Genomic DNA, 288,358 nt, shown 5'->3' on the forward strand with positions numbered 1-288,358 from the left:
CACTGGGCGTTGCGGGCACTGTTATACAATGGTTCAGATCTTACCTCTCTGACAGGTCATTCAGGGCGTCTTGGAAGGGAGAGGTGTCCAACCTACAGCATCTAAACACTGGGGTACCTCAAGGCTCTGTTCTTGGGCCACTTCTCTATCTACACGACATCTCTAGGACCAGTCATCCAGAAACATGGATTTTCCTACCACTGCTATGCTGATGATACCCAGCTATACCTCTCTTTTCATCCTGATGATCCCTCGGTTCCAACTCGCATCTCAGCCTGCCTGTCAGACATTTCACACTGGATGAAAGATCATCATCTTCAGCTTAACCTCGCGAAAACGGAAATGCTTGTAGTTTCTGCCAACCCGACTCTACACCATAACTTTTCAACCCAGATAAATGGGGCAACCATTACAGCATCCAAAATGGTGAAAAGCCTTGGAGTAACGATTGATGACCAACTAAACTTCTCTGACCACATTTCTAGAACTGCTCGATCGTGCAGATTCACACTCTATAACTTCAGAAAAGTCCGACCCTTATTATTTGAACATGCAGCTCAACTCCTTGTTCAAGCTCTTGTTCTCTCCAGATTGGATTACTGCAACTCTCTACTAGTGGGGCTGCCAGCTAACTCTATCAAGCCTCTTCAGCTGCTCCAGAACGCAGCAGCACGAGTGGTCTTTAATGAACCTAAAAGAGCACATGTCACTCCGCTGCTCATCCGTTTGCACTGGCTGCCAGTTGCTGCTCGCATCAAATTCAAAGCTCTGATGTTTGCCTACAAAGCGACTTCTGGCTTTGCTCTTTCTTATCTGCTCTCACTTCTGCAGATTTATGTGCCCTCCAGAAACTTGCGTTCAGTGAATGAACGTCGCCTCGTGGTTCCATCCCAAAGAGGGAAGAAATCACTTTCCCGAACTCTCGCATTCAATCTGCCCAGTTGGTGGAATGATCTCCCTAACTGCATCAGAACGGCAGAGTCACTCGCTGTCTTCAAGAAACGACTAAAAACTCAACTATTTATTCTCCACTTCACTTCCTAATCTGCAATTGCCTCTCTGGCTATACCACTTACTGTACTCAAAAAAAAATAAATTACTAATGCTTTCCTTCTTAGACTTTACATACCTGAAACTTGCCTATAGCACTTATTCATTGTTGCTCTTATAGTTGTGTTAATTGCTTCCTTTTCCTCATTTGTAAGTCGCTTTGGATAAAAGCCTCTGCTAAATGACTAAATGTAAATGTAAATACAGATGCCAAATTTTTCAATCTAGGTTTACTAGGTCTATTGATGAACTGTTCACCATCAACATGTAACCACTGCCAACCCTCCCTCTTCATACAACACATTTTTAAAAACTACTAGACATTTTTAAAAACTACTAGACAAGCATATTATACGAAGACACTTTGATTTCATTACTTTGTTTTCAAAAGTCTGTTATAATTCAGGAATAATTTTAAGTTATTTATTATATATTGAAGTTAAAAAAATAAGTTTTTAACCATTTTAATCATTTTTTGTATTGTCTTTTATTGATGTATAAAGTTGTTATTATTTAATATATTCCTATTTATATTATATTTCTTCTCTTTAAATAGCCATGAAGTGACAATAAATAATCAAATATCCAATTATTATCTGCGTGACATGGGCTTGGTTTGAGCATCTAAACTCAAAATGAAGATCTCAAGGGTGATCCCTGGAAAATTGAATAAATACTTTGTTAACTTTTGGATGAAATTGTAAATGATGAAGGCAACAGGAGTGATTCATTAAAACCCTCTTCACCCACAGCACATGTTGGCTCAGAGCTGTTGTTAGCATACAACACCTATCTTCCTCTGGATATTTTGGTGATGTCAGTTCGCCTCGCAATTTTATTGGCTGTCCTGCTTACTGTGCCGCTCATTCACTTCCCAGTAAGTCAAACCCCAGACTGTAAAATATTCAAATGAAAAATTCGGAAAATGCAGTCTGTTTCCTTCTTTTTTCTTTTTTCTCAGGCACGTAAAGCAGTGTTGATGTTGTGCAGAGGAGAGCGGGAGTTCTCTTGGCTCTCTCATACCCTTTCCTGTTTTTTCATCCTCACTCTTGTGCTGCTGCTTGCTATTTTTGTTCCTGACATTAAGAATGTGTTTGGTGTGGTGGGTGAGTGTCTGTGCTTCATTGTTAGATTCACTGCTCTGCTGTTAAAAAGGTATGTTTTTGTGATTGTGTGTCTCAATACATTTTCATGTGTGATTCCAGGTTCTACGACCTCCACATGTTTGCTGTTTGTGTATCCAGGAATGTTTTTCTTGAGAATCAGTTCTGAGCCAATCAGATCGTTCAATTCAGTCGGGGTATCTAAAGTCTTATTCATTACCATATAACTTTCTTTATGAAAAGCTTATTCTGAGGGAATTTCTCTTGTTTTTTTTGTACACTAGTTCAGAAGTAAAAGGTCTGTTTTTCTCACAAAGAATTCATTTATTTGACAAAAAATGTAGTATGAACACATTATTTGACTAATGAGTAGAAAGTTCAAAAGAACTTTATTAAAGCATTTATTTTACTTACAATCCTCTTGCAACTTTATAAATGTTATATTGTTTTACTGTAGTTAAATGCATCCTTATGGAATAAATTATGTACTTTTTAATAATTTGGTATAATGCAGTTATTGTTTATATGCATGTTTGTAAATTGTATTTATATTTAAAACAAATATAACCCACCTTAATCCACGCTTAAACCTACCCAATACCAGCAATTTTGTCCCTAACATACCCGTATCCCACCTCTGAAGCAAGGGATTCCCAAACTTTTCAGCCTGCAACCCCCAAAATAACAATGCCAGTGACTCGTGCCTCGTGACTCGTATAAATATATAAACCTTACACACACACACACACACACACACACACACACACACACACACTCACACCAAAAGGCCTAAGAGTCTTTTCATCATTTAATTTTGGAGAACGCCACAAGGAGAATATCCTCCATGTTGAGTTGTGGTTTGTTTTTATTTTTAATGTGTGCGAGTGTCATATAAGTGTCTGAAAATCTGCTGCATCTGGCGATATTGCTGTGTCTTTAATATAACGTAATCACCCCATGGGTCACAAAAAAATTGAAAGACTGATGGCTTTTTATTTGCATGTTATTTTTTAATGTTTATTATTAACATGTTAATAATTTAACTATTAATTAATATATTGTTCTTCAGTAGGTAATGGATAAAATAGGCTCATTCTAATAGTTTATTAAAATTAATTAATTTTCGGAAATCGTCAAGCAACCTCCACTTTGGGAACCACTGCTCTAGAACAACAGCAGTGTCTTTAGTCTTTGTACCTTAAAGTAAATCAGTATCTGATGGTTTCAAATTTTCATGCCATAATAATTACTGAATGTTTTTATCATGGTATACAATCAGGTCCATAAATAATGGGACCTAAGACACAATTTTTACATTTTTGGCTCTATGCACCAATACCATGGATTTGAAATGAAATGAACAAGATGTGCTGCAGATGTGTTAACTGCAGACTGTCAGTTTTAATTTGAATATTTATTTGCATGCAAGTTAGTTGAATGGTGTAGGAATTACAACAGTTTGCATTTTTTCCTCCCACTTGTTAAGGGACCAAAAGTAATCGGACAATTGGCTGATGATGGACCGGTGAGAGTTATTCCCTCATTATCCCAATTACAATAAGCAGATAAAAGGTCCAGAGTTCATTTCAAGTGTATTATTTGTTTGCATTTAGAATCTGTTGCTGTCAACTCTCAAGAGGAGATCCAAAGAGCTGTCACTAGTCAAGCAAGGCATCATTACGCTGAAAAAAACAACAACTAAATAATCCCAAAACAAACATTTGTTTCATTTCAAATTCATTGTGTTGGTGTATAGAGATAAAAATGTTAGAATTGTGTCTATGTCCCAATATTTATGGATCTGACTATATATGGTAATTACAAAAAAAGAAAAGGTTGAAAGGTTAAAAAGGTGGATGAACTTCAATGTTGTCCATTTAATCACAGGATTTTTAAATAACAGAAATTTTACATAAAAATAAATTTCCTCCATTAGAGAAAAGAGACTGGTGTGCTTACAAAAACAGAGACTGGAAATGTACAGTGCCCTGACTAACAATAGTGTGACTATACATTACTGCAGTATATTGGATTATTAAATTCTGGCTTGTCTAACGGACAGATTTTTATTTTATTTTTTTTACCTTTTTTTTTTTCCTTCTAGGCGGTCTTTCTGTTGGTGATTGGTCTGGTTGTGGGTGTGCTGAGTCTGAGTGTCATCATTGTCTCCTGGGTTCAAGGTCCTTGACCTTTGACATCATCATTTTGGGAAACACTGCATGAGTTGTAAGCTTGACTCATCCTGCCTTGAAGAGAAGCCTTATTTTACAGGTGATGCACCAGCCAGACAGTTTACTGGACCAAATGCTGCTTCAAGAAGAGAATGTGAATTAGACAAGGCCGCTGTGCCCTTATGACACTCCTTGTGTTCTTATAATGCTGTTATGACACTTGAACACCGAATTGAAACACAATCAACTTCACAATATCAAGCACTAAAATACAGAAGAATCTTACTGAACGTCTGAGTGTGACAATATTTGACTCAGGCAGTTACTGTGATCAATAAATTAGGAAACTGCATGGGCAGTTTTTCAGTTACTGATTGTAAGATTTTAGATTTGCACAAACCATTAATGAATTTGAACATCTTGTCTCATTTGGGAAAAAAAAAACTTTCATTATATTTTCAGTATATTTCTTCTGGAACACAGCAAAACCAAAGATTAAAACCCAAGTATTTCCTTCAGTTTTCTATTTTAAATGAAGAAAGAATAAATGATAGCAGTTATTTTTTAACCATTGTAACCTTGATATATGTCAAATTTTAATGCATATTTTTATATATGGTATGAATTAATAAATAAATAAAGGGAAATAAGAATTAAAGTTAGTCTCTCTGTGGCTGTTGTACTGTGGCATCTGGAATGGAGTCAGTGATCCATGTTTAGTCTAAGAGATCCAAGCATTAGTGTATGTTTTTGCTGGTTTGCACGTGAGAGAGATTGATAGACAGGCTGATTTTTCTTCATTGATTTGGACAGAGGGTTCTCTGTATGTCAGATAATGGAAAACAAATGCTCTATGCGTGTGTGCATGTGCATGTGTGTGCGTATGTGTGTGCGCATGTGTGTGTAGTCCCTGGCCTTTGCTCTCTCCTGCTGTTTCTAATATGCCGCATTAGCTTTAGAGACCGCCCAATGTAAGACAGTCAGTAACGCACACAGACACACACGCACAATCTTACATGCATTTATGAAACATGTTGTGTTATTCTTGAGGTATGTGATTACTGTGCAGCTGTGGATGACTGTAAGATTTTAGAAGGATATGAGCTGCAGATAAGAGATGTGGTCCTTTAGTTATATAAGGTGACAGCACTAAACACTTGATCAAATCTTGGGATCTAATGAGCTGAGGTGTTTCATGGTAGTGCAACACTACATTTTACAAAATGAAAAATAAATGAAAAAAAAAAAGATTTATATACTCACTGGCCACTTTATTAGATACACCTTACTAGTACTGGGTTTTTGCCTTCAGAACTGTCTTAATCCTTTGTGGCATATATTCAACAAGATACTGGAAGTATTTCTCAGAGAATTTGGTTCATATTGACAAGATAGCTTCACGCAGTTACTGCAGATTTGCCGGTTGCACATCCATGATGTGAATCTCCCGTTCCACCACATGCCAAAGAAGCTCTATTGGATTGAGGTCTGGTGACTGTGGAGGGCATTTGATTACAGTGAACTCATTGTTATGTTCAGGAAACCAGTCTGAGATGACTCGCGCTTTATGACATGGAGCATTATCCTGCTGGAGGTCATCAGAAGATGGGTACACTGTGTCATAAAGGGATGGACATGGTCAGCAATAATACTCGGGTAGGCTGTAGTGTTGGTACATTGCTCAGTTGGTACCAGAAGTTCCCAAAGTGTTCCAAGAAAATATTCCCCACACCATTACACCACCACCACCAGCCTGAATCGTTGATACAAGGCACATACTCTCTTCCCCATTCTGATGCTCCGTTTGAATTGAAGCAGATCGTCTTGACATGCCTAAGTGCATTGAGTTGCTGCCATGGGATTGGCTGATTAGAAATTAGCATTTAGAAGCAGTTGGACAGATGTACCTAATAAAGTGGCCAGCAAAAATGACTTGATTTGTTGAAGTTCAATTAAGCCAAAATGTATATATACATTTATTATTTATATATTGTATGTATATTATATATCATTACAGCAAAAAAAACTTGATTTGTTAATTAAAGCAATATGTAACTTATTGCGTAAATTCTTATATACAAAATTAATTTTTTATTTTACAAGAAATCATTTTATATGTACTTTTAATGTTACGTTAATTGAATTTTTCACACTAAAATAATGCAAATTTTACACAAAGTTATAGTGGTGTCAAACAATGTTGGGGGTAATGCATTACAAGTAATGCGAGTTCTGTAATAATATTACTTTTCTGAGTAATGAATTAAGTAATCAAAATTAATTAAAAATATTTAATGGGTTATACAACTGACTGAAGGTTATACAGTGTGTTGTTAAATGCGGAGCTCCTCTTTAAAAACAACAACAAACCCCCACCCTTGCAAATTCTGAAAAAGATCAAGTACAGCCAGGTCAGAAAAAATAACTTAAAAGTTTCGTAACGCATTAATTACCATAAAAATTTACTAAGTAATGCAACTAGTCACTTTTTAGGGGAGTAACTCAATATTGTGATGCAATACTTTCTAAAGTAACTTTCCCCAACACTGGTCACAACATTCTTTTGAAGTAAATACATGCAGATTAGTGGTCATTGTTAGTAGATTATCTACTACTAACCTAATTAACCTCACTAATGAAAATAACAAGGTTTAGTTAATATTTAGTTGTAATGCTTTTTGATTAATAAAATGGGACCATATAGTATAACCAATAATAATGTATGATATTTGGATTTAAAATCTATTACGAGTGTGAATCAAACGCAAACCATTCTTGGACCTTTTGAGTAAACTCGTCGAAATAAAATGCCTTAAAACACTATTTCATGCTAGCTTTCAGTGAATAGGGAAAATGATCTCCACAGCTCTTGGGTATCTGGCTAGTATTATGTCTGATTTTAGCTATAGGCTCAATTCAGCCCTGCAGTGATCGCTTTACCTTCAGACCTCAGTTCATATTCACACACCAGCAGAAACATCTGCAGACTGTTAAGCGCTGCCTACACAAGGTGATTTTGCTGTATGTCTGTCTGATTTCTTTTCATGCCAATTGGCCCTTTCATGCTGACATCTGCTTTTTTTCTCCCCTGGACTTTTTTCTGCATCTCTGTTCTTCTCCTTCCTCCAGAATTGATTTTCATGCTCTATCAGTAACCGTGCTCCCTGTGTCACAGACGCTCAGTAAATCATCCTGAAGACTCTGTTAGGAAGACACAAACACGCAGTCATGCACTTGGACACTGTAGTGACATTTTGTATTCTCGAAGACTTTTCTCTTCTTTTTTTTGCTCTTAAAATATAAATGATATACTGTGATCGTTCATGTTTCACAATAATCCAGATTGTTCTAAAAAAAAAAAAAAAAAAAAAAGATGGTGATTTATACAAAATAGCAGTTCAATTTTGGAATCATGTTGTCCTGAAGTTTTCTGGAGCTCAACCATCAACTACACAGACTGTCAATAGTCTCTCAGCAGGTAATTTGCTTGTTTTTTTAAGATGTCTGTGTATTTTAGCTGTGTAATTGCACCTTCTTTCCTTCTAATCATGTCTTGAGATTTTCCTTTAAAAAGTGTCCAGCTCTGTTCAGTTGAGGATACCTCTTCTCCAAGGGGTGAGTAATAGAGATATCAATCAATCATTCCTTCTTTTGGCTTAGTCCCTTATTTATCAGATATTGCCTCAGTGGAATGAACCACCAACTATTCCAGCTTACATGTTACACCATGGATTCCCTTCCAGCCACAACCTACCTAGCACTGGGACACATCCATAATCTCACACATTTACACGTGTAACTCAGACAATACAGCAAATGTTGCTTACCCAATTCACTGATAGTGCATGTGTTTGAACTGTGGGGGAAACCAGAGCAAATTCGGAACTTGAACAAGTGACCTTCTTGCTTTGAGGCAATAGTACTAACCACTGAGCCACCATATCAATTATTGACAACTATTTTCTATGAAAACTATCACTTTATATTTTTATCAATATAAAGAAAAACTATACTGTCCATTATTTTCCCTTTATATTTATACTATTTTCAAAAATGAAAGTGAGACACTACCTTTAAACTTTGTAGTGTGTTCCAGGTGCTGTCATATCCTACAATCTAACATCCATAACTGCCACTCAATAACATTGAAATACACACATGATGATGGAAATAAAGGCGGCATAGACTATAGTGAAGATATTTTACTGGAAATTGCTCTTCTCTGCATTAATTTCTGCTTCTATATTTACAGTAGTCTTGCTTCATTATGTATTTAATAATATTCAGTGTCAGTTGTCATTTATTATTATATTCAGATAGAAACGTGTTAGAACGCTGTCATTTTGGTGACTTCACATCAGTTAAATTGAAGCCTATTTTAAGAAAAATTATTTTAAAACCCTAATGCTGATCATACACAGGGCAACTTTGGAAAATGATGCCATAAATGGGCAACTGGGTGAGAAACGTGGTCACTAAGGGCAATGGGCTACAGATACAATACTGTTGACCATTATTCATAGAAAAAGATAGCCAAGCAACATCGCTTTGAAAAATATCTCGGCCACATTGCCCAAAAAATTGCTGTGTATTATCAGCATAACAGAGATTTAAAAACTTTTTAATAAAGTATACATGAAAGATAATAATATCAAATAAATAAAAAAATCTACTAATATGAATTAAATCTTAATTAAAATCTTATTAATGTTGTATACTAAAATAGTTTAATACTTAAAACCTTAATTTACTACTGTTTCGAATGCATCTCAATACAGTAGATACATTTACATGCATGTCTTGTTTTTGCACTATTTGTCCACACAGTTTGAATACAGAATTGGACTCCTGTTTCTCATTCAGAGAAGAAACCAAGAAGACAGAATAACAACAAACTACTCATGATGACAAAACAATAGACGTGTGTGCAGCTCTGGATATATGTGTCCAAAAGAAATAGTTATTACAACTTGAACTTTTCAACTAAACTGAACCTAAACTCTGAAAACTGGACTGGCAGTTTCAATTTACTAGAATTTCTACGTTAAGCTGCTTTGACACAATCTGCCTTACAAAAGTGCTATAGAAATGAACGTGAATTGAATTGAACTTGGCCATCAGGTGAATAACAACACTGTTTGTCAGGAAAGAAATCAAGTGAAAAACTAGAAAATGACAAACTACACTGTAAAAAAAAAAAAAGGTTTACTCAACTTAAAATTTTAAGGCAACAAACTTCAGGACATTGTTCAGTTTACTCAACATAAATCAAGTCAAGTGCAGTAACTGGGTTGAAAGTTGAGTCAACTCAAAAATGTCCTGAAGTTTACTGCCTTAATTTTAAATCGAATCAGCAATTTTTTTTTTACAGTGTATTGAAGATGACTAAGACAGTAAACAAAATTGATAAGTACATGTGTCAGAGGACTGAATGATTTCCATAAGTGTATTTTAATTGCGCACAAAGAGATCTTTTTGCAAAGAAGAAAAACAGACACTGGACAAGGAATTAATCGCTCTACTGAGCATGTCTCCTGCATGCTATCAAGTGAAGTATACACTTTTTACTGTGCGCACACACTAACCCTAACCTTAACATGGACAAGAACTGAATACACTTTGGGCTAAAAAACTCTAATTTTGCTCTGACGCCTGGTCTGAGCTGAGACCACATCACATCTGGAGTTCATTTCACACACACATTCACAGTCGTACCCTGCCCTGTGTCACACACTTTCCCCTCTGCTTTAAAACACTTCTGTTCTGTCCTCTCTGTTCGCTCTCCCTGTCACTCTTTTTCAACTCGACACTCATTCCATCATTCACTTTCTCTCTCTCTCTCTCTTTCTCAGATTTTTCTTTTTTACGCTTTCCTGCTGCAGCTGTTGCCATTCCCAAGCACGAATAATACCAGCCACACACACACACACACACACACACACACACTTTGGCCTTTCACCCATAAATACCTTCTCACCCACATCTCCACAAGTCTTATGGTCTGACATTCATAGCAACAGTTCAATAAGTGTGAGCATAGTAGTGTGTGTGTGCGTAAACGAGAGATGCAGGAATCAATTCTAATTCTTGCTGTGTGTTAGATTGTGCTGTATGTGGGAGCTGAACAAAACCTAGAGGATTTGCTGGGTTTGTCAATGTTTGGTCCGATATGGTCAGTAACAGAGCTTGCACATTTTATCATATTATATTATGGTAACACTTTACAATAAGGTTCATTAGTTAATGCATTTACTAACATGAACTAATCATGAACAACACATGTACAGCATTTATTAATCATAATTGAACATTTACTAATGCATTATTAACATCCAAGTCCATGCTTGTTAACATTAGTTAATGCACCATGAGTTAACATGAACTAACAATGAACTACTGTATTTTCATTAACTAACGTTAACTAACATGAACAAATACAGTAGTAGATGTATTGTTCATTGTTTGTTCATGTTAGTAAATGCATTAATTAACATTAATTAATGAACCTTATTGTAAAGTGTGACCTATATTATTTTATTGTATATTATGTTATTATATTAGACTATGTTATATTATATTGTTATATTAATGTTTATTATGTTATTCATTCAGTTTCTTTCCGGCTTAGTCTCTACTAATCTCGGGGGTCGCCTCAGCGTAAATGCGCCAACTTATCCAGCATATGTTTTAAAATATTATGTTATATTATGTTACATTATATTATAAATTAGTGTTTGAGATACAAATATAGTTTTTAATAATGTTTAAAATTTTAGAAAATTATCTATTCATCCATCATGTTTGTATGTATAAATGAATGTATCCTCCAAACTAAAACTATATCATGTTATATTTTTTATACATTATAGAAAATAAGATAAATCATTCATTAATTATCTTTTCGACTTAGTCCCTTTATTAATCTGGGATCGTCACAGTGGAATGAACAGCCAACTTATCCAGCATATGTTTTACGCAGGGGATGCCCATTCAACTGCAACCCATCACTGGGAAACATCCATACACACTCATTCACACCCATCCACTATGGCCAATTTTAGCCTACCCAATACACTTATACTGGATGTTTTTGGACTTCTCGCGGTGCAAACCGGAGCACCCGGAGGAAACCCACGCGAACACGGGGAGAATATGCACACTCCACACAGAAATGCCAACTGGCCCAGCCTGGGCTTGAACCAACCACCTTCTTGCTGAAAAGTGATTGTGCTACCTATTTCAATGCACACATGCAGAAATGAGTTGTGAACAACAGACACTAGCTCACACACTGCCTGATTTCAGTCAAAGTTCAGTAGGTAGAACAGTTGTGCTCTTCTCTCCTCGATGGCCTGAGTTTCAACTCCCAGACCGAGCTGCAGGTGAAGAGGCCAGTCCTGTAATGAAGACCCGAGAGGAGACTAAACCACAAGACCATTAATTCAATGCTGATCCAACGCAGAATACACGTTTAACACTGTTTCATACAACACAACACTCAAGAGAAGGTGAGAGCAACAAGGTCAGAAGGCGACTCCATAAAAAACTGCACATGGGTCTGATGGATGAAGAATTGAAGCTGTGGGAATGTTAAGCTGGAGCGTCTCCTGCTGGCCGGTAATCATACTACACCCGAATCACCAACTCAGCATCACTGCATCATCATCACCAAACCAGCAGAAACTCCATTTTTGACAATATTGGAAATAAAGTAGCGGATGTAGCCTAGACGATAGATAATAATGTACGTTCGCCGTTTTAAAGTAACCAGCTGTAATTTTAGGCCTACGTGTCTCTGGTCTACAAACATTTAAAAGTACATTTTCTATTGTAATTTATACATCACCCGAAAGCTAAACAAACAAGACTTATATTTTTGTATATTCTGTTAGGATAGGACATTATTTGGTCGAGTTAACTATTTGAAAATCTAGAATACGAGAGTTAAAAAACTAAAATCTAAATAAGCCCACACTGTAAAAAAAAAATCTGTAAAATAACAGTAAAATGACTGTATATTTTAACAGATTTTTTCCGTATACACGTATTACGGGTGTTTTTCAAGCAGTGAGAAAATCGCCTTTAATGTACTACTTATAAAGAACATCGTATACATTTGTGTAGGCCTATTTGTTTTATTGTTTTTGCCTAATTTTAATTGTTATATAAATGGCATTTTTTTTTATCAACGACGTATATACTATTAGTATTAGATATAATTTAAACAGTCCTATACAGTATATATATATATATATATATATATATATATATATATATATATATATATATATATATATATATATATATATATATATAGTTAAAGTCAGAATTATTAGCCCCCTTCAAATTTTTTTCTTCTTTTTAAAATATTTTCTAAATGATGTTTAACAGAGCAAGGAAATTTTCACAGTATGTCTGATAATATTTTTTCTTCTGGAGAAAGTCTTAATTGTTTTATTTCGGCTATAATAAAAGCAGTTTTTAATTTTTTAAACAATTTTAGGGGCAAAAATATTAGCCCCTTTAACCTATATTTTTTGTCGATAATCTACAGAACAAACCACTTTTATACAATAACTTGCCTATTTACCCTTACCTGCCTAGGTAACTTAATTAACCCAGTTAAGCCTTTAAATGTCACTTTAAGCTGTATAGAAGTGTCTTGAAAAATATCTAGTAAAATATTATTTACTGTCATCATGGCAAAAATATCTAGTAAAATATTATTTACAGTCATCATGGCAAAGATAAAATAAATTCGTTATTAGAGATGAGTTATTAAAACTATTATGTTTAGAAATGTGTTCAAAAAATTTGCTCTCCGTTAAACAGAAATTGGGGGGGGGGGGGGGGGGGCAATTAAGCGGTCTAAAAATTCAGGGGGGCTAATAATTCTGACTTCAACTGTGTGTGTATATATATATATATATATATATAATTTTTTAACCCCATATTTTATGCATACTTAATTTACAAAACTGTCTTAGCAAAATTGCATTCATCAATTTTAATTTTATTTAATAAAATTAACGAAACAATAGGCGCACTCAAATGTCTGCCAACAGATGACGCTGTTTCCCTACTCAAAATAAATCAGGTGTGTTTTGTTTTTCCAACCCATTTTCACGTGCAGCAGGTACATCAAAGATGGTGCGCTCTTGTCTTTGTTTCTATAAAGAAACGCATTTGGACATTTTTTACTATCGGTCCATCTCAAACTGACCCATCAAAAGTGCCCTGTCTGAATTTAAGTCCACTTGGACGGGCTGTGGGAGAGTCGAGAAAAGTACTCAGCAAAGTCCATCTACTGTTATCTCACATTACGGATATAACAGGAAGGTTTAATGACAGAGCGAGAAACATTGTTGTTCCTGCATTTATCGAGGAAGACGCGTTCATTCAGGCGTTCAGGCGACAGAAAAACTCCTTCACTTCCCCTTTCTGCCCTCTCACTTCAGTTCTTCCGCAAAGCAGGTGTTTTCAGCAGCGCGTTTCAGATGCAGACGCTTCTAACTGCCGTGCGTTTGCCCATTTACGGTTCCCCATGTCCCCGTGTGAGTAATACAGCGTCCAGCGTTTAAGTCTTTCAGACGTGTATTTTGCTCAGAAGGCATCATGAAGTTTAACGGATATCTGAAGTTGCGTATCGGTGAAGCGGTGGACCTGAAGCCCACGACCACCTCCATGCGCCACGCCGTGATGTTCAACAAGGCGACCCAAACACTAGACCCCTACATAGTCGTGAAAGTGGACGAGTATAAGATCGGACAGACGCACACCAAGCTGAAAACCAACATGCCCACTTATAACGAGGAGTTCTCCGTTAACGTAAACAACGGTAAGCAAGTGGAGCTCGCCGTTTTTCATGACGCACCGATCGGTTACGATGACTTTGTGGCCAACTGTACTATCCAGTTTGACGATCTGATGAAGACCAACAGCAGAGAGGAGTCTTTTGAAGGATGGGTGAGCAAAGAATAAAGAGTTTCTTCTATTTTATAACGTGCATAATGTTGACATCATTTTGAATATTTAGACAAGTGCAGAATAAACATGATGTTTGTTTTGATGGGACAGACGTGAGTGAGCATCTATGAATAGAGTTATTGTCCCATATGCAGAATAGGAGACTCGTGAGAATGTTCACATGAAGACGTTATACAATTGGCGTCAGATTTGAGTTTTGCAGAAAAGTGGCAGAGTTTAATTATTAATGCTAAATATACACATCTTACAAATATTTAAAGTTTGAGCAGTTTCATACAAATGTCAACCTTCCTATGAAAAAAATAACTTATTACCAAAATAGTGAAACCTTTCTACGTTGTATCCGTAGGCTTATACTGTAAAAATACTCAAAAATGTCTCTGTCAGTGTTTTCAAACAATTATATTTAATTTACCAAAGTCACATACGCAGCGGAGAGACGTCACATCCATAACCAAGCTTTTTCCTCATAAATGCAAAAATGTCAAGTAAAATAGAATCACTATTTTTGGTTTTATAGAGTTCCCACTCTTATCCACTTCTATCCTGTTGATTCACGTTGTTTCAGTTGGGTTGTGGAGTTTAATTCACAGAATTTCTGCAAAGTATTTTGAACACTGTAAACTTGCATACTTTTTGGTCACATCCACAACGCATGTTTATTTTCCTCATTTCCAATATAAAAATGTTTGCAGATTGATATTTTACTGATCCCATGAATTGTGTTTTGTTGTTTTGGAAAATATAAACATGTTTCAATATAATGTTAACATTTACGCTCTCTGTGAATTTATGAGTTGAGTTTTTACTACAAATGTCACATCCATTACGCTGGAATTGCTTGTATGTTATTTTTTCACACAGTAGGTACACACATACATCTCCAAAAATAAAATAACAAAATAAAAAGTTTAGGATCATAAACTGTCAGCACATTAAATCACTAAATATGGAAAAGTAAGTAGTGTAATATTTCGTCATCAACTGTAGCTGATTTTGATGCTTTTATCAATCTTTGATTCTAATATTTGCATGCTGTGAATTAAGTTTGAAAAGTGTGCAAGGTCTCTTGTAGTGCAAGTAAAAAAAATGTAAAAATGTACTTTTTTTGTACATTAAAACGTAAATTAAATTGGTAGTTTAGAAACGTTTTTAATGTATTATATTAATGAGTTTAAAATGGTTTTAGATGAAAAAAATTGTCATTATTACTGCTTAAAATGTCACATTCACCATGACCATGCATCAAATTTCAAGTTTCGATGAAGTTTAAAATTAAATTTTAATCTGCCATAAATATAATAGAGAAAACATACACTGTTAACCCAGCAGTCAATGTAATCCAATGAAATGAGTGTAGTTAACTCAAAATTAAGTTTGAAAGTTAATTCTACTCATTTGAAATGAGTTTTAACTCAGTTGAAGGTAACAAGTTAATAAATACCTCATTACTTTAACTTAAATGGAGGAAGTTCAAAGCACTCATAGAGATCAGTTTTTTTAGCTCAAATGGTTTGAGTTGCCTTAACTTATCGAGTTTGTACTCAGTTGTTTTGTGTTCTTTTCATTTGGTGGGTTTTACAGTGCTCAGATTACTTGATTCACTCATATAGTTTAAGTTCACAGTACTCATTAGGATTAGTTTTTGGACTTAAATGGTTGGTTGCAATAGGGTATATGCGGAGGTATGCTATGCTAAAGGACTTTTAATTTGTCATTTATCTGGGTTAAGCGTTTCCAGTGAACTGGATGTCATAGCAAAATCGGCGCGTTTAAGGTCTGTTTTCTTTAAAAATCAGCGATCTCCACTGGCTGCGTTATATCTGATATAAAGTGGGTCTCAGATTATACAAGAAGCACTGCATTAAATTACATTTTCCCCGCCATGTCTTTAAAATATGATCATTTATTTTACCCCAGTATATACAATGGAGCTTCTGTGCTACCCTGTCGATCCTAACAGGCACGTGCAAGTAAATGGCTTTTTTCTCATTTTACGCTTGAGCAACTAAGTGAATGCCAAAGTGTATTTAACTGATTGTACTTTTATTACATTATATTACAATATCAATGCTGTAAAAGGATCCGTATAAAATGGAAAAAGTCACATTAACAGTTCACCGGAAGTTTATTAGTATGGGAAGAAACACTAGCTCGGCATATACCCTATCGGTTTCCTCAAATGGTTTAACTTTTTGGGTTTTACAGTGTATATATAATCAGCCTTAACTATGTTAAGGTTTATATATTAGTTATTGTTCTACTCTAATATTATGAATAAATAGAATGCTTCTTTACTTATTTTACTTTTACTTACTTTTTCTTAAACTGTTAAATTTAATGCTGACAATTGAGTTAATCAAATTTACATGTACTTTTTATGCCTTTTTTATTACTGGTTCTCATGCAGCACATGCAACATCTATTTAATTTTATACAAATGAATAAAAACATATATTTACACATTTCATGAATTAAAGTCGGTTTTATTGCACTCAGTGTATTATTTATTTCAGTGTAAGTAACAAGGAGTGCTGTAAAAGAATGATGTAAAATGGTTCACATTTTAAATCTGCAACAAACATTGGCTAAGAAACTAGTTCACACACAACTTTTTTTGAAGACAAATTTTGCAGCGTTTGTTTTTATGCAATATTCAGCATTTATATAATTTTTTTAATATGCATTAATAAGAAAATGTATGTTATGCATTAAATGAAGTGAGAATCTGCTGGTTTAGATTGGTGGTAGGTCACATATAATAGTGATTTCAGCTCATTTGAACATTTCCTACTTCATTTACACTGACAGTATTATATTCAGCACTTCTTGGTTTCTCCTGAACCTTACGCAGTGCATTGTGTTTCATTTGATTTCGTTCCTTTATGTTTCATGCCCTACTGCACTGCATTTTGTTGTTTTATTTGTTCCACTCTGTTTGATTGCATCTGCTTGCTTGTGCTTTTTTGTTTAGCGTCTTTTGTTTTGTGCTGCTGTGTGTGTTTTCCCCACTCTGTGAACAGCAGAAGCGCAGTAAGGTTTTGAGTGTTATCATCTCACACCATCAAAAGTGGCTTCACACTAACGCCCATGTCCGACAATGCATCTGACCTTTGACTGCAGCTCTGAGCACAGATGGAGCGATGCTGTTCAGTGGTTATTAAAAGGAAGTCAAGGCTCAAATGCACTGTTTGGAATGGAGTTCTTAGTCTTACAGTACTTTGGTTGCAGCAGCTCAGACCAGCTGAAACCTCGTGCTCTGTGGTTTTAGCATCTTCTGTGGTTAAAACACCTCAGTGCTTGTTTGTCTACACGTCTTGCATGCAAGCATGTTAACTTAACATTGCTCCAGTGCTTTTTAAGGACATGGTAACTGTAAAAAAAATTATAACATAGAAAATAACTTGTCAGCATTTCAGTGACCAGGCCAAACATGCACGCTCAACACCACTTGCTTGTCCTTGCTTAGCAGAAGTGGTGAAAGTCTTCATGTAACCTTATTGTTACTATTGCTTCTCTTTTCTCTGAAAGCATTTGCATATATATATATATATATATATATATATATATATATATATATATATATATATATATATATATATATATATATATATATATATATATATATACACACACATACATATATACATATAGTTGTATGTATGTATGTATATATTTATGTATGTGGCCACTTTATTAGGTACCAGGTTGGACCCCTTTTGCCTTCACAACTACTTTAATTTATTATTGCTTAGACCAGAAAAATAAAATAGTGATTACAGGTTGAAGGCATATAGTAGAAATAAAAGTACCGATACAGCACTAAAAATATACTCAAGGGAAAGTAAAAATACACATTTTTAAAACTAATTAGTAAATGGCAATTTTTGAGAAAAAACTACTCAATTACAATAATTTGAGTATTTGTAATTATTTACTTTACACCACTGAGACATAAATGGTAATATTTATTATAAATTGTTATTATTTATTATTATAATATTTATTAAATATATAAACAAATTATTCAAAATTTCAAATAAAAACATTTACTTGGATCTTAAATGCTCAGATTAACAAAGGTTTTTGTCACTGGAAGTCCAAGTTATTCCAACAGATTGAGATTTCTTTACTCTTCTGAAGTCCAAACCTATTATGTTATCAGAAAAAAAAAATGGCTAAAACAGCATTTTTGTTATACATGCAAAAAAGCATCTTTTATTTTAATTGAATAAAAGAAAAATGTAATTTTATTAAAAATAATAATTATCATGTGCTTTATCATAGCTGTTTATCTATCTATCTGTAAAAGATCATGTTTTCAGATGTTTCATTCAGAAGGGTTAAGAAATGAATATTTTGCTAAATATTAAAACCCCATTTTAACCTAATAAAAGTGATTTGATATTATTATTTTAAAATTGGAAGAAATGTGGTCAGACTTTTTAAAAATAAAAACATGTCATTTTATTCAAACCCATATCTAATTAAACCGATCTTCAAGTTGTCTCTCAATTTCCCTTCTATAACTGTATGTTTATATATGTGCCGGACACCACTATTATATTTAAGATGGTCAAAACAGGTTTGACACAAATAAATGTAAACTGCCATTCAAAATTTGACTTCAGTAAGAATTCAAAAATACTTCAGCAAAAATGCAAACGGGCCATAAGTAACAGCAGATACTTTTATTTTTTGTTTACAATACTTTCATTTTCAAAGGTTTGATTAACATTTTAAAATAAATTGCTATTCAAAAATATATAAAAAGACAATTATTTGAAATTGTTTATATTTTTTGTCTTAATATTAGTCATCATTTCAAAAAAAAAATATTTACTTGAATCTTAAATGGTCAGATTAACAAAGGTTTTTGTTGGTTGCCATTGAAATTCCAAGTTATTCCAACAAACTGCGATTTCTTTACTCTTCTGAAGTGTAAACTTATTATGTTATCAGAAATGAATATAAATCGCTAAACTTAGATAAATGGCTAAACAAATAAACATTATTTTAAATTAATAAAAGAAACATGACATTTTATTAAAATTAATAATTATCATGTGCTTTGTCATAGCTTTTTATCTATTAAAGATCTTGTTTTCAGATGTTTACTTAAGAAGATTTAAGAAATCAATATTTCTCTAAATATTATATCACATTTTTAACCTAATAAAAGTAATTTGACAATAATATTATTTAAGAAGAAATGTGATCAGACCTTTATAAAATAAAAAATGTCATATTAAAACCCTATCTACTAATTCCAGGAAATCCGGCAAACTGATTTTCAAGTTGTCTCTCATATTTTTCCATTTATAACTGTATGTGTTTATACATGAGTCTGACACCTGTATCATATCTAAAAAGGTCAAAATAGGTTTGACACAAATAAATGTACACTGCCATTTAAACTTTGAGTTCAGTAAGAATACAAAAATAATGATGCAAACTATATTGCTATTCAAAATATGTTTAAAAATCAAATATTTGAAATTGTATATATATTGTCAAAATATTAGTATATTTTTCCTTGAAATTGCAATCTTGGTTGGCAGAAGAGACTTTTTTTTAACGACCCCAAATATGTAAACAGTCGTGTTTATCAGTTGACCTCAGAGATACATTCTCATTTTTATTGCTTCTGCAGCTGCAGGTCACATAACCGCTAATGAATGATACTCCACTTTCATCCTGTCTAGGCTGTGGGCGATCTCTGCCAAGTTTCGCTTATTCTGTGAGTGTGTGTGTACTTGTGTCTCTGTTGAGCCTCAGGCTTTTGGGACAGATGGTATGTAGAGAAACTTGCAGTTCACAACACCACACACACACACACACACACAAACACACACTGTGTGTATACGTTTCACAACATGGTAACTGCCTCTAGGAATCCAGCAGTTTCTGTTATGCTGTTTTTCATGTCAGTGAATATAGCATCAAAAGTGTTTATAAAATGGAAGCTGCATTGAAGATTCACTTTCTGTGTTAGAGGCAGTATATATTTCTATTTTCAGTTCTGACCAAATAAAAGGAAGTATGTCTCTGGTGAAAAAAAATATTCAAGTGATCTCACTTGGAAGTTAATAAAGCAAGCTACTTTTACAGATTAAAAAAATGTGAAAAAAGGAGAAATGCTGTAGAAATGCTGTATAAATGGCATAAGATCTCATTTAAATAAGATATAAAATTAATTCATTTTTATATAGATGAAAGTGGATTTGACATGTTTAGTTCTATATCATAAGCAGGTCTTCACACGCCCACAAAATTGGTTTTCTACAAATTAGAGCTTACCACAGGCCTAGAAACAGCCCCATTTACCTCCTCTCTTTTTCCATTTCTGTGTTTGTCTTTTTGTAAAACTCTTCTCATTTCCCCTCTACAATGAATTGAAGTCTAGCTCTAATATTTCAGTTCTGCCTGACATTTTCAATGATCCAAAGGTGTTTTTGAACAACAAAACAGTATTTGTCTGATTGGTTGAATGTGTCATTGGTTTCAGTGCATGCTTGTTTACCTGAATATGAAAATTAAAAAAAGATTGGCATTACAAATCTGGAAAATTAGATTAATCTAGGTTCAATTATAGTCAAATCATAAAAACGCGCTGAAATATATAAACTTATATCTTCTGTATTTCTTACATAAAAGAGGGTACATAACATGGTACAGACATGCAGTCTGCAAACAGTCACATCATTGCTACATTGCAATGTGATTTGTTTCTGCAGCTTGTTTAACATTTAATTATATTTAACAAGGTTCATTATTGGTTAGTCCTCCAGCACAGTTCAGGATCTGTTTTTTATTCCTGTCTTTTTTGTATGCTTGGTTATGCAGCAGTAGCATTAGCATACATTAAGGCCCTCACCACATCAAGCTCACTGTCTGGCAATCTTTGTTTTTGCAGTGTGTTTTTTTTTCCTGAGAGAACTTTGTTTGACTCTTCAATTTAGCATATCTATTTCATAACAACATGAGCTTCATGAAATAGAACAGTCATCTTCATTCATAAATTTAAAATGCAAAGCAAGGGTTTGTTTGCGACTTCTATATAGTCATACTGTAGATTTAGTTTCCGTTTTTGAACCTAAACTACTGATACCTGCTGATATTGACAATACTGTCTAGCTGGTCACAGGCTTGCTGTTTTTGTGATGTGCTAAAGCACAACTTTTTTTAAGTTCAGATGCATTGTGATGCATGTGATAATGTGACACCAAATTCAGCTTTTTGTTGTCGGTTTAATAGTTTACACAAAATTGATAATTGTCTCCCCATGTGCTCGCCCTACTCTAGATCTAAACCTGTATGATTTTCTTGCTTCTGTTGATCACAAAATAATTTTGTGAGAATTTATTTGTAAATTGTTGGAATACTATTATTTGGATGCCACTGACGTCTCTGGTATTCCTAATATAATGGTTATTGTAAACAACATTGCAATTTAAAATGCAATTTAAAATTGAATTTTTAAGTGTTTTTTTACTTTCCTTGCTAATCAGCCCATCTGCAGCGTGTGAACTGAACAGCATGCATGCTTTTAAAAGAGATAGAATCAGAATAAATGGCAAGTTACAGTACAGTTCATCGTTGTTTGAATTACATTTGACATTAAAATTCAAAGTAATCACATTGGCAATTTAAAATGTGGGGGCGGCATGATGGCTCAGTGGTTAGCACTGCACCTCACAGGAGGAAGGTCTATGGCTTGAGTCCCGGCTGGGCCAGTTGGGATTTCTGTGTGGAGTTTGCATGTTCTCCCTGTGTTTACATGGGTTTCTTCCGGGTGCTTCGGTTCCCCTCACAATCCAAAGACATGCAGTATAGGTGAATTGAATTTAAATTGGCTGTGGCGTATGAGTGTGTGTGAATGATATAGTGTATGGGTGTTGCCAGTTCTGTATTGCGGCTGGAAGGGCATCCCCTGCATAAAACATATCCTGGAGTAGTTTCCGATTCATTTCTCTGTGTCTCTGATTGAGACTAAGCCGAAGGAAAATAAATGAATGAATTTAAAATGTGTTTTAATGTGTTATTCATAATTATTGTTATTGTTGAAACTATCGCTGAAACTATTGTTTACAGTTTTTATTTTTTTTTACTTGTATATATTTTTTTATTGTGTGTAATTTTATTTATTGTAATTTGTTTTTAAAATTCGACTTTTTGTATTAATATTATATGTTAGGCACCTGAGAGTGACGCAATTTCAATTCTCTGTATGTCCTGTACATTTGGTTGAATTGACAATAAAGCTGACTTTGACTTGAATTACTATTCATCTGAAATGTTATTATTAAAATGAAATACAATTACTCTTATTATGTATTTTAAGCGAGTAACTTGGTTATTCTGCTAATCTACAACCCTGAATGCTATAGAAACTCCATACTTGCTCATTAAATGCAGGCACAACACATCAGATCTGTCACAAACCAATCGCCAATGAATATTGAGAAAAGTCACTTTAAAGAATCTAAGCGTAAATAACACACTTTAACTTCTTTATTTGTCTGTACATATAATATCATACAGTTGTATTATTTCAAAGTCATTGAAACATATAACATATTAAAATTTATTATATTAGGTAATATATATATATATATATATATATATATATATATATATATATATATATATATATAAGGTAAGACCTAATGAAATAAATACATTTTTGTCCATTTTTGTTTTTGTGATGCAGGTTGATCTTGAACCTGAGGGTAAGGTTTACATCCTGGTTACTCTCACAGGCTCATTTATTGATGGTAAGTTCCTCCTTTAATTTCTTGTAGCTTTCCTTTTTTTAAATGTCTTTAGGCACAAATTTGTCTTTTGTGAAGTGTTATTTTTAAAGCAAAGATATGACCATCAGTTTAGCGGTAACACTTTATGTAATGTGACGCTTGACAACGGAGTGAGGATCCTTATGCAGGTCTTTATTAATCAGGATGGTCAGGCAAGCAGTGGTCAATACAGTAACAAACAGATAGCCAATCCAGAGTCGTAGTCGAAAAATAAAAGGCAGATGGTCAGAAGGCAGGCAGCGGACAGTGTAGAAAAACAAAACAAAGCAAGGTCAAACATGGAAAACAAGGCAAGGGAAAACACGTTGTAATGTTCGCTCACAGGATACAAGACTCAGCAACAATGTATGTGTGTGTGTGTTGTCTATATAGTCCGTGAATCCGTCCGTGAGCAGCTACAGCTGTGTCTAATCAGTGGAGACTTGGAGCAGGTGTGTTTGTGTGTGTTGCATGACTGGATCTATAGTTCATTATGAGGCAGGATTGTGGTATAAATGTGAATGTTTTCCAGCATTATGTAGTGGTTAGATCGCTTGTGGTCGTGACACTTTACAATAAGGTTGTATTAGTTAATGTCAGTCAATGTATTTACTTACATAAACAAACAATGTAGAATGCATGTATTACAGTATACATTCACATTTGCTCATGGTAGTTAATGGAAATAAAGTCAAAATAAGATCAAACTAATAAAAGTAAGCTTGAATTTGGATTTTACTAATGCATTAGTAAATGTTGATCTATAAATAATAAATGTTGTACAAGTATTATTAGTTTCAGTATTAGTTTATGTTAGTAAATACATTAACTAATGAAACCCTATTGTAAAGTGTGGCCAGTTTAGCTTTGTTTGAACAGAAGGCATATCATATCTTATTAGCCATATCAAAAACCCAAATCATCTGATTCATGGCTAATTAATAACCAAAATCTCAACAAAAATATTTCTTTGTCCAGGTCGTCATGGAAGAAAATGGATTCCTATTTTGCTGTCGAGATAATAGTTAATTAAATGCTAGACTACCAGACATGCCAACATTTGTTAGTGGTCCACTATGATGCACAAAACCAGCTTCACACAGTCATCTCTCCGATCATCTTTGACATGAAGTGTTTCTATGTGTGAATCTCACACCCCCAACACTAGGGTTGTGAAACTAGCTTATTTTAAAGGCCTGTGGTTTAGCCTGCAAAGAATTGACAAGACTCAATAAGAGCAGTGAACGGGGGCTCATGATCTAGCGCTCTTCCCCCTCACCGTCAAAATAGTATTACAGGAAATGCCTACATGCTGAATGGTCATGCATCATGAAATAATAAAGCTTGTTCCGTATCTCTGTGTTTAGAGGATGCTGGAGGAAACGCGCGCCCCTACAAAGAGTTTAATCGAAAACGGCAACAGGCAGTCAGAAGAAAAATTCACCAAGTCAACGGGCACAAATTCATGTCAACTTTCTTAAAGCAACCAACATTCTGTTTCCACTGCAAAGAGTTCATATGGTAATGCACTTTTAACACATTCATGCACATCTTTTTTACATGAAAATAAAAACATGACTAAAAGTGTGTGGAAAAAATGCATAAGATATAATCATGAGTCCATGATCAACAACAACAAAAAATACATACTCATATTAGGGCTGTACAATATATTGTTTCAGCATCGATATTGCAATGTATGTCCTCAATAGTCGCATCGCAGGATTTGCTTGATTATATTTGATCAACAATTGAGAATACATGAGATTTCGTTGCAAAGTATAACCATAACAGAGTAAAACTTTATCACTTGCATGTGTTTTAAAGTCATTTCAAGAGAGTGTAAAGCATTCAGGCAGTATAACATACAACATTTGTAACATTAAAAGGGTGGTCCTGAGTGTATTTTGTAAGGCTTGGTTGTGTTTATAACATGCAAAGCAATGTGTGCTCATGCTTCACCTGTAGAAAAATCGCATTATTGTTCCATATGTCTTACTTTGATTATTCACTGCTACTCAGCTAACATAAAAACGACTAACATATTTCCTAGTTTCTCCGAAAGGGCTGCCCTCAAGCGGCTCTGATTGGTCAGCTAAAAAAAATTGCTGTGATTTGTGGATCAGCTCCATGTCACCAGGAAAAGCATTACATTCCTACAAGCATGTGCTTTTGTGCTGTGTAAATGCTGTGAGTCGGAGTAGCTGTTAGCCGTATCAGTTTAAGCAAAAATGAGACATAAAATGACACAGAGCACACAGCTGAACCTCATGCCAGCTCTCTAAAATAAAATCTGACAAGTGTCTTCACATATATTGGAGTTATAAGCATATTTAAGTAATATGAAACGTTCACATATCTTTTGTGAGTTTGTTATTTGAGGTGTAGAACGCAGAGAAAGTGGCTGCATGGAGAGAGACACTGCAGCGCTGGTGAAGATTTTGGGTGTTTACAGTGGTTTGACTGATAAAGCACATGAAGTGATGCATGTAATGTTATGAATAATGGCTATTTCTTTTTCAAAAACAAACTGTAGTTGCAGATTCCTGCAGATGAGTTATTTGTAATATTTGAGTCACTGTGTAATGTCAGGTAGATTTCATTCCTTTATAAAAGAACTGCAAATAAATGAAAACATCAGAACAAACTATTCAGCCTTTTTTTATTCATAATATATAATTTGCACATTGCATAAAAAAGTTTACTATATAAGAGTGCCTTATGTAGGGGATTTGTTTTAAATGCACAACCTTTTATGTGATTTTTTTTTTTTGTGTTTTTTTTTTATTCCAGGGGTGTTTTTGGAAAACAGGGCTACCAATGTCAAGGTAAGCAGACACTTTGTCTCTCTTTTACTGAATTAAATTTTTTTTTAAATTGGTTTTAATGCATCAGCTCTGTTTGTGTGTTTTGTGTGTGTTTGCATATGGGTTAGTTTGCACCTGTGTTGTGCACAAGCGATGCCATCAGCTTGTGGTCACGGTTTGTCCACGCATGAAAAAACCTGCCAAGGAGCAGGTAACACAAACTTACTTGCACTATTTTCACACGATGTTTTTATCATATCCAGGGGTGTACAAACTCGGTCCTGGAAGGCCAGCGTCTTACATAGTTTAGCTTCAACTTCCTTTACCACACCTTCTTTGAAGTTGCTAGTATACCTAGAAAGAGCTTAATTGGCTGTTCCATGTGTGTTTAATTGCAGTTGGAAATAAAATATGCAGGACACCTGCCCTCTAGAACTAAGTTTGGACACCCCTGATTATATCCAATATCTGTAAACATTTTTAGAAGTGCCTTTTGCCTGTAGAATAACAGAAACACAGATGCACAATTATTGTATCATATGCTTGTAAAATAACCTCTGGCTGTGATCTAATAAATACATATAACCAGTTAGTCAGTTAACTAATTTCTTTTTATATACATTTGTAATTATTATTATTATTATTATTATTATTATTTTTATAGAGTACAACTCAGGGTTTCAGTATAAACGTTCCCCACAAGTTCAGCATCCACAATTATAAAGTTCCCACCTTCTGTGACCACTGCGGCTCTTTGCTGTGGGGCATCGTACGTCAAGGATTGCACTGCAAAAGTACTCTTCTCTCTTTCTGTCACTATAAATATATTTATTGTTCATATTCAAGCTGTTTTGTGATGCTTATTTCATGTGTTCTGCTTTTTTATGCCTGTAGTTTGTAAAATGAATGTCCATATACGCTGTAAAGGAAATGTCGCACCAAACTGTGGAATCAACAATGTTGAACTGGCAAATAAACTGGCAGAAATGGGCCTTCAGCCTGGAGGACTGACCAAACGCAACTCAGTGGTACGTTAATAACATGTGGACAGTCTTTTAGAAAGTGTAGTGTATATAAATATATATATATATATATATATATATATATATATATATATATATATATATATATATATATATATATATATATATATATATATATATATGATCTGTTTAACTCTTTAACTGCCTCACAAAGAAAAAAATTGGATTGCATTTCTTAAATTTCTAAAATATCAACCTCTACCAAATGGTAGATATGTCGGTGTATGGTAAAAGTACCAGAATTATTGGCCACACTTTACAATAAGGTTCATTAGTTAATGTTAATTAATGCATTTATTTACATGAACAAACAATGAACAATACATCTACTACTGTATTTGTTCATGTTAGTTAACGTTAGTTAATGAAAATACAGTAGTTCATCGTTAGTTCATGTTAACTTATGGTGCATTAACTAATGTTAACAAGCATGGACTTGGATGTTGATAATTCATTAGTAAATGTTTAGTTATGTTTAATAAATGCTGTACATGTGTTGTTCATGATTAGTTCATGTTAGTAAATGCATTAACTAATGAACCTTATTGTAAAGTGTTACCGAATTAATACATATACTATGAATATCAGAAAAAATATGAAGTGTAAGACCAATTTATTTGAAAAGAAAAAAATATAAATAAAACATATTTGAATACAAAATTATCTTTATTTTCTTAAGTATGCCATAAAATATTTCAAATTCTCATTTAACACGCTTTCTAAAATATATATTTTTACAATAAAACCAAAATCGAGTGTAGTAGTGCAACAGGATGTGTGTTTGATTTTGCTGTGTAGTGTAAACCATTATTTATAACATAACATAACATAACATATAACATATTTATAATATAAATCTTTAAATTTCTTTAACAGTCATTATTTAAAACATTCAAATATGGTCAACCATTCGGTAGAGCAGGCAATAATGGGTTAAATCTTCCTTAGTTTAATGTGCATGATTGACATAGCTTTCACATGGCTGATGTCAAGCAAAACTTTAGGAAGTAAACATAGAGATTAAGGGAAGTAGCACTAAAATGTCGAGAGAATAAATAGTATCAAAAGATTGGGGCGGCATCAACTCTCATTTTTATGTAAAAACACTAGTATTTTCTAAATGCATTATGGATAAGCACACATAGTTATTTGAGACACTTTTTGACACAATTTGTGGGGAAGAGTATTGAAGTCATCGAGTGTGATTTATGGTAGTCAGAAAGGCATGTCTTAACATAATTTCCTTGGCGCTGTTTATACAGTATATTATACACTCTTTGTTTTCAAACTAATTAGTGCTGCTTTACGTGCTGCATTGGCTACAAGAAATCAACCCGAATATATATGAAATATTTTATTTTTAGGACCGAGCATGAACAGACTGTTTATACCTGATCCCGAATGGATCACTCTAGGTTGACTAGTTTGTGTTTATTGAATATAATGAAGCACCACTAACATGTAATTACTGTCAAGCTGCTTTCACCATTAAACGTTTTATTAGAATGTGAAAGTTTAAGTAGTATTAGACAAGATTATTATAGTGAAAACACTTGATGGATGTTTTAAAAAAAGGTATCAACAGAAAGAATGTTGGTAAAACTTTAGAATAAAGGTCCATTAGTTTATGTTAGGTAATGTATTTATTTAAGTATGAATAATCTTGTAAAGGATTTATTAATTATAGCTAATGCATTTTTCAAATCCAAAGTTGTGCCTGTTAACATCAGCGGATGCACAGTGAGTTAACATAAACGAACATTGTTTAACTTAAATAACATTAACTAATGTTAACAAATAGGAATAATTACAGTAATAAATGTATTACTATTTGTTTGTTAATGCTAGTAAATACATAAACTAACATTAACTACTGAACCATCATTTCAAAGTGTTACCAGAATTTTAAGTTATTTATCAAATATTGAATTAAAAAAATCATATTTAACTTTTAATATAGATTTTCTGTAAATTGTATTTATTTATATCTATTTATATATTTCTTTGTGTATCATATTTAATTAAAATATGAAGTTGTTTTTATCATGTAATGTTTTTATATATGTTGATCATGCCATAAAATAACAATACATTACTGATGTGGCAATGACTGAACAAACAAATGTGCTGTAGTGGAAAATTTGTCTGCAAATTGTCAGTAAATCATTCACAGAACTTACAGTGCTCAGCATAATTGAGTACACCCCATTTTGAAAATTTATATTTTCATCCATTTCTCAGTGAATATAGGCAATTTTGGTGCATTTAAACAAAACAGATTTATTAAACAGATTTTTTTACAATAATAATTTAGTCAAGGGACTAAGTTGAAAAGAAAATAAATTAATTAATTTAATCACCCAACATATTTAGAAATTGAGAAATAATACAATTAAATTAAAAAAAATATTGCAAAAAAATTACAATCTACAAAATTTCAACTAAATATTTCATTTTTTTTGTTTCTTGATTTTTCCTCTTTAAAAAATATTTTATTTTTTCTATAACATAAATTTGGGTGTACTAGTTTTTGGACCTTTATCATAAGTTATTTTGTTAGGTAAGCTCCAGATTTGCCTTCAGTACTGTCTAATCTAATGTATGTGCAAATATATGCAAATATGGTATTGTATAGCCTTCTATTAAAAATATGAATTTAAATGAAAGATTTGTAAGTAGTGTACTTATATATGCTGAGCACTGTAACTCTTTAATGGGACTTTATGCTTGTTCAGGTGCTGAACATTTTGGGTAAAAAATACTAAGTGAGGCAAATTAGAACCAAGTATTAGATATAGATATATAATATATAATTCACCTTTTTTCATTTCTCAGGGTCTTGCAGGTTTGGACGCTCAGTCCCGGACACTGAGTGTTAGAGGAGAACGAGGGCAGTCTAAAAAAGAGCAGTGTCTGAAACTGGGAATCTCCAACTTCACATTGTTGCAGGTGTTGGGAAAAGGCAGCTTTGGCAAGGTCTGTGTTCAAGAATATAGCTTTTCCATTAATCCTTTAGCAGACACATTCATCAAAACTAACAGTGAAGAAGTCATCAAGCACAGGTGATTCATCATATTCCTCAGGGAATCAGGATCACACCATGTTTTTGTTCTATATTATTCAACTGTGAATATTATATCCTATAAAAAAATGCATGTTTCAATCACCCACTTGAATAAAATTCAATTTAATTCAATTCACCTTTATTTGTATAGCGCTTTTACAGTGTAGATTATGTCAAAGCAGCTTTACATAAAAGATCATAGTAAATTGAAACTTAAGTGAATAATTTAGCTTTACATAACAAAGCATAACATATCATAGCAACATAATACAGTATAATATGATATTGCAATTCTACTAACTTGATTAATTGATGTATATATATATAATTTTTATGTATATAGGTCCTTGCATTAAAAATGAGTTCTAAACAGTGTCTTAGTTGGCTGTGCATTGTTATTTTAAAATATTATGCTAAAATTTTGTGTGAAAAAAGAGAATCTGACCTTTAACAACCAAAGCAAATATGCTTAACATGCATTTAATGTGTCTGTTGTGCTTTATGTAAATAGGTGATGTTGGTCCGGCTGAACGGGTCAGATCAGGTGTTTGCAGTAAAAATCCTGAAGAAAGACATCATACTGCAGGATGATGATGTGGAGTGCACTATGACAGAAAAACGAGTGTTATCTCTCGCTTCCACTCATCCTTACCTCACCCAGCTCTACTGCTGCTTCCAGACACCGGTGAGAGAGAGAGACACACACACACGGATAAACCAGATAATTGGGTCTTTACAAATATATTGATTTTAAAAGCTACTCATGACTTAGAAAGCTAACATAGTGAAAAACTAATATTCAAATGAATAAATAAACAATTCCCAGTAGATTTGCACTATATTTGCTGTTAAAGACATTAGCTTATTTAAACAATTAAAATATGAAGAACATGCCATATTGACTTTGGTCAAAGGGATAGTTTATGAAGAATATTAATTTGCTGTTAGTTTACTCCCCCTCAGGCCAACCATGTTTTATCTGTAGAAGATAGTGTGGTCCATTGTGATTCATAAAATCAAACATAATGATAAAGACAACAGTTACCAACAATTCAAGAGTTAAAAAAAAAACAAAAAACTATAGCTGAAACAAAATAATCATGATAATCCCTTTTTGTGTGTTTAACCCACAACATTTTTTTGGTTGAAAAGACAGTTTTGGATGTGTATATATACTGTATATTATGTTGTATGTGAGACCTTGCTATCGTCACATCACAAGCAGAGGGCAGTAGCGAGTTTAGCATCTCAGGCTTCATAAATATGTTTCAATCCAGGCTGCATTCGGCTTTACATTTTCTCTGTTTGTAATTTCCCTCTGTGCGTGTTGCGAGAAGTTGGACGTCCACTATAATCTGCTTGCGTGTTTGCCTGAAGCCCACAGAATAGCTCAAGTCAGAGGTCAACACAGAATCCCTTAACAGATTTAAAGCGTTCACAATTACACAGGCTCCACTGAGACACACATGGTTGCATTCAGTAATAAATTAAAGGTTGCATTTTATCTTACAGTATATGTACTTAGCCATATAATTGCCTAATAACATACTGGGTAATATGAAGTGGGTTAGGATTATCTTTAGGGGTAGATTTGCCTGGATATTACCCAGTTTATGTAATGATAACTACATAGTATTTACATGTGAAATGGGACTGTAACATTGGATTTTCAATTATTCAGTGCTCATTCAATGCTCACTTTAATTGCTTTTATCCAAAGCAACTTACAAATAAGGTCAATAGAAGTATGCTGAATCGCCAGGTAAGCAAGAATATGTATCGTTCTTATTTTTTTAAAAGAAATGTAATATTCTTTTTTTTTTAAATTAAAGATAATATTCATATTTTGTACACAAATAAGAGCAAAAAAAGGATTTATAGAATAAAGTAGAAAAGAATGAAGAGCCATTGTAGTTTTTACTCATCTTGGCAAATATTGAGAACTACCGAATGTAATGACTGTGCATGCAAGGCTTTAAAAAAAACCCACACACACACAGATTGCAAAAGGATTTAGAGACTCTGACTTCACAATGATTTCAGATCTAACTTGATGATCTCTGAGGATTTATTACTGCAGATCCGCATGAACATGGATGTGGGGGAACATCCTCAAGGTCTCGCTGCCGTGTGTAAAGTGCGTATGTAATGAGAAAGCAATTTATGAACCGGCCTTCTTTACAGGCCTGACACACACAATCAATCTCTTAAAGCTCTACACGTGAGCGACATACAAAGCACATCCATGACCCTCTGGGGCCACGCGACGTCAGATAGGCCGCAATGTGGTGGTCAAAATCGATGATCTCAGCAGGCCTGCGGTGTGTGGGGCTGTTGCGCAGTGAATGTGCGTGTCTGTGTTTGTTAATGTGATGGATTTGGTCATTAGTGGATGTGCCGAGCCGTTTGTTTGGTCCTTATCTGGTCCTCTTCACCTCTTCTGGCGAAGAGCTGCTTATTTAGGCAAGATGTAAACAGTGGATTGATGAAAATAAGCCAACCACACTTAGGATTTTATGGGTCATTTAGGGTAGGGTGAATTTGAAATGGATCATAGATTAGTATGGAAACAAATTGCTGCCTATAATGCATTAATAGCACTAGCGTTTTTTCATGAGCATAGACGGCTAAACTTGCTTTTAGCTGTTTTATTTTATTTTATTTTTTAATCTAAACAACATTAATGAGATCTGTTGCATGCAAGTAGTGTTAAAGTTTTGAGATTACATTTTTGTCATTGAATTTTAACAATTATTCATACAATAAAAAATTCATGCAATTTCACAATTTTTTTATTTAATTTTACACAATGTACAAAGATAATGCAAAACTAAAACTGTAAAACAAAAATATTATTTGAAATCAAATTTAAATGTTAATTGAAATAATATATAAGTTATTAAAATAATATTGTATTGAAATATTAAAATGATAAAAGCTGTACAAAATGTAATTGTGTGAATTTTTTAAATCTATGTGTACCCAGGACTGGGTCCGTGACATTTACTTTTACATTCTTTAAATTTTAAAGGTCCGTACCGGCCCAATACCCCCATAAGTGGTTCCGTTCTCTCATCAGTTGGAATATAATAACTTTTGCATAGATTATGATCAAGACATTTTTCTTTTTTTTCAATGATTACTGACATGTTCAGGCACCAACAAAATTATTTAAAGCAATCTAGACCACACAGAACCTAAAAGGTACACTTTCAAATTTGAGTTTACAAATAAAAAAGCACCTCTTTTTTGGAGAGGTTTATTACATAAACCGACAACATATACAAATATTTTAATCCCTTTCAATAATGTTTTATGAAAATTCAAAGGGTTTTCTTTAAAATGATATCAAACTTTTGCATTTACACCTCTGCATGTGGATTTGGGAATCTTTAGTTTCTGGGTTGGCAAAATCCAGGCGGAAAGCCTAAAATAGCACTTGACTTTAAGAGGTTAAAAAAAGACAAAAATACGAAATGTATATAAAAATTATATAATATAAAACTGATTTAGAATATTAATAAAAACAATATTATTATTTCAACTCTAAATAATGCATATATTACATAAATTATCTTTGTAAAGTATCCACATTGTCAAAATACTATTATATAGTATAACACATTAAAATTATCTTTATAGTTTTGTCTAATAATAGGATTTTTACAATTTAGCTGTATTTTTAATTATAATGAGTAAATTCAATTTATCATGTCACATTGTTTTTGTCTTTAAAGGGCACCTATTTGACCCCTTTTTCCAAATTTAAAATAAGTCCTTTGTGTCTCCAGAATGTGTCAGTAAAGATTCAGCTCAAAACACCTATCAGATTATTTATCATACCGTTCAGAATACTGGACTTTTCTGCTCTTAACACTATGTAGCAGTTCTTGTTGCCTGTGTCTTTAATGCTAGTTTTCCCCACCCACTGTTCCCACATGGCTGTCAGAGTGTGCCTCAATCTCCGCCTTAGCTGCGTCAGATAAGCAGCACAGTGACAGACATAAAGGAAGCAGATCTCAAGTAACAATTGTGAGAAATACTACAGTAAGAACTTTCCCAATTATTATTTGATGTATTTGTTGTGGAGTTAATTCAAGCCTTTCTGCAATGATGAGTCACACACAGACAGTGCGCGCATTTAACTTTGCACTGTTTTTGCACATCAAATGTGACAGGATACAAGTTATATTAATGTACAAAAAAAACCTGATTTAACGTCCACAAACCGGCATCTTCTTTTATAATTGTACTGACATGCACCTGTGGTTATAAAGTAAATACAATAAAATCGCTGTAATTCATTACAAATATGCACCGATTTAAAAACTTTTAAACTTGTAAAACTCATTCTTGGTCACATTTGATGATGATTTATGATCACAGAGAGCCGAACAGATCTTTTAATCCCAGTTGCTATGCACACATTTTGTTTTGTTGATATGATTAGACGCATTACTTCAGAGACATGTTAATAAGCGGCTGTCATTCAATTCAGTGGGCAAAGAAACAGTTACTCCTACATCATGTTGCAGTGGGCCTCAAAATGGGAGGGATTTGGATCCTATTTTAACATCAGGATATTAAAAAAAAAAAAAAAAGAAGAGGCTTATTGTCTTTATATCACCCCAATATGACTGTGGACACACTGTAACTGCACACAGTTCTGTCCAAACAGCTTCAAAAAGATGATTTCATCATAGGTGCCCTTTAATATCAATAATTTAATGCCAATACTGCTTGATTAACTTTTTACTTTACTTTATTGCATTAATGGCATAGAAAATTGTAATTAAATTAATATAAAAAATATGTTTTGCAATAACCAGATAAGACTTTTAAACATACAGGCCTTCTGCTCCATGCACAGAATGACTCCTTTTTGATGGTCGAAGTAAAATATTCTTCTATGACAAACTGATGTCATTTATAAAAAAAAGCAGTTACTCCACAAATCCATACCTCTCAGGGGAGACAACTTCCAAAGCCTTACACTTCTGATTATTTGAAGAACTAAAAAATGATTGCATTTCACAAGTGTTTTCTGTGCAGCATGCATCATGGTCAGAAAAGTGGCTGCGGGTGGTCTCTCAGTGTGCGGTCTTTCAGTTTGATGTATAGGCAGAGCTGAACTCAAGCAGAGACTTAGTTCTGTCATTTCAAACTTATGATGCTCTTCGTTTTAGATTACCCTCCAAACCTCTCAATTCCATAATCCCATGTTTCCTGCGGTCTTCTTTCTCCAGTATTTATGATATCTTTCTCCCATGAATCTTCTAATGGTCATGGCTTGCAAGGTTAACCATCAACTACTTGATTTTTCTTGTAAAGAGGTGAATTTCCTTATTGTGTTGTAGGTTTAATTAAATTTTTGCTGATGAGTAAATCTGCATCTTAATTTCCTAATCTTTTCACAGGAGCGTTTGTTTTTCGTAATGGAGTTTGTGAATGGAGGAGATCTGATGTTTCATATTCAGAAATCCAGAAAGTTTGAGGAGAACCGAGCCAGATTTTACACAGCGGAGATCACATCTGCGCTCATATTCCTCCACAGCAAGGGGATTGTATACAGGTTAGTTACGCACAAATGCACTCCAAACAAAAATTAAGGTGCCATGACCTAAAGTGCCTTGTAATGTGCAGCTGTTCTGTGTGGGACTTCATTTCAGCTGAAACAAAAAGAGGAGATGGGATTTATAGAGAAGATTCTCCACTTTTTAAAACTAGCCAGTTTGTTTGTGTTTTGTTTATTTTATTCATTCTAGCTGCTGCAGTCTATATTAGCAATGATTAGTTTTATCAGCTTCAAATACAGGACAGTATGTTTCAGTATCCAGAAATTTGGGAGGCTCATTCCTGCATTTTTTTAAAATAATAAACTTAAGATGAACACTGTGTCGGCTACTATTTGGATTTTTTGTATGCATTTTTATGATAATATAATTCTAATTTTATTTTTAATTCTAATAATAATAATAATTCTGACAGTATGATAACCTTGGATAAAAAAAACACAGTTTTACGATTTTGTGATTAAAATATATAATTTTTATATTTATTTTTTTCCTCTTTGAACATGATATATTTTATTTTGAGAAAAATGTATAATATATTGGAGCAGTAAACATGTCAGGCTAAATCATTCAAATGAATCATTGACTTTTGCTGTCTTCATTAGTTTTAGAAACACATATTTCATTACAATAAAAAAAAAAACAGCATCAGCAGGAAATACTATTGTCCTAAAAATCTTAAAACAAAACTGGAAAAAGAATTGTACGAATGATATACTGTAACAGAATATTTTGGTGGTTTTAAAACCTTGACTTTTCCTAACCACGCTATACCTTAAAACAGTTATCGTCCCATGCCTAAATAACGGTTGGTTGCATATGAATATTTGATCAACTTCAGCTTGAACACTTACACAAAACAAATACTAGAGAGCGCTTGAATGTTCAAAACATCTTATTAAATGTTGAACTGCTCTGTGATGTCTTGAAAAGTTGATTCTTATTAGTGGAATCTAGAATCAACATATTTAAATGTTCAAAATCAGAGTTTTGTCAATGTTTTTGAGCACACTAACTTGTATACAGTTTTAAACAAATATTTCAACCAAAAATGAAAATCTACTCACTAATTACTTTTCCTCATGTGGTTTTAAACCTTTATAATTTTCTTTTTCTGTTGAACACAAAAAAGGAATTTTAGAGAAAGCTTAAAATAACATGTAACCATTATCTGCTATAGTAATTTGCTTGAAATAACGAAAAAACAACCAATTTTTACTGTTTAGTGAAATATATGTGTCCTAATAGTGTTTTTAGCAGCATGGGACACATATATGGCTGTCATCAGCTCAAAAAATGTGTTTTGGTGTTTTGTGACCCTTAAATGGTTTCCTGCTTGCTTCAAAATATCTTTTGTGTTTAACAAAAGAAAGTCAAATAGGTTTTACTATGAGTAAAGGGCAAGTAATAACTAACGTATTGATACTAACACCCAAAAATGTTTATTATTCTTTTCATTCGAATCGTATTTGAGACACTGAAACATGCTTGATATTCTTCACTTAAACCTAAAACTTAACGTTTAGATGGATGCTCTAGGACTATCTCTGTCCTTGATATGCATCAATTCTCTTTCTATGTTTGTGCTCAGTGACAGGAAAGTCAAATGTGTTTGGAGCAGCATGAGGGGAGCAAATTATCTCAGAAATTCAGTTTCTCGCTTGATCTCTCCCTATAAGTGTATTTTCTTTGAATTCTCAGGTGTCTTCCTTCCTCTTTCTTTTTTAATTGCCACTTCTACTTCTGCGTCCTCTGAGGTTTATTAACACTATGAAGCTAAACGTCACCGTTTCCATGTTTACAAAGCTTTAAGTGCACAGACCCTTAAAGCTGTGTCGTAGCTCTGCTTTGACTCGGAAACAGCAACAGCACAGAAACAGGAAGCAAAATATGAGCTTGCATCAATTCTATAAATGGACAAATGGCACAATATCAGCGCTCATGCAGATGCTGTGGAAGTACAAAAAATTTATGACTAAGTATAAGCAAGGCTTCGATTAAATGTGTGTTGGTGTGTGTGTGAGGTGAGCAACTACTTTGGCATGCAGTGCCATTTGTAATTTTTCTTATAGAAAGATTACAACAACAAGAAGAGGTTTTTTATGCAGTAGTGATTTACAGAAAAAGAAAGTCATTAACATAATATCTTTCTCCCTCGCACATGCTGCTCTTATGTTCTGTATTCATATTGTTTTTTGTATATGTCTATTACTTCAGGGATCTAAAGCTGGATAATGTTTTGCTGGATAAGGATGGTCATTGTAAACTGGCTGATTTCGGCATGTGTAAGGAAGGGATGTTTGACGGTATTGTGACTGGAACCTTCTGTGGAACCCCAGATTACATTGCACCAGAGGTGAATCAAACGCTCCACCATGTTCTGAAGTGCACACGAATTATGCAATTTATGCATCACAGACATCTAGAACAATCACGTGTTAGGCTGTTTTCACACTGTATAGAGATGAAGGACGAGGTGCCAAATTGAGCATTCAGCTTAGAGCTGTTCACATTCAGTAAAATGATTTGCTTCTACCTATAACACACTAATAGATCTGTTTTGATGCTACAATGTTTATGAATTATACATAAACTACCGGTCAAAAGTTTGGGGTCGTTTTTTTGTTTTTGTTTTTTTTTTCATCAAGGTGGCATTTGTTCAATGTAAATAATGTAAATTGTTAAATGCTTATTTATTCAATATTTATTTATTAGTTATTGTATGTAGTTTCAAATGAAATTATAACTCTTAATTATAATTTAATTTAAATCAAATTATAACTATAATAGTAGTAGTAGTAGTAGTAGTAGTAGTAATAATAATAATAATAATAATAATAATAATAATAATAATAAAACATTCAAAAATCTTACTGACTTCAAACTCTTGACCGGTAGTGTATATTGATCATATGTGTGAGTGTGTGTTAATTGGAGAGTGTGGGTGTTTTGCAGCATTGGGGGTTGCATCTATCATTGCACTTTGTTGTGGCAGGAAGCACATTCACCAGTAAAATCTGTTTCAGAGTAATTGGCAGTTTTACACTTTAGTGTGTCTCCTGATAAAGAAGGGAATAAGGCAAAGTAAGGTGTGTAACTGAAAAAACAGTTTTTGGTTATGCTTTATTTTATGATGTCCTTGAAGCAATTTAATTCCACATTTAACATGCAAACTACAGAGTACTACTTAATAAGTAAATACAATATGTAACAAGTCCATTAAATAAGCATTTTAAAATAAAAAAAAATCTGAAAAATAATTTATTATTAACTATTATTACTTAAATAGTAGATAAACGAAAAAAGGAGATAATATAATATAATATAATATAATATAATATAATATAATATAATATAATATAATATAATATAATATAATATAATATAATATAGTTGGCAGTTCATTCCGCTGTGGCGACCCCGGATTAATAAAGGGGCTAAGCCGACAAGAATGAATGAATGAGTAATATAATATAATATAATATAATATAATATAATATAATATAATATAATATAATATAATATAATATAATATAATTTAATGTAATGTAATGTAATGTAATGTAATGTAATGTAATGTAATATCATATAATATAATATACAACAAAATGGCTGTAATGTGTGAATGTGAGTGTGGATGGGTGTTTCCCAGTACTGGGTTGTGGCTGGAAGGCCATATGCTGTAATTGTTAGCGGTTAATTTCGATGTGGTGACCCCAGATAAATACGGGGCTAATCCAAAGAAAAATTAATAACATGATATGGTATGATATGATTATCAGGGCTTGACATTAACTTTTTTAGATCACCATCCACTGTGGCTAATAGATTTTCAACATTACTAGCCCCTCACAATTTTCACTAGACACACTTTTCTTGTTGGGAAATATATTTTTTATGCATAAATTTGACTTTTTATGCAAAAATTACTTGATTTAGATGTTCCTCATTCAACTATTTTTGTGTATTGTGTATTAGCTTGCTCAGTGTGCATGAGGAAATGGGTTGTCGCTATGCAATTAGTTTTAATTTCACATGACTTTTCAGGGCTCAAAACTAAGGATTTACCAAATTTATCTCTGACCACACCAAATAACTATTTCTCAGCCACAATTTTTGTGTAAAAACAAGGAAAATATAGTTCCACAGGTTCACTTTTTAATTCAACTAAACTTTTCTTTAAAAAAACATTACATTTAAAAAAATAAATTGTCATGTATCTAAAATATGCACAGTAATTTGTCCTGGCTTAAAGTCCCAAATCACCAGTTAACTACACATAAACGGGGAGTTATCTCCCATTAAAGCAATGTTATTGTAAAACAATAATTTAATCATATTAACAAAAATAACTGTGAGCAAAAAAAAAAAAAAGCAGGTGAAACATATCGTGTTTAATCATGAAAGGATGTTCACGCACACGGTTAATATAGGCTTGTTAATAATCTGTTCAAAGAATAATTGAAATCAAAGCAGTGACTGCTGCTTCTTAGAAAGGAATGTGTTTTTTTTTGTAAATCTTGAGCTCTTGAAAGCAGCAGGAGTGTGGGTGCACGATCATTGCTCTTTTTCCCAGTCTATTTCAAAGGGTACCGATTGTACCAGTTGCACTTCCTTTGGGCAATGTTGCTTTGCGCAAGTAAACGGGAGCGTGCACGCTATTTAACAGTCGCACGTATCACATCACCTGTGCGCATGAGTGATCATCCACTGGTTCAGTATTTACCTTTCTTTTTGCTGTTTTGCTTGCGCGAACACAGTTATTTTTGTCTGTCGTGCTGCTTCTCGATTCTAAGATCACATTTGCACAAATATTAGGCCATGCTTATTGTCAAACCTTGCTTTTAAGAAAACTACAATTTAAAAATGATTTCCAACCAGCCAAAGTGGCCAAAGGAGGTGTCTGTCTAACCCGCCACAGCTGAAATCTAGCCGCATTTTGTGGATAGGCGGTGTTAATATAAAGCTTTGAATATTATATTATATTATATTATATTATATTATATTATATTATATTATATTATATTATATTATATTATATAGAAAATGCAAAAATACTAATTAGTTACAACAAAATTAAAGCAAAAAATTTGTTTAATGTCCTGCAAAATATGCAATACAATACTATATAATGAAGTAAGGAGATGCTCTTTGGTGTGATCAAAGTGTGTGTGTGTGTGTGTGTGTGTGTGTGTGTGTGTGTGTGTGTGTGTGTGTGTGTGTGTGTGTGTGTGTGTGTGTGTGTGTGTGTGTGTGTGTGAGTGTGAGAGAGAGAGAGAGAGAGAGAGAGAGAAACACAAGGCAGGATTTCCTCAGTGTAATAAATGTTGTTGTATATGCCCTGCAGATTCTCCAGGAATTACTGTACGGGCCGTCGGTTGATTGGTGGGCTCTCGGTGTGCTGCTCTATGAGATGCTCTCAGGCCACGCCCCCTTCGAGGCAGAGAACGAGGATGACCTTTTTGAGTCCATCCTGACGGAAGAGATCATCTACGCATCCTGGCTCAGCACAAACGCTGTCGACATACTGAAAGGGGTAGGCTGTTCACTTACGAGCCCTGAAGTCACACAGACATGAATTGGCTTGAACAGAGCAACGGCTGCTTTTATATGTCCTGATTGGTGGGAGGCATATGGTGTGAACTAAAACATAGTTCATGCAACAGTGAACATCAGTAAACAGTAAACACCTCCCATCTGATCTCTTTCTGTCTCTCATGTGCTTTCCTCCTCTTACATAACTATATTTAGCCCCGATCCACAATCCACTGCTATCACATGACTGCAGCTAAAAATAAAGCGCTTCACATCAAATGTACACACACACACATGCACAACCCCCAACTCTCAGATTCTCTTTAGTATTTGCTTTCGATGTGGAAGAGTAATAATGGGAAGGATTTTCCCCCTCAGAGCAGTGTGAAATTATTAAAGGGCCAATAAATTCTCCTGTTGAATCAAGTAATTCTACCGCAGAGTGTCAAGATACTTGCCTGAGATGAAAAATACTCAAACCTGGGTCATCCAGCATGACATTGGCCTACAAAGAATAGATCAATAGAGTGGCTGAAAAGCAGTCTATATATGGAAAGGCAGACCTCAGTCCTTTGGCACTGCTGTGGTTTTATCTGATGCAGACGACCCAGAAGTGTATATAAACCAATATAAGAAAAAGTAGATAAGCTAATTGGATAAATGCATCACAGTTTTGACCAATCACCGCCTAAGATGTTAATTATTTACCATAATGCAACAGCCATGGATACAGCTATGGATACTGAATGACAGAAGTGTAATGCTACTGTACGTGACAATGTTTACAATCTGTTTTATTGATTAAGCATTGATTGGTGATTACATGAGACCTGAGATGTTTATTAATGTATATTTGGTGCTATAACAAGTAGTAAAGAAAATGAAATTTGCTGTTTGAATGGAGGCATCAGTAACACTTTATAATTACACTCTATGAAGCATTTGTTAAACATAAGCAAATAGTTAATAGACGTTAGTAAGCAGTTTATTACTGCTGATACAAATGCTCTTCTTGACAGAAGCGCATTTATAATGTGCTTAATAATTGTATTTTCATACTTTGTTGCTTATTAATTGTTCATTACTAAATTCAGTATTGCATTATTTACAAACTATTTGTATTTAAGAGTAGTTGGTGGCTTTTAGAATCATTCAAAATGATTTAGTAAATGATTAATACACTATTTAAATCACCATTTATGCATTTTATTATTCAGGCATATACTGTAGTAATGGTTACCATGCATGTTAATAATATTTAACTCAACGTCATCCAGTTTGGTGACCTAATCTAATGGAGGATAATTTATGCTTTGTAAATCCCTTATAGATGGCAATTAAAGGCTCAGTATCAAATGAACAATAAATGTTTGCAATCTCATCTAAAAAATAAAATGACTGTAAACTTTAAACATTGCCGAAACACAGGAGTGTTAAAATACAATTAGAAATAATACCAATTAAATGAAATTAGATAAATAAACAACAATATAATAATTTAACAATATATTATGATATATTTCAAAGTAATTTAGTGAAGTATAAACTGTACAGTAACTTCATTTTAGTTAAGATTGCAAAGATTTATTTTTCATTTAATACAGTTTACAGTTGTGTATCTTCAAATTTATAGTAATGAATGAAGTCATTTATTTTATTTTTTGCAGTTTAGAATATAACTGAGCCTTTAATTGTCATTCATACAGGATTTATCAAGCATAAATAGTACTAACTTTAGATTAGGTCACAAAACTGGATGAAGTTGACTCAATAAAGCATTTAGTAATATGCAAATTAACTATTAGTACATGCCTGAATAATAAGATGTATTAATTTGAAGAGTTTATTAATCATTTACTTATGCATTCTGAATGATCTTAAAACAGCACCAACTATTATTAAATAACTAGTTTGTAAATACTGTAATACTTAGAGAAATTATGAAAATACATTCATTAAGCACATTGTACATGTGCTTATGAGTCAAGAACACAGCATTTGTGGCTGTATTTTCCAGCTGCTTACTATCGACTATTAATATTGAGTTAATACTTAACAGATAATCAATAACTATTTGCTGATGCCTAACTAATTATTAATATTGTGTAATTATTATAGTGTTACCATATATTTTAAATATAAAAATTAAGTTGTAAAAATATTACAGAATGGAAATATTGTCTATAGCTTCAAACTAATGTTAATACCACCCTTGGTTTTAATTTTTCAATATTGATTTGCTCTGAAAAACTGAGTGATCTTTCTGAACAACGAGTCGATGAGGTTTGGTACCCAGCTGTGCTTCCTAATGGTGTCAGATTTACAGAGAGAAAGTGAGAAAGAGAGCAGTGAGTGTGTGTGTACATGTGAATGTTTGGGTTTTAGGCGGCTGCAGAAGAAGGACAGGAGTTAATTAGATTGTATTGAATTTGATTTGATTATACAGTATCTGAGAGCACATATTACTCAGACCGAGTAACTGATACAATAGATAGGCATTCATTTTATATTTAAAGGGATAGTTTACAAAAAAATTGTTTGTTTTTTTCCGTTGTAATTTACTCACCATTAGACCATCCAAGATGTATGCTGGTGGCTTCTTCAGTATAACATTAAAGCAGATTTTTAGCTATACCTGTCATGAAATGGTTACCAGCACTTTTACAGTAAAAAAAATACAGATAAAGACAATACAAAGCAATGGTCTAAACGCAATTCCTGGACGGCCACAGCTCTGCATAGTTCAGCTCCAACTCACACCTGCTTAATAGTCTATAGTATTCTTAAACACCTTGATCATTTGGATCAGCTGTGTTTGATTGGGGTTGGAGAAAAACTGTGCAGAGCTGCGGCCCTCCAGAAATTGAGTTTGAGACTTATGAAATGAACTTAATACCCATGCCTCCTGACAAAACATTATGAAGAAAAAATAAGCTTCTTATATAACAGAACGGTGCATAATGAAAAGGATGTTTGTGCTGTATTGTTTTCAGAAATACTTAATTGAATGATGTTACCTATAGAAAAAGGTTGTAAACAAATAACATTCGCTAATGTGTGACAGGAAGCTCCATCCTGCTGTGAACTCACTCAGAACCATTTGCTATGCTTGTGGGTTAAAGGAAATAATGTTAAAAACGTCTTCATTGTTATACTGAAAAAGTCAACTTTATTTCGGATGCCCTGATAGAGTAAAATAAAATCCAGTTTTGGTTGTGGGTGAACTAGCCTTTTAAAATGCTTGATGGAATTATGTTCATGGTTTGTTTGGTTTTACTTTTGCTCAGTTTCTGACAAAGAATCCATCCCGACGCCTGGGTTGTGTAGCTACAGAGGGTGGAGAGACTGCTGTAACCGGTCATCCATTCTTTACCGACATCGACTGGGACAAACTTGACCAACGAGCGCTTGAACCACCTTTCAAGCCCAGAATTGTGAGTAGAATATTTAAAAAGCATATGAATATTCAGTTTATTTTGATGTAAGTTTATCTGAAAACCCAAAATTCTGCAGAAAACTGCAGAAGATGTGAATAACTTTGATCCAGACTTCACCCAAGAGGATCCTACACTTACACCCATCGATGAGTCCATCCTCCCATCCATCAGTCAGGATGACTTCAGGGGCTTCTCCTTTACCTCTTCTGAACTCTTAAAAATGGTTTCCGATTTCCAAAGAGCTGAAGAAACAAGTGATGTCAAGAAAGAATGGACCTCAGGAGAATTCTGTGATTTCGTTGGACCAAATGGATTGTGACAGCGTGCACTTGTGTGAGCAGTCTTTGCATCTAAGCCAGTTCAAAACTGCATTTCAGTGGTCTAGCTTTCTTTTGCCCTACACTTGTGTTTTAACACAGCAGGGGATTCTCTTTGTGTCAAATGTGTCGCAAGACACCCAATCCTGGGGGAGACCAGTTTACATTGAAACTGATCTATGGATGAACTGGTCAGCTTAGTGTCTAAATTATCTAACAGTGTTTAGGAAACTTGATTTGAACGCTCTTCACTTTCTGTGCCTAGCACAGACAAACATCATGCAGAAGCATTGCTAATTTTGTCAGAATAGTTCTGTTGTCATAGAACACAACTCAAAAGTTGGAATGCACCTGTGTTTTTAATAGGAACTCTAGTTTTGTAAAGACATTTTCCTGTACATTTGTCTGACTTTTTGTCTGTTAGTGTGGTATTACATTTTAGGTCAGGATTTCACCCATTATTCAATTCCAGCATGTCTGGATGTGTTTTATTGTTGATAAAGGTTGCAGTATTGAGTTTTTCACGTTTAGACCTTTTCTGTCTGTGACTCCATCAGAAGCCGCTTCCCCTCTGTCATTTGCAGGGGTTAAAGGGCAACACACTCAGGTGAGACGGTGACCAGTTTCAATTCTTTATATTGAGGCCAGCGACTCTTTTTCCTCATCTTCATTATTATTTAATGTTGTTTATGTGGCTCTTCCAAGTCTGAGCAGAGCGAGATCTCTCTTGGCTGATGCTTTCATGTCAGTGCATATTTGGCACACAGTTCCCATCTATTACTGTTTGTGCAGTAGATTCACTATTCTGAAGTAAGCTCATCAAATAGATTGAACTTAGACAATTACTTATTATGGGCCTTAATGTACTCTCAGTTCTTCGTTTCTGGATGAAAAGTAAAATACCATTTAGATTAATATGAAGATATGTGCTCTGTATTTCCCTCTAAATACTTATATAATTACAGCAGAAAACGGCCATTAACATATGTTAATCCCTCAGCTCTAAGGCACTCAAAGTCAACTCATGTTTATTTATTTAGCACTTTAATGGTTTGAAGCAAGCAGCTTTACAGTATTAAACATGATTAACTTTCAATCATAAAACACCTTGTTTGTTTTTATGTCTGATCTTGATGCCACACTTGCCTATTGACAGCACCAGAAACCTCTAAAGAACAGCCATGTCAATTGATTGGATTAAACTGAATTGGATTTTTGCCATGGCTTTTGTTTTATGACAATTTACCAATGTTGGTGATATTTAAACATATTTGGTAATTTTCTTTATTTTTTATGAATATTATTTTATAGTAACAAAAAATAAATAAAAATAAGGCAGACTTATTGCATTTCTGATTTAAAATTAATACACAACATAATCTAGCAACATTTCAATTAATCTTTACCAGCTTCACAATGAACATAACTAGCAACATTGAAACCAAACAGATAAAAAAAAATAATAATAATCACACCAGATTTTTCCTCAGGGTTTTTTAGCCATTTTTTCTAAAATTTGGATGAATCAATATGTAATTCTCATGAATTTAGGCAATCACTTTTATACATTTTTGACCCAGAACCACCTTTCAAGTTGAAAAATCACCTTTAAAGATTAAATTAAGCTAAATTTCAAGAGTTAACACTTAGCTGTTGATTGAATAAAAGCTTGTTTGGCATGCTGTTCCAGGAGAAAGCCCTAAGCTCATAAGATCTTCGAGCACGGGACTCCCTCTCGTTTGCAAGGCGAGAGGGGAGTTTGAGCTCAGGTAGATCTTGAGAACTCCTCTGCTGTAGTAGCTAATGAACAGATGCAGATAGTGATTGCTTTTAAGAGATAACTACTTACAAGGAGCATGTGGTGGCGATTTGGATTAGTCAGTTAACTTAAGTTGCATGTTTTTGGATGGTAAGAGGAAACGGGGAAACCAGAGGGAAACCCACGTGAGCACGGGGAGAACGTGTAAACTCTGCACAGAAATGTCAGCTTGCTTGGGAAGGACTTTAACGTTGTGAACGAAGTGACGTTCTTGCTATGAGGTAACAGTGCTAACCACTGGGCCACCGTGCCACACATCTAGGAAAGGAGGAGGAGTAGAGGTGGACGGGGGATTCTTCAAAATGAAGATGGCTGTTATATGGAACTTAGGGTATTTATAGTGGCTTAGGAATGGTCTAATTGATGAATCATAAATTTGATAAAGCAGGACCAGCCTTGAGTAATCATAAGCACATGATCCTCTCGAAATTAGTTTATATATAAACTTCACTAAACAAATTGAGTTATTAGCAAGCACATTACCAAAACCAGGAACTATATAATCAATGAACATGTTCTTCAATTATTTTTGGAATAAAATGAATACTTTTGACCCATACAATGTATTTTTTTTCTATTGCAAAAATATAAACTCATCTGACAAAGGTTTGGGGGTCCAGGGTCACATTTTTGCATGATCTACCACTTTTTTAGTGGAAATCAACAAATTTTAAATAATTTACATTTTCTGATTAAATTTGTGGGGTGTGACATGACAAAACCCAAACAGAACTCCTAATAATAAGTGATTCTACACTAGATGTGTCATGATGCACCTTCAATTTGTATAGTGCTCGACACAATTGTGCTACTTCAGACCTAAAGGTGAAATAGCTATGCAACGGCTGATTTTTTTTGCAAGAAAGCACCTCATGCTGGTTTAAGCAGATTTTTTTCATGAGTGAAATGGAGGGTGATTCCACCTCTTATGCTTAATCAAATACGAAATTAACAGTCAATGGGGATCCTCATCAGCATTTAAAAAGGTTGGTTGCTGATGGGTTGTTTGCGAGGTAGAGCGAAGCTTTAAGGAAAACATTAACCTAATGAGAATTGCACCGAGTATCTTTGTATTTTAGACTATTTGGACGATTCATTGGACTTTGGTACTTCTCCTTAAACATTTTCCAGTTTCCTTAGCCCCTGTAGTGGTTTTCACAATATCACGCCCTTTGCTAGCAGTGACGAATGGAAGTAAATGAGATTAGTAACAGATCTGTGATCTTGAGTGAGAAAAACAATGGAGATGTCATGGGAGATCCCATTAGGCAACCTGCCCTTACAAGTCTTATCCTCATTTACACTAGAGGAGGTTTCCTTGAGAGTCCACGTCAGCAGCTTGCCTTCCTGTGGGAGAAACAACCCTGAAGACCAGCAAATGCTTTCTTATGTGCTTAGAGCTGTTTACAGTCATTGTCAGTATGAGGACAGGCAGTAACGGAAATGCTTGTATGGTTCAGGACAGTCTGGTGTAGCGCCCGGATGATTCATCTTCTAACGGTCGGCACACAGAGGAGTTTCCTGACCCTTCAGTGTCAGCTAATGCAGATTTCCTCTTTATCTTTTTCCATGCACGTCTCATGTTATGTGGTCTTTTCTACAGAGCCATGCATTGTGAATGCCAATGATGGTTTCCTTTCTAAAAAGGTGCTGGTCTGTAAGATGGCTGATCTCTTCATATCAGACCGGTCATGCTGGGAGATTGTTTTGTTCACTGCGTGACTTGCTTTTCCCCCCTCGGTGCACTGTGCAATGCAATTTCAGTTATATGTCTTCAGCTTTTGCTTGACTGCCTATGCTGACAGCTCTATTCATACTTCCAAATGATGAATATTGTGAATGTGCAGCTATTAAGGGTTTCTTTTGAAGTTAGTTTTCACGATATTAAAGCAAAATTGTGAATAAATATAAACTCAATATATTGAATGTAGAAAATTAATACTTTCATACAAAAAACTGTAGAATGCTTTGTAAATGAACAAGTCTTTGTAATTGTTCTCAATTTTTGTGATGATCAGATCAATTATTTGAAAAAGTATATTATACACATAGTTTCTTTCTTCTGTTGAACACAAAGAAAGATGTCCTGAAGAATGTTGGAAGAAACAGCCTTTGGCTTCCATAGTAGGAACAAAAAATACAATGGATGTCAACAGCTGTTTTTACATTCTTCAAACTTAATGTTTTGCTTTAAACAGAAAGAAGAAATCATAAAGCAAGTGACACTGAAAAAAATGTAATATTGAGATTTCTGCTTTACCTTTTTCAGTAATAAATTGCATTTGAAATAATTTGAAAGCACATTAGTTTTTACAGTATTAGCCTATTTATATTTGATGGTGTAGTTCACTTCCAGAATGATTGGTCACCATTGATTTCCATAGTATTTCCCCCTAAATCAGTGTGGATGGTAACCATCATAACTGTGTGGATACCAAGATTTAAAAAAATATCTTTGTGTTCAACAGTTATTGACAGAAGTATCATTCTGGAAGTAAACTAAATCTTTAAAACACCCTTGAGGAGAAAACAAAATATTAAACATTTTTACTGATGAGGAACAAAAGTTTTTTTTATTTTATTTATTATTATTTTTTTATGTATGGCATATACACTCACCGGCCACTTTATTAGGCACACCATACTAGTACCAGGTACACTTTTGCCTTCAAAACTGTCTTAATCCTTCTTGACATAGATTCAACAAGATATTAGAACTATTCCTTAGAGATTTTGGTCCATGTTGACATAATAGCATCACGCAGTTGCTGCAGATTTTTCAGCTGCACATCCAGGATGTGAATTGCCTGTTCCGCCACACCCTAAAGGTGCTTTATTGGATTGAGGTCTTGTGACCGTTAAGGCCGTTTGAGTACAGTGAACTCGTTGTCATGTTCAAGAAACCAGTCTGAGATGATTCACGCTTTATGTCATGGCGCATTATTCTGCTGGAAGTAGCCATCAGAAGATAGGTACACTGTGGTCATAAAGGGATGGACATGGTCAGCAACAATCTCAAAAACTGTGGGCTGTGACACGATGCTCAAATAGTACTAATGGGCCCAAAGTGTGCCAAGAAAATATCCCCCACACCATTACACCAACATTACAAGCTTGAACCGTTAATACAAGGCAGGATGGATCCATGTTTTCATGTTGTTGACATCAAGTTCTGACCCTACTTTCCAAATGTCACAGCAGAAATTGAGACTCATCAGACGAGGCAATGTTTTTCCAATCTTCTATTGCTCAATGTCAATCTATTGCTGAGCCTATGTAGCCCATTCGCCTCAAGGTTTGACGTGTTTTGCATTCAGAGATGCTCTTTTGCATACCTCAGTTGTAACGAGTGGTTATTTAAGTTACTGTTGCCTTTCTATCAGCTTGCCGTTCACTAGATATTTTCTCTTTTTCTGACTTTTTTCTCTGTAAACCCTAGAGATGGTTGTGCGTGGAAATCCCAGTAGATCAGCAGTTTCTGAAATACTCAGACCAGCCCGTCTGGCACCAACAACAAGAAGGGTCTGGCTGCAGACACGGTGCAGTGCAATCTGAGCTGCATCCAATGCTTTTAATGCGCTGACCTAACCCCACCCCTAACCCTACCCATCACAGTGAAGTTACTCGCACCACTGAGTGCACTGAGTCTGACATTGCATCGCTGAGTGATGCAATCTCAGCTTGCATCATCAAGGCTGCATCCAGATACTATTGCCAACAACCATGCCATGTTTAAAGCCACGTAAGTCACCTTTCTTCCCTATTCTGAAGCTCGGTTTAACTGCAGCAGATCGTCTTGACCATGTCTACATGCCTAAATGCATTGAGTTGCTGCCATTTGATTGGCTGATTTGACATTTGTATTAACGAGCAGTTATACAGGTGTGCCTAATAAAGTGGCCGGTGATTGTATAGCATTATTGTTGGTATTTAATCTTCAGCATTATGCCTACAGAATTACGTAATAATTTCTTGACAGATGGTTTCTTATGAAACGGGCTGTAACACGCATGTAATGAGTTGGTGTAGAATGCATGTCAATACAAGCCAACATGAAACTCTATTGGCTGGATTTGATTGTCAGTTTGAGTATTGGCGACAGAGTGCTGTCCTCCCCGCTTGTGTCTAAACTCATTCCAGCTGTTATAAAATTAGCCCTCTGTAATGCGTCTCTTAAAGGCCTTGGTGACAGATCAGTTTCCAGCCGTTCCCAGGTCCAGTGGGCCATAATTACATTTTATTGATTTCTCTTCTGACCGTACATATCCCCTTTATTAGATGCAGAAAATCCATTCCAGTCCTAGCACCACTTCAGCCTCTTCTTGGACCGATTTTTGTTTTTTGTATCGATTTCTGTCTTGATAAATGAAGGGTGTAGCGATTAGATCTGGAGTCCCAGTGGCTGAAATAGACATCAAGACATCTTCACATGTATCATAGCTACACTCATTGTGCTTCAAGTGGTAAGTGTACAGTGAGTAGATATTTCATGCCTCTCTTCATCGGCTAATGAGGCGCAACAGAACAATAGTGTATGTATGTATGTGTGTGTGTGTGTGTGTGTGTGTATAGCTTGATGTTCATTATGCTATATTAACAAAGCACTATGCAAAAGGTCTTTGCATCTTTCTCTGATCTCTTCCTTCAAAGTCCCTTTGTGTCCATTCAGCCCGTGTTGAGGGATGGAGAGATCATCTCTGAACAGCAGGATGAAAGAGATTACTGCAGATTACAGTTGGCACGTGTCCATCTGCTTTCCTCATTCATACAGTACACGCTGACATCACGGTTCTTTACCACAACCCAGCAGCAGCAATGGTAATAAATTGAAAATGCAATTTCACAGAGTCGCTTTAATGCAAACGCAATGCCTAATAGAGCTGGCAAGAACAGTCCCCGAGCCGGAAACTGCACAGGAGCAAATGTTTCCCTCAAGGACACAATGGAGATGAAGCATGGCCTTGAACTCATATAACCCCATTGTTTGCTCTTCCTTCAGTATCCACTGGATTATGCTAGGAAATTCCCTGTAAACATTGAATTTTACAAGTGATTACTGTGAGATTATGAATTAGTCATTGATTAGTATGAATTAATGCAATCTTATTTGCGTGGCCCACTGGTGGTTAGACCCTTACATCCATTTACAGATCTAGAAATTTTCTGATGAGTTTGGGATGGAGAGGTGGACTAAACATTAAAATAATAATGTTTGGATTTAAGCAAACAATTTGTTTTACCCATACGGTTGTGTCTTTATTGCAGTGATCAACATATTTCTGATGAATATACTGATCCTGCTGGATATCCGCTTCCTGTTTTTTTGCACTTCTATTCTATAGAGACTGATAAACGCAAGAGCTGTTCATCTGAGCGATCAACACTTCCTCCTCTACCACGTCTTAAAGGTGGTCTTTGCTCATCTTCATTACCTACCCACCATAGCTAAGATCTAATTTCCATTGGTTAACCTTCAGACTTTTTCAAAAGGTACAGTATTTCATTATGATTGTTATTGTGATTATGATTATTATGATCGTTATGCTGTATTATATACTAGAGCTTTAGCAAAGCAGTATATTATGCCACTCTGTCCTGTTATTTGCATTGTGTTGTGTTGTGTTTGGGCTGTTTTGAACTGAGAACATTTGCTGTAAATAAATATATTTAGTTTATTTATGGGCTGCACAGTGGTGCACAGAGTCCCAGCTGTTCAGGAGGTCTTTCTGTGTAGAGTTTGCTGCATCTCCCCATGCTAGAGATTCCCCACAGTTCATAAACATGCCCTATAGGTTGATACACTAAATTTGCCGTAGTGTATATGCGGTAGAGTTTGTGGGTGCTTGCCAGCACTGATGGTTGCACTCTCACTGTTGGTTTGCAGCTGGAAGGGCATTCACAATGTAAAACAGTTACCAAAGTAATTGTCAGTCGGCGTGGGATGATAACCGGCTTCAAGGTTTACCGCAGTTTGGAAAAGTCAAGGTTTTTAAACCGCTCTAATTTTCTGTTATACCGAGCCTGTAAGGTATAAGTAAGTTTTTTTATATGTTTTTTTTTTATTATGTTGAAATGAAAAAAAAAACTAATTAATACAGCAGAAGTCAGTGATTTATTTGAATTATTTAGCCTGATATGTTTACTCTTGAGGTGACGAAGTGGTGCAGTAGGCAGTGCTGTCGCCTCACAGCAAGAAGATCACTGGTTCGAGCCTCGGCTATGTCAGTTGGCATTTTTGTGTGGACTTTGCATGTTCTCCCTGCATTCGCGTGGTTTTCCTCTGGGTGCTCCGGCTTCCCCCACAGTCCAAAGACATGTGGTACAGGTGAATTGGGTAGAACACTGAACACTGGCCCATGCCTAATTGTCAGTTCATTCCACTGTGGCAAGAGACTAAGCCAGGGGTCACCAAACTTGTTCCTGGTGGGTCGCTGTCCTGCAGATCTTAGATCCAACCCCAATCAAACACACCTGAAAAAGCTAATCAAGGTCTAAGGTATACTTGAAACATCCAGGCAGGAAAATTGGTGACCCCTGGATTAAGCCAAAGGAAAGTTTGACACCTGAAACATTTAAGTGTGTTTTCTGCTAGTTATATACTATTAATAATGCTTGACTCTTTATCAGACAAAGAACCATACAGGATATGATTGTAATAACCCTGAGTAATACTCCAGAGTTTTCAATTAGTATTTCAATGACTACCCTATAAATAGTTAGCATTTTTAGTTAGCAAGTTTTAGTAAAAATGCATTTATTTTTAGCTTGTGTGGTAAAATGATGTCATTTACTGTAGGTTGAAAGTAAGCCCTGAGGTAAGACTCCAACCTGTTTGGCCTTGCCACTGATCCACACAAATGTTGTGGCTGGTTTCAGGGAAATATTTCTTAGGTTTTTCCACTGAGCTGAGACATTGGATATATGCCGGTCTGCACGTCTCTTCTTGGTCACAGGGCTGGATTTTGGGGAAAGAACATCCTACCAGATTTTTTTTTTTGAGGCTGGAAAATGTTGAAATGCCTCTTTCAACATGGAAAAAGAAAGGGGCCCATTATAGTTGGTGCACATCACTAACAAATGTCAATTACACCAGTGTAAGCTTAAATTGGAAAGTAATACTATAGCGTTACTAAATTGTGATATCTGAACTTATTTTTATCCAGACGCATACTGAATGAATGGCAATGTGAAAGTGACTGAAGGAGATTACAATGATGAAATAGAGTAGGTCTAATGTCAAACTGTCCATCTATAATGTTTTTTTTTTTCACACATATATAGTTTGACTGCTTTGTATATCCAGTTATCTTTAATTTTTTGAGCACATCCAGCATCAGCGAGCGCGGGGTTTCTTGTAGGGGAGTGTATAATGGACATTGGAGATTCACGTGCCAAAAATATCCTCACTGGAGCACCAGCACGCCGCGCGTTCCCGACTACTCCGAGGCATGTGACTGCGCGCCCACGCGAACCGGCAGATGCGGAGAAAGCGAGAGGAAAGGCAAAGCATCACTTCAACTTAATTCAACTTTATCGCTCGAAAACTGGAACTCCCGCTGGTCATATTGCTTAGCGCACACAGGACTGACAATCATTTGAGCGAACTAGGTGTTAATTCGTGTTTATTTACTCGAGTGTTTTGACCATGGAGGCAGTCGCACCTGGGAAAAAAAGGTAAGCGATGAACACTTTCAGGTTAAGATGTTGCTTGTTTTGCCAATAATTCTGTTTGATGCTTGTTTGTAGATGCGCTCGGTAGTCTCTCTCCATAATTTCTCCCTGATGACCTGTTGTCGCATTTATAATTCACACCTCTATATGAATGAAACCGTGATCCGCAAGTGTTTTCACACAGACGACTGCGATGTTTTGATCGCAGACTTCTAATTGAATTAAGGAAAATCTCTAATATAAAAAGTTGGCTTTCTGACTGTATCACAGCTGACTTGCGCACTATGAATGTTTGATAGTGAATTAAACTACATCGTCTGTTTTATACGTCAAAAGAGGCGATGAATGAACAGAGCAGAAAAGTCTACAAGCTTTAAAAAGTTAGATAAAAGCAGAATAGCTAAACAAATCACTTGACTGATTTTTTTTTTAAATGACTTAAAACTCATTCAATATAAATAGCCTATATTTGTGGGTTGGGTTAAAGACATTTATTGTTATGTTATTTTTAAAGCCCAATGATGACTTCCCCACACTGGACTGTCAGACTTGTAGCGATACTTTCTTGGAACATTTTGTTTTGGAGATGCCTATAGGGACCAATGGGGTGACATAATCACGTCATTACGCAAAAGAATCACTGAATGAATCTGTTTTCAAAACAAACAATCAATGACATGATGATATTATTCATTTATTTACATTTTTTTTAAAAACTAGATTCACGATTTGGTCCTCTAAGTGAGCTATGGATTTGTATGTCATTCCTATGTGATTTTATCACACATGCGCAGTGCTGTAGGGTTCCTAATGAACCCACTACACCTCCTCCACACAACACAGAAGGTTTGATTGATCATCTCTCCTTTTAAAAATCACTCAGTAGTCCAATGGGAAGATACGGCCTGATGCCATTTAATTAAAGAGTACCGCCAAGCGCTTAAATCTATCCAAAAGCCAGTGTTTTAAATAGACATAAACATTTTCACAAATCTAGGCTAGTTGTGATATGCACAGAGCTGGACTGAACATGTAAAGGCCGTTATTTACATTAGATTAATTTCTTCAAAAGGGATTCAACTCTCTTAAAAGAAAATGTCCATGCTATAAAGAATAATTATATGTTTTGTAAACATCCTTTCAGTAATATTTTGAAGAACATTCTTATAATCTAGATTATCTTTTCCTGCTATACAGAATCAAATGCTTCTTTAGATGTTCTTTATGAAAGAGTTGATGCCATTTAAAGAACCTTTATTACCATATTATGCACTAAGGTTATTTGTAAAGATTCTTAATGGAACATGTGATGCCATTATTTTTATGTATATAAACTTTATAGAGTGGCATGGTGGCTTGGTTAGCACTGTCGCCTTACAGCAAGAAGGTTGCTGATTCAAGTCCCAACTGGACCAGTTGGCATTTCTGTGTGGAGTTTGCATGTTCTCCCCGTGGGTTTCCTCCGGGTGCTCCAGTTTCCCCCACAGTCCAAATACATGCACTACAGGTTAATTGAAATAAGCTAAAATTGACTGTAGTATATGTGTGTGTGTGTGTGAATGCATGTGTGTGTGGGTGTTTCCCAATAGTGGGTTGCTGCTGGAAGGGCATCTGCAGCGTAAAACATATGCTGGAATAGTTAGTGGTTCATTCCCCTGTGGTGACCCCAGAAAAATAAGGGGCCAAGCTGAAGGAAAATGAATGAATAAACTGTATAGCTCACAATTTATAATTAATTGTCAATAATTTTATATCACTGTTTACATGCATTTAAAATGGATAGAATGTAAAGCTCTCACTTATTTGTCATGGTGCATACACATGTAGGTAAAACCCTTGGTGCTGCAGAGCTGTCCTCTGAAAGCTCTCAGTGTTTTGCTCTGGATCAGCTGACACCTCTCCACTTGGCTCTATGGTAAAGGTCCCCCGTGTGCTATCAGCTTGTGGCCTGTCGTTGCTGTCGTTTGCAGGGGTGTAAAACGAAGCTGAGAAAGGTTAGGCACCTCCTGCACTTATCAAGCCAGCCATTCGTCCTCTTAGAAGCAGAATTCGTAAATAGATGAGACTTCATTATCAGACAGCTGATGAAGAATGTTGACCTTTGCTTGAATAATGTCCTGCCCGCCGCCTTTTTTAAGCATGTATTTCATGAACAGGTCTGTGGCTGCTTCAGGGCAGTGTTAGCATTTATTTCAAATGTGTTATAATGTCCAATAACATATCCACAAGAGGATCTAAATGTTGCATGAGCGCTTTAAAAGGACAGGATAATTGCATTAGCCTAGATTCTATTGAAAAGCCGGCATGATCCTATATCATGTTCTGTTAAACACACAACTTAATCTCACGCACAGCGAGTCATTAAGTTCAGAAAGAGAGCCCCAACTACAAAGCAGATTTGTGATATATTAGTTCTGGGTGTCAACCTGCTGACTTTGTTCATGCTACAGGTCAAGGTTGCATATGTATCGGAGATGCATTAAACAGAGATGTTTTCCCGCTAGGGTGTGTGTGTGTGTGTATTCACTGTCCTTGCTGAAATATTTAGTCCATAGTAAGTGTGCCTTATGTGTGTGCGTTGTAAATAATGAATCATGTAGTCCCCTGCAGGAAGCAGTTTGTACTGGTCAGAAGGAGGGAAAACAGAGAGCAGGTTGACTGACAGAAAGCTTATTGGATCATTATTATTAAAGCATGCTGAGGGCCACAGCTCGCCTCGCAGAGGGGGCTGTGATCATGCTAAAGGCTCCGTCTGTCTGCTCGCCACAGTCTGGCTCAGCACATCTGAGGCGACGTCGAGAATATTATATCCGATTTCAGAGCGTAACTGTCCCAGCTGCTTTGTTGAAGTATATTTGATACCTCGGGCACCACTTTAATTCAAAACAATCTCATTTAAAAATCTCCTGTGCATACAATTACACTTCATAGTAAGTGTTCCATTCAACATTTACCTCCATCCTATGTTCACACTTGTATTTAGGAGACTGAACGTATGTTGATGTCCTGATATTATCACAGTGAATATCAGTTGTTTCATTAGAATTTAAAATATGTTAAAACACTGTCATTATGGCACTAGTATAACAATATATACTCATGGACTGAATCAGAACACAGATTTTGTTTGCTTAGTTCAGTATTGCCTAACCCTGTTCCTAGAGGCACACCAACATTACATACACTCCACTTTACATCTGTCCAACTGCTCGTTAACACAAATTTCTAATCAGCCAATCACTTGGCAGCAGCTCAATGCATTTAGGCATGTTGACATGTTCAAGACAATCTGCAGCAGTTCAAACCAAGCATCAGAATGGGGAAAAAGCTAATTTAAGTGACTTTGCCCATGGTTGTTGGTGCCAAACGGACTGGTCTTAGTATTTCAGAAACATCTCTAGGGTTTACTGAGAGGTCAGAGGAGAATGACCAGACGGGTTCGATCTGATAGAAAGGCAACAGTAACTCAAATAACCACTCGTTACAATCCAGATATGCAGAAGAGCATCTCTGAACGCGCAACATGTCAAACCTTGAGGCAGATGGGCTACAGGAGCAGAAGACCACACCAGCGGCACTCTTGTCAGTTAAGAACTGAGGCTACAATTCGCAAAGGCTCCCAAAAATTGGACAATAGAAGAATGAAGGCAAAAGGGAGTCCAACCCGGTACTTGTAAGGTGTACCTAATTAAGTGGCCGGTGAGTGTATTTTAGATGTCTTCCTTATCTGATCCATTGATTTCGGGTTTTGGAGTCTCTTCTAATGTTTTGAAGAGTTGATTCAGGTGTTTCATTAGGGAGAGGTTGAAAACTTGTACCATTGGTGTGCCTTCAGGAACAGGGTTGGGAAACACTAGTTCAGCGCTGCTACATAAGTAGACTATTTAAAATGCACCTTTATATGAGGAAACCAGCTAAATTTTAAAGTCAGTAAGTTATAAATTTTTTTTTAAAGCTCTCCTGCTTGTTGTTTGCTCGTGTTCAGCTTGTTTTTTTCTGTGTATACGATGTTTGAGCAGCTCCCACTTGTGCTTTAAATCATTTACTACTTGTAAATGATAACTCATGCGCTATTTAAGTTGTTCACTGAATCAGATCGTTTTTTGTTTTGCTTTAAAAGTAAAAGTGATTCTTAATATCTTTATATTTCTATATTTACTTATACTTTAAGCTTTTAATATATTTGTTCAGTTTGCAGAATTTTAGCGTTCAGTAAGAAAACTGTTATTCAGTGTCTCTCAATGTCTCTTTAGGCTCAGGTTCTGTTTTTAAAGTATCGATTTGGGATCTAGAAAACTGAAATGATACTAAAACCTTACCATTAAAGCATTCTCAAAGCTCATAGAATTATAATTTTTATTGACAAATATAGAATCATCCCAATCAGTTTAATATTAAATTTCTCCTATTCAAGTCATCTGGTGAAATTGCATTCATTTTACAATATACCTGTATACTTAATAAATACAGTATATTGCATCATTAGTTTTTTTTTCCCAGTATCATCATGCATCCTTAGTTTAAAACTAGAAAGACTACCTAGATTCACATCGAGACTAATTAATCCCCTTCTTTGCATGACACAATAACATTAGGTACAGAATAGCTGGTTCAGTGTATTATCTTGAACATTAAGCAGCAAAAATTCTAACTTTTGCAATAAAAAAAGCTATTCAATTATGAATGTTCTCATCTACCGTCCCTTTCGGCTAATGCTATAACTGAACTAATATTAACAAAATTATTCTCATTGTTTTATAGCATCTAGAATGGTTGTATAGGATCCCTTGGGGCCTTTTGTTGCCTATTATACAGCATGATGCTTTGTTTGAAGTTTTAATGTTCTCTCAGCAGGGGTTTGTGGTTAGCTCATTTTTTCCACCGTGCTACTGTTGTGTTTTTATTAGACTTTGTATTATCTTAGAGCGACATCTGTATCCAAATGACTATATTTTTTACTATTATAACTTATAACCTATAAATATGGTCTACATGTTCCATGAAGTTTAGTAGTAAAAACTAAAATTAACTGTTAAATGCATTGAAAAATGTATGGTATAAAAAATGTGACATTTAAGTGTTTTTAAATGAGTGTTTCTTTTTTAATTTTGTTTTAAAGTGAGTGTTAGATGGCAGTAAAATGAACATGCACCATTAAATATCCAAATCAGCTAAAATATATCCATTATGATTATAAAACTCCCCAAAAATGACCTCTAACTGGTACTGGAAAGCTTAAACAAGCTAACCTAAGCCACAAGTCTGTGTAAGGTTACTATGAATCATGTCTGCCGTGCTGTCAAGGTCATCATGCTGTGAAGGTTACACAGATATGCTAATAATGGAATTGTACTAGTAATAGGCCTTCAGCTCTGTTTTCTTTTATGCCACATCTCAGAGTATAAAACCATAATAGAACCTAATGAATCCACTTTTGCTTCATTGTGTATTAAATGAATGCGTTGAGTGGGAAATGGCTAGCATTGCAACTGGAACCGCCTGCATGTTTGTCTGTGTTGGTACATTCTTTTTTACTCTCAGTTATTTGTGCTGCTACTCAATCAGCATTCACAGATAAAGCTCAAACAGTTGGAGTGGTTCAGAGAAGCAGACAGGAAGAGGGGCGAGATGTCAAGGTGGTTTCTACACTTTTCTCTTTCAGAGCGATATAGGCACTGTGTCTTTGTGCAGACCTCAAAGTGAGCTCTGAGGATTCGAGAGAGTATATTTGTGTGAAGGCTTTACATGCTGCAATGCAAAGCCGTATCTTGTCTCAAGAGGGCCTAAGAGAATGACACGCATGCATACAAACAGAAAGACAGAGCGAGAGAGAGAGAGAGAGAGAGAGAGAGAGAGAGAGAAAGCAGTATCTGTCCTAAAGCAATATCTGCTCACCCAGACAGGAAAGAGTGGGTTAAAATGTGACACTTCTCTGTCCTCTAGCTGACAGACAACACAAAGATGAATTATTTTTATATTGCCAAATGCCAGCTACTGTAAAAACTAAATGTATCTGTAAGAGGAAATCATAGCATTGTATTTAGAAGTCATCCAATTTACAAGCTATTTAAATAACTGGAAAACTGTGAACGATCTGAATTTCAAATAAAATATACATTTAAATGTGTTACAATTTAGTAATGCGTTATCCTGCGCTAATTTTGTTGCTCATTATGTGCCGTTATTCAGATTATTATTCAGTTTTCTTCTGCATCAATTTACACATCAGTAGAGGACAAAAATATATGTAAAAATACATTAGATGTATCATTTTTCTTTCTATTTTTACACTTTCACTTGGCAAAAATGCAATCTCGATAATTTTTTTTCATATTGAACGATAATATGATTTCTATATATATATATATATATATATATATATATATATATATATATATATATATATATATATATATATATCTATATTTCAGTGTAAGTTGTTAATGCTTATAGCTTTAAAAGAGTATCCCAACAATTACTAAAGTCACAAAGATTATTTATTCATTAATTCATTTTCTTTTCGGCTTAGTCCTTTTATTAATCTGGGGTCGCATCAGCAGAATGAACCGGCAACTTGTTCAGCATATGTTTTACGCAGTGGATGCCCTTCCAGCTGCAACCCAGTACTGGGAAACATCCATTCACACACTATGGACAATTTAGCTTACCCAATACCACACCTATACCACATGTTTTTGGACCTATGGGGGAAACCAGAGCAACCGGAGGAAACCCACAGGGACGCGGGGAGAACATGCAAACTCCACACAGAATTGCCGACTGACCAACTTTCTTGCTGTGAGGCAACAGCACTACCTACTGCGCCACAGCATCGCCCATACTTATTATATGCAATATAAAATATAATATTCTGAAGAACTGTAGCTGACAGCGCACAGTGCTCAGGATAATTGAGTACACCCCATTTTGAAAATAAATATTTTTATCAATTTCTTAGTGAATATAGGCAATATATTTTAGTGCATTTCAACAAATCAGATTTTAGAAACAGATATATTTATTAAAATTATATTTTGGTCATTAAACATATTTAGAAAGATAAAATGATTAAATTCAAGCAAAAATGTTAAAAATAAATTTACTACCTACAAAATGTTTCCTTTTTTTTTTGCTTCTCTTGTTTTTCCATCTTTTTCAAAATTTGCATTTAATATTTTTCTATAACATATAAATTTGGATATACTAGTTTTAGGACCGTTATCGTAAGTCATTTTGTTAGATTTTTTTTGTTAGATTTTTAGATAGTTATTTTGTTACTGACTAATCTAATGTATATGCAGAAATATAATATTATATGGCTTCCTATTAAAATATTAATTTAAAAGATAGATTTGTGAGGGGTGGTCTTATATATGCTGAGCACTGTATATACCAAATAAAAATATATTATTTTCAAATTTGTAAAAATAAACAATTACAGAAATATTTTAAGATAAATGTTTTAATTAAAAATTGTAAAAATGGTCATCATTAAAATAAACTACAGTTTGTCAGCAAATAGTGCATGCGGGAAAGTGAATCAAACTCGTTAAACAATACTGGGTGGCATCGCATATCTCCAATATCAACACAATTACAGATTCCTGTTGTTGCATATTTCTGCTGTGTGATTGGCTCTTAGATCAATATCGAGTAAAAATGTTCATAGCTTATTATCGTTATTGACATAAATTTTATCGCGATTTGATATGATATTGTTTATCGGCCCATGCAGCCCTACTTTCACTTTTCACTTAAAAGTTTCTTTACCAGCATTTTGCAGATTATACAGAAACGTTTTAAAGTCTTGCCAATAAAGTGAATGTTACATACTGGATTAAAATACTGCTGCTTTAAATGGTTTCAGTGGGCCTTTATTTGTCCTCAAGATCCTAAGTGTGCAACTGTTTTTTTGTGCCAAAATATGAGTTCAGATGCACAAACCTCTAAGTGGCGTTCGAATATTTCATCTAAAATTAGCATTTTTTATAGCCTCCTTTATGTTCATATCTAGTTATTTCACTTTAAAGTCAATTTATATTCTTTAATGTCTGGGGTTTATTTCTTGTACATCTAGATGAACAAACCAGCCACTCAACGTCTATAGATTTCTCAAAATTAAATTAAATTAAATTAAATTAAATTAAATTAAATTAAATTAAATTAAATTAAATTAAATTAAATTAAATTAAATTAAATTAAATTAAATTGAATTAAATAATTTTATTTTATTAATTTTAATTTAATAAAATTTAATAAAATTTTATTTTGTTTAAATTTATTTTAAGAACCTGTTCTTTGCATAGACGTAAAATTACTTAATTTTAGAAGAAATTTTCAGATAATGTTTAGAGGTTTTTGCATTTAAACTCTTTATATATTTATGAAAATGGTTGAATTTTGTTCAGGTTTTTCAGTATTCAAGATATTTGCATTAACATGGCCAAAAATATCTCAAACTTTTTTACCTTTTAAAAAAGACAAATATATCTAAAAGGATGCACAAGGCACAATGTGGTTAAAACTGCTTGATTTTAGTAATTTGGTAATGTAATGTAAAAATGTTGATGAATTACAGAAACAGAAGTTCCCATAAGAGTTTCTCCGACTATATAGCATTGCAATAGGTACAGTAAATTCAGACACATGGATTATTTTGTGTCCTTCCTAAATGAATAAATATTTTAAACAAATGTGTGGCATATATATGTATAATAAAATAATCAAATGAAGTCTCTGAAGAATCCATTCTACTTATTTAGTAGAATAAGTCCTCAGTCTTTCTGTATATATTTAATATTTGAATATTTTTCCATATTTTTATTGAGATGTAACAATAATGGGACAATATAATACATATTTACATCTTAATTTGAAAATAAGAAAACAATAACAAAACATTGTTACAAATAACAATAACAAATAAACAAATCAGGCTGAGAATAAATAAATAAATAAATAAATAAATAAATAAATAAATAAATAAATAAATAAATAAATAAATAAATAAATAAATAAATAAATAAATAAATAAATAAATAAATAAATAAATAAATAAATAAATAAATAAATAAATAAATAAATAAATAAATAAATAAATAAATAAATAAATAAATAAATAAATAAATAAATAAATAAATAAATAAATAAATAAATAAATAAATAAATAAATAAATAAATAAATAAATAAATAAATAAATAAATAAATAAATAAATAAATAAATAAATAAATAAATAAATAAATAAATAAATAAATAAATAAATAAATAAATAAATAAATAAATAAATAAATAAATAAATAAATAAATGCTGTCACTTGTCGCCATCTACAGACTAAATAATATAACCAGTGGGGTAAGTAGCTAAAAACCTTCACCACTAATGATCTAATTCAGGGGTTTCCAAACTTTACAACCTGCAACCCCCAAAATAACAATGCCAGTGACTCACGACCCACAATATCTTCTCAGGTGGTCATAAATATATAAAACTTGCACACAACGGTGCACACATACCAATAGGCCCAAGTCTACTCATGCCTAATTTTGGAGAACGCTACTCAGAGACCATCCCCCATGTTTAGTTGAGCCTGAATTTATTTTTGATATACATAAGTGCCGTAAAGGTGTCAGAAAGTTTAACATGGTGCCATAAAATAATCTGCTGCATCTGATGCTATTGCTGTGTCTTTAATATGTGATCACCCCAGTTGCCAAAAAATTGAAAGGCTGATGGCTTTTTATTTGCACCTTTTAATGTAACTATTACTTTTTTCTTCTTTAAGTTTAATAAAATGAATTTGATTTTTGGAAATCACCAAGCGACCCCCCTCGTTGTCCCCCACTTTGGGAACCACTGATCTAATTAGTAATAAACGATTTAGTAATAAACATTTATTATGACTTTTAGTTTCATCTGACATTCAGAATAAAATGTCATTGAAAAAGTTTTTAGAATAAATGTATGCGAGTTGGCACCGAACTGAATGTGACCTTCACATTTGGCAAACACATAAAAGCATATTAACAAAATTAAATGTGCACTGTCTTATAACAAATGGGATTTCTCATGATTCAGATCTTAGGAGACAAAGACAGAGCAAGAGGAATTGTAAATCAAGGAGAGTTAATTAAACACTGTTGACATCTCTGAATGGTCTTGTCCACGGATGTTTTATGAGCTCTCCTTTTTCCATATTTACCCTGAGGACAGCTCACAGCAAACATCACCATCAGGAACTGTACAGTACGATCTTTGTCTATGTGTGAAAGTGCTTTTACCTGCCCATTTTCCAATGAGTCTGTGTTAATAAACTGACAGTCTTCAGTTTAGCTGGATTGCACTGCCTGAGCCACACAACACAGCTCCACACATACAGTTTACCAAAACATTAAAGGGATAGTTCACCCAAAACTAAAAATTCTGTCATTATTTACTCACCATACAAACCTCAGTTTCTTTCTTCTTTTGAACACAATAGAAGATATTTTGAAGAAAGCTGGAAACCCGTAGCCATTGGCTTACATAATATATTTTTTTCCAACCATAGAAGTCAATACTTACCGGTTTTCTTCATAATATTACAGAATAAAGAAACATATAAAGAGTTTGAATCATTTGAGGGTGAGTAAATAGGAACTAAATGGTTATTTTTGGGTGATTTATCTCTTTAACTAAAAAGCACTGCATTGATTGAGAACAAACAAATGCAAACACAACAGTTATATATATATATATATATATATATATATATATATATATATATATATATATATATATATATATGTGTGTGTGTGTGTGTGTGTGTGTGTATTTCTATTTCTATTTCTATTTGTTGAATATTTGATTTTTTCCCCAATATTTTTATTGAGATGTAACAATAATGTGACAATATAATACATAATTACTTCTTTGTTTTTAATAACAAACAATAACAAAACAATTTTGTGTGTGGGGGTCGTGGGGTAATATTTTATTATTTTATAATTTTATTATTATAATAATAAAATATTTGTATCATTCTAGATAAAACATTAGTAAGAAATTGTTTGAAAATATAAATCATCCATTGAAATGCATGCACCAGATCATCAGTATGACTATGCTTTGTTTAAATCAATCTTGAAAATGGGGGAATATCTAAAAAGGCCAAGTCAGTGTCAGTTTATTTAATCTTTTCCTGCTTCATTTAATAAATTGCTGAAATCAAAATTTGAAATAAGAAATATAAATGTGGCACAGTTATTGGCATCCTTTTCAATTTATATGAGAAAGTATTTTTGAAGTATGCTGTATGTCTATTGGTATCTTAACCTTTGCCTCCTGTTTCATTAGGATATACATATGAGGAAATACAAAGGCCAATTTTTTGATCATTAATCTTAATAGATAGACTAAAGAACAGAACTGTCAGTTGTGGTAAAAGTTTGTTTAAGCTTCACAAAATGGAAAAGTGGCTATAAGAAAATAGAAAAAACCCAGCAATTGCTGATTTCCACCATCAGGACACTGTTAGTGGTAGACGTCACCTACAGTGCTCAGCATAGATAAGCATACCCCTCACAAATTTATATTTCTTTAATAGGAAGCTCTACAACATTATATTTGTGCATATACATTAGATTAGTCCGTACTGAAGCCAAATCTGGAGCTTATCTAACAAAATAACTTAGGATAAAAGTCCAAAAATCTAGTACACCTAAATTTATATGTTAAAGTCAAATATTAAATACAATTTTAAAAAAAGGAAAAAATAATTTGAAAAAAAAATATTAAGAATGAATAAAAAAGATTTTTTTTCTCAATATTTTTTTCTTCTTAAATTAGTCAAGAATTTTTTTTGAAAAGATTATTATTTTTTGCAATATTTAGTTTAGTTTTAATTGTATTTTCTTTCAATTTATAGATATGTTTGGTGACTAAAAAATTATTTTAATAAATATATCTGTTCAATAAATCAGTTTTGTTTGAATGCACTAAAATACATATTCACAGAGAAATGGATACAAATATTCATTTTCAAAATGGGATGTACTCAATTATGGTGAGCACTGTACAGTTCACCACTACAATAGTTTTATAACAAGTTTTAAGAAAAAAAAAGCCTCCATTTTCATCTTTATTTGTTAATATATCAAGGCAAATATCAAAAGGTTAAACAATAAAGACCTTTTTCCCTCAGCCTTCTTTGCTAATATTTACCAATATGATTGAAGGGCACTGTCTCCTCTCAGCATGTGCTGTAGCTTCCTCAATAACATTGCATTCTGCTGGTTTATATGCTGTGAAATACATGTGTGTGTTTTACAGCTCTATGATGTATGTTTTAGACAGTTTGACAGATTTCTGACAGCACAGGCCCCTGAGCATGGTTTATATATGTCTGTGTTTGTGGTGTGTTTTTGATAGGGTGAGTTCAGAGCGAAGGAAGGAGAAATCCAGAGACGCAGCACGTTGTCGGAGAGGAAAAGAGTCTGAGGTGTTTTATGAGCTGTCCAGAGAACTCCCTCTCCCCCACAGCGTCACCTCTAACCTGGATAAAGCATCGGTCATGAGACTGGCTCTCAGTTACCTGCGCCTGCGTAAACTGCTGAACAGCGGTGAGAGAGGATGAATGTGCGGTGAGATCATGAACTCTCATGTGTTTGATGCTGACAGCCTGTGTTCATCTCTGTCTGTCTCTCTAGATGTGCTGGAGAAGGAGACTGCATTAGACACTCAGTGGAACGGTTCATTTCTGAAAGCTCTGGACGGGTTTCTTTTGGTTCTTTCAGCTGATGGTGATATTGTCTACCTTTCAGAGAATGTCAGCAAGTGCTTGGGCCTTCCTCAGGTGATTTTAAGCACACTTCCGATTCAGAATGTGTAGGTTCATGTGAATGTGGGTCTTTTATTTCTTTCTTCTGTCAAAATCAAAGGTAAATAATTTGAATAAAGATGAAAACCTGTAAGCATTGACTTTCATTGTAAGAAAAAGATACTATGGAAGTCAATGGTTATCTATATTCACCCAAAAATGAAGAATTACTCGCTTTTTATTAATCCTCAAGTGGTTATAAATCTTAAAAGGTTTCTTTCTTCTGTTGAAATCAAAGGAAGATATTTTAAAGAAAGCTGAAAACCTGTAACCATTGACTTCTATTGTAGGAAAAAGAAAGGCTATAGAAGTCAATGGTTACCGACTTTTACCCAAAAGTTAAGATTTACTCATTTTTTACTCATTTTCAAGCGGTTATAAACATTTAAGAGTTTCTTTCTTCTGTTGAAATCAAAGGAAGATTTTTTAATTTACGATGAAAACCTGTAACCATTGACTTTCATTGTAGGAAAAAGAGATACATTGGAAGTCAATGGTTATCGATTTTCACCCAAAAATGAAGATTTACTCACATTTTACTCATCCTCACGTGGTTATAAAGCTTTTAAGAGTTTCTTTCTTGAGTCCAAATCAAAGGTACAGTAGGTGAGAGTTCAAAGTGGCTATTAACGCCGCAGCATGTACCGCCGCCGTAGATATTTTGAAGAAAGCAGAAAACCTGTAACTATTTACTTCCATTGTACGAAAAATACATATTATGGAAGTCAATGGTTACTGATAGTTGCAATGGTTACTAGCTTTCTTTATATTTCATACTTTGTGTTCGAAAGAAACAAAGAAAGATTTGGAACAAGTGATGGGTGAGTAAAACATGGCAGAAGTTGGATTTGTGAACTAACCATTTAATGCTACAAATCATAAACATTATGAAAAACTTCATTTTTTACAAATAAAAAAAATTGAAGTTCTTTATGTTTTTTATATTATACTATTTACATTTGTTATAATTGTGTTAATTATGAATTGATTATGAGGAAATGAAAAAAATATAAAAAATGCTTTAAATGGGCATATTTTTATTTTAAAATTAAGAATAATTATTTCCCAGAGATGGGTTGTGGCTGGAAGGGCATCCGCTGCGTATTAATAAAGGAACCACGGATTAATAAAGGGACTAAGCTGAAAAGAAAATGAATGAATGAATGAATGAATGAATGAATGAATGAATGAATGAATGAATGAATGAATGAATGAATGAACGAATGAATGAATGAATGAATGAATAATTATTTATTTTTAAATAGCTTTATGTGTAACTGCTTGAACAGTTTGATCAGTAAAAAAAACAATACAGTTTTTTACAATTTCAGCCTCAGGATCATATTATGGGATAATTAAAAACACGTAAAATGAAGTCATTTTAATTCTTAAATTCTATAACCCATATATTATTGTCTGATACAAAATTAAACCACTAATGTAGTTATGTATATGTCTCTGGCTTTGAAATCACATAAATTATGTCTATTAAACTTTTCCATTTTCTCGTAGATTGAACTCACTGGTCACAGTGTGTTTGAGTTTACTCATCCGTGTGACCATGAGGAGCTCAGAGAAATGCTGGCACACAGATTTGGTAATATTTCTTCTTTCTTTTCTCTTTTCTTTTCTTTTTTATCTTCCCAGCACAATAATGATCACTTACAAATACCTCTCTCCCCTCCCCCATAATAGGTCTGTCTAAGAAATCGAAAGATCAAAACACAAACAGAAGTTTCCTGCTGAGGATGAAATGCACGCTGACCAGCAGAGGGCGCACTGTCAATGTTAAATCTGCCTCCTGGAAGGTACCACCCTTTCCTTACTTATGCTTCACGTTTAACCCTATGACAGCATCTGTCCACTGGTTTTGGACAAGATTATTCCATTTCAAATTATGGGTTGCACTTGCGGTTTGGGCAAACAAGTCTTTTTAAATACAATTGTTGATCCAATTGTTTGAGACAATAGAAAAAATAATATTATGCTTTATATTTTTATGTGTTATTATTATTATTATCAACTATTAAGCATTTCTGTGGTATCTCTTGATTGTTTTCCCTTTGTGTACCATTCAGTAATAATCTACACATCTGTAATATTACTGTAATATTTATTCCATGCGCTGCTGAAAGTAATTTGTTAATTCTACTACATTGCCTTTTGACATTATGCCGGAATAATGGCATGTCTTGTTAACAGTTTAATGGAAGTTACTCCCCTGATTCACCAAAGCATCGGGGGGTGTTGTAAATAGGTAAATGCAGTTGTCCATGGATCCATATTTATCCCTATCAGCCTCTCTCTGTGACAGGTGCTGCGCTGTTCGGGCCGTATCCACACAGCAGATGGTGTTGAGAAGGAGGTGTGTGAAGAAAAAAACACGTGTTCGACGTACCTGGTGCTCATCTGCGAGTCTATTCCCCATCCGGCGAACATTGAGGCTCCTCTGGATTCCAGAACGTTCCTCAGCCGCCACACTTTAGACATGCGCTTCACCTACTGTGATGAGAGGTAAAAGAACACCTGCACCGCTCAGCATAATATTCAGTGCTTCTGTGCTGACTGCAGCAGCATCTGACTTTTACATCTGTGTTTTTATTTTTTTATTCTTGGAGTCACAGATATGGTCCTTTTGCTTCCCATTTTCCTAAACTCTAGAGAGAGCTTCACATGTTTATATTTAAGGATAAGAATATCAAGCGTGAAATTAAATTGATTATTTTAATATACTACCATTCAAACAATTGGGGTTACAAAAATGTATTGATGCTTTTATTCAGCAAGGATGCTTTAAACTGATTAAAAGTGACAGCAAAACATTGTTACAAATTTCTCTGTATTTAGTTTATAAATGTTAAAATATGTTACAGGAACTAATTAGAGTTTAATTAGAAAAATATGAGCATTCTATTAAAATAGCTTGTGTTTTTGTTGCATTATTAACGTTAAAAGTATTAACATTTAAAAAAAACTTGTGCACTGTTACTTATTAAACTGTCTGCAATATAAAATAAGTGTAAATGAATAAATGTTTAGGGGTATGAGTGTGAGAGATCCCGGGTTCAAATCCCAGACGAGCCCCCATTTGTCAAAAGAGGGACACCTCTTTTATTTAAAAAAAAAAGATATCGTCACTTAGAGCTTTTTTGCATATTTTTTGTCAACAAAATACCACCATGTGGGCAGCACGGTGGCTCAGGGGTTTGCACTGTTGCCTCACAGCAAGAAGGTCGCTGGTTCGAGTCCAGGCTGGGCCAGTTGGCATTTCTGTGTGGAGTTTGCATATTCTCCCCGTGTTCGCGTGGGTTTCCTCCAGATGCTCCAGTTTCCCCCACAAGTCCAAATACATGCATTATAGGTGAATTGAATAAACTAAATTGTCTGTAGTGTATGTCTTTGAATGTGAGAGTGTATGGGAGTTTGTCAATACTGGGTTTGCATCTGGAAGGGCATCTGCTGCATAGAACATATGCTGGATAAGTTGGTGGTTCATTCTGCTGTGGCGACCCTTGATAAATAAAGGGACTAAGCTGAAGGAAAATGGATGAATAAATCAATGAACGAATGAATGAATGTATGAATGATAAAATAAGTGTAAATGTATGTGTTTAGGGGTATGATTTTCACTTGGGGTGCGAGAGATCACTGGTTCAAATCCCGGACGAGCTCCCCATTTGTCAGAGGGCCATAACAAAAAGCGGGACACCTGAGAAAGCCAAAATTAAAGAACAAGATTTGTTAAAGAAACAGTTTTAAACAAATTAATGAAACAATATGAAAATGTAGCTGTCAGGATTCAGCGGTGTTTATGATTCATGTGTATACAGATATCTAATGTAGTGTAGCAATGTTGGATATACAAAAATGATTAAATATAACAAAACATAAAAAGAGTCCAGTCCAATGCAGCAGTCCACTTTAAAATGACAGTCATATGATTTTTATAGGGTCCAGGGAGGTCAGTGTTGTTTCAGAGGTGTTTCCCATAGCAATTAGATTTGAAGGTGGAGTCAACCCTCAATCTCGACCAGAGGAATTCTGCTAACTCATAGGATGTCACAGTGAATAATGCAGTTTTTTTCTCAAATGGAAAGAATATACAACAAAACTAAAAACATGTTACAAATTGAATACTTTCTTATAGTCAGTGAAGAAACTGCCTAACTGAAAAGTTGGTCATCTAGAGTATTTCTACCTGCAATTTCAGATCTAATGGATATTCAAACATTGTTTAGTAGGAAACGATGGATGTTTTTTATACACAGGATAGGTCAGGATTTATGGCCTGGATTTCTTCGCCATCTGGTGGCGAATTGCAAAATGTGCGGCATCACAGAGCAGCATGTGTTTGTTGATGTTTGCAGGATCACAGAGCTCTTGGGTTTTGATCCAGAGGATGTGTTACAGCATTCTGTGTATGAATACTATCATGCGTTGGATTCAGACCACATGACCAAAACACACCACAGCCGTAAGATCAGATAAATGAAAGTTTACTTATGCAAATCTAAATTAAGATATTTCATAATACTTTATTGGTCTCTCTCTGCAGTTTTTGTGAAGGGGCAAGTGTGTACCGGACAGTACCGTCTGCTGGCTAAAGCCGGAGGGTTTGTTTGGGCAGAGACTCAGGCCACTGTGATCTATAACAGTAAAAACTCTCAGGCACAGTGTGTGGTTTGTGTCAACTACATCCTCAGGTGGGACTTTATACTCTATGTTTGACCTGAATACTAGTATTTGTGTGTGTTTGTGATGGTATGAATGCACCATTTAATCTATTTGTACTTTCTTATTCTGCAGTGGCATTGAACAACCCAAACAAATCCTGTCGCTTCAGCAAACCAACAGCACAAAAATAAAACAGGAAGAACACCAGGAGGAGGTTGAGGTGACCATGGCAGAGTTGAAAGAGGAGGAAAAGGAGATGGACAAAGAAGATGAGGAGTGTGTGCAGCCTGTAGTGCAACATAACAGCCTGAAGGGGGAGACAGAGGCGCTGACTGTAGCAGATCCTGTTCTCACGCTGGATATCAACATCACTGGTACGAACACTGTTTTTGCTATGTGCAAATTTACACACTAACAGTTTTCCCCTTGCATTACTAAAAGGTTGTTTGCTTTGATGTTATCAGAAACTTTTAGAAATGCTTTAGAATTTTAGCTAGGCCAGTAGCTTGCAATAGTATGTGGAGGCAGACTTGGATTTGTAAACTGAGACTGCATATCTCAGACTTGCAATGTCAGACACAATGCACTCAATTGAGCTAGTGAGGTCACTGTGAGAGGTGGGGTTAGGTGTGCGCATTAAAAGCATTGCGTTCAGCTTGCAACTCAATTCTGCATCCAGACCCCTCTCATAGCTTGTGATTCCACTTTGTACTGTAAAAGGAAAGAGTATGCACATACTGTACAATCTTAAAGTCTATTGTACAATGTCGGTACAGGTTTTACACTTGTAAATTCAGGTTAAGTTTCAGCAAATGCTGAGTTTTTGGGCTCAAGATGGTGGGTTGGTTTTTATTGGGTTTCATTGTCACAGTAACTTACACTACATGGCTAACCTTCTCCACAGCAGGTTTTATTCTGGATTAGAGACTGTAAACCCAAACTGAACCCATTTTTTGCTTCAAATTGAAGCCTTTTCCACTAAAAACACATTTGCTAGTAATTTAATCATAGTTTCAAATAGTCTATTAATATTAAAAACAGCTATTTTATTTAAAATATTAATATAAAAGTAATATTGAAAACACTGAGCTGTTTGTGAGCCTACTTTATAATATCAGTTGATTGATTCGCACTGATACAGGAATTATTCTTTTATGTTTCCTCCTTAAACTTTACCACATCTGGAGTGTTTATTTCTTTCTTGTAAATGCATTTAAATTCATTACATTTCTGATACTGATATTTCTAAATCTTCATCAGAGAAGTCAATTGCTGACTGTTGCGAGAAATGGCTTAAGCTTGGGTTGTGTGATTGGTTTGCTGCATGTGTCACACTTTCAAGTGCATGATCTCCAGAGTTAATCACAAACTCTTAAATCAAGCATTGTGCAACCACTTAACCTTCTTGACCTGGTTGGGTTTGTTTGGTTTTGTCAGCCTGAAACTTAAGCCGTGGTCACACTGCACTTTTCACCCCCATAGACTTCCATTTATACGCATGCGAATGTGATATACCGGAAGTGCAAGCTTGTGCGACAAGTTCAAGCTTGGTGAACTCTGACCTACAAAAACTGCATCACGTGATTGCGTGATACCAATAGATCAAAACATGACCTCTTTGTACAGAAATTCAAAATATGGAGCAATCACTTACTTCTTTAATGTCTAATCATCTTGTTTAATCTTGCCCCCTTTCACAGCAATGTATGACAGAATTTCTCAAGCTCAAACTCTAGTGTGACTGCGGCTTAACTCTGCAACCCAGAGTTTGTTCAATTCATTTTGGCCTCTGTAAGCCACCTCTGTTGTCTTTGTTTTCATGTGCTCAAATCTTTAAGTACATGCCTATAGACTGAAAATGCAGATACATACATATACACAGTAAGCTACTGTTTTGAAAAAATGTATTTGTAGTTTAAATGTATACCAAAATGTAATTTTTGTTTTTTAATTTATATTTATTATTATTAAAAAAAAATTAACTTTGAAATTAGTTTAACGTAGTTTAATAGGTCATCTTTAATCCATATAGGAATGGGAAACCATTGTGAACTGCGGAAATGATATGTGTATTTGAAATTAAGCATTTTTACTTTTAATGAATTCATAATGATGTTGGACCTACAGAAAAAGGTTTGGTTTTGATGAAGCACTTTTAGTCTATACATGTAAACCATTGAATTTGATTTCCATCATATACTACTATTACTCACAGTCAATAAAATAATATCTAAATTTTATAAATCTTTAAATAAAAATATCTAAATATAATAATAATAATAATGCATTTTATTTGAGGTGCCTTTCAATCACTCAAGCTCACAGTATATAAGAAGCAGAATAAATAAAAACCAATAAATAAACCATAAAAAGAAGCAGCAGTTACAAAATGACAGCAATAAAAAAACACAATAATATAAAAAAAACGTAAACGTGTCTAAATATGTGGGAAATGGATTCATGCAAATGGCTCAACATTTTTAACATCCTTATCTTTCCCTCTTGCAGACTCAGCGATCTCTGTCCTGACAGAAATTCCTCTCTACAACGATGTCATGTTGCCCTCTTCAGATGTCCTGCTCCCCCTCTCGCCCCTATCTCCCCCGTGCTCCTCTCTAAATGATGATGAAGCCTCCACAGGCCATCTACAACACGACCAATTCCCTTTCCAACAGTCCTCTGACTCCTCCAGATCACAGGTGGAGTCTCCTTGCAAGTTTAGAGCATTTCTCATGCCTCATGGACATGTAATACTTTGAATAGTTTTTTTCATTCTTTATAAAATGATTGTAAAGTCAATTGTTTGTGGTTTTTCAGGTTGATCTACCGGTGGATTCAGAACTATGTGACCAGCTAAAACCAGATCACGTTGAGAAACACTTTTCCATGGATATAGAGTCCAAGACACAGGTATACGACACAGGTTGTGTAATGAACCTCTTAAGGAGCAGTCTCTAATTTCTATTATGAAAGATGTAGAAGGAACAGCTCACACAAAAAAGTCTCTACAGTGATTTTCCATGACCAGCACAAATAAAATGTACCTTCATGGAAAATTACTTAAAATAGAAAATTTGCAGAGCAATGATAAATTTGACTACACCTTAAAGGTTCTGTGAAGTGCTTTGAAATGTGCATTATTATTCAATGTTTGACCTAATCTCAACCAAAACATGAAGAGAGGGTGGAATATGGTGTAGCTCCTCCCCTTTTTAAAAGAGCATTTTGTTTTATCACAACTCTGCCAGTGAGAGAGGTTGAGCTCTAGTGCATCAAATGAAAAGCATCTTAAAGAGGGCGTGGCATGTCAGAAACTAGAGACCATTTGATTGGTTATGATTTGATGAGGAACTGTAGTGTCACCATTGATCTAAAGTATTTACTGTAGGTGGAAGTGACAAACTACAAGCTTTACATGTTTATATCAGGTTTATATCTTTTAAATGTGAACTTTGTCACTGTTTTAGAGCGCACTAGCTTATAGATATCCTAAAAACTAATAAAACTGATACTGACATCTAAAAAGCTTTATTTTAATTTCATAGGACCTTTAAGGTATACTCTGAGAACATAATTAAATATTTCAATGATTGTAGCAACATATGTTCACAGTATACTGATGTTGGCTAACAGTCATATTATCAGATTGTCTGTCAGAATCTATCAATAATTTTTTTAAAACAATAAATTCATTTTACAAATGTGGTAATTTGATGCTGTCCCCACCTTTGAAATGTGGGCTAGAGAACTTGGAAATATGTTACACTTAGAAGAAGTGAGATTCACACTAGACAAATTGTCAATTTTTAACAACATTTGGGAATCACTCATAATATTTTTACAGATTGACATAACTGATATATTTTCACAAGATTATTGTATGTTAATTAGTTTACTAATTAATTAATTCATTCATTCATTTTCTTGTCGGCTTAGTCCCTTTATTTATCCGGAGTGGCCACAGCGGAATGAACCGCTTTAATGAAACTTTATCCGGCAAATTTTTACGCAGCGGATGCCCTTCCAGACGCAACCCATCTCTGGGAAACATCCACACACACACTCATACACTACGGACAATTTAGCCTACCCAATTCACCTGTACCGCATGTCTTTGGACTGTGGGGGAAACCGGAGCACCCGGAGCGAAGGCAGGGAGAACATGCAAACTCCACACAGAAATGCCAACTAAGCCAAGGTTCGACCCAGCGACCTTCTTGCTGTGAGGCGACAGCACTACCTACTGCGCCACTGCCTCGCATATGTTAATTAATTCAATTATTTAATTTAGTTATTTATTTTATAATTATCGCATCGCAGTGGCGCAGTGGGTAGCACTATTGCTTCACAGCAAGAAGGTTGCTGGTTCGAGCCTCGGCTGGGTCAGTTGGCATTGCTGTGTGGAGTATGCATGTTCTCCCCGCTTTCACGTGGGTTTCCTCTGGGTGCTCCGGTTTCCCCCACAAGTCCAAAGACATGCGGTACAGGTGAATTGGGTAGGCTAAATTGTACGTAGTGTATGTGTGTGAATGAATGTGTATGAATGTTTCCCAGTGATGGGTTGCAGCTGGAAGGGCATCCGCTGCGTAAAACATATGTTGGATAAGTTGGTGGTTCATTCCGCTGTGGCGACCATAGAATATTAAAGGGACTAAGTCAAAAAGAAAATGAATGAATAAATGAAATTGAAATTATATTATTATTTTATATTGTCTTCAATTTTTGCTTTCAATTTTTAAATTTGTCCGAGCCAGTTCCATATTGTGATTGTAAATTTTATTCATGTATGCCCTACTTTATTTTTTATAAACTTTCCACAAATATTTTGATCAATGTTAAATGGATGGGGTAAGAGGTAAGGTTTTGAGTTCCGTTTTGTAGTAAACTAAATTCACTGTGATAGAGTACTTCCAAGAGAATAAAAAAAAAAAAAAAAAAAGCCCTCAGGGGTAACTCAAATATTTGGTCGGTGCTCTTTGGGTAAGGGATTCATCAAAACAACAACAGGAATCATTCCAAAGCAAAGCAAGAAAATTTAAAAAGCCTCTATTCACATGGCTAAATCCTAAAAAAATCTAAGTGTTTCAGCATGGAACTGCCTTCGTCAGGGTAATGTCTGTCTTTGATATGTGGTCCATCTATTTCTTGTTGAGATTTAGGCGGTACTGTATGCATGTAGGTTTTTGCAATGAAAATGAAATAAAGAATTTTAAAAGGACAATAAACTGAAAGTGAAGCTAGAAGTACTTAAAAAATCCAAAATGCAATCACAAGAAAATTGAACTTCTTTAATTAAGAACAAAAAACAACAGACAATTAATCAACATTTAGTACATTGCAGTTTCTGTTTTGTTGCCTTGGTATTAAATTCTAGAGAGCTAAAGTGTTTTTAAATACACTTACTAAAGTTATGAGAGCAATTTATTTCCCTCTCTGTGTCTTTTGACCAGTGAAATCAATCTTTCAGTATTAATTCTTTTTTGTAAAGTCATACTGCTAATGCCAATTTGAATTTTCCCCCTCTTACTAGTGGCAAATAAAACCACAAAAATGACTTTTGATGTAGATTCCATTCTTTACCACAGACATTTACTCATGACTTCTACTTCTGAGAAGCATGAAAATGTGAAAAGGCTCCATTGTTCAGCCTCATTTCTTTATTTTAAGTTTGCATTTGATTGAATTAATCATTAGCTGTTCTTCAAAGCCACTAGTTTTGTCACAAATCCAGTGGAAACCCTGAACCAACACAACATAAAAAATATAGCGCAGCCTTACATGCTCATTTAGTGCTGATGTTTATGATGGTCATTTTTTAGGGAGTGGGTTTGGATCTGGAGATGTTGGCTCCATACATTCCCATGGATGATGACTTCCAGCTGCGGACTGTTTCTCCAGTCAGGCCCATGTGCTCCAGTCCATGTTCAGGGCTTGATCTGACCCCGTCCAGCAGCACACAAACCAGCCCTGCTCTTTCGGCAGCCACTCCAGATTCGCTATCCTGTGATCCCGTGCAGCAGAAAAACAAAACCACAGTGCAGGACCACAGCAGGTTAGGCTTTTATGTTTTGCTGATCAGATCTGTGGTACAAATACACTATTTACAAAAAAACACAGTTGTTTTGCCTTCCTCGTTCACTCTCTATTTTCTGTTTATTTTTTCTCTAGAGAAATTATTCAAGACAGTGATATTTCTTATAAATGTCAGACCAACCCGAAGCTACTCAAGAGGAAACTCGAGACCATACCGCTGTCTGAAGCAATAAGACTGGTATGTGTGAGCAGGAGTGTGTACTATTGTGCATCTTTCTGGTGTTTGATTATTATCAAGCTTTTGTGAATTACTTTTAAAAGCAAGCATCTTGTAACCCTTCACAGTATTATTATGCTTCTTTGTATTCTGTGCTGATCAGTTTCTTGGCAGACTTGAAGCCCTATAATATGTGTTTGGCACGATTTGTTGCTATTTTCAGACCAGCGCAACTCTAATTTTCATGTTTTGCACTACGTTGTCTAATAGCAAATCCATTTGCGCCACTTTGTGGACTCATGGGTGTGCTAGTCTGAAATAGAGGTGTGTTAAGGTGCATTTTTGGCACGTTGCTATTTTGAGGAACTAAAATAGACTGCGCCATTGACCAACTAAAAGCTGCTCTAAAGTTCAGCACACAGTGCGTTAGTTATGCACCTATGCAAGTCCAAATACTTACACATTGCTTAATACACACAGGATGTACAGTAATAGACAAATATCTTTACATATGAAAAATAAAGGATTAAAATCTTACAAAAATTATTATTTTCTAAATAAATATATAAACCACTAACTCCACATCACATTGGGGGGGCTTTTTTTTAGTTTATTCAAGACAATTTGCATTTGTATAATGTTATTATTACTAGCAGTGTTCATTATTACATGCATATTTATATTTGCTTTAACAAAAACAAGTCTAAAAATGTCCATCTGTCGAGTTTTGGAGATCTCTGCATCATCATATGGGGCATAAGAATAAGACGTGTGTTTGGATATAACTTTTTTGACCACACTCCGTTATTATTGTTCATTTTGGAAATTAGAACTGAATTTCGAAATAGTTTTGAAACAAATCTTGGTGCTTAACAAACACAATTAAGTGAATACAACACCGTTTTCTTATTCACAAAAGTAAAGTGGTAATGTAAAGAGTAAAAGTAAACTAAAGAGAAAGTAAAGAGGCTGAATGGAGGAGGCTCGTTCTTTATCTTTATGTTGCAGATAGTTTGTTTCACTGTTTTTTTACATGTGAAGCATTCAGTTTTTCTACTTAAAAAAGTTCACCATGTAAATAGCAAATGTGCCATGGCGGGACACAAATGAATGAGAGATGGGACTCTGATTGGTTTAATGCATGTTATGTTTAAAACACCCCATAACTCATTAAGACAATATACTCCACCCTGTTAGACGTATTTTTCACCCCTAATACCATGGGCTCTATTTTAATGATCTAGGTGCAAAGTCTAAAGCGCATGGCGCAAAAGCAATAAAAGCTTGTCTGAATCCACTTTTGCTATTATAATAAAATGATTAATGTGTGTGTTTTTTTATTGAAAATTTGCTAAATATGTATAGCAACTATTGTTCAAAAACAACATGAACTGTGAAACTGGTTTAAAATGAATTTGTTATTGGCTTCTTGTCTAAAATGGATAGTTCACCCAAAATGTTGAATTTGCTGTCAGTATTAAACACAATTATTAGCTGCATAAAATGCAAGGCAATAGCTACTGGCACAAGAAAATTAATAACTGTGTTTTATGATGATACATTCAAAAAGGGGATATTGCTGTAAATAATGTTCATTTTCTTGCACAGATACTTTATAAGACTTTAGTATGAATAAAATTTTTTCCTGTTTTCGTTTTTTGACTGTCCAAATCTGGTAGTCATTGGTTTGCATTTTATGAATCACCAAAAGTTTAAGATAAAAAAAATCTTCTAACATGTTCTGTTGAAGAGAAAAAAGTAGCCTAAAACCTGGATGTCCTGATGTTAAGTAAATTATCAGCATTTTATTTTTTTTGATGAACTATCCCTTCAAGAAGTTGAGAAATACACCGATTAATGTGCATTCAGCTGAGCATTATAGCATATTAAAAAATATAATGTGTTTAAACCAAACATTTATATAGGCCTACCATTCACTGTAAATGTATAGTATTTATAAATGTCTCTGTGAAGGGTAGTAAAATTGTTACAACTTGTGCAAAAAGTGTTTATTATTGACTGTTAATGTGTGCTTTCTCCCAGGGGTCTGTGCTGCAGGTTGTTACCGATTTTCCAGAGAAAAAGGTCCGCAAAACAGATGCTCCATCATCAGAAGGAATTCGTCATGCTACGATACTGTTGCTGCCATCCAGTACGTCACCCTCAGTCTGTTGAATCCTTGCGAATGTTGTGAGGCCAGTTGTTTTCCATTTAAACAGTAAGTAACTGCTCTTTTTCAGATGTTGCAAGTCGGTTATTGAGCAGATCGTCAGAGGGCGGAGCCATAGCTATGCCCCTCCCCCAAATCACCCATCACGACTGTGAGGTAAATGCACCTGTGATTGGACGACAGCACCTGCTGCAGGGGGAGGAGCTTCTTTGTGCCTTGGATTTAGTTATTTAAAAAAAGCCATACTCATGTTAATTTAACAATTATCAGTGGCATTATGGATGGACTTCCATTCTAAAGAAACAGGGGTGAGCAATCAGAACAGCTGGGTTGCTTCTGCTTCTCATAAGCAGTTGGTAAATACATGCTGGACATTAAAGAAACAATAATTAATGACAAGGGAAATGTAAAACAGAATTCGCAGAGCAATTATGAGCTGTGCTCTCGCAGGTTAGACATACGCACAGAGCAGAGAATATATATATATTCTATTCTATATAAGATTGTATTGTGTGACAGCCGCAAAGAATTTTATTGCACAAATGATATAAATTTACCTTCAGCTTTATGGAAAATGTTATTTTATTAGCTCTGCTGTTTTTACAATTACGTTCAAGGATGTCTAAATGTTTTCTCTGTTCAGGTCCAATGTGAATATGTGGATATATTTGCGTGTAAATGTTGTGAAATGTCAAAATTGCGTTTATTTTATTTTGTGAAATATATTGTACGGCATTTGAGAGTAGGCAGCATATTGGTAGAGCGACCTGCATTACTACCTACTACCTAACTACCTTAATGATAAAGTGTTCTCTCACCGTTGTTGTTATTATTATTGTAGAGACTTCTATTTAATTAAATCTCTGACTATATCTAGGGCATTATGTACTATGTTCTATTGAACTCTTGTGTTCCTGTATTTTGAGTTTCCTGTGTTACATGAACAGTGGCGTATAGGAAGCAAGATGTGGTGTATTCGCTGGTGTGTGAGTTATGCCACTGTGTGTTGCTCATGTTCTTCCGTGTCGTGTCATTGTCTTCAGGAAATTGTAATGTCTACGACAAATAAACGTTTTTACAACAACATTAGGCTGTTAAAATATCAGTCCTTTTCATTTAAAGCAACCGTATACACTACTATTTACTACAAAAAATCCCCAGTCAGCTGTTGGTGGTATTAGGTTACATAAAATTACATAAAATCACAGAGCAGGGTCACGCATGATGATGTGCAGTGTGCAGAAGTCACCAAGTTTCCGCAGAATTAATAGCTACAGATTGCCGAACTTTGGTAGTCTTCAGATTAGCTGAAGAAAAGTGCATAGAGAGCTTCATGAATTTCATAGCTAAGAAACTACTTACAAGCCTTTCATGGCTTCAAAACTTCAAATGCAGGTGTGTAGGAGAGCATTAATTAATTATTTCATTCATTAATTCAATAATTAATTCATTTATTTTCTTTTTGGCTTAGTCCCTTTATTAATTTGGGGTCGCCACAGCAGAATGAACCGCCAATTTATTTAGCATATGTTTTACGCAACAGATGTCCTTCAGCTGCAATCCATGTCTGTGAAACATCCATACACACTCATTCCCTCACTGGCCTTCCCAAAAAGACAGTCAGACAGTTGCAGCTGCCAGGATTCTAGAAAATCAGAGTCCATCATACCTGTCCTCAGGTCTTTACACTGGCTCCCACTTACATTCAGAATAGATTTTAAAGTATTATTACTTGTCCATAAATCACTAAATGGCCTAGGACCTCAACACATTACAGATATCCTCACTGAATACAAACCCAACAGATCACTCAGATCTTTAGGATCAAATAAATTAGAAATTCCAAGAGTTCAGTCAAAGCATGGTAAATCTGCCTTCCGCTGCTATGCCCCCCGTTGTTGGAATCAGCTTCTAGAAATTATCAGATGTGCTCCAACATTAGGCACATTTAAATTAAGACTAAAAAGACATATCTGTTTAGCTGTGCCTGACAGATGGCACTATTATGCCTTTCTTTTCTTTTTCATTCTTTTAAAACAGGTTTTAACACATTTTATCTGTTTTAATCATTTTTATTATTGGTTTATATTTTCTTATACTTGTCTCTTTTAATCCATGTCTTTGTAAAGCACATTGAATTACCACTGTGTATAAAATGTGCTATATAAATAAACTTGCATTGTCAAAGTTTCAACTTTAGCATACAAAAACATTTTGGACAATTCCAAGCTCCCAATTTCTGGGAAAAGTTTGCTGATGGTCGCATCTGTTCCAACATGAATGAGCACTATTGCGTAATGTTGACTAGCCTACACAAAGTCCATACCTCAACCCAATAGAACATTTTTGGGATAAATTAGAGCAGAGATTGCAGGTCAGGCCTTTTTGTTCAACATTAGTGCCTGACATCACAAATGAACTTCTGGAACAAATAAATCCTGTTTTTAAACCTTGTGAAAAAGTCAGTGTGAAATAGTGTAGAAATTTAATGAATGGACTTACAGCATTAGGTGTCAGCCTATCACACTAATCACAGAACTACACTTGAGTTCCTGAGAGCCCCCCATTCTTTCATGAATGTTTTTTTTTTAAAAGCAGAATCTACATCCTTTATTTTAAATACCTGTGGCTGTGGAAGTGGAACATCTGGTCAAAGATTTGGAGGAGTGTGCTAGAACTTTTGGCAATAGACTGCACAGTATTTTTAACGCATCCAGGTTTAAAGCAGATATGCTTTTCAATATTAAAGTCTTCATATTTTACTATATTTTAACTTGCATGTACAAGAAACCTTTTCAACACATGCAAACTCTTAAAAAAGTTTAGGATAAAACCAAATCAGTTTAAACAAATGTAATTTCACCTATTATTATTGTTGGTCTTTTCCATTCTCTACACCAGGGGTTCCCAAACTTTTCAGCCCGCGACCCCCAAAATAACAATGCTAGTGACTCGCGACCCCCAATATCCTCTGAGGTGGTTATAAATACAGAAACCTTGCATGCAATGACGCAGACACACCAATTAAATTTGTGTCAGTGCTTTAAATGTTCCAGAAAGTATAACCTGATGTTATAAAATCAAATGCATCTGACGCTATTGCTGCCTTTAATATAATGTAATTACCCCAGGGGTTGCAATCCAATAGAACTAGTAACTATAAGCTACTATAGTAACTATATAGTATATAGTAACTATAAACAACTATTTTTATTTTCAGTATAGTTATGGATAAAATATATTAATTCTTATGGTTTTATAACAATAAATAGATTTTTGGAAATCACCAGGCGACCCCCCCTTCATTGCCCCGCGACCCCTCGGGGGGTCCCGACCCCCACTTTGAGAACCACTGCTCTACACCACTAAACCTAACTCTACTGTGTATAAACAGCACATTCAGTTCAAATGAGTCAGGAGTGTCTGGAAATATGTGTGTGTACTGTATGTGTTCATCAAACAACACAGAACAAGAACTGTATTCAATTACCGGTGGTCTTGCCAAAGGACTTACTTCATTGCTCAGGACGCTGCATGGGCTCTTTATGTGCCGTGCAAGACACACAAACGCACACACACACACACACTCAACCTCAGAAGCTCCCCTCCACATTTCTGTGGGAAAACACTTACTCGTGGTCAATGGCTTTATTCCTTGGTAACTTTATACACACCATTTTGTATCTGTGTCTGTCATCCAGTGTGAGTGAATGACTCTCATTGAATTAGTAGGGGAAATCCCATGATTCTGCTTTTGTTGCTATGTAGAGGGCTCTACTCGCTCTCTATGGGATGTTACACTGATACAGATTATGCAACAATATGTGACATCAAACTTTGCTGAACATTGTAAAATCACGTGAGCAATTTCCCGCTAATTCCATTCCAACCCCTCTTGAATAAATGATAATTTTATCAAAGTTTATGTGGGTATTGTAAAGACATATAATACATTTTAGATTGATTATTGTGCACCATCTCTCATAACCAGATTTACTGTTACATAGTGCTCTGTTTAATAGCTAGCTTAATGAAACTGGTCCCACATCAGTGCTACAACACAATGTCTGTTGAGAGGTTCAATGTAAAAAATACAGCAAACACTTACAGTCTCACAAACGGGTTTCCTGCAGTTGATGACTGCACATGGTATATCGATCAACTGCTAAGCGAAAGCATGTGTAATGGACTGAAGATGTCTATCTCTTCCACAGCTTTTAACAGAGCTCCATGCGGACAGCCAGCAGGCCTGTTTTCACTTACGTCTGTTAAACACACTTACTCACACATCACTCTTTCTCCATGGGCACATATATGCGCTCAATCATTTACACTCACGTACATGCGCACACGACTATTTGTCCTCAGAAGACCTGTTATAAAATCCTCAACATGTGAAAGCTTTACTGTTTTCTATGGACACACACCAGTAGAGAAACCTCATATATCCGCCTGGCCACACACAAACACGGTGAAGTTTTGATTCGTAATAAATCAGCTCTTTTTCTTTGTACATAACAACATCATTCATCCCTTTGTGCCTAACCTAATATTCCTCAGAGCAAACGTTTATTGCTTAGGGGTTGGGCTTTCATTGTGGATATATAATTGAATTCTCTCAAAATACAATATAAATTTACCATAATATCATAGGCATAAAAGAGAACATTAGGCTTTTGACAATTGTGTTATATACTATTTATTTGTTTGTCTGTTTTTATTTTTTTGTTTATTATTTTTAATATCTGATCTTTGCATGTTTGACTTTTCTTTTTTGCAGTATTCCTCCTGAACAGGAGACCATATAATCAGATTCCAGATTTTCAATTAATTGTCTCTCACCAAATATTAAAAAATCCCATCCAAGCAAATGATGACTTGTGAAGACGAGTTTTTGAAAAATGTGAACAGAGCAAAGCATGTTACAATTTTGAGACTGAATTAATTTTTAATATTTTTTATTTTCATATGTTATAAATTTAGATTTTAGGATAAGTAATGATTATTTATACACTGTAAAATCCAAAAGTTAAGGTAACTCAAACCATTTGAGGAAACCGATTGCTACAAACCATTTGAATTCATAAACTAATTCTAATGAGCACTGCAACTTAATTCATTTGAGTTTAAGTAATGAGGTATTTAATTAGTTTGTTACCTTCAACACTGAGTTCAAAACTCTTTTCAAATGAGAAAAATAACCTTTCAGTAAATTTTGAGTTCACTACACTCATTTCATTTGATAAAGTTGACTGTTGGGTTTACCAGTGTATCATTGGCACACATGCGTTCCCCGTTTTAATCACTCTAAACTTTAAAGCCCCTGAGGATTTTTTTATTTTTACTAATTTACTTTTATTTAACAACTATAATTGTCAAATAATGATGTCAATGCTAATCATAACTAACTAAAACTACAGATCTGTATATTCATGCATTATCATGCTGACACTAGTCTATTAGCTTATTATTATAGTGCAGTGAGAGAGCCTAACTACCAAGCCACCAACCACCAACTTTAATTCCTGCTAGGACTGGGAATCAAACCTGCAACCTTTGGATTACAAGTCCACATGGCCTCGTATAACTATATAAATCTTCCATTGTGTCATGAAAATCCTGAAAAAAATTATATTGTATTCATTCGCAACTATTATGAAACAGAATGATGTCAGTCTTGTGGTTAAGGAGAGATTGTGTATCTGTGTTTTATGTTCTGAAGGGTAATCGTATTTTAACACGTGGCATTTAGATTTTCTTACTTGGCCAGAATGTTTTGATTTATCAGATGCTCATGAGTTAAACTCATAAAGGCTCTTTGTCAATTATAATGTAAATTATCATGAGCTTGTCAGTCCCACTGATAGCAGTTTGCCTTGAATTACTGAAAGGAAAGGCTGACAGAGGTGAATGCTCTAAACTGGTGTTTATAACTAATAGATTTGATATTTGCTTACATAAAAGACAGTATAACACATAATAAATTAAAGGACGACGTTACACAAAACGTCACATTTGGTAAATTCTGAAGATCTAAATTGTTAAATTTAAGGAAAGGTGTTGTTTTGTTTACAACACAAGCTAGTGTCAATCCTGTAGGCCACTTGTAATGTTTTCTCTATCTGCTGTCATGAAGTTCATCTCTTCAAACCAAAAGAAAGAAATGCAAAAAACAAATAATGATGTTTATTAACATATTCACACTCAAGACTCTCAGCAACAAGTACAAAATTTCAGAATCTTCTGCAACCAGTAATGCAAGTAGTAAATTGTGTAAATGTAAATCTGTTCTGCTAAGTTATCACAAAAAGAAACACGAAACCAAACATAAACTTTGCATTTGGTACTGTACTCCTCATGGTCAAATTACACCCATTGCTTTTGGTTATAAAATCTAAATAGACAAAGCTGTCTTTTTTTGTTCACTAGACCCTCAACAGTGATGTTTTCAAACTTTAACTTAGTTAAGCCAAACCCTGTACAATCATAGTCCCTGGTGTATGTGACAGAAAACCTGTAACATATACTCTACTGTGTTGTGTAGTCCTATCTATGAAATTAAAATATAATCGCACATGTACATTAATCAAATTTTAAGGATGCACTTACGGTACAATACCAAAGAAATTACAGGGTAATATAAGGAAACTGCAAGGTTTAAGGTTAGGTTTAGGGGTGGCTGGTCTTAGATTGGTAAAGTAGATTTTGAAAGAACATAATGGGGAGTAGCTGTTGAAGGAAATAAGGGAGCTTGTATATAAGGAAATAAGGGGGGAAAATACAGCCGCTGTGGTTCCCAGAACTTTGCCATAAATATGAGAAATATTAAACACCATCATGATAAAACACAACACTAAAGTAATGCAATCATTCACCCAAAACATCAGATGTACCATATACAGTACATTAAAAACTCTGTGTCCATAATTTATAGGAAATAACTAAGAAAAAAATGTGATTCAATAAAAAAAAATAATGTTATGCTGGCAAATCAGGGATTGTTTTCTCTGTAAACTATACTAAACTTTTTTCATTATTCACAAACTAATGTTATAATATTACTGCTGTACTGAATACAAAGAAAGAGCTGTTACAGTTATTCATGTATCAAGTAAAATGACCTACTATTCCCCCTGCAGCATACATTGTAGCTTCTAAAACAGTGTTGAAGGATACATTGAGACTCCTTCATGATCGTGTAGCAGAACACACTCTTCTTCATTTTTTTCACCTGAAGTGAATATGACTGTTTCATTATCTCCATGTAATACAAATCTATAGGAATAACTTGGAGCTGGGTTGGTAAGATAGTGTTTTAGGAGATGGTTTAGACATGCTATCAAACCATGACAGGTGGGCTTCTCTTTCAGCAGCCAGGTTTTTTTGTTCAGTAAACCCTCAGCAGTGAGGTTCTCAAGCTTCAGCTGACACTTAGTTTCAACAGTTGGACCTGGACCATCAAATTTGGAAATGTAGGTGACCGAGAACCTGTTGCACATGATATGTAGTCTTCTCAAACCACCTTTAGGAACAGCTTCTTTAGCCTGTGTGAAACAGGACTTGGTCTCATCCTGACAGGTGTGGTTGCAAAAGTGACTGAAATCAATAGAATACACTGAGATGTTCTCAGCATATGTGCTGACACGTACATTGACATAGGTTCGGTTGTTTTCTGATGCTACGGTAAAAACGTAATCTCTACTCTTACCCATTTGTACACATGAGTAATTTCCTTTCACCAACAATTTTAAGTCGTTTCTTAGAGGATGATCCCTGAGAAATCTCTCCGCAAAGTCCAAGTTGGAGAAAAGGGTGTTGTCCATAAATTTCTTTTTCTTCAGTTCATACATCACAGACATGATGTTTTCTGTGAAAGGTTGAAGATCGGGGAAACATCTGGGAAAGTAGCAAACAAATACATGTTATAGAGTTGTGCATTTAATGAAGGTTAAACTTCCTCCTGCAGATTGTAATCTATATAGTTACAACAAATACTACTTACAACGAGGAATCCATTGAGAGCGAGAAGGGGTTTAGTAGGCCGTCAACACTGTCAACATACAACAGTTATTTATAAGGAATAATATACAGAGATTATCTCAAAAACAAGCAGACATCTAAATTGGAGTCCGGATGTTTTACCATGAAGTTCTCATTCATCACACTTTTGGAATAGATTTTATGAAAAGGGACGTGCAAACAAATTTCATAGTTGTATTTTATAGTTGTGACAATTTGTGTAAACATATCCATTTCAGTTCAGAAACAAGTATAATCTTGCTGTAAATGTTTTTTTGTTTGTGTGTGTTATTGGCAACACTGTCAATGAATTTTGTAAATTACACAGTATTCTGTGTAATCTGAACTGTGTTTTACTGTGGGACAGTTATACAGTGTGTTACTATATTTTACATTATTACTGTATATTTTACAGTAAAGATATACAATACTGTAAATACCTAGAGCACAATAAATGGTGCTGTAAATCTAAATACAGTATTTTGCTGCAATTTTACTGGCAAACTGCTGCCAGTAAGTTACTCTGTAGATTCTACAGGAAATGGTTACCAGTGTAGTTACAGTTGAGTTTATACTATGCAAGACATTACATGTGAGACACTCATCAGACTTAATATAACTCGCTAAAATGCTGCATAAAACGTTTTACAGTTTGTGTTATTATAACATTGGTAAATAGACAGCTGCAGAGACCTACCTATATTTTTGACTAGGATTTCCGCAAATGGTGTTCTAGTGTTTCTCTTGTTTTACTTCTTGTAGGATCACAGAAATTTCCCATGTACGTTTCAGAGCTTTTCCTAAATTAATCGTGGTTCTATTTTCCATTTTTTTAAAGGGGAGAAGATACAAAAAATAATAATAATAACAACCACAATAAGAACAAAAAACAGGCAACTCCTGTTTCACTTCCAAGAGAATTAACATAGAGCAGCATTGTTTTATTTTGTTGTATTTTAAGTGAAAAAGTAAAGCAGACTGCAACTGTTTTTCATCTTTGCAGTGATTATAGCACTTTTTGTGTCTGTGAGACAGTGTTACAGTCTGTGGCATGCCAGAAAATATAGGTACAAACAAAAGACTATATATTTTATTTTATCAGATAGAGAAATAAATAATGATTTTAAGTTTTTTTTTTTTTTGCCATAATTCAAGAATGTACAGTTATCTCAAAATAAAATAGACCCATAAATAAGGGGACCGTTAACATTTATAAAACCCTTTCACGTTACAAAAGGTTGTCTATAGGGGTACAGGCTTCTTTATAAAATTAGATTATTAAAGTGCTCTTCCTCTTGTGGTTATTTTGAATGAGACAAGTCATAATTTTCAATTTATTAGTGCTGTCAAACTGCTTTAAAAGACTATGTGATCATTTATATTTTAGCATCCTCTAAATCAGGTGTTCTCAAACTCAGTCCTGGAGGTCCGGAGTCCTGCAGATTTGAGCTCTAACCCCAATCAGACACACATGGGCTAGCCAATCAAGCTAGGCTTTCTAGAAACTTTCTTGAAAGAGTGTCGATGCACGTTGGAGCTAAAATCTGCAGGACGCAGGCCCTCCAGGACCGAGTTTGAGAACCCTGCTAAATAAAGATAGCTCAACTGACTTACCTAGATCTTTGTCCAGAGGTCAAAATGAAGGCACTTTGAAATAAAATAAAAAGTAGGTTTTTAATAATATCAACAGTTTCTTCCAGCAGCTCTCAGACTAAAATAATAACGTTCATGGTAAGTTTCAGTTTCACAGATCTAACTTAAGTTTCGTTTTCCAGGGCGGTGGAGGAGGGGAGAAACAGAAAAAGAGGCCCCTTCCGTTTCACTAGAAAAAAATAAATAAATAAAAGAATGAAAGGAAAAATAAAAAAAGACAGAAAAGAAAAAAGATATATATAAAAAATATAATATATAAAATATATTATAAAAAAAATAAAAATAAAAAATATATAAAAATATATATATTATACGATATAATAAATGTTTAATTTTGGAATTACAGAAAATACTAAAATAAACAACATATGCTAATATTTCTGATTCGATCAAATTAATAATTAGCTGTAGGCCTGTAGAGAATAAACTCTGGGATGAATTGCATGACTTGTAAAACAAATACCTTGTGACCATTAGCATAGACGTTTGAAGATCACACACTATTTCTAAAATTCTAAAGTTATGCCAATTTGAGATGGATAGCCTTTGTGATGTTTTTTGCATAACCATGCAGCCAAAAGTTTAATGGCTATTTTTGTAAAATATGTGAGGTTAATTGTTTATTTTGAATAGTTCATAACAGATGGGCGAAGCAGTGGCGCAGTAGGTAGTGCTGTTACCTCACAGCATGAAGGTCGCTGGGTCGCTGGTTTGAGCCTCGGGTCAGTTGGCGTTTCTGTGTGGAGTTTGCATGTTCTCCCTGTGTTTGCGTGGGTTTCCTCTGGGTGCTCCGGTTTCCCCCACAGTCCAAAGACATGCGGTACAGGTGAATTGGGTAGGCTAAATTGTCCGTAGTGTATGAGTGTGTGTGTGTGTGAATGTGTGTGTTGATGTTCCCAGGGATGGGTTGCGGCTAGAAGGGCATCTGCTGAGTAAAAACTTGCTGGATAAGTTGGCGGTTCATTCCGCTGTGGCGACCCCGGATTAATAAAGGGACTAAGCCGACAAGAAAATGAATGAATGAATGAGTTCATAACAGTAATATAAACATTGTATTTTGAAAATGTGATAATTTCGTTTTTAAAAACAACAGTACATTTTAAGTAGTTTTGAGCATTTTGTCTTATTTTCTTATTAGTAAAACAGGCAACGGCAGTAGGTAGTGCTGTCGCCTCACAACAAGGAAGCTGCTGGTTCGAGCCTCAGCTTGGTCAGTTGACGTTTCTGTGTGGAGTTTGCATGTTCTCCCTGCATTCACGTGGGTTTCCTCCAGGTGCTCCGATTTCCCCCACAGTGCAAAGATGTGGTACAGGAGAATTGTGTAGGCTAAAATTGTGCGTAGTGTATGTGTGTATGGATGTTTCACAGAGATGGGTTGCGGCTGGAAGGGCATCTGCTGTGTAAAACGTGTGCGGGATAAGTTGGTGGTTCATTCCGCTGTGGCGACCCCAAATTTATAAAGGGACTAAGCCGAATAGAAAATTAATGAATGACTATAGTAAAACAATAATAACAGTTATAGTTTAAAGCAGAGCATTTCTGGGTAGTTAATATGCTAACTAACTGATCAACCATTACAGGTACAAGAAACAACCCGATGTACCTCTCTCCAGGCTGATTTACTGCTGCACTAGTTAGCTGTGGTTCTTTCTTTTTGTGTAATTTTAACAAACGAAAACTCTCTAAAAGCATTTCAAAATGTTAAGCATATTTGATATCCTCCAGTTTATTATAATCATACTGGCACACACACACAAAACAGACTCTGTGCCTTTTTTTTATCACAATAAAAAAAATTCTACCCCTTAGCCCTTCCCCCTACGTGAAGGGGTAGGGGTGTCCCAATTCTCTAACTTGAAGGCGTATGGCGAAGGGGTAGATACCCATTTGAACGGAGATTTTTCAGGACCACAATCGAAACCAAGGGTTAAAAAAAATCCCAGAATACACCAGCTACAACAGCAGCATGGCTGCACCCAGAAGGAAATGCACAAATCAGTATTTTTTGTCATTATTAAGAATTTTTACAACAAACACGTATGTTTTAATATGTTCATAACCGCGTTTGTGTTTTACAGCCAACCTTTAAAAAAACCCAGCTAAATTTCGCTATCTATAATCCCTAATAATAACTCCTGTATTGTAGTCCCACAACAGTCTATTGGCTGGGAATCAGGTTTTTACAGTGTCTGCTAAAATGTTAATGTTGTTTTTGTGTGTTTACATAGATGAACATGGCCACTGTGTAAATGGACAGTACAGTTACGATATTATTGCCACATTATAACGTTATGATAATATAATATATGCCTTCAGTGATTTCCTGAAGATAAATACCAAAAAATAGCACAACTAGAATTACTACAGCAGTCGTCATCGTCTGATCTCATATGTAGCAAGAGATTGAGATGACATATTATAACTTGTGCAGGTGCTGTCCCATTTCTTAAGGGTGAACTTTTTGATGCCCTTCCCCTTCACACTCTGTTTCAAGGGCCAGGGGGAAGAGGTAGGGATACGAAAATAGAATTGGGATTGGACCTTTGTGTACCATAATTCAGCCAACTAGTCATGTCTTGCATTAACTTGCTTGACCTGCCCAAAAAAGTCATATAGAAAAATCACAACCTTAACATAAGACACAATCATCACATACATACATTTAATCAAGCTAGAATTGCTCTTGTAATTTAAATACCTCATCCTCTAATATAAGAAGTATGGAAGCAGCTGTTTTATAAATCTTAATCATACTCCCAGAGCTCAATATCCGGCACCCGCTGACTGTGAGCTTTGTTGTGGGCATCACTGAAGAAGAAGTTCTGGGTTGGGTGGTTTTCTGCTCTGCCAGTGACAAACTCCAGCATCTCCCCATTACCCTGAAGCACAACACGAGTGTTCTCCTCCTGATAATGATCAGAATGCTGCAACAGGTGCTGAAAACACACCAGCAGGTCTTTCGGCATCTCTCCGCTCTTCTCCAGGTACGTCTTCATCTCTAGGATCTTCTCTAGAGACAGAGTTTTGCCCAGATAGACTCTGCGGCGTGGCTGGATGTGGATGGTGTTTAAAGGCTGATGGGTGCTGTATGTCAGGTGCAGCTCTCCACAAGTGATCTTGAGCTCCATGTGATCCAGAACTGCTGGGTTTATGTCCTCCTTGTTTCTCAGGGCTTTACGGGCCTGCTCCAGGCAGCTTTCCAGTTCATCACGGCAGCGATGTCCATCAAAATGGCTCTCTGTCAGGCTAGAGGTTGTGAGGTGGGTTTCTGGATGGGTCTTTTGGAGGAGTCGTGGTGCATTTGAGCCTAGGTGTACTGTGTAGAACAGGACAGGTGCCCCAGCGGTGATACGCACCAGGTGGCGTTCTCCTTCCAGGGTTAAAGAGACTTCACGTCCCTTGGATGCAGGAAAGGCCTCCAGGGTCAAGGCTGTTCCTCAGGTATGAGTCCAGCAATCCTTCCTGACGGATTTTAGCTTTCACTGATAGAAGACATTACAGATCAAGAGAGGGCACGGAGAAATATCTCCTTATGGGATGAAAAACACAATTGGAATTGCAAGGTTAGTTTTTTTAGGGAATTTACTGTAATATAGAATTATGGGACTCCAAAATCTCCCAATATAATTAGTAACACTGCACATGTATTCTCCTATAATGTTTCAGCACTGTTGTTTGAATAAGAAAATTCACTAATGTGCTGGATTCAGTCAGTCGGTGGTTTTAAAAACTACATACTCCATTTGCATTGAATTGCATGCTACAGGCACTAAATTTTAACTTGAACTTCAAAAGGTTTAACATCCACCTTTTCCCTACATATCATGACATTATCACAAATGATGATATAACTTTAGTTTAACTGTAAACATTAATTGTTTTAAAGTATGAGGTTCGTTTTTCTTCTCAATGTTCAACCATCCAATGTTAAAAGAACTTACTGGAATTAACAAACCATTTTTAATAAACTATACAGCATGGACACATTTTTTTTTTGTCTTAAAACTTTATTAAATAAATTTCACCTTCCCTTTATGATTATTATTATTATTTTTTTTTATCTTAGGCCAGGGGTCACCAATTCCTGTCCTGGAGGGCCGGTGTCCCTGCAGGGTTTAGCTCCAGTTTGCTTTAACACACCTGCCTGGATGTTTCAAGTATACCTAGTAAGGCCTTGATTAGCTTGTTCAGGTGTGTTTGATTAGGGTTGGAGCTAAAATATGTAGAACACAGGCCCTCCAGGAACAAGTTTGGTGACCCCTGTCTTAGGCGAATCGTTAAGTTCTTTATACACTGTAAAACCCAAAAGGTTAAGGTAACTCAACCATTTGAGGAAACAGATTGCAACAAATCATTTAAGTCCAAAATCTAATCCTAATGAGTACGGTGAACACAATCCATTTGAGTAAACGAAGCAATATGAGCACAGTAAAACCCAATAAATAAAGAGAACTCAAACCAACTGAGTACTGTAAAACCCAATAAGGCAACTCAAACCGTTTGAGGAAACCAATTGCAACAAACAATTTAAGTTAAAAAATGCTCTATATGATTACTGTGAACTTAATTTAAGTTGAAGTAATAGGGATAAACTAGTATGCATTTTTACTAAATGAGTTTGTCATTTATTTGCATCAAGTTTACTGTTTTCCTCTTTCTAATTAAACATGTTCCTTGTATTTTAAATTTATTTAAACTTATGTAGAACATTAAAAGGGAATAATGTATATATACTTCCTTCCAATATTTTTTTCATCAATTACTTTATCTATATTTAATCTCAGTAAATATATTGTATATTAAGTACTGACCAGGGTTTTATTTCTTTTTTATTTGATGATTGAATAAATTGATATTGTCATGTTGTATATATATATTGTCATATATATATTCAGTGGTGTGCACAGTTGTATCTGAAAGTGTTAATCAAACAATCTTGCTGCATCAAGTGCAGATGATGATCATTATGATGTTAAGAGTTCATTAGGGAGCATTTAATATTTGGTTTTCCTGAATTGATTTCTCATTTAGATGTATGACCTCTCTATCTAAAAGAGATGACTTGTGATCTAATGACATACAGAATTCAGAGAAATGTCACAAGGAGCCTGTATAGCAAAACAAAATATGCTGGCCCAGTTAGTAAACATAAATAGAGGTGAACTGGGTCAAAATGCAAAACATCAACAAAAGCTCTGCTGGATCCCTGCTGTTCTGCTGGACTGTTTTGACAAACCCAGTTACCAGGCCCGTGCAGAGACCTTCCAAGAGGCATGTGCAGGTCAAAAAATTTTGAAGAGCGGGGGGTGGGGGTATGGGGTTGCTGTGACTTCAGATCATTATGGAAGGGCACTTTCTATCCAAGACTAAAAAGGGCATATGCACTGCACAGGTTGAGCCCTATGTTTGCACGTGCATGCCAGTAACAGTATGTGGATATATAAAAATACCAATAACAGTTATGCTAAGAATAAAATGAAATTATTAACAAGTAATCAAACTCTTTTACATAATTAAGCTTTAAAATAATAAAGTTATAAAGTTAAAAAAGCCATTTATTCCTTAGGTGAAAGAGATTTCATCAAATTGTATTTTATGGACTACTCCATTTAACGATTTATCATGCTGCTATATTGCATATATATTCATTTATTTTATATATATATATATATATATATATATATATATATATATATATATATATATATATATATATATATATATATATATACAACAGTTCTGTCTGGTTCTCAAATCTGATTGGCTGATTGCCGTGCGATATTCTGCAATATCAGAACTCCTACAGCCTCTTTACCCTTTGTGTATTACTCCGCCCACATACAGCCAGCAAAAAGCAGACACTACAGATCTAAAGTTTAAAAGATGCACGCTCAACTGTTTAAATGTCAGCTTATGATTTGAATCCGGAAGAAAGTAGTTCCTCATACAAAAGGGTTATTGAGACTCTCCATGTATGATTTTGTTTTTATATACACAATTATGCCGTCAAACTGTAGTATAAACGCAGTATCACACGAGTAGCAGTGTGATATGGTTGTATATCGGCAATGGTGGGGGCACAAAGGCAACGCACGGCTCCCAACAGTGCCGATATACAGCCATATCGCACTGCTACTCGTGTGATATTGCTCATATATATAACGATTTTTTCTTTTTGTAATTGTATATTAATATTTCTGATTGTTGTTGGGCCTGTACAGTACATTTCATAGTGATATAAACACATTTTAAAGTATATGCTAAAGATTACAGTAGACTCAATTATGAACTTTTTATTAGGGCAGTATTTGATCCTTAGAACTAAAATCTAGGAGCATTTTATGATGATTTAACAGTCTAACTCTGTCTAACATGTCCAATTACTTCATACTACAAATGGTTTAGTATATATATGCTAACTATATAAAGGGTGGTGATGATGATAAATAAAAATTATTAATAATACTGTTACTAATAATACAGGGTAGGGCTGCAATATCAGAACAAAATTAACTCATTATTATCGATTATTGTTTTTTTAAACTGAAATAATACTTAGTGATGGTTAACATTTTTTGCCCACTTGCTGAAATTCTAGCATTGTTGTTCATTTTGTTGGCATTGCATGGCCATAAGCAACCATTCATTTTCATTTCTGCTTTAGAAGCATTTCCCTTACTTTTGTATGCTAAATAGGTTTTGTTCTGTATTTACCATTCCTGAATGAGTTTAGATAAACTGACAAATTAAATGTTGACTTACATCTCACTCATTGCAGAGGACATCAGAGGTCAGATGAATTCTTGTTATAGTACAGCATGCAAGAACTTTATTGAACACAACATACAAGTAAAATAAAATAAGTAAACAGTTAAAAGGAGAGAATTTCAGCAGAATGCATACACAGCATGCATTATTATCTTCTTTAATGTTGAGTTTTGATGCAAAAAAATTCAATGTATACACTACAATTAAGTACATCTCTAATAATCTTACCTTTTGAGTTGAGGAGGAGAATGTTTCACCTGTAGCTGTTCTGGGCTCTGCTGTCTCTGTGTTTTGAGGTGATGGACATGTGTCAGGTAGGTGGAAAAACACCACGTGGTTGATGATGAATCAATGCTTTCTGTGCACACACACAGTCTAATATTATCCAATCATATAGCACACATAGACATGGTTATATAAGCTCATTTCTAGTTAAGTTACAGTATACATACCAGTGCAGAGGACTGGAGCATTATAGAAGATTTTGAGTTTCTTTGAATGCACTTTAATAGAACTGGTGGAATAGGACAGAAGATTGTGATGACTCAGATCTGTATTACTCAGCAGAACTGTTTTTAGATGCAGAATCTATTGTGGTGTTTCTGCAACTCATCTTTCTGTGGCTCATGGTGTTTATAACAAACACCTCATGATGCAATGGACTATAGCAGCATAACCAGTCAGTCAGCTACAGATGAAACCATCAGCTCAATGTGAGATGTGCTCTAATGATTTCAGTTTCCTTTTATTATTTTTGTAACACATGCCACTCAATCTAAAACACTAACAAATATTATTGATCTTAATAAAACAAAAGAAAGGGGTCACTGATAGAAGACATCTAAACCAACATTATATATTAAATGCTGAAATATAATATGTGAAATACCATAAGAAATTATGTTTATGTTAAATTTCATACTTTCTCTCATACTTTCATCACTGCATTCCCTGTCTCATTTGTTGAGGTGTTCAGCTTGTATGAGTATGTTTACATGACATTGAAGGATTTTTGTTTTGCATTTTGAACAGTTTTTTTAATGCAATGTTAATTATGCATATCTGGCCAATAGCTGATGACGCAACTTTGTAAAGAAACACTAAACAGTTCACATTTTTCTATGCACAAAAAATGCAGTATTGTAGTCCACCGTTGTTGTTTTGATTGTCATGTATTCACGCATGCCTATAGACTAAAAACATAATATGTGCATATTTTACTGTTTTCACTTTTTCATGTTTTCACCTTTTTGTAGTTCACAAACATATCATTTTAAATCTTTCACTTTGAAATCCATGTTGAGTTTTAGGCCTACAGAAAATGCAGTGGGCTGCATCTAATTATGCATTTGTTCTGATTAGCTGTCACTGTAGCACGAATGAAAGACAAATGACTTCAAAAAAACTCTTATGGAAATTTTAACTATTTTACATTTTATCAAATCGGTGGCAAATTCCTATAAATCTTGTTTTTATGTTTCATTATACAATCAACTTACGTTAAGTTTAGAACTCACCACTAATCAATAATTTGCTCCAGTGCTTACTTATACATTCGCATGTTTAACTATTCATTGGCTCATTTTAAAATCATTGCGTGGTTTCTTGTAAATCTTGCCAATGGTTTACTAATTTTCAATATGGTTTTTGTTAATTATTGCACACTTTACTAGTATAAATTATTAATTTATAATTAATACATTTAATATAGTTAATTATTAATTAATTTGCACTCTTTGTAAAAAGGACACACTGTCCTTTCAGGCTTTCTCTTATGTAAGCCAGTAAACCTCATCATATTATGATGTATGCATATCATATTGTTCATAAACAGAGTACAACGAGTAAACCTTGAATAAATTAAAGCAAATTGGAAACTCACATGTAAATGAAGTAACAAAATAATAAATTGTTATGATGTACTTGAAACAAAGTACGCAATAGTAAAATGCACTGACATATGGTCAGCTTAGAATTATAAGGTTCTATCTGACATTTTTGTCAAAATTGAGTTATTCACATATTCCTATTAAATGACAACTTATTCACATAATAAAGATAAGGTAAAAGAAAATCAGATTTTTAGTTAAATATTTTAATATTTTAATTATTTATTAATAATTTTAATTAGATATTTTATTTTTGTGTGTGTGTATATAAAGTCAGTAAAAGTTTTTTTCAGGGTTTAGTAAACTCATTTGCTCATTGTCTGTTTTCATTTAAAGTTTTTTAAAATTGATATTAAGAAAAGAAAAAAATTAAATTCATTTGGCATTTAATTAAATATGAATATATTAATTACATAAAATTAAGAGCTGCACTGGATAAATATTCATTCTACAACGTTAAATAAATTTTATAGAAAACAAAAATGTGATGATCTGCCAGATAGAACCTTATAACTCCAAGCGGAATAGTTTTTAGAATCAGAAGGTTCTATCTGCATTTGCCCTGTTTGTTTTACGCCAATTTGCAAATTTAAGGGAATTTTGATCATTAGAGTACATTTAGGGTCTCTGTCATGTTAAGGTATGAAAGAGAACTGTTACACACATACTGTTTGCTATATGAAATGCAAAAACTTTGAAGCTCAATATGTCAAAATCATTTAGAACGCAGATAGAACCTTATCATTCCAAGGCGAAGAAATTTGTAAGTCATGAACAATATAAATAGTCTGTTCGAATGAAGATTTACACACAGACTTAAATGCATTCTTATTGTTTTGTTCATTTTTCTTTACTGAAAGAGAGAGAGATGCTCATAAGAAGACAGATGGATGACATGATATGATTAGTAAAGACAATCAAAACAAGGAAAACCTTTGGACAAAAGCAAACAAAATAGGAAGTTGACCACTGGTAAGGAGAAAAGCTAGGGGTAAAGGGGAAAACAGCCATTGAGCGCCTTTTGATCTAAAACCTCTGCCTGGAAAGGGGCAGTTGCCATGGCAACGGCAAGCTGCCAAAGATATGTGTTGATGGATGACAGTTTGAGCCGGTAGCATTAGACAGATTCAACGGCTGCAAGAACAGAAAGAGAGAGAGAGAGTAGATGCATCATGCTCCTCTGCTCCTCTATTAGTGTTGACAATGACATGATGCTTGTCAAACTGTGCATCACAACACACCCCCACACAGCTCCAGGGAAGGTGAGGTGAACACTGAGGCCGGCTGCCGTGGTTCAAATTAGACTTCTGTGACATTTAAGTGCATTCGGAGTGCGTGAAGCTTTTTTTGTTTACGTCTTGTTTGTTTAACTGTGCGTAAATGCCACAAATAACGTTCTTCTGGATGAAATATGTCTCTCCCTGTCTGATAGCTCCTGAATCCTGTATCATTAGTCAGACGGAGAACACTTTTCTGAAATAATTCAAAACCGCAGCCAGACCTGTCATTACAGAGATATGAAAAAAGGAGATTGGAAGGGGGGTGGGGAAGAGAACGAGAATATGATTGAACTACAACAATGCTGCATGTTGGAAAAGAAGAGTTCAGGAGAGACTGAGGCAGACAAAAGATTTGGTAATGAGAAAAAGATAAAGAGCCACATAAAATCAACATTCCTTCATTATTCTTTCATTTGATGAGGCTTTATATAACACCATTAATCAGTGAATAAAGGAGTGTTTTGCTTTTATGATTCTGAAAGGGGATAGTCTTATAGCTGATCAACCAAACAGTATAGGCATCAGGACTGAGAGTTGTTCCATTCAAAGGTGTTAGCTCTACTCAAAGGCTTGTTATATCTGAACATGAGTCGTTTTGGTTATTATTAAGTCACTCACCAAAATAGTGAGTTGTTTGAAAGTTTTTGATCTATCCCACTGGATTTTGATTATATTTACTAATAAGATTTGTTTGGATAAAACTTTAAATATCTGCCTGGAAGCTTAAAGAGCCCCTATTCTACATTATAAAGGGTCATATTTTGATTTTAAGGGTCTTTAACAACAGTCCAATATGCATGCAAGGTCAAAAAGCACTTTCAGTGTCATATAGTATGCGTATATTTTTACCTAATTATTTCAGCGACTCCAATATGAATCGTTCAGCGATTCATTTGTTCCCAAATACCTCCTTAGCGCGAAGCTAATCTGCACTGATTGGACCGATGACCGCCTGTTGCGATTGGTCGACAGCGTCCAGCGTGAGGCTTATCAACAATATTGAAATAGTCAGAGTGCATAGTGTATGTGTGAGCCTACCTGCCAATAATTCTGTTTTTCCCGGGAGTCTCCCGTATTTCAGACCCATCTTCAGCCACCCACCCATGTTGTAATTTATCCCGGAAAACACCTGTAATTTCAACCAGCATAGGTTTGTGCACGCAACAATTGTGCGGGGCTTATGTTCTGTATCGACGTCACATCGAAAAAGCTACGGACTTGTTATCAAGACGATTTATTTGAAGCACTATGAGTCGACTTCTTTATAGATGAATTTATAATGAGTTTATAATGCTGTCCACTTTCAGATTTAAGCCTTAGCTGGATATTTCACTTCACTTAGAGCTGTGTTACACACTACATGGAAGGTCACTTTCAAAAACCCATAATAGGGGCTCTTAAACTCAAACCTTCTCATATGGAAAAGAAATCTGATGTTTTATAACTTTTATATTCTAGCCTGTTACTCTAAGGGCATCAACAATACATTTTCATGTACATAAACATGACAATGAACAAAATTAACTGTTGATTTACATGTCAGTCACAAGCTCTTTTGTATGGTCCTAGGCCAGTGGTTCTCAATTCCGGTCCTCTGGCCCCCCACCTTACACATTTTGTATGTCTTACTTACTGTACTTAACACACTTGATTCATATCCTCAAATCATTAACAGAGAGATCCATTTAATGACCGGAATTGAGAACCACTGTCCCAAACAATTGGAGTACTACAGGGATCCTAGAGGGAACAAGTAAAGACTCCTGCAGGATTACCTCACGGGAACATGCAGGAATCCTAGGGTTGAACAAGCAAGACTCCTGCAGGATTCCTTCAGGGAACATGCAGGTATCCTGGGAATATGCAGGAGACCTACAGGAATCCTAGAGGGAACAAGCAAGACTCCTGCAGGATTCCTTCAGGGAACATGCAGGTATCCTGGGAATATGCAGGAGTCAGGAATCCTACTGGGATCACGCAGGACTCTTGCAGGAATCTTACCGGGAAATTGTAGAATTTGAAACAACACAGTAGCACTAATTTTGTGAAATGTAAAAATCAGCATACATACTTTTAAAACAACAGTGATTTATTGACTTTCCACTATTAAGGCAACATATTTTTAAATTAATTTACGTATATGTTATCAAGGTAGAGTTAATTTATCAATGATTTAAAGTTAAAACGTCCTGTTGGATTGATCTCATGTGTGGGACATTCTACCAGAAACAAACATTTTCACTTTTAAAAAATGTGACAGGGCCTACCATTTAGCTTGTCGTCCTCAAGAAATCATACAAAAAACGAGCATAAAATCATACAATTTAATAATAGGATGCATTCTTGATCACTGTCAGCTTCTCCGTCAAATGATGTCACTTCTGAGGTGTGTTGCTGGCATTTTATATTAAATTTAATGCAAATGTGACAGGACTGACAAAAACATGGGGACAATTGTATATTTTTTTGAAGAATTTATTTATAATTTAATGTTTTGATCAATTGATGTGAATGATAACAACTAAAAACTTGCTATTTTAAAAGTATTTTTTTTCTAAATAACAGTTTTTAGCATAACAAAACTATTAAAGTGATAGGTTCAATTAGGCCGAGGACAAAGCAGTTTGTACATTTTTAAAGTGTTTTAATAAAGAAAAAACATCTCAGAATCAAATGACTGACATATTACTTTTTTTAGAACAACTCACAGGAATCAACCATCAGTCTATTTTAGGAAATTTTTGCAATAAAATATATTTTATTCACTATATATATATATATATATATATATATATATATATATATATATATATATATATATATATATATATATATATATATATAGTTAAAAAAATGAAAATGAAACTAAAAATGTCTTATTCCAGGGAGTTGATTCGCCATGAAGATCAGTCAATCATAAACTGCCTTAGTACTTACCTTATTAAATATAAATGAGTTTTTTACTCACGAAAAGAAAAAAACAAGCTTCTTTTGGTTTTGTTTTTTTCGATGGCGTGGGGTGTGCCGTGTAACGGTCAATATGGCTAAGCCTTCGAGTAAAGGAGCCAAATATCGATCGCTATACTGTATAAGTCTTGTCGAATAAAACCCGCCTTGTAGTAACTTACAGGAGCCAATCATCGATCGCTATAAACTGACAAAACTCATAGGGATGAGGTTTCGACCAGACGTAAGTTTCTGCAGATTTAGTGTAAGTCGAAATGAAACGTATGAAACAGTTGTTGTTTAGATTTATTTGTAATTCCTAATATGAAATTTAGTCATAAGCTTGGCAAGTAGCTTTAGAGAATTTGATGTTTCCACCTTCAGATGCCCGAGATGTTTCAAAGATGGCCGCCGAGCGAAATGACTTGTCTTAAAGGGACTTTGACTTAAAGTAGCATTAACCTTTCTAATATGCAAATAGGTATATTCACAAATTGACAGTGGATAATGTTTACACATATTTACAAACCAAGTGGATAATGTTGGAACATGACGACTTTAAATTACTCGAATATAAAACCTGCAACAATCTAATCATGGCCTTAAAATGTCACGTTTTGTATGTCAGGTTTGAACAGTAAAAGGCCATGACAACACTGACAAACAACGACTGCACAGAAAAGAGAACTCTACGAATTCCATCACCTCACGTCTTCTACAGAAGCAATGCACTTCATAAGAGCATCTCGTCTCAGGGTGTGTTCACAATAATAACCACTGAGTGTATGTGTGCATGTGTGACCGTGGTGTGTGTGTGTGTGTGTGTGTGTCTATGTTTGCCATGAACCTTTTTTCGCCTCAGGGGATCCCAGACTGCTCTTCCAGTAAACATTGTTTCCATAGTGATAATGGAGAAGAGAGGAAGAAAGTGAAAAGGTGACAGCAAGAGTAATAAGGGAGAGAATGAGTGAGAGCGAATCCAAAGAAATAAGCTGTGTGCCAGATATAATCACATCAGAAGGAGATAAGGGAACATTGCGAGCTCGGGATCATTCCTTTATTCTTAACACATTTCACGAAAACACGCACACACATTCAAACCCGAACAATGTTTAAAATTTGATTTCATTTCCTTCCAGCATTGTTGCCTCTATAAGTTCTGCTTTTATTTAAGGGTCTCCCGTTAAGTGCTTTTAGAAATAAAACAGAAATGTAGAAAGTAATGCATAAACAACTCATATAAAATTAAGAACTGCATGAAAATAAAAGCTTTGGTAGTGAATCATTTTCTAATTCGTACCAAGAATCACTTGAATTAGTGAAGCCCCTCAAGACAACAAATTAACATGGACACTGAGGTATCTTCGTCTGTGATAGAGTCACTAAAGATGTTTTTTTTTCTTAAATATGTGAATGCATAAAATGCTAAGGGTGCTAAAGAGAACAAGATTGTTTTAAACATTATTTAAAGCCTCATTCTGGGCCTCATGCATAACTGGTAAAAACCACTGCATGTAAATGTGATGATCGGTATGTCATGCATTTGTCAAGACAAGTGCCTATGATATTAACAAAAGTCAATTTCAGATATTTTATGGTAACACTTTACAACAAGGTTCCATTAATGTTAGTTATCAACATAGACAAACAATGAACATTACAGTATTTATTCAGCTTTGTTAACATAAGTTACTGAAAATAAAGTTGTTCGTTGTTAGCTTTTTGTTAACTCACCGTACAATAATTAATGTTGAAAAGCACAACTATGGATTAATGCAGTAAATGTTGAACTATATAAATGCTGAGCACATCAAATATTGCTTATTCTTATTTCACGTTAGTAAATATGTGTAGGATTCCTGTAGGACACAACTAACATTAATAGAAGATTATTGTAAAGTGTGAGCCAGTGTATTATTACACAGTTTTAAAAACAGTTTCTGAATGAGTTTGGATCTCTCTTTGTCACTTTACATGGTGCCCATCGTTGTGGATTACATCAGTCACAAATATCCACAAACACTGCAAGATTATACAAGAACATTTAAGGCACAGTGTGGTCATTTTTGAGACAAGCAGTATGTGACCCTGGACCACCAAACCAGTCTTATGTTGCGCAGGTATATTTTTGTCATTAGCCAAAGCACATTGTATAGGTCAAAATGATAGATTTATTGATATTTTTTATGCCAATAATCATTAGAATGTAAAATAAGGATCATGTTGCATGAAGATATTTGGTAATTGTTTTACTCTAAATAAATTATTATTAGTAATATGCAATGCTGAGAATGTAATTTGGACATCTTTAAATGTGATTTTCTCAGTATTTAGTAGGGTTGGGCTAAAATCTAAATCTTGATTAATTAAACATTTTAACTTGATTATGATTAATGAACAATTATTTGATTTTTTTTGCCCTCATAGTTCACTCACAGGTTTTATTCATAAATAGGCTCACATCTTACATTAAAAGAGAGATTTTTGAATTAAGGGTTCATTACTTGATTTTAAAATAATTGAAGGAAACACACTATCTACTATCTATGATTATTTATTGAACATCAACGTTGAACAACTAAAATTAACACACAAATTGCCTAAACGAGCAGTCACTTTTTTCTTATAAGAAGTGAAAATAATAAATAACCTGCACTTTTAAAAACAAAATCAATTATTTTCAATGTTTTTGAAAGTAAGGGTAGGGAAAGTAATCCAAAAAAATCAACCTGGAAAAATTCAATCAATTATAGCATCTGAATGTTTATTAATCGCCTAGCCCTAGTATTTAGTTTTTTTTTTTTTTTTTTTGAGATTCTAACCCTGAGATTCTAGATTTTCAAATAGTTGTATCTCTGCCAGGCGATGCAGTGGCGCAGTTGGTAGTGCTGTCGCCTCACAGCAAGAAGCTCGCTGGTTCGAGCCTCGGCTCAGTTGGCATTTCTGTGTGGAGTTTGCATGTAGACTAAATTGTTTAGTAATAGTTTATGAGTGTGTGTGTAAATGAGTGTGTATGTATGTTTCCCAGAAATGGGTTGGGGCTGGAAGGGCACCCGCTGCGTAAAAAACGTGCTGAATAAGTTGGCGGTTCATTCCGCTGTGGCGACCCCGGATTAATAAAGGGACTAAGCCGACAAGAAAATGAATGAATGAATGTATCTCTGCCAAATATTGTCCTATTCTAAACAAGTATACAATGTGCCCAAACTTTCTTTTGAAGGGCCAAAAACCAAACTTGAGTGTGTTTGGCCGAAGGTAAACATACCAAACTCTATTCCATTTTACTTGCCTTGGGTAGTTTCCTAATTTATTTAATATATAAAAATAACTAGAAAGCATTGCTTTATATTTACCTAATGCAGTGTATATCTTTTAATTTTATAATAAACATTACAGTTAAAAACATTTCATAACATCTCATTTATAACAGAATGGGGTGACACTAGTCAAGCTGCTCCTGTTTTTGCCTTGATTTGCTTGCCAGTGTCTTCTGCATTGTCTTTTATCAGTCGAGTGACAGTCTTTTTGTATTTAAAAAAAATCTAAATAATTTACAAACATGTAATTTAAACATTTAATTTCAGTTTGGTTTTTCATAGCTCAGCAATGAAACAAACCAAAAAGCTTTCGGTAAATTAGAAATTACGATCTCTGATAATGGCATTTGCTTCAACCCTTCTCATAATTTTTCCTCTCTTCTCAGATGGGATGGTGGGCCAAATTAAAGGTTACCATGTGCCAACTTTGGCCCGCGGGCCCTAGTTTGGGCATCTGTGGTATACATCAATGGAAAGATTAGTAAATATGGACACATATGACTGGGTTTGTGGTCAAGGGTCGCATATGTAAATTAAGTCCTTGTTGGTACAAAAAGTACCTTAAAATTCAAAACTATTAACAATTGATATTCTGCTTTGTGGAACTGATCTATTAGGCTGCAGGAAACCAGTTTCTTCCATTGTTTCCACAGCAAGTGCTCAGTTGTTATTTTCCTCTTATGTGAGCCCTTGCTAGTGTTCCATGGTGTCTAGTACCTATAGTGTCTGAAAGCCATCGCTGTGAAACCTCCCCTCCTTTAACCCTCTCTTTCCCCTTTTCTCTCTCTTTCTCCAGGATTTTGTCATCCCTGTGGCTCTGCGACCGGAGACTGTCCCATGTCCTGTTCTGCTCTCTGGTTTCAGCTTGGCACATGGCCAACACGGGACACACCGAGTCCTCCTCTTCATCATCACTGTCCTCCTCATCCTCGTCCTCCATCAGCTGTGGAAATCGAACTGATGATGATGATGAAGATGATGAAGATGTTGATGATGAAGGGTGAGAGTTGGAGTACACCTCCCGTTCATACACAGACAGGGGGAGCTGGAGGTAACGTCCGGCTGCGTATAGACAGCAGCAGGCAGGGACACACTCGGGCCCTTCCTTCCTCATCAGACGCAGTCGTTTCCGATACGACCCCGGTGGCGTTATGCAGGGCTGCAGGGCAGGAGGGGAGAGAGATGTATTTGCGGCTGGGGTTTGGAGGGGGCAAGGTGTGGTTGTCGGACCTGACGGAAAGCACCAGTCGCTCTGGAGGAGGATTTCGTTTCTAAGACGCCGGAGAAGGTTGTTGATGAGCACGGAGCGCCGTAAGAAGGACTCAGGGTCATCCATGAAACGCAGCTTCTCCAGAGAGAGACGGAGAATGTGAGCACGCTCCTCCAAGACTGGTGACACCTGCTGGCTCGGAGGACAAAATGAGCATTAATAAGAGAAGGTCAGTTAACTTTATAGGTTATTTTGGGGAGAAATGTTTGTTTTGGTTTGTTTTCTGTTATTTTTCAAAACAAAAACATTTTTTAAAATAACTGAAAAACTTTAAAGGTCCTCTAAAGTGCTTTGAAATGTGCATTTTTATTAAATGTTTAATCTCAACTAAAACATCAAGAGAGAGTGGAACATAGGGGCCGATCACACCTCGTGTTTTTAGAAAAGAAAAGCTTGTTCGTGTTATCGGCCCCATAGTGTACCTCCTTCCCTTTAAAAAAAAACAGCTAATGGCATTTTGTTTTAATCACCGCTCTGCCAGTGAGTGTGGTTGAGCTCAAGCACATCAAATGTGACGTGGCTTTAAGGGGGCGGGGCATGTCTAATACTAAAAAGCATTTGATTGGGCATGATTTGATGAGAAACATCTTTTAATTTCATGAAATCCAAGATTGAATCGTAATATAGTTTGCAAAATAATACAAATCTAATTTAAAATTACTCATGAAATGCTTTTTTGGGTTTAATGTAGCCTATAATCATACAGCTTTCTAAGAGCTGAAATTTAATTGGATCAACATAAGTAAACTTTACAAATGTTAAATATATTTATGTATCATTTAACAGAAGATATTTAAAAACCAATATACACTATTTGCAGCAACATCAAGTAATTTCCATTGAAATCCAAATCATCTAAAATTGCATTTTTAAAAAGAAGTTTTAAAAATGTGTTACAACACTATTGGCAATATAAAATGGATGTTTATTTTATTAATGTGACTGCATTTTGACATCTTTAATACCCCCAGTGTTTACAGGTTTTATTATATGTATGGTATGTGTATATATTATGTACAGTTGAAGTCAGAAATATTAGCCCCCCCTGAATTATTAGCCCTTGTGTTTATTTTTTCCCCAAATTATGTTTAATGGACAGAAGATTTTTTTTAGCACATTTCTAAACAAATTAGTTTTAATAACTCATTTCTAATAAGAAATTTATTTTATCTTTGCCATGATGACTGTAAATAATATTTTACTTGATATTTTCTTGACACTAGTATTCAGCTAAAAGTGACATTTAAAGCTTTCACTAGGTTAATTAGGTTAACTAGGCAGGTTAGGGTAAATAGTTATTGTAACAATGATTTGTTCTGCAGACAATCGAAAAAATATAGTTATGTTATGTTATGTTGTTATGCTATGAGTTAGCAGACTCACAGTGTGACAGTAACTCCTGAAGCTCAGCACAGGTTCTTCATCCTCCACAAACTTTCTCTTGAAATAAGAAATCCGTGACACGGCCACACGATTCATCACATGATCAGGAGCTCGTCTGTAATGAGGCTCTGGAGACAAGGTTCAGACAGAGCTTCATTAATAGTCTGTGTCTTCTAAATCAAAGACTTGAATGAAGAGCATTTCTGCTTTGCTTTTGTTCTAAAACTGGGTAACAGATATTTTAAATATCTACGTTTGAACAGAACATCATCAGCACCTGCCCAAAGTAGTCTTTAAAAAAAAAAAAAAAAAAAAAAAAAAAACGAGATTAGATTCAGACCTTCCATGAGCCCTTGGGGTTCGCCTCCTGGTGGTGAAGGGTTGGAGACACAGCTTTTACTGCAGTGTTCAGATTCCCAGATTGGTTGAAAGATTGGCGGTGGGGATTCAGTCTCAGGCTCACAAAAGGGGTTCATTGATAAGACCAGAGCCATGCTTTCACCTTAGTTCTGAAAAAAAAGGACAATAAAATCATTATCTTAAGAAAAGAGTTTTTTTAATACCACAGGTTGTTAAAATCTGATTTAAATAGTTTAAATACATCAGCATTGGTTCTGCCGCTTCACTGCCATTAACAAATCCTCTCCTGTGGCCTAATACGGTAGTAAAGTGTTCATCATATGGATACTTCAGAATTTTGTGTTTTTAAAGTAGTTTGCATACTCTTCGAGCTAGATATCCTGCTCTTGTCACATACTGTTTTTTCCTATATGCTAATTAAGAATATGACACAATCACACTTATGTCATTACAATTTGACTTTTTTTTTTAAAATTTACATCATTTTACATACACATTTATTTCCTATGTAAGATATATCACGTTTTTTATGTAGTTGTTTGTTTTTGGGTTAAACTTAAAAAGTCTGGTTCAGTACTGTTTTGTTCTCTGTTGGTTTTCATTTTATAGATAAAATCAGCTGAAATATCCTTTTACAGAAAAAAATGATAAATGTTCCCAGATGTACAATATATCAGTTTTTTTTCATCTTGCAGGGAAATTTGTTCAGTCAAGAGGAAAACAGCTAATAAATCTTTTATTCTTCTTTTAAGAAAATCTCTTCTGCGAGGCTTGTTGTCAGGGGTAGAGTTACAGTGTCCTAACTAGACAATTCAAGCAACAAACAATTAGTTTTTCTCTAGCAGATGCTGCTAAACAACAGAAATAAAACCATTCAGACATGCAGAACAGTTCACAGCACTCCTAATAAAATTGAGAGGTCTATTATCTAACTAATAAATGTTAAACCTCATTAACATTATTAAAAGTTCAAAGTGAGTGAATGAAATCAATTATATAATAGTTATTAATTATATATTACTTCACACAGATCTAACGTTGTGTTTAAAATATGTATGCCAGTTCGGATTTCATTTTCAACATCTGAGATCTGCTGGTGCTTTCAGTGTGGCTGTAAAGTCACGCAAAATCATATTCAAGTCATTAGCACATAATTAGCACCAGAGGTTATCATTGTCATTGTAGTTTATGTTGTTGTTCCAGCCGTGAAGTTGCAGAAATAGAAACTGTTTCTAAAATAGACTTTGTTTGTCGCAGATGTTAGGACAAAAGCTTTGGATGATATACCTTATCAGGGCTCGAAATTGCGACCATTTTGGTCGCATATGCGCCCGAAAATTGATCTATGCAACCTCATAATATATCTGGGAGCATTAGTGCGACTGCTGATAATGGTTGTAGTGCGACCTGTTTTGATTTTTTTGTAAAAACGTGCTGAATCGCTCTTCCCTGCCGCTATATTGGTTCATATTAGCTGTCAATCACTCAAGGTATTCCGCTGTCAGATGACAGGGAAGGAGCTTTTATGACCACGGGAAATGCAAACGGCTGAAGAGTAAAAACTTAAAGCACACAGGTTTGCAAACCCCACCTAAAGTTGAGGCGCAGATGGGAGCGATCATGACACGTCACGTGGTGAATAATGATCCGCCAGCTGAGATCAATCGAGTACGCGCTTCTTGGAGAAGGTGCCCGAATCTCCATGCGTTGCATTCACTGCGTGTTCAGCGTCCGCTAAAAGTCAAATCTAATACTGTACACATCATCGCCAAAGAAGCTCGCCTTTACTAAGTTTACACTGAAACTGCGGCTCATAACAAAGACCGGTATTGCGCCGATGGTTAGCGCAAGAATCTTGCGCTGCCTGCTAATGAATTGGGTCGGCTGACTCGCCAGCTTTTCCACTAAGACAGAAAAATGAAGATCATCTCAGACTGAACCTTTAAATTGACACTAACTGAAACCAAAACTTTTAAAGAGTGATAGAAGTGAGACTTTACTTACTTTCTTTTATCTATTCTTTTTTTGTGGTGTATATTATTTTTTATTTATTTACTGATGACTGCTTTGCAGCTTTCAGCATTGAATTTAATTATTTATTATAATCTTTTGTTTGTTTTTAGCATAAATATTATTTATTAAATTGACATGCATATAAAAACAGCAGTACCAAATTAATATTTCTTACAGCAATGCTTTATTTTTGTTTGATGCAAACTATACAATTATTTTTCATAAAGTAACAGACTTTTTATAGCAGATAACCTACATTCATGCACATTCAAGGCAGTATCATAATGAGAAATGTAATTCATTGTTACTATTATTGTCATTTTTTTATCATCATTTATTTTCTATAGCCTAATTTTTAGACATTCCTTTTGGAATTATTGCACACAAATATCAATGTCTTCGCAGCATTAGTTAGATAGTTGTTTCTGGTTTTTGTCAGTCCTATTAATGTTGTTTTAAAATACAATAAATCCTTTAAAAAACAATTTGCAGATGTGCTCATTTATTTTTGGTGGGTGCTCCTAAATTTTTTCTGGTGCTCCTAAAATTTTTTTGGTGCTCCTAAATATTTGAAGTTGGGAGCACCGGTGCTACCAAGTAAAAAAGTTAATTTCGAGCCCTGCTTATATTATGTGCTGTGTGATAAGGAAGGAAATATACATTTTGCACAGTTTAAAAGTCTATATCTATGTAATATCGCCATGAAACATTAACAAAATAGGTTTTTGTTATTTATTCTTATCCTTAAGCCTACTTCTTATCTTTAATGTTAGTAAAGTTTTTGCCTAAAACTCAAATTTTATTCTAGAATTTTTTTCTAAACCAACTAATCCTGTGACAATGGCAGTCTCTTTCAAAGCTTGGATTACATGTGTGAAAAGTTTACAAACTGAAATGTGCCACTCACATTAAGATTGAATTGAAATGATCAGAGACATAAAAATAAAGACACAAGTTTCAAACATCGGGACTCATCTAAATATATATTTTTTTTCTCACTGGGGAGCAAGTTTACAGTTGTGAAAGTTACAGTATGTTTTCATAGTACAATGAACTCCTTTATCTCAGTGGATCAAGCACAATTTGAATTCTCATTATGACCTCTTTAAAGAAAGCAAGTTCTCAGCAACACTGCACACGGTTCTTTTGTAGAGTTATTTCCTCTGTGCTTGAAGATTGCACTAACAAGACATTTGAAAAACACATCGAGACCTTTTAAAACAGCTAATAGAGCAAAACCACACAAACACACCCACTAAAACACTCTGATAACGAGATAGAAAGTGAACAAGATTCAATAAAAGCTGCTTAGAAAGGGAAGGTATCTGTTTGTGTGATCTCTCTTTAATCATTTTGTTCTCTGTTCTGCCACACACACAGTGACAGAAGAGAGAGAGAAAGGGGGAAAGTTCTGGATGAATGCCTCTACAAAGGTCATTAATCTTCACTGACAATTTCACACACACACTTTTACTCGTATGTAGTGTGTTCAGTTGGCACATATTGAACCACTGTTACACCAGGCTGTTCTGAATCACCAGACACAATTCTCACATGACAACAAAACAGCATTTGTTTGTAATTGTTAGGGATGTCAGTCGAATCAAAAGAAGTGCATAAAAGGGATAATTCACCCAAAAATGATCATTTATTTGGTTACAAAATGGTGGCATGGTGGCTCAGTGGTTAGCACTGTCGCCTCACAACAGGAAGGTCACTGGTTTGAGTCCCGGCTGAGCCAGTTGGCATTTCTGTGTGGAGTTTGGATGTTCCTCCTGTGTTCGTGTGGGTTTCCTTTTCCTCTGGGTGCTCTGGTTTCCCCCACAAGTCCAAATATATGCGTTATAGGTGAATTGGGTAAACAAAACCATAGTGCATGAATGTGTGTGTGTGTGAATGTCTATGGGTGTTTCGTAATACTGGGTTGCAGTTGGAAGGGTATCCGCTACATAAAACATATCCTTGAATAGTTGGCAGTTCATTCCGCTGTGGTGACCCCAATCAGGGACTAAGTTAAAGGAAACATCTCTGAGTTTCTTTTTTTTGTTAAACACAAAAGAAGATGCTTTAAAAAAATCACAAACTTCCATAGTGTGATAATCAAAGTCAATGGTTACAGGTTTCCAGCATCTTTAAAAAAAAAAGTCTTCTTTTGTGCTCCTCAGAATAAAGACATTCAAACTGCTTTGGATCTACTGAAGGTTGAATAAATGAATTTTTAGTTTTGGGTAGGGCTTCATGATTTTTTATTCTAAAATCAAGGTCAGGATTTTCTCAGGATTCTGTAGATGTAAAATAAAGGTGAATGAGTAGCCTATTATTATTGTTATTTCTCAAACATATGGTAGAATGAACAATAATAATATTATGCCTATGTGTTGGTCTACCGTTGGTTAAAATGTGATTTTTTATATATATGCTTGCAATCTGTCATTGACAACATGAATAGATTTTTTTTTCACTGGTAAAATCAGACATTTGTCTTTATCCAATGCCCTCCTGCATTATATTAAACGATATATAGGCTAGAGTTTTAGTTATATACTCGTTAGAGGTAGTGTTGAGGAACGTTACTTTAGAAAGTATTGCATTACAATATTGAGTCACTCCCCAAAACAGTAACTAATTGTGCCACTTACTTTTGCGTTACTTTTTATTACCTGGCTGAAGCTTAATCTTTTGTTTTTTTTTTCTTTACTTTAATAGAGGAGCTCTGCAATTAACAATGGACTGTATAACCTACATCTACATTTGCCTTAAAAAAAACACAAAACACCAGAGCTGTATACATGCCGTATACAGATACATTCATTCATTCATTTTCTTTTCAGCTTAGTTCCTTTTTAAATCTGGGGTTGCCACAGCGGAATAAACCACCAACTTATCCAGCATATGTTTTACACACTCAATCACACACATAAACCATGGACAATTTAGCTTACCCAATTCACCTACAGCACATGTCTTTGGACTTGTGGGAGAAACCGGAGCAACCAGAGGAAACCCACGTGAACACATGATAACATGCAAACTCCACACAGAAATGCCAACTGACCAAGCTGAGGCTTGACCCAGCGACCTTCTTGCTGTGAGGCGATCGTGCTACCCACTGCGCCACCGCAGTACACAAAATACACACATTTTTGAAAGTTTAAATCTACTTTTGTACTATTTGTACTGTCTTAAGTAAAATCACTGTCCATTGAAACAAGCCCCTTTTCCTTTTTTTTCTCGATGCTTTTAAAATAATGAACACATTCTTTTATTGACGGTGTGATTCATCAATAGTTCTTTAATTTTAATTCAGCAACTTGTTATTAGCAATTTATTAAATTAATTAAACTAAAAAGTAATTTGCGTTACATTTTCAAAAAAGGAGCTTAAATATTATAAAAAAAAATTTTTAATAAGTGACTGTGCTGGTTACTTAAAAAAGTAACATTATTACATAACTAACTCGTGTTACTTGTAATGCGTTAACCCCAACAATGTTGTTGGGTATGATTATGCTTTCAATAATTAATGGCACTAAATGAACATGAAATATAATTAACATAATATATAAAATAAGAGTATAGGAGTTTCCCAGTACTGGGTTGCAGCTGGAAGGGTATCTACTGTGTAAAACGTATGCTGGATAAGTTGGCGGTTCATTCCGCTGTGGCGACCCCTGATGAGTAAAGGCACTAAGCCAAAGCAAAATTAATATAATATAATTTAATATAATTTAATATAATATAATAAAATAAAATATAATATAATATAATATTTAAAATTATTGGTAAAAAAAATAATGTACACAAACACAAATAAGGCTCTGCTTGCAGTAATCTTAATTCGGCTGTGATAATAACCCGTCCTGTATTTAGACTGTGTCCGCAGGGTTTGGATCACACTGAGCTCATGTGAGCGAGACGTGTTTAATCAGAGCAGATCCCGCTCTCCTCCTCTCCCTCATACTGTCGTTACCTGTTTCTCATTCCGCCCACAACTCGCCTTTGAATTTACGCTTTAGAAGACAGAGAGATGACACAGAGGCAGAGCTCACACACACACACATAAGCTGTCTGTCTGTCTTTGTCTCTTTGCTCGTTTTGTGCCTTTATGCTCTCTCGCTCTCTCTCCCCATTTCTTCCACTTTCCTTTTCATGTGAAGAAAACATAAAAAAGGTGCTGGATCTGTTGGATTTGCACCTCATCAGTCACACACATGCACACATATCACAGCGTACAAGGGAGTGTGCACTAGAACTGTGAAGCTCAGTAGATGCTAAAACTACAAATTATAAAACACAGTTGATGCTAAAAGCAGACAGAGAGAGCGAAAGAAAAAAGAAAGACAGAATGAGCGATCCAAACTAAGAAATCATGTAAGGGATAAGCTTTCCGTCGTGCCTTTGTGGTTTTTCCGATGCGAAAACCACAATTGCAGGTTTCCATTGAGGTAATGTCATTTTTGGCTTAACTCGCTATAACCAAAACATCCAAAGCTCATGGTGCTTTTTACTGGCTCATAAAAGCTGGTAAAGCCCACTCGCACATTTCCTTATTACATCTTAATGGAAACATATTACATACTGCAAAGTCTAACTCTTTTTGCTTGCCAAGGCTGCATTTATATTTATTCGTTCAAAATCAAAAGATTAACTTTAAGCAATCATTACTGTAGTTTTTAGTCATACGACCCCCCAGAAATCATTCTAATAGGCTGATTTTATGTTTAAGAAATATGATTGTAATAGTTGAAAAATATATTTTAAATGCTTTACTGGATTTTTTGATGAACAGCAAAATATTTGAAAGAATTTTTTTTGCAACATTATACATTCATCATGCCTTTTTAATTAATTTATCATTCCTGAATTTATATTAATTAAAATCTAATGACTTCAATCTCTGAACAGTAATAAACATATACCACTTCAATTAAGTTAATGTTTATTTCTGTAGCGCTTTTACAATGTAGATTGTGTCAAAGCAGCTTCACATACAAGTTCTAGTAAACTGAAACTGTCAGTCCAGTTTTTAGAGTTGAAGTTCAGTTTAGTTCAGTTCAGTGTGGTTTAAATTTTACTGCTGAATCTCCAAACACTGAAGAGCGAATCCATCGGCTTCAAATGCTAACTGCTATATTTATGAATCTTTTTGTCATTTGAGGACATTCTCTAATGACTGCAAAATCAGATTTTGGCAACATTTTTGGACTTGTTATGAACTGCAGCGAAAAATATTCTTCAATTTATTTACATATGCATGGGTCTGCTGTGAATGTTAACCTTTATTAATAAATTAGAAGCATTCAGCAAAGCTCCATGCCATTTTCCCCTCTGCCACATTAATAATCATATTATTTGTTGCTGCTGTTTTATGTGTTAAGTCCTTAGTGTCAAATTTTAACTCTTATTATTATAGTATTTTGCGTCACGGTGACTAAGTGATTAGCACTGTCCCCTCAAAGCATGAAGGTCACTGGTTTGAACCCTAGCTGAGTCATTTGGCATTTCTGTGTGGAGTTTGCATGTTCCCATGTTCGCTTGGTTTTTCTCTGGGTGCTCTGGTTTCCCCTTCAATGCAAAGACATGCAGTATAGGTGAATTGAGTTAGCTAAATTGGCCGTAATGTCTGAGTGTGTTTGGATGTTTCCCAGTGCTGGGTTGCGGCTGTAAGGGCATCCGCTCCGTAAAACATATGTTGGATAAGTTGGTGGTTCATTCCGCTGTGGTAACCCCTGATAAATAAAGGGACTAAGCTGAAGGGAAAAAATAAATAAATAAAACAATGCTACAAATGATATTCTTTCTCAGCTTTTTAAGTCAACAGTTTTTCTGTATTTCCCATACTCCTGTAAGTAGGTCTAATTAAATAATTTAATACACCGTGGATAAGTCAGCTAATTGCTTTAATGAACGACTACTGGTCAACTAAGAAATCTTTAGTTGCGGACAGCCCTAGTCCAGAATAGTACAGTATGTACGTATTGCATACGCACGGTTAATTCAGTTCATCTTTATTTCTATAGAACTTTTACAATGTAGATTGTGTCAAAGCAGCTTAACATAGAAATTAAAAAAAATGGAAACAGCTTCAGTCCAGTGTTCAGAGTTGAAGTTCAGTTTAGTTCAGTTCAGTATAGTTTAATTTTCACTGCTGAAAAAGTCTAAACACTGAAGAGCATATCATATCCATCAATGCACAACTCCACAAGTCGTAAACCAAGCAAGCCAGTGGTGACAATAGAACAAACTTTTACCAATTGATGAAAGTGAAGGAAAAAACCTTGAGAAAAACCAGGCTCATTAAAGCATGACCAGTTCTCCTCTGGCCAATCTTCTTATCCAGAGCTGTGCAGTCTAGGCTGGAGAACTCTGAACGTCCATTGTGGAGAAGCTGCAGGTGTGTAGGTCTCTGGAGGGTGGTCAATCAATGTGTTTAATCTTTGTAACCACATATAGTTTTCACATTTTAAATACATTTTGCACTGCTCAGTTTGTCCACATGGTGTCTGAGATGGGGAAAATGGATGAGTGCATCTGAAGAGATTAAAAGATATCAGCAACTCCAGTTTATGCAAACAAAGACATTTTTGTGTTGCTCATAACTTTTTGAAAGACGAAGAGCAGACACTGGACCCAGATTAATCCTTACAAGGCACATGCGGTTCACAATTTCAAACTGAAAAGTTGTGCATGTGACTGTGTATACACTCACCGGCCACTTTATTAGGGACACCTTACAAGTACTAGGTTTGACCCCCTTTTGCCTTCAGAACTGCCTTAATCCTGTGTCGCATAGATTTAACAAAGTACTGGAAAATTCCTTAGAGATTTTGGTCCATATTGACATGATAGCATAACATAATTACTCCCAACACATCCTAAAGGTGTTCTATTGGATTGAGATCTGGTTACTGTGGAGGCCATTTGAGTACAGCGAACTGTCATGTTAAAGAAACCAGTCTGAGATGATTCGCTCTTTATGACATGGCGAGTTATCCTGCTGAAAGTAGTCATCAGAAGATGGGTACACTGTGGTCATACAGATTCTCCTCTGACCTCTAACAAGGTCTTTGTGCCAACAGAAATGCCGCCCACTGGATATTATCTCTTTCTCTGACCATTTTCTGTAAACCCTAGAGATGGTTGTGTGTGAAAATGCCAGTAGTTGCCAGTAGTGAGTTGCTGCCATGTGTTTGGCCGATTAGAAATTTCCAGTAACAAGCAGTTGGACAGGTGTACCTAATAAAGTGGCCGGTGAATGTATATAGTATACACTAATGTACAATTGAAACTTCAAATGATGAGTGAAAAAATATATTTTGGGGACTTAACTAGGTGGTTAGTCTACCAGAAAATGTAATCCTTTAAAATAATTTGAACAATTTGCTTCAGTCGGTAGAAATTAAGCCAGAAGAGAGACAGAGCAGACAGAAGGAAAACAAAACACTGCACAATTAGTCAGGTTATGAGAAGAGTTTTCTGCATCAGCTCATATCCTGCTCTGCTTTCTGGAACGCAGGCTGACAGATCATTCAATATGTCCAGCGAAAGCCGACCACAAGCTTGTTCTTGGCCTTTGAGGCAGAGGCTCGCTGGCACAATCACAGAGCTTCAGAGTCATCATTAACGCTATACGCTCTGCCCACACGGCCTGACCCAGAAACAGATCTATGATTTATGAGAAACATGAGTAACTGATATTAACACACCAGTTCAAAGATGGCAGTTATGACAAAATATGGAGGTGTTGTGCAGAGACAGCAACATCTCATGGGAACTGATGACTTTCTAGTGAAAACTATATTAAGAATAGAAGATACTCACAATGTGTATTTAACATTAAAGAAATAGTTTTAACAAAAATAAATATTGGACAATAAAACTGGTCCATTCCTGTTGATAACTAATGCACAATATAACTTGTTTTCTAATTCCAAATTGCTGTTCGCTAAAATCTTCCTAAGCTTGAAATCAGTGAAATCAAAATTCATTAATTATCACATGATTATCATTGGGTTCAAACCACACGTGTCTAACGCCACATTCTGACAACACAGTACTTTTACTTCTATTATGACTGTCACTGTATCAGACTTTTGTTTACCCAATGTTTACTTAAATTCTTGTTGTGGAGTAGAAACATGACAGATTATGTGTCTTCAATCATCATCATTTGCTGTCTTTAAAGTACAAATGAAATAAAAATGAACCATATGATTTTGTTAGCTTTGTTAGTTGCAGGTTTTGTGGTGATCAGTTGATTTGGGCATGTCATTATCATACTTAACGACGCCCCTCCGACTGTCAGTTTTGATACAAACAGAAATGTTGAGGAGGTGTCTGTTAGATTGTATTAACTCATTCATTCCTACAGCTTAGTCTCTATTACAGGGGTCGCCATAGCGGAGTGAACCACCAACATTTCCAGCATATGTTTTACGCAGCAGATGCCCTTCCAACTGCAACCCAGTACTGGGAAACACCCATAAACAGTCATTCACACACACACCCATATACTATGGACAATTTAGCGTACTCTATTCACTAGCGCATGTCTTTGGACTGTGGGGGAAACCGGAGCACCCAGAGGAAACCCACATGAACATGATGAGAACATGCAAACTCCTCACAGAAATGCCACCTGATCCAGCCGGGCCTCAAACCAGTGAACTTCTTGTAATGGGGTGACAGCGCTAACCACTGAGCCACCGTGCCACCCTGTGGTAATAACTTGAAACCCCAAAACTCTTTTTCCCGATCTTTCTAAATGAAATGGCTACTACTACATCCAATCAGCACGTAGTATAAAAACATTCCACGAACACTGATTTCTTATTTAATAGTCTGCTTCTCTAGTAACTGTGTTACGATACAAAAAATAAATAAATAAAATAAAAAAAAAAACAGTCGAGGCCTCCGGTTTATGCAGACTTTAACATAATGATGTCATTGAAAAGATGGAACTAGCAACTGATTTTCAGAAACAAGAATGCATAAACAAACAATGGCTATGCAGCTTGTCTAATGAAGACTGTCAGAAATGGAAACTTGACAATGGATTTTCCCTTCCAGATGTCCACCTATGTAGGTCTCTCATTTCACGTTTGAAAATTAATATGCAAAAGCTTCATTGTTGCAATTGGCCAACATCACAGATGTGCAGGAACCTTTTGTGGACCACCAAAACAATGTAGATGATATTTTTACTAGTCTTTTTGTTAGTATATTGTAAAAAAAAAAAAAAAAAAAGCGTATTTCAATCATTCTGTCATAAAGGCTCCGAAATCAGACTCAGATTCAGAGTTCCACAAGAGGTAATTTTAATTAGAAAATTTAATTATTCTGAAGGTAAACATTAGGTGAGCAGGTTAAATTGTAACCCTGCGTCCTAACAACTTTACAATGGTAAGGTTTATAATTTAATAATACATATTAAACCTATTTAACATTATTAATCGTAGATGCTGAATCACTAATATGAGTTAGCTTGCGCTAAGTCACAGATTTAAAGTTCAATTTCAAACGGTTTATTTTATTTTCAAGATCTGAGATGAACTATTTGCTGCTGCTTTCAATAGTACAGCAATAAATGTCATGTAAAATGACATTAAAACTCACATTATTAGCATTTAACCCTGAATAAATCACATGAGGTGCACCCGAGGTGATCATTGTTGGTTTTGTGTTTTTCTATTGCACGCCATTGCTTTTATTTAGAACAAGACTTAAATCAGCCTTTAAGCTTGATAGTCAGGCTCTCTCCTGTTGATGTTGTCAATCTGGCAACCTGCGCTTGTGTTTTAAACCAGGCTTGCAATACCTAGTTGAACCACTGGGTGTGAAACTTTCATACTGCATCTTTAAGTTGTATAACCCAAATTATAGTTTTTTAAGGGGCCATTCACAAGAAACAGTTTACAAAGCAAAACTGCAAACACGGGTATTGGGGTGGGGAATAGTACACAAAGACATGCAACAAATGTTCTTACAAGTTGAACTTGAGCACAGTACTTTTAGAATGAAGAGTGCAGATTTTTCATATAAGACAGTTTAATAGAAAATAAGTCTGAGTGAACATCATATAGTCATTGGAGCAACATAAATTACTTTGATAATTCAAGCACACACATGCTGAATCCACACTGACAAAGAGTCACTCAGTAACATGTGTGAAACACACCCTGCTGAAGTGACTCCCCAGCATACCATAGGGTGAAAAGACGGCAAGAGACTTTGCCAACTGTGAGGCTGACATACACACGCACTATATACAAAAACACATTTAAACCTCTTCAAGAACTATTATTCGTCTTCTCTGAAACTGCTCTCTGTCTGGGCGCTGGAAGCATTTAAACCATATGTGTGTTTCCTTAAGAGTACAGGACTTCCATTCAACAGTTTGGGTTAAAGCTTTCCATGACCTGAATCTATCAGCAAGACAGAGGAGGTTTATTTAAGAATCAAAATGTTGCGTTGGGGATCTGAACACATCCTGCAGACTGTAATCTAGGTCATTAGAGAGTCTCTTTCATTCTCACATGCACAGACAGAAATGTGGGCAACACCCAGTTGAGGAGGTAAAACATTCATCCAAACATGTCTCGCACACACATGCAAAGAAAAAAAAATGAAAGGGAGAGAAAAAAGAAAGAAGTAGGAACACCCTTCACGCTTGCCAAAAGCTACTCAGCTTGTCTAGGTTACATCCAACTCAGAGGGAGGGAGAAAAAAAGAGTTACACCATGTCTGCACTGCAAGCGAAGAGTGTAACGGTGTTAGACAGATAAAATAAGAGAAAAATTATGTGGACTTCGGCCAACAGCCCTGCATCCTGGCATTGGTGTGTGTGTGTGTGTGTGAGCATATGAGCGTGTGAGGTTAGCGCTGTAATATGATCGTGTTGACACAACGCCACATCAGTGCTGAAGGAATGCTCTGGCTACCCATGCATCCCTGCTGCTAAGAGTCAGACCCTGAGGCTGTGTGTGTCTGTGTGCGTTTGAGACAGAGGGAGGGCAGCACGTGCTCTGTGTATTCTCAAAGGAGAAGGCTAATCAAATCATTCGTGCTATAGTTTAAATGAGTGTGATATTAACATCTTGGTGAGCTCTGATTTATTTCTATGTGGTGACTGATTTATGTGTTTGGAATAAGGGGGAGGGACACATCTCTGTACTTTTTGACTGAATTGCGATATACGGTATCTATCTAGTTTTTTATATATATATATATATATATATATATATATATATATATATATATATATATATATATATATATATATATATATATATATATATATATATGTAGATATTTAAAAGAATTACATCCTGCAAAATGTTGTCCAAAGAAACAATGTTTATATTAGTGAATTAGTGAACATTGTATCATTACAATCCAAAAACAAAAATAATGTCTTTTAAAGTTCAATTCACCACACTATTTTAGTTATCCCATAATAATAATCACTTTACACTTACTACTATTAAAATATATGTACTTGCATGTTAAAAACTCTACATATGGCACATTTATTGTATAATAACAAATGTTTTGGCAAAATATGTTTAGTCATAAATTTTATAGTTCTGTGCACCACCTGTTTGGCATACATGTTAGTTCAATTAAGATGGTCTTTTACCAGATTATGCATTTTCATTTAGCATGTTTTTTAATATGTCACTAAAAACTGCCTATCTATTGTACAAATGCTCTTTTTGTCTGAAAAAGTAACAAAAAAACCTATAAATCCATTTAAAAAATCTAAATAATGAAAATCACATTACGTGGATTTTTAAAGTCCATGTGATTCGGACAACCCAGGCTCATTCTGATTTCATACCCCTATATACATTTCTGGAGATTGCTAAATACGTCCCAGGAGCTACGTTGTCTTTTTGCAGTTTTTGTTTTACGAATCCACCAGAGGCCGCTGTGTATGCTTTTTTAGATCTCAAATTTCTCTTGTGAGTGCCATCCGTGCCTGCTGTTCTAACGTAAATCCACTAGAGGCTGCTGTCGACTGACTGACCAACCGACCGACCCACATTTACACCCTGTTATTTACTTTTTGGTTTAATTTTTTATCTTTTGTTTTGGAACCATTCTTCACCAAACTCGAACCCCGTTTTAGCGGTCAACTCCGCTCTGCTTCTTAAGTCCTTCGACGTATATATCAAGCTGTCGGACAAATTGGTAACTGTGGAAAAGACATTCAAGAAGAGGAATGGCGTCACACCACCCCATAGCATTTGTTTTAAAGATGAAATGAGCCATATGTAGCTCTGGCTGCATAAATCTCCAGAAATCTATATAGTTCTACCTTCGGATGCGGAAGGTTTTGGAGACTATTATTTCAATATGATGATTTCCTATTGAAACTGAATATTGAGTAGGGGTAGGGTTTTATTTTTGGGTTGCTTCTTTCACTCACATCAAACTAACCAACAATATTTCACGGCACTTTGTAACTTATTTTAGTGGCTAATTTGTATGAAATTGTACAATCTTATTTGTACAATTTTGTACGATTTGCTTATCTCCCAATGACGGTTGGGTTTAGGGGTGGGGTTGTGTGCCATGCCTGCTTTTAAAAATCTTGCATTTTCATACAACTGAATGTAAAATAGTTGGAGGGGCGTGGCTAAGAAAATTTTGCCGGTGACATCATCAGAGAGTGAAAACAAATGGTCAGATTTTAAAGAAAGATGACCAAAAACAAACTTTTTTTCATAGGATTAACTTGCAGGGATTAATTGTTTACCTTAAGACCAACAATGTGCATCATAAACTTTGATTTCACTGACTTTAAAGTGTAAAATGTAACAGCTTTTAGCAAAGGCAAATCATAAATATAGAAACAATTTAAGTATTGGGTTATAAAGTAAAAACAAAACAGCATTTGTCTGAAATCTAATTTTCTATAGCATTATAAATGATTATTATAAATATAATATTCATTCATTCAATTTCCTTCTGATTAGTTCCTTTATTCATCAGGGATCACCACAGTGCCATGAACCACCAACTTATCCAGCATATGTTTTACACAGTGGAAGCCATTCCAGATGCAGCTCAGTTCTGGGAAACACCGATACACTCTCACATTCACACTCATATACTATGGCCAATTTAGGTTTTTCAATTCACCTATACCGCATGTCTTTGGACTGTGGTGGAAATCAGAGCACCTGGGGGAAACCCATGTGAACACAGGGAGAACATGCAAGCTCCACACAGAAATGCCAACTGAACCAGTCGGAACTCGAATCATCAATTGCTTTGAAGCAAAAATGCTAACCATTGAGCCACTGTGCCACCCTAATTATAATATATGAATATATTATTATAATACATCATTGTTACTTTACTACTGTTTTATTTAATTGTTTTACCCTTGCTCAATACTTATTAAAAGTATTAATTGTGTTAATCGGAACAATGAGGAGTGTTACTCAACAACTACACAAGAACCTACTTATATAAAAGTACCTTCGATCAGATTGTGCAGCACACACCATAATTTGCTGACAGTACAGTTCTCACCACATACAGTATCTAATGTGCATCTGCAGTTTATGTTGTGGGTGTCTGAATGAGGTGAGTCACTCCAGAGTGTGATTGAAGGTTTGACAGGAAGATGATCAGTACAGGATGTGCTGTGTGTGTCCCTCCCAAACCACAGCATTCTGAAACGGCCCTTTTAGTTGAAGTTTTAGATGATTACAAGCAGCCCGCAGACTCCTCACAAGTCTCTTGAAGTAAATCCTCACCGTGCCCAGACACAAATGACTGGAACGGACTGATGAGAACCACAGGCGGTAAACGATTGCGTGGGTTTTCCTTTGTGCCTGCTGTAGATGGAGGGATCAATGCGTGGCGGTATGCCAGACACTCTTAAACTGGCACAGTGATCTCAGGGGGAATACCCACAAGCACACACACATACATACTCCTGCCCCCCGGCACCAGGAACAGATGCCACAGCCAGCGCAGTGAACCCATCACTTGATAATGAAGCAAGAAATAATCCCACTAACACACACATACCACGTACAACAGCGCCGCTCTCTTACACAACAACAATAGCCTCACACACACAAATTGTCTCCAGACTTGCACTACGCAGACACCACAGCTCAATTCTCCTGTGCAGCAGTAATTGCGCATTCATGAGGACAAATATTCACACTCTGTGTCTAACTATTAACTTATTGTGCTTTCATCTTGTACAATTCATCTCCTTGTAAGGGAATCAAGCTGTAACAGCTCCCTGCCCTTACAGCACGCACACGCACTCACAAAGAGAGAGGGAAAGAGCTTGAGTGTTTTGATGAGTGAAAGGAACGGTGTATTTGTGTGACCTTACTGACATTAGTTTCTTTAGAGATTCAAAGTGTATTTGGGCTCAGTTTAACAAACTATTAACAAATTGAGGAAATGAGAAATTAATTTAAACATAAATCTAAAAGTTGAATATGGATTTAATTTTTTTTTAGAAATGTATAGAATTTAGTAAATAAAAATATTTAAAAGATTCATTTACAATACAATGCAAAATTAAACAAAAAAATATTAAAATGTTCTAAAGAGACCAGATTAAATAAACATTTGATAAATAATGAAAATAAAATATGAATATATAAACAATAACATGATTTTCTGACTTAAAAACATTTATTTGCAGGACCCTTTAATACAACTCACCAGTAAATGAACTTTAATTGAAATGTGACAAAGATACTATCGTGTTTTTTAATATTATGAAAAATGAAATATATAGCATTTTAATTATTCATTATTTTATTTATAAATAATAAAAACAGACATCATGACCTTTAAACAAACTACTTTAAAAAAAATAATCACACATTGTGACTTCAGGATGTAATGCACTGACCTCACCTTGTGCATTTTTTATAGCACATATGCCAATTTCATCTGTAAAACTTGCAGTGAAATGCAGTAATCTGTGTGTACCCTTGTGGCTGAACCCTTAAAAGATCATACGAGTATAGTTGCTCAGTGTTGGCACGGTGCCATGTCTGTCTGCCTCAGGAGGCTGCTGGCGTGTAACTCATTCTGATATTCGTCTGAGTAATGTTTTATTATTCTTGCTTACCTTTACCACACGAGTTGACTAAATCAGAGATGTGATGTTTATATCTGAAGCGCAATCAGTCGTGTCGCTCTCTGTTTTCCCTCTCGTTCCGCTCCTGTGGTCCCGCTGGCTTCATCAATAACTACTTATCCACGATCCATCAGCGCGAGCCTCGCCGACTTGCAGAAATCGATAGGGTTTCGACGGGGAAAGTATCATCCAAAGACGAGCAGTCAGTCAGTCACAGTGTGAACAAAGCCGCTGTGATGTGACGGAATCTCGGCTGCGTGTCCGCGCAGGTCGCGTCGCTTTGTGCCTCAGTGACCTCACCGGCAGACGGTGCAACGTCGCAGCGTTTCCTTTCAACGGGAGTCGTTAACGTCAATGGACACGAGCAGCGTCGCCCCATTCCTTGAAACAAACAGAAAACAGCTTTTTGCTCCGGATCAGTCTCGTCCCAGCAGCAGTGCCTCCTCGGCGGTTTGCGTGTGTGTTTGTGTGCGCGTCTGGTTTTGGTCAGAGCAGAAGAGCTGCGTTTAACTTGCACCGGGAGCGCGCAGGAGAAGTGGAGCGGGCGGGCACGAGGCCAATCATCTGTTAGACATTTCCCTTTTCAGGAGCGCTTTTCTCTGGTCTTCCCTATAGAAGAGGTGGAGTGAGTGGGTTTTGGCTCTCTGGCTGCAGTTCAGGTCCCGCCATAACCCCCTGTTCTGTCACGCGCACCTATAACGTTACAGTAAAGACCCATAGACTTGTGTTTTTCTTTTGCTAAACGCACCCGTTAGAAACTCAATGTGGGTGGCATGTGGGATTCTTGCATTTAATTTAATGTTATTTATAAATGATGCACTGTATTATTTTAGTTATTTATTTGTACTTTTATTTAATAATGTATTATTAAATAACTAACTGATATTAATTACAAGTCTGTTTAGCAAGTTTTACTATATATTTGCTTGCTGTATGTCTAGTTTTTATTATTTTTAACAGTTTTGAGGACAATTTCAGATATCATTAGTATAGTGAAACAAATGCTGAACAATTAGCATAACAACCCCAAAACTAAAACCAACCCACAAAATGACCTAAACAGGCTCAACTCAGCGTTTTTAGTGTGTAGTTTAGACACGTGAGATTACAAGTGACACAATGTAATTTAATTATTGTTGTTATCCTATTAAAATGTATATTTATATTTGTATGTGCATCTTTTATTGTGATATAAAAACACTTACTGTTTTAAAAAAAGTTTAGAATTCAACTAAATATTTAGTTAATTTTATGGTACATTTTATTTGGCAGATTTTCTGAATATATTTTTTAGCTTCACCTTATTTTTAAGGACATTTTTAGCAACGCATCCTCACAAGAACAAGCGTGCACAGACACACACAGAGACAAAGGCTTTTTTCTTGCTCAGTTTTCCTCTGACTTCAGGTTCCAAAAAACACACCCTGTTTCTAGTTAAAAGCAGACATTCACTTCTGTGCCAGAGTCCGTCATTTATTTTCTTGTGTGAAAAGCAGCCCTGTGTTGAAATAGTTTTCCAGGTGACTGGGGGCTTCACAGAGAAACTGCATCTTTGAAATAAATGGAAACCATGCATTGTGGTCTGCTGTACCAGCACTTTAAAACTCTTTTTCTCTGTCTCTTTACTATTTAGGAAATGGAAATTGACTAAGTAAGCATTTACATTTTGTTGTTTTGTTTGTTTCATTCTATTTAGTTTAAAAAAATAACCATTACTAAACCTTTAAGTTTTTTTGGACCATTTTACACGTACACATTCTTTATATTGCTTGTTTTTTAATATACAGTTGAAGTCAGAATTATTAGTCCCCCTGAATTATTCGCCTTCCTGTTTATTTTTTCCCCCAATTTCTGTTTAACGAAATGAAGATTTTTGAAACACATTTCTAAACATACAAGTTGTAATAACTCATTTGTAATAACTGATTTATTTTATCTTTGTCATATTAACAGTAAATAATATTTTACTACATATTTTTCAAGACGCTTCTGTACAGCTTAAAGTGACATTTAAAGGCTTAACTAGGTTAATTAGGTTAATTAGGCAGTTTAGGGTAATTAGGCAAGATATTGTATAACGATGGTTTGTTCTGTAGACTATGGAAAAAAAATAGCTTAAAGGGGCTAAAAATGTTAACCTTAAAATGGTGTTTAAAAACTTAAAAACTGCTTTTATTCTAGCCGAAATAAAACAAAAAAAACTTTTTCTAGTAGAAAAAACATTATCAGACATACTGTGAAAATTTCCTTGCTCTGTTAAACAGCATTTGAAAAATATTTAAAAAAGAAAAAAAATTTAAAGGGGGGCTAATAATTCTGACTTCAACAGTATGGTTGGATTTATTTCGGTGTTTGTGCCCTATGTTTTTTTTCTTTTACATCTGACATAAATGTATAAGCATTCTTTTCTTTTGTCATTTCACCTGCACTGTATTGGAGAACTTTTAGTTAAAAATCCCCTCGGGACTCGTTAATTTAATGTGCAGTCATTTGGCCTATTATAAGACAGAAAATAAAGAATTTAATTACCTGATAAATAGTAAAAATATATTTGACAAAAAATATACTAACAAAGACATAAGGCAATTATTTAATGATAAAATAGAGTTATTCCAAGAGGGAAACTTTATTGGAATTCTTTATGGGAGGTTAATTGGAGAAAAGCATGGATGCTACCATACAAATTTTGTATTTCAAATAAAGAGTGTGTGTTACAACAATGTGTTACTTTCCAAGTTTTCAGATATTGACAATGTTCATTTTATAAAAACAGTTTGGAATCCTTTTGTCACTTATTTGTTGATTGTCAGAGTGTGCAATTATTTTGGAAAGATTAATATTATTCAGCTAAAAATAGTATGTTGGTAACATTGAATGCAAAAGAAATGATTTGTTATTTTAAAAATGGTGACAAATTAACATTTTAATTATTTTAAATAGTAAATTCTTTATCCACAAATGTAACTTTCAAAATCTCCTTTATACAAGGTATTTGTCAACAAACTTATTCTGTTATTAAAGTCTCTCAAAGCTGTAAAAAACGTAAAATCTCTGTCTATTGTAAGCTATTATGAATCTAATCAGTTTTTGTGTCTTGTGAATGTCACATTTGTTTTTGTTTTGTTTGTTTTGTGTGTGTGTGTGTGTGTGTGTGTGTTTTGAATTTCAATTATCTTTGGAATTTTTGTTTGTTGCCTGTTTTGCTGTATTTGTAAATTACTAATGCAATAAAAACTTTTAGTTAAAATGACCGCTGACAATAGCGCCATCTATCGGCTACAAGTCAGTTCATGAAGAGTTTAGGTCAGTGTTTAACCCTGCTCTTATTTCACTAGAAACCACATTTAGATTCAGGAATGGTTTTTAGACACATACACTTGTTCTGGTGTGCGTTCGTCCTCTAATAGCCATCTTGATCTGACAACATGTTTCAGTTTCTGTTATTCTGGTTATTGAGGTCAAAAGAGTTCAGTTCTGCATCTTTCTTGATTCACTCCAGTCAAGCAGAGGGAATAAATATTGAGTTGCAGGAGCTGCTGTCCATGTTTAAGCACTGTGAAGAGAGCTCTTCCCTCAGGATAAAACTGAAAGTTTAATGGGCCCTTCAAACCCCACGCAGACACGCACTTGCTGGTGACATCTACATATTTATGAGCATCCAAAGTGCTTATACAAGGAGAGATGCATCAAAGTAGTATAGTAAATCTACATGTGAGGTAAAACAGTTGTCCTCTTTAAAAAAAAGAAGTTAAAACTGTGCTACAGAATTTTATTAGCAGATTGTACTGTAAATATAGGACCAGTGCAGTGTTTCCTTTTTTTCTTTCTGTTTAAACTACTCATACATAATGACAATAATATTTGTCTCATCAAATCGCCAAAAAAGATTTCTAAATGACGCTAAAAACTTGAAAATAAAATACATCTTAAAATATCTTATGTTTTCACTAAATGACTTTGCAGGCCAGGAGTGGCAATACTTGCAGCCTAACATTGCTTACCAAAATTGTTTTTGTTGCTAAAGAATTTTCAGATCTAATTGTTGCTGCAATTATACATTTTATTATATTGTATATGTCATTATTTATGTCATAGCAGTTTATCTGGTCCTAAAATGATGCATTATTACTCACACTCACTCTCTCACTTGCCTTCTTTTTTATTTGGGGTCATCTGATTCATTACTTTTACTCTCCAAAAATGATTTTGGCTGCTTGTTCAAACTGCTTGATTAAAATGAGATGAAACAGCACAGTTCTGGAGATTTATTTGGGAAATTTAATTGTTTTATGTTCATTCTACAAAAATTTGTTACGTTAACCTAATGGATTTGTTGTGGGACAACATGAATGAACTGTGTGGATCCCTGCATTTTCACAGCACATCAGCTCCTGGCTTTCAGGGTTTTCCCTCTTCAACCTAACCAACTAGTTCCCAGAGTGTGGATCAAGGTCGCTGGGTGATATCCAAAAATCAAAACACATTTATGAAACTATTAAAATTACCATATTTTATCTCGAACCTACAGAAGATAAAATAGTATTTAATAGGTTAATAAAAAACAGCAAATAAAGAGCCATCAACCTTTTAATTCATTTATTTTTTTTGGTTTGCAACCCCTGGGGTGTTTACGTTATATTAAAGACAGCAATAGCGTCAGTTGCAGCAGATTGACTTCATGGTAAACTTTGACACCTTAACAACACTCACTTACATTTAAAAAAAAAAGTTTTTTAAAAAGATTTTGAAAAAAATCATACACGACTGAACATGGAGGATAGTCTCCAAAATTAAACCAAGAACAGACTTGTGCAGTAAGCATTGTGCCTAACAGTCTCATTACATGACGTTATTGTTCAATTAAACTAACAAACAAAAAATGCTGTTAGACTGTTGCATTTTTTATGTTGTCAATATAACAGTTAAAGTCAGAATTATAAGCCCCCCTTTAAATTTTTATTTTGGCTAGAATAAAAGCAGTTTTTAATTTTTGAAAACAGTTTTAAGGTCAAAAGTATTAGCCCCTTTACGCTATATATATATTCTTGAAAGTCTACAGAACAAACCATTGTTATACAATAACTTGCCTAATTACCCTATCCGGCCTAGTTAACCTAATAACCCAGTTAAGCCTTTAAATATCACTTTAAGCTGTATAGAAGTGTCTTGAAAAACATCTAGTAAAATATTATATACTGTCATCATGGCAAAGATAAAATAAATCAGATATAAGAAATAAGTTATATAAACTTTTATGTTTAGAAATGTGTTGAAAAAAGTCTCTCCGTTAAATAGAAATTGGGGAAAAAATAAACAGGGGGGCTAATAATTCAGGAAATTAATAATTCTGACTTCAACTGTATGTGTTTATATGGGCCCATTGGTGTGTGTGCACCGTTGTGTGCAATGTTTGTATGTTACTAATCACCTCTGCAGATAGGGGGTTGCGAGTCACTGGAATAGTTTTTCTGGGGATTGTGGAATAAAAAGTTTGAGACCCCCTGAACTAAAGAATGTCTCTCACATCGTGTGTGTCTTACATCATAGACAGTATAATTAAGCCTAAAAACTCAAATGAAATCCTGATTGTCACATGACAGTCTTACATTTTGTGCTAAAATAAAAGCAAGGAGACAGAAATGTTTCTTCTCAAAACAGAATCACGTACAAATGCGTCATTTTAATGTATTATTGTGTAAGACTTCATTTACAAATCAAAATTACAGCGGTTGTACAGAAGTATGAACACACAAGGTGACACGACAACATCGCTGCAACGTTTTAAAAACATCATAAAAACGTTCTCCAGAGTAAAAGTAAGGCACCGACTGAATCGGTGGGTATATAGGCATTTCAGTTAAAGCATATTAGGAATAAAATGAAAAGAACTGGAAATATAAACACACTGTTGAGAACATGTATAAAATGTTTAAAAGGGGTTGGAACACACCTTGTGAAAGCTGAAGGTTGGCATGTTTGACCTGAATTGTGTTGGGACAGAAGGAGTGTGCTATGCTTCTTGTGCAATAAAGCCGAAAAGGTTTAATGCTGGTGTTTGTTGGTTCTGTAAACTGACTGAGCGCAGATGGTTCTTCAAATAACCTTCACTGCTCTGCTGTCTAAATACTAACAACATCTTCTGTGGAGCTGTGAGCATTTCTCAGGCACTGGTAGCACACATTCACACACAATAAACATTATAGGAGAAAATGCCATTTTCTGTTAACCGTAAAGACACTGTTGTATTTTATTCACCACTTTTAGACTAGGTTAACGTGTTTTAGGATTATAAGATTGAATATGTTGGCATTAAGTACTCTCCCTCATCATGTTGTTGTATTTTTGTAATTAAATTTAACAATGTCTCATACGAGCTGTTGCTTTCAATAAGACATAAGCAGATGGCGAATTATAGAGCCAAGCTTCAAAAAGTATCCCGATTATACTCCCCAGCAGGCACACAACATCATAAGATGGTAATATTCGGTTAGATTTAGGTTTTGAGGTAAGGGGACCAAAATTCAACGCCTAATCAGTGTCTAAGGACAATGTTATTTTGACATCCAATAACGACGTTGATATTTGGTTAATTTTAGGTTGTGTTGGAAAGTGATCAAAATCCAATATCGAGCCAACATCTTAAACCAACGTCATATTGTCGTCAAATACTGACATTTTATAAATCTGGTATGGCAACCAAAATCCAACATCTGATAATCATAGTGGTAACGTTCACACAACAAGCTGTAACATCATTAGACGTTGATATTTGGTTGATTTTAGGGTGGACGTGGGACATTGACGTTAGGTTCTGACTTCAATCCGATTTTCATTCTCAAACAAAGTGCAACGCCCCCACAACGTTAGGGTAGATGTCATTATGACCTCTTGTGGCTGCTGGGTTACCTGCCAATAAGAGTAATAAGATTTTTGTACATCCTATTTATAAAAAAATCCTGACAGTATAAGTTGCAACAACTAATACACTATAATAGTTCCCTTATCATCAAAAAATGATCATATAAAAAAAATATTTATGGCTAACAAATAAGATTTATGTATTGTGATTTGCATAAAAATGTCCATCCATTTGGAATATTAAGAAAACCAATCTCATAAAATTTCAATAGAATTTTACGTAAAGGTATTTATATCACATTCATATATTATTTTAACTGAATAAATCGAATAGTATTCAATTTGAGCAGATTTAGATTATTCTAAGGAATAGGACAACATGCATTAAAAAAACTAACAAATTAAATTAAATAAAAAGGTTAGAAACAGTTAATGATACATTTAATAAGTGCTGTTTTTATTGGGAGTAAGAGATAGTTATCTGCCTTAATTTCTCAGTTAACTTAAAGGGCTAGTTCACCCAAAACTGAATATTTTGTTACTATTTACTCATCCTTTACACACAACCCATTTGATTTTATTTCTTCTCCTAAACACAAAAGCAAATATTTAATAAAATCTTGAAAACCAGTAACCACTGACTTCTATCATCTTAGATTTTCCTACTATGGATGTCAATGATTACGGGCTTACAGCTTTCTTCAAATTATCTTCGTTCCCAGAAAGCATTTTTAGTTTTTAATAGATGTCTAATAGATGTCCAATAGATATCTAAACATAGTCGTCTTGGCTAAAAAAAATCTAATAGATGTCTAAGAATAGGCCAAAACTAGACTAGTCATCAAATAGACAGAAATGAATGATGACACATATAAAGTCCGTCTAATCTGTCTAGTTAATGACTAGTCTAGTTTTGGGCTATTCTCAGATGTCTATTAGATTTTCACTGACAGCCCAAGTTTAGCCTTGTTTTAGCCAAGTTGTCTACGTTTAGATGTCTATTAGACATCTACTAAAAACAAAATTGTTTGCTGGGTTTGTGTTTAACAGAAAAAGGATACAGGTTTGGAAACACTTGAGGCTAAGAAAATTATTTTTTTAAAGTAAATAAAATCCCTTTAATTAGTCTCTCATGGAATAATCCCGGATTGTATACAGAACTACAAAAATGTTCCTATCTCTTTAAAGCTGGACTGCAAAGCGACCGCAGCTCTGCCATAAAAGCCACTGATTTAACTGAAGCCACAGTCAGATTCTCATTTATAGTGGGAAAATCATTTGGAAGCTGCACTCTATCTGCATGAGGCAAGAGTTCGCCAAGCCCCTCATAAAACTGTCACAAGTGAGACATAACAGCCTCTCTGTGTCAGTTTGTGACACAGCTGTTTTCGAGTCAGAATGCATTTAACATCCTACATTTCAACATTGCGCTGCATTATGTCATCGTTATGTTGACAGCTGTGGCATTTTCTCAGGCTTAAATGGTAAAATAAAAGTTTGCGACTATTTACTCTTTGTGCCAAGAAGAAACCAAGAACATCTCCCAGCGTGAGAGGGAAAGCTCAGGCCAGCTGTGCATTTTATTATTTTTTTAGGGTGGTAGACATTGTCCTTTTGTGGCTCTCTGTGGACCATCGCAGCCTGAGACTCTTTCACAAGATGTGTTTCATTTTGTGCCCCTATAAATGTGCTTAATTCTGATCTCACAAAGCATACCAGCTCAGAGTAACTTTGTTTCTTCTCTTTTTATCTCAAGGAGGGGGTAAACAGATTCCTACATCCCATAACCCAGGCTCATTCTGAAAATGTACCGCTATATACATTTCTGCAGAGCGGCAAATATGTTCCAGGAGGTACGTTTTTTTGCAGATTTTATTTGCACAAATCCACCATAGCCCGCTGTGTAGGTTTTTCAGATCTCAAATTTCTCTTCGAGCCTCATTTGCATCAGCTGTTCTCACGTAAATCCGACAGAGGGCGCTGTTGACTGACCCGGAGCCATATTTCCCTAAGCCATACCTATCAAACCTGCCGTACACCCCCCTTAAAAAAAATTGCCCAAATGTTTTTCTGGAGTTTTTTCATTGTAAATAAACAATTAAATGGTCAGTAATATGTTTAATTATTATTATTTACAAAAGAAAAATAAATAGTATACGTAATAAAATGAATAGCTATTATAAAGAAATACAGTCAAGTTATCAAATCTCATTAATCAATGAAACAGCATCTATGTATTATTATGGAGTTCATCAGCTTACAGTCACGCACCACTATATGACTGTTTTATGGATTGTGTGGGTAGGATGACGGCACCTGTAACAAAAAGAAAGGAAATTGCTCCGTTTTTACATTTATTTTAGTGTTTTTTTTTTTTTAAGTTCCCAGGTTGTAAAGGTTGCAAAGTCCCAAATTTTGCTTGCCATTCTTAAGCCAATTGCAATCAATTGTTTTTTGGTTCAATTTGGAATTTTTCCAACCAGCGCAGAGGCCGGGGGACCAGAGGGAGTGCTCCGACTTTATTTATTTTAGTGTTTTCATGCCTAAATAAAATGAAAGCACAGAACAGACTTACATTTAAGAGCAAGGGGTGGCCCCTGGTGGTTTGGTGGTATGAACTGCATATAGGGAGGATCGGATCTTTAATGTTTATTGCCATCATTCAGAAAAAGACTGAAAATTAGAGAGAAATACAGGAAAATACCTTTGCAATAGCGGGATAGAACTGTAAAATACAGGAGAATCCTGGAAAAAATGGCAGGGTTGACAGGTATGCCCTAAACCCAACCAATAGTGTTTTCAAAAGCACTGATTAACCTGCCCACCCACTTCCCTAAACTTAGCCAACAGTGTTTCAAAAAGCAATTCAGAAAAAGAAAAGTCCTCACCAGATTTTTTTTACCACATTTTCAGATTTTCTAGAATTATTCTTTGCCGAACTCAAACCACTTAGTCATGGTCAACTCCTCTCTGCAGTTAATACCGCCGACATACATGGTGAGCAACTGGGCAAACTGGTAACAACGGAAAAGCCGTCCACATGGAGGTTAGCTGGTAAACACAGAAAGGAACAGCGTCATACTGGCCATTTATTTTAAAGACAAAATGCAGCCATACATACTTCAGGCTACATAATTCGCAATCTCCAGAAATGTATATAGGGCTACGTTTTCCGAATGAGCCTATGTGGCCTACATCAGCATCACCTGAAATAATGACATCAGCAGAGCTGCAGTAAGAATACATAAAACAGTATGTAACATCCCACCAAACCTGCCATACGCTTTATCCACCTGTAACAGTAAAGAGAAGACCTTCATGAGAAGTTTCCTTCATCTTGTCTTATATTGAAACAGCACACTGAATGAGTGACACGTTTACTAACAAAACGGTTCTTTTAACCAAAGAGAATGAAATATCAACTTAACTGCGAACGTAGAACAAAGTCTACAACTCCATACTGCTCACAGAGCTTCATACATTTACCAAGAAAGTGAGTCCATTTTCTCAGATATATATAAATACAAAAATAGATCAGCAAAATCTATGTGCCTTTTACAGTACGTAACAATCACTGAGTGAGTTTGACCATCGCTCAAGAAAGGAAAGAAACAAGTTCACAGGCCGACCGCACAGAGATCAGGACACTTATAAAGACAGAGCAGAAGTAAACCGTCTCATATACCCCTAACACATCCTCACAGTTTAATCACCAACTCTCTAGTCGACATTCTGCATCTCTAGTGTTACCCAGAGTCCCAGGTACTAAACTCGAACATTCAGGAGCATACAGATTCAGTAGAAAAGTGAAGAGGGAACAGTCTGTTGTAAAAAGATGGCAAAATGCACACCTAAAATAGAAACTAAATGTCGCCTTCATTTCACCACGCATTAGAAACTTGTGAAAATGCTTTTCGTAAAGGTCTCACGGTTCAGAACAGTCGCAGAAATGGCTGTAGAGTTGTAGTAAGAGCTGATGATTTGAATCTTCTGTGTCATTGGCCTGTCCTGGACAAGCGAAGGGTGTAAAATTGTTTTCAAAGGTAATGTATTTGAATATGAAAAATATGTGGGTAGTGTAAATGAAGTTTGGATGTATTACATTACAGGCTCATGGGATTGTACAGTGTCGGTATTAATTATCCGCTTGTTAAGCGGTGACGTGTTTGTGACGTATGTAATACTGTTTCCGGGTCCAAGCCACCATTCGAGTGGAGAAATCATTCGTTTATGATCACTTTTTATTCATATCACACATAAAAGTAAATTTTCTATAAACTCATAGTGTACACAACAATCTCTGGGCTTGCTGCATAACAAATACCAAAATTTTAACAATTTATAAAAAAATGAATCACTTTCTGGCCATTGGATATTAGGCATGGACACATACAGTATATTGCGATCGTGACTTTCGAAAGTATTAAATCTCTTTGTATGTGTTTATTAGTAGCATTTCATGAATCTCCCCATTTAGTTGAATAGAGCGCTTGGCCCGGAAGCCGCTCCGCGTGACGTCACACTTAACAAGCGGATTAAGAATCTAAGCAGAGGTTGTAGGTCATCTGGGTATTGTTTTTTTTAAATACTGTGAACTCATTTGGCATACTGTTTTTCACATACTTTACAGTAGGAAAGTATGTAATTACTACAGAAGTGATTAAATTGAAAATGGACTGTTTTAGATATGACGCAAGGCCTGTTCACACAACATGTTGAAAACGACAACTGGTAAGTTTAAATAATTATGCATAAATTATAAATGATCTTTTAAATGTTAATATTCTGTCATGTTTATCATGGGATAAAAATAAAAAAGTTGATGTTTAAATTCTGGAGGTAGAACTTGTACAAACAGGCGTTGTATTGAGCAGTAGTCTTGCGTTGAATAAAAAGTGCATTTGAAATGTTTTAGTATGTGAGAAACATTAGTTTTATTTTACTTCAGTTGTGCTAGCTAAAGTATGCAAACACTGTGTTAATGTCGCTTTTGAGTGACACGACAAGTCTATTTTTATATTTTAAACACTATTGATAGCTAGTATAATAAATATATAAAAATAGTTAAACTAGCACAAAATGTTAATATTATTACTATTATAACAAACTGTGCAATAGTTGTTTAAGTATTAATTTATACCCTTCTGTGATTTGTAATTATAATTGGTTTATATTTTATATAACTATATTATTCTTTATTTATGAAATTCATTCACTCATTAATTTTCTTTCTGGCTTAGTCCCTTTATTAATTCGGGGTTGCCACAGCGGAATGAACCGCCAACTTATCCAGCATGTTTTTACGCAGCAGACACTCTTTCAGCCGCAACCCATCTCTGGGAAACATCCACACACACACACACTCTCTCAAACTTGTACACCACGGACAATTTAGCCTACCCAATTCACTTGTACCGCATGTCTTTAGACTGTGGGGGAAACTGGAGCACCTGTAGGAAACCCACGCGAACGCAGGGAGAACATGGAAACTCCACACAGAAACGCCAACTGACCCAGCCGAGGCTCGAACCAGCGACCTTCTTGCTTTGAGGCGACAGCACTACGTACTGCGCCACTGCGTTGCCCATTTATGAAATTATAAAGCTTATTTATTATGTTAGGTTTTATAGTGCATGATGTTTATTATGTTCTTGTTGGGTCCGATATAACGTAATTTCGTTCTGCATTACAATTTATTGTGATGTTTTGAATGACAAAAATAAAGGAAACTGAAATTGAACTCCTACCTGAATGCAAGTGACAAATCTCAAAGACTGGTTACATCCAGGTAAAGTTAAACACACTTATTACTGTTGCAGCCAATCAGAATCCACTTGATTTAAATGTGCTTGAGCATTGAAAGGGAATGCATTGACAGAACATCAGTGCAAAAACAAAGGTGGGCACTAATATAGTCATCACTATAGTTATAATTTTTTGTTGTGAACAGGCCTTGATCTTTACGGCAGATTTTTCCTAACATGATCATATTGTATTAACATTATGTTTTACTATAAATCATTTCTTAAAGTATAGTTAAAACAGAAAGCTGAATGAAAAATTATAAATAAATATAAATCAGCTTGTGTTTTAGAAGTCGTATTAGTCCACATACGCCAACAACTAATTTTCTATATTTAAAATTTCATAATATTTCATACTTATGTTATGGTATTATTATATTATAGGTGTTAAAAATTTTTAACTAAAGCTATAAGGTGTTTCTATAAGCACAGTAAAAGAAAAGTTATAAGAATATTTTTCATATCTCTATCTATTTTCAATATCCATTATTTGGTGTGCTTCAGATTTCTACTGTGAGAATTAAAACTTAGAAATAGCTGACATATAATGCCGTATGACAGGCTATATGTGGTGAAATCCGGATTGGCACTCTAATAGTACATTTCAAAGTGGAATGAACTAAATCATGACAGAGATCTAGATGATCTGATCATATGTTGCGGAGGCCAGTTATTCATTTACAGTAGACACATCTGTCAGAGTTTCCTTTAAAATGTCTCAGAAATGACATTTAGTCAACCTGACAGTACTTCTGACTATTTAGTAAAGAGTTTTTTTTTCTAGACTTATTTAACTTGTTTTTTAATAACTTTCAGTCCTGCATCTCAAACACATCCACCTTTTTCCACACATGACTACTGTGTTTTGAAATATAGGTTGTGTTCGTTTTGGGAAACTTTTACAAATTGCTTCAAATAATAATGTCGCGCAACAAATAACCTATGTATAGTCAAAACTTTGCTTTAGTTTGTATCAATCATAAAACTAATGTTACGTCAGGTATTTTTTTAACATGACATAAGTATTACTAGCATATCTGTGCGAAAAGATTTGATTCAAATTTTTTGCGTTATTCATATTTTGTTGAGAGTATTTTGTTAATTTTAATATGTAGTCTTTTAATACATTTTAATCTGTTTTTGATTGTATATATTCATTGTATTTATTTCATTTACAAATTGTGTGATTATTTTAGGTTTATTTATTCATCTTGTTTGTGTAAAGCACTTTGAATAACCATTGTGAATGAAAAGTGCTATACGCTACCTGACAAAGGTTTTGTTGTCGATCCCACTTGTAAGAGCAACAAATAACAACTTCACTTCTAGTTGATCATTTGTAAAAGTGGCAGCAGGTACTGTAGATTTTTCAGATGAATCATCTGTTGAACTACATCCCAATCATCACAAATACTGCAGAAGACCTATTGGACCTACCTTTCATAAAACCCACTTCTGATACCAAATGAACTAGAAGTCAAGTTATTATTTGCTGTTCCTAAAACTTGGATAGGCGACAAGACTTTTGTCTGGTAGTGTATAAATAAACTTGTATTACCTTCTCATTAGTCAATTGTCATGACCAATCATGCAAAGCATCATGGGGTGTAGGAAAAAGACAGATATTTGTTTGTTTTTTCCCTCTGTTTGACCCTAAAGCACCATACAGTACGTCCATTATAAACAATCATCTCGAGCAGATCAAAAATAGAAACATCAAGTTAACAAATATACAAATGAATATCTATTTAAAAAACAAACAAACATGTTTCCTCCATTAATCTGGTCACATCTAACCCTGTTCTTACCATTTTCTCTAGCTCATTTCCCATAATGCACTGGGAAGAAGAGCGGACATCATCCCCAGATCTACTTGTGTTCTTCTTAATACACTGCAGCGTGGGCCAGCCCTGTCTTTTGGGGGGTCATTCGAGGGCCTGACCTGCTCTCTGCTCCCCATCCCATTACACACATCATCATCATCTTCATCCTCGTCCTCATCATCACTGTGGCTTACTGATGCTCTAGGACTCCAGGAGACTGTGCCATCGACACACCTGCTGTCCCTTTGACTCCTTCATCTCAGTCCAGTGAGTTAATTCTTCTTCTCCAGAGCTGTTGAGGCCCAGAGAGATCCAGCCAATCATCTCTTTGCGTTTCATGCTGCGCTTGTTGTAGACGGACAGGATGAGCGTGACGTCGGAGAGCTGAAACAGAGCTACCTGGAAAACAAAAGTCTCCTTGTAGGTGGGATTGGGTTGGCCTCGGCAAACAGACGTCTTACACTTGGACATCTCCTGACCCATTGAGTTGAGCAGAGTCAGCTTCACATACGTATCTGAAACAGCAGGAAAGAGAAGGTCAGTTGGAGAAGCTGTCATACTTTTACCATCAATTCAATCAAAAGAACATTTGATCATGAAAATATTGATAAGACTTTCATATGATAGTAATGAGCTTAAATGGTATTTTGATTTTATTTCTGGTAAAATATCTTAAAAATATAGTAACAATTTATTTTGAATGTCCACTTTAGACATTATGTTATACATAATGTTGCAACTGCATGTCTGCTGCACTGATGAAACTGATTTTACAGTTTTTATTTTAGTTCAAGCAATAATAAAAACAAAACAGTGTACTTTTATTTGTACTCAATTATAGTCTATAGACTTAATTCTACAGAAATTAAAGAATTCTTAAAAGTGGGTCATAAAGTACGTTTATATATACATTTTAAGTCAGAATTATTAAATCCCCTGAATTATTAGCCCCCCTGTTTATTTTCCCCCAATTTCTATTTCAACACATTTCTAAACATAATAGTTTTAATAACTCATTTCTAATACCTGATTTCTATTATCTTTGCCATGATGACATTAAATACTATTTTACTAGAAATTTCCAAGACACTTCTATACAGCTTAAAGTTACATTTAAAGGCTTAACTAGGCAGGTTGGGGTAATAAGGCAAGTTATTGTATAACGATGGTTTGTTCTGTAGACTATCGAAAAAAATAGCTTTAAAGGGGCTAATAATTTTGACATTAAAATGTTTTTTTTTTTAAACCTGCTTTTGTTCTAGCCGAAATAAAACAAATAAGACTTTCTCCAGAAGAAAAAATATTATCAGACATACAGACATACGTATGTAGAGTAATGAAGTCTTAGAGAGGTGTGGAACTATTTTTTATAAAAGCGCCTTAAATTTATGAACTATATAAAGTTTTTGCAGAGCTCACCCAACTTTCACCTTACTCCATTGGCTGCTTAGTTGCCCCCTCATGTGAAATTTGATTATATTTCAAATATAAGTGCTGTTTGACTCCTACTACATTGGGAAAACCCAACAGTCAACTTTATCAAATGAAATGAGAGCAGATAACTTAAAATTGACTGAAAGTTATTTCTACTCATTTACCCAAGCAATTCTAGCAAAGTAAAACCCAACAAATGAAGAGAACTCAAACCAATTGAGTACAGTAAAAGCCAATGAGTTAAGGCAACTCAAACCATTTGAAGAAACAGATTGCTACAAACCATTTGAATTAAAAATCGAATCTATATGAGTGCTGTGAACTTACCCCATTTAAGTTGAAGTAATGAGGTATTTAATAACTTATTACTTTCAACACTCTTCAAAACTCTTTTTAAATGAGTAAAATTAACTTTCAGTCAATTTTGAGTTAAATACACTCATTTCATTTGATAAAGTTGACTGTTGGGTTTTACAGTGTATTCAGCCTAAAGTGCAATTTAAATGCTTAACTAGGTTAGATTAGGTTAGGTTAACAAACCAAGTTAGGTTAATTAGAAAAGTCATTGGACAACAGTGGTTTGTTCTGTACAAAATTTTAAATCTTTTAAATTAAAAAGAAAAAAAATATATATATTAGGATATACTGTGAAAATGTCCTTGTGCTGCTCATTATAAATTTACAAAATAATACAAATTTCACAAGAGGGCAAATAATATTGACTTAAACTTTACATGTACACAAAGTATATTATATGTTTTTTAGGGCCAAATTTAAAATATTTTTAATTAAAAAAGTTTATTATATAAGTTTGAGGAACATAATATGAAGAATTAAAAGAGCATTTCATGATTGCTTTAAAACAAGAAAAACTTTACATTACAAGACATTACCTCACTGCTAGTAAATACTTGACGAAATAAGATAAATACGTGGATACATACAGTTTAAGTCAGAATTATTAGCCCCCCTTTGAATTTTTTTTCTTTTTGGGAAATATTTCCCAAATGATGTTTAACAGAGCAAGGAAATTTTCACAGTATGTCTAATAATATTTTTACTTCTGGAGAAAGTCTTGTTTTATTTCGGCTAAAATAAAAGAATAAAATTAAAAAAACATTTTAAGGTCAAAATTACTAGCCCCTTTAAGCTATATTTTCTTCGATAGTCTACAGAAAAAAACATTGTTATACAATAACTTGCCTAATTACCCTAACCTGCCTAGTTAACCTCATTAACCTAGCACTTTAAGCTGAATAGAAGTGTCTTGAATAATATCTAGTCAAATGTTATTTACTGTCATCATGGCAAAGATAAAATAAATCAGTTATTAGAAATGAGTTATTGAAACTATTGTGTTTAGAAATGTGTTGAAAATATATCTCCGTTAAACATAAATTTAACGGAGTTCTGTTTACAAGTTCTTATTGCACTATACTGTTCTTTATCTGCACAACTCTGGTTTACTTTGCACTCATTAGCTATATGCCGTTAATTTCACTGTATTGTTTACAATTTTTATTACCTATGTGTATTTTTCAGACCACATTTATGTGCACTGTATATACTGTAAATTTTCTTTTTCTTAAACTCTACTATTTTTTATATATATATTTTATATCAATGTTAAGCACCTGGGGTCTGAGAGTAACGCAATTTCGATTCTCTGTATGTCTTGTACATGTGGCTGAATTGACAATAAAGCTGACTTTGACTTTGACTTGACTTTTAAATTGGGGAAAAAAATAAACGGGGCTAATAATTCAGGGGGTTTAATAATTCTGATTGCAACTGTATATTATAAAATATTATTAAAAATAGATTAATATATACTAGAAAAACAATACAGTTTTAAAGTTAATACTGGAAAACCAGACAAAAATATGCACTTTTAAAATGAATTATTTATTATCATAATTATAAACCATGAAAAATAAAAGAACGGCAAAACTATACTAATTGCAATAATAATTAGTTTTAATTTTAGTGAGAAAAATCCAAAAGTAATTTCCTATTAGGGAAATTGTAGGTACGGAAGTTGAGGCGTTAAATTAAGAAAAGGATATTGTTGTGGCACAGCTCCTCTGCCAGCATGAAGGTTTTCAAAACTGTGATTCCAGCCTAGCAACACTTCAATCTCTCAATCTCTGAAAAGCAATTGATTATTCCATTCATTAATACAGGATGAAATTTATTGGCTGAAAATGGGCCATTCAGTTTCTTTTCTGCACTAACGCTCTGCGTGAATCAATGCTCACTGATTAATAATTGAGTCCCGCATCAGTGCTCTGTCTTCCGCTTTCAGAGGCTTTTGAACTGCTCCTCTACAGATGCATTGAGAGCCGCAGCTCAGGGCCTTTTACCGCGTTTAATTCACAGCGCCTGAATGCACGACAATACAAACGACGTTAGTATTCTCTGTGTCTTTGTGTCAGGGCGAGGGTTGTGTTCGGGCTTCCTGTGGAGTCTTCCTGCTGCGTTTTCAAGAAAAATATTTCACCCTCCACTATTTTTTTAACTAATAGAAGAGGCGAGCTATAAGAAGCGCAGATTTCAGAGATAGTAACACAGATTTTATACCTGACAGTGAAGAAATCATCTCCAGCCCCTCAAGCTGAATGTGATTTCAATGCTAGTTAAAAAGACTGATTAGCCTCTGTGATGCGGTTATTCAGGAATATAAGCGCTTCCTGACACTGTCGCAGAAATCAACTTCAGTAAGTTTTCTATTACATAAAATCCTGGTCATTTGCATTGCTGAAGTTATGTATGGAGACCTACTTTTCACCATTTGTGTTTCCGCTGTAGAATTCTCACATGTATTTGCTTGAATGTTTCCAAAGTTTATTGTTCAGTTGATTTATATAAATGTTCTGCATAAACTAATTTCCAGTTTGGAAACTGTTTAAACTCTTTCCAAAATACAAAATGACCAGAGTTTCTATCATTTTTATATTTAAATCTTCACTTTAATAGTTACACTAAGACCGATGGAAAATGAAAAGAATACTATTCAATTAATATTAAGCAGGCCCTTTAGCTTAGTTTAGCATAGATTGTTAAATCGAATTAGACCATTAGCATCTCTCTCAAAAAATTCCAAAAATTAACTTTTCATTTTCTGTTGTTTCTGTTTCAGTTTTCGCACACATTGTAACTACAGAGGAGTGAAATCTAATCCGATTCAATGATCTATGCTAAGCTAGGCTAAAAGTGCTTAATCGGAATGAGTTATGAGTTATAATGAGTTATATTATGAAAAACATTAATATGAATAAGACATGATTTAAAGATCACAAACAGCTTCCAAAATTAAATTTCACATTTATTTAACTGTAATAAGACCTAATAAAGCTACATAAAAATATAAACTGACATTCATTTTAATTCACAAAAACAAGAAACGAAAGAAAATCTATTATGTACATACAGGTACAGATAAAATCTAAGACACCACTTTAAACAATGAGATTCTGAGATTTTTCCTTAGTTTCTCTGGATGTAGGTATGGGTTTGAGTAAAATGTTAATATCTGCTTTACTATATGAAGGTATATCTTTCAATCCAAATTTATAATAAAAATATTGTATTTCAGAGCATTCTTTTTAGAAATTGGCCATTTCTTTGAATAACACACTGTTTTATTACTTTGTTGTATTGTCTATATATAAATATATCAGGAAACAGTACATTTGCTAATAATTTATACCAAATAACTCTTAGTATTTAAATAAACTCTTTATATTTAAAATTTGTCAGAAATGTAATCAATAGAATAAAAGAATAAATGTTTACTTAAACATAACCAGCCGATTCAAATGTTATCACTTGATTGTATGGGTGTTATCAGTGGTTATAATCTAATAGATATGGGCCAGTAGGGGCCTTCTGTGCCTACTAGTGGGTTCAGAAGGCTGTTATCATCCATCTACATGGTTTATCAGCTGTAGATTACAGCTGCGGCGAGAATTATTTATATTAATTATTTATTATTTATTACATTTCACATTAATTGTATTTTATTAACGTCTACCCTACCCTAACCCACCCCACCCCTAAAGCCAACCGTCATAGTAATAGAAAAAACAGATCTGGATCTGGAGTCTTCTCTATCAGTATAACTAATTAATGGATGGATGGATGATAACAGCCTTCTGAGCCTACTAGTAGGCGCAGAAGGCCCATACTGGGCCATGTCTATCAGCTGATAACCACTGATAATGCCCATTCAATCGAGTGATAACATTCAAAGTGGGTGACACAACTAGAAATCATGAATCCAGATAAACTGAGAATTTTTAAGTGGTCTCTTAATCTCAATTTTCAGCAAACAGTACAACAACTCACATTGCTCCAAGTCTATAAAGATCTCTCTGGCATTTTAGACGAGAACTAGTCACATGACAGCAAAAACTCAAAATGGTCCAAGCAAATGATCTAGTAAGTGCATACAAAAAATCTAAACCACATGGTTATGGGACTCATGCAAACATCACTACAGAGAACATAAAATACTAGCAATACCATCCAACATAATGTGGCCAAAAATAACAGCATTTGAACCTTCTCCATGGATGACGGCTAAATACATTGCATAACGTGCTTCCTATTTCTAAATCTTCCTTCTGTTTTGACTTCTTTGCGTTCAAATTTTCCACAGATCAGACCATCCATGTAGAAGCATTCGCCAGTCTAACATCAAGGATCGACGATGAAGAAAGGAAGCGTGAAAACAGAAAGATGGATGAGCAGCGGCCGATGCTGATAAAGGTAAGCCACAGAACACTCACCTCGGATTATGTACACTTGGCCACCTATCAAGTGCTTTAGACAACAGAACAAACCATCTGACAACAGGAGAGAGCAGAGGGGGATCATCAGGGAGGAAGAGAGAGAATGTCAACAATGGCAGGAGAAAAAGAGCAGGTCAAAAGGCTTGAAGGGTTAATCACATCAGGTCAGAGGTAATGTGTTCATAAAGCACACTGCGCCACTTCAGGATAAAGAACAAAGTATGCTCTGCTTTTTATCTACAAGCTAGGGTATACATACAGTATGTGTAAGTCTGACTGACAAGGTGTCAACATTGAATTTGGCTGTGTTTCACAGTCTATGAAGCACTTATTTGAGGGGATTAAAAAACATTCACAACTCTCTGTATTACAGGTGGATTTACATTTGTAGTTATTTTGATTTTTTGTTTGGTGCAGACAACAAAAAATAAAATGTTATATTAAGTTCAGGCTAACTTAATGTTCACATTTTTAAGAAAGATAAAAAAAAGATAAAAACAAAACCAACAAGGCTTTTGATGGTATATTTCTCAGTTGAGAACTTAAAAAACGCAAATGTTAAATGTTACAATGTTGAAATTAAATTATCCAAATGAAAATAAATTGTTTATTTCTAGTAAGTTTTTAATACAACATTTATCTAATTTTTAAAATATACATTATTGCCTTCATAAAAATCTGTTTTCTGAATATTTTATAACATCAAAAGATATTAGACTGAGTGGGCTCTATTTTAACAATCGAGGCACAAAGTCTAAAGCGCATGCCACAAAGGCATTAAGGACATGTGGGAAGCCACTTTTGCTATTTTAAGAACAGAAATTTATTCTTTGTGCTACGGCACATGGTCTAACAGGGTTGTGCTCATTCTCTTAATGAATTATGGGTGTGTTTTGAGAATAATGTGCATTAAACCAATCAAAGTCTCATATCCCATTCCCTATAAGAGTCGTTTGCATTGCACCATTGTGCTTTTGCTATTTACATGATGGACTTCATAAGAGGAAAAACTGAATGTTTTACTAGCAAGAAAATAGTTAAACAAACCATCTGCAGCACGAGGATAAAGAACGAGCATCCTCCATTCGGCCTCTTTACTTTTTCTTTCTCTTTACTTTTACTGTTTACTCCTTTATTTTCGTGGAGTAAGAAACCTGTGTAAACTCACTCCACTGAAGACATTCATCAGCCTACATAATTAATTTAATTTGTTAAGCACAAAGATTTGTTTTAAAACTATTTCTAAATTCAGTTTTAATTTCCAGCAAACGAATAATTGAACAGTAATAATGTGAATGAAGTGTGGTCAAAAAAGTTGAGTTATATCCAAAAACACATCTTATTCTTATGTCCCATATAGTAAAGCTTACATCTCCAAAACCCAACAGGTGGACAAATCTAAACTTATGTTTATTAACATAATATAAAGATACATATAATAAATAAAAGTACTAATAATAACATTAAACAAATGCAAGTTGTCATGAATGAACTGAAAAAAGGCTTGGAGGCATGAAAAAAGCATGGAAGCAATGGTTTTTATATTTATGTAGAAAATAATCATTTTTGTAGCATTTTAATCCTTTATTTTTTTTAAATGTAAAGATATTTGTTTATTGCTGTACATCCTGTGAGTATTAAGCATTGTGTGAGCGTTTGAACCCACATAGGCGCATAACTAATGCGCTCTGTGTTGGACTTTAGACCTGCTTTCAAATGGTCAATGACGTGGTTTATTTCAGTTTGGCAAAATAGCAACACGCCATCAATGTGCCTTAACACACCTCCATTTTAGGCTAGCACACCCATGAGTCCACAAAGTGGCGCAAATGTATTTGTCATTTAAACAACGTAGCGCAAAACATGAAAACTAGGGCTCAGTGTTTTTATGGACAAAAATGACAAATTTTATGCAAATGATCAGATTTCATCACGTAAAAATCATATTGGAAAGTTGTCAGATCTGTCATGAGACACCGTTTTTGGTGAATTAATCTTTTTTGTCGATTTTTGGATGCTGCATGAGAGCTACTTATTGAACATGCAAGACTGCTATATTTCAAATATAGATTTTAATTGAAATCTATACTTTTGTTTCATTTTGTGAAAGAAACTTTAAATATACAACTGTACGATTCAGACAGAATCAATGGCATTTATTTTGTTTAATCACATTACTTAATACAACCTGTTCTGCATTGTAAGCAGTGCCAAAAAGACCTTAAAAATGTTTAAAAGAAGACAAAGAGCCGTCTTTTCAGCAGTTTTGGTCTCCTTCTGTGCACGCTGTCAAATACTTCATGTATACTTTGAAAGGCTGTGCTCATATATACTAATGTATGTTTAAAAAAAACAAGTATATTTTGAGATTCAGGGCTAGTGCGTATGAGAGACATGCAGCTTTCATCACTATTTCATAACGCTGTCTCTTCAACTCTATTGGCTGAACTTTGTGTTGTGGCAGGGACTTCCACTGATGGTTGTTGTGAGAGTGCTTTCTGAAGGCATAAGGCTCTTGTTTTGTGCGCTTGACCAAACTGTGTCTGAAGCTACAGGAAGGTTAAGAGGTCAGTGCTTAGCAGAAGGGTAATATGACTGAAAAGAAAGAAATAGGGAGCACCTTGAGGGTCAAAGGTGAAAGGTGACATGATTTGGTCCATACATAAAATAATGCAGGAGATTCAAGATTAGAAGCAATCATGTTGAATAGGTTTTGGACTCACTGGGAGGTTTATTTGCAGCCAGGTTTTTAAAGTGGCTTCCTTTGATGACCTCCACAGAGAGGCGTCCTGTTGTGGCGTTGTACACAAGACCCAGCAGGATCTCTGGAGCAGAACCTTGAGCCGCAGACGGGTACGATGAGGCCGTTTCACTGCACGACACGTCTGACATGCTTGCCTGAGAGTCACTGCCCTGTGATGCACAAAAACTTTGCTGAACAGTTTTTTTTAGCACAATTATTTATGACCTATAAGATTCAAGACAAAAACCTAATGTATTGTAAACTATTGAACCATGGGTCCAAAATGTTAGAGTTTTGTCACATTACTCAACAAAACAGACTTGTCCAAATTAACTTGAGCATATTCAAGTTGATTTTTTAAGATTTTCATGGTCAAACTTCAGTTCAAAAGTTCATGCTTTAGTGTTTTTATCTCTGCATTGAAATGTTTTTTTCTCCTTTCCTCATCTTGTCTTTGGCAGTAAATTCAGAGTTTTTTCTCAATTGCTTTGATCAATCATTTAGTTATTTCCCTTGATCATTGTTCAGTTTTCTCAAATATTCTCTAGTATGATTTGGAACTTATAAACAACACTATTTTTGTTGCATTTTAGACTTTCTAACACATTAAACATTCTTCTCTATAGCTTATGTGAGAGCTCTTTTCATTTGGCCATATCTGCTACTTTAACACTTGCATGAGAGAGACATTTATTCATTTTTAATAACTGTGAATATCGAGTCTTGAGTTTAAATGGTCTTGTTACCTTAGAGTTTTCAAAGGTGTAAAACACAAATTAGTCATCTAAAAACAGCAAAACTGAATAAAGGCTGAATGACTAATAATATATAGCTGTATTATTAAATATTTAGATAATTAATTATTTACATTATATAGTGAAATTATATTTTTTGATCTCACTGCCTGCTTAAAAAAACAAGAAAGCTTGCATTTGTAAATTGTTTCAGTCTAAATTTTGACTAAAATAAAAAATATGTACAGCATGTTGCCAAAATTATTACAATTTAAAATAACAATAAATATGATAAACACTCTCAGAAATAAAGTTATGCAAGCTGTCACTGGGGTGGTACCTTTTCAAAATGTAAACATTTGAACTTAAAGGGTCCATGCTGGTACCTCAAAAGTATTAGTACTTACAAATTTTCTCTCGCGTACCTTTATTTCTGAGGGTGTATAATAAAAATATAAATGTATTTTTTTCCAGTTTAGACAAAGCTGTGTTTTCAACATTTTTGGCATGCTGTCCTGAGAGAGAGCACCGAGTTCAACAGAATCCTCGAGCCCGAGGCTCCCTTCCATTTCATCGGGAGAGGGGGAGTCTGAGCTCAGATAGGTCTTCAGAGCACCCCTGTATTCATTTGTTTAGCCTATTCCTTGATTATTAATGGTAGACATGGCAGAATGAACCGCAAACTATAACAGCACTCAAATACTGTGCCAATTTGATTTATTCAATTCATTTATATTGCATGTCTTTAGACTTTGGGAGGAAACCCACATGAGCACGAGGAGAACATGTAAACTCCATATAGAAAAGCGAACTGGCCCAGCTGGGACTCGAACCAGCGACCTTCTTGCTTTAAAGCTGTCCTGTCCTGGATTAATCAAGAAAAGTGGGGGAGGAGTAGGCGTGGATTCTGCTAGACGAAGATGTAAAAGGTAAGAAAATCTGTTATTTTATAGTGTCTTTGGATTCATCTAATTCAGGGGTTCTCAAACTTTTCAGCCCGGGACCCCCAAAATAACAATGCCAATGACTCGTGACCCCCACTACTTTCGTAAGTGGTTATAATCATACAAACGTTGCACACAACACTCACACAAACCAATCAGCCTATATAAACACAAGCATATTGACAAAACAAAAAAGTGCAACAGTCCCATATCATTTTTATTATGATTATTTTATATTAACCTCATCTAATTAGACTGGTGGGCACAATATTTAAGTTACATCCCAAGTCTTTTCTTGGTTTAATTTTGGAGACTGCCACTTACACATCATACTCCATGTTTAGTGTCCTGTATGTATTTTAAATGTACGCGAGTGCTGTAACGGTGTCAGAAAGTTTAGCTAGTGCTGTAGAATCTGGTGCACTGACGCTATTGCTTTGTCATTGCTTTGTCATTAATCTAATGTAAAAACCCTAAGGGTTGCAATGAATGTAAAAAAAATAATAACAATAAAAAATAAAAAAACCAAAGGCTGATGGCTTTTTGTTTGGATACTGTATTTTTTTATGTAACTATTTTTTTTATCTTCTGTAGGTTATGGATTAACAATAGTAATCATAAAAGTTTATTAAAATTTTTGTAAATCACCAAGCGACCCACTCTCATTGACCCGTGACCCCCCGGGGGGTCCCGACCCCCACTTTGAGAACAACTGATCTAATTGGTAAATCATATGATAGCTAATGCGGTACCAGTCGTGGTCAATCATAAGTATGTGATACTCTCGAAATTAGTTCATAAATAAACTTCACTTTGATCAATTTAGTGCATTCTTTCAGAAAAAAATTTTATTAATTTATTTATAAAAAACTAAACAGTAAAGTGTAGAAATGTAGCATTTAACCTAAATGAGTACAAAAAATAAATCACGTTTTTCTTAAATGACCTAAAGTTTTACTTTAATGCAAATAATTAGTCCTAAAAACATCATAAATGAATGTTTTTGAAACGTTTAAAAAAGTGTGGTCAGACTCACAGGTATGTTGCAGTAGGGGTCCAGTATGATGGGCACCGACATCTTGCCCTGCAGGTTGAGTTTGGTGAGGTAGAACACCTTCTCTCCGAGAGCTTTCTCCTTCTTCATCCTGCGCACGCTGTAAAGCCGAAAGCGAATGGCGTAGTTCCCGATCATCTCCGACTCGATATGGCTGAAGTGAAAGGTCTCAGTGAAGACGGGACAGGGGCCACGCTGGATGATGGTCTTGGCCCTTTGCTTTTTGGTGGGCAGCAGCACCAGATGGACCTGCCAGGAGATGTTCCCCGTGCGTTTGAGAGAAGGAATATCTGTCAGCGCTGTTATGGAGATGGACAAACGCTGGTCAGATGAATCGTAGTCAAACACGACGTCAAGTGTCCCATATTGGGCAAGAGGCTCTGGGTCATAGCCTTTAGGAAGCTGAGCTGCAGATCCACGTGCAGACAGATCCTGCAGAGATGGTGGAGAGAAAATAAAAGTGTTTTAAGCAATATTTATGTCTGAGCAGAAAGCGTGTATATTTATATGGCCCTCTATATGCCAGCTTTAAATCTATAGTCATACAGTTATGGCATATTCTGTGATGGATGAACGTACTGAAAGATTGATGGCTAAGACACGATTATTCTTGCTATAATTCATATAACAAAAGTCAGACTGAGGATGTGGCTCGGTATGATCACTGCTGGAGTAAACATATCAATTATTTCACAGATGTCTTCAACGCATGCATACTGAATTATAAGTGTGTGGGTGTGTGCGTGCATGCATCTGTGTTTGTGTGCATGGTGAGGTTATGAAACTGAGAAAGAACTTAAGAAAATGACAGCGCTAAATAGAGGTCAAAAAAGGATCAAAATAAGCTTTCCACTAGAAATTGCTTTGAATGTTTCTGAATGATTAAGGGATGGTAATATCAAGGATCGATGCCTGTGTAGCTCAGAAAATTGCTCTAAATAAAAAACAATATGGAAGTTCAAACCACAACTGTAAGGAATGATTAAAACTATTCCAGTTTACTTAATTGTTTGGTCCAGAATTCAGTTCATTTAAATATGTTTTTATATGAATAAGGTCTGCACTATATTGGGAAAAAACCTGACATTGTGATATGCTATATTCCTGAGATTATATATTGTGATTTGTATATAATTTTCTGAGATGATTTAAAAAAACTCTATTTGGGAAGAATTCCTCATTTTACATTGATTCAGGAGTGTGTATTCATAAAATATAATAAATAACGAGCATAAATGAATATTTTAGAACAAAGATACAAATGAAATAGGCAGCGCTTTATGATTTTCTGAGGAGTCTAACAGTATTGAGGAACAGAAATAAAATAATTAAATGTATAATAACACTCTAAACAGTTTGAGGTGGATCAAAACTTTATTTCATCAAAGTTGCCTTAACTCCCATTCTTATTTTGATCAACTTTTTTTTTTTGATCCACTTCAAATCTTGGCTACTGTACTTTCATTGTATAAATAAATACAATTAATCTTTGTTGGGGTAAAAATGTGATCATTTCTTATGCCCAAATGCTTTAAATTATAATTATAATCTCAATTTAACATTGCTGATCTTGTGATTTGACTTTTGCAGATTTGCACATTGCGATATCAATAATAAAACGATATATTATGCAGCCCTAATATTAATATTTATACAGGATTTTATTTAATTGACATAATTATTTAATAGCAAACAAACAATTTTTTTTTATTTTCAGAAAATTGTTATACCATGTTTGACCCATCATGCTTAGCAAGTTCCCTTACAAAATGTACAGCAGACAAACCATTTTTGTATCTTTAGATTCAGTGTTAAAGACTAAATGTATTATTTTGTTGTTGTGTTGCAGCTCAAATGAAGCAACAAAGCCGGTGTACTGTATGTGAAAGTGTATGTAAAAGTTCAGCCAAAAATGAAAATTCTGTAATTAAATAAAGAAATTTTACATGAAATCTGAGAGCTCTCTGATCCTCCATTTACAGCAATGGTCCCGAGACATTCAAAGTCCAGAAAAGGAACCAAAAACATTGTCAAGACATTTCATGCAACTTCAGTGGTTCTCCAAGAACAATTTGCGTGCCAGAAAAACTGTAAAATGACTTTGTTTGCTTTTGTCTTCTCTCCCGGGGCACGTCATGGTGTTTTTTTTACTACTAGCAATACAACATGCTGCCCATGGTAAAATGCATGCTCATCTGACACTGAAGACATATGTGCATCAAGTAGTTTTTACAGACACATGGAGCGTTCTGACAATAATACTGTTTTCTTTCCTGAACCTTAAAGATCTCGGGACTGCTGCTGTCTATGGAGGATGAGGGAGCTGTAGGGTTTCATTTAAAATATCTTGTGTTCGCAAGGTGAACTAAACATTTAATGATTTGGACTGCCACCATATTAACCTTATGTTAATGTCTGCAGACAGATTTCATTATCGCTAGGGCCAGACAGAATCTGTGGACATGTTGGCAATTTATGTGAAGAATTTTCTAAAAAACCTGCAGATTTATACATAATTATTTTGGCAGTATCATAACTAAAAACTTAATATATAAAATAATAACTAATACCTTTTTAACTTTTATTTAATGTTTAGAATGCAAATCCAATTAGATCCACTTATTTGGTAAACAAAGCAAGTCACTCATATAATACATTTAATAAAAGACAGACAATATTACTTCACAAACTGTACTGTAAATAAATCAAACAAACATTTTCATGTTAGTCAATATTACTGAAATTAATTTAAAAACTGAATAAATATAAATGTACACACATTTACACAAGTAAATAAATAGACTCACTGATGGGCTGGAAATCTGCGAATTACTCATTGCTCACCTCTGGGCTGAGTACAGCAGTGCTGTCACTTGGCACATCTTCTTCATAGCCCTTGTTCAGGAAGCTCTCTGTCTCCTGGGCTCCACTGAGCTCGCTCGGACATTTCCCGTAGCTGTGTCTGGGGCTATCGCTCCCATGTGAAAGGTCACATTTGGCATCGCCCAGGTCAGAGGGTGTGCATGACATGCGCGGTGACCCGTCCTCATCCTGATAGGGCGGAGGCTGCAGCTCGTCCAATGGTGGAGTCCGTCTCATCCGCTGGATGCAGTTCACTGAAGAGAGAGAGAGAGAGAGATGCATTTGGTGTTTTTGAGCTGGTGTTTGGAGCTTTTAGCCAAGGGCGTAGAATTAGCATGAAAAGAGGCGACAAGTCCCCAGCAATATGCACCAATTACTGAAATGTCCCTACCAATAATTGAATCAATTTCCAAAATAATATAATGCTCAGTCAACCCTTAGTAACCTACATGTGTAAAAAAAAATCAAGTTCGCTAAGAGTTAACCATTATACTATTAACCAAGGCTGTGCAATTTATAGAAATTCACTTTTGATTTTGGCCTCCATGATTATGAGAAACTATAATCTGAATAAAACAGTTCAATTGTGTCACACACCTCTCTAAATTTCTCTACATTAAAACCTCCTCAAAGCCCGACTGCAGTAAAATCATGTAAATTGACGTTTGGAGCATGGGATGTGATTGTTTTTTGTTCCAATAAGTGTTTATTCTATATTATAATGTACTTTATTTATATTTTTAAAAGCGTGAAACAGAATTTGTGCTGTTCAATGCAGCTCTTAGAATGTTTGTCCCCACCAATGTCAAGAGCAAATCTACGCCCTTGTTTTTAGGCCAGTGTTATAAAGCAGGAAGGAAAGAAGTCGTTGATAGAAGTTGCACAGGAAATGCCAAATAGAATCTTGAGCTGTTTAAATGTGTTTTAGTTTAACTTTATTGTCTTTGTGTATGTAATTAGTTGCATTTCAAATTTTTGGTTACACTTTCAGATTGAGTTGTGTTGAGGGCATCATCAGTGGTTAGCACTGTTGCCTCACAGTAAGAAGGTCGCTGGTTCGAGTCCCGCCTGGGCTAGGAGACATTTCTGTGTGGAGTTTGCATGTTCTCCACATGTTTGCATGGGTTTCCTCTGGGGCTTCGGTTTCCCCTACAGTCCAAAGACATGCATTATAGGTAAATTGGGTAAAACTAAATTGGCTCTAGTGTATGAGTGTGAGAATATGAGAGTGTATGGGTGTTTCCCAGTACTGGGTTGCAGCTGGAAGAGCATCCACTGTGTAAGACATATGCCGAAATAGTTTCCGGTTCATTCCGCTTTGGCGACCCCTGATAAATAAGGGACTAAGCCGAAGGAAAATGAATGAATGAGTGAAGGTTGTGTTAAACTGACTGATAAGTATGTTTTGTTTGTACTTTATTTTTTCTGTCATTAAAATATTCTTACATTTAATATATTTGTAACACTTTCTTTATTGATTTTAGTAACTTTTAACATGTACAACAGAAATCAAAACCAAACATACAAAATAATAATAACAATAATAAAAAATAAAACAAGAAAAATTGAAAAAATACAAAAAATACATTAAAATAATAATAAAAATATACAAACATGTAAATGCATGTACTTACACATATAATAAAAAAATACATCCTATAACAACCACAATAAATCAATAGAAGGTAATGCAATTCATCCAGAGAAAAGATTTGTATCAGCTTCCTTCAAGAAAAATACAAAGGGATCCCAAATTTCTAATAAGTTAAAAGTTTCTTATCTGAACGAGTAAAAGTGCTTGTAATAGGAAAAATATTTAGAATATACAGTTTTGGACAAATTTTGGATAAATCCTGTTTAGATACTATGAATAAAATGTTTTGAACTTTCTCTTGAAAATATTCAACTAAAGAGCACTGCCATAAATAATGATATAGTTCCTATCTCTTTATTGTATTTTACGCATTGATCAGGAATGTTTGGATTAAATTTGTCACGTTTAGTATTTTAACATGGTTTTATTAGTATCGCGAGCATTTCTGTGGCCAAAGCTCTTTTGTTTTGTTCCTCTTTGCATTCTACACAATACAGTAATAATCAACACATCGGTAATACTGCAGTGAAAAGACTTGTTTCGAGTTTTTGGGGTTTTTCATGCTCTGCTGAAAGCAATTTGTTAATTCTAATAAGTTGTCATTTGAGATTGAATGGCTGAACTGTGAGGAGAATAATGAACACAGTTTTTTTTTTTTTTAACTTTTAAACTATAAACAATCAGTGAATTTAGTCAAAAGAATGATTAGACCTCATTATCATTTATTACAGAGTATGTTATATATTTATATATATTTAAAAGTAAGTGAAACCTTAAACAAGAATGGTAATTTTAAAAGCCTATGCTCAAATGAAGGAATGTTCATGGTTTTGCACAGTGCATTTGAATGCTCATAAATGATTTAGTTGTCCTTCAAGTGCTACAAAACACAGAGTGCACGTTTAATAAACAAATCGGCACTTTTCATTTTTCAAATGCAGAAACTGAAGGGAATTTGAGGATCTGCTGATGCTGCTAGTGGCTCTATGAAATTGAAATTGAGATGAATGGTGAAACGTGGCCTGATTTACCTGCGTTCACCCTACAAGTGAAGCAGCTCTGTAGCGAGAATGAACCAAGTGCCTGTTGCCATAGTAACATGCTGCTGGTCAGGACAGGAAGATTTAGTGATCTTATAAATACAGTGCATTCACACATACACATACACATGCACACACAGCTGCTTCTGTTTTGATGCAACTACCTGTAGTTCTGACTATTAGAAACTCAGACATTGCTGAGGCTCTACGTTTTATCAAGAAGTAGATTATTTTTATATATAATATTCTAAATTCTCTTCATCCCTCATATAATATTTATAAATATAATAATTTTAATTAACAAATTACATCATCACTCACTGGCTTACTCACTCTGCTTTGCTTGATTCCATTCTTTATCAGGGGTTGCCACTGTGGAATCAACTGCCAATTACATTTTCAGCAGAACAATTTTAGAAGTAAAAAAACCCTGTTCTATTACATTAAATAATGATGACAAAATTAATAATTGTAATACATTATAATAAATAATTGTGCAATTAAATTACCGGTAAGAATAATATATATATTTAAAACTGAAAAATTAAGACAATTAATTAATTCAATTATGAATTAAATTTTAGATTTATACAGGGCTTAATAAATTAAATAAATTTATGAGTGTCCCTAACAAAAATATTTAATACATTTAATAATACAAAAATAATAATAATTTTGTTTGAATTTTTTAAAATAAATTTTCAAATACACTTGAAGTCAGAATTATTAGCCCCCCTGATTATTTTTTCCCCAATTTCTGTTTAACGGAGAGAAGATTTTTTTCAACAGATTTCTAAACATAATAGTTTTAATAACTAATTTGTAATAACTGACCTGTTTTATATTTGCCATGATTACAGTAAATAATCTTTGATATATTTTTCAAGACACTTCGTTACAGCTTAAAGTGATATTTAAAGGCTTAACTAGGTTAAATATTAAGGTTAGGTTAATTAGGCAAGTTATTGTATAAGGATGGTTTGTTCTGTAGGAAAAAAAATAAAGCTTAAAGGGGCTAATAATTTTGACCTTAAAATGGTTTTTTAAAAAATTTAAAACTGCTTATATTCTACCTAAAATAAAACAAATAAGACTTTCTCCAGGAGAAAAAAATATTATCAGACATACTGTGAAAATTTCCTTGCTCTGTTAAACATTATTTGGGAAATATTTAAAAAAGAAACAAAAATCAAAAGGGGTAAATAATTCTAACTTCAACTGTATAGTTTTGATATTGGAAAAAGGTTGAATAGATGATGATATTTATGACAATTACTACTGTATATTGATTATTACTTTAATTCATAACCTGAAATATGTATATTTTCTAAATCATAAATGAATTGTGTTTTTAAAATTTGACTATACTAAAATGGATATGCACCAGGATACAGCAGGCGCAAACTCAGAATCAGAGTTTACTTTTAATGAGGCTGGATGAAAGAAGCATTGCTGCGATTAAGGCGATAGAGAAGCACTCTTGTTTTCATTTCACGTTGAATGACGTCTTTGATCATCAACACTGCAGCATTTTCAACCTCCGGCAATGAGCAAAAATGTCTGTGAATGAGAGGCTCTGCCCTACTGTATATCTTGTGTTTCAATTTGATCTGAATGCCAGTATTGATGCCAGAACTACAACAGTTGGAATTGCCAAGAAGAGTGATCAATAGCGTGACCCTGAACTTGATTTTTTAGGGCTCATAAACCGTCCAAACAACACGCAATGAATAGCAATACTAAAGCATCAGTAAGGTGTTATAAACCTCTTTGGTTCCAACAGCAAACGCTCAGCTCATTTGTTATGTATGAGTGAAGGAATGTGTGTATGTGTGTTTGTGCAATGTGAATGTGAGCGTAAATGTAAATGTGTGTGTGTTTTAGCAGCTCATGTATTATACAGATGGCCTGAGGCTACAGGCTCTCCTGCCTCCAGGAAAACAGCTCATGAGAAAAGCATGCGGCTCTATGTGTCTCTGTGTGCAGTAGTTCACAGAAGCAGAGGCTGAAATCAGAGAGAGATTTTCCACCCGCTTCCTGCTTTTTTTCTTTCTGACAGCACTTCCCTTTGACACATTTTCATTCTCTTTATAGCCCGTCGTAATCTTCCTGCTCTGTTTTCCAGATAATTCCAGCAGGGATTTTGGCTCGGAATGCAATAATGGCAATTGAGGGACAATTGGAAGTAGAGAAAATAACCCTAATCCTGTTCATTACCCATGATTATTGACAGTCATCACAGAGCCATTTATGTAGCAGTTTAAAAGCAGAGATCATCATCTTTCTCTCAAAAGCAGAATAACAGAATTGTGTCCTTTTCTAAGAAAGGTTTTTTTTCTTTCTTCTTTCATCTTGCCTCATACTGCAGCTCTGTGAGTGTTTGTGTGGAAAAAGTAGAAGAAGAAAAACAAACAAACAATGTGTTCTGGCTCTTTATGTAAAAATTTATTCTTCCAAAACCATCCAGATTCACTTGACATGTGATATATGCATGATCTGAACCCTTTTACTCTCTGTAAAACTCACCGCTGCCAGAGAAAAAAACAGCCCACAGTCATTTTTATTAAAAACAGCTTTCATTCAGATTTTTCTTCTGGGTCTGTTACTGACTTTTCTATGAAAAAAGTTCTGAGTCATGCCAGAATTCCAGTGAAAAACAGGCATGTCTTATCTCACCATTTGTTGTTAAGCAGCGCCATCTAGTGTAATGATAAAAAAATGCATTTATTCATTCATTCATTCATTTTCTTGTCGGCTTAGTCCCTTTATTAATCTGGGGTCGCCACAGCGGAATGAACCGCCAATTTATCCAGCAAGTTTTTTTACACAGCGGATGCCCTTTCAGCCGCAACCTATCTCTGGGAAAATACATGCATTTAGTTGGCCATTTTTCAAGATAAGCCTTTGGTGTGTCCAGAACGTGTCTGTAAACTTTCAGCTGAAAATACCCATCAGATTTTTCATTATAGATGCTAGTATCTGCCCATTTTTGGCTTTTGAATACATTAAAGCTGTTTTTGTAGCCTATGGCTTTAAATGCAAATGAGCAGCTTCTCCCCGCAAACAATTCCCCCCTGCATGTCTGCTTTTCATTATACATTGTGTCAGATAAACAGCCGTCAGTGATAGAGAAAGACTCTGATGAAGCTGTGATTTACTGACACCATGTGGTGGTGATTATAGCTGTTAAGAATTAAATAGCGATTTTACTTTCTTTATTACAAACATGCTGTTTTAAAAACGTTTAAACTTAGAAAAATCAGAAAAGTCACAGAGTTTATTTTCAAAAAATGTTCTGTGGACCTGTATATATGTTATTACAGAAATATGACGATATGTCAATCAATTCGGTGAGCGGGGAAAACCACACTCCTACATAATGTTGCGGTGGGCCTCAAAATCTGTGGGATTTGGGTCCTATTTTAACATCAGGATATTTTTAAAAAGAGACTTCTTGTGTTTATATCATTCCAAAATGACAGTGGATACACTACATACACACAGGTCTGTCCAAACAGCTTCCAGATGATTTTTACCATAAGTGTCCTTTATAGGGATAGTTAACGCAAAAATGATATAAAAAAAAAAAAGACAATTTTCTCACCCTCAAGTCAAGTGTTTCCAAATCTATACTTTTTCTGTTGAACAGAAAATAAATTATATTAAAGAATATTAGAAATTGGTACTTATTGACTTCCATAGAGAAAACAAATACTATGGAAGTCAGTGGTTACTGGTTTCAAAATTATTTTTCATTCATTCATTCATTCGTTCATTCATTCATTCATTTGCACGCGCACACACACACACACACACACACACACACACACACACACACACACACACACACACACACACACACACACACACACACACACACACACACACACTCAATTGCTTACCCAATTCACCTGTACCACATCTCTTTGGACTTGCGGGGGAAACTGGAGCAACCGGAGGAAACCCATGCAAACACGGTAGTAACATACAAACTCCACACAGAAATGCCAACTGACCCAGCCGAGGCTCGAACCCGCGACCTTCTTGCTGTGAGGCGAACAGGCAAACCTCTTTTGTGTTAAAGAAAACACTGAATCTCAAATGTGTTTGTGACAAGTGAAGGGGGACGAAATGATCACAGAATTTTTGCTTTTGGGTGAACTGTCTCTTCAACTGATTTGCTTTGTCTAGGTGCCATGGAAGACCAATATTGTTTAAGCTTTTAGGATCAGTAAGATTTTTTTTTTGTCTTTGAAGGTAAGGAATTATTGTATTTAGTGAGGGAACATTAGATCTAAAGTGATCAAATAAATTATAAAATGTTAAGCTGCACAAATGTTTTCACCAAACAAAACACATGATAATGATTTCTGAAATATCATGCTGCAATGAAGACTAGAGTTTTGGCTGCTGAATTGTTACTATTACATGAATAAATTACATATACATAAACAACAAACGTAATCAAAATATTCTCAAAATGCTTTTTAAACGCTTTCAGGGACACTCTTCTAGAACAGAAATTTCATCTAATAAAAATGGCCATTAAATGAGTTCCTGTTTTTGATTGTTTATAATTTAAGCCCATGGCTGCTGTTTCTGCAAATATCTTGAGCAAGAGTTCAATAAACAGGTTAAGTAACTTTCATAGACACAATATTTGCTACATTAAAAAAAAAAAAGCAACATCGTGTTTTGTTCTTCAAAAAAATTACCACATTTGAACAAGTGGTCAACATAATTTATAAAACTATATTTGCTTTTTCAAATCTTTCATGCAACATCTAAGAAGCATAAGGCAATACGGGTAAATACAAGGATGATTTTGTTCAAACTGATTTCATTCAGTTGAAAATGCCAATGTATTCTGATTTAATTTCCTGATTATTTACAGGAGCACCAAACTTCAGTCTGATTGATAAAAACACAGAATCTCCCCTTAAAGTTTAAGCATGAATCTCTACTTCCATCTGACAGATCCCATATAGCTGAAAGAAAGGTGTTTTTATTTTTGTGTTTGTGTGAATGTGATGTGATGTGCAAATGTACCATCATCTGCGGAGGCTTCGCTGCTGTAGCCGTCATATTCAGCCGCTAGAGGGGAGTATTTCTGCCGTGTGTCCCATCCATAGCCCTTCTGGTGACGCGAGTTTGTCCTAGCTGCACCTCCCCGGAGACCCTGCGACCTGGACACGGCCTCCTGGTACTGACCGATCACCTCATCATCACTGTCTGACGACGAGCAGTGATAGTCCGCATTCACGTAACTCTTTTCTGAAGGAAAGCAAAGGGGGACAAAAGAAGAGACTTTTGATTTTAGACAGAACAAATATTTTGAGAAAACTTTAGAATAACCATTTCACACACACATTCATACACTATGGACAATTTAGCCTATACCCAATTCACCTGTACCACATGTCTTTGGACTGTGGAGGAAACAGGAGCACCCGGAGGAAACCCACGCGAACGCAGGGAAAACATGCAAACTCCACACAAAAAACGCCAACTTTGCCGAGGCTCGAACCAGCGCCCCAGCAACCTTCTTGCTGTGAGGCGACAGCACTACCTACTGCACCACTGCTTCGCCGGGCATGACAATTTGATCTCCTTTAATAAAACTTAAGTTATTTAATTTAACGATGTAGGAGAAATGATTAAGATGCCTTAAGATATAGGTGACAACAGACTATCTTTTCTTTCTGTTTGATCCCTTTTATAATATTTTTTTTCATTTCTGTACTTTTCTAACATTATGTATATAGTTTTTGTCATTTCCCCCCTCCCTTTTATACTTATTTACAGGTTTCTGTATGCATATATTCATACTGTATATGTGTGTTTGTTTTGTGTGTACATATATATTGTCATTTTTAGTTTCATATTGTTATCAACCATGCTATACACATTTAACCAAGTCAGTGTTGAGGAATTCTGCTATTACCATTGTTGATAACCATGTTTACTAAAAACACAATAAAGTTTGAGTCGATAAAACATGTTTACATGAATTAATGTTTCAAGTTGGCAAAACAATATTTCTCTAGTTGTGTATTTAGAGCAGAACAGTAGGAAGTGTGAATCATCCTCTATTTGATTTGTGTCACACTGCTTAGTTTTTTAGGCATAATTTGCCAGAAAAAAAGGAAAAGGGTGTCTGTCAAATTTTATATCAGGACAAGCAAAAATGGTGATGTACATTAGTAGGAGGCACAATATTTTGTTATAAAGACAATTTATAAAATTGAATTGATTTTTAAAGGGGCAACGCGGTTGTGCAGCAGGGAGTCCTGTTGCCTTACAGCCAAGAAGGTCAGTAGTTCGAGCCTCGGCTGGGTCAGTTGGCTTTTCTGTGTGGAGTTTGCATGTTCTCCCCGCGTTCGCATGCGTTTCTTCTAGGTGCTCGGGTTTCCAATTGTCCGTAGTGTATGTGTGTCAATCAGTGTGTATGGGGTGTTTCCCAGTGATGGGATGCAGCTGGAAGGGCATCCGCTGCGTAAAACATATGCTAGATGAGTTTGCGGTTCATTCTGCGGTGGCGACCCCAGATTAATAAAGGGACTAAGCCAAAAAGAAAATTAATGAATGATTTTTAAAGGGCTTATAAGAGCAAGAATAAGGAATACATATAATTTTTTATTTGTCAATGCAAGAGTTGGACAAGTTTAAGTCATGTGGAGTTTATGATGAAGTTTTTTTAGTTTTTGATGAAAACATTGAGTGATTTGGAAATAAGCTTTTGTTTAAATCAATGAAACATGTAGTTTAACATTTTGTATTGATTAAAGGTGTATTACATTTAAAAACAATTCTTTCTGTGTGTGTATTTATATATAGCCCTCTATTTCAAGTAGAACTTTTTTGCATACAATAATAAAAAATTATTAAATGGTTTAAAAAGTTTAAAATCTTTTAAACACGATTAAATTATTTTTAGAGAATACAATACCAATGTTTTAGCTTCAGAAGAGATGAGAAATGGTATAACACTGATTTATAGTCACAACAAATAAAAACATCTGTTATAATATTAATATAATCTTGGCACTTTCAGCAATTCAACCGTGTTGCAATATTGCAAAGATCACAAAGCAGGTTTGAAATATCTTGCTTTCCATCAATCTTAGCACAGACACTAGAGGGCACTATAGATTAACAATAAAACACATTCTCATGTAATAAAGACCCAAAGAAGGTGGCATGCAAATAATACATTTTCCTCCTTGAGCCAATATTATGAATTAATATTTGTCTAAAATGCTGGTAGAGTTGTCAGGAATGACATGCATTAATAATTTTCATTGAAAAAAATAAAGCCCATGCCTGGTAATTTTGCACAGAATAGAAACAGACAGGAAGAAAAGCATAAATAGACTGACATATTAAATGTCAGAAACGGCAGTGAAGTCATTAAGATAAAAGGAGGGAAAGCAAAACAGCATTCTGACCGAAGCAGAGACCATTCCCGCCAGATGAAGAGATACGATCAAGAAAGAAAAGGCAGTGGCTCCCTCTTTTGGACAGTCATTTAATGAAGTTCAGATAGTAGAGGGATAAAGTTAGCAGTCTTATCCTCTCACCTTCAGCATCTCTACTGCTAGATTTCTTCTTCTCATTACCATCTGCTGGGCTAGATGGTTTTGCTTTGGTGGACTCTGAAGTTTCTTTAATGCAAGATCCGTTTTGTTGGCATACAGAGAGTGCATCAGCACTATTTTGTGCCTTGAACTTTTCTATCAGCATGTCAGGAGTCTGTGAGAGGTCACTTTCTGAAGATAAGGTCTCAATTGACAGCACTGAACAGTTGTCGTTTTTTGCAATCTGAGGCTCAGGATCCTCCACTAGGCCCGATGCAGCCTGGGTCTGGATTTTAGCCCGATCCAGAAAAGTGTCTCTTCTCTCTTGGACCTGTCGTGCCGCAGCCTCCTTCTCCTCAGCCTCTTTCTTACGAATCCTCTTTAGCTCCTCAGCTTGCACCTTGTGAATGATAGTGTTGACATGCTCTGCGAGTTCTCCAGTCACCGTGTATGTAACGTCGCTCAGAGCAAAAGCCAAATCGTCAACTTTTTCTGTCACCGATTCCAACATGGCAGACACTGAGGGGAGACTTTGCTGGAAGCTCTTAAAAAATGCCATTTTGTCATGTAAAGCAGAATTGTTTGCTTGATTTGATTCCTGTGAAATGTCCAGTTTTCCAGTCTTAAATGCACCATCAGAGTGTCAAAAACCGTCATAAACAAACTTTAAATTCAACTGTTTTGTTAAAAATTTGAACACCTGAAATAAGGAAGGAAAAAAGGAAACAAATCATGTTTAAATAAGACACAGTTTGAATATTTATAATGTGATTCATAAAGCTACAGTACACAGAAGTCTCTCAGGAGGTGTGATATTCTTCAGCATGCTCTGACTCAAACAACAGAGATGAGGTGAGTCAGAGAGGTCAAATCTCACAGCTTCATGACAGTTATTTATGCTTTTCCAAAATCTGCTACAAGCCACACAAGCAGTCTGCCTCGGAGCACAATTTGATGTGCGTATGTTGCGATGTATAACTGTAATTATGTATAATGACTGCAGCTGTAATGAATACAGCAGATGGTTCAGGGAACCACCGACACCAGGTTTTCAGTGAAGTGTCCAGCATATTTACTCTACTGGATTCTGATAAACTTGGCAGGGAACAGAGGAAGATTTCCCCCTGAGACCAAGGGCAAAGGAGGGCTGTTCATATTTATTTTAGATGGAGAAAACCACAAGGGAGGCCCTTTCTGGCAGAGACTGAGGGTGAATACTGTTCATCGTAATAGTGCTGAGGAAGGCCAAGCTTTTTGGCATTTTACCCAAATAACCATACATCTACTTTGACACTGACAGAGAAATTATGGCTAGAATCACTACACGACCTTAGACCAGAGAAAGAATATAATTCCAGTCAGATAGCCAATCAGACACACGGCACTAAATGAGCACAGATGACTTTTCCTGTCACACAATCAACATTTAACAATTACAGGGAGAGTTCACAGCAACATAAAAATGATGATAACAATAAATAAACAATAAATATTTAAAGGTGCAGTATGTAAGTTTGACACCCAGTGGTTAAACTAGGTATTGCATTCCTGTATCAAAACAAACAGAAGTGCAGGTTGCCAGATTGAGGACCAAAAGGAGTAAGTCTGACTATCAAGCCTAAAGGTTGATTTTATGCATGTTCTATATAAAGGTAACGGCACGCGATAGAAGGAATATTGTCCATATTATTTTTTGTTTTTGTTCTAACCAACACCTTGAATCCTTAAATTAATATTAGAAATGGCTTCTATTTTTTGCAGCTGAGCAACAGAAAACCGACACTAGCTATGTTGATGGAAATGCCAAGATGTGCCTAAATTTTTAAAATGAGCATAAAAAACTAATGCACAAAAATGTGTAGGATAAACTTTGTATTCGATAAGAAAGGATGCACAAAAACTATGATGAAAACACTTTTACTGAACAAATTCCAGTATGCGCATAAAAAAAGTCATGTGATTTTGTTATAAGAGATCACGTGATGACAAAAATGTGTGCGAATGGACAAACCAGCAGGCTGAGCACACTGTAAAACATCTGAAATTTAAAACGCCTTAACCAGTTACGATTAGTGTTCTTATAATATTAATGACATCCAGATTCTGTTCCGCGTCTCATACTTTCAAACACCACCGGGCGTTCACTGCGTGAACTGCGGACTGTCTTCTGAATTGCAAGCCATTTATTAAATGAAGAACAGATTCACACAGCTTCTCTTATCACAGCAAATTCCATTTTACTGTTGATATTTGGCACCAGTAAGTGACGATTTTGTGATGATTTTGTTTGCTTGAATGGAACTCATTGACTCATTGAATGGAAATGCTGCTATAGTCGTATATCTTTTATGCGATAATCCAGTTTTGTGCATAAAGTTAATTTGCATTTTTGGATGAAAACATAGCTATTGATCACCTCAGGTACACCTCATGTGCTTTATTCAGTGTTATATGCTAACAATGTGAGTTTGAATGCCATTTTTTTCTTTAAAGTTAAATAAACAATTTGAAATTGAACTTTAGTACTGGAAAATAATGCAAGCCAACACATATCAGTGATTCAGCATGTACATTTATTAATGTTAAAGAGGTTTAATATGTATTAATTAGATTTTAAACCTTACCATTTCTTTGGAGTGCAGTGAGTGCACTATTCTGTGCTATTATTGGCTTAATAACCACCTCATGTGGAACTCTGAATCTGCGTCTCATTTCAGGGTCTGCTACTCACCACCTGAGGTTACATTTCGGTGATGAACGCTTTGAGAGCCTTCTGATGAATGAATGAAATATGATGCTTTCCACAAAGATAACCCGGGGTGCTGAAATATAATTGGCTGAACTGGCAGTGGGGTGTTAAAAGAACCAAGATCGCATCCTGGCACGGAAAGCACGTTTTCAAAGCAGAATATCTGACTGCATTGTTTTTCAGATAAACAAGTATGTTCACTTAGCATGTTTCTTAGATATCTGCAAACATATTATGGCATTTTTATGCTTTAGAAGAGTCAAAAACTTACATATAGCACGTTTAAAAAACACTAACTGAGCATTTTAGAGGGGTTTTCTGAAGATTGATGAAGTATTGATGGTGGAAATCCAGCATGTCATCTCAGGAATAGATGACATTTTAAAATATATCAAAAGAGACAACATACATTAGATTTTTTATTTTTAGATTTGCTTTATTTATGAAAATATATATAACACAATATCTGCTGTAAATGCAGCCTTGGTGCGCACCATAGACTGTAAAATATATGGACGTAGTGTCCGTGACATCACCCATAGGTTTCTAAAGAGCGCAAAAGAAGCCACAAGTAGGTGTGGCCAACCGTCGCCATTTTGGTCGCGTGTCATCGCACCCACGGCGGGATACCAAACAAGGGCAAAGAGGCGGAGACTGAGTGGAGCTACAGACACCTGCTGGCATTTTGCTTGGACCTGGTTCAGACACACTTTACTTTGGGAGAACGCTTAATACTTTATCATCTGTGACTCGTTTGTATTCTGACCACTTGTGCTTGGTTGTACACTATATCAATAAAGTGTTTAGTCTTTTAAAAACACACTGCTGTAATACATTGAGCCACTAAACATTGTTCTTATGACGTTTTTCAACAGGAGGAAAACGTGAATTACTTCCAAACACTTCAGATATAGTCTTTGTTAGTTAATGTAAGACTATTGATGAAATCCAGCATAACACTGTATGACAACGCTTTAGATGACTGTTCTAGAGCTTACAGCTAATCAATTCGTCAGATTCTGGAGTGCATTACAGCTGTAAATATAAATATAAACGATAAATGATCTTAAATAAAACAAATACATGTATAGAGATGGTATATAATTATATAACTTTACTCACATGGGAAACGGAGGCCACGTGAATGGTTTGTAAGCACAATTAAGTGCACTCAGCATGCCATGCCATCTAATAATTGTAGGAAACAAGTCCAAAAGGCAGTTGACTGTGTAAAGCCACATAAAACAACACAGAAATACGATAAATATGCCTAGTTCAGTGGCTAATCTGCAGGATTTAGCTGAAGTGACGTGACGGTGACCAACGAGACCTAGCTGTCACTCAAGTGGCCACTCCCTTAATTATGCAAACTTAATATAAATTAATATAAAGGAAACAGTTGAGTTATAAAAAATTCACCCCCTCACAGTTGTCATGAAGGGTAATATTAGCTGTATTAACCAAAATCTTTTTTTGTACCAGGCTTTAAACACCTTTTTTTCTGCTGTAAAGTTGGCCATTCTAACAGTGGGCTCAATTGAAATTTGCTCTGTTTTGGAGCCAGGAGCGGCCAGGACTAGCGGTATTTCGGCTGAATTGCAGTTTTAGTTACTCCCTAGAGCGGGAGGTTGCCGCTTGGTGCGCACAAGTTTTCTTTTTTAAAAACAAAATAACATTTTGGAAGGAACGTTAATGTCAAATTTTCATTGCACTTTAGATTTAGCGCTCAGAATAAATGAAGAACATTACAGTTTCATGTTTAGCACACAGTCTCATGTTTACTGCGCTTTTTCACAGACTCACCAGGTCAAATAAGAGCAAACATACTTATTTGGTAAATGTCATTGTGATTATGCCACTGGTGCTGAGCAGAGTTATGTAAAGGCCTGTGTGTGGGCAGCTCAGTGATGCCTGGATCCACAGCCCGTGTGTGTGTGTGTGTGTGTGTGTGTGTGTGTGGGCATTAAGTGCCCCTGTCGACAGTATAAGTGTGTAGGTGTGATTGAGTGCTTTATGCTTTTAACAAAAGCTAGTTGTGTGCACTAATGTGCACGGTTTATTGAGTTTATTCCAGCCAGTTCTGTTGTGTGCATGTATACTGACAATGTGGACATTTGATCTAGCGTGTGTTTGGATTTCTGCCCACATTTTCTCTTGGGGCTGTTACATGATCCCTTTCATTCATTTTCAGACACACACGCACATTCGTCACAAGTACTATTGATCTAATAATTGGCCTGTGGCATCTGTTCTGTCCGATCAACATCATGCTTTGAAGTGTGTAGCATATCCCAGGACTCCACACTGCCAAAATCATCTTTAGCAAACTGAAGTCCAAAGTCCTACTGTAAGTAGTGCTAATAAAACTCTGTTAGGAATTTTCTGATCTGCAGCTTAGCAGATAATTACCTCTCGGGAGATTGGCATTCATTGTTTGGGAATTTGGACCAGTGTTATCCTGGACCTCCAAGCCTCAGAAATACCATGATTTGGGCTCAGTCATTACAGATCGGTATGTTATTTTAATGCCAGTGGAATAAATAAATACAATAGTTTCATGGATGGTGCTATAAATATCAGTGCAAAGAGTTGAACTCACTCTCGCTCAGTCCGGCTCAATGAAACAGACGGGTGGTAATCCATACTGAACATCCGGCATTTGTGTTTATCAACATCCTTCATACTGCCCTTCTACGAACTCCACAGAAATAATCAATATTGCCTTTTTAAACAAAAAATTTCAGTGGTTTTAAAACACAAACAGCCTATACTTCCATTAATGCATTTCATTCCATTATATATATATATATATATATATATATATATATATATATATATATATATATATATATATATATATATATATATATATATATATATATATTTATTTTTTTTTTTTTTCATAAGATTTGAAAAAGTAAATGTTTTTGGAAGTTTTGTCAAATATTTTGGGAAGCATTTGCTAACATATTATGTTCTTTGAATAATTAGTGAAGGAATGTTTGTTTGTCATTTTAAATCATCATTGGCTAGTAATTACTCCAGTCCTTATGTCATATTTTGTCATATAATCCTTCAGAAATCATTGTATTATGTTTGTTTGGTGTTCAATAATAATTTCTTGTATTATTATTGTGCAAAAGGTTTGTTGTACAACATCATTATACTGCATTGTTGCTAAATACACAATATAATATTAATAATAATAATAATAATAATATAAAAATAATAATAACAACAACAACAATAACAATCTACTGTATAATATTAATAAAACTAATCTATAATAATAATAATAATCTACAATAATAATAATAATTAAAATAATAGTAATCATAATATTAATCTATGAATCTATGACAATTGCATTGTACTTGTACATGTGTAATGACAATAAAGTTCAATCTAATCTAATATTATAGAGTGCTCAGCATATATGACTACACCACTCACAAATATATCTTTCAAATTAATATTTCTAACAGGATGCTATACATTATTATATTGGTGCATATCTGCTTAGTCATTAATAAAGCCAAATATGGAGCTAATCTAACAAAAATAAATTGTGTAGCTTGTAATTTGTTTTTTTGCAATATTTTGCTAAATGAAATGGATAAAACTCAAAATGGGGCATTTCGTATAGCCATATGGATAGATAGACAGACAGACAGACAGACAGACGACAGATAGATAGATAGATAGATAGACAGACAGACAGACAGACAGACAGACAGACAGACAGACAGACAGACAGACAGACAGACAGACAGACAGACAGACAGACAGACAGACAGACAGACAGATAGATAGATAGATAGATAGATAGATAGATAGATAGATAGATACTGTAGATAGATAGATAGATAGACAGACAGACAGACAGACAGACAGACAGACAGACAGACAGACAGACAGACAGACAGATAGATAGATAGATAGATAGATAGATAGATAGATAGATAGATAGATAGATAGATAGATAGATAGATAGATAGATAGATAGATAGATAGATAGATAGATAGATACTGTAGATAGATAGATAGATAGACAGACAGACAGACAGACAGACAGACAGACAGACAGACAGACAGACAGACAGACAGACAGACAGACAGATAGATAGATAGATAGATAGATAGATAGATAGATAGATAGATAGATAGATAGATAGATAGATAGATAGATAGATAGATAGATAGATAGATAGATAGATAGATAGATAGATAGATAGATAGATACTGTAGATAGATACTGTAGATAGATAGATAGATAGATAGACAGACAGACAGACAGACAGACAGACAGACAGACAGACAGACAGACAGACAGACAGACAGACAGATAGATAGATAGATAGATAGATAGATAGATAGATAGATAGATAGATAGATAGATAGATAGATAGATGAACAGATAGACAGATAGATAGACAGACAGACAGACAGACAGATAGACAGATAGATAGATAGATATTGTATAACGATGGTTTGTTCTGTAGACTATCAAAATCAATAGGCCTTTTAAGCCTTATTTGAACAAACCATCGTTATACAATATCTTGCCTAATTAAGCCTAACCTGCCTCATTAACCTAATTAAACAAGTTAAGCATTTAAATATCACTTTAAGCTGTATAGAAGTGTCCTAAAAATATCTAGTCAAATATAATTTACAGTCATCATGGCAAAAGTAAAATAAATTAGTTATCAGAGATGAGTTATTAAAACTATTATGTTTTAAAATGTGTTGAAAAAAATCTTCTCTCCATTAAACAGAAATTGGGAAAAAAATAAACAGGGGGCAAATAATTCAGTGGGGCTAATAATTCTGACTTCAACTATATATATATACTTGGGCTGTGCGATTTGGGGAAAATGTCTAACTGCGTTTTTTTTGTTTTTTTGACAAATATTGCGATTATGATTTGATTTGCGATTTAATTTTGTAGTCAAGGTGGAGCTCAATAATCTGTAAGCCGTTGCACCAATTCTGCAAATTTCTTAAAAATGACCTGTTTATGTTTGATGTCTGTGACTTAGAAACCAAAATATTCCCATATTACCAATGCTTTTTCCCCTTGATATTCAATTGTCTATTAATGCTTTTGAAGCAGCAGACGCCATTATCCCACTCAAAAGTGCTTTTCTGTTTTTATTTTTTTACAATTTTTTAATCGTTGTGCGCATTCCACATAGTTCAATTGTGCATATCTGATGGGGCAGAACAAAAGTGTGCTCACTCAATTGGGTAGTAAGTCTGTCACACACAGATGGCAGTCATGCATTTGCTCTGGGCGGGGTAAATTTAAAAATACAAATATATTTCATATCGCAGCCTCTTGCGATTAAACAATTGCAATGTTTTAAATTCGACTTTAATTAATCGCACAGCCCTAATGTATACACATTATATTATATATATGTATATATATATATATATATATATATATATATATATATATATATATATATATATATATATATATATATATATATATATATATATATATATGCACACACACAAATCTATCTAACTGAACCAGTACCCTGTAAAACCACAAAAGTTGAGGTAACTCAAACCATATGAGGAAGCTGATTGCAACAAACCATTCAGGTTTACAAACTAATCCTAATAAATACGAAGCAATGTGAGCACGGTAAAACCCAATAAATGAAGAGAACTCAAACCAACTGAGTACTGTAAAATCCAATAAGGTAAAACAACTCAAACCGTTTGAGGAAACCGTTTGCTACAAACCATTTGAGTAAATAATTAATCTATATGAGTACTGTGAACTTACTCCATTTAAATTAAAGTAATGAAGTATTTAATTAATTTATTACCTTCAACACTTAGTTCAAAACTCTTTTCAAATGCGTAAAATTAACTTTCAGTCCATTTTGAGTTAACTACATTCATTTCATTTGATAAAGTTGACTGTTGGGTTTAACAGTGTAGTGGTAGTGTAAATTTACTTTCTATATTGTTTATTTATTATGAATTACACAAAATTCTTGTGTAATGCGTAATTCGCGTACACAAAAACAGAAATCACTGTCAATTGCACACAAACAATTACAGGAAAGCAAACACAAACCTGCTGGTTCTGCGCTCTTTCTGTACTGGTCGAGGCTGGGCAGTTGGTTGGCACTCTCGAGTGACAGTTTATTATTGAGGTAAAGAAAGAGTACAATCACAAGAAAGATGAACACGCCGATGCCAGACAGGAACCCCAGAGCCTCAGGAGACACTGCACAGACACACAGAAAGACACAGATTGCTTAGATATACCAATAAGGTAGAGTGAAAAGAAACAGAGAAGATAGAAATCTATTTGAATAAATTGTCCATTATACTGGTTTATCATCAGCATTCAAATTTAAACTTTTTTCCATTCACATCAAATTTTGTTTCCTTTTTTATATAAATGTAATATTATTCAGAAATATGTCTTTTGAATTCAGCTTGATCTATATAATTCAACCAACAACAAACCAATTTGAGGAGCTAAAACACAAAGAAAGCAAGAAAATAAATTATGAACAGCGAGTGCAGAGGGTTTGACCTCACAACCTTTTTAATTCATTAAGTTTGACCCATGTGGCTATATATTTTCAGAAAGACCGAGGGAAACGACCCAGTTTCAGATGGCTGGTTTACCACTTCGAGAAGAAATAAACTTCTCAGCAATCATTTCTGCATGAACTGTATCACAGCTTTGAGCGAGTGTGGATGTGATTCCACACAAACCCATCCTGCAGGAGTAAGTGTGAATTATTCACACAAATTATGCAACGTGATTCTGTCCCATCAGCCTTCCTGTCCCTCAGGGTGGCAGTTTTAGTGCGGCTGTCTGACAGGAACAGAGTTAAATATTCAAAGGAGAGATCCTACCATTTTAGACACACTCTGATGATTCATGTTTCAAACTCTTTTAAATCAGATTATACAGCCATCTGGAATATGTGTGCCAATGATTTTTTGATCACAGCTCTTTACTCGACTTCCCAGTTAATAAAACGATTTAAGAACATTGAAATATTACTTCTGCATTTTTTTTTGTTCTGATAGGTATAGTTTTTAAAATGTTTTAGATATTTCTTTTGAGTGTTCTCAATACCTTCTGAAATATATAGTGGCATTTAAAACAAAAACATTCGACCAATGTCCAACTAAATGTTTCAGAAATGACCCATGAGGGATGTTTTCATTTGAGGTTTTAATTATCATTTGAAAATGTTGCCAAAAGCCGATGAGGGTGAGACAGGGTCAAAGGTCATTGACAATACAATTACACCAGAATAGAGAAAATCTATAATGTTCCATTCCAGAGTGTGTTGGGGGAAAATGATGTTCAATGGAATGATCTTTGTTACGTAAGAGCAGCTCTTGACCACTGCAACAGAGTTGCTGCTGTCAGTGACTACGTTTACATGGACATCAGTAATCAAATTATTTGCCTTAATCTTAATAAGACAGTAATATGATTAAGGCATGTACATGAGCTGCTTTTTGAATGTTCCTTTTATTATTCCATTTTACATGTTATAGCACATAGATCAATTGAAGTCATTAGGCTCTATTTTGACGATCCATGCATAAAGTGCAAAGCGCCGGGCGCAAACGCATTCAGGGCGTGTCAGAATTCACTTTTGCTAATTAAAGGATGGAAAAATCCGCTTTGCGCCATGGCGCATGGTCTGAAAGGGTTGAACTTATTCTCTTAATGAGTAATAGGTATGTTTTGAGAATAAACCAATCAGAGTCTCATCTCCCATTCCCTTTAAGAGACAGTTGCATCGCGCCATGGTGCATTTGCTATTTACATGACAACTTTGTAAGTGGAAAAACTGAGCACTTCACTAGCAAAAAAAAAACAGTTAAATAGAGCATCTACAGCCCGAGAATGCGAGATAAGGCCTCATCATTATCTACTTTCACTTTCGGTCACATGGATAGAGAAACCTTGTACACAGACATCAATTAGCCCATAAATAATTAGTTTTGTTTGTTAAGCGCAAAGATTTGTTTCAAAACTATTTTTAAATACAGTTCTAATTTCCAGCAAACAAATAAATAAACAATGATAACGAAGTGTGGTCAAAAACCTGAGTTATATCCTAATACACAGTCTGCTGTGCCCCATATGGTCTAAAACCTGACAGTGGTCTAAAACCTGACAATCTAAGCTTGTTTAAATATAAATATGCATATAATAAAATAATACTGCTAATAATAATAACATTATACAAAAGCAAATTGTCATGAATAAGCTGAAAAAGCCCCACGAGATGAATAAGGCATGGAAGTATGTAGGCTAGAAAATAATATGTTTTGTATTATTTTAATCCTTTATATTTATATCCTATATATATATTATATTTTGGGGGGTGAAAATGATAATTTAATGTGATTCCTACACTGCAAAAAAATGCTTTTCTTGCTTTGATTTTTTGTCTGCATTATTGTTATATTTTTAAATAATTTAAGTGTATTTTATTTGTACAGGGAGCATATTTAAAAGTGCAAAAGATGGTTAGTGTTGTATTAAAAGTGTATAAAATATATTGCTTAAATATTAAAGTAGTAAATTTAAAATATCTAAAATATAAATAGCACAGTCAAGTACACATAGATCATCTTAAGTTTACTTTAAGTGGTACTAAAGATTAACTATTAGTACATTAAGTACAACATTAGTAGCCAAAAATTGAGCACTTTAAGTGCATTGTGGAAGTTCACTTAAATAAAACATTTTACACTTTTTTTTCACCTGGGTTATACAGTCAAATGTGTACGAAAAATTACACTTTTAAGCTCTACACTCACAGTTGAAAACAGAATTATTAGCCCCCCTGAATTATTAGCTCCCCTGTTTATTTTTTTCCCTAATTTCTTTTTAATGGAGGGAAGATTGTTTCATCACATTTCTGAGCATAATAGTTTAAATAACTCATTTCTAATAACTGATTTATTTTATCTTTGCCATGATGACAGAAAATAATATTTTGATATTTTTCAAGACACTTCTATACAGCTTAAAGTTATATTTAAAGGCTTAACTGGGTTAATAAAGTGAACTAGGCAGGTTAGGGTAATTAGGCAAGTTATTGTATAATGATGGTTTGTTCTGTAGACTATCGAAAAAAAAATTAGCTTAAAGGAGCTAATAATTTTGTCCCAAATATGTTTTTAAAAAAATTAAAAACTGCTTTTATTCTAGCCGAAATAAACCAAATAAGACTTTCTCCAGAAGAAAAAATATTATCAGACATACTGTGAAAATGTCCTTGCTCTGTTAAACATCATTTGAAAAATATAAAAAAAAAGAAAAAAAAAATCAAAAGGGAGCTAATAATATTTTATATAAAAATCGATTTAAATACATTTAAAAAGTTCAATTTATTTTATACTTGTGATAACTATGTAAACATGTGCTAACTTTGAACTATTTGTCAAATGGTAGAGGTACTGTAGGTCCAAATATCTAAAAACTCTTAAATAAGCATGTTCTAGACAGGCAAAAATATTGTCTTGTTTTAGGAAATAATGTGAAAATTAATTGAGTTTTTTTTAAACAAGCTAAATGAAATTGAAAAACATAGGAAAAAATGTCTTGTTATAAGAAATGTCAAAATTAGGTGTTTTTTGTTGTTGCTTGTATTAAGGAAAAACGCACTTATTCTTGGCATATTATGTATTAAAACAAGACAGTATTTTTTGCTTGTCTCAAAAATGGATTTAAGAATTTGTAGATATTTGGACTAGAAACAAAACAAAAAATCAAAGTAGGAAAAAGCATTTTTTGCAGTTTAGTCAAAATATCTAATGCCAGTAGTAGGATAAATGTAATAACAGAAATGCTGCTAAACCATTACAAACATCAATAAAAACAACAGGTGAAAAGACATGACTGATCTTTAACATCCTAAAATACAGAGTGACACTTTCTTATGTCATTTTCTGAATACAGGCAAAGGCAGTGAGTGTGTGAGGTGAATCTGGTCAAACAAACACTTATAAAACAGCTCTTCCACCATCTGCTATTTTTAGGGATGCTAATTGATTTCCAGCCAGTGCGTTTCCTGATCAATGCAATGAACACATTTCCCTGATGACCCATATGCCTTCTCTTTCCTTCCGTTCTGTCATTTACAGTTCTTTCTGCTTTCTGTCCTGCCTTGTTCTGTTTGAAATAAATTAGAGTACTTTATATGAGCAGCATTTCACCATCAAATAATAAAAAAATAAAATTAAGACTTCCTGAAAGTCCAGGGGCTTTATTTTGACGATATATATATATTTATATAAATTATACGTTTTTTTTATATTTTTCATTAAGACAACTTTAAATGTGTTTTTCTCATTTCATTTTTTTATCCCAAGATTCTAGATTTTCAAATAGTTGTATCATGGCTAAATATTGCCCTGTAAAAAACAAATATTAATGGAAAGCCTATTTATTTAGCTTTCAGGTGATGAATATATCTCAAATTTTTAATTGCCCTTGGTCACATTTATTGTTCTTCCTCCTATAAAGAATTAATGATAACCTATGCACAAAAGGTCACGAGGCAATTATGATGCCTGTTCAAGATTTAAAAGAACAGATCACTCCCAAAAATTTGGAAGGGCTGTTCTGGTTGTTGCTGTCCATGTAATTAAAATTAATGAAAACATCAAAAATGAAAACAATACATAGACAATGACATATCATTCAAATATAAACTCTTAATTAGATATTTTCTCTTCTGGTAACAAAGGCAGCTTATACTTTACGTTTAAATTACAATTTTTCCAATAGACTAGTAATCTGTAAATAACAGGTAGAATTTGACACTTTTTGGTGCAGAATTCAAAGCTATTTTAAAACTGCAAAATGAATAACTAAAATTTTAAAGCTGACACACCATAAAAGTTTAAGGTCACACTTTATTTTGATGATCCATCTGTTGAGTTTAAGTTACATTGCATCTACATGCTCACTAATTCTCATTAGATTATATGTAGACTGTTGGGTTGAGGTTTGGGTTTGTGTAAGGGTGCTTTCACACCTGTGAATTGATTCAGTTGTTCCGAAACAGAGATTACAAATGTTACATTGTTGCTCTTTGCTCTTGGAGCGGTTCGCTTTCACACTGCAAAGTTTCTAATCGGACCAAAAGAGCTAAAACAAGTCACGTGCGAGTAAACTCTCCTCACATTGGTCAGAGTGTCAGGGTTTATTTTGCAGCGTCCCGCTAAGCTGTCAGAAGAGGTGGTGGTTTAGTGGTGATTGACAGGGTGCGCACGCGACGTGTCTGAGGAGAGATGCGGTGGGGAGGGGTGAGAAGGGTGCATGACGATGCCTATTTGAGGACCAAGAGGAAGACGCGAAATTACTGGGAGATCATCACTTGTTTGCGGGCATCCGGAGACTTGCGAAACTTCCCGCCATACTCATAATTCTCTCTTCATATAGCCGTATGCCTATTACATATCCATAAAACACTATGATATAACCGCGCTCGGATCGGATCGCTTTCTCACTGCAATCGAACCGATCCAGGGTTCCACCTCATTCAAGCGATCTCAGAGCGATTACTTTGGCGTGGAACAGAGCGCGATTGCCCTGTTCACATATGCCAAACGAACCGCGCTAACTGGGCAAACGAGACAGGTTCCGAAACAAAAGTAAAGGTGTGAAAGCACCCTAAGTTGACATGTAGCTACTTGCAAAGTTTCTTATAGTCAGTTGAATGTCTGTTGAAGGAGCATTATCAACAGATGTTAAGCAGACAGTCTACTAATACACAAATGGACCATTAAAATAAAGTGTTACAAAGTTATAAGTCAGATAAATACAGCATTGAGAATATAAAACAATTTCCTTGTTAGCCAAGTAAAGTGTGCATCACTGAAGTGTAATATAAAACAGGAGAAAGAAAGGAGAGAATGTCATAATTATTAGAAAAGAAAGAAAGAAAAAAAGAAAGAAAGAAAGAAAGAAAAAAAGAAAGAAAGAAAGAAAGAAAGAAAGAAAGAAAGAAAGAAAGAAAGAAAGAAAGAAAGAAAGAAAGAAAGAAAGAACGAGAGATGAATGGAGACACATTCAATTTTATTGCATCTTATATGTAAAGAAAAGAATTTGAGTCAAGAGTCTGCACACTTGTTGCATAATGCAAAACTTAATCTCTCTAATGTAAATCCAGGTCATCAGACCTGAGAAAACCACCTGAGCCTGGACAGAATCTGGGTCAGTGAGAGAAAAGTGCAGCTGGACTGAGTAGATGCATCTGGAGGTAAAACATCGATGAGCCATTCAAACCCAAAAAAGCAGACCTACACTAAACCCCTAAAATATCCTGAACAAATCCATCTACCATAAATAAACCCAGCTCACATGAATACATTAGTTCTGACGCAGAGTCTGCATGTCTCTGTGATAGTTTGTGCATAGCACCGATTCAAATCATCTTTTTTATGGTACATCATTATCACACCATTATAGCTAGAACTTGCCTTCTTATTCTAGGAGACCGTTGGCTGGTTCGGTTGTCATAGAAACAGGTAAAAGCATGTCAGGAGGCTCAGGCACCTCTGAATTATAAAATACTACAGACACAAACACTCTCACAAAAAATACACTGCCAATGCTGTAAACTCCCACATAACAACAGACCAGAAGTGCTCTCTGAGGCCCACGCAGGCACACACACACATGGAATCTAAACACAAGCATACATGTCTGCTAGATGATGCTGCAAATCCATAAACACACACGTCTAGTCATGTATGAGCAGAGAGAAGCAGTAAAATCCTCCTTCAGCTGATTCTATAGAGCCTAAAGCAGCTCTGCCTAAAATGAGATATTTATAATATTTATAATGAAATATATTTATACTGCAGGTATTAACATTAATTTGTCAGTACACTCGCGCCCCTTTCTCTGAAGTAATTCACTGAAATAAATTGGACTTCACTGGAGAACATTTTAGATTAACGTTGAAGTTCACTCACACTTTGTCAAACTGCACTATAACCAGTGGTAGACAGAACACTGACAAATCATACTTAAGTAAAAGTACCATTACTTGCTTAAAAATGTAGTGCAAGTAGAGTAAAAGTATCTATTGTAAATATTACTCAAAGTATGAGTAAAAAGTAGACCTTTCAAAAATACTCAAGAATGACGAGTAGTGAGTATTATGCTGTAAAAAGCTGATGCACTTGCATGTAATTTGTGAATGTGTGTAAATGTAATATTCTGTAGTGCATTTAGTTATTGCCCAGCAGGCACATAACGTCATAAAACATTAATATTACGTAAAAAATTAGGTTGTGATGTCAGGTGACCAAAATTCAATGTCTAGCCAGCATCTAAGGATGTTATTTTTATGCCCAATGATGTCAAATGACATTGATCTTTGGTTTTAGGTTGTTGGAAAATGACCAAAATCCAACTTTGATCCAACATCTTAAACCAACGTCATATTGATGTCAAATACTGACGATTGTTCTTCAAGTATGGCAACCAAAATCCAACATCTAATAGAAGTCATAGAGGCAGTGTCCACACAACGTCAAGCTGTACCATCAAAAGACGTTTATATTTGGTTGATTTTAGGTTGGACGTTGGACACTGATGTCGGCCTGACGTTGAGTTCTGACGTCAAAACGATTTTCATTTTCAACCACATTGCAACATCCCCATGACATTAGGGTACAACACCAATCTAATGTCATGTTGACATCTTGTGCCTGCTGGGTGTTTAAGGACATTTCGGTCATCATAAAGTAAACATCTGTCATTTTCTCTTCAGCGACATTTATCTAAACAGTCTCTGGGCCAATGTGTGTAAAGATATCTTTGACACTTTTAATGCTTTCAAACAGTTGCTGCACTTCTAAATCTCCCATGTCTTAAGGTAGTTCATTATGATGCGATTTACCTTCTATGTGTGATTTGATTGGACCTAAATCACAGGACTTATTTTTCTAATTCCCATAGACAAGTAAAAACAAAGTAGTGACTCCAGGTTGAAGTAAAGTAGTGGAGAAAAAGTACTGATACTGTAATAAAAATGTACTCAAGGGAAAGTGAAAGTACACATCTTTAAAACTACTTAGTAAATTGCAGTTTTTGAGGAAAAAACTACTAAATTACAATCATTTGAGTATTTTTAATTTGTTACTTTACATCACTGACTATTACTAGTTGTAAAAAGCAACTGTTGTTGTTCTTTTACTTATTGTAACTGTTCAATCTACACTAAAGCAATTAGTTATTGCCTCGCTACTGAAATATGTATGTATGCATAATCGTAGCATCTCAATTTTAGTTAATTAAACTCACTGCAGCTACAGTATAACCTCTCAGGAAATGTCAAGAACATTCTGTCAACAGCATGAACATTCTGTCAACAGTGAACAGATGTTGCCTGAGGAGTGAACAAAACAACCCAAGAGGTGAAGAAAAAACCTACTGTAAATTGTTCCTAAAAATCTCAGCTTTGATATAATATAATCATGTTAATAAAAAAGTGCAATCTGAAAATTGTTAGTCATTTTAGCTTAATGTGTTCAGACAAGTTTCGAGCCTGAAAAAACCTGAAAAAAATCACATGTACATAAGTATTCACAGCCTTTGCTCAATAATATGTTGATGCACCTTTGGCAGCAATTACAGCCTCAAGTCTTTATGATTATGATGCCACAAGCTTGGCACACCTGTCTTTGGGAATTTTTGCCCATTCCCCTTTGCAGTACCAATCAAGCTCTATCAGGTTGGATGGGAAGCGACGGTGTACAGCCATTTTTAGACCTCTCCAGAGATGTTCAATAGGATTTAGGTCTGGGCTCCAACTTGGCCACTTAAGGACATTCACTGAGTTGTTGTGAAACCCCTCCATTGATATTCTGGCAGTGTGCTTTGGGTCATTGTCCTGCTGGAAGATGAACCGTCGCCCCAGTCTGAGGTCAAGAGCACTCTGAAGCGAATTTTTTTTTTTTTTTTGCTGCAATCATCTTTCCCTCTATCCTGACTATTCTTCAAGTTCCTTCTGCTGAAAAACATATCCACAGCATGATGCTGCCACCTCCATGCTTCACTGTACGGATGGTGTTACCCTGGTGAAACATAACGCCTGGCATTCACTCCAAAAAGTTCAATTGTAGTCTGATCAGACCAGCGAATTTAGTTTCTTATGGTCTGAGAGTCCTTCAGTTGCCTTTTGGCAAAGTCCAGATGGGGAGTGGCTTCCGTCTAGCCACTCTACCATTCAGGCCTGATTGGTGGATTGCTGCACAGGTGGTTGTCCTTCTGTAAGGTTCTCCTCTATCCACAGAAGAACGCTGGAGCTCAGACAGAGTGACCATTGGGTTATTATCACCTCCCTGACTAAGGCCCTTCTCCCCTGATCACTTAGCTTAGATGGCCGGCCAGCTCTAGGAAAAGTCCTGGTGGTTCCAAACATTTTACACTTACGGATGATGGAGGCCACTGTGCTCATTGGAAATTTCAGAGCAGCAGAAATATTTCTGTAACCTTCCCTAGCCTTATGCCTTGAGACAATCCTGCCTTGTCTTGAGACAATTCCTTTGTCTTCATGCTTGGTTTGTGCTTTGACATGGACAGTCAACTCTGGGACCTTATATAGACAGGTATATGCCTTTTCAAATCATGTCCAATAAACTGAATTTCCACAAGTAAACTCCAATTAAGCTGCTGAAACATCTCAGGAATGATCAGTGGAAACAGAATGTACCTGAGCTCAATTTAGGCTGTAAATACTTATGTACTTGTGATTTTTCAGTTTTTTTTCTGAAGGAACTCTCAGATGGCTATGACAAAAACTCTTTTTAACATGACAAATATACTTAATTGCTTGTTGTGGTGCCACGTTGTGTTAAGTTAGGACACAGTGTAAGATTTTTGTTTATCTTTGAGACACAAATTAAGATATTTACATGAAATTTACAAGTTCCCTCATCCTTCATATAAAGCAACGTTGACAAGATAAAAAAAAAAAAAGAGTCTGGAAAAACAACCAAAAACATTGTCAAAACTTTCCAAGTGACTTCAGTGGTTTAAATTTGATTACATGAAGCTCCAAAAACACTTTTGTTTGCCAAAAAACAAAACAAAACATACAACTCTGTTCGCCCATATATTTTCTCCTGCACTAGGTTGTCAGGGGGAGTGTCTCTTACAGGCAGTTCAATATACTGCCATTAGAAGTGCAACATGGAAGCTGGACTTGTCTATTGTTTTTTCTGGACTTTCTGAAAAGTCTCAGGACTAGTGCTGTCTAGCTTTCAGATTTCATTTAAAAATATCTTCTTTTGTTTTTTGAAGATGAACAAAGGTCTCAGGTCTCTTTAAAAATGATTATCATTAGTGGCTAAACAGGGTCATCAGTGTGTTGAGCTCTTCAGAGACTCGTCTGCTCCACACAAGCATAAGCCTTTATTACACTGAGACCACAGATCCTCACTAATGATGTTACATCTGCCATGACTGAGCTCTCAATAAACACACCAGCAGCCAATAACAAACAAGACAGCTGGACAAACCCCAGAGAAACAGCAGCAACAACATCCAAACATGTTTTATGTCTCATGACTATTCTGTAATCCTGCTAGTGTTTCTCTCAAGCCTTCATTAATATTAGTGGGTTAGGGTAGCAGAATAATTTCATATAGTTGTGATTTCAGTCATTGTCATCAAAATGAATCGTTTGCATTTATTTAACATTTGACTAATACTAGTTGACATGTGACATGTGACAGTGCAACTTTTTTGTTCATTCAATAATACTTTACATCACTTTTCTGGGAGAACTTAGTGTAATGCCTAGTATGCTAAAATACAAGTGTTTACAAAAGATGCATTGGAACAAATGTCTTTGTGGAAACAGTAACACCTCTTGGCTGACAATTTGTGATCGGATCACTGTAAACCAGGTTGAAACAGAGGCTAAAGAAACAACATCAAAAAAGTGTACAGTATCCAATGTTTGGTAAAAAGACACATGAACATGTAAACTTACAATTAGACAAGACAAACAGACATGCACAGGCATGAATGGTGATCAAAACTTTTTCTAGTGATCAATAGTGATCAAAAAGAGTTTTTAATTTTTTTTCTTGTTATGGAAAGACACAAAAATGTGCCCTGGGTTGAAAGAAGTGATAGAGGACAGGTAGTCGCCAATTTATGTTTAACTGACCGCTTACCTTTTCTGATGCAGATAAGCTCATGTACTCCACAATTCCGCTCTCCACCTGCAGAAACAAAGCAATGTTTAATGACAAACAATACACACACATGCAACAAACGACACACACCGAACACAGACAACAAACAGACACAACTGACGCACACAAGACTTCATCAACATGCAAAACACGGAACATTATGAATTCAGGAAATGAATTTCAGAGAACAATGTACGATTTAATACAATGTGACAATAATGTGTAGATTTGACACCTTAAAGCAGCTTAGTGTATTTTAATGAAAATGAATTTCATTTCTAACATTTTAATGAAAAATAAAAATAAATGTAGTAATATTATTTTTAATATATTAATTTATAATATTATAATAATATTATAAATTCTAATAATACTACAACAGTATATAAGTAATATGATAACGTTTTAGTTTAGGTCACAGTTCACAGTATTAACAAGTCATTAACTAACACTACTAGTATAATAACCTAATAATTAGCTGTTTATTAATAGTTAGAAGGGTAGAAAATGAGTTTAGGTTTTTGGTATGATTAGTAATGCAGAATAAGATCATACCTTATAACTACGGACAGTTAATAGCTTAATAACAGGCAGGTGTTGGGAAAAAGGAATATATTTTTAAACATTTTTATATTTTTCTTTTCCCTAAACAATTGTATGTGTATTGCTTAAAGGTGATATCCAGTATTAACTGAACTTCTACTGCAGTGTGATATGCTTTGCAATCTAATAAAGCCTTTTTGCAGAAGTAGATGAAGCTGATATAAATGCAAAGACTTAATTGTCTAAAATAATATTATGTATTATATTATTATTATTAATAATAAAGTATTATTATAATTATATTATTAAATATGTGCAGTTGAGAAAGTCTTATGATTTCAATGTTGGGCAGAGAATTCATAGAAAAAGAGGATGTACGTATGGGTGTGGCCAATGGAGGACTATAGTATGATTGACAAGTGATGAATTTTACTATGCCCCCCCCCCCTTCCCTTTTAATGTCAGCTGTCTATAAAAGTTGAAGTCTGGAAATAGTTGCGCACCTCCTGAATGTAACTTTTGCAATACATTGAGGATACCAGAATTCAGTGAATCGAATCATTCATTTGTATTCAATAATTTACTAATATTTTTGACATGAAAGAAAACTCCTGACCTTTTTTTAATTAAACACACATGGAATTGATTATTATTCCAACATAAGCCAGCAGTTAATAGCATGAATTGTGATCTAAAGTGTTATCAATAATACTAAAATAAGACTACTTTAAGCAATATTAATACACTGTCTGTGATTGTTTAAAGAATTATTAATCACTGTAGGTACATGTGTCAGTAATATTTAACAATGATTAAATATTCTACATTACATTAAATGACTATTTTATTTGCTATTTTAATGCATGTTCAGTGTGTTCAATACATTCACATGAGGAACTGTTGGCATCAACCCTTCCTGGCATCCTTTTAATATGACCCAGTATCTAACTTTAGCAAAGACTACCTATGCTTTAAGACTTTCATCTCTGCCCTCTTAAATAACCTTTCAAAAGTGATGAATCAGTGGTGTTTTAATCTGAACTCAGAGCAGTTCAAATCAGACACACAATCTCAGACATCACCTCAGCTGAACGGCTCACTTTTCACTTTACGCAGCTGTGCTCAGGTGTTTACCTGGACAGATCGGCTCAGAAATGTCTTTAAAGCTGAAACTAACACTCATGCATTAAAAAACAGCAAAAGGGAGTTTCCATTATGTGCAATGTAAATCTAACCCATGATGGTCTGCAGAAGATTTTAGCTGCTTGTTGGAGGAGTTTGGATTTAAATGTGGGACTGAGTGAAGTGATACACGATGCCACTGCTAAACGTTACAGGAGCTATGTTCAAGGACTAAAATGTTTGGACTGTGTACAATGGACTAATGTGCAAACTTAAATGATGAGAGTGAAAAATATCATATGAGATGGTTACCTGTAGCTTGTTCTCTAGTTTGCAAGATTACTTAAATGATATTTTAAAATAAAAGCATAAAGTTAATAATAATTAAAAATAATAATATGAATAAATACTCTATTTGTTGTTTCATATTCAAATAAATAACAACAAGTGACAGTTTTCAATCTATTAAAATCTATTTCTTTTGAACTTTGAATTGATGTATAAATTTCATTTTATATAATTTTATGATTCAACAATTTTACAGAATCACAGAAAATCTATTTACAGTTTTGAAAATAATAAAAAATGTAACTTCAGCAACAAATTAGCATATAGTAATAATTTTAATACCTTTTATTTATAGGTGCCTTTTAAAGCACTCAAGGACACCTTACAGCATATTGCAAGCATATCATAAAAATACAAGCAGTAAAAATAACATAATAGTAATATCAACATAATATTAAACCAGCAAAAAAAAAAGTTTTGATCTGAGATTTAAAATTGAAAATAGAGTCTGCTTGGCGAACGTGCGAAGGCAGGGAGTTCCATAACTTTGGTGCTGTACAACTAAAAGCCCTGCCACCATAGGACTTCATCTGAAAGTTTGGAACAGATAATAATTCAGCAGAAGATGATTTCAGTGAGCGCAAAGGAGTGTACAAATGAAGAAGATCAGAAATTTCTGAATGAACTTCTGAATGATCATGTAATCAATTATTATATTAAATTATTATTTTAAATTATACCAATTGAAATTATAATTAATAAAATTTACAATATTACAGCTTTTATTAATTTTTCAAAAAAAAAATTATTCAAATTTATGTAATAATAATATTAATAATAATTCATTTTCCTTTGGCTTAGTCCCTTATTTATCAGTGGTCACCACACCGGAATGAACCACTAACTATTCCAGCATATGTTTTATGCAGTGGATGGCCTTCCAGCCGCAACCCAGTACTGGGAAACATCCATACACTCTCACATTCACATACACACATTCATTCACTACAGCCAATTTAGTTTATTTAATTCACCTATATGTGTTTGGACTGTGGGAAACAGAAGCACCTATAGGAGACTCAAGTCAACACTGGGAGAACATGCAAACTTCACACAGAAATGCCAACTGACCCAGCCGAGACTAAAACCAACAGCCTTCTTGTTGTGAGGCGACGTTGCTAATCACTGAGCCACCATGCTGCCCAATTAAATTTTTTTTTACCAAAATAGTAATAATATTAATAATAATAATAATAATAATAATAATAAAGGAGCAGAAAAAGAAGAATAAGATGAAAATGAAGAATAAGCCAAAGAAAAAGATGATGATGATGATGTCTCTCAAACCTCCATAGTCTCCAGTTGATCCCATTTTGATTCAAGGGCATCTCAAACTCTAACTAATGAAGAACAGATTGTAAGGTGCTTCATCTCGAGAACCCTTTGAGTCCTGAATGAACATCAATGTTATCACTAATAAGAGCTTTAAACAACTGTGAAGGGGACGTTTTTGTTTTGGTCTACCTCTCTTTTAAAACACATTCAACTGCTACAGTCTTACATCTGTTCAGTTGAGTTGAGTTCAAGTGCATCTGTATTTTACTTTTTACAATACACAATATTGCAAAGCAGCGATACAGAAAATGCTATGCTTCAATGTTATCATCTGAGGTTTCAGTCGAGGTCAACGAAATGCCTTTATGATGTACATTTCCTGTAGGACAAATGGAGGAACAATGACAAGAGTGCTTACGAATTAGAATACAAGAACTGATCAAATGTTGCAACTTTAATGCAATGTTAGTCACTTTGGATTAAAGATCTGTCAATTGCTTGAAACTCTATTGAAATGCTATGAGTTGTAATCTGTGCCGCAGAATCTGATTAGAGTTCTACAGGGAGTGTTTGACTGTGGCTAAGCTTTGGTGTGCATCAAACTTCTCTGGCCGTTAGCCTGTGGGGGTTGTGAGGTCGCCCTGACCGGCAGAAGTTGTTTGTGAGAAGCTGGGTAAAGGTCATTCTGGAGCAGAGAGATGGAATCAGCTGAGGATGTCAGTTTATGCATTCTTAATGTGTGTTCTGTCAAGCCGTAACCTGAGAGAAACTCGAGACATCGGTCTAATCATGGTGGAATTACATCTAAGACTAAATTTCACAATGTGGATCTTTCCATGGTCATGAAGCTTGCTCACTGCTATTATAGCAATACTGTAATCAGGCAGCATCTAATTTACTGCTCACTGGAAGATCACATACAACTCATTACCCCATTGACTCCCAATGACTGATCTACATCAACTGGATGAATAGATGGATGGATGGATGGATGGATGGATGGAGTTGAGAGACAGACAGATAGACAGAGAAATAGATGGATGGATGGGTGGATAGATACAGTGGATGGATAGATGGATGGATGGATGCAGTTGAGAGAGAGACGGATGGACGGACAGACGGATGGAGTTTAAAGACAGACCGACAGACAGACAGACAGACAGACAGAGAAATAGATAGATGGATAGTTGGATACTGTAGATGGATGGATGGATGCAGTTTAGAAACAGACAGACAGACAAACAGACAAATAGATAGATGGATGGATGGATGGATGGATAGATACTGTAGATCGATGGATGGTAGATAGAAGGATGGATGGATGGATACAGTTGAGAGAGAGACAGACAGACAGACAGACGGACGGACAGACGGACGGATCGATGGAGTTGACAGACAGACAGACAGACAGACAGAGAAATAGATGGATGGGTGGATGGATGGATGGATGGATGGATGGATGGATGGATGCAGTTGAGAAACAGACATACAGACAGACAGAGAAATATATGGATGGGTGGATGGATGGATGGATGGATGGATGGATGGATGGATGGATGCAGTTGAGAAACAGACAGTCAGACAGACAGATGGACGGACGGATGGATGGAGCTTAGAGACAGACAGACAGATAGATGGATGGATGAATGGATGGATGGATGGATGGATGGATGGATGGATACTGTAGATGGATGGATGGATGGATGCAGTTGAGAGACAGACAGACAAATAGATTGATGGATGGATGGATGGATACTGTAGATGGATGGATGGTAGATAGATGGATAAATGGATAGGTGGTTAGTTGGATGGATGGATGGATGGATGGATGAATAGATAGATAAATTCAAAATGATGGCATTTTATTTTACATATGCCTACGGAATGTCATGGGATCTCACTTTTCACTCTAGTAAAACATAATTGCGAATTCGAAAATAAAAGAAACACCATTGACAGGGGTTCTGTTTTGTCAAGTTTACCTGTTTTCAGTTTAATTGTCCAACATGTTTACAGCAATGTCACATTGTTTAAAAAAGAAGAACATTGTATTGACCTACTGTATGAAGCAAATAAAACAAAACATAACGTCACATCATTTGTTTCGGAAAATGAATAAACAGTGGCTCAATGTCCATATGAAAGCATCAGGCTGTCTGTTTTTGACATGACTGAACTTTGCTCCTCAGCTCCCCCACATCTTGATGCTCATGACAAGAATTGCTTGTAGTTATCTTTTTTAAGTGAGGTGTAAATTGCCATCATGCATGAATGAATTATATATTTGCATTTTTACAGATGATAATCAATGATCACATTACACAACACTGAAACCGCACGTCAAAATACCACAGTCAATATTTTTTGAGACCCCCAAAAATTTCACAAATCATGTTTTCATGGAAGCCCATGCCTTATCTAGGGGAGTCGAGCTCCCCCTAGCTCCCCCATAGTTCGCACCCTGTTCCAAGTCATATACCCTGCTGAAAAATCCAGCTTAAACCAGCCTAGGGTGGTTGGCTTTAGCTGGTTGACCAGCCTGGTTTTAGAGGGGTTTTGGCTACTTGCAGGCTAGTTTCCAGGCATTTCCAGCCTGGTTTTAGCTGGACAGGCCAGGAGATGACCAACTAAAACCAGCTTGACCAGCCTAGCCAGGCTGGAAGCCCAGCCAAAACCAGCTATGTCCAGCTTAAACCAGGATGATTAAGTTGGTTTTAGATGGTTTTAGATGGTCACTTTCCAGCCTGACTAGCTAAGACCAGGCCAGGCTGGAAATGGCTGCAAACCAGCCTGGAAGTGGCCAAAACCCCTCTAAAACCAGGCTGGTCAACCAGCTAAAACCAGTCAACCATCCTAGGCTGGTTTAAGCTGGATTTTTCAGCAGGGAGAATAAAATAAAGTTAAAAAATTCTGTTTGGAAGTTTCATGGTCAGATTAAACCTTAAAGTGGACCAGATAGCAAGATTCTCTGAGAGCTGAGGTTGATCTCCAAGGATTCTGCTCTGGAGGTCAGTTCTGATTCTGTCCAGAGGGAAACTGTTTGACTGATGCCGAGTCTGTAAATAAAGTAAGTAAACTAAGCCAAGGTGAGGATGCAGGGCCAAGCCCCAAGTACTTTTGTCCTCTCTTTCATCCATCTCTTTCTTCAGACAAGGTGGTTCTGTATTTATAGAGACCCGTCCCAGTTTTATATAGGTATTTCCCACAATATACAGTAGCTTTCAAACCATGAACTGAGTGGGCAAATGAGTGACAGATAAAAATGCCCTTGGAAATGAAGATCAGTCTTATGAAGCAGAGCCACACCACACATCACAATGAATGTTACTGAAGAAAAAAAGCATAAAGTTTCCAATTAATTTAAAAGATGCATTAAACTGAAGCTCATAAAATAGAACAAAACACTTTTATCTTAACGTATTTCCATACAAAGTATTTTAAAGTTCTTCTACGTCAACAATTTGTAGTTAAACAGTATATGCTTTTTTTCTATTGTAAATAATTACACATTATTACAAATGAGTCTCTAAACTCAACAGGTGACTGTGAGTAAACTATTAAATAACTCTCCCAACCAGATCATAATACTGAGACCACAACTGAGATTCGAATAGTTCTGCCAACCACAATAACTCAATCTACCTATATCTAGAATCCTTCCAGCTCAGGCTTAACAGCTCCAGATTTTGTGTTCTATTTTCACCATCTCTCAGTCTCTGTAAAGAAACAACATCTTATCCTCGCAGACTGACAGATTTACACACAAATCCGCTTTGGCTTCCGAAACAACAGCATGCACAAGCAGCTCGCCAGAGGGGATATAATGAAAATGCCACTGAGAAACAGAAAAACCTGTGATTTTCCAATATCTCATGGTGGGTTTGTTGACCGACTACTGAAACTCATTAGAGATGCTCTTTTAACATTGGAGCTTTAATGTGGTTGAGCATTATGTCCTTGGTTAGGCTGAGATATTTTTTGCATTATGTTCTAACATTGGCTTTGTCTGTGAGTGTATACTGAGTATATTGAAAAAAATGAAAGAGCAAATGTCACAAATGTCTAATAAGAAAGTCTATAGTTAAAGAAAGACATGTATGTTTCATATTAATAGAATTCTGTGACAATATAACGCAACATTGGAGCAACAGCTGAAACTGATAACATCACTACCACCACAATGGTTTAATAATATGAAATGTCAAAAAAGAAAAGGTCTCTTGCATGAGATGACAAAACATATTGTAATTAGGTGACAAATGGCGATCATTTGTGTTGGGAGTGTTCATGCCAGAAAACAGATAAACGAAGTAAAACTGAATCTAATACTCAAACATGCTGCACAAGACGATTATTGAAAACTTCTTTCTTATGCAATGTATTGTCGAAAACTAGGGCTGGGCGATACAGGAAAAAAAAAATCACGTATATCATTCAGTATCGATAATTCTTGAATATTTTTTTACAATAATTTAGGAATATTATGATTTTTTATTTATTAAACCATTTTATTTTAATTTACCAATTACTAAGACAAATAGTTTTAATAGTCAAAAACAAAAACAATCTTAAAAATCTTAAAAAAATAAAAATAAGCGTTAAAGAGACTCAAACTTTATAAATAAAACATTACAAAGAGTGTGCAATGATAAAGTGTAATCGCTGAACAATCAAAGCAAACTAAGATTGAACAACACCTGTAAGGTGTCTTTGATATTCACACAGTAAACCACAAACTCTATTAACAAAAGAAATGATGATAATCAAAACTGAACTTTTAAGTAAAGGAATCAACCATCATCATTATTTAAATACATATTGCAAAATTACAAATAGTGAAGTTGAATGACTACATTACCCCTATACTAAAAAATCTTTCAGATAAGGAACTAGTGGCTGGGATGCACAAGAAAAGAAATCAAAAAGCCACTCTGGATTCCTTTTTTAATTTACACACTCTTCACGGACGATTGTCAGGGCGTTTGTTTTCGTGTGTGTTGTAATTCTGACCTGAGGTGTTAAAACCCAACCAGAGTCCGTTCACATGGTGCGTCAAAAAGCAGGAGTGCGTGGAATCAGTTTCCTTTACCATTTTCAATGCAATTTGTACTTGTGCTCCTCTGTCATTTCTCATAACTAGGCGACTATCAACCATTTCTAAGAGGATGACAAACAAACAAACCATTGCTGAAGTTTCGATACTAGTTTGTATTTAAGAAGAGAATGAAAAAGCACTGCAATATTTGGGTGCGCTCTGTTTGTCTGAGTCTTTTTTTATTATCGAAATGTTAATATTGCATACAAAGTGTGAAGCAGATTGGTTAGTTGTACTTGCATGAATCGTGGTGCACGCGGCATTCTGAAATGTTTTCAACTAAGTGCGCCTTGAAAATGTGCATGCGTCACGTGTGCGCCAGTTGCTGCATCATGTCATGCGCCTTGATTGGAAATAACTTTAAGCTTATTGGCATTCCTTCCAAGTTGCGTGCTTAGCAGCCACATTATAATAAAACTATAGCATTTCGTACCGAAACTTTATACCAAACTTTAAAAAAAAATTGTTAATGACAATGGTGTTCGGTCAATAAATATCGATACCATTTTGTTGTCCCAGCCCATATCCCAAACTATGAAAAAGTCAATGTTTTTAATTTATATTAGTCCCCTTTGTTAAAATGTACTTACATTTTATATATAAAGAAGTTTTGGTTTTGTAAAGTCTGCAAAAGCTGGCAGTTCCGTTTAATTTTTCCTGGAATTTGTATGATCAACCCAGCAAATATTCTGTATTGTTTAAAATTAATAAAAATGTCAATAATAATTGTGTTAATCATTTCATCATCAAAAGTTGAGGAAGGAGAGATTAAGGTCCCATAATGTAATCTTAAAGCATAAATAAATTGAAGAAAATGGGGTAATATTAATAAACTGATTTTTTACAGTGTAAATTAAGATCAAAACCACCCAAGATACTAATACTCAAGATATGAGTTTTCAAAGCTAACAAATGTGGATCAATATCGACGAGTTTCAATATGTGTGTTTGTGTGTGTGTTTAGGTTTTGCAGAGTTTTGTATAAGTGATGTAAATGCTGAACCCTTTTTATCGACAGTTTAGGAAAAGTATTATCAGACACGCAGCCTTAAGACAGAAAATTATTAATAAAACTAATTTAGATGCAATTAAATATTCATTTTAGGCCATTAGCATGCTATTAATCATCTGGCAAAAGTAAATGTCTGGTAAAATAATAACTAAATGCAGGCACATTCAAACATTGAGGGCTGGGTAGTGTAATTTAATATGAACCAACTCCATCAGCCAACAGTTTAAGCGTCTGCCAACTCCATTAAAGAATCATTAAAGCTGATTCATAGGGACAATTAGCACCCGTCCAAACCACACTCTCCAGAGAGATCACAGCTTTCAAGGAAAGATATTAGAAAATGCCCTAAAAGCATGCAGGTCATCTGCGCTTTTGTCTGGGACTGTTGAACTTTTTAATTTCATCTGAAGCAAAATGAGATTATGAAGAGACAAATGATTCAATGCCATTGGCTGAGAAATTGACTAATTTTTGTAGAAGCTTTTATCCTAAGTGACTTTCACTGTGAGTGCCTTGATCTACAATGTTAGGCTATGGGTGCGTCTTAATCAGCCCCTTGTTCAGTAGTCAGTGCACTGATCAGGCCCTGAAAAATCCCACAATGCAATCTTAATGTAATCTTTCTATAGTTTACAAATTATGGCAGTAGGAGACAAACAAGCTCTATAAAAGAGTGAATGAATCACCGACTCAATTAATTGGATCAAAAACAATGATTCAGTAACTGTCCTTATACTTTATATACAGGAATTAAACAAATTGCTAGTGTCTTTATTAGTCAGTTATTGAATTACAAATTTAATAAAATTATTAATTTATTCAGGATCAAAAAGAACTGTATTTAAAGGGAGTTACTGATACATTGAATGAGGCGGTTCATTCTAAAACCAATTCATTAATATTTAAAACAAGTGATTTTTTCATAAGTAATTGAATCACTGACTCGGTTAACTATCTCACCAATGCAGATTCATACAGGAATGAAACAAATAACTTAAAATCACTTAATCAACTATTTAACAAAAAACAATTAAATCAGGATTTAATAAGTTATTCTTTTTATAAGTGAGTAACTGAAATGCTGACAGATTCAAAAACAGATTCGTTCAGGAATGAAAAAAATGCCTTATTATGAGTTGTAATTACTGACTCAACTAATTCTCTCAAAAACAGATTCAATCTGGATTTGAATAAGTGGTTTTCTTTATAAGTGAGTAACAGAATTGCTGACTAAATTGACTATTTCAAAAAAAGATTCATTCAGGAATGAAAAAAATGCCTTTCAGCAATTCTGTGCAAATGTCAACCTTGCCATGAAAAAATTAAGTTTTTCCTCATAAATGTAAAAATATTAAATAAAATAAAACCGATCATTTTTGTTTTATAGAAGCCAACTCTTATCCTTTTGATTATCATTGGTTCTTTTGGTTTATGCAGTGTAGACTAAACTCGCAAACTTTTTTGTCACATCCATTACGCATGTTTATTTTCCTCATTTAAAGTACAAAACATGTTTACAGATTGATATTTTTCTGATCCCTTAACTCTGTGGTTAGTTGTTCTGGAAAATATAAACAGATGTTTCAATATAATTTTAACATTTACTTTCTCTGTGAATTTATGTTTTGAGGTTTTACTGCAAATGTCACATCCATAACACTGGAATTGCTCCTTTATAAATGAGTTTAAATCACTGACTCAACTAATTAACAAAATAGATTCATTCTGGATTTGAATAAGTGATTCTATTTATAAGTGAGTACCAGAATTGCTGACTAAACTGACTCTTTCAAAAAACGATTCTTTCAGTGTTAAAAAAAATGCCATTATAAAGGAGTCGGAATCACTGACTCAACTAATTAACTAAAAAAAAAGATTCATTCTGGATTTGAATAAGTGATTCTATTTATAAGTGAGTACCAGAATTGCTGACTAAACTGACTCTTTCAAAAAACGATTCTTTCAGTGTTAAAAAAAATGCCATTATAAAGGAGTCGGAATCACTGACTCAACTAATTAACTAAAAAAAAAGATTCATTCTGGATTTGAATAAGTGATTCTCTTTATAAGGAAGTAAAACAAATGCAGACTCAACTGAATCTTTCAAAAGGAGATTCATTCAGGAATGAAATAAGCAAATAAATAAAGGCCTTTATAAACGAGTTGGAACAACAGAGTCAACTAATTACACAAAAAAGATGAATTCTGCATATGAATAAGCTATTTTCTTTATAAGTGAGTAACAGAATTGTTGACTGAATTGACTCTAAAAAAAGAGATTCATTCAGAAATAAAAAAAAAAATTACTAAAAAGATTCATTCAAATGCCTTTATAAATTAGTTGGAATCACTGACTCAATTAATCAGTTCAAAAACAGATTCATTCTGGATTTAAATGAGGGATTCTCATCACAAGTGACTCATTGACACAATCCCCTCATTTAAAAACATAACTATTTTCATTAGAAAAATTAAAATAAAAATACTTGTAATATTTTGTAACAAACAAACAAACAAACAAACAAACAAACAAACAAACAAACAAACAAACAAACACAGATATGAAGCAAATATATATATATATCAAACCACATTCCCTATGAGATTTTTCTCCTACTGCTCTGTTGGCTTGATTTATCCAGTATCACTTACATGTAGCTGTCTTGACTAACTGTGACCCAGACTGATAACCAGACAGAGAAGAGACAACTTTGCCCTAGAGAGTCTCACTCCTTCTCCCTCTCTCCTGCGCACACATTAACAGTCTGACACACAACGCCGCAATTAACAGCTTGGCCCTCTTAGGGAGATCCTATTCACTACAGTCTACATTTCTGTCTTTCTTTCTTACACTCTCTCTTTCTCTTGCTCTTGGGAGACAGAGGAGCAATTTAAGTCAAGACACATAAAAGCTAATGGCCAACTGCAAACCAGTCTTAAATATGCACGAGATCTCAAGTCTCAAACCAATTAGAGATAAGACTGTGATTGCATGGATACGCCTCCTTTTACAAACTCCTTCAGGCTGCTGACCTGTGGAGAGGTTTGATTCAGATGTTAAGCAATGCTAGTTTAAATAACGCTGAATAAGTACTCTAGTTTTCACGGATCAATAATTAATCAGACGATTTAAGCTGTCTGCATCATTCACTACGCTAATCTGGAAACTACAAAAGAAGTGAAACATTTACAATTCTTGTTCGCTTACTTTTGTTTTGTAATATTTTGTTTTATTTACATTTATAAGATGTTTAAAAAAAACAGTACAATACCAATAAAGACACCAACAAAAAAAGAGGGATTGTCTCAGTTACCAAATATACAGTTGAAGTTAGAATTATTAGCCCCCCTGTTTATTTTTCCCCCAATTTCTGTTTAATGGAGAGAAGATTTCTTCAACATATTTCTAAACATAATAGTTTTAATAACTCATTTCTAATAACTGATTTATTTTATCTTTGCCATGATGACAGTAAATAATATTTGACCAGATATTTTTCAAGACATTTCTATACAGCTTAAAGTAACATTTAAAGGCTTAACTAGGGCAATTAAGTTAACTAGGCAGGTTAGGATAAATAGGCAAGTTATTGTATAATGATGGCTTGTCCTGTAGACTATCGAAAAAATATATAGCTTAAAGGGGCTAATAATTTTTACCTTAAAATGACTTAAAAATTAAAAACTGCTTTTATCCTTGCTGAAATAAAACAAATAAGACTTTTACCTGAAGAAAAAACATTATCAGACATACCGTGAAAATATTCTTGTCCTGTTAAACATCATTTGGGAAATATTTAAAAGAAAAAATTCATAGGGGGGCTAATATTTCTGACTTCAACCGTATACATACATACATACAGTATATATATTTGCTGTCAAAATTAGTGCGTTAACGCATGCAATTAAATTGAAATATTTAACGTGTAAAAAAAACTAACGCAAAAATTAACGCAATTAACGCAGTTGCTGTTTTTTTTTTTTTCTGTTGTGGCCAGGGGCAGACTGGCCATCTGGCAGACCGGACAGTTTCCCGATGGGCCGACGTACTTTTTGGGCCGGGCTAATCATCTTCTTATGATCTGATCGGCCCATAAAACACTTAGCAGACTGTCATGTTTTTCTGCCTAAGTGATTGACGATCCTGTGAGCTGTGACGCTCTGAAAGTAAGATGTTTCTTTTCCGGACAGAGCGGCCCATTGGTTCTTTTCTTTATTGACATTGGGCTGACCCAATCACAAACTTCCGTGTTGGGCTCTGTGTAAGCGTGCAACATAGGTGTGTATTTGTCAAAAGAGTCGAGAGTCACGCCTGTTTCTCACGCGCGGGATAGCAGAAGCAGAGAGCAGGCATTTTCCTTTTGTGTCTGCACTCTGCAGCGTGCAGCGGAGCACAGATCAATATATTCCTGTCTATTCTATCTAGTTACCTATCTGTCCTAAAAAATATACTTTTTTTAAAAACTTTTAATCTGCACCACAGCCGGCTGCAACTTCCTCCTATGCTGTTTCCTTAAGTCTTTATTTTACAAATTATAAAAAATGTATTTTAAGATGTACTCAGTCAGAAGACAATCGCATGAGATATCATGACATAGTGTTTTTGATTGTCAGCATGATGTATGCTTATAGTGATATTTATACATGACCAAACTAGTGTGAAACTTAAGCAACTTTTTTTTTTACATTTAGTTTTGTGGTTCGGGCCCAAACAAATATTTGTTGCATTTTTCAGTTGTTTAAGTTCATTTGATTGACTATCTAAAATCTTTTAGCAACGTTTGATGTTTCAATGTTGAGTTAAACGTTTTTTTAAGAGTCTCTGACACATTGCTTTTATTATTTATCTTTATTTTATTAATTAACATTAACTGTGCATCAGCAGGCAGTTTTTGTTATGTTCATTATTTATTAGGTTCACTCAAAACACACAGACAAGATGTATGACAAGATGGACTTCCAGTGTAGATTATAATTTTATTATAAAAATAAATTTAAAAAATTCTGTTTTTAATTTGTCAACTCGTTATTTCCTATATATGGCTTATGTGCTTTTATAGAGTGGGAGTTGGTAAACATATTCAAGGGCGTGCACAGATGGAGAGCATTTCAATTGATGTAGTGGGCTTCTCTGGCCCAAAATGCCTGGGCCGATTTTTTTGTCCCAGTCCAGCCCTGCAATGAGAACAATTGTTTGTATTCAATACTTTATTATTATTATTATAATTTTCCATTTTCCAAATATGTAATGCCTGTATTTTGGCATTTTTTGCAGACCACTTAGAATCCATCATGGAAATCAATGTTTTCTTTATTGGTATTGAATGTTTTAAAATTCAAATGGCATTAACATGCCTGTGTTTTATTTTCTGTAATAAATATGGCTGTCAAGCCATGCAGGATCTTGATGGTTTATTGTAGGTTTGTTGTTTACATGAAGAAATCTGTGTTACAAGTTAAACAAAAATTCTAAAAAACAATTATATTTTAAATTTAAATAGTTTTTGTCTTGCATTTATATTAATTTTACATTTGAATAGCCAAAATTACAAGTTACAGTCTTTCAAATGTGATTAATCGTGATTAATTTAAAAAAAAGTTTGATTAATTTATTTTTTTTATCGATTGACAGCTCTAATATATAACTATAACACAACATATGTAGCATAAACATATAAACAAAAGATGACAATATTCACATTTGTACAAACCCAGTGTCATGAATATTTTGGTTAGAAATGTTAACGTACAAACTTTAAATGCTAAATTCCTAAGAGTCTTAAAATAGGTCCCCATGTGATTTCAACTTTTTTTTTTTGTGAAGTTTCAACACATAGTTGTTCCATTTTAATGATATAATGCAGCTCGTTCAATCCTCTCTTATAACAGGGAGCCTTCAGAGATTTGTCCATTATATTAGAATATCCAAAAATGGCCAAATTGTAGTCAGGTTGCATATAGGTTCCATAAGCACTGGAAAAGAATTGAAAAATGCTGGACCAAAACTCACTTGTTCGCTTTATTAATCACAAAATATTAAAAGATGCCTCAGGCAGCACCCATTTGTATGGTCACTTTTTATGTCTGAATATAATAATAATAATAAAAAATAAATAAATAAAAAAAAAATAATAATAATAATAATAATAAAGTAAATGCAACTTTTATACCAACTGTTATATGTTCTGACTGATGTCTCAGAATTGTAGAAAATAAAGTCAGAATTTTAAAAGAATCTATAAAAGTCACAAAGGTGAGAGCAAAAAAGGGAACTTTGTGATGTAATTTCTTAAAAAGAAAATCATAAATAAAGTAAAAGGTTTTACTTAGAAATAAAACAGTATTGTGATTTTTGTTTTTACACAATTCTGAGGTTACATGTCACAACTCTTGCTATCGTCTCCTTTTTCTTGACTTTTTGCAATTAAGATGAAAATTGTGACAACCTCAAAATCTCAAACTGAAAACAGAAAGTAGGGGAAATAGATTTGTGAGTTTATTGGTGTTTATTAAATCTGGCTACTGTATATACAGTCAATGCCAAAAATATTCATACTACTGACAATTTCTGACTTAAACCTATTTTATTCAACCAGCAAGTTGTTGTTTTTTTTGACTGGAAATGACACAGGCTTCTCCCTAAAGATAAGACAATGTACAAGAGGCTTCATTGTGTAAAAAATTCTCAGCTTTTATTTACATTTGACCAAAAACTTTAACTTAGAATTTACCAGGGGTATGAATAATTTCGAGCTTGACTGTATCTTGCAATCTTAAGTGCCAAATTGAAATATGCAGCTAGCTAGCTCTTTATAAAATAATAAAAAGTTTTAATAACATATAACATAGCTTTATAAACTCTAGATCACAGGTGTCAAACTCAGTTCCAAAAGGGCCGCAGCTCTGCACAGTTTAGTTCCAACCCTAATAAAACACACCTGATCAAACTAATTGAGTCCTTCAGGCTTGTTTGAAACCTACAGGTAAGTGTGTTGGAGCAGGGTTGGAACTAAACTGCAGGGCTTCGGCCCTCCAGGAATTGAGTTTGACACCCCTGCTCTAGATGAAGCCCAAAGTGTCTTTTTTCCAAAGATACATGAACTGTGAATGTAGCTCAAATTATTCAGCAACTGTTACTGTTTTAGTTTGAGAAAGTGCCTCTGACGATGAGAGGGAGAAAGACACCTATATTGTCTCCGAAAACTTTTTGCAGGAATCTCATTTAGCAAATTATCTTCATCAAATTATAAACTCGAGTCATGAGACATTTGGCTTTCAAGGCATTTTTTCTAGATTATTACATGACCGATTTCATGTGTTTGTATATGGAAAAACTAATATTAAACAGAGTACAATTTTTCATAATGTATTTTCTTTCCAATGATGTCTATTCTTTGTGTGTAGCTTACTGGGGTCAAGAACAGCTACTATTTGAAGTTAGGTATGCATAAAGTCCCAAAACGGAGTGGTGGCTAACAGGTTAATAAATTTGGGATATAAATTTGATTTCTGACTTTTTTCTTTGAATTCTACATTTGACATCAATATACACAATCAATTTGTGTTGGGACAAAATGAGGGAGTTAAGGTAATTTAATTTTTACAAATTCAACTGGATTGAACATTAAACAATTAAGTAGTCCCCCCCCCCCTCAATTTTCTATAAATAATAGTTTGAACAAACAGCTCAATGTCATTTTTTTGACAATACTGGCTTTTCAGCATTACATTTCATTACAATTCTGCCTTTTTTCATAATTGCAACACTTTTATTCAATGGAGAAAATGTCAATACAGCAGGCAAAACATCACAATATAAAAATCTTTTGTGGGGGGAAAATAGTTTTTTTTCATTGCAAGTTTATAGGATTTGTAGTAAATCTGCCTTTATTTTTTTAGTAATTCTGTTTACATCTTCCAATTGTGATTTTCATCTTTTATAATTGCGACTTTACTTCCAGTTGTGAGCTTATCTTAATGTTAATCCCACAACTTTAACATTATAGAAAGTCTGAAAGCAAAAAAATAGAAGAGTCTGAACTGTGAGTTTTATTCAGTGTATTTAAGATGCAAGCTACCATACAAAAGATAATACAATAACAACACAACACAACACTAGACCTGGCCTGTTGCCTTTGGGAGAGGGAATGGGGCTCTGTGGGGGTGTGTTATGGTGAATGGACTCTGCTGGGACTTTATCTACTCGCTGTATTCAGACTTTGCATTGGATGGAGTTCACGCTCTGTCTGTACATGATCTGAGTCATGAAACAGACTCTGCAGAAGTCAGACTCTCGAGATTTAATTTCATGCACAAGATGCCCCTAAAGACCGATGTATATGTAAATGATACTGTATGTTTGGCTATGGCCAAATTGCATGCAATGGTGTTCCCAGTTTATTACAGTCATTTGTATTTATTTATGTTTTAATAAATCAGTGTTGCAAAATGTAAAAAATCTGAAATATGAACAAATGCAAATCATCATGTGGACTGCTAACTCAGAAATCCAGTGTGTGTGAGTCTCTTTGGGATAAACCACAGTTGGCCAAGGAGAGAAATCACATCCCACGGGCAGCAGGATAGAACCAGTGAGAAAGAAACAAAAGATATTATACAACCTGCTGGGAATATGAGACTTATTCAGCATTACGCCAGTTTAAATCAGCCCCCTCAGATATTTGAGCCAATATCCTTGAGCCAACTTTTATCCAAGTGGTAGCAAGTTTAATTATGGCAGCTTAAAAAAGTCATAAAGAAATAATAAATTACATAATAATAATAATAAAAAAACTACCAATGTCAGAAATAATTTTTCTTCATAAAAAGAGGATTTCATTTAGCAAGGATGCATTAAATATATCAAAAGAGACATTTTTACTTTTTATAATAAATAAAATGTACAGTAATTTTAATTCTAAAAAGCACACTTACAAAGACATTAAGGGCTCTATTTTGACGGTGCATGCGCAAAACGGAAAGCGCAGGGCGCAAACGCTTTCAGGGCGTGTCAGAATCCATATTTGCTAATTTAAGGATGGCCGCTTTGCGCCATGGCGCATGGTCTAAAAGGGTCACTTACTTTACGTCATGTAAATAGCAAATGTGCCATGGCGCAACGCAACTGGCTCTTAAAGGGAATGGGAGATGAGACTCTGATTGGTTTATTCTCAAAACACACCTATAACCCATTAGGAGAATAAACTCAACCCTTTTAGACCATGCGCCGCAGTGCAAAGCAGATTTTTCCGTCCTTATATTAGCAAAAGTGGATTCTGACACGACCTTAATGCGTTTGCTCCCTGGGCTTTGCACTTTGCACATGGATCGTGAAAATAGAGCCCAGAGACTTTGCTCAGTCTTGTTATATGGTATTGTGAACATTACTACTTGCTTGCCTTGCCTGTTTGAACCTTGCTATGTTTTGTTTGTTTCAACGTTGTCTGCTGCCTGCATATACTGACCATCCGCCTGTTTATGACTACGACTTATTTCCTGTGATTTTCTGTGTACATCTGTTTGCCCCTGTGTTGACCATTGCTTGCCTGACCATCTCTGTTTAATAAACCTGCATTTGGATCCGCACTTCCTTTGTCAGCGTCCACTTTACAGAAGAACACACAGCTGGAGATCACGACAATTGTATTAATGTTTTACTGTAGTTTGGTGGAATAAATTCAGCCTTCGTAAAAGCTTTCAAAACTTTCAAAATTTTGCTATGGTATGGTAGTGTATAGTTAAAAATAAGGGGGGGGGGGTGTCTTAAAACGCTGCAGATCAAATCAGTTCTTGTCACTAAAAACCAGTCGCATCTTCAACAGAATAGTTTGCTTTAAAATGAGCATTTTCTCATCATCTGCCCACCTTCACATCACTCTACACTCCTATGACTATTTTTAAATGTTAAACACAAAGGCAATTAATATGAAAATGTCACAGGAACCCAATGGAAAACTTGGAATCTTTCACAGAACATCTTTACAGATTTGTTTTGAAATGGGTCCAATGCTGAGTTTACATTATGTGTTTTGACAAAAGCATTCATAAACAGATAAAACAGCAAATTAGAGAAAAAACAGGCATTAAAAACAGTGGATCTTAAAATGCTAAACCTAAAAATACTCGTTGTTTCCAGTACTCTGACATAACATCTTATGTAAACTGATTCTGACAAGCTAATTCTCTCATTTATAGGTTAAACAAGGCAACACACTAATGAGAGCCAAATGACTACCAAGACTATGAACTGGTGAACAGTAAGACTCCTCCAGCTCAGCAATAAATGAAAACAACTTTAAAAGAAAATTCACATGGGTTTTAACTCTAATTCTAGACATTTGTTCACTTTTTTATTTTGGTTTTATGATAATTCAGGCTGTGCTAATACAAAGTGAATTGGCAAAAGGTAATGTTAATAATGCAGATTATATAAATTCCCCTGTCGGCTCTAAAAATAAAGAGCAATCTTTTGGCTATGGTTGAATTGCTTCTCCAAAATCATTTCAAATTTGTCCTTCACATGAAAGTGACATTCAAAATGAATCACATTATCTAGAACTAGGGATGCAACGATTAACCAATTTTACTATTATTCGCGATTTAGTTTGTCATGGTTAATTAATTGGTTAATTAATCGTAAAATCACACAATGGCACAGAACAAAACTGCTCCAACTAAACAAAGTTATGCCATCTGTGTACTAGTTTAAAGTTCCAAGTTTGTACACCAAGACTAACACACACGCACACTGGTTTAACTATGGCTAATGCTAATAACTAAGGACTGTTCACATATTGCATCTTTTGCATGTTTGTTATTTCCAGTGGAGGCGCACCACTTCTGTCCGCATATTGGGAGTGACGTGTGCATGCCACAACTTGCTTGTGCTTTCTAGACGCATCAAGTTAAAACCATCTAAACTTTTCAGAATACCATGAGCGCACCGCGAGTCATGTGACAAGAACTGACCGATCAGCCTCACATTTTGTATAGAATTTGCAAATTTCAAACTTTCAAAATTCAAACTTTTTGTAATATGGTTGATCCAAAGTGTCTTTCAGACAGAGGTTCAGCAGCCTTTGACTACATTTCGTCACCTTTGAATAATAAGGTTCAATCTGCATTCTGAATGATTTTGAGATATTGAGCTTCAAAGTTGTTGCATTGCATAGCTAACAGTGTGTGTCTAACTTTTGTTTTTTTAAATAAAAAGTCTTATAATGTAAACAACTTATAAAAAACATCCCATAATGTAAATAAATTGACAATTAATAAGAATATGTCAATAACTCAATTTTGACAAAAATGTCAGATAGAACCTAACAATTTTAAGGTTATGATTTGTTCTCTTTAAAAGGTAAATACTTACATGATAAATACTTACGACAGATTTACATTAGACAAATACTGTTTATTTATTAATTTTTCAGTCATTTATTTTCAGTGTAAAAGCATTACTTATGTTTAAATTTCACAAACCTTTAAAACTTATTTTTAGGTCCAAAGAGAAATGGACTATGTTTTTATTATTATTTGAGCTGTATTACGTATTTGGTTACTGAGCAGTAATGAATAACTCTTTAAAATACAAGGAGTTTTAATGTGATTTTCGAAACTAGTGTTTTAAAATCAATGAATGCATGATAACTGCAAAACCATGATTATTCCTCAGACTATTATCGTACAATCAAAATCTATAATCATAGCATTCCTATCTAGAACAGGGATTTCCAAACCCGCAACCCCTAAAATAGCAATGCCAGTAACTCGCAACCTCTAAATTCCTTGGAGGTGGTCATAAATACAAACGTCACGCACACAACAATAGGTCTATAAAAACATGACCATATTGACCATACAACAAAAGTGCAACTGTCTAACAACCATTTCATTTTATAGTCATTCATTCATTCATTCATTCAATTTTCTTTTCAGCTTAGTCCCTTTATTAATCTGGGGTCACCACAGCAGAATGAACCGCCAACTTATCCAGCTTATATTTTAAGCAGCAGATGTGCTTCCAGCTGCAAATCATTGTTGGAAAACACCCATACACTCTCATTCACACACATACGGACAATTTAGCTAACCCAATTCACCTGTATACCGCATTTATTGAAAAAAATTATTTAAAGGCTGACGGCTTTTCATTTGCATATAGTTTTTTACTATTAAAAACTACAATTTTTATTGTCTGTGGGTTATGGTCAAAATATGATAATTGTAATAGTTTAATAAAATTTATTTGACTTTTGGAAATCATTAAGTGACCCACACTTTGGGAACCACCGATCTAGAAGAGTAAACAACCCACTAAACACTTACTCAGCAATGATCTAAACCAAACACCAGATGTTTACCTTATAACCAGTTAAAAATATTGAGTTTTACATACAAGAGATTCATGCGAACCAAAGAGAAAAGAACAAAGGCAAGAGGTCTTTTATGAGCAACACATTTTACTGAAGTGATAACACTGAAACAAAGCCCCGACAGACCCTTTTTTTCATGCTTTTCTTTCCTTATCAGTAATCCACATGCCGTTCATGCGCTGCTCTTCTGTTGTCCTAATATGATTTTGGGTTTTATTCTCTGCAAAACAGCAGGGAAGTGCTGTAAATATTTGATGTGGACTCACTGTGCCAACAGAGGAAAAGAGATAAAAGTACCTGATTGTCCTGGGGCAGAAAGCTCTGTTTAGATGTCAATGTGTCAATTCGCTTAGCTGACCTGCTGCAGTACAATGCAGAATAACCAGCGCTCTCAACCATTACAAGTTTATCATGATCTCAAAACACAACTGCACTATTAAATATTAAGATTTACAATGGATATATATAAATTACAATTTTTCCACTTGCTTTCTTAAAGATTTAAAAAGATATCTGTCAAAAGGCATGAACACTGGATACTGTAGTACACTTATTTTAAAGGTTACCCAAGATTGAAGCAAAATGCATTAATACTAGTAAAGTCAAAAATCTCCATTCAGGCTATTAAAAGATAAATATTTAAAAAAAAAAATCTCAGTACACCAATGTGATTTTTAAATGTATCTTTTATGTTAGAATGATTAATCATGCACAATTTTCCTTTTTTTCTTACGTTGTGATTTTATGTCAACAGCAAATACATTTTCTGCCATTTAAAAAGTGAAATCAAATATGGAAACTGACACCTCATTTGTTAATTTATGTCAATATATACTCAAAATGTTAACTCTTTCATACTGTATGGAATTTTATATCACACATTTATTCATGTACCAATTTAGACCAGTTAGAGCTTTAAATCTTGACCAAATTAGTCAACCTTTTTTTTATATCTAAACCAGCTAACAATGTTTTTAACTGGCTTTTATCAGCTAAAACATGCATTAAAATAATAATAATAATGATAATAATAATAATAATAATAATAATAATAATAATAATATACTGCACAGTGCTGAGCATAAATTCAAACACCCTTCACAGATCTTTTTTTTAATTAATATTTTCTACAGGATGCTTTACAATAATACATTTGTGCATAAGTGGGACTAATCTATCAAAAAAATAAAACTGTTTTAAAAAATAGTACAGATTAATCTGTTGGGAGGAAATATCAAATAATAATAATAATAATAATAATAATATAAATAGTAATAATAATAGCAGCATCATGGCGCAGTGGGTAGCACAATCGCCTCACATAAAGAAGGTCGCTGGTACGAGCTGGATCAGTTGCCATTTCTGTGTGGAGTTTGCATGTTGTCCCCGTGATTGCGTGGGCTTCCTCCGGGTTCTCCAGTTTCCCCCCATAAGTCCAAAAACATGTGGTACAAGTGAATTGGGTAAGCTAAATTGTCTGTAGGGTATATGCGTGAATGAGTGTTGGAGTGAATAGTTGTTTCCCAGTGATGGGTTGCAGCTAGGGCATCCGCTGCGTAAAACATATGCTGGATAAATTGGCAGTTTATTCTGCTGTGGCAATCCCAGATTATTAAAGGGACTAAGCCGAAAAGAAAATGAAGAGAGAGAGAAATGCAATTTTAATTACACTTTGAACAAATATTTAAAAAACAATTTATATTTTAGTTCTATACAAAATGTGTTTTAAATACACAATAGCAGATTTCTATATTTATTTTAATTAGATTGTTCGCATCAACATCATTCATTTAAACTAAGTGAATCATATTTTGAACCGTGCTCTTATTTTTACTGTATACTGTTTATGTAATTGCTTTTGATCTTTTATTTTTACAATGAATATAGATTTATGTTGATAATCTAATTTGGATCAATGTAATCATAATAATAAAATTATTTTAAAAGTGTACAAACATACATTATCCTTCTCACGATTTACAATTGAGAATAAACACAGATTTTATATAATGTTAAATTAACTGATCAAATTAGTTTTAATAGTTGCCAATCTCTTTTCCAGCACTATTAAACTTAACTGAAAGCACTGCACATATTCCATCTTTTCTGGTGTGTGTAGGCTGTGTGCGTGGGTGTGTTGGTACTGGCTTGCAGTTATGGTTTTAAAAAAGACTTTTTAACACAATCATAATCCGGTCACAAAATGAGAATCAATCTCCACTCACCAAAGAACATTCTCATAAACTTCAGCCAAACATACAGAACACAACATACACCTCACATACATTCAAAAACAGCAAGAGTCAGAAGGAAGTCAAATGAGCCAATGTTACACTTAGGCAAATAGACATTAAGCATAAGAGCAAAGATCAAAGATTAAAGAACAACGTGATCCTTCAGCGGGGAAATCTCTGCTAAACAGCCTCCGCGCCTCATATAGAGCAACCTGTATGAGTGTCTGAAATTAATACGCAAAGACAAACAATGGCTTAAAAAGAGCCTGGCTATCAGATAGGTGGCACACTCCACCGTGGAGAAGTGAAAGCACCAGATTTCCTCAATGAACACCGGTTCTCCTGCACTATAGTGGAAGAAACCATCAAACAGCGCCGCGAGTTGAAGAGGGAACCGCCAGTGCGGAGCTGTTCCTTCAGCACCACAATCACTTCCCTTCACACTACAACACACAAACTTTACCACCAGCGTCCCTTTGACATACAAAACACCGCATACCAGAGCAAGAGCGGGAATAGTGACATTTAAGCACTGCTTGTAGAACGAGGAGAGGGTGTTTGGAAAGAGAAGTGAGTTTGCGAGCGGGAGAGCGGTATCGGCCTACTTACCATCTATCGCCATGATGTTCTGGTCTGGACTGAACCATGGCGCGTACTTAAGATGGGGTGGGCTCGAGCGGGGGACGCGCGTCAGATGGTACATTCTAGAATAACGGAAAAGCCTCTGCTGAGAGATCTTCGCTGGATGCTGATCATGTTTTCCAATAATAATGTTTATGAATTGTGTGACAGCAGCTGAAAAACTAAATTATACGTTGGAACTACCGCGAACCGAGAAGTCAGTGGAGGAAATGTGATTTCGATCAATCGAATTTGCATATTTAGTATGTCTTGATCAGGTTATATGTTAATGAGTACATGGGGAGTAATATACAAGGCGCAGTTAGAGATTTTAAGGCGATTGCATCATTGTGAGGTTTTATGTAAACATAACCTTTGTAGTATTAATCGTTTTATTGAATTTAATTAGCTTATATTGTTTTTTTTTAAATGTTTAAATATAAATAATCATGTTCCAACACTGTTTTCAGATCTAATCAGTATACATAAAACCTCTCACAATCACACGAGCAATTGCTGGTGGTGACTGTCTTGTTCCAAAGTGTAAGACTTTGTAACTCTTTTGGTCAATCAATTTTTTTTTTTTCTGTTAAGTGAACCAAATTGTGAAATGATGTACCTGATAGCCTAAAATTACAAAGTAATATAAATGTTTTAGTAGTGTACTTAAAAAGTAGTTTAAACAAATGGTTTACTATTAGTTTGTTGATCATGCCACCTTTGCTTTTGGCTTATAACAATTTTATGTAAATAATTATAATGTTTATAATGCATTTTAATGTTTATAATAGTGTAAATGTATCTATTTTATTTTTATTTTCATTTTAGGTCAAGTCTGCCATGGACAGGTGTTGAGAATTAGCAAGTCTGCTAAAACACTTTAACACATGCATTTGGCTGTCTAGTGTAATTGTGATGTACATGTCAAAAATAAATAATAATATGAATTCGAGCGTTAATTGAAATTGATAGCTTATCAACTTCACAAGTAGGCTATTCACACAACAGGTTAACTACAAATTCATATGGTGTAACAAATATAACAAAAACTAACATTTTATAAAATTCAGCTTAATAATTGCGTATAGTTGATATTTCATTTCATTTTTTTGTGCATGAAATTTAATTTTCAGCACTAATATTCTATGCATAACTGTTAGTGCTGACAAGTAAAGTTCAAGCACATAAATGGATTAGAACTATTTCGAATATTTATGAAAATATAACCCAATTTTTCTGATACTTAACCAATTAAACAGCCTACAACAAAAGCAATCTCACAAAATTATAGTCATATTTTATATTCTTGCAGACCAATGGGCAAAGCATTCAGGACATTAAAGTATGATTTAAATTGATAATATTATTATAAAATAAATCATTCAAACAGTCTAAATAATGATCATCTGCCATGGCCAGGCTGTACAACCAACTCAAATTAATTTAAATGTACTTTTAATCACTCATATATTTACATTATTGGTTTTGTGATAGTTTCTTTAAGACCCTTGATTATACAGGCCATTCATGCGATCAATTAGTCCTGATAGCATATGTTTTTGGTCATTGTAACTTATTAATCTAAATTAAATATGTTTTAACTTAATTTAATAAGTTACGCAAGCTGTTTTAAGTCAGATTAACATAATATAAGTTCATTGGAATAAAGTTAATTTGATTCAACCTAAAAATTTAAAGCAATTATTTTAATTTAATTTTTTTTAAATGCAGCACTGTGTGAACTCTTTTACCTTTGAGGAGAACTGCAACAAATATTTGCAATTATTACTGATGGCATATATTTCACCCACCTTTCCGGGATGTTTAAAAAATTCATAGCCAAAACAGCAGGCATCGCTCCCAATGAGCGTGACCTTCAGAGAGCATCTGCATTCAAGAGCAATTAAAAAGATCACTTTCTATCTTGCTCCCTTCAAGCCATGAAGCGATATTGAGTTGATTCTGAAATTTCTTTTTAAATGTCCTGCGGCTAACATAATTACAACCTTGTCCAATTTGTGAAACAATGTTCTAGACTGAAAATTACATTATTTGTTGTCAAGTAGGCTCCTTCTGTCTTTGCTTTTCACTGTTCTGAGAGAAGTGCTGCTGCATTTCCTGTCAACTGGCATATAATCATTAGATTTCTGTAAGTACCAGAAGCCATTCAGAGCACTTACAAGAGAAAAGATGAAAGGGAGAGAGATAGAAAAACATCTGGGAAATCAGCTTCGTCCTTTCAGAGTGTCAAGTGAAAAAAAAATACAATGTGTCTGAAATACCAACAAGGACTTCATCAGATGTGAATCTGACAATACTGGCACTTTTATTATAATCCGTCCAGCAACCTTAAAAGTCGCCATGGTTACCAGCAGTTGCCATGCACCCATTGTTCTGGTTAAAAACACAAGCACGTGCCATCATGCTAGAAATAACAGCCCCCATCACTCTTGCTCTCCACCTATAAAATCATTTCATATTCGCTTTTTCGTCTGCTCATTGGACATCTCAATCGCTTTACATTTAATATCAGCCTAAAAGCATAAACAAAAACATCATTAACAAGAGGAAGGGGCTGATGTTTAATGACATGCGTGTGAAGTAATCTATACTCCCATTCCCAAAAGCTGCATCATCACAGAAATGTCACTGCCTATTAAGAGACACAGAAATGATTGAATATTTCGAATCCCATTTTCTCTCTGGGTGTAAATAGGGATAATGTGTTTTGACTGCTCACATCGCTCTTGATTTATTCTCCATTTGCTTATAATTGACAGAGCAAATGTGAGGACACGTACACCTTGCCACCAGCTAACTGCAACTAAAAGGACAACAAATGCAAACAAGAAATTCCTTCTGAAAGACTCCCTGAAATATCCTTCTGTTATTTTAAGTATCTTAAATATACACTCACCGGCCACTTTATTAGGTACACCTTTCCAACTGCTCGTTAATGCAAATGTCTAATCAGCCAATCGCATGACAGTAACTCAATGCATTCAGGCATGTATACGGGGTCAAGATAATCTGCTGCAGTTCAAAGCAAGCATCAAAATGAGGGAAAAAGGTGATTTAAGTGACTTCGAATGTTGCATGGTTGTTGGTGCAAGACGGGATGGTCTTTTTCAGAAACTGCTGATCTACTGGGATTTTCACGCACAATCATCTTTAGGGTTAACAGAGAATGGTCCGAAAAAAAAAAAAAATCCACTGAGCAGCAGTTCTGTGCAAAAGGGGATCCAACCCGGTATACTAGTAAGGTGTACCTAACAAAGTGGTTGAAAAGTGTATAATTGACACATAAAAGTCAAACCTTAAAATGGTGAAAATAATTACATCAATTATTTGTCTTAATTGAATCATCCTATTTCCATATTTTATCTTGCTTATAGTTAGATGTATTGTTGTAGATGTATATTGGTCAGAGACAAAAAAAAGCCATCTAATTTTATCTCTGGCATCCAGAAGTAGACTGAAAATGTTTTATTGGATATATTTTCCATCTGTTGGTAAGTAGTAGAAAAATTAATTTGCTTTGGCATGTCAACATCTAAAAATCACTAAGCAGCATACAGAAGAAAACAGCAATTAAAATTATGCAAGATTATTTATATTTAATGTTTTATTTAAATATTACTTAACACCCTGAATGAGTGTACTTCATGAGGTTTTCTACCAGGACACTATCTGTTGATAGAAGGGACTTTATAAATTATATGCACTGAAATAAACATTTGAACACATTAAAAATGTACAGTAGTGTGTATTAAATTTATAAATGTCATTTTTAACTAAATTTCACTCCACATTTTACCCAAATTTGAGTTGAAACATCTGATATTTTAAAGTGTAATAAATGAAAACAATGTCTGTCCACGCTGGTAATTATTAATAAAAATATGCAATCCTTTTAGACAGAAACTTCTATCGCACGTCTTTTTTATGCATTAAAAATGTCAAACTGTTTGTGGATTAGATCTATTTTAGCTCAAATCTAACATTTTAGTAACAGTCAATGTGGAAGGTTACATCTGGCGTGGTCTGGATGTCTGGGCAGAATCTTCTCTATCAATTATTGACCTCCTCTTCCTCTTGCTTACCATCTCTTTAGAGTTGTTTTGTGTGTGGTTATTTTTGGATTCCGAACGGAGCGCCTCGTCCAAAAGCTTGCGCCCATCAGTCTCATCTGTGTTGTCATAGAAACACTCAGACACGCATTAACCCTTTCAGTTTGAAGGAGACATGAAGAGGTAGATTGATCAGTTCTTCAGATAAATCAATACAACCGTGCTCTTCTCTCTCAGAGAGGTCAGGTAAACAACCAAGCATTTTATCTTAAAAAACCAAACACATTCGACTAAGAAAAATCAGACTTTCTTTGCTTTTTTAGGGCACAGAAGCCAGGATTTGGAAACCAGTAAAAGATGAGCTTACAAACCGTGTCTGTTTCTGTCCCAAAGACGAGTCGCTTGAGTTCTTCTGGGAAAAAGATAAGCTATCACAAGATAGAACTGTTAGTTTCAGAGACAGTCTCCCCTTGTAGACAGCTTTCTAAAGAAGAAACCATTAAGTGTCTACTAACCTACACAGAAGCTGTATAGAGAAACCTCAATAGCATCTAGAAATTGTACATTATGCTGATTAGTGTAGTTGCATATCTAATAATGCATGAGGAGCATAAGAGATTTTCTAAAAACATACACTAAAAAGCCAATTCTTTTTTTTTTATGACTAGGCGAAGTGAATATTGTTGATCATTTCCTAACAAGACCATGTTTTAAGATCTGAAAAGTCTGAATGCAGCAAAAAGGTGTGAGAATAAAGACTAAAGGGCCTAATCATTAATACAAAGCTGGTAGGTTTCTCTTGGTCAGCAGCTTTCAGTGGTCTGTGGAAAAAATAAATGACACACTAGTGTGTCAGGCTGTAACTCCAAAATCTCATCCACAAGGGTAACCATTGCAATCCCATCTGGTCAGAGCCAACAGAAGGTCCAATGTGATACAACTCACATTAGGATGGTTATGGGAGAAATGTGGCACACTCTGCTACTTATAGGGGGGATCAATCATAGAACATATTATCATCTTTGTCCAAAGTTGAAAGTTCCAAAAATGAACACAAAAGGAGTGAACCTGGAGCTTGGAACAGTGGATACAGGATTATTCCCATTTTTTTGTATGCCACATGGACAGCAGTGCACATGTGCAGTTGTTTACCTGGTGAAGTAATGCCACCAGAATCAGTGGTGGAAAGAGTACTAAAAAACTGGTAAAAAGTACTATTATTTCCTTACAATGTAGTGCGAGTAAAAGTACTCAAGAGTGGGTATTGAGAATTCCACTGTGAAAGGTTGATGCGTTTACATGTGATGTGTGAAACCGCAACATTCAGTAGTACAATTAGTTATTGTTTAAGGCCATTTGGTGATTTTAGTCATGATACAGTAGGCATCTGTCATCCTCATCATCAGTCTAAACCAGGGGTGCCCAAACTTGTTCATATGAAGGGCCAAAAACCAAATATCACTGATGGCCGTGGGCCAAAGATAAATATACCAAAGTATTTTATATTAAAGCCATGGGTAATTGCCTAATTCCTTTCATAATATAAAAAAATAATAATTTGATCTTTGAATCGTTTTAATGCAATAACTTCTTTTAAAATTATAACTTATTGCGATAAAACACAGTGAAGTTTAATATTGAATACACGTAAGCAGAAGCTGTTGTTGCCTTGATTCACTTACCAAAGTCTCTGCATTGTCCTCTATGCGTCGAATGTAAATTTTAAACTAAATCCAACACAATCTAACGGCAATTCGTAACCTTTTCATTTAGTGGCTAATTCGTATGAATTTGTACGATCTAATTCGTACAATTTAGTACGATTTGCTTATATTAGGGGTGGGGTCAGGTGCCACGCCTCCTTTTTAAAATCGTACCATTTCGTACGACTGAACTCGTACGAATTAGCCACTAAACTGGCAAAACGTAAAATACTGACGTTTTCTCGTGAGATCAGGCTGACTAAATCTGATTATTTTACACTATTTACATTGGAACATTTAATTTCAGATAGCTTTTTTGTAGCTAAACAATACAACAAACAAAATTAAGGGTTACATTAAATTTGAAAAGACAATCTCTAAACCATTCTCAGATGGGCCAATTCAAAGGTTACCATAGGCCAACTTTGGCATGCGGGCCCTAGTTTAAGCATCTCTGGTCTCTCTGTCATTGCATGCAACAATTTTGTGTCATCGGTGTCTTGAGGTTTTCCTGTATGATGCGATATTTAGAGTAAATGTATGGATACAGCACTAAAAATGTATTCGGGTGAAAGTAAAAGCACACATTTTTTAAAACTACTTAAAAGGTAAAGTAAAATTCCTGAGAAAATATATTCAAAGTAATTTGAGCATTTGTAATTTTTTACTTCATACAGCTGATCAGAATCCACTGTGAGATGACGACAAGCTGGTGAAAGCAATTTGAAGGTCAGTGCAAAATATTTTGTTGGGAAAATCTGGGTCCAGCCATGTGGATGATAACTGAACAGTACTTAAACATTGTTGCAGACCAGGTAAAACCCTACATGGCCATGAAAGAAGGGGCATCTTTCAGCATATTAATACACACTGTTACATCGCACACATTGATCAGGAATGTTCTGACAAACATAAAGCGATAAAAGTGTTGTCCTGAGCCACCAATTCTCCAGATCTTAGTCTATTTGAGCATCTGTGAGACATCAGTTATAAATTTCAGAAATTCAGCTTTCTAACCTAATACTCATATTTTAATATATTTCAGTTATACTTCAGTTTTAATGATCTCATACTCTTTCAGTAAAACAGAAATATGTTTTTGTATTCTACTGTACTGTTATATTAGCAGCTTTTCAAATTCCTATCAGATTTAAAGATTGCAAATAATAGTTGTAAAATGTAGACCGCCCTGTGATTAAATGCTGCAGTTCACGTTGAGGGGGAAAAGAAATGTGCTCCTGCTACCTGCTACCACCTGATGGGCAGAGCTCCAAAAACAGTTCAGAGCCTTCACTCCCTCCAGACACACATACACACACAGTCATGATGGAAGCACAGAGGGGTTTCCAAGGCAACAGACTACCCACACTACAATAAACACCAGAAAGGCTGGACTGATGGAGCGTTTCTCACAGATGGAGAACAAGTGTGTGCGTAACTCAGAGAAAGGTCACCTTCACTGTTCAGGTTTGTCCATCACAGGTCATTTATTATTTCTCACACTAAAAAGCCTGACTGCAATTATAGATACAAAGTAATATAATTATATTATTAAAGTTATTAAGATAAAAAAACTGTCCTTCATTAACATTGGCATCTTTGCTAAAGTCTTTAGTTCAAAATTTGACAAAAAGGTTTTTTTTTTTTCTTGAGACCTTTTCAAACAATTTGTGATGTAGGTGATGTCAGGGTGCAGTTTTATAAACTTTCTAAACCCCAGACCCAAATATCTGTCGTATATCTCCTGCTTTGGTTCTTGGAAATTTTTTTAACCGCTCAAACATTACTTCCGACAGTGTTTTAGGACAAGATTGACAAACATCCTTGAACAGGCTGATTGATTCATTCATTATTGTCCTAATGGTGGAAACGGGTATTTTCAGTGTTTTTGCCATTTCATTATATCCAATTCAATTTTGTGAAGCTAAATTACCTTTTTCTGCTCTTTTACAACTCTTTACTTTAGTCTTAACTAGTTTAAATTTACATACAATGAATAGAGGACAATGCAGAGACTTTGGTGAGTGAATCAAGGCAATGGAAGATTCTGCTTGACTAGTGTATTCAGCATTGAACTCTACTGAATGTTACAAATTTAATTGTTTTTATTGCCATAAGTTACACTGCATTCGTTAATATTATTCAAAGTAATGTTTTCTATTTGTTTTTTTAATATTGTGAAGTGAATTGGGAAATAACCAACAGCAATTTTAATGTAAAATAGTTTGGTATATTTATCTTTGGCCCACAGCGATCAATAATGTTTGGTTTTTGGCCCTTCATACAAAAAAGTTTAAGCCCCCCTGGTGTAGAGCCTCTTTTTGCAGCTTATACAGCATTAAGTCATCTTGGGAATGAAAGATACAAGTCCTGCACAGTGGCCAGAGGGATTTTGAGCCATTTTTCTCGCATAATAGTGGCTATGTAATGCTGGTGAAGGAAAACATTTCCTGAGTCGCTCCTCCAAAACACCCCTAAGTGGCTCAATAATATTTACATCTGGTGACTGTGCAGACCATTGAAGAATTTAGTCATAAAGCTTCAACATTACATTGGCCAGTATTTTAATTTGATTGTCCAACCCCTGTATGTACACTTTTCTTGCACATTTGCTCAACACACTGCCTTATTTAAAGCACCAAAAACACAAGCGCTCTCATTTAATATTTCATAACATCTCGCTCAATGAAACAACTACACAGTACATCTCAAATCCAACAATCCATAAGAGTTGATTTAGATACAGACCCTCAGATTGGTGGTTTTGCAGCCCTAAAAATCATACAGTATGAATAAATCGCAAGCTCTGCAAAAATGTTTTGATGCATCAACTGTGAGAGGTCAGAGAATGAATCCCAATGGAGCTTTAGAGAGGACTCAGAAAGCAGCACAGCAGGACTGTGTACAGGGAAAAAAACACTGTGAGGAGATCTGTTGAGGGATCAATGGTTTTGTTTGATACAGTCAGATGCTGGCCTTAACCAAACAACTCGCACACTCGTTCTTTTATTATTTATGACATTTGAGTGTAATATGCGTGCCAGCTACACACAGGGCACATCTGTTTGTGTGTGTGTGTCCAACAGCTGCTCCACTTTCCAGCTGACAGAGACATTAAGCAATAGCTGAGAAAATAATGCAGGAAAACAAGAGTGCATCTGATCACTGGGGAGATTGACTTTAAAACCAAGCATTCAAACGTCTCACTTTATACAGAACTGTCACATCAGAAGATAATCACAGCTGCTTATAGTGTGAGCATTAGGGGTGAACTCGTGCTCATGTCACTATAAAGCAGAGATTATGAAATTACTAAATACAGGGTTCTTATACCTTTTTCAACTTCAAAATGCTGCACTTTTCAAGGACTTTTAAGATGCAATTTTATGCTTTTCCAATATATATGTATATATATATATATATATATATATATATATATATATATTGTATGTAATTTTTCACATTTAATGTATTTTAAAAACACAATATGACTTCTTTCAACTTAAATTGTTGAATACTTTAGAGCATAGACTTATTGGGATAGTTTACCCAAAATGATTTAAAAAATAAACAAAAATAGTTCAGTTATTGGAGGATGTATGTTTTTAAGTTTGGCCTCTTTCTACCTAAAGTTGATATCTCAAGAAATGAGCTAACAGTCAGATTTTGTTTGGGTGTAGTACCAAACTTTTATGACCAGTTGTTCATGATATTTTATGTGCATTGCTATTTTTATTTTTTTTTACAGTCATTGGTTTGGCGTTTCAGTTGCAAAGATGCATTTTGGGTGAATGTCTCCTAAATACATATGAAGCTAATAATATGCCAAAACATTCTGAATTTGAAATGTGTTCATTTTAATTATTGATAACTGTAAGTATGTGCGAACATTTGATTAACCAATGAGATGTAATTGAATTACATATATGAATTTGGTTCACTGAAGCATATATGTTTATTACACAAACTACTGAAAATAGCTGACACCCGATTTGCAGATGAATAGTCTTCTCCTGAGAAAAACAAATGCCAGCAAACTCATGGTCTTTGATTGGCCAAAATGCTTAGTTTGACTTTTCGGTAATCATCTACTCTTCCCTGTTGATGACTCCTGAATTTCTTCATTTTGAAAACTGTATTTTTACAAACCCAACATCTGCAGTCTATGAATTCAGAACAAAAAAAAAGTTTAAAATATGCCTATAAAAATCTGACTTCAGTTCAAAAATTCAGTTGTCTTAAATTTCAGATGTTCAATAATCAAGTAAACAAATTCAAATCATTTTTAATAGCATATAATAATCAGTTTTATTAATTTACTATTGTTAATAATTCAAATGAACACAATTCAAATTCAGATTGTTTTGGCATATTATTAGCTCCATAAATACGCGCATGTGGTGAACATTTTGCAATGAAAACTGGTCGCACAGCAATTTATGCACACTCACATATGCTCCCAAATATATTTTGAGGTCACATAGATAAATTTTGTGCGCATATACAACAAAAACGGTCACAATTTCGAGCCCTGCAATTTCAAATTAAAGCAGGTTCAAGCACTTTGTCCAAAATCCAAGTACTTTTCTGACCTATAAAACACTATATTAAAAATCAAGCATTTTCCAGCATTTGCAGCACCCGTAGGAACCCTATGAATAAAGCACATCTAATTCACACAACACCTCTTAAATGTGGCTTTCCCACACGTTATAATCTTAGGTCTGTTGACTGCAGTGCAAAGAAAGCTTAAATGCCTGATAACGATTGCACTAATTTTCACATCAAGTCTTTTTGTAAGCTAACAAGTGTTTCAGGCTTTACTTTAGTGGCATCACAGCTACAGTAAATAGCTATTTTCATAATTAAACACTAATTAGCATATAATTTGGTGTTGACAACTTGTCACGTTGAACAAAGTCTCACCAAGGCTGCACTTGATGATACACAGTTGTATTTTAATACATTTGAAAGTGTAATTTATTCATATTATGGAAAAGCAGTTGAATATTTGCATTTTCAGCAGCCGTTCCATTTCTCATTATCATCAATGTTCAAGTAGTTAGCGTTTTAGAAGAAATGTTTTAGAAAGCATTTCATTGAAAGAGAAACTTTGAAGCTCTTGGAACCTTAGAAAAAAAAAAAAAAAAAAAATTTTTGGAGTGTCCACACACACACACACACACACACACACACACACACACACACACACACACACACACACACACACACACACACACACACACACACACACATATATATATATATTTAAAAACATGGTCAAGTTGATCTGCTGCAGTTTAAACAGAGCATCAGAATGAGGATGAAAGGTGATTTAAGTGACTTTGAACGTGGCATGGTTGTTGGTGCCAGACGGGCTGGTCTGAGTATTTCAGAAACTGCTGATCTACTAAGTTTTTAACGCACAACCATCCTAGGGTTTACAGAGAAAAGGGTCCAAAAAAAGAGAAAATATCCAGTAACCGGCAGTTCTGTGGGCGCAAATGCATTGTTGACACCAAAGGTCAGAGGAGAATGGCCAGACTGGTTCGAGCTGATAGAAAGGCAACAGTAATGCAAATAACCACTCGTTACAACTGAGGTGTGCAGAAGAGCATCTCTGTATGCAACAACACATCCAACCTTGAGGCAGATGGGCTACAGCAGCAGCAGAACACACCAGGTGCCACTCCTGTCAGTTAAAAACTGGAAACTGAGGCTACAATTCGCACAGGCTCAACAAAATTGGACAATAGAAGACTGGAGAAACATTGCTTGGTCTGATGAGTCTCGATTTCTGCTGTGACATTTGGATGGTAGAGTCAAAAACTGGCATCGACAACATGAAAGTATGGATCCATCCTGACTTGTATCAACAGTTTAGGCTGGTCGGGGTGGTGTAATGGTGTGGGGGATATTTTCTTGGCACACTTTGGGCCCCTTAGTATCAATTGAGCATCATGTCAACGCCAAAGCCTACCTAAGTATTGTTGCTGACCATGTCCATCACTTTATGACCACAGTGTATCATGTTAATATGGACCAAAATCTCTGAGGAATATTTCCAGTACCTTGTTGAATCTATGCCACGAAGGATTATGGAAGTTCTGAGAGCAAAAGTGGGTCAAACATAGAACTAGTAACGTGTACCTAACAAAGTGGACGGTGAGATGTATATATAAAATTGACAAATTACTATTCTATGTAACAAATCAGTAAACAACTACTTTCTTCATTTGTTGGCTGATATTTGATTAGATTTGATTTGTTTACGCCCATTTTATATTTAAATAAATTTTGCATAATTTAGAACATTTTTAAAGAGTTTTAATTTCAGCAAGAGTTGCTCAAAACTATTAACAACAATGTTCGATAAACCAAAATAAACAAACAAAACAAATCCGAAGGTTTATTTCATGGATACTAAGATATAATAATTAGACAGGTGACTGCTGGTTAGATTCTCCTACATGCTGGCATGATTGCTGGCATGAGCTTTGTTGTACACATTTTGGAAATAATTATTGAGGCCCAATTTCCCGCGCTCCCAAATGTCTTAGGAAATTGAAAGTTTAAAAACCTTAATTTCACCCATTTAAACACATGAAAAGTAAAACATCTGGGCTGACAATAGCAAAAGAAGACTTTATATATAAAAGGGAAAGGGAATATCATCATTAAATTCAGTCATATGACAGAAGGGAAAACATCATTTTACCCACTACCACCAACACAGATTATCTTCCTTCTCGGAGAGATTAAAACGTCACATCAGATTTTCGCAGTACCTCTTCATGTGCTTTTCTCCTCCCCCGTGATGAAGAGGTGTGTGGTTTTTTTGGACTGAAGCATCTGAGCGGCGCGGTCAGCCCCGGTGATGGCAGCCAGACGGTGCACATCATATCGAGAGTACAGAGCCGTGCAGGTGAAGCTGACAGAAGCACCACCCTCTCTGACTCCAGCCTGAAGCATATTACACACCTCACTGTAGAAATGAGGGTATGTGGGCAACCCGTAGAAGATCAGATTGTGGATACCCTTGATAGTGTATCTAGGAAAAAGAGATTTAGAAAAATGTATTAAAAAATGAGATAAACAAAAACACATTTTAAAATACTTGTCCAATATATTTTCAACATTTCATGTCTAGGTCACACTTTAAAATAAGGTTTCATTAGTTACTGTATTTATTAACATGAATTAAATATGAACAATACTTGCAAAGCATTCAATAATCATAGTTCAACATTTATTAATGCCTTATTAAAATCCAAATTAATGCATGCTAACATTGGTTAATGCAGTGTAAGTTAACATGAACTAACAATGAACAACTGTATTTTCATTAACTTAACTATTATCATGTAAACTAACATGAACAAATGTCATAATAAAGATATTGTTCATTGTTTGTTCTTGTTAGCAAATGCATTAACACTAACCTTGTCACCATAATCTACATTATTTAAATGAAAAATACTAAAATTATTTCTGATGGCAAAATAGAGTTTTTAGCAGCCGTTAATCCAGTCTTCAGTGTCACGTTTAGACAAAGTATTACTCTAATATAAAGCGTTCAGCAAACATTTATCATAGTCATTAATGATAGTAACTGTTGTGGTGATTATATACAATTACATTTCCTAAATATTTTTGATAAATACAGGGTGTATACAGGGATCCAATACCCTTTTCAATACCTTTTAAAGACCTTTTCAAAATATTTTAAATCCTCATCTCCACTTCAAGTTCTAATCAGTACCAAATATTTAACTTAATAAACAGTTGTAGTTAAATAAATCAATAGAGCATAACCATGAAAAAGAACTTAGATAAGCTCAGAAGAAACAAAGCTTGAAATAATAAATTACGAGGTTGTTTTCAGCGACAGGCTTCAGCAACTGTTTAAACTTGTCTTTCTCCAACCAAGAGTATGCAAACTTACATTTTCCCATTTTGCCATCTGTTTTGCTTCGCTACATGTGGAGAGTGCTACATCTCCTTCCCATGTGTGTCACAAAATACGTGAAATCACCCGGATGGAGGAGTTTGGCCGGACATGTCCCGGCCCAAACAAATCGCATGGATCAAGCACAGCTTTGTTAATATTAGAAGATATTAAACATATTTATGCTCTTTTGGAGTCAAACATTTTGAGCAACGCTTGAACAAAATTTAAGACCTCGTAAAAACAAGATTAAGACTTTTTAATAACTTTTATGAACTTTCTCATAAATGATTTACCAACTTTTAATACTTTTTAAGACCCTGCGGACACCCTGAAATAATTATAATAATGAAAAAAAAAAGACTATTTATTTTATAATGATGTATTTGTATTTAATGCCATGTCAGCAACAAAGGTTGTTGTAGGAATGAAAATTATCATATGCATTTGTGTTCACAATGCAAAACATGTCTTTTTCTCAAAGAAGGTCCATCCAGATTCCAAAGGCAGATACTGATAAGATCAGGGGCAGGTTATTGTGTGTGCACTTTGGGGGTTTTATGATGTGGTCACATGTTGATTGGTCAGTCTGTATGTCTCAGTATTTGGGCTTTGGTCACATGGTCAAGAAAGACACAAAATGTGTGGTAAACTTTGCTCTGGCTCTTTTCATGTTCTGGTATTCTCTAGCTCTACTCTTTTTGTCTCTCTCTCACCGTCCCTCTCCCTGTCTCCTTCTCAGTTAACCTATTTTCTGGGCACAATTATTATCATATGTTTTTATCATTTTATGTTTTACCAATTTATACAGTTGTTTGTATTTATTGTTATTGTTGTCATTAAATCATTTCATTTTTAAGTATTTGTCCATTAGTTTTGATTAAACATCAACACTTAATTGCTCCATATTGCAATACAATACAATCACATAATAGCAACTCTCTCCCACATTTTTAGCTATTATAACTCCCCTTTTTTCTGGTTTTGGTAGAAGAATGCTTAAGTATGGTTTGACAAGAAACAAACCAAAAAGAAAGAAACAAAAGAAAAAGTTTTTCACCATCATACAGATAACCATTTAGTTGTTCTGCAGAACTGAAGTTCAAACCGCTGTAGGTAAAAACCTTTTCTTACACTTCATGGCAAGTACATTTCAGTAATAAATATACAATTAAAACAAACAAATGAATACATAAATTAGATAAGATTTCTAATGTTAATACATCAAAAAAAAGTCTTAAGAGAGTTTCTTTTCATAAAAAAAGCCTTCTGGAATCATTAAATGCAGGACAGTCACAGTAGAATGTGTTTTACAGTAAGATGAATTGTGCAGAACAAACACTGAGTAGGACAATTACCACTTCTTTAGAAACTAAAGTACTCATCGACTCATACTTAAAAAAAAAAAAAGTGTCATTTAAGTGTTTAAGTTCATTTGATTTGTACGAATGTAAAACACTTTTAAGGAACACACACCTACCTCTTATAAAAGTGGAATCTCTCAGAGAAGAGCAGAAACTGTTTTTCTCCTTTCTGGAAGTAATGTCGCGCTCGAGACACCTCTGATCTCTGAGAGTACTCGCTAATATTAGCAAAACTGACGTCTTCCTTCTTCAGGTAGTTTCGCAGACGTACAAAATCAAAGTACGAAGGCACATAGATGAAAGTGTGGGACATGACAGAGTCTCTGTACTGAGGCAGGATCTTATCCACAAAGAACTGGAACCTAGAGAAGCACAGTACAAAGGTTTTACAAAAAGTTCTTAAAGCGTTTGTATGTTTTGATCTAAATATGATTCTTTCAAAACACCAGATAAATTTGTAAATGTAGTTATCATGGAAATCCAACACAATATAGTTATAGATTTCATATCTCTATTTGGAAAGAATTTGTGATTTTAGATTGATTGGGATAATTCTTTAGGATGATTTCTGCTTAAATATTATAAACAATGGACAAGCATGGATAAATACAATAAAGAAAACGATACAATTAAAATAAACAGTGTTTCTGAGTCTAAAAAATGTTCAGATTAGGGCTGCACAATATATCGTTTTGCCATCAATATCCACAATAGTCGCAAGATATGCAATGTTGAGTCTGAATTAAGCCTGATTTATACTTCTGCGTCAAACACCGGCGTATGCTACGGCGCTGACGCATAGCCCTTCGCCGTGGCCATCGCCGTCACTGACGTGCACCTCTCAAAAAATGTAACTACACGTCGCAACGACGCGTAGCATAAGCTCTGTGATTGGTCGGCTTGGTAGCGCTGACGAGTCTGGGCGGGACCGAGAGGCGCGCGAATGGCGCGACGCCGCGCGAGCGATTGTTTACAAGTGTGGAGTCCCGTGAAGGAGCTCCGGATGGAAAGTTTTGTTTTGTGTTTACCTCATAGTTAAAGTTGTTGCACGTCCGCCGGTTCCTGCCTCAAAATGAGCGAGTTTGAGCCACTTGTACATCCCGGAAGTGTTCAGGAAATGCAAAAAAGTAGCGAAGAAACTCGACACAGAGGAACATTTACACCTCACTGCCAACTAGCGTTTCGGAAGTGTTAATGCAGACCGGCAGAGACAGCGCGCAGAAGTATAAATGCACAGCCACGCGCGTTGCCTGCGCCGTGGGTTACGCCGGTCACCTGACGCAGAAGTATAAATCAGGCTTAAGGAGCAAGCGCTTAGCCATTTCACGGAATGCAAGCTCCATGAACTGCACGAGTCAAGGCTGATTTATACTTCTGCGTCAAACACTGGCGTAGGCTACGGCGCTGACGCATAGCCCATCGCCGTGGCCGTCGCCGTCACTGACGTGCACCTCTCAAAAATTCTAACTACACGTCGCAACAACGCGTAGCGCAAGCTCTGTGATTGGTCGGCTTGCTAGCGCCGACGAGTCTGGGCGGGACCGAGAGCCGCGCGAATGGCGCGAGCGATTGTTTACAAGTGTGGAGTCCCGTGAAGGAGCTCCGGATGGAAAGTTTTGTTCTGTGTTTACCTCATGGTTAAAGTTGTTGCACGTCCGCCGGTTCCTGCCTCAAAATGAGCGAGTTTGAGTCACTTGTACATCCAGGAAGTGTTCAGAATAGCAAAACAGAAGCGAAGAAACTCGACACAGAGGAACATTTACACCTCACTGCCCACTAGCGTTTCGGAAGTGTTAATGCAGACCAACAGAGACAGCGCGCAGAAGTATAAATGCACAGCCACGCGCGTTGCCTGCGCCGCGAGTTCCGCCGGTCACTTGACGCAGAAGTATAAACCAGGCTTCATAGGAACCAAGCATGGGGGCAACAAAAGATATCACGGTTTCATGGTATTGTGAATATATTCTTTTTAAATGTCTGTGTAAAACTATCACTATCCCATGATGCACCGTGAGAGAATTCATGAATGGGGGTATAGCACGTGTTGCCCAAAAGATTGATGACAAAATGGCATTTGTAGCACATCCGAGCTCCATTTGTACTACTCGCATTCATACTATATAGAACATACTTTTCTATCGGTCAAGTTAGTAGTACGTTCAAACTAAAATGCAGTACCTACTAATTAGTAAGCGAGTAAGAGCCAATATATTTTATTTAGAGAAACATTTAAAATATTTTGGAACAGTAAACATTTCAGGCTAAATAATTCAAATGAAGACTTTTGCTGTCTTCATTAGTTTCAATAACAGATTTTTTAAAATTGAAAACAGCATCTTTGGATATCTTTTCAGCTGGAGATACTGTTGTCCTAAAAAAATTAAAAATAAAAATAAATGTAAAAATAAAAATATTATTTTGACTGTTTAAAAACCTTGACTTTTTCAAACCGCAATATACCTTGAAAACGGTTATCGTCCAATGCATAATAGGAGCTACAGAATTGTACTTAATTACTTTATTTTTATGGAACTTAGACGATTTGCGCAACCAAAAAAATTCTTGTTTTTAGTCCAAATATCTACAATTCAAAGCAAAAACTGCTCCACTAGCAGATAATTTAGCTTGTTTTAAGTGAAAACTCTTAACTATGACTTATTTCTTCTAAAGGTGAAAACGAACAATATTTTTACTTGATCTAAGATTTTTTATTATATTTGTACTATACTGTAAAAAAATATTGCAAAAAGCCATTACAACAAAAGCTTCTAATGTTACTTTAACTAAAGTTAATTGGGTTTTAACTATTTTATAATACAAAGTTTAACTTAATATTTTTGGTCAGTTTGACTAATGTAAGTTGAGATGACTAGAAAAATAATAATTTGATTCAACTAAAAAAAATAAGGCAGTATTTAGTTTACAATGTAGAAATGAGACCAAGCAAACTAAGAAAAGCCTTTTATGCATTGCGATTATTCAACTCCTGCACTGAACACTAATATACTCTACATAAAACTGTCAAATAGAGCTATTCAAAGTATTTTTGAAACTGTGTACATATCGTAATATTTATTGAGGAAAAATAAAATATTGCAATATCCGATGTTTCCAATATCATGCAGCACTAATTCAGTTACAGTAATTGAATAATACAATTAAAATTAATTTAGTAATATTTATACTTAAAGTTACAAACAGCACAATTTCTTATGCCCGTATGCTTTTAAAATCAAAATACAGAAGCAAAACAAAAACACATGCAAATGATAAGCAATAATCAGACTCAACATTGCATATCCTGCGATATCAGTCCTGAAACGATATATGGTACTGCCATCTTCATAACTGTCAATATAATGTTAGTGCAATGACAGTATGAAATATATCAGTTACTTAAACTTCACAGCTGTAAAACTGTTACAGGGATGCTGATTAAAGACTGCACACTGCTGCTCTCTAGTGTCCAGAATAAAGAACAGCAGGCGTCTCTCACCTGGCATCCTGGTCCATGAAGCTGTCAGAGTGAAACATCTGAAAAACATGTGGCAGCTGCACAAGTACCTGACAGATTGAGCCTATCTTTGGAATGGTTTTACTGCACACCTAAAAAAAAGAACAACATTAGTATCTGTATCCACGACTATAAAATAACTTTGATACTTCAAATGTCAAGTCATAGTATAGCTAAATTTAAATGTTATAGAAACCAGGATACATTTTAATTTTAGGATTTTGTAAAGAATATAACATGTATTTTATTACAACTGTTTCCTAGTTGAAGTTAAAATCAGCAGGACACCGGCCCTCCAGGACCGAGTTTGGACACCCCTGCTCTGAGGTCATACAAGATATCAGTGACTTTTTTTTCTTCTTCAGTAGATCATTAAATATTTTTAGATCAGTGATTCATAAGATGCAGTGTACAAGTCATTGTTTTTCAGTCCATAGGCTTTTTACAGGCATAACAAAATGAACACCTGTGGTTTATGATAAACTAAGGTCTAATAAAGGGAAACGATTGGTCTGTGTAGGAAAATAAACCTTATTTACAACATTATTATCTTTACCTTTATTTAATTATGAGACTCTTGAAATGCTGATAGCCACCGACTGACATTTCCGCAGTTTCAGATAAAAACAATTTCTACTGAAGAAGAAAAAAAGTCACCTGGATTTTGGATGGTGTGAGGACGAGAAAATTAACCTCATTTTTTTGGGGGGGGGTAAACTATACTTTCCACAATGACTAATTAGATTAGTCCTCAAAAACTATGTTTGGTTGTGCACCTGGCCTCTGTAGTTGTGGCAGTGTTTGGTGAGGATGTTGGTGATCTGAGGTTCTTGTATGGCACTGAACACCAGCGTCTGTCTGTAATAAGCTGCCCAGTTGTTTAGGTTCCACATGCGAACGCGAGAGAAATCAACACCATGAGAGTCCAGCGGCTGCAGGTTCAAATGCTCCAACACATGCTGTAACACACACGAAACACAGTGGCAATTTAAATAAAAGTTTAAAAATATATATTTGATAGATTTTATGTAAATAACATTAAAGGAATGCTACACTTTTTGGGGGTAATGGCTCATTTTACAAGTCAATTAAAGTTAAACAGTTGAGTTTGACCATTTGTTTAATCCATTCAGCAAATCTCCCAATCTGGTGGAAACACCTTTAGTTAGCTTAAAATAAATCATTGAATCAGATTTGACTATTGACATTAAAAAATTAGATTATTTTCCTATTTAAAAGCTTGTAGTTACAACATGCACTAAGACAAAGAGAATTTAGTTAGCTTTAAATAGAAAACTACCAAAAGCATTTTTATTTATTTACTATTGTTTATAACATGAAAAATAAATAATAATTTCAGCAAGATGCCAATGGTATAACCCAATTCAATGATTTATGGTAAGCTAAGCTAAAAGTGCTCATGTCAGAGACCGGATAAATGGATTAGACATGAGTTATCAAGTTTATTTACTAAATATTGATTGTTAGAAAGCACACCTAACATTCTTAGCTTGTGATAACTCCTTATCAATGCAACATAATTTTAAAAGATGAGAATGAAGCACAAGCTAATATTTGAGAAACTACCTGTATGCAAGATTTATTGAAAAGAGAAATGACCAATAATTAGACCAATGCACAAAACAATTATAACTTTACATAAACTATTCAGGTTCCATAAACTATAAACATCTCCCTATCTCAACAATTCAATCAAGAAAAACATTTTAGCTTATAAAAATTTACATCAAATGAAAAGATTCAACTAAATTTATTACCTAGGAACCAAAATTTAACACTTGTTAATACTTTTTGAGGGCCTTAATTTTCACTAAATTGTTTTATCAGCTTTTAATCCTTTTCAAGAAACTGCAGACACCCCGTTTAAGTGTAATAAAAAAACACTAAAACAGTGGGAAAAATGAAACCCACGAGTAAATGTTCCCAGTTCTGCATGAGGAAAACATCTGCCTGATCCACAATCAAAAGTTCGATTGAAGACAGAAAGTCATGGTCTCTTTTCTTCTCCCCTTCAGCACCCAGAACTGTGCGGAGACCCAGCGGAGAAGCAATGATGATGTCAGAGGAATAGAAGGGAGCGTATAGGCGCATGCTGTGTCTCAGGATAGACATACCTGTACACATAGAGAGAGATAGCTATAATACACACAATAACAGCCTGAAAGTGGAAACCTAAACAGGTGGAAAATAAAAAGTATAACTCACAAAATTAAAATTCTGTAACTTACACTCACCCTGTTTCATATCAGAGAGGTTTTTTGTTTTGAACATAAATTAAGAAATTCTTAGTTAAATCTGAGAATCTTTAACATAAATTAAGATATTCTTAGTTAAATTTAAAAAGTGGTTAATTCCAAGTGACATGATCACATTATAAGATGAATGGCTTTAATTCAGGCTTTTAATGACATATATTCAAGTTTGGTCACAGAAACCAAAGCACACATGCTTGACATGGGAGAACCAATGAGGTTTGTGCTTGTGTATCAAGCGTGTTTGTTAGTAATTCATTTTAAACTTGCAGATTTTGCAGATGGTTTATACCTGACAATAAACACCAACAATGTTGTATTAGTATTTATTTTTGTTATGAAGGTTTTGTAGTGTCAAGACTGAGTAGACTTTGAATTGAGGAACCGTAGGAAACTAATGAACCTTATTGTAAAGTGTTACCGAAATATCTTTATTTGTATTCTTTTGACGTTTTGAATAACAGAAGTATGAATTAAGCCTGCACAATATATTGTTTTAGCATCGACAATGCAATGTGTAAATTTGCAGTAGTCATAATGCAGGATAAGCAATGTCAAGTTCAGAACATATTATTTGTGGGGTCATCACAAAGTTTAATCTTAAAATAGTGAAAGATTTTCACTTCAATGAGTTTAAGAAGTGTGACTCAGTAAGATTTAAGCAAACAAACTTTAACAATACATTAAGCATAATTAACTGTATTATTTATACAATGAAGACTATAAACTATACTTTAATTTCATATATTATTGAATTTCTGCACCTCAATATTGTTAGATTCTACAGAAAACCAACCAAATTTATTTGTATCAGTTTAATTGTATTGTATTTCATGCAAAGAGTCCTCCCAATCAATGTTGAATCAAGTCTTTCCAATTAGAGTTATAAGTGAAACTGTGAAAATTGTATTCATATCGCAGTATCTATCACAGACGAACTAAAAATCGCAATGTCAGTTGTCATCCAATATCATGCAGACCTAGTATGAATGATAATCTCTTTATTTCTATGATAACTCTCTATTTGAATTACCAAATAAAAACACAAATTTCACAATTAAGCAAAATGCAAATGTGACTTGAACAATTACTGTTATCAATACAGATTTTTTTTCGAAATAGATTTTAAAAGTTTAAAGCAAGGGACAAAAAACAAAAACGTTATACAATATCAAAATTAAACTAAATAAAAAAACTGTATAATTAAGTTAAGAAAAAGACAGAAAAAGTTTCAGTTAAAAAAGGAAATGCTTTTTCATACCTATCCTGAAATGATCATCTATATTTCCAGAAAAGACAGCGTGGTAGTCATCAGGCCTTTGCAGATTAGGTGGCTTCTCATCCGTCTCCTCTCCATATTCCTCCTTGAAGCGTTTCTTGTTACTGGCATCCGTCTTCTTGCCTTTGGGCTCCAGAAGTGTCATGAAGGTCTGGACAACTCTCAGTGCTCCATCTCTGAATGGCACCAAAATCAAGACCTACACAATGAGGATTTACTTATTAAAGTTAGCTTTTAATTATTCATTAATCCAGAAAATACACACTGATAAATTAGATTAAAAACAACCATACATATTTACATTTAACAAAAGTATAGCAGCATACCTGTTAACACAATAGTATAAACCACCTATGCGCTATTAAAAAAACTATATACAATATTGTGGTATAAAACTGAAGACACCTTTGGTCTAGTAAGCCCTTGGTCACGAAAATCCTCATCCCCATTTTTAGATTCCTTTAACTTGGCATTGTTTCTAAGCACACGAGAGTTGGCCTTTAATACATGGTTCAGGGCATGAAGACAGTATGCGCTGCGCACTTCCTTAGCCTCCTTCAAGGGGGAGAGGTTTGCCAAATAGAGGTCTCTGTAAGTACCTGCAAAAATAAAATATGCGTAATGACAAAAAAATAATAATAATAACAATTATGTCAGGTGTAATACTTTTTGTTTGCTGACATACCCATGAGCCCAAGCATCTCCTTTTGCAGCTCTGTGACATCTGTTGCAGCTCCAAAAGGCAGGTTTAACAAATGCCAATTTGCCTCTAGGGTTTTGTGAATGGGTGGAAGAGGGGCAGAAGAGGCCTGTCCGATGGCTGGAAAACGTTCCAATGGACACATGCACTGCAGAACACCCAGTTTTGCCCACTGGAGTGGGAAAGTGAAAATTTTTCTTGGTGTCAGTTTTTTATTGATTTATTCAGAGAAATATGCATAAAAAAAAAAAATATTTATTTATACAGAGAACTGTCCTACCTTAACCTGAGTCTTGACCTTTGATCCTTGTGAGATTCGTCCCACTTCCTCTTCGCTCAGTTCAATCTCTTGGTGCTTCACAAACATGTCTACAACAACCATAAAATCAAGCGCATTTTTAAACTGTTAAACTTGGGTTCTCATTTTGTTTTGTAATGCAATCAATCTTGAGTACTAGACCTGGTAACAAATGTCACATCAATAGTAATCGTCATTACTTAAAAATTCAGAGAGCTTCATTGATGATGTATCATAGGATAGTCTCACCTTCATCCTGTTCCTGTTGTGCTGTGTTTTCCTCTCCTTCTGCAGGCATATTGGTCTCCAAGCAGAAAGCAGCTTCATTCTTTTTATCTGTAAACTCTCCCTCCATCTCTGCCTCTTCATTCTCCTCTACATCTCCATTGGTCTTTTCAGGGTGTTTTTTCTGTAATTTGTCAGATGTTTCTTCCACTTTATCCTCTAAAACTTCCTCAGCATCATTCCCGTCCTCTTCATCGGTGTCCTCCACTTCTTCTTCACTATCACCTTCAACTTAATAAAAAATAGATAAGATATAATAAGTCAATGCCATTAGACCCTTTCAAATGAAAATGAAATTTGCTAAGTGTAAAAGATCTTACCTTCAGCTTCCTCCTCGTTATCCTCTTCCTCGCTTTCTTCATCTTCACTCTCAACATCATCTTCATCACCTTGAATCATGGTGGACAGTAGTTTCTGATATGCAGATGGTTGCTCAGCATCACTGTCATCCTCACTGTCTGGTTCAGGGCGCTGTGGACTGTCAGGCTGTTTGGGGGCAGAACTTCTTTTAGTGTGATGGTTGGAAACATAACATTTTCTTCATACACACAACAGAACATGATAATGAGCCATTAATGAACACAAACCAGGATTTATGAACTGAAAATTCTAATTTCCCTCAAGCGTTTGACATTAGAGTTATAGTGTTCTACAAAAACCTGAAACCACCTGGTTTTGAAATCAATAAAGAGCTATTTTCATATGGTCTCAGTGTGAAACAATATTGCGATGACAGACTTCCTCTACATCATCTCACAACACTATAAAATAATGCTCACACTTTACAATAAGGTTTCAATAATTACTGTTAACAAACTCATAGAGAACAATACTGGTACAGCATTTATTATTCATATTTTATCACAAAACCTGAATTTGTACTTGTTAACATTAGTTAATGCATTGTGAAGTTACACAAACTAACAAAGAACAAACTGTATTTTAATTAATTAACGTTAACAAAGATGAATAAATACGATAACACATTTGTTGTACATTCTTTGCTTATCTTAGGATTCGGAAATACATTAACTCAACAACCTTAGTGTGTTAGCAAAACAATAGTAGATGCAGTTCAAGACCACTTTGACATTAAACCAGCTGTAGCACTGATGTAAAGTTGGTTTAATATTTGCACATTCTCCATAATATCATTTCAGAAAAGTACAATTTGCTATTTCGAAACATGAAAATCGTACTATAGCCAACGACTATCAAAATACAACATTGTTTACAGTCAATAGAATAGAGGCAATGTTGTTTTGAAGTCATGCTTAAATCCGATTCCAGACCAAATGTTCAAATTAGCGTGGTAAACAAAAGAGAGAGAGAGAGCGTTAAAATTAACGAATACAAAACCAACTTCACCTCAAAAGCAGCAGCTTCCCTTAGGTGATCTAGCAAATGTTTTCACAATTACACTGTATAGCAGTCGACAATTAAAGTGAATCAATTAAAAAAACTGTCGTAAGGCAATAATGAATTATGAATGTATCTAATGAATACATTCAATAGTTTTTGTGCAACTTTGATGAAAGGTTTTGCTCCACTTCAAATGTCGACTCCTGTTTTATTCGTATGTCATTCAGATCCAGCTGCTAAATGCATTCATATAACGTTACAGGTTTTTGAACCTAAAATAATTGGTCACTTGACTGATGAAAGAATACATGAATATAATGACTTACCAAGCGCAAAATCTGAGTCTTCTCCGGTCTTTCAACAACCCTAAAATAAAAAAGCATTCATATTTTACACGTAAAGCTCCGAATGTATGCTAACTTAACTTATACTGCGAGCTGTGTCCTGAACAACGCATCACGGTACTTACTTATCGTGAAAAGGGTGTTGTTCACCAAATTCCTTTAGATGTTTCTTCTGTTTCTTAGTTAAATTATCAATCTCCTGTTTTCCTCGCCTTCTTTTGCCCATGTTTCTGTTCTACATCTACACACACGTGTGTAACCAGCTCCTGTTTTCTTTTCTTCATGGATAGTTAATACCATACTCTAGCGCCACCTTAAGGCTTGGCATAATTATGGTAAAGATGCAGAAAAAAGGGGGGCAAAGTGAGTCTTTGAGGAGCAAAAATCCCAAAATATAATAAACACTGAATAACAGGGTTGTCATTTCTAACGCGTAATTGCTTTCCAAAACATAGACCGGATTACTGAACCCATAGGAGAATTAAACACTCAGTGGGTCTGATCTGATGAAGTTTTAGCACCTGTCAAAGCAGAAGAATCATGTCATTGGTTTATATTTTAGCTCATTTTGAGATTTTCTCATTGCTTTGTTACTAGATGTTCTGCCACAATATGATTAGTGCCTCTGAAATGCTCTATCAATCCCCTAAGATTCAACGAATTCGAGTTTTCCTCTGGCAGTGTATGGCAAGCTGTTAAATCATTTGATTGTGTCTTTTCGTGTTCATTCTTTCATTTTCCTTCGGCTTAGCTTCTTACTTATCAGAGATCGTCACAGCGAAATGAACCACCAACTATTCCGACAAATATTTTACGCAGAGGTTGCCCTTCCAGCTGCAACCCAGTACTGGGAAACATACACACACTCAAATACTACAGTAAATTTAGCTCATCCAATTCACCTGAGTACCCTGAGGAAACCCACACAAACACAGGGAGAACATGCAAACTCCACACAGATGAGATATGCCATCTGGCCCTGCCGCGGTCTTAAATTAGCAACCTTCTTGCTATAAGATGACAGCGCTAACCACTGAGCCACCGTGCCATCCCTCTTTTCATGTTACATTTTCTTATTTTTTTAAATACCTGTTAATTTTTCCCAATAAATACCAGTAGCTAAAAATTGCCCAATGATTATTTTAAGGCAAAAGATAAAATACATATTTATTAGATCTGAATATTCATTTAATAACAAAAATTCTGATTTATTATGTACTACTTAAATAGCACTCTCTACTTATTACTAGACTTACTAGACACCACTTAATCATATGCGTTTATTATATTTGCTGCACTGTAAAACCCAACAGTCAACTTTATGAAATGTAATGAGTGTAGTTACCTCAAAATTTACTGAAAGTTAATTCTACTCATTTGAAAAGAGTTTTCAAATCAAATTAAATCAAATCACTTTTATTGTCACATCATCAGCAGCACGTGTGCTATGATGAGTGAAAAGCTTAGGTGCTGGCTCCAGACAGTACAAAATACAGACAGTGAAAATAAAATGACAGTGCAAAATAAACACAGTGCAAAATACAACAGCATGCGATTAATGAGTTAATTAAATACCTCATTACTTCAAATTAAATGGACTAAATTCATAGTACTCATATAGATACATTTTTTAACTCAAGTGGTTTGTAGCAATCGGTTTCCTTAAGCATTTTAAGTTGCCTTAACTAATTGGGTTTTACAGTACTCAGTTGGTTTAAGTTCTCTTAATTTATTGGGTTTTACTGTGCTCAAATTGCTTGATTTACTCAAATGGATTGAGTTCACAGTACTGATTTTTTTTTTTTTTTTTTGTATTTTTATGGACTTTGAAAGAGTCGAGATCTTCTGTTTATAGAGGATGAGGGAGCTCTCAGATTTCACCTAAAATGTTTAATTTGTGTTCTGAAGATGAATGAAGGTCTTATGGGTTTGGAACAACATGGGGGTGACTAATTAATAAAATAAATTTCATGTTTGGATCAACCTTTATGTGTGTTTTTTGTTTTTGCATAATTAAAAAATAAGTTTCAAATTGATCCAGTGTTTGGGTTAATGTACATGTCTGAGCATGCATGCAAGTCGGCAGCCAGACACTATTGCATTTTTTTAGAGCATTCAATAGTATCTATAAAAATTGTATGTAGGGAAAAGAACGAGGGGGCAGCATAGGGCCGCAGTGGGTAACACAATCGCCTCACAGCAAGAAGGTTGCTGGTTCGAGCCCCGGCTGGGTCAGTTGGCATTTCTGTGTGGAGTTTGCAGGCTTAAGCCCTTAATGTATTGTCAAAAGCCCCTGATCTTTTGGAATATGCTGCACTTGAAAATAGGTTGTATAACATTTATTTTGTTATCCAGTACTTAAAATTACAATGTACATCATGTGCGTTCCACTTAAGCCAGCTTTTTTGTCCGGCATTAAAACAGTGAGCTGTTTATCAGTACCTGTTTCTACCGGCAGGTGGGAGTGGGACTGTTGTCTCATGGCAAGTGTTAAAAAAATCCCACCACTGCATTGTCGTCATTCATTCATTATTTTGAGGAGCTGAAGCGGAGGAGGTAATACAATTGTTTCGCAAAACTGAATAGTTCTAACTACTGATGAAGCCTAATATTTGTTTCCACGGTATAAAATGTGTGTAGTTTTGGTGAAATAAAATAACTGTAATCAATAAAATGTGCGTCATATTAATGTTAATACATGCAAATTATTCAGGAAAACGTAAATTGTACTAGCTTTCTAGCTATGATATAGTTATCTAGACATATTTATCTATATATCATATAGCAGTCACATCTGTTTTTGTAATGGTTAAATCACAATCAGTTCATCCGTCTAGCTTATTATTTTATAGCTGTACTGTAACATGCCTTATCCCTTTCAACCCTATAGCAATGCCCATGCTAGTACGTTTTATAGATTAAATGTTAAAAAGGCTTGCCATAGATCATGCGTCACACAGCTTTAACTAATTACAAACACTGCAGGCGTGGAGGAATGGATCCCACCATCCGTTCAGGTGCAGCAGACGTATCGGGTGTTCATCAGAATCAGAGCAGAACTGATGTTTGATGTGCGTTAACTCGACTGCAGCCGAAAATATCTTGGCCAGATCATGTGTAAGAATGTATGTAATTGATTTGATCATTGAAAATTGTTCCATAACATTCAATGAAAACAGATGTGGGGTTACCAAATACGGAGACATTTTTTAAAAGTTATTTATATATTTATTTATTTAATTCTCCCGGAGAGACCCTTTTTTTCCCCCCCTCACCAGTCTCTGCGAACATGTGGTCTGTGATTATAAAGCATATTCCCCGCTGGTGATTAGGGTGCCTATGAATAACAGCAGGGCTGGAGGCCAGTGAAAACAAGGGGAGTGAAACAAATGAACCACACACATCTCAGCTCAGGGGTGAGTCATAAACACACCAAAGGTTAGAAAAACACGGTTGGGTGCCAGCGTGAAGGCGAGGTGAGCGTCCGTGAACACCCGAAAACGTCGCCCCGAAGAGACGAAATGCAGCTGATACACTGTAGGCCAATGGTTTCATGCCCACTTCCTGTGATAAAGTGTTGTGTGCATCTGTGTGTGCTTGAGGCCAATCCACTGAGAAGAGACTGTGTTTCTTATTCATTGGCTAAATGTTCCTTTAAATGCATCTTTCACTCTTCAATATAGATGTAAGAATTTATATGTATGAATTCATCACATTCTTTTGGTAAAGAGTATAAAAACTATTAACAAAACTAAATATAAAATAAGAGTAAGACATTCACATCCTATGAATGCCTGTAGAATGATTTTTTTATGCATCTGGATGATATTTTTCGGCCAGCCTGATCTCACGAGAAAACGTAAGTATTTTACGTTTTGGCAGTTTATTAGCTAATTCGTACAAATTCGTACGAGTTCAGTCGTAAGAAAATGTACAATTTTAAAAAGGAGGCGTGGCACCTAACCCCACCCCTAAACCCAACCGTCATTGGGGGATACGCAAATCGTACTAAAATGTACGAATTAGATCGTACGAATTTGTACGAATTAGCCACTAAATGAAAAAGTTACGAATTGCTGTGAGATTTTGTTGTTTTCGGCACATTATGGCCAATAGGATGTTACACACATTCCTAAGAAGAACATCTCTTTTGTTCAATGGTACATGAAATAAAATTTGGTGCTTAAGAAGGTGTCTGGTGCCTATGGAGAGGAGAAAGTGCTCTAAATGTGGTTTGTCAAGCCCACTCTCCTGTGTAAAGCACACGATTGCAAGATGCTTTCCACAAACATGGAGTGTTGATAAGAAAGTGTCTGGTGCATATGGAGAGGAAAAGAGTGTGTTTTACACATGGTTTGTCAAGTCCACTCACCTGTGTGAAGCACACAAAGTATTGCAAGATATATTTTTTAAAAGATTATGAGTTTTGATAAGAAGGTGTCTGGTGCATATGGAGAGGAGAGAGTGTTTTACAGGTGGTTTGTCAAGCCCACTCACCTGTGTGAAGCACACTTAGAATTGCACAATTTACATTATATCATTCCACATGCAAATAAATGCACATATATAAAACATATAAAACATAAATTATATATATATATATGTATTTATATATATTTATATATATATTATATATATATATATAAACTTTTGGTTTTCAGTCTGATAGAGCGTTTACATATCTTATCAAGTAAATTAAAAAAGGTTAACCACTCCTTTAAATGTGAATTAAATTTTGATATGATTTGGCTAAGGCACACTCAATCAAATTGCAAAGATATTATTCAAACCCTCACAATAAATATAACGGAAGAGAACAGGCTGAAACAAAAGAAGTGAGATCTTTCCTTCAATCATATGTTGTTTGGATTTGGAGATGTGGCTATTGGGGTTTAATCAAACTTACTGACTGGAGTAGCCCTACATCTTTAGATGGGAAGTCTGATTCTCCATTTGGTGTATCATCTTTGGGAAAAGCAAAACAGAGCAGTGCATTATTCAAACCTTATCATGAATACAAATAAGAGTCTAGTCGGTACCGTTTCACTTGGGATTTGTCCACGAGTGAGGGAAGGATGAGATTGACAGGCGGGGAGGTGGCTGCAGCGGTAGCATTTAATGCGGTATATGTACAGGATCTCAGATACATGCGTTTGAAAAGAGTTTTCTTTGGAGTATGGCAGAACGCACCCTTATAGGATGAGGAGCTCTGCCACCAAGAGGAGCTTCTGTTCTGGGCATCTGTTTCGGATGCCATCTGGACGCCTACCTAGAGAGGTGTTCCAGGAATGTCACACCGGGAGGAGACCTCGGGGAAGACCCAGGACACGCTGGAGGGACTATGTCTCTTGGCTGGCCTGGAAACGCCTTGGAATCCCCCTGGAGGAGATGGAGGAAGTGTCTGGGGAGAGGGAAGTATGGGATCCTCTCCTGAGACTGTCCCCGCAACCTGGCCCTGGAAAAGTGGATAAAAATAAATATAAAAGTATAATTTAGTATATTTTAGCTTTTCATGACACTAGAGGGCATTGTTCTTTACTGTGTATGAATTCATTTGATCAAGCCTTGAGCATCAGGCAAGTGCTTTTGCGGTGAGGTGAGAGGATAAAGTGGCATTCATTTTCATTAGAGGTGTAGGAACAACATTCAGTATATTCTCTTCTTGTTCCAAACTGGCACTAAATGAATTGCATAATTATTGGAACATTCTTGGATTACGGTAATTACAGACATATCAATTGCACTTACTTGCCCAAATTACATTTAATTGAGCAAATATTTATCCAATTTCCAACTCGATGGAATGGCTTTTTTTTTTTTTTTTAAACAGAAAATCTTTATTCTTTTCAGTAAAGGATCCAGGGCACTGGAATCCTGTTGTTGATCATTTGTGTTGACCTGTTGCAGCTGGTTTGCATGTGTTGGAGTCTGATTCCTCTTGAAGTGTTTTCCAGCTTGTTAAAGAAATGAGAGACAAAACTACAGCACTCTGAAAGAAAAATGCAGACGTTTATGGGACTCTTGTTAAATTACCCACATCAAAATGAAACAGCCTCTTGCCAATAATTGGCAGCAGAGTTAGTTTTACTGAAACACTCAGCCTGAGGCAGATAATGGCTTATGTGTTAGTATGGGGCAGATAGTGGGACTAAAGATGGAACATTGTGAACGACATGTGATATGGGGCTGGAGACAGTAAGCATAGGGCGATATGTAAAATCTACTTGTTGTTGTTGTTGTTGGACGTTTGGGATTGTGAAGTCTGTTGGCTGACGTGCACTGAAGAAAGTCACGATGAAACTGCGCTTAAGTGTCCAGCTGAGTGAGATCTCACACCTGGAGTTTTAGTAAACAATGACCTGACATGAACTTTGGGTCAGGGCTAATACTAATTCAACTTTTTTAGAGAGACAAAGAGAAAGTGTGTGTTTTGTATATTTATGTATTTAGCTAGACAAAACTGTCCTCAAAATCGCTCATGATTCAGAGAGTAGTCTAAATAATCATCACTTATCGTCTTTAACAACATGCATGATGTCATCAAGAAGGTGAATTAGCAACTGGTTTGCAAAACAAGAGTTTAAGAAACAATGGCTACCAAAGTGGTGTGTTACTGTCACAAACATTTCTTCAATTGCACATTTCCACCTATAGCACCAATACTCTTTTTCATTTCTTTGTGTTTGAAAGCTTTGAGTTTCTTGCTCCAAATGGTCAAAATAATTATCATTGTGACTGCAACCACAGTGTAATATTGTTAAAAACATGCTATTTTTTGTTGTATGTGAATATATACAACCAGTGTCAAATGTCATCCATTGTACAACATTAAACGATTAATTCTTTGTTCTTTGATGGTCATTGTCTACAATTAATCACCACAACACTGTAACTGTGACAAAAAGCAGAAATTTTCTGAAATTGTGATGTCTTTATTTATTTGTGCATGTATTATGTTTTAATTCTACAGGTGCAAAAAAAAAAAAAATTTAAAAAGTAAGGTTCGTCTCATAAAGCATAAAAGAAATGTTATAAACGTATAACATTTCTTTTGTGCTTGATGAGACAAACCTTACTGACAACTTCTATTACAACTATATAACATTTCCTGATTGTACAAATGCAAAGAAATCTAAGTTTTGTTTCCTCAAGCTATGTTGGGGTCTAATACATCTGACCGAATCTCTCTATTATCCCTATTTTAATTAAAAATGAAATAGTAATTATAAAAATGTATGATTATAAAAATTTAAAAAACTAATTTGTAAATGTAAAAACAATAATATTAATATTAATAAACTTTATTTTTAATCTCGCACACATTCCCAAATAAGCTTTTGGATTGTTACAAATTAAACTGAAACATGAAATACTTCTAAGTTTTGCAGTGCCCAAACTTGCATTTAAAAATGTACATAATCACACCAGTATAGAATAATAAATGGCAACGAGAAACGTGTGCATATATTAACGTATTAGGTAGACAAAATCCTTATCCCTTAAATGGCTCATGATTCACAAGCTTTATAGTCTGACTAATCATCGCTTGCCGTTTTTAACAACATGCATGATGTCATCAGGAAGGTCAGTTAGCAACTGATTTGCAACAAGAGTCTAAGAAACAATGGCTACTGAAGTGGTGCGAGTTAGTTACAAAGTTTTTTTCAATTGTTACAATTCCACCGCAACACCAATACTCCTTTTCATTTCTTTGTGTTTGAAAGCTTTATAAGCTTCTGTGCTCCAAACGGTCAAAACAACTATCATTGTGATTGCAACCATGCTGTAGGACGGAAAAAATGTTGTATGTAAAGTAACCACAGTGTCAAATGTCATGCATTTTACAACATTAAACAATTCTTGTTCCTTGATGGTCACTGAATCACAACAACACAGTGACAAAAGGCAGAAACTGTAGTGTCTGAAATTGTGATGTCTTTATTATTTTGTGTATGTATTATATTTTAATTCTACAGGCGCATATAAAAAATAATTTCAAGAGTTCACACTTAGATATTGTTTGACAAATGTTAGCAGGTTTGGCATGCTGTCCCGGGAAAGAACCCTGAGCTCGGAGATAGGGCTTCCACCTGGTCAATAGAGCATGTAAGGGGAGTACAAGATCAGGTGGTTCTCGAGATCTCCCCGTGGTAAAGAAGGAGAAGGGGTGGATGGGGGTTAAGGGATTAGTTCTAGCTAGGATACTTATAGTGAGTTTGTATTAATCTGATTGGCTGACTAATGATTGTAGATGGGTGACCAACTGCAGTCAATCATATCACGTGCTCCTATCGAAATTAGTTTGTAAAACTTCACTTAAAATGTAAGGTTTGTCTCATCAAGCACAAAAGAAATGTAAACTGACAACTTCTATTATAAATTTAAACATATCCTGATAAAAAAGTATAAATATATGTTGAGTTATTGTGATATATAATTTATGCTTAATTGTACAAATGCAAAGAAAACATATACTTTAAGTAACTTTTGTTTCCTCGAGCTATGTTGGGGACTAATACATCTGACCAAAATTCTCCAAATTCCTATTTTATATTTAAAAACGTCCTCATTTGGAAAATTAAAAATATTATTATTTTTACTTTTCCAAATAAGGACATTTTTAATAATAATAATATTATTAATAATAAGGGGTGACACGGTGGCTCAGTGATTAGCCCTGTCACCTCACAGCAAGAAGGTCGCATTTGGTTTGAGTCCTGACTGGGCTGGCTCGAGTCCTGGCATTTCTGTGTGCAGTTTGCATGTTCTCCCTGTGTTAGTGTGGGTTTTTATTCTGGGTGCAACCACATAAACAGCAAAGCTAAATAGAGCTATATAAACAACAGAAGTCAGAAGTGCCCCTATTTAGATAAGTAAAAGTGTGTGTGCTTTTGAGTCAAGTCCTTCACCTAATAATATTTGTTTAGATAGTCTGCTAACCACAGATGGAATGTAATCTGTCTAAATGAGTGGCAGTTCACAATTATTGCCCACAGCAACCTGGAACATTCCAAAGCTGCCGATGACAACTTTATGATTAGGACTAATTCACTCTTTGTGTCTGGATGTGTTGTGGTTTCATAAATAATGAGCTGAGAACTTACACTGAATGAATAGAATTGTATCACAAACTGTCTTCAATGTGCTGAAGGCATTAATCTTGAGTACATACAGTACACTGAGGAAATTAAATTATACACAAAAGGACATCTAAATAAAAAAGTGAAAGATAATTTGTAGGGGTTAGTTCACCCATACATTTCAATTATGTTATTAATTACTTACCATCAGGTTCTTTTAATCCCCTGAGACTTTCATTCATTTTTTTCCTTCAATAATGGCTTCATAATCTTTAACAATTCTTATTGAAGACTCACTGAAGACAGGATCTATTTTGAGGATATTATTGCTGTCTGAAGGAGCTCTCAATTTTCATCTAGAATATCTTTATTTGTGTTCTGAAGATTCTTGGGGGTTTGAAACGACTTGAGAGTAAGTAATAAAATACATAGTTTTCATTTTTGAATGAACTAACACTTTAACCTCACCGAAGCATCTTAGATACATCTATTTTTCTAACCAAGCTAATTTTCGCAATGGTTAAGACAGTAAATTACTTTTTCAGGTAAACAAAACAAATCCAAATATTCATAAGCATCAAGAATGACAACACCGTCAGTTTGTGGTCTGAAGGAAATGTCACAAGAGCTCAAGTATTAGAAACATAAATAAGTATTAACTGCCAACGTAAAAAGATCTTTTGTATAATGTTTTTCATTTGAATATTGCCAAATGTTGCAATCACAGGCAGACACCTGTATGTGAGACACTGCCAACAGGATGGCAAAATAAGAAAGTGTAATTTACCTGCAGGGGCGTGCCTGCCTGTCAGCAAATATGTGCACGTTTAACAACACACGTCGCTCGCTGATGAAAAGGCCATTGTCTGCTTTCTGAAAGACAGTGTTGTCTAATGGTTTGTGTTTCCTTGAATCTTTGGAATGAGGCTTCCTGATACTCTGCACCTCATTACACTAGTCTTTCTCCTCAATCTTACACCCAAATGCACCTGTTCAAGACATGAAGAAAAGAATGTTGAAAAGAAAAGGCCATATAACTAACAAATTGTTTAGAAAAAAAAGGGAAAAAACAACAACAATAAAAAGATGAATTAGTCTAAATCAATGACCCCCCATCCCCACTCCCCCAACATTTACTCACTCTCAAGTGATTCCAAACTCTTTCGAAAGTTAAGAGTTCACATTTAGATATTGCTTGATGCTATTAGCAGATTTGTCCAAGGGAGAGAACCCTGAGCTTGGAGATAATTGACCCCAGGGCTCCCGCCTGGTCAACTAGCATGTAAGGGGGTTGGGATCATGTAGGTCTTAAGAGCTCCCCCTGGTAAACAAAGAAAACAAGGAGATATGGTGGAATTCTTCCAAAATGAAGACAAGTCTGTTGGGATAATTTACAGTTTAAACTCAAAGAATGACCTGTCTGTAAGATGAAGAAGAGTCTGAGTCAGAGATTCAAATAAATAAATGAAGTTTACTGTAGATAGTTTGCAGTTTCATCAGCAGAAGGCAGCTTTAACACTTACAATGAGTTCTTAGGCCACTCTGCTTACAATCGCAAATCAACAACAATTATATTCTTACAAAACAACTCCTTTATCATGCATATAGTTGTTTTAACCTGATTGGTTGAAACACAGATAGACTTAGAAAATTTCCATGTGGGTGAGTGCGTTTTCTGTTCTGTTTCTTAGACGCGATTCTATTTGTCACCCAAAGCTGCTCAGCTCTCTTTATCAAAACTGGTTAAAAAAACGATATAATCAACATTTATTCAAGTCTATCTTGAAAAAAAGGAAAACACCTTTAAAGAGAATTAACACATAATAATAATAATAATAATAATAATAATATCAAAATCACTTTAGACAGTATCAACACAGCAATACAATAAGGAAAACAGTTGTTTTCAATCATCAAACCTTTCAGTTTCACTCAAGGTCTCCATGATGGAATTACAAATAGACAGGCAAATGTACTGAACATTCTTATATTTAGCAATGTGTTAGCTTTATTCATTATTCAATATAATTCAATTAATTATTTCATCTTGAAAATACTGATAGGTGATACAGTGGCGCAGTAGGTAGTGCTGTCGCCTCACAGCAAGAAGGTCGCTGGTTTGAGCCTCGTCTGGGTTAGTTGGCGTTTCTGTGTGGAGTTTGCATGTTCTCCCTGTGTTCGAGTGGGCTTCCTCCGGGTGCTTCAGTTTCCCCCACATTCCAAAGACATGCGGTACAGGTGAATTGGGTAAGCCAAATTGTCCGTAGTGTATGAATTTGAATGAGTGTGTATGGATGTTTCCCAGAGATGGGTTCCAGCTGAAAGGGCATCTACTGCATAAAACATATGCTGGATAAGTTGGCAGTTCATTCCGCTGTGGCGACCCCAGATTAATAAAGGTACTAAGCCGAAAAGAAAATGAATGAATGATTGAACGAAAATACTAATTCAAAGTATCATATTAATAAATCAATGAGAAAAACGAAAATGAGAAAAGGACAAACATTGATTCTAGCTTTAGACAGATTGAAACAAAAAATTTTGAATTCATCATTGTTTTTGTGAAAGATGCGGGCGTTTGTTTACTGGTGACACCAGCCTGATCTCATGAGGAAACGTAAGTATTTTAAGTTTAGTGGCTAATTCCAGTCGTACGAAAATGTAAGTTTTTAAAAAATAGGCGTGTCACCCAACCCCACCCCTAACCCCAACTGTCATCTGGTAATGAGCAGATAATACTAAATTGGACGAATTAGATCGTACAAATTTATACACTTAGCCACTAAATCAAAAAGTTAAGAATTGCTGTGAGATTGTGTTGGTGACACCTTTGATCAATCAGCAAAAAGGCAGAAATCCAATTCCATCAAGGCAGTAGGGTGAAATCGCTCTATTTATTGTAGGCTTGGATCAATCTGGTTGTATTACTACTGATTACGGATGAGGGACTAACCATGATCAATCATATCACGGTCTCCTCTTGAAATTAGTTTGCAAAACTTCACTTATTTTAGTCTGTTAAACACAAATTAAGATATTTTGAAGAATGTTGGAAACATGCATTGACATTAAGAGTAAAAAAGATTCATCTTATATTTCATTATCTTTTTAGTTAAGATAACTTCAAATAATTTTAAATCAAATATTGAAAATATTTTCTTTCTTTTTCATTTTTTTTCTAGTAAAAATATACGTTGAGTCTTTTGTTGAGTACAATTTTAATCTTTTTATGTTATCTTGGACAGTTGGAGCCTTCGATACCAAAAGGTTGAGAACCACTGATCCACAAGGAAAAGTGCCTATAAATCAACAATTCAGCGTTTGAACAAGAAATAGTACAACTAAAAATGATTTAAATGATTCTGTCATCATTTACTCTTCCCTCACTTGTTCCAAACCTGTTTTTCCAACTCAAAAGAAGATATTTTGGAGAAATCTCAAAACCTGTAACTATTGATGTCTGTAGTATTTGTTTTTCCTATGGAAGTCAATAGTTACAGGATTTTATCTTCCTTCAAAATCTCTTCTTCTGTTTTCAATAGAATAAAGAAACACATAAAGGTTAAAACATCTTAAAGGTGAGAGCATTTTCATTTTAACAATGTCCTTTAAAAAAAAAAAAACACTTTTCTGTTTAAGAGTTCTGACCAGATTAGCACAGCAACAATGACTCAAATTTAAGGCGGGGTCATCCGTATGACAGACCAATGGCAGAGATGCGAGTATTAGTTTTAAAACACAGCTCCATTTGGTGTCGCTAGTAGCACAGAAAACACATACTTCATTTCTTGTGCACACACGCACATACATGCACACAATGTATCAGTTGACTACATCAATATAAACTCTGCTTCTGGTCTCTCTCTTTTTTCGTCCATCTCCTCTATATTTCTAACCAACAATCTTTCTCTCTTGTTGAGTAAAAAGTCAACACTCTACCTAAATTCTTCATTTATTTTCTCTGCTGGAACTCTGTCATCCAATCTCTTATAGGCTTTTCTTTCTTCCAGCGTTGTTCTCCTGGGTGGAGAAGCATGTGCTTGTCAGGGTCTCTTTCCTCCTCTCCTCCCCTGCCCTCGTTCTCTCTTGCCGCGTCTCTGAGGTGGTAGAACAGTAGGCCGTGTAGCAGCGCAGTAGGAAGAGTTTGTGTTGAGATCCTTGAGCTGTGGCTCTTTTACTCCTCAGTTTTTCATTTCACATTATTTTCGTTGCCTTCATCAATTTTCCCTGGGAAAGCAGGCCTGAGGGAACAGATGGAGGGACGTGTTACAGAAAAATGTTCACTTATTCATCTTGACTACGTCCACTACAGACTAAAAGCCATTTTTAATGATAGAAAATTATTTGAATGATATGTTATTTTAAAAGAATCATTTGCTGAAAAATGATCAATAATAATCCAGTCCTCCATCACACACTTTCTTATATGGTACACAAAAATTAAAATAATTTTAATATTCAAGTGTTTTCTCCTCTAATTTTAGCCTTTGCTTTAAATTAAATATACAAAAGTTTTAAAATGTCATTTTTATATAAACTGTTTAATTTAACAGGAAAATTTTATCCACATGCTAAGTGTACTAAGGTAAAAAGGGTCTAATTGTGTCAAATAACTTTTGTGAAAATAGAATATTATGATATAGAGCAGTTGAAACGATCAGTAATATGATTTTTAGTTATTATTATTATTTACAAATGATATAATAAATTTTCTAATTTTTATGCTCATTTAAGAAAATTTGTTGTGTTTAAAAGAAAACCCACTAATATCGACATGTTTAGATGTTGTTGTTGTTGTTATTATTATTATTATTACTACTATTATTATTATCATCATTATTGTGTATGCCTATTTAAACACGCAGCCATAACCCAGAGTGTTCACTTTCGCTTAGCTTCAAGTTGTGTGTACAGAATTTGGGAATCAGTGTATATTTATCACTATAAAGCTCGTCTGATAGTCACGCAACTGACTGTTTTGAGGATTGCATAGTAGAAGCAATGGTGCCTGTAATGGAAAGAAAGAGATTCCCACGATTTTTATTTTAATTTTAAAGTGTTTTCGTGCCTAAATAAAATGAAAGCGCAGTACAGATTCACATTTAAGAGCAAGGGGCGTCCTTTTGTGGTTCGGCAGAATGAGTTTCGTATAAGGAGGATCGGCTCTTTGATATTTATTGCCACCCTTCTTAGAAAGATTACAAAAACTGGAAAAAATACAAGAAATACCTTTACAAGATGATAGCGGGATGGAATTGTAAAATACAGGAGAAACCTGGGAAAAACGGGAGGGTTGACAGGTATGACTTAAAGTTTATAAAATAATAAGTGATCATGCTAAATTGTTCAAAATTGTTCTATTCCACTGCATAAGAGTAAAGAAAAAACACATGACAACATTAACATATTGGATTTATGTTCATTTGTGCCTCATAGCTCATCCTTTTACTTCCTCTGTGTTATTTGCCTTTAAACTAGTCTCAGTATACACCACTTTAGATTACCAAGAATAACATATACTTTAAGGGCCCAGTCTTCTGAGTCAATTTTCATTACCTGCTAAAAAAGCTGAACAGCTCCGGGCAGCATTCTGGCACAAACTCTGAAACAAAAAGCCATTTTAGCTCACATCTCAAAGCTGTGTTTAAATGTATAGATTTTAAGAGGTGTTCACTACATGATACAAATGCGGGCCGCACGTTAATTTCCTCTGAAATACCACACCGCTTTTTGGAAATTCTGAGTCAGGCAATGAGCGCGCAAATGTCCACATGCATGTCCAAGGCGTTCATATGTTTTCAATTGCACCAACATGATTATGTGTCTGACATATCGTTGCTGCAGCCTGTGTTTCATTCCCACCTATTTATCGAATATCAGGTCCTGGTAACCTGGTATCCATGACAACCCGATTGTCACGGCGATCGCATCTGTCCAATTAGTCGCGCTTCATTACTAAGGGATCTCAGCCACGGGACTGAAACAGACCTGATTAGAGCTTAGAACGGAGGGCCAGATCTCTTCTGCACAGGGGGAGTTGGGGAAAGTCTTTTTAAAGCAGAGACCCCCGGGAGACTCACTCTGTCAGGGGCAAGAAGAGGTCAACAGGAGGTTCTCAGCTCAATCATAGACTGTCATCTCCTCTGAAAGTCACTGGTGTAATCAGTGAAGGCAGTATTCAACCGTCCTCACAGGGCAGAGTCAAGTAAATCAATACCCAGTGTGCAGCTTCTAAACTTTACCCTTTGACCCTGAATGTGGGCGCAAGAGCAAGGGAGGTTTCAGCACATGTCACCAACCATGATGTTCTCTGATTGAAAGGCACTTGACAGACTAAGCACAGTTCATCCATTTCACACAGGTATATATGTTCCAATTGCCCTTTGAAGTGCATGGAGAAAAGACATTCGGTTCTGTTCAAGGAATAGTTCGACGCAACAGGAAACATGGTGTTAATTTACTCACCCTTCAGGTCATCCACAATGCAGGTGAGTTTTTCTCTTGGGTGGAACATGAAAGATGAAGAAGTCAATGGCTTACTGCACTTTAGAAGGCAAAACAGGCAAATGAAAGTTAATGCATGGCTCTTGAAAGTTCATTAAGGTCTTATACAGTGAAACAAAAATTTGGTGCAGGAAATGGAACATTATTTTGATTATTATGACAATTCTTGGCCTTTTCAAATGGTCCAGAGCACAAGCTTCTTTCTTACGTCTTCTTGCTTACAATGACATTTCGTCGCCTTGGAGCTTCTATTTGCGTTCTAAATGATTTCGACATATTGAGCTTCAAAGTTTTTGTATTCCATATTGCAAAAAGTATGTGTAACATTTCTCTTTTATACATTAACAGGACAGAGAGTCTAAATGCACTCTCAAATTTGCTAAATACAAAAACAAGTCAAATGCAGATAGAACCTACTAATTCTACAAATTAATGTTCTGCTTGGAAGTATAAGGTTCTATCTGGCAGGTCATTCATTAAAGCGTTACTTTTCAAGAAATACAATCAGTTTGCTGATTAATTGATTAAAAATTGGTGTTGTAACATCTTGATGTTTAAAAAGGTTAAATGTTTTTTGCTTTCTATAACATTCATGTAATGTTTTAATAAGAATATTTTTTCTTGTTCAAGTTAAGTATACAGTACAAGGCTGTGCTAAATATTTTGTCCAGTGCAGATGTTAATTTTATGTAATTAACATGGTCATATTTATTTAATTATATGCTTCATATGAATGATTGAATTATATGTATTGAATATATGCCCCTTGAAATTAAATTATTTGCCTTTCAAGGTTTAGTATCAAATGTAAAGACTTTAAAAGAAAACAGACAGTGAGGAAATGAGTTGATTAATAAAGTTTAACAAACACTGAAAAATGTTTCACTGACTTTATATACACACATAAAAATATTTCACATTTAATATTTCACATTTTTATATAACCGTTTCTTTTTCAACAATGTAAAATTTAGCTTTTCATCTCAATGTCAAAAATGCTTCTGAATTATCACATTTACAGACATATTTTCAGTTTTGGGTTTCTTCTCACTTTTGTGTGGTGCGGCATTGTTTAGTCAACTCCAATTTTGTGTTTCTTTCTGGTCTTTCCTACTGTCAACGGAGCAGTTCTGCGAAATGACAAAGAAAGCTCATCCTGATTGGTCCTTGAGCATGCATTCGAAATGCTGATTGGCTCAAAGAAAGAACCTTATAGAGCTAAGCTAGAGTTCGACTTTGTAGATAAAAACCTTTTTTGTTTTTTAAATAAAAAGTCTTAAAACAACTTATACAAAAACATCATATAATGTAAATAAGTAGTTATTTAATAAGAATATGTGAATAGCTCAATTTTGACAAAAATGTCAGATAGAACCTTATAATTCTAAGGTGACGAAATGCACACTGTAAAAAAAATCTGTAAAATAACAGTTAAATGACTGTATATTTTAACAGATTTTTTCCGTATACACGTATTACGGGTGTTTTTCCGTTTATATACATTTTCAAATTGCATTGTGGGAAGGGGATCGCAGCTCAGGCAGCGTTTGATGGACATCGGGACATATTTCTTCCTCTGTTTTTTACCTGGTAAGTACGATTAATAAAACATATAACAATATTTTAGTTAAAAGACTGCTTTATTACCTTTTTATCGTTATTTAAAATGATTTTGTCTTGTATGAAGTGCCCATGGAAAGTACAGCAGTGAATTACGTTTAATATTGTTAATAAGATCAGACTTTATTTCATTAAGATCAAACTGAGCTATGAGTGGTTAAATGTAATTTAAACAAGCATTTACCTAATGATTTTTTACCTTTTTATGCGTTTTCCTCATCAGTAAATATGGTATCTGTTCATTTACAGTTGTTTGTCCGTATTTTTCTAAACTGCCGTGCGCGGGAAGTGACGTGACGTCCCAATCACCCACTCACTCTCTCTGCTCTGCACCTGCGTGAGTCTGACTGGATTAACGGTACGTTAAACGTCAGCTTGTCTGTGAGAGTGTGAAAGGTATGTTAATTATTTAATAGAAATATAAATGTTTTCTTTGTACAGTGCATTGAACAAGGGATAGCATTCAAAGTTTGTGACACTGTGTAGTTTGGTTGATATACGTTACCTTTAATGAACACTAACGTCAACGTGTTTCAAACGCTCGTAACACCCGTCTGTGTTTGTTTGCATATTAATAACTAATTTCATATTTTTACTGACGTTATCAAATGTTAGCTTTAGTTTGACCGACGTTTTAAGACTGCGGTCAAGCCAGCCGCGGTTCGGAAAAACACAGTCAAGCCAGCCGCGCTTTATATTTTGGTGCGCGCGTATTATTATCATTACGGTAATGTCAGCAGCCACACAGAGAGCGCTCCACAGAGCACCCATTTCGCCCAGAACAGAGAGATGACAACGAAATTTAAGTTTATCCCCCTTTCCTCCCACGTATGCTTTATTAAACAATTTATTAGCTTTTTTGACTGTTGTTATTTTAAGAAATTGGTTTCTGGGCTTACCTTTAATTTCCTCAAGTCTATCTTTTTGCTTCAAATGATTTTATAGCAGATCAAACGGACAGAATAAATATACGATTTCTAAATACACAGAATGCGTTTCTACTTCTCCTAGCCAACTACAGTACATTGCAAATAAAGTTGAATGCAGTTTTATACATCGTGCCTAACCTCAGAAAGTGAAAACAATCATAAAGTAGTCCAACATAGCATTGTTTAAGTTACAAATATATGTTGGTTTTATTTAAAGGGTATTTAAAAATGTATGCTTCTTTCAGTATATGGGATATGGGGCATTATTACACTTTAGATGACTGTAAAGACCTTATTATTTGTTATAAGTAGAATAGAACAACAATAAGATCGATGCAGGAAGTCAAATACTAAGCATACATCATATGAAGCCTGTTTTATTGCAGCATTTTGGAGAAATGTACCATTAACACACTTTAAAGTGCTATAAAGAAATAAGTAGAAAAAAAAACAAAGTTTGGTTCTGATACAGGATGTACATGCATACCTCATGTGAAAGACCTCATTTAAGTTAACAGAAGAAAACTATGGACAGGACATCCAATATTATATGCATACCTCATAATAACTTACTGCAGCATTTTGGAGAAATGGGCTATTAATGAGCTATAAAGTCTTTTAGTGTTATAAATACATTGTTTGGAATAAGTTAAATAAAAGAGTGATCAGGTCTGATACTAGATGTCCCATGCTATATGCATATATACAACATATGAATCATTTTTACTGCAGCAATTTGGAGAAAAAAAATTGCTCATTTAAAAGATGTAGAAAAAAAACAATAGTCAGGTCTTATACAGGACATCCCATACTAAACCTCATATAAAGACTTGTTACTGCAGTGTTTTGGAGAAATTGGGCATTAACATTACTCAAAGTGTTATGAAGACCCAATTTTCAATAAATAGACAAAAAACAATGATCAGTTCCTGTACAGAACATCACATACAATATGCATACTACATATAAACACTTCTTACTCCAGCTATCTGGAGAAGTGGGACATTAACATAATCTAAAGTGTTATAAAGACCCCATTTCGATTAAGTAGAAAGAAACAATGGTCAGTTCTTATTCAGGACATCCCATACTATATGTGTACTTCACATGAAATCTTTTTTACTGCAGCGTTTTGGAGAAACTGGGTATTAACCTATTATAAAGTGATATAAAAACCCCATTTCTAATAAGTAGAAAAAAACAATGGACAGTTCTTATACAGGACATACTATACTATATATGTACTTCACATGAAGCGTTTTTACTGCAGCATTTTAAAGAAACGGGGTATTAACATAATATAAAATACTATAAAGACCACATTTTAAATAGGTAGAAAAAATCTATGGTCAGTTCTTATACAGGACATCCCATACTATATGTGTACTTCACATGAAACCTTTTTACTGCAGTGTTTTGGGGAAATTGTATATAATATATTTCAAAGTGTTCTAAAGACCCCAATTCAAATAAGTAGAAAAAAAACAATGGTCAGTTCCTTTACAGGACATCCATACTATATCTGTACTTCACATAAAACTTTTTTTTACTGCAGCATTTTGGAGAAAAGGGGTATTGAAATAAAATAAGGTGCTATAAAGACCTCATTTCAAATAAGTAGAAAAAAACAATGGTCAGTTCTAGTACAGGACATCCCATACTATGTGTGTACATTACATGAAACCTTCTTACTGCACTGTTTTGGAGAAATGAGGTATTAACACAACAAAGTGATATAAAAACCCCACTTCAAATAAGTAGAAAAAAACAATGGTCGGTTCTTATACAGGACATCTCATACTATATATGTACTTCACATGAAACCTTTTTACTGCAGCATTTTAGAGAAACGGGGTGTTAACATAGAAAAAATGTACTATAAAGTCCACCTTTCAAATAAGTAGAGAAAAACAATGGTCAGATCTTATACACGACACCCTTATCTCTGTGTGTACTTCACATGAAAGCTTTTTACTGCAGCATTTTAAAGACACGGGGGAATTAACATAGTATAAAGTAACATAAGGACCCCGTTTTAAATAAGTAGAAATAAACAATGGTCAGTTCTTATACAGGACATCTCGTATTATATGTGTACTTCACATTAAACCTTCTTACTGCACTGTTTTGGAGAAATTGTATATTAATATGATTTAAAGTGTTACAAAGACCCCATTTTTAATAAGTAGAAAAAGACAAGGGTCAGTTCTACAAAGGACATCCCATACTATGTACTTGACATGAAATTTTCTTACTGCACTGTTTTGGAGAAATGGGGTATTAACATAATATAAAGTACTATAAAGACCCCATTTCCAATAATTAGAAAGAAACAATGGTCAGTTCTTATTCAGGACATCCCATACTATATGTGTACTTCACATAAAAACTTTTTACTGCACTGTTTTGGAGAAACGGGGTAATAACATAATATAAAGTGCTATAAAGACCCCATTTCAAATAAGTAGAAAAAGACAATGGTCAGTTCTTATACAGGACATCCCATACTATATCTGTACTTCACATGAAACCTATTTACTGCAGCGTTTTGGAGAAAGGGGGTATTAACATAATATAAAGTGCTATAAAGACCACATTTCAAATAAGTAGAAAAAAAAAACAATGGTCAGTTCTAATACAGGACATAACATACTATATGTGTACTTCACAAGAAAACTTTTTTACTGCAGCTTTTTGGAGAAAGGGGGTATTAACATAATATAAAGTGCTTTAAAGACCCCATTTCAAATAAGTAGAAAAAAACAATGGTCAGTTCTTATACAGGACGTCCCATACTATATCTGTACTTCACATGAAACCTTTTTACTGCAGCATTTTGGAGAAAGGGGGTATTAACATAATATAAAGTGCTTTAAAGACCCCATTTCAAATAAGTACAAAAAAACAATGGTCAGTTCTTATACAGGACATACCATACTATATGTGTACTTCACATGAAACCTTTTTACTGCAGCATTTTGGAGAAAGGAGGTACTAACATATTTTATAGTGCTATAAAGAGCCCATTTCCAATAAGTAGAAAAAAACAATGGTCAGTTCTTACATAGGACATCCCATGCTATGTACTTGACATGAAACTTTCTTACTGCACTGTTTTGGACAAATGGGGTATTAACATAATATAAAGTACTATAAAGACCCCATTTCCAATAAGTAGAAAGAAACAATGGTCAGTTCTTATTCAGGACATTTCATACTTTATGTGTACTTCACATAAAAACTTTTTACTGCACTGTTTTGGAGAATTGGGGTAATAAGCCAATATAAAGTGCTATAAAGACCGCATTTCAAATAAGTAGAAAAAAACAATAGTCAGTTCTTATACAGGACATACCATACTATATGTGTACTTCACATGAAACCTTTTTACTGCAGCATTTTGGAGAAAGGGGGTATTAACATAATATAAAGTGCTATAAAGACCCCATTTCAAATAAGTAGAAAAAAACTATGGTCAGTTCTTATACAGGACATACCATACTATATGTGTACTTCACATAAAACCTTTTTACTGCAGCATTTTGGAGAAATGGGGTATTAACATGATATAAAGTGCTTTAAAGACCCCATTTCAAATAAGTAGAAAAAGACAACGGTCAGTTCTTATACAGGACGTCCCATACTATATCTGTACTTCACATGAAACCTTTTTACTGCAGCATTTTGGAGAAAGGGGGTATTAACATAATATAAAGTGCTATAAAGACCCCATTTCAAATAAGTAGAAAAAGACAATGGTCAGTTCTTATACATGACATCCCATACTATATCTGTACTTCACATGAAACCTATTTACTGCAGCGTTTTGGAGAAAGGGGGTATTAACATAATATAAAGTGCTATAAAGACCGCATTTCAAATAAGTAGAAAAAAACTATGGTCAGTTCTTATACAGGACATACCATACTATATGTGTACTTCACATGAAACCTTTTTACTGCAGCATTTTCGAGAAAGGGGGTATTAACATAATATAAAGTGCTATAAAGACCCTATTTCAAATAAGTAGAAAAAGACAATGGTCAGTTCTTATACAGGACATCCCATACTATATCTGTACTTCACATGAAACCTATTTACTGCAGCGTTTTGGAGAAAGGGGGTATTGACATAATATAAAGTGCTGTAAAGACAGCATTTCAAATAAGTAGAAAAAAACAATGGTCAGTTCTTATACAGGACATACCATACTATATGTGTACTTCACATGAAACCTTTTTTACTGCAGCATTTTGGAGAAAGGGGGTATTAACATGATATAAAGTGCTTTAAAGACCCCATTTCAAATAAGTAGAAAAACACAATGGTCAGTTCTTATACATGACATTCTATACTATATATGTACTTCACATGAAACCTTTTTACTGCAGCATTTTGGAGAAGGGGTATTAACATAATATAAACTGCTATAAAGACCCCATTTTAAACAAGTAGAAAAAAACAATAGTCAGTTATTATACACGACATCCCAGACTATATCTCTACTTCACATGAAACCTATTTACTGCAGCATTTTAAAGAGAAGGGGTATTAACATAATATAAAATACTATAAAGACCGCATTTTAAATAAGTAGAAAAAAACAATGGTCAGTTCTTACACTGGATATCCCATACTATGTATGAACTTCACATGAAACCTTATTACTGCAGTGTTTTGGAGAAATTGTATAATATTATATTTCAAAGTGTTATAAAGACCCCAATTTAAATAAGTAGAAAAAAACAATGGTCAGTTCTTATACACGACATCCCATACTATATTTCTACTTCACATGAAACCTTTTTACTGCAGCATTTTAAAGATAAGGGGTATTAACATAATATAAAATACTATAAAGACCGGATTTTAAATAAGTAGAAAAAAACAATGGTCAGTTCTTATGCAGGACATCCCATACTATATATGTACTTCACATGAAACCTTTTTACTGCAGCATTTTAAAGAGACGGGGTATTAACAACATATAAGATACTATAAAGACCGCATTTTAAATAAGTAGAAAAAAACAATGGTCAGTTCTTACACAGGACATCCCATACTATGTGTGGACTTCACATGAAACCTTATTACTGCAGTGTTTTGGAGAAAGGGGGTATTAACATAATATAAAGTGCTATAAAGACCCCAATTTAAATAAGTAGAAAAAAACAATGGTCAGTTATTGTACACGACATCCCATACTATATCTCTACTTCACATGAAACCTATTTACTGCAGTATTTTAGAGAAATGGGGTATTAACATAAAATAAAGTGCTATAAAGACCCCATTTCAAATAAGTAGAAAAAAACAATGGTCAGTTCTTATACAGGACATCCCATACTATATATGTACTTCACATGAAACCTTTTTACTGCAGCATTTTAAAGAGACGTGGTATTAACAACATATAAGATACTATAAAGACCACATTTTAAATAAGTAGAAAAAAATAATGGTCAGTTCTTACACAGGACATCCCATACTATGTGTGGACTTCACATGAAACCTTATTACTGCAGCGTTTTGGAGAAATTGTATAATATTATATTTCAAAGTGTTATAAAGACCCCAATTTAAATAAGTAGAAAAAACAATGGTCAGTTATTATACATGACATCCCATACTATATCTGTACTTTACATGAAACCTATTTACTGCAGCATTTTAGAGAAATGGAGTATTAACATAATATAAAGTGCTATAAAGACCCCATTTCAAATAAGTAGAAAAAAACAATGGTCAGTTCTTATACAGGACATCCCATACTATATATGTACTTCACATGAAACCTTTTTACTGCAGCATTTTAAAGAGAAGTGGTATTAACATAATATAAAATACTATAAAGACCGGATTTTAAATAAGTAGAAAAAAACAATGGTCAGTTCTTATGCAGGACATCCCATACTATATAAGTACTTCACATGAAACCTTTTTACTGCAGCATTTTAAAGAGACGGGGTATTAACAACATATAAGATACTATAAAGACCGCATTTTAAATAAGTAGAAAAAAACAATGGTCAGTTCTTACACAGGACATCCCATACTATGTGTGGACTTCACATGAAACCCTATTACTGCAGTGTTTTGGAGAAATTGTATAATATTATATTTCAAAGTGTTATAAAGACCCCAATTTAAATAAGTAGAAAAAAACAATGGTCAGTTATTATACACGACATCCCATACTATATCTGTACTTTACATGAAACCTATTTACTGCAGCATTTTAGAGAAATGGGGTATTAACATAATATAAAGTGCTATAAAGACCCCATTTCAAATAAGTAGAAAAAAACAATGGTCAGTTCTTATACAGGACATCCCATACTATATGTGAATTTCACATGAAACCTTTTTACTGCAGCATTTTAAAGAGAAGGGGTAATAACATAATATAAAATACTATAAAGACCGCATTTTAAATAAGTAGAAAAAAAACAATGGTCAGTTCTTACACAGGACATCCAATACTATATATGTACTTCACATGAAACCTTTTTACTGCAGCATTTTAAAGAGACGGGGTATTAACATAATATAAAATACTATAAAGACCGCATTTTAAATAAGTAGAAAAAACAATGGTCAGTTCTTACACAGGACATCCCATACTATGTGTAGACTTCACATGAAACCTTATTACTGCAGCGTTTTGGAGAAATTGTTTAATATTATATTTCAAAGTGTTATAATGACCCCAATTTAAATAAGTAGAAAAAAACAATGGTCAGTTATTATACACGACATCCCATACTATATCTGTACTTCACATGAAACCTATTTACTGCAGCATTTTAGAGAAATGGAGTATTAACATAATATTAAGTGCTATAAAGACCCCATTTCAAATCAGTAGAAAAAAACAGTGGTCAGTTTTTGTACAAGACATTCATTATTTTGTGTGTACATCACATGAAACATTGTTACTGCACTGTTTTGGAGAAAATAGGTATTAAAATAACATAAAGTTGTATAAAAACCCCATTTCAAATAAGTAAAAAAAAATAATGGTCAGATCTTAAACAGGACATGCTAATCTATGTGTGTACTTCACATGAAACCTTTTTACTGCAGCATTTTAAAGAAACGGGATATTAACATAAAAATAAAGTGCTATAAAGACCCCATTTCAAATAAGTAGAAAAAGGCAATTGTCAGTTCTTATACATGACATACCATACTATATCTGTACTTCACATGAAACCTTTTTACGGCAGCATTTTGGAGAAACGAGGTATAAAGCCAATATAAAGTGCTATAAAGACCCTATTTCAAATAAGTAGAAAAAACAATGGTCAGTTCTTATACCGGACATACCATACTATATGTGTACTTCACATGAAACCTTTTTACTGCAGCATTTTGGAGAAAGGGGGTATTAAGATAATATAAAGTGCTATAAAGACCCCATTTCAAATAAGTAGAAAAAGACAATGGTCAGTTCTTATACAGAACATCGCATACTATATCTGTACCTCACATGAAACCTATTTACTGCAGCGTTTTGGAGAAAGGGGGTATTAACATAATATAAAGTGCTATAAAGACCGCATTTCAAATAATTAGAAAAAAACAATGGTCAGTTCTTATACAGGACATACCATACTAGATGTGAACTTCACATGAAACCTTTTTACTGCAGCATTTTAAAGAAACGGGATATTAACATAATATAAAGTGCTATAAAGACCCCATTTCAAATAAGTAGAAAAAGACAATGGTCAGTTCTTATACATGACATACCATACTATATATGTACTTCACATGAAACCTTTTTACTGCAGCATTTTGGAGAAACGGGGTATTAAGCCTATATAAAGTGCTACAAAGACCCTATTTCAAATAACTAGAATAAAACAGTGGTCAGTTCTTATACAGGACATACCATACTATATGTGTACTTCACATGAAACCTTTTTACTGCAGCGTTTTGGAGAAAGGGGGTATTAACATAATATAAAGTGCTATAAAGACCCCATTTCAAATAAGTAGAAAAAAACAATGGTCAGTTCTTATACAGGACATCCCATACTATATGTGCACTTCACATGAAACATTTTTACTGCAGCGTTTTTGGGAAACAGGGTATTAACGTATGATAAAGTGCTATAAAGAGCCCATTTCCAATAAGTAGAAAAAAACAATGGTCAGTTCTTAAACAGGACGTCCCATACTATATGTGTACTTCACATGAAACTTTTTTACTGCAGCGTTTTGGAGAAACAGGGTATTAACATAATATAAAGTGCTATAAAGACCCCATTTCAAATAAGTAGAAAAAAACAATGGTCAGTTCTTATACAGGACATCCCATACTATATGTGAATTTCACATTAAATCTTTTTTACTGCAGCATTTTGTAGTATTAGGTTACTAATTTAATTCAAAATGTTATAAAGACCCCATATCAAATAAGTAGGAAAAAACAATGGTCAGTTCTTATACAGGACGTCCCATACTATATCTGTACTTCACATGAAACCTTTTTACTGCAGCATTTTGGAGAAAGGGGGTATTAACATAATATAAAGTGCTATAAAGACCCCATTTCAAATAAGCAGAAAAAGACAATGGTCAGTTCTTATACATGACATCCCATACTACATATGTACTTCACATGAAACCTTTTTACTGCAGCATTTTGAAGAAACGGGGTATTAAGCTAATATCAAGTGCTATAAAGACCCCATTTCAAATAAGTAGAAAAAAACAATGGTCAGTTCTTATACAGGACATCCCATACTATATGTGCTCTTCACATGAAACCTTTTTACTGCAGCATTTTAAAGAAACTGGGTATTAACATATTTTATAGTGCTATAAAGAGCCCATTTCCAATAAGTAGAAAAAAACAATGGTCAGTTCTTAAACAGGACGTCCCATACTATGTGCACTTGACATGAAACCTTTTTACTGCAGCGTTTTGGAGAAATTGGGTATTAAAATATTATAAAGTGCTATAAAGACCGCATTTCAAATAATTAGAAAAAAAAACAGTGGTCAGTTCTTATTCAGGACATCCCATACTATGTGTGTACTTGACCTGAAACCTTTTTACTCCAGTGTTTTGGAAAAATTAGGTATTAACATATTATAAAGTGTTATAAAGACCCCAATTCAAATAAGTTGAAAAAAACAATGTCAGTTCTTATACATGACATCCCATACTATATCTGTACTTCACATGGAACCTTTTTATTGAACAATTGGGTATTATTATAATTCAAAATGTTATAAAGACCCCATTTCCAAAAAGTATTAAAAAAAACAATGATTAGTTATTGTACAGGACTTCCCATACAAAATGTGTACTTCACATAAAAACCTTATTACAGCAGGGTTTTTGAGAAATGAGGTTTAACATAATTTAAAGTGTTTCAAAGACCCAATTTCTTGTAAGTAGAAGAAAACAATGGTCAGCTCTTATGCAGGACATCCTATATTATAAGCGTACTTCACATGAACACTTGTTACTTCAGTTTTTTGGAGAATTGGGACATTATTACTTTTCAGATTGATATAAACACCCAATTTCTAATAAGTACATAAAATCATCAGCTCTTGTACATATGAAGACTTCTTACTGCAGCAAGTTCTATAATGACCCAATTTATACTAAGAAAACATTGATCAGTCGTACAGGACATGCAATGCTATATGCATATCTCAGACGAAGACTTGTTACTGCATCGTTTTGGAGAATTGGGACATTGTTACCTTTTAGATTGCTACAAACACCTCATTTCTAATAAGTAGAAAAAAGAACAGTCATTTCTTTTACAGGACATCACATACTATATGCATACCTCATAGGAAGACTTGTTACTGCAGTGATCTGGATTAATGGGGCGTTACTACTCTTCAGATGACTATAAAGTGTCCATTTCGAATGAGTAGAATAAAATAATGGTCAGTTTTGATACAGGACGAATGTGTCAAGGACAGACAGCACATCACAGTTTTCCACAACTCCAAATGTGTCAGGGATACACAGAATTGCAGTTCCCTTCCTGCTGAGGAACTATATTTATTGACCTCCATAGTAATTGTTTTTTTTTCTAAAATGGAAGTCAATGGTTACCAGTTTTCAAGTTCATTCTAAATATCTTTTATGTTCAACCAAAAGAAGGAACTAATAAATGTTTGTAACCATTTGATTGCCAGTGCATAGTGCGTTCATTTTCACTTTTGGGTAAACTACAGTATCTCTATGAAATTAACCAAACATATTTGTTTTGTCTTTGTCTTTGTACCCTACATTCCGAGCAGCACCACTCATCATCCCCAATAATATCATTTTGTTATAATGTTACAATAATAGCTTGAGACAGTTGGGATGATGCCATCAACCTAACTGATCACTGAATTGTCCATTGATGAACTGACTGTTTTTTTTTTTTTTTTACTTATTAGAAATGGGGTCTTGATAGCCATCTAAAAGGTAATTATGTCCCTTTTCTCTAAAACGCTGCCATAAGAAGTCTTCATATGAGGTACGCCTTTAGTATGGGACGTCCTTTTTAAGAACAGACCATTGTTTTCTTCTACTTATTAGACATTGGGTCTTTATGACACTTTGAATGTTATTATTCCTCTATTTCTCCAAAATGCTGCAGTGACAAGGTTTCATGTAAAGTAAGCATATATTATGGAATGTCATGAATGTGAACTGCCCATTGTTTTCTTCTACTTATTAGACATTGGGTATTTAAAGCACTTTATACAATGTTTATGCCCAAATTCTCCAAAACACTGCAGTAACAAGTCTTCATCTGATAAATACATGTAGTATTGGATGTCCTGTACAAGAACTGACCATTGATTTTTTCTACTTATTAGAAATGAGGTCTTTTTAGTACTTTAAGTTGCTACCTATTTCACCAAAATGCCGCAGTAGGATGGTTTCATGTAAATTATGCATACAGTGAGGGACGTCCTGTACAAAAACATAAAGCACTTTATATTATGTTAATGTCCCAATTCTCCAAAAAGTGGCAGTAAGAAGGTTTCATATTAGGTATGCATACAGTATGGGATGTCCTCTACGAGTTTTCAGCTATAGGAAGAGCTGAGCATTGTTATTTTTTTTCTACTTTTTAGAAAAGGGGTCTTTAAAGCAATTTATAAGTTTAATACCCAATTTCTCGAAAATGGTGCAGTAATAAGTTTTAACATGAAGTATGCATAAAGTATAGGACATCCTGTATGACAACTGACTATTGTTTTTTCTACTTATTAGTAATGAGGTCTTTATAGTACTTCATATTATGTTAGTGCCCCATTTCTCTCAAAAGTAGTAGTAAGAAGGCTTTATATGATGTATGCAAATTTTATGAGATGTCCTCTACAAAAACTGACTATTTTTGTATTCTACTTCTAAAAAATGGGGTCTTTAAAACACTTGAATTTTGTTATTTCCCAATTTCTCCAAAATTATTTGGTGAGAAGTCTTCACATGAAGTATGTGTATAGTATAGGAGGCCCTGTATGAAAACTGGCAATAGTTTTCTTCAACTTATTAGAAATGGGGTCTTTATAGCACTTTGTAATATGTTAATATCCCATTTCTCGAAAATGCTGCAGTAAGAATAATCCATGTGAAGTACGCATATAGTCTGGGATGTCCTATATAAGAACAGACCAATGTTTTTTTCTACTTATTTGACATGCGGTCTTTGTATCACTTTATAATAGGTTAATACCCCATTTCTTCAAAATGCTGCAATAAAAAGGTTTCATGTGAAGTACACATAGTATGGGATGTCCTATATATGAACTGACCATTGTTTTTTCTACTTATTTGAAATGGGGTCTTTATAGCACTTTGTAATATGTTAATACCCTGTTTCTCCAAAACACTGAAGTAAAAAGGCTTTATGTGAAGTACACATATAATATGGAATATCCTGTATAAGAACTGACTATTGTTGTCTTCTACTTATTTAAACTGTGGTCTTTATAGCACTTTATAATGGGATAATACCCCATTTCTCGAAAATGCTGCAGTAAAAAGGTTTCATGTGAAGTACATATATAGTATTGGATGTCCTATATAAGAATCAACCATTATTTTTTTCTACTTATTTAAAATGCGGTCTTTATAGTACTTTATATTATGTTAATACCCCGTTTCTTTAAAATGCTGCAGTAAAAAGATTGTATGTGAAGTACACACATAGTATGGGATGTCCTGTATGAGAACTGACAATTGTTTTTTTCTACTTGAAATTCGGTCTTTATAGCACTTTATATTAGATCTATACCCCATTTTTCCAAAGCAGTGCAGTTAGAAGGTTTAGTGTGAAGTACACATATAGTATAGGATGTCCTGTATAAGAATTGACCATTGTTTTTTCTACTTATTTGAATAGAGGTTTTTATAGCACTTTATAATAGGTTAATACCCCCGTTTTTTTAAAATGCTGCAGTAAAAAGTTTTCATGTGAAGTACATATATAGTATGGGATGTCCTGTATAAGATCTGACCATTGTTTTTTTCTACTTATTTGAAATGGGGACTTTATAGCACTTTATTTTATGTTAATACCCCATTTCATTAAAATGCTGCAGTAAATAGGTTTCATGTGAAGTAGAGATATAGTATGGAATGTCGTGTATAATAACTGACCATTGTTTTTTTCTACTTATTTAAATTGGGGTCTTTATAACACTTTGAAATATAATATTATACAATTTCTCCAAAACACTGCAGTAATAAGGTTTCATGTGAAGTCCACACATAGTATGGGATGTCCTGTGTAAGAACTGACCATTGTTTTTTTCTACTTATTTAAAATGTGGTCTTTATAGTATTTTATATTATGTTAATACCCCTTCTCTTTAAAATGCTGCAGTAAAAAGGTTTCATGTGAAGTACATATATAGTATGGGATGTCCTGAATAAGAACTGACCATTGTTTTTTTCTACTTATTTGAAATGGGGTCTTTATAGCACTTTATTTTATGTTAAAACCCCATTTCTCTAAAATGCTGCAGTAAATAGGTTTCATGTGAAGTAGAGATATAGTATGGGATGTCCTGTATAAGAACTGACCATTGTTTTTTTCTACTTATTTAAATTGGGGTCTTTATAACACTTTGAAATATAATATTAAACAATTTCTCCAAAACACTGCAGTAATAAGGTTTCATGTGAAGTCCACACATAGTATGGGATATCCTGTGTAAGAACTGACCATTGTTTTTTTCTACTTATTTAAAATGCGGTCTTTATAGTATTTTATATAATGTTAATACCCCGTCTCTTTAAAATGCTGCAGTAAAAAGGTTTCATGTGAAGTACATATATAGTATGGGATGTCCTGTATAAGAACTGACCATTGTTTTTTTCTACTTATTTAAATTGGGGTCTTTATAACACTTTGAAATATAATAATATACGATTTCTCCAAAACACTGCAGTAATAAGGTTTCATGTGAAGTTCACACATAGTATGGGATGTCCTGTATAAGAACTGACCATTGTTTTTTTCTACTTATTTAAAATGGGGTCTTTATAGTATTTTATATTATGTTAATACCCCGTCTCTTTAAAATGCTGCAGTAAAAAGGTTTCATGTGAAGTACACATAGAGTATGGGATGTCCTATATAAGAACTGACCATTGTTTTTTTCTACTTATTAGAAATAGGGTCCTTATAACACTTTAAATCATATTAATATACAATTTCTCTAAAACAGTGCAGTATTAAGATTTAATGTGAAGTACACATATAGTATGAAATGTCCTGTATAAGAACTGACCATTGTTTTTTTCTACTTATTTAAAATAAACTCTTTACAGTACTTTATATTATGTTAATACCCCGTTTCTTTAAAATGCTGCAGTAAAAAGCTTTTATGTGAAGTACACACATAGGATGTCCTGTATAAGATCTGACCATTGTTTTTTTCTACTTATTTTAATTGGGGTTTTTTATAGCACTTTAAAATATGTTAATACCCTGTTCCTTCAAAACTCTGTAGTTAAAAGTTTTCTTGTGTAGTACAGATATAGTATGGTATGTCCTGTATATGAACTGACCGTTGTTTTTTCCTACTTATTTGAAATGTAGTCTTTATAGCACTTTTTATTAGGTTATTACCCCGTTTCTCCAAAACAGTGCAGTAAAATGATTTCATATGAAGTACACATATAGCATGGGATGTTCTGTACAGGAACTGATCATTGTTTTTGTCTACTTATTGTAAATTGGGTCTTTATAACACTGAGTAATGCTAATACCCAATTTCTCCAAAACATTGCAGTAATAAGTCTTTATTTGAAGTTTAGAATGTGATGTACTGTATCAGACCTGACTATTGTTTTTTTCTACATATTTTAAATGAGCAATTTTTTTTCCAAATTGCTGAAGTAAAAAGTATTCAGATGTAGTATATATGCATATGGCATGGGACATCCAGTATCAAACCAGATCAGTCTTTTATTTAACTTATGTCAAACAATGTATTTATAGCACTTTAAAGACTTTATAGCTCAATAATAGCACATTTCTCCAAAATGCTGCAGTAAGTTATTATGAGGTATGCATATAATATTGGATGTCCTGTCCATAGTTTTCTTCTGTTAACTTAAATGAGGTCTTTTACATCAGGTATGCATGTACATCCTGTATCAGAACCAAACTTTGTTTTTTTTCTACTTATTTCTTTATAGCACTTTAAAGTGTGTTAATGGTACATTTCTCCAAAATGCTGCAGTAAAACAGGCTTCATATGATGTATGCTTAGTATTTGACTTCCTGCATCAGATCTTATTGTTGTTCTATTCTACTTATAACAAATAATAAGGTCTTTACAGTCATCTAAAGTGTAATGATGCCCCATATCCCATATACTGAAAGAAACATAACCTTTTAAATCCCCTTTAAATAAAATAAACATATATTTGTAATTTAAACAATGTTTTGTTGGACTACTTTATGATTGTTTTCACTTTCTGAGGTTAGCCACGTTGTATAAAATTGCATTTAACCTTATTTGCAATGTACTGTAGTTGGCTAGGATAAGTAGAAACGCATTCTGTGTATTTAGAAATCGTATATTTATTCTGTCCGTTTGATCTGCTATAAAATCATTTGAAGCAAAAAGATAAACTTGAGGAAATTAAAGGTAAGCCCAGAAACCAATTTCTTAAAATAACAACAGTCAAAAAAGCTAATAAATTGTTTAATAAAGCATACGTGGGAGGAAAGGGGGATAAACTTATATTTCGTTGTCATCTCTCTGTTCTGGGCGAAATGGGTGCTCTGTGGAGCGCTCTCTGTGTGGCTGCTGACTTTACCGTAATGATAATAATACGCGCGCACCAAAATATAAAGCGCGGCTGGCTTGACTGTGTTTTTCCGAACCGCGGCTGGCTTGACCGCAGTGTATTAAGGCTGTGTGACCGAGTTTCAGTGGAACAGCTTTGCTGGTTTTTAAGTAACGTTAAGTTATAAGTTATACTCGCGTGAATTGGAGACATTTGTAACTCGGTATGAGGGGAAATACACACTCGTTAAGTTATTATTAGTGGTGGGCCGTTATCAGCATTAACGTGCTGCGTTAACGCGAGACTTATCGCGCGATAAAAAATATATATCGCCGTTAATCTATTCTCAACGTTGGGTTGGGAGCTGCAGCTCATGGGTGACTTTCATACTTTGACATTTTACGTTAGCGCGGATGTATACCTGACAGGTGAGCCGTCTGACAAACAAGTGCCCTTCTGAATCAAATCAGCAGAATGCCTGACTTTAACTGCAGTTCGGCAGTTTCACTTTAACTCATGAACATTTCATTCATCCCGCGTGACAAACTGGGGTAATAGACGCAAATAAGAAGCAAGAACTGATGAGAATGTTATGGAATTTAATAACGCTCGCCAAATGGAACGAAAAAAAAACTTCCGCATTTCGCGACGTGTGTTTGTGTGTACAGAGATAACAGAGTGATACAGTAAGTGTGTGACATTTAAAAGTATTTATAGTGTTTACACTGTCATGCGTTTTCGGCCTCAAATAGCCTACAACGTGTACCTTAAAGCACACAATTAAATGTTTGTTGTAGTCGAGTTGAACTGTCATTGATATTTATTTATTCACTTTTAAGAACCTCAAGGGCAGCTAATATGAAGATATAAAGATGAGTTGTTCTTCCACAGTCTTAAAATTCTTCAAACTAATTGTCAGTTCGATTCATTATAGCAAATAATACTTTCTTTACTATTAGAAGATCAGGAGTTTTATTTGAATAAACCTTGATAATAGAGTGAACTACACATGGTGTTATCGCAAATGAAATCTTTTAATGTAGATTGAATGAGTGTTATTTTTGTTGTAGGTGTGTTGGTGTAAAAATTGATGCTGACTGGTTAGTACTGCATTTTTAACCATAACAATAATGATTTATATTTAGCATTGCATCTATTGTCATTTTACCAAGAATGTGTTTGCTCTTTCAGAACTCAGGCAGTTGTGCTGGACCTTCTGTACTTTATACAGGAGATGACAGTAAACTTTCAAGTTTAAGAGGTAAAATGTTCAGGGTTTTTCTGTTTGATTTTGAGTGTTTTGTAGATATAATGTTCACTGATATATGATATAAGATTTGCTTTATGTTTATGTTGTCATTTTGGTTATAAGTACAAGGTACAGGTACATTTTCACAGCAATCTAAATTAAAATCTTAAATCTTACATTCAATCCAAACTGAATTTAAATTAATATGGACAAATTAAATAAAATACACCTGGGATTTTAAATGTTTTCATTTTTTTGTTATTTACAAAGTTTAAAGTTTAAAAGTAGACTACCTGCTGCATGTTTCAAACTGAATGAGTGTTATTTTTGTTGTAGGTGTGTTGGTGTAAAAAGTGATGCTGACTGGTCAGTACTGCATTTTTTAACCAAAAAAATAAACAATGATTTATATTTAGCATTGCATCTATTGTAATTTTACCAAGAATGTGTTTGCTCTTTCAGAACTCATGCAGTTGTGTTGGACCCTCTGTACCTTATACAGGAGATGACGGTAAACTTTGAAGTTTAAGAGGTAAAATGTTCAGCGTTTTTTCTGTTTGGTTTTAAGTGTTTTGTACATATAAGGTTCACTGATATTTTGCTTTGTTGACTTCCAGGTTCTGTAATTTTGGATATAAGTACAAGGTACAGGTACATTTTCACAGCAATCTTAATAAAAATATTAAATCTTACGTTCAATCCAAACTAAATTTGAATTGATATAGACAAATGAAATAAAATACAGCTGGGGTTTTAAATGTTTTCATTTTTTTATTATTCACAAAGTATGTAAAGTATAAAAGTAGACTACATGTTGCATGTTTCAAACTGAATGAGTGTTATTTTTGTTGTAGGTGTGTTGGTGTAAAAATTGATGCTGACTGGTCAGTACTGCATTTTTATAAATAATACAAAAAATAAAAAATGATTTATATTTAGCATTGCATCTATTGTCATTTTACCAAGAATGTGTTTGCTCTTTCAGAACTCGGGCAGTTGTGCTGGACCATCTGTACTTAGTACAGGGGATGACAGTAAACTTTCAAGCTTAAGAGGTAAAATGGTCAGGGTTTTTTTTTTATATTGATGCTTTTATTTTTATTATTTGGCAAAACCAATTTCTTGTACCTATATTTTTACTAAGTGTTTACATGAACACATTTTGCTTCAGTAATTTAGAATTTTGTTAACATGTATTCAAACTAAAAAGTACTGGGTTGATGTGGGTGTTTTATCTGGGTTTTTTAAGCTGCTACTATAATCTGTTAAATAAACCAAGCAGTTATTTATTATTATTATTTATTTTTGCATCATTTGAAATGTTACAAGTTCTTTATTTTGGTAATGTCTGCTTAAAGTGATAAGGAAATAACTGGTCCACTGCTGAATCTCTTTTCTTTTCTCTCTTAGCCACCTGATGATGAGAGAGACAATTTCAATGTGGGCATCTTGATGGTGAGCCAGGCCTTCATGCTAATTTTGTGACCGTTTAATCTATTTAGCGTCATTGTAATAACATTATTTCAGGATGCAAAACTGGCTAAAAATCAAATTTAAATTTCAACATTAATTGTATGATAGTGTGGTTGATTTAACATTTTATTTAATGTTGGGTTCATTGTAAAAAAAAAAAAAAGATTTAATTTTGGTTAAATAAAAGCTGATTTTGGGACAGTTTTGTCTATTTATCATCATAGAATTACCATTATTTCAGGGTGGAAAACTGCCTAAAAATCAGTGGTGACTTTTTAACGTTGTTTCAATGATAGTTTGATTGATGTTTTAACATTTATTCAATGTTAATTTAACGTAGGTTTGCTCTCTGGGTAAGAACTAACTTAAAAAATGCGAAAAACTTATGTATGTGCCACTTGACTTTTGTATCACATGTTATTGGCATGTTATGGAATTTAACTATGGCAAATAAGTGAGAGGAGATGGAAAGCTATGATGTCTACACGTTTTCCTGAAACATTTTCAAGGTCAATTCTTTCTTGTATAAAGATAGTGGAAAAGAAAGAAATGTAAAACAAAATGGTTTGTCATTTTTTTAAATTTTGTTTTCTTTCCTTTATTGTTTTTTTTTTTTGCCTTATTTTTGTTCTTGCACTATAATTATTTCTTGTAATATTTGATTAAGTAAATATATATATTTTAATTTCTTTTAAATTATGTAGCAGACATGTATTTGAATAATTTTACATAATAATTATAATATTTATAATATTATTTATAATATTAATAATTTAACATATAGGTGTGCATATATGTACCCATATATGTACATGTAATATAGGAAAACAGCCAATTTTATATTTGTCACATATTTCAAAAACATAAATCAAAACCTATATTAAACCATATGTTTATATAGGTTCTTTCCATGTGGACGTGTACAAGACCCAACACACAACTCACTTTTCTTTTTTTCAGAAGAAGAGTCCACAGTCACAATAACAAGATCATTGGGCTGTCCCCTAATTGTGGTGAGCTACATGTTTAGTCTCTTATGTGCTAAACATTATGTAGCCTAAGGAAGCAGCCCTGACTCTGGAGTTTATATGAAGGTCTGTTTTTACATTTTTAAGTTTATTTCATTTTTATAAGACAAGTAAGTTGATACATGTTTGTTGTATTTACAACAGGAGCATGCTGAGTAACTATCCAGAATCTAGGTCCAAAGCAGAAAAAAAGAGCACCAAGCAGAAACATACCATCTAAACTCCTTCGATTCCTGTCAGACCAGAAAGACTTTCAGAATCCTTGGAAGATTTAAAGGTAATTAAGCACACCAGTAATACTTTATAATAACTAAACACTATTGATTAATTTATTAAGCATTAGCAAAAAGTTCTGTTAAGCATTAACTCTACATTAATAGACCTTAGTATACAGTTTATAACTACAGCTGCAAATGCTGTAATCTTGACTTATAAGCACATCTATAATGTGCTTAATGATTTTGTTTTTATATTTTGTTAATGATTAATTTTTCATTACTAAATTTAGTATAGCATTATTTATAAACCAGTGATTTAAGAATAGTTGGTGTATTTTTTTTCTAATCATTCAGAATGTGTAAGTAAATGGTTAATAAACTATTCAAACTAACATTTATATATCTTATTATTCAGGCATATAGTAATAGTTGGGCAGCACAGTGGCTAGCACTGTTGCCTCACAGCAAGTAGAGCTCCGGGTGCTTAGGTTTCCCCCACAGTCCAAAGACATAAGCTATAGGGAAATTGATTAACTAAATTGGCTGTAGTGTATGAGTGTGTTTGTAAATAAGTGTGTATGGGTGTTTTCAAGGGCGTACTCATGCTATCCACAGTTGCCTTGAAACTGGAAGCGTGCTTGTCTCCCCGACGACCTGCACTCACATTTCATTCGAGCCTGAGCATGCTTACATCATCAATAATGCACTGTTCAGTTTAACAAGTGCTCTCACTCAGCACAGTGGAGATTTCTTTATATTGTTATATCATTTTAGTTGTTCAATATGCAGTGACACGCAGTCAAATATTTCGCCGAACAGATCAGCCACTTTTGACGCTCATAAACAATCAAAGTCAACGTGCTGCAGGTACTAGGAGGTTTGCTAAAGGTGCAGCTGTTGTGCAGTGAGGGGTTTGTGTCTTTAATCTATGACAGTTTGCAAGGGACTTTGATTTGGATAAATTAATCACTATTACTGTTCAATGAACGCAAACCCCTTACTGCACCACAGCTGCGCCTTTAGTAAACCTCCTATTCCTGCAGCACAAGGAATTTATGATTGTTTATTAACATCAAAAGTGGCTGATCTGTTCGGCGAAATATTTGACAGCGTGTTACTGCATCCCAAATGACTAAAACAATATAACTAAAGAATTCTCCTCCGTGCTGAGAGCACTTCCTAAACTAAACAGCGCATCATCGATGATGTAAGAGTGCTCAGGCTTGAATGCAATGTGAGTGTGGGACGTCAGGGGAGACGGGAGGGAAGACAAGAGTGCTTCGGCCTGGTTTAAGGCAACTATACATAGTGTGAGTACACACTAAGCTGAAGGAAAATACATGAATGAATTGTAATAGTTATATTTGTAAATAAAGTACAAAAAATAAGTATATAAAGTATATACAATATTTATTTTAATAAGTGCTTTTGTTAACTTCATCCAGTTTTGTAGCCTAAAGTGAGGATTGTTTATGCTTTGTAAATCCCCTTATAAATCACAATTAAAGATTCAGTTATATTCTAAAAATGAAATTCATTTTATTGTATTAAATGAAAAATAAATCTTATCTAAAATAAAATTACTGTACAGTTTAAACATAGCTAAATAACACTGAAATGTTGCATCGTAATATCATTAAATTATTTTAGTGTTGTTTTATCCTGTTTTATGTTATATTTTGGCACTCCAGCTATTCAGCAAGGTTTCATATTTACAGTAATTACATTTTTTAGATAAGACTGTTTAGATAAGAATGTTCATTTGATACTGAGCCTTTAACTGTCGTTTATAAGGATTTATAAGTCATGAATAATCCTCACAGATTAGGCCACAACTGGAAGAAGTTTTGTAAATAATGCAATATTAAATATAATATTTATATATATATATATATATATATATATATATATATATATATATATATATATATATATATATATATATATATATAGTAATGTAAAATCAATCATTAAAGTTTGATAACACAATTATTAAACTGTAGCTGTAGCAAATTTTGCAGCTGTATTTATAACCGACATCCGGTATTTATAACCGACATGTATTTATAACTGCTAACATCTATTAATTTAGAGTCAATGCTTAACAGATAATGAATTCACTATTTGCTAATGCTTCATAAATGAATCATAGCCTGTAGTTATTATAGTGTTACCAGCATAGTTTGTTTATATTACTGTTTCTCTCTTGCATTATTGTTCCGAATATTGTCAAAAGTACCTACACTTTATTTTGAAAAATCTTAAAGTGATTTCTCACCCAAAACTGAATAATTGATAATTCATAATTTACTCACTCTTGACATTTTAAACCTGTATGACTTTGTTTCCTCTGCAAAACACAAAATATCATATTTTAAAGAATGTTGCTCCTATTTCTCCTACTTTGTTCTGTGGAAGTATGTCAGTCAGACAGGCTTGAAATTACAAGAGTGAGACAAGAAGATGATGATAAAACTTCCATTTGTGTAAACTATTGACATGCAAGGAATCACCTCAGTTGTAAGTGAAATGTCATTAGTAATGTTTTTTTTTTTTGTTGTTTTTGTTTTACAGCCATTGAAGTATCAGTATTGGAGCGGAAGAAGACCCAGTTGTATCGTCTGTTTCCTGCCATCTTGCAGTTTAACCTGGTTTCTTAATGTAAAGTACTTGTAATTTGCCCACTTGTCCTCAATTATCTTAAAGCTAACATTTAAAACTAATTTGCTATGAGATTATTTGCCAAGACCTCTCACTGTGTGATTCACATGTCAATATGTATTATTGTGTGTATAACTAGCTATTTGGAATTCAAATGATTTGTATTCATTAAAGAATCTGTTTTAATTGCAAAGTTGTTTTTGTACTAATTGTAAGTTCACAGTTAACAAACTATTTACTGCTTCTTTACACATACAGTATAGAATAAATGTTTTTTTTTTACTATGGTAAACCATTAATAGTGTATTTCCCATATGTATATGTTTATCCTTACCAACTGCCATTTCTATGCTGCTTGAAGAGCATTAAATTAGTAAAATAATAATTTTTTTACAGTAGGTATCCCATTAAAACAAAGAATCTGTTCATTTTTTCACTGTGTATATATACTATTAAAAAAACAAAAAAGTCCTCTTTTTACAGTAGGTATACTATTAAAACACAGAATCTGTCTGTTTTTTTACAGTAGGTATACTATTAAAACACAGAATCTGTCTGTTTTTTTACAATAGGTATACTATTAAAACACAAAATATTTCCGCTTTTTTACTGTTGGTATACCCTTAAAAACACAGAAAATAACCGTTTTTTTTATATAGAAAACCCTTAAATTACTATAAAATGTTTCGTTATTTTACAGTAGTTTAACCGTCAAAAAACGGATATTTTGTAGTTTTTTTAATGTGAACACACTGTCAATTAACAGAAGTTTTCCGTTTTTAATTTACGGTAAAATATTTGTGTAATGAGCTGCCAGTACATTTTACCGTTTTTTTACGGAATTTTTTTTTAGAGTGCATGTAGGCAAACCCACATGTGCTGATGCTGTTTTATGTTTACTACATAATTTGGTTCAAGTCTATTTGCATAACACTTTTTACTATAATTATTGTTTCAAAGCAACTTTACAAAAGGTGTGTGCTATTCCATCATAATCTCAAACACAAAAAGTTAAGCTACTTTAATGGACAGTACAGCTGTCAAACGTATACAGTACATTGATCTGCACTTATAGAATATAATACACTTTTTCTAAAATAGTCATATCTATTCTTTCTTACTTTTTTGTTATCTTATTGAGTCTTTCAAGCAGTACCTAATTCAACAGTACTTCAGTACTTTTGAGACCTTGCTGTATTGTCTGTAAGTCAAGGCAGAAATAGCACAACCTTTTGTAGATATTTTTTTAACTATGCTGTTTAAATTAAGAGTTGTCTGTATTTTAATATTTCAATTGACAGGACTGGACTTGATTCGATATGTCTGCTGGAAACGTAATGTGTTGGAATGAATAAAATGTGGATGATTTTCAGGCCTAAATCATTCTTCCCCCATCCTGAATTTCTCATGAGATTAAACTGTTTTTGTGTCCGTGCTATGCTATGAACATCTCTTTTATTTTACTTAACACTGACCTTCTTACTGTTCCAGCAACTTTTATCATCAGTCTACATGTGTTAAAAATATTTCCTTAAAATCTGCATTTCCAGTCTCGTGTTATTATTTTAAATCTGGTCAAGACATTGGGAAAATGCTGTCCTCATCACACATAAACGTTAAAGGAATTATAATCCATGGTTTACATAAATTGGATCGGACAATGAAAAACAGCAATCTGCTATGATCATTGTATGTGTGTGTATGGTGGAAAAACAAAGAAAAAAGTAAAAACAGAATGAGATGAAACCCACCATCACATTCTTGTCAAACTCGTGACAAATCAATGTCTGCTTTGCAAAATCAATATTGACAGTTCTCAAATTTACACTCATCAACACTCTCTATGTGAGGGTGTGTTTCAGCTCCCTGTGGTAGTGCTTCAGTAAAAACAATAATAAAGTCTTAAACAAAGACTCTACTGTAACTTAGTGAAACCTGCTCCTCTGCTCTCTTCAAACCGCTGCCATGCTGTCCATCAAATCCCATAGCTTATCTAAAGTAAACCCTAACGCTCTCACTGTTTCCTTCATTGTATGTCTTTCTCCCTTGCTTGCTCTGGCCGTTTCAAAGCACAGTTATTAAGATATTTTCCCCCAAAATTTTAATCAGCTTTTAATTTACTCAAACTGAATAATCATGTAGGACGTAAGAGTTATTATTGGTCCTGTAGAACATTAAAGCATTAAAGACGGGTTTTAGTCCTTGGTGGTCTACAGTTTCAGCTATAAACTATAGATCTTACTAAAAAAAAAAAAAAAATTTTTCTTGCTTCTTGAAACTACTTATTCAAAATGACCTAAATCAATACAAACTTTGAGGTTGTTTTGGGTAACATAGGCTCATTCTGAAAACGTTGCCCTATATACATTTCTTGAGATTGCTAATTAAGTACATACAGTGCTCAGCATATAGAAGTACACCCCTCACAAATCTCTCTTTTAAATTTATATTTTTAATAGGAAGCTATACAATATTTTATTTGTGCATATGCATTAGATTTGTCACCTAGATTAGTCTGGAGCTTATCTAACAAAGTAACTTATGATAACGGTCCAAAAATAGTACACCTAAATGTTAAGTAATAGAAAAATATTAAATACAAATAAAAATAAAGAGGAAAAATCAAGAGAAGCAAAAACATTGAAAAGTTTTGTAGGTTGTCATCTTTTTTGTAATGTTTTGTTTGAATTTAATTATATTATCTTTCAATTTCTAAATATGTTTGGTAATTAAAATATTAGTTAAATAAATATATCTGTTTAATAAATCTGTTTTGTTTAAATGCACCAAAATGCATTGCCTAAATTCACTGAGATATGGATACAAATATTTTTTTTTTCAAAATGGGGTGTACTCAATTATGCTGAGCACTGTATTGCTGCATCTCAGGTTTAAAACGAACGATATGGCACGGTATAACACCGTTTCTTTTCGTGATTACCAGCTGACTGCTTACCCCATATGGATGGCTTTCCTGCAGTTCCTGCAGTCCTACAGTTGCAGTCCAATTAGCTCTCCATGTAGGTTGGCTGACTTGAGAGCTTAAAAACAGACTTGGTAGTAATCAATTTATCAAAAAAAAAAAAAAAAAAAAAAAAAAAATATATATATATATATATATATATACATACAGTTCAAAATTGATGACTGATCCGCGATAAACAACTCTGTGTTAATTATAATAACTGTGTGTATGAGTAAAGGAAAATTAAGAATTTTCTTGGGAATTAAATATCATCAAATCGTGCAGTGAATTACCGGTTTATTCCAGCAGAGGTCCTCGTAGGCATATAACTTCACATGAGCTGTGTGAAACATCCGTCCCGCCAAGCGATGACAAGCATACCTACAACATTACATCTTTCAGCGTGTCATCCTCTTTCTTACTTTTAAACTTATTTTTTTCTCTCCCTATCTCTCAATTTTCCTTCATCATTCCCTCTTGGCCTTTTTGTTTTCACTGTCTTTTTGTCTGTATGACTGTCTTTTCCCATTTCTTTTGTTCAGTGGCCATGCCAGATTGGGATTACTCTGCGATGTTATCTGAGTACTTGGGGTTTCTTCAGTTGTAATCTATTTCTTTGCAGGAAGGTAAAAAGCAAAAATGTTTTCCCACAAATCAAAAATAGCATCCATCTGGATCTGTCTGGCTTATTCGCTCTCTCCCTTTTCCCTCCGCTCATGCACACTGAACATATCACATTTTTTTGTGGATAAAAATCTCAAAACAAAAATCAAAACAAATCAAAACAAATCTCAATGAAATTAGTCTAGTGCGGCAGGCCGAGTCCGAAATGACTGTAAGGCTTCTGATTAGAGCTCCATCTGAAACTATACATATTCACATTTTCCATGATCCTATCAACAAAAACAACTTAGGACTCATGATGTCTGTGTCTCTTGTGACCAGAGATGAGATTTCTCAATCACCTACACCCTGCAGCTATGCCAAAACTGCGGAAGACATCAAAAGTTCAACGCAAGATTTCCAGAAGTTGAGGCCGTCCAGGGAACAGGAAGTCAAAGGCTTCCACTGTGATGTCAGTGATAGAGAGATAGATAGAAGAAAAGATGGAGAAAGCGAAGAGAAGGTTGGAGGCTTCATCCCTGTTGTCTGAGGAATAACAATGAGAGTCTGCGTTCAGCTGAGGTCAGTCATTTGTTTCGACAAGGGATTTTGCTAATCTCTGAAATGAGTCTGATTAATACTAAAATCTGATTAATACTCCTCTGAAAATCATATTTCCTAGTCTCTCAGGAAAAATAAGCTATGACTAAAACTCCAGAGGAGATCACGATAACGAGAAGAGGAACAATTTAACAAGATTACGGCATTATTAGAGCTCCAAGCATGACAAGAAAAACAGGAACAGTAACACATTCAGTTTTTTTCTTATTGGGTTTCACTGGAAGATGCCAAGTAGTTCTTCTACTTTTGGGTCCTCTGGTTTCTCTGTAAGCCAATCACTTTAAGTTCAAATCATAGCTTTTTGATCAAAAACATTGCCTCTGACAGTTTCAATGTACTTGAGGCCTGAACACACAATGTTCAGCCAAACACTCCCTTTGAGACATGAAAGAAACCTACAGTATCCTCCTTAGGACGTTTAGGAACGGTAACCCTCTTATTGTTGGTTCTGATTCGGCAGTTAATAAAATATAGTTGAAACTAATAGTACTAAGGGTCTGTCTATAAAATCTGACTTATTTATTCAAATGTGATGTGAAGATGAAGACAGGGCGAAGCCAATCCCCGAGTGGAGACTAGGCCGACCTCACGTACAGAGAAACAGATTGTTAAGATGAGCCTATATGTAGAGCGCTTTGTCATTATAGGCTGACGAGATAATTATTATGAATGACTTATTATGAGTCTGCCTGGCTGAGCAATAGCTAAAGCTTTTGTTTCTAAATAATTGTATGGAAGCAATCTGAGCCTCATGTCTTTAAACATTTATTTTTTACAATTAATTAAATACATTTGATTTCATTGTCAACACATTTTGACTGAGCCAATGATTCAACAAGCATAACAATCTATGAACTTTCTGTTTTGAAGACACTATTCACATGTGATATGTGCATGTCATGATTTTGCCAAATACGATGTGATCCTGGATTAACATCTATGTTGATCCTGGTACATAATTTTTGTTCAAAAATATAATCCATACCTATTCCCTACCCCTAAACCCAACCATAACTGTAAATTATTCTAAAAATCAGAGGGGGGTTATAGTTGAATAGCAGTAACTAAGCCTAAATTAACATAAACAGTAAAAGGGCCCCTAATTCTGATTGGCTGATTGGAATGTTGTTCCAGGATCAATATAGATGTTAATCCAGGAACATATCTTACTTGGTGAAATCAGGTTGGTGATATGATCTTATATTAGAACATTCATGAAGGGCATAATGGTATGTACAAATGCAAACGTTAGACAGTATATCCCAGTCCATCCAAACTGCTGCTCTGTCAAACTATGTATACTTTTAGGTTGAATAAAATAATGTCTTTACAACATTTGCCTGACCTGTGAATGAAATACGCATGTGAGTGTGAGCACAGGTTCTTTTGTATCTACTGGAAGTTTTTCCCCAAACAGACTCCCAGTGTGTGCTCTTTAGCTTTTTTTCTGATAACCATTTGAAGATGAGTGATGAGCTTTCCCACACTGCAGTGGTTTATCAGAAACCTCAGCCAACTGGGTCCTTGTTCTCCTGTATGTGGGTGGGTGGGTGTTTGAGTCTCTTGCCAAATGAGACTTCATTCCTCCCTCCGCTGCCCGTCATTTTTCTTTCTCCCTCACTAGGGATTCTCGCCGTTGCCAAACCATCCCACTGCGAAAACATCTCCAGACTGTCTACATAAATACAAACAGAAAATAGTTTACTTTATGATTTAGAAAGGTAACCAGATACGAGGACTTATCTTTCTGAAATGCTGCTCTGCTGATAGCAGTTGGCATGTACATATCTCTTTGTCCATTGTAGGGTAATCAAGAAAATGTTTAGATATTCATACTGCTGAAGTTAACATAACTCAAAGCTGCAGCTAAAATCATGCAGAGAGTTTAAAGAACAGCGATAATGAAAGGCAGAATGTAAAAAAAAAAAAAAAGCGGGTGAGAGAAGTTGGTGACGGCACCCTCGTTGATCTGTTCAATTAGACGGCTAAATTGTTCCCACATTGAGACTGAAATGCAAATGGTCTGCCTTTCAGGGACAGAGCTAATGAGCTTCGCTGGTTTAACCACAGTGTTACATCTGAGGGGGCAGCTATTACTGTACTGCTCTCCTCTAATCTGACCCATTAACTCTGTGTACACACAGATCAATGTGAGTGTGCAGAGAGCCGTGGACTATAAAGACCTAATGAATGAGTGTGTGTGTTGTGTGTGTGTGTGAGATGTGATCAGGCACACTAAATCAACAGTGGGCTGGCAAACGGCAGCATACAACTAAAAAAATCTTCCAAACAATCAACAACAAAATTTCCTGTACTTGATTGGCTGCAAAAAGAGTGAAAATGGAAAACAGACATCGAGCTCCACATAGAGCACAAACAGGTGATTTGTTCAGAACTGCTCAAAAAATATTTGCTCAAAAAAATTAGGATGATAAAAAAAGAAAAATAAGTGCTGTATATGAAATCTGCCCCATATACATTGCTTGCTATCCAAGGGTGCAGTTCCGCAAATCATCGTTAGCCAACTAAGGTTGCAAGTTCCGTCGTTACAAACATAGTTCTTTTATAGGCGTTTCCCAAGTCCATTGCTCCAACGAACATTTGCAAACAGCGTCGCAAAATTGTACGCCTGTAACTACACCTCTAGAGCTGTATTTAGATGCATAGTCCTTGGCTGTGTTCTATTCCCAGTTATACCCCCTATGCCATATTCATTTAGAAGATTCTGACATTTAAATTTGGAGCCATAGCCATGACAAAAGGTATGGGTGACCTATTATTTAAAAGCGCAATTTATGTTACGTCTCCAAAGCTTGTGAAAACAAAAAAACATAGCACACGTTAGTGCTTTTAATTTATAGCAGGTTATTTATTAAGTATCTGTACTGTACATGACATAGGCCTGTTGGTCAGAACATTTCTGTAGTGGTTTGCATGTCAAATTGTAAAAGTCGACTTTTCAAAAAATAAATAAACAATATCCTACTTAATAATAATAATCATCATCATCATTATTAATATTGTTATAATAGGACTTTTTCATTTCCTAACAAATAATAAATATAACATTTCATTTCTTAATAAATAGCCTCATTATTTATTTATTTGATTTATATTTGATAAGAATATGTGTTAACTTTATAATTGACTTTATATTTTAGAATAGAACAAGGAATTATCTCAATAATATTTGTAAAAGAAACATTGGCTTAGTGACGCAGTGGCGCAGTAGGTAGTGCTGTCGCCTCACAGCAAGAAGGTCGCTGATTTGAGCCTCGGTTGGGTCAGTTGGCGTTTCTGTGTGGAGTTTGCATGTTCTCCCTGCGTTCACGTAGGTTTCCTCTGGGTGCTCTGGTTTCCCCCACAGTCCAAAGACATGTGGTACAGGTGAATTGGGTTGGCTAAGTTGTCTGTAGTGTATAAGTGTGAATGAATGTGTGTGGATGTTTCCCTGAGATCCATTGCGGCTGAAAGGGATCCGCTGTGTAAAAAAAAAGTGCTGGATAAGTTGGCAGTTCATTCCGCGGTGGCGACCCCGGATTAATAAAGGGACTAAGCGAAAATGAAAATGAATGAATGAATAAAACATTGACTCTAATGTGTATGTGACGTTTATATATATTTCAATTAATATGAAAAGCAAGTGCGTGTTTTTACCAAAACTAATATTGGATTTTTTTTTGTGTGTGCGTGTAAAACAATAAAATTTGCACAAAGAAATTATGAGGTTCTTTTCTAAAGACATTGTTACTCCACCCCGTTTAGAGAATAATTATGGGTGTTTTACACAGCCTGATCTCACGAGAAAACGTAAGTTTTTTACGTTTTGCTAGTTTAGTGGCTAATTCGTACGAATTCGTACGATTTCAGTCGTACGAAATGATACGATTTTAAAAAGGAGGCGTGGCACCTAACCCCACCCCTAACCCCAACCGTCATTGGGGGAAAAGCAAATCGTACTAAATTGTACGAATTAGATCGTACGAATTCATACGAATTAGCCACTAAATGAAAAAGTTACGAATTGCCGTGAGATTGTGTTGGTTTTACATTATAACTAACATGGTTCAAATGATCAATCTGCGACAGAGAAACTACAGGTTTTGGGAAACACTCGTCACTACCTTGCTCTTTTCCCAAACGATGCATCATACTATGATAGTTCAGCGGCGAGTTACGTCATTGTTTTTTGGAAACGCACCCCAGGCTGGGTAAAGAAAAATTACGCCACTACCCCCAATTGAGTGTCCATATGGCTTTTCCTTTGTAGTAAACTTGTTCTGCAGCTTACCTGGTTTTGTGTTGCACTTTTAATGTGGGATGCCAGATTCTGGCATTACAGGATGCCAGAAGTCCTGTAAAACAATGTTCAACAAAAAGCTGTAAAAACATTTAAATGCTTCATCATTTTTAGATTATAAATTGGAAATTCTGTACTGTATTGAGTTGTTTCCTCAGGAGTTGTAATTTACTAAGTAGTTTTAAAACGTGTACTTTTACTTTCCCTTAAGTACATTTTTAGTGCAGTGCCGGTAGTTTTACTCCATTATTTTCCCTCAACCTGCAGTCACTACTTTATTTTTTCTTGTCTATGATAACTGGCTGAGTAGAAAAATCAGTACTGCGATTTGCATCAAATTGCACATAGAAAGTGAATCACACCATACTAAACAACCTCAAGACACGGCCACTTTATAAATCCAGCAAGTCATCTGGAAACATTAAACGTGTCCAAGATGTCCAAAATCTTTACACCAGATGAGAAGATGAAGGATGTTTACTGCATGATGACTGAAATCACCAAATGCCCTAAAACAATAACCAAATGCACTACATAATGTTACATTTTCAAGCATATGCACAAATTGTGTAATACTCACTTATCTTGAGTATTTTTAAAAGGGCTACTTTTTACTCAAATTTTGAGTAATATTTACAACAGATACTTTTACTTTGCTTGCACTACATTTTTGGCAAGTAATGGTACTTTTACTTGAGTATAATTGTGGCACCATTGTGCATGAGCAATGTCAAGTGTTGTAACACAGGCTCATTGTGGACATGTACCCCTGTCTACATTTCTGGAGACCACATTAGCTGGCCTGGTTGGCTGAATAAACCTGGGTTGCAAGCATTGGTGCAGGCTTACAGTGGACTTTAAAAAATGTATATAATACAACATTTCAGTAAGATTAAATGTTTGGAAAATCTGGAATATGTCACTAAAGACAAACCTCTGAAAAAAAAAAAAGAATGAATAAAACAAGACATTTCATGACAATGAAAACAAGACAATGCATCTCATTTAGATGCATTTTCCATTAGATGCAGTTCATTCAATTAGATGCATTAGTCTACAGGTAGAGTGAATTCGATTTCATGCTGACTTTAAAGATGTAAATAATCTTCCACCGGAGCTCTTACCTTACTTGGTAAAGCCTTGCCATCGTTCTTATATCAGATCTGCTTATTATTGAAGAAAATTCTGTGAATGACATGCTGCTTCAGAAATGCAGAATGATTTTTCCCTACTTGTGGAGGGAAAATCAGATCAGTCTAATCGGAGAGTGATTGCACACTTGGCCCTGATTCCTTTCACACTGAATACAATCACCTTTACTCAGTCACCCCTTGAAAACGACTGTGCACAGTTACCTGATGAGTTATTCCCATCTCGCCTGCCACTGGGCGGTTCTGCAGATTTGTAGCTCTTGGTTCCACTCCAAACAGACAGGGAGTGATAACGCCGCCGCAACAAGCCTCTGTTTATTTCCTGTGAAAACACAGTGAAGTGGGGGTCAGTGGAATGCGGACCAGTGTCCGAGCTCGCACCAGTAAAGCAAACATGCTCCAGATTTTACCGCCAACAAACTTGCAGGCCCGAGCTGGTGTTTTTCTTTGCCTCTTAACCAAGCAGCAAATCAGTCCAGAGCTACTGCTGCAGCTGCAATCTGCGGTCGCTTATCAGCCAGAGTGATCAGGTCGTCTGGAGCTCCAAGGTTCCTCCATGTTCTTAAATGGGGTTTACTGCAGTCTAGATTCTTGGTACGATCATTACAACTTCTCCCAAGGCTGACCTCATGTGACCATGTGCTAATTGCAGCTGGTTGGTTAGCATGTTTCTCATTTAATTTCTAAACAGTCAATTAACAATATTTATAGTACAGTATAATGTGTGCATCTGGAGCACAGCTCAAGACAATCTAAGTTTAATATACTTGATATCCACTGTCAAGTCTTAGCAATGATTTGCCTGTTTATTTTTCAGCACTACAGTTAGACAACTGGAAGCTTTTTGAATATTAATGGCCAGACTGCTTATTTTTTAAATAAAATATTTGAATATATTTAGTGGTAGAAAGAGTACTAAAAAAATCATACTTCAGTAAAAGTACCATTACTTGCCTAAACATGTAGTGCAAGTAGAGTAAAAGTATCTGTAAATATTACTCAAAGTATGAGTAAAACGTAGACCTTTCAAGAGTAGTGAGAAGTGAGTATTACGCTGTTAAAAGCTGATGCATTTACATGTAATTTGTGGATGTGTATATACGTAACATTCTGTAGTGCATTTGGTTTTTGCCCAGCAGGCACACAAAGTCATAAGACGTTAATATTAGGTTAGAATTAGGTTGTGATGTCAGGTGAACAAAATTCAATGTCTAGCCTATTTTGATGTTCAATAATGACATCAAATGACGCTGATATTTGGTTGATTTTAGGTTGTGTTAGACAGTGATCAAAATCCAACGTCGAGCCAACATCTTAAACCAATATCATATTAACATCAAATATTGACGTCAAATACTGACAACCAAAATCCAATATCTGATAACATCATAGTGGTAGTATCCACATAATATCAAGCTGTAACATCATTAGATGTTGGTATTTGGTTGATTTTAGGTTGGATGTTGAAGTCAACCCGATATTCATTTCCAAACAAAATGCAACGTTCCCACGAAGTTGGGGTGCAATGTCAAACTGACGTCATGTTGACGTTTTGTGCTTTCTGGGTGTTTAAGGCCATTCTGGTCATCATACAACATCCGTCATCTTCTCATTAGCGACATTTATCTTAAAAGTCTCTGGGTCAATGCGCGTAAAGATTTTGGACATCTTCTTGAACACTTTTAACGGTTCAAAAACAATTATAGTTTGTTGCAATTATAAATCGCCCATGTCTTGAAGTAGTTCAGTATGATGCGATTTATTTTCTATGTTCAATTTGATTGGACAGGAATCACAGGACTGAATTTTCTAATCCCCATAGACAAGAAGAAAAAAAAAGTAGTAACTGCAGATTGAAGGAAAGTAGTGGAGTAAAAGTACCAATACAACATTAAAAATGTACTTAATGCAAGGTAAAAGTTCACATTTTTTAAAATACTTAGTAAATTTAAGAGAAAAACTACTCAATTACAGTAGTTTGAGTATTTGTAATTTGTTACTTTACACCACTGATTATATTATTAATAATATTAATACTAATTTGGAAAATGATAATGGAGGTTTTATCAAGTCCTTTAATTATCTTTTAAAAGAAATTTTCTTTTTTTATGTGCATATTATCAAAACCATTGAATACAGTGTTTATTTACTTTAGAAATTTCTAACATGTTACCAACACTAACTTTATAGAATTCATCTTTAACAAATCAGTGAACATTACCACTGACCAAGACAACACATTCCGAGACAAGCTTTTATTAAAATGCTAACTGTCACATTGCCAGAAATGGGTCTGAAACTTCTGATATCACCCTTGAAAAATCTCTAATAACAATAAAAATATTAACTATGCTCCCAAATTGTGCCAAACAAATCATTAAAAGTTGTAAATTTGAAATGGAGTCTCATGCAGCGGCTGCAGGACTTTGGGGACTTCATATCCTGTAGTGAAATACAGTAACATTAACATACATGTTAACACAGTTTACAAGGCAATAACCTCCCTCAGGGGAACCAGTGACCCTACCCACAGACTAAATCTATTAAAGCCCAGGAACAAACTGCTTTTGAACACAGCACACACTCGTTAAACAGACCACAGTCCTTAGGTTCTGAGTAGAGGTTACGACGTTGCCATTTTAGGACGAGGATTTGCTATACAACTATGTATGACCTTTCCACCCTTCCTTCTTACGTGAGAGCCTTCACAATACCTTTTGCTCTGTTTTGTTTTAAAATTAATACAAACCTCTTGGAACGTCTCCTGATGTAAACCAAAAACTATTTGTGAGAGGATCACATATCTCAAATAAGACTCGATTTCCTTTGGACCTGCATGGAGGGTTTATTTGGGTGAGGGTGCAGAGAATGAGCGAACCGAGAATCAAAACTGTATTCGCACACATGGACATTGAACTTAAGGTGGGAGTCATGGGGAAACTCAACGCTCAGAGCGATCGCATAATGTCTCCAAAAATAGCCGCAAACAAACCAAAACAACTGGCAGAATACAGGTGATTCAGACGTCTGATAATTCAGGCCTTATGTTGGATGTGGAGACGATTAGACACAGCGGAAATTGCGAGCGCATAGGAAGATTCAGCCTTTGTCACAAACTCAACGTTCCCTGTGTGGCCCAGACAACACAGCTAGGTAACCAAATAAAACAACAGCACGTTCGTGATCTGCATTATGTCAGATGGAAAGTGAGTGACCCTCCTATAGCCCTTAACTGAAATTAAATCTTTCATTAGCAGAGTCTGGGTGCCAGAACCTGCCTCATTCTCACACAGGAGGGCAAGACTTTGTGGTC

The 288,358-nt window shown here is 34.8% G+C and overlaps 6 protein-coding genes and 3 long non-coding RNA genes across 25 annotated transcripts in view; 4 read left to right on the plus strand and 5 right to left on the minus strand.

Annotated features, from left to right (window-relative positions):
* The window catches only part of slc38a6 (solute carrier family 38 member 6), a 19,996-nt gene extending 15,014 nt beyond the window's left edge, over positions 1 to 4,982 (plus strand). For 2 of the 3 annotated variants that reach the window (XR_012388455.1, XM_073919384.1), the window contains 4 exons: positions 1,803 to 1,927; positions 2,012 to 2,156; positions 2,256 to 2,350; positions 4,258 to 4,982. Coding sequence is in view for 2 of the 3 variants with exons in the window: in XM_073919384.1 (XP_073775485.1) it covers positions 1,803 to 1,927; positions 2,012 to 2,156; positions 2,256 to 2,350; positions 4,258 to 4,341 (449 nt within the window). In the remaining variant the exon portion in view is untranslated. 3 annotated transcript variants of the gene reach the window in all.
* Positions 4,983 to 13,781: 8,799 nt separating this feature from the next.
* prkcha (protein kinase C, eta, a) lies at positions 13,782 to 45,980 on the plus strand. The gene is given in 14 exon segments (NM_001123056.1): positions 13,782 to 14,290; positions 23,025 to 23,088; positions 24,474 to 24,627; positions 25,900 to 25,934; positions 26,042 to 26,124; positions 26,578 to 26,707; positions 26,808 to 26,941; positions 29,792 to 29,932; positions 30,532 to 30,705; positions 35,438 to 35,592; positions 37,811 to 37,949; positions 40,941 to 41,129; positions 44,416 to 44,562; positions 44,642 to 45,980. Coding segments are annotated over 14 exon segments (2,139 nt in total). The 5' UTR covers positions 13,782 to 13,939; the 3' UTR covers positions 44,885 to 45,980.
* An 8,366-nt stretch (positions 45,981 to 54,346) lies between these two features.
* Positions 54,347 to 80,556, plus strand: hif1aa (hypoxia inducible factor 1 subunit alpha a). Its single transcript, NM_001308559.1, has 15 exons — positions 54,347 to 54,375; positions 66,781 to 66,971; positions 67,059 to 67,204; positions 68,741 to 68,825; positions 68,924 to 69,036; positions 69,543 to 69,742; positions 71,596 to 71,702; positions 71,784 to 71,931; positions 72,035 to 72,276; positions 74,411 to 74,601; positions 74,720 to 74,812; positions 77,722 to 77,954; positions 78,071 to 78,173; positions 80,196 to 80,304; positions 80,393 to 80,556. The coding sequence occupies exons 1-15, from the start codon at positions 54,347 to 54,349 to the stop codon at positions 80,554 to 80,556; spliced, it is 2,154 nt and encodes a 717-aa protein (NP_001295488.1).
* A 5,937-nt stretch (positions 80,557 to 86,493) lies between these two features.
* Positions 86,494 to 90,191, minus strand: LOC101885027 (uncharacterized). Its single transcript, XR_011005979.2, has 3 exons — positions 89,956 to 90,191; positions 88,325 to 88,372; positions 86,494 to 88,218 (listed from the first exon to the last, which is right to left on the minus strand). It is a non-coding gene; the product is annotated as an uncharacterized lncRNA (long non-coding RNA).
* Positions 90,192 to 103,920: 13,729 nt separating this feature from the next.
* sertad4 (SERTA domain containing 4) lies at positions 103,921 to 126,824 on the minus strand. Of its 2 annotated transcripts, none has more exons than XM_005156955.6 (4): positions 126,338 to 126,824; positions 109,188 to 109,356; positions 108,848 to 108,975; positions 103,921 to 107,593 (listed from the first exon to the last, which is right to left on the minus strand). In XM_005156955.6, the coding sequence occupies exons 2-4, from the start codon at positions 109,339 to 109,341 to the stop codon at positions 106,862 to 106,864; spliced, it is 1,014 nt and encodes a 337-aa protein (XP_005157012.1). In that variant the 5' UTR covers positions 109,342 to 109,356; positions 126,338 to 126,824; the 3' UTR covers positions 103,921 to 106,861. The 2 variants fall into 2 exon arrangements, with proteins under 2 accessions (XP_005157012.1, XP_001337771.2); XM_001337735.7 differs by having other exon boundaries at positions 103,921 to 107,596.
* A 13,321-nt stretch (positions 126,825 to 140,145) lies between these two features.
* On the minus strand, positions 140,146 to 210,231 carry syt14a (synaptotagmin XIVa). 6 transcript variants are annotated; one of them, XM_021480877.3, is made up of 9 exons: positions 210,206 to 210,231; positions 185,576 to 185,623; positions 174,456 to 174,608; positions 163,079 to 163,303; positions 155,378 to 155,649; positions 152,516 to 152,965; positions 149,782 to 149,971; positions 147,056 to 147,112; positions 140,146 to 141,346 (listed from the first exon to the last, which is right to left on the minus strand). In XM_021480877.3, exons 1-9 carry the CDS (start codon positions 210,216 to 210,218, stop codon positions 141,033 to 141,035), a joined length of 1,722 nt encoding a protein of 573 aa, XP_021336552.2. In that variant the 5' UTR covers positions 210,219 to 210,231; the 3' UTR covers positions 140,146 to 141,032. The 6 variants fall into 6 exon arrangements, with proteins under 6 accessions (XP_021336552.2, XP_068069178.1, XP_073776247.1 ...); XM_068213077.2 differs by lacking the exon at positions 185,576 to 185,623; XM_073920146.1 differs by lacking the exon at positions 147,056 to 147,112.
* Positions 210,232 to 222,641: 12,410 nt separating this feature from the next.
* Positions 222,642 to 235,625, minus strand: utp25 (UTP25 small subunit processor component). Its single transcript, NM_173273.1, is given in 13 exon segments — positions 222,642 to 223,041; positions 225,419 to 225,664; positions 228,799 to 228,908; positions 229,593 to 229,775; positions 230,749 to 230,951; positions 232,351 to 232,567; positions 232,774 to 232,967; positions 233,054 to 233,240; positions 233,349 to 233,437; positions 233,616 to 233,882; positions 233,972 to 234,137; positions 235,340 to 235,379; positions 235,483 to 235,625. Coding segments are annotated over 13 exon segments (2,262 nt in total). The 5' UTR covers positions 235,584 to 235,625; the 3' UTR covers positions 222,642 to 222,782.
* Positions 235,626 to 247,312: 11,687 nt separating this feature from the next.
* LOC137487414 (uncharacterized) lies at positions 247,313 to 253,225 on the minus strand. The gene is made up of 6 exons (XR_011005980.2): positions 253,067 to 253,225; positions 252,761 to 252,940; positions 250,903 to 250,981; positions 249,994 to 250,039; positions 249,667 to 249,712; positions 247,313 to 248,678 (listed from the first exon to the last, which is right to left on the minus strand). It is a non-coding gene; the product is annotated as an uncharacterized lncRNA (long non-coding RNA).
* On the plus strand, positions 252,134 to 275,595 carry LOC101885246 (uncharacterized). 9 transcript variants are annotated; one of them, XR_011005982.2, is made up of 13 exons: positions 252,134 to 252,531; positions 252,811 to 252,919; positions 269,847 to 269,876; positions 269,968 to 270,037; positions 270,362 to 270,391; positions 270,488 to 270,557; positions 270,643 to 270,670; positions 270,880 to 270,909; positions 271,011 to 271,080; positions 271,436 to 271,480; positions 272,459 to 272,592; positions 272,671 to 272,803; positions 275,319 to 275,595. It is a non-coding gene; the product is annotated as an uncharacterized lncRNA (long non-coding RNA). The 9 variants fall into 9 exon arrangements; XR_012388807.1 differs by having other exon boundaries at positions 252,206 to 252,531; positions 272,462 to 272,592; XR_012388804.1 differs by having other exon boundaries at positions 252,432 to 252,531; positions 252,811 to 252,957.
* Positions 275,596 to 288,358: the final 12,763 nt, after the last annotated feature.

This window comes from Danio rerio, chromosome 13, assembly GCF_049306965.1.
Source record: "Danio rerio strain Tuebingen ecotype United States chromosome 13, GRCz12tu, whole genome shotgun sequence".
NCBI lineage: Eukaryota > Metazoa > Chordata > Actinopteri > Cypriniformes > Danionidae > Danio > Danio rerio.

What these genes read in the sequence shown, in the direction of transcription:
- hif1aa (NM_001308559.1), top strand. Translation starts at nt 54,347, where the DNA reads ATGGAGGCAGTCGCACCTGGGAAAAAAAG. An exon ending in GCGTAAACTGCTGAACAGCG is followed by an intron (nt 66,972 to 67,058) that starts GTGAGAGAGGAT and finishes CTGTCTCTCTAG; the next exon opens with ATGTGCTGGAGAAGGAGACT. An exon ending in TTCACCTACTGTGATGAGAG is followed by an intron (nt 69,743 to 71,595) that starts GTAAAAGAACAC and finishes TGATGTTTGCAG; the next exon opens with GATCACAGAGCTCTTGGGTT.
- sertad4 (XM_001337735.7), bottom strand. Translation starts at nt 109,341, where the DNA reads ATGGCTCTGGTCTTATCAATGAACCCCTTTTGTGAGCCTGAGACTGAA. An exon ending in ACCCCAAGGGCTCATGGAAG is followed by an intron (nt 108,976 to 109,187) that starts GTCTGAATCTAA and finishes CCTTGTCTCCAG; the next exon opens with AGCCTCATTACAGACGAGCT. An exon ending in TCAGGAGTTACTGTCACACT is followed by an intron (nt 107,597 to 108,847) that starts GTGAGTCTGCTA and finishes CCTCCGAGCCAG; the next exon opens with CAGGTGTCACCAGTCTTGGA.
- syt14a (XM_017358835.4), bottom strand. Translation starts at nt 166,165, where the DNA reads ATGGCATTTTTTAAGAGCTTCCAGCAAAGTCTCCCCTCAGTGTCTGCC. An exon ending in CGAAGCCTCCGCAGATGATG is followed by an intron (nt 155,650 to 163,078) that starts GTACATTTGCAC and finishes CTCTCTCTTCAG; the next exon opens with TGAACTGCATCCAGCGGATG. An exon ending in CTGCTGTACTCAGCCCAGAG is followed by an intron (nt 152,966 to 155,377) that starts GTGAGCAATGAG and finishes CCATCTCTGCAG; the next exon opens with GATCTGTCTGCACGTGGATC.